Source organism: Accipiter gentilis, chromosome 27 (assembly GCF_929443795.1).
Source record: "Accipiter gentilis chromosome 27, bAccGen1.1, whole genome shotgun sequence".
Taxonomy (NCBI): domain Eukaryota; kingdom Metazoa; phylum Chordata; class Aves; order Accipitriformes; family Accipitridae; genus Astur; species Astur gentilis.
In genome coordinates this window covers 17,392,848-17,627,458 of record NC_064906.1, presented here as the reverse complement: position 1 = coordinate 17,627,458, position 234,611 = coordinate 17,392,848, and the positions used below count along the sequence as shown (strand labels likewise).

The 234,611-nt window shown below is 42.5% G+C and overlaps 1 protein-coding gene across 2 annotated transcripts; it reads right to left on the bottom strand.

Moving 5' to 3' along the window:
* Positions 1-23,728: 23,728 nt before the first annotated feature.
* On the bottom strand, positions 23,729-197,868 carry EPB41L4B (erythrocyte membrane protein band 4.1 like 4B). 2 transcript variants are annotated; one of them, XM_049830427.1, is made up of 25 exons: positions 197,589-197,868; positions 143,799-143,903; positions 133,036-133,078; positions 130,737-130,815; positions 127,264-127,308; positions 126,409-126,461; positions 122,029-122,149; positions 121,308-121,395; positions 120,639-120,727; positions 120,236-120,305; positions 119,894-120,063; positions 119,681-119,790; positions 117,554-117,584; positions 117,008-117,041; positions 115,886-115,953; positions 97,751-97,932; positions 92,805-92,920; positions 83,027-83,152; positions 72,445-72,512; positions 58,860-58,964; positions 54,649-54,787; positions 54,164-54,241; positions 33,773-33,841; positions 29,735-29,898; positions 23,729-28,197 (listed from the first exon to the last, which is right to left on the bottom strand). In XM_049830427.1, exons 1-25 carry the CDS (start codon positions 197,865-197,867, stop codon positions 28,128-28,130), a joined length of 2,502 nt encoding a protein of 833 aa, XP_049686384.1. In that variant the 5' UTR covers position 197,868; the 3' UTR covers positions 23,729-28,127. The 2 variants fall into 2 exon arrangements, with proteins under 2 accessions (XP_049686384.1, XP_049686383.1); XM_049830426.1 differs by lacking the exons at positions 23,729-28,197; positions 29,735-29,898; positions 33,773-33,841; ... (5 more) ...; positions 92,805-92,920; positions 97,751-97,932 and adding an exon at positions 111,667-113,095.
* Between the last annotated feature and the right edge of the window lie 36,743 nt (positions 197,869-234,611).

Here is a 234,611-nt window from a genome sequence, read left to right as displayed (position 1 = left end):
TTTTCTCTTTTAGTATCGATGACTGAACCGAGTTACTTTTTGATGGGGCACTGAGACTGCCCGAGACCTAGGCTGCGTTCGGGATCAGTTCATTCCCTTGGGCCGAGCGGTTGCTTGTAATACCGGAGTGTGCCCAGCTGCATCGAGTGGAGGACGTTAATTCACGTCCCCACGCTTTAGTCCAGTGGATTAGCATGCTATCTCTCACTGCAGAGAGAGGAACAGCCACACAGAGGTGAAAAATAAGTTGCAAAAGCGATTTCGATCGCGTGCAAATTCAACATGTTCCACGGTAGCGTATGGAAAAAGCTATGGGAGAGCAACACCAAGCTCAAGTGCAAAATAATGAAGAAGGGACTTTCTTCCCACCTCGCTGAGCTTGGCAAACTTTACCAGGCCAGTGGAAAACAAGCAAACAAATGGCAATAGAAAATCACTTATAAATCAGGCTAACAGGAAAATAAGGCTGCAGCTTATTCTTTCTGGCAATAATCAACTCTGATGAAGGCCCCCCGCCTCCTTTTTGAAATAGCTAGCTGAGGGTTGTGATGCCTGTGAAGAAGCATTTGCTCAGCGAGGGAACAGCTGTCAGCTGCATGCTGGTTTTTCCTCCCTGGAAACAGGCTTTAGCGCACTGCGATACAGGCAATGCTTTGCAGATATAGTAAACACTTGGGATATTTATCCTGTATTGTTTGTACCTATATGACACCTATCGTTTTAAATCTGACAGCTAAGATAAGTGTCTGTGATTACAGTGGAGCTGCACTGATTTTCTAAGGTGAAGGTACGGCTAAGAGACTGACCCTATTGCAGGTGCCTCCCTCCTTGTAAATCTTTAAAAATTAAAATACTCCAGACATGTTTTTTTTCCTTAGTAGAACCTCTTGTGTTTGCCTGAATGTTGTCCCTACCACAAAAATGGGTTGCTTATAGGAAGCAACGGCATATTGGGACTGCTGGAGCACTAATGAATAATTTTCAGCAGACAGGAGGGGCTACACTGCAACTAACAGCACTGCCCCTGCAGCAGCAGTTCTGCAGGGAAGAGCCTTATCTGATCAAGTGATTAAGGCTGCTATCATAAAAAACATTTAACAAAAGGAGTCCAAACCGCATGAGGTTGCACGAGCAGCCTTAATCCTCGAACACCTAAGCTTTCTGAATGCCGTAATTCACAGCTTGCACATGCTGGTAACACCTTTCTTAGACGGGATGGACGCATGCCATGTGTGAACCGTGGGCTGGAAGGCATGGCCATCCCCTGACAGCAGAAGTCCTCTTGCTTTTGGTGAATTAGAGATGTGGTCATTTCCGCCACGTCTTACGGCATCACCTCCTGCCTCAGGGGAATCCAGCCTTGCATGATTAATTGCCCTCGCTTGGGCAATTCTCTGGTGCTAGCACTCAGTCTAGCGGTGTCTTCGCAGGATTGGAGATGGGGATTATCCCCAGCCATCCCTTGAGGCCCATCCTGCCTTCTCTCTTGGCTCTGTTTGTTACTCAAAAGCCCACCTTTCCCCTGGAGGCTCGTGCTTTTGGGGGCGTTTGGACTAGAAATTAACGCTTCAGGAATAAGTCATAGTTTATGTAACAGACACTCAGAAAACCACCTTGTCTCAGAGTCTCTAATTGCATTATTCAGGAGTGGCTGCAGCTCCTGTACTCAGGGCAGGAGGGAAGAGGGTAAAACCCTGCTAGTCATATAAGAGTATGGCCTGACTAATGAAGAGAGGGGTGGGGAAAGGCCAGTGATACTGGCAGACCATTAGAAACCCCTAACACCGTGTCCTTTGTGCCCGCTCTTCCTTTGGGACCACCCGTGGCAAACAAGTTCCCCCTTCCCGCTGCTGTGGCCAGTTAGGCTGGATCCTGCCCGATCCATTTGCTTTTCTGTTTCTGTGCGTGATTGTATTGGTTTTGTTTGGCAAGGTTTTGGTAGCGGGGGGGGGTTACAGGGGTGGCTTCTGTAAGAAGCTGCTGGAAGCTTCCCCCGTGTTCGAGAGAGAGCGAGTCCATACCAGCCGGCTCTAAGACGGACCCGCCGCTGGCCAAGGCCAAGCCAATCAGTGATAGTGGTAACGCCTCTGTGATAACATTTTTAAGAAGGAAAAAAAGTTGGGACGGGGAGAAACTGCTGCCGGAGTGAGGAGTGAGAACATGTAAGAGAAACAACCCTGCGGACACCAAGGTCAGTGAAGAAGGAGGGGGAGGAGATGCTCCAGGCGCCGGAGCGAAGATTCCCCTGCAGCCCGTGGTGAAGACCCTGGTGAGGCAGGCTGTCCCCCTGCAGTCCAGGGAGGTCCACGGTGGAGCAGATCTCCACCTGTAGCCCGTGGAGGACCCCACGCCGGAGCAGGTGGGTTCCCGAAGGAGGCTGTGACCCCGCGGGAACCCCGCGCTGGAGCAGGCTCCTGGCAGGACCTGCGGATCTGTGGAGAGAGGAGCCCACGGAGCAGGTTTTCTGGCAGGACTTGTGACCCCGTGGGGGACCCGCGCTGGAGCAGTGTGCTCCTGAAGGACTGCACACCGTGGAATGGACCCATGCTGGAGCAGTTCGTGAAGAACTGCAGCCCGTGGGAATGGCCCACGTTGGAGGAGTTCGTGGAGGACTGTCTCCCGTGGGTGGGACCCCACGCTGGAGCAGGGGAAGAGTGTGATCAGCCCTCGTCCTGAGGAGGTGAAGCGGCAGGAAATAACGTGTGATGACCATAAACCCCATCCCTGTCCCCCTGTGCCACTGGGGGGGCTTGCTGGTGAAATCCGGGAGGGTAGTTGTGCCCGGGAAGAAGGGGGTGGTGGTGGGAAGGTGTTCTGAGATTTCATTTTACTTCTCATTACCTTGCTCTGGTTGATTTGTAATAAATTGAGTTAATTTTGCAAATTGAGTCTGTTTTGCCCGTGACGGTAATAGTGAATGATCTCTCCTGTCCTTATCTCGACCCGCGAGCCTTTTGTTATATTTTCTCTCCCCTATCCAGCTGAGGATGGGGGAGTGATAGAACGGCTTTGGTGGGCACCTGGTGTTCAGCCAGGGTCAACCCATCACAGTGATCTAGCAGGTTTTGTCCATTCGATAGTCCTCTTACAGGAGGCTCAACTTTCTTACTCAGCTCTAGGTTAAGTTATTCCTATTCCCCGTTCACCCCCAAAAGCCAAAGCTGATTAAGTTCATACTGCCCTGCCTCTTCCCAGCTACTTCCTCAGCGTATCCGTGCCTCAAGAACAGCTCCTTAAACTTTAGTGCTCTTGGTTATTTCCATCAAACCAATGTTTATTGAAAAATCACTACATATCCACCAGTGCTGACTAACAGAATGACTCCTGAGATGTTGGTTCTCTTACAATAGCCTAAACCAGGACTTGTAATTCATACGCAGTTTTCTCAAAACCTTACTGCAATCTTTTTCAATACGGTGAATGTATCTACTCTGCCAGTAATTTATCTTGGACTTTCCTTTATTAAGCAACAACACAAATTTTAGAAAGTGAGAAATCTCCCTGATTTCATTAATAGTCATTCATCCTGTGCTCTAGTTAACTACCTGTGACTCTATACAGAAACATGCTTGCTGTGTTAGTTACTCTGACTAAGATATGGGAGAAAATATACTAGGAATTTCTTGCACGCAGAGCTTTCTCACAATGTGCAAAACCGATTGACGAAGAAAACAAATGTCAAACGCCAATGCATTATCTCCTGTGAGAAAAGTAAAAACTAAGCGATAGCCTTAGAAAAAAACCCAAAACACTATGGAGGAAAAAGAGGTGCACTAGTTCTGAAAGCTATTAAACAGAGAGATGAGTGAGGTTTTTGGAGGCATGGTACTGCTTCGGGTCTTCTGGAGACAGGCAAGAAGATATAAACTCTGAATATGTTATCATCCAAATAAAAACTCCATTAGATCATTAGATCATCTCTTGCTCAGCACTGGTAAATCTTTCTATTTCTGCTGCCACTGAGTTATGTATCTGGTCTTGCTCCAAGGGCAATCGTGCCTCTGCAGCCAATACTGCTCACAACAGCACTCTTTCTAAAAAATTAATCTAATGTAGGAAAAAAGCAACGTCTCCAAGCTCTTTGCCGCAAGCATAACACACACCAATCTAAAGACTAAGTCCAGCAGTCTTAGACACTAAATCAGCATCAGTTTTGCTTCCATAAGCACTATGGACCCTTCCCAAGGTAGCTTTTTTTTTGTGTTAGTTTACATCAGGCAGCTTATGTCTTTTCTCCCAAGACTGCATTTTTTTACCTCTCTGGCACTCTTTGCTGCCCCAGCGTGAATGCAGCGCTGGGAGGTATATCTACCCTGAAAGCCAGATCTGCCAGATGGTGGCACAATGTGCACCAGGAGGTTTTGGAGCAAAACTTTCCACATTTTTTAGAAAGTCCTTGTTACAAAGAGGTTATTTATAGTGTTATTCTAATAAGGAGCCAAAACAGAGCAGCCTTTTATTAGAACTCGCAATAGAGGGCATTACATTGAGGCCTCCCCGTGCACAAATACCATTTACTTACTGCGCAAAAATTGGCCTGGAGAGCTGAAAAATTCAGCTTGTATTAGCAAAGAGCTCATTTAGGTGGGAATGTTTTTAAGAGTTTAAGCAGTACTGGCAGAATTCAATTAATTCCGTGTGTGACAATGTCATTTCATCCTAATTAGTTACGAACTCAAAAATACGAAAAAAAAAAAAAAAAAGAGAAAACCCTGTCCCCTCGTGAGACTTCATCTGAAGAGTTACGATAAAAGTTCCATAAATTTGCCTGTTGGAAAACAGTCATTTAAAACAGCCTTTTTCCCCCGCCTGAACTCAGACACCTCTGAGTCTAAATAGTAATAATAATAATAACAATAATAGTACCCTTATAGTCCAGGGAGCAGGCAATCAGGGCAGGAGAAATCAGCAGAGAAGCTTCTTTTGGCTTGCTCCCCTGCAGTGAAGTTGCTTTCTATACATCCTAACTGAGGCGGCTCCTGCCCAGGAAGCGGGCTTCCATAGGTTATGCCTCATCCCCTCCCAGGTAAAAGCTGCAGGAGGGGATGCTTTGCTTCAAACAGCCCAGGGAAAAATTCCTGGAAGGGGGGGGGGGGGGGGATAGGGACTTTTCTTTTCCTCCTGGGGACATTGGAGCCCAGGTGAAGGGCAGCCCCCAGCCCCCAGTCTCCGGGATCACTCTCCAAGTCTGGTTTTGGGCTGGAGCATCCCGATATTGGCAGCAAGAGGAGAAATGGGGCTTTTTCCTGTGGGTTTGGGGGGGGTGACCGAGGGGACGCTGCCCAGGGACCTAGGGTGAGCCTGGAGGATGACACCTTACAGGGAGTCTGGAGGAGCCAGGGTCATCCCTGCCTCTTGGGGTCACTGAATATGTATAAACCAGTCTGCGAGAGCCATCAGCCATTAGCGGAATGGACTGAGCAAGACGTACACGCAAATGAGTGGAAAACATCTGTGGGACTGCAAGAGTCAGGCTTGTCTGTATTTAAGCAGAAGCGAGGTAAAGTCATCCCAGGCAGTAGGGTGGGTTACGCAGCACCAAAGTGAAATGACGGCACAAATTCGGGTGTTTGGCTCAAGCTTCCCTTGTTGCATGTCATTATCTAAAGGCACGTCCGTATTTATCATCTGCGCTCACTTGGACAGCAAAGTCAGGCAGGTGCACAAGTGGCTTCCCTGACTTTAAAATAATCTGTTGTCTTGTCCGCATTTAAAACGAGTCAAAGTCGGTTATACTGAAGGCTTTGGGTACCAAAGAGGCACACTAATGGAGAAGAGCTAAGCCTCTCAGAAGCCTTGCCGCAGGCTTTCTTAACATCCACGATGTGCAGAAGAGTCTTTCAACCTTGGATGTGGGGATGAACCAAGCATAAAACAATGTACTCTGATGTAAAAAAGATCCCACGCAGCTGCTAATGGTGTAACAGCAAGCAGCTTTGGAGAGCTTGGATATATTGTTTTGAAATGCTTGTAAACTGAGTTAGAAAAAGAGAAATTTTTAACGTTTTAATTTACGTAAGTTGTTACTAATATTTAAATTACGGAAATCAGGTTTACTTCTCATGATGTCAATGAAGTCAGAGTTCAACATGGTTTATTTATCCAGAGATGCTAGAATACAGCAGTGTTTTATAAAACACAGTGTTATTGGACAGAACAAAACGTTTTGCAATGGCCAAGATTTAGAAACACTTATACCAGTTAATGTGGGGATAAAAACATCAGGGTTGTTAGAGGAGAAGTTGTCTCCTTGAGAGAGGATCTCTAACCACAGTTACATCTCTTGTTTCTACTAACCAAAAAGATTGCAGCATTGATAAATAGTTGGGAGTTTCTTGTTAAGATCTTCATGTGACACCAGCAATAAATAAGACTAAACTTATGTTTTCTTGTTTCTACTGTGCAGCTACATAATATATCCTAAGGTTACTTCCATGTTTTTCATACAGATGTTTACAAGGATAAACCTAATTAAAGAACAAGTATGTAACTGGCTTGTCTTCATATGGCAGTCAACATGTGCGTGGAGGAAAGGTTTCCAACAGCCTAAGGTGTATGCTGTGCAAGAACCCCTTCCCTTACACTTCAAATAAATGAGAGCATATTACGAATTCTGAAGCCATTTCAGTATGTTGTTAAGTCGATGCTTTTGAGTTTTGTTCTAATGCTGTTGCCATGCCAATCTGAGACAGGAATACAGTCTTTAAGCATTTGCTGACAACAGTGCTCATCAGTGGGGAAAAAGAAAACTGGGGGGAAAAATCCAGACATTAGTCTGGTACTTGAAGAGAAATCCAAACAACTCCCCTGTTCTGATGGCCAGTTCTCCCACATGTGCACAGAACCCTCTCCCTGCCGTTGTAAAATATCCACATATGTCAACACCCCCAAAACGTAGCAGCGGAGAGCAAAAAACCACTAAGCTGAGGTTTTCCCACCGCTCCTCGCAGGCAGTTGCAGAGTTACTGTGCTGGCACCCGACAGATTTACCAAGCTCAGGCCACGCTGGGGCAAGGTCCTTTTTCTACATACGGGTGGATGCACCCAAACCCTGAACCCAAACATGGAAAAAACAGTTAAGCTAACTATCAGGCAGGGACTCTGGGTGCTGCTATAGTCCCAGCTCCAGGTAGCCCCTCGAGGATGGAGTTAAAGTTTTGTGGTACTAGTGCTTGTGAAGTAGCACAGCTTTTTCCATCCATCACAGTGAACAATGCTTCTTCTCATGCAACGTCTCAGCATTTAGTTGGAGTATTTTTAGAAGCGTTCACATTTGCTAAAAACAGCACAAAGCAAAAAAACCTCAAACTCCTCAGAAATCTCATTTGTTGTGAAGTATCAATATTGGTAATATTTCCAAAGTGAAAGTCAAGAACAAGGTTTCAGTTTTCTTATTTTCTTTAGGGAATCAGAGTTCTTGTTTGATTCTACCATTTCGCTCAAACTCATGACATTATACTGCTCTTATTATATTCATATTTATTTTGATTGCCATTATCTAAAGAGTTTAGCAACATCAGAAAGCGGAGTTTGGATACTTTGTTTTCTCCACAGGAAAGTTTTCCTTCTCATTCCTAGTTCAAAGAAAGTTCTCAAACCACAAGAAACTCCTGCTTCTGACCAGCTCTTCTCTGAAGAGAAGTTCGTGCTGAAGTTAAAGGTTGCCAGCAGTCACCCCTGCCCCTCTACCTGGCTCCCTGCCCGCACATGATGATTCAACTTCTAATGACACAATCACACGTGAGTTTTTCCACAGCACCTGTCCCATTTCACAGCCTGCAAGCAACAAAAGGGTTGACCAATGCTTATTTTTATCTTCTCTTTTCTATTTGAGCTCTACTTTGAGGGCAACTGTCAAAAGCATATTTAACCACTCACTTTTAAAAACTTGCACATATCCTTCCAGTCACGGCCCCACGCTTATGAAACTGACCTTCAGAACTACAATTTCTCAGAAGACGACTATTTTGCTTTACTTTTCCGATTATGTTAAAGAAGGGACCCAGGAGCATTTTGCATTTCTCATAAGGGAACCGGGAGACCTGTGTAGGCTTGAGATGCAGTATTCGTATTTCTGCTTCGGGGGAAGAGGGGAGTTCTTCCAGCCCTTCCACAGCTTTGTAGCTTTTACAGGGAGAATCATCCTGCCCCATTTTGCAGAGGAACACTGTTACACAGGTATTGCACATAAAACATTTAGCAGAACAGCTGGCCACGGGCCTGAGGGACGCTCACACGGACAACACAGGCTGTGCCGACAAGCGCTAGCTTAACAAGGACGTAGGCAGGACCACAAAAATAAATATTTCTGGTGCTTCCATGATCCTTGCTGAACAATTGACGCTCATATCACTTCCCTTTTTTCTTCACTGGTTATCCTCTGTCAGCAGAGGTCTCATCTCCTTGTGCTGCTTTCCTTCTAACCATTCCCATACTGGGAGGGTTTGACAGGTACCTGACCCCAAGAGAGAGCTGGCAGAAGGCCTGAATGGATGCTGGGTGCTCTCTGTAAATCCTCCAGCACCTTTTCTTACCCCAAAATTTCCTCTTCAGTCCTGGCTGTTCTTCCCCGGCAAGCCCACACGCCCCCTCCCGCTGCTGGGCATCTGCAGGCAGGAAAACTTCTTCCTCTGCCCACTCCGGCTCATCAGGTGTGCCGCTCAGCCAACAGAAATAGCGACGTGTATACCCTTCTAGCGTAAGAAATCTGCAGTGAAACCTTTGCTTGCATAGACGAGAGCACGAGCACTTCGGTTCATTCGTCAAGTGCTTTCATTTCTCTGCTTCCCAGGAGGAGCAAATACGATGACCGTTTGGGGGCTGTGCAGGGGACCAACGCTTCGGCTTTGCGCGCTCTGGAATAACAATTCCCATCTGCTCACATCAGCCCCCGTTTACGGATTAGTCCTGCAAACTTGAGCGGGCAGTAGAGGAGCGGTTCGATCACAGAGGACCGTATCATTCATTGGCCCTGACCAGGCTAATGGTCTGAACTGTATTGCAGGCGAGTAAAAAGGAAAGCGCTCCTGCATGCAATTGTACACAGTGACTCCAGTTGCACACTGCTTTGCTTTCGGCATGCGGTAGAAGAAAGTGAAGTTAAGACAACATTTATGGTAGCTATCGGTGGAAAAAACTGGGAGGCTTTATAAAAAAAACCTCTTTTCCGGTTATTATTCACATTGACATCCAACGGCAGTTTTTCAGGAACCTGCCCATCCTGCCTCCCTTTCTCCTCCCCCATATTTCTGCTCAGTAGGTACCACAGGGGTAAAGAGCTCTTTAACGGAGATCGCTATTTATAAGCTATCGGCGGGGATTGTCATATGAGGGCCACAGACAAGATCAAGGCTTCATTGTTCCAGGTGATGCATCCACATGGATGTCACGGGTCCCTGCTGTAGGGCTGGCACTGAAACGAGGCAGCAGATCACAGCAAGCTTTGAAATACTACCCCCAGCTGCTAGCTCAAGGTTCAAATAAGCCAGCAGAGCTCCCCAGAGAGCGACATTACCAAAATCTCTTGGTGAGCTGACTCCACAGGCTAGAAGGGAAGAATAATATTTCAAATAAGTGGACCGGCAGAGTTCAAAGGGATAATAAGCATTTAAATTCAACATGAAAGACATCTTCCTCTGCAGGGCTTTAGGATGGAATGTAGCCAGCCAGATAAACTATTTAAAACCCCCTTTAATCAAGACTATTAACATGGAGATTTTTGTCTTAATTAAAAACATCCCACTATTCAATCACATTAAAGAGAAAGTGATACAAAATGTAATTTATTTCCCTATTAGTAATTCTTTAAAAAGAACAGTAAAAACGTTTTTCCTTGCAGAGAGTCACATCATTGTTAACAGTTATCTTTGAGAGAAGATTCATTTAATCTATTCCATTGCTCACATTTTAACTCAGAGTGAACTGTTGTGCTCATATTTCAATTAAAAAGGTAGAAAGCCCATCAATGAAAAAGGTAGAAAGCCTACTTTTTGGCTTCCCAAATGTTTAATTTTCTGGCCATAAGCAATACTGAGACAACCTAAAAGTAAAATTTTTTCTTCTCCCAAGTTTCCTGGGATCTCAAAAGACACTGTAGAAAACAATGCTAGCTCATGTCTAAAGCAGACTTTCTCTTCTATTTTTTGTGCTTTTGGAAGCAGACCACGTTAAAAGGAGCCTATCCATTCTGCAGAAAGCAAAGCAGCCAGAATATTACCACGCACTTGTATTCAGCAAAGCTTTTAAGTGAGCACCAAAAAGGGAAGACGATGTTTCAGGAGCCAGAGAGGACTACCAACGCACCTCCCTCCTTTCCTCAATTAGGGCTTCAAAGTCCTGCCCACCACTGGGCTCCCTTCTTCCCTCCCAAATAGCTGTCGACCATTTAGCTCACAACGACAAAGAACAAGAGAAAAATGAATAAGACCAGAAAAGCCCTTACAGAACAGCCGCGGCAGGGATGTTTCACACAGAAACATGGCATCTGAATGGAGATAGGCGGTCCTTAGCAGGACAACGGTTGCTGTTCACTTCATTTTCAGCCAGATTTACAGACCTGTGTGGTGACAGAGGAAGAGCAGCATATGGGACATGCGTGAAACCTCACCGAACCTCCCACACGGCGCTAAGCCTGCCAGCTGAGAAACCTAACCCTGGGCAGGGAAAAATACCACCATCTGACGGAGCTTTGCCAGTGTGAAACAGCAATTGTCACAAAATGAGAAGCGGTTCAGCGGGACTGCTGTGGTGAAGCTGAGGACATATCATGTTGCTCTTACTAGACCTGAGGAGGTTGCAGGGTCATTTGCTCATCGAGCTCCTATTGCTTCGCACTCCTCAGACTCCAAAGGTAACATCTTTTTGCTGTAAATCCATCTTCCTTCCCAAGCGGATGCTGACTAAACTGGCAGATCCAGAAGAAGGAGCATATATGGCAGTATGTCTGATATGTCTGTGCAGTGCTATATCTGGTTTATAGCACAGCCGTGTGCTAACTCAGCCAAGTTGTTTTGACCCTGGGACTTGGTTGGTCAGCTTCTGCAAAAAGACTTTTGTCAGATTGCAGAAAACCTAAAAATAGCTTTGAAAATGCCCTCTGTTCTCCATGATGTCTTCAGCAGTGCAACATCAAGGTGCATCTTACCCTCTCATGGTGCTCAAAGTGATCAAACATCCCCTTACCTGAACTGAGCAGTGCTGGAGCAGCAGCATAACCAAGCGTCTGCTTGATAAGGTGGAACGTCCCCACATACAGCCTGGTTCCTCCATACCCTCCTGAGCCCTACCACGCTTTGCAAGGCTAGCTTCATACAGCAAACATTCCAGCTTTGCTGTCTTGCGATAGTCACATTAAATTTCTCCTGGTATAGCTGCCCTGTTTGGGCAGGAGAATGGATGGCAACTGCATTCTGAGGTTGCTGCCTGCCAGGGCTCTTCAAAGAGCAAGGTTGCTCCCTGGAGCTCGCTAAAAATATTCTAAGTGTATACCTTGTCCTACAGATCTGTATGGGTACATCTGCCTTTTTACAGGGAAGCAGCATCTGCATCACTATAGCTATCTACAAACTTAACGTCCTTTTTTTCAAGCAGGTCTAAATCACAGGCATCAGCTTCCTTTACTTGGCAGCTTAGTTCTCGACCTTAGCCCTTTCAGAAACTTGACGAAATATGCTAATTTCCACCAGGCTCTGTTTGCTCCCATTTCTTAGAAGGTATTTGTGCAGGGCACGAGCTGAATAGAGCTGTGCCAGCTTGCGGCAGCAGGCATCTGGCCCGTACCCTCTTGTGAGCAGTAGTAAAACTTGCTTACTAAGCCTTGAGCATTGCCTTGCTCTGCCTTGTGCATTATAGATAACATTTCCTTGAGCATACATTTCTGGAGGAACAGAAAAGGCAAAATCCGTCTGAGGTGTTTGGACAGTTCCTAGGCATTAAATCTATTTAGTTGCTACTTGAAACTAAATCCATTTGAGGGTTGTTTGATGACTTTAGTTAATTAACCAGGCTTTTATTTGATGCCGGTTACTCTTAAATTCAATGAAAAAAAAAAAGATATTTTCCAGTATTGTCTTTTCAGATAAGAAGAATTAGCTGCTTTTTCTGATATAATCACCTCTTAGTAAGTAGCCAAAAAAGATTCATTATTGCCTCTTGAAGCTAAAGAAATGTCAAAGGTATTAAAACGTTGACATTTTGTTGCAGTGAGATCTGTGAGATCAGCCAGACAGCTGCCTGAAGGCAAGCTCCAAGATTACTCATCTGATTTTGTTGCTTTGATATGGTATTGTGGCATACAATTGCTGTGACTCACTCCCTCCCCTTTCAAGCCGTACACAAATGGCTTTGCCCCGTTTGCCGTGGTTATAATGGGCTCGAAAGGGCCAGCACTAGAAACCCAGAGCCGCTTGTGGTCTTGGTTTTGATCATGAAATAAGAGCTTGCTAGAATCTGTATTTCTTTCACCAGCGCAAAATGAAATGCTGCACGTGACCCGATCAGCAGATGCTGAGAAAAACAGTTTTAAATCCTTCAGGTGCAGGCGGTTTGGATAGCTCGGCAAGGTCTAAAACGCCCTAAGAAAATATTATTTCTTCTAAATGACTCTCCTGCCTTCCTTCCACCTTTCCTGGTCCCATTTTCATTTTATTACAGTCCTTTGCAAGAGCGGTGAGAAGACGAGATGAAAAAAATCCTTGCTTGGTGAGAAGAGCTCATCTGTCTGTGTGTCCAAGATGCCCGTTCTTCTTGGTCACCTACTGTGGACTCTGGCTACCGTCCAGCTGTAGCTCTGTCCTTCAGCCTTGTGCTGGTGCCTTTAAGTTTACCGTCACCCATATTTTTTGATCTTGCTCGAATTAGACCGCCCAAAGGCAGACAGTGGTCATCCAGCACGTAGAAGCGTCCTCGGTTTCTCTGTCTGCTGGCCAGGAGAGCCTGCGGGATGCCCTTGGCTTAATTCACCACTTCTCCAGGCTGCCCGAAACTGTCACAGGTCACAGTGGGACGACCATTTCACTAGCACATTTCTCCCCTTTCTCTGAGTATATGTTTTAGGGACACTGACTACTGCTGGGCATTATTTTCTTTTTCACAGGAGAAAACAGGATGAATAACTTTTTTGACAGTTTGAAAAAAGCAGATTTACTTTTCTCCGCTTCTTCATTAAAGGAGGTGGTAAGACATGTGCACTAGCAGTACAGCGATGAGAATCAGCGGGCAGTCGTTCATTCTCCCCTAACCTACGATCTGACTGGGCACACAAACCTGTGCAAAATCAGAGGCCTGAGTAACATTAGGAAACACCTTTCCTCAAATCCCCACTTTTGAAATAGAATGGATTTTAAGATCAAAAATCCCACCACTACCATCACTGCAATCTTCACCGAATCCAGAAATGCGACTCAAGCTACAGCAAGACCTTACTGCCTTCTCACCAACTCGGTTCTTGGCCTTGGCGTTTCCACTGCATTTTGTGTAACAGTTCAGAGCAGTCTAGGAAATGCACTTTTACTCACTGATTATTTTAAAAGTCCTACCTATATTTCGAAAGGTTTGAAGTCCAACCCACACAGGAGAATGGTACATTTACAGATTATGGTTGTGTGGGTTTTTTCTAAGCTAAGTAGTAGCAGACATTCTCAGGGTTTCTCTCTCTCTCTCTCCCCTCCAGTATGCAAAGTTTTGTCTCCGTGGTCACTGTACAAGTCAAATGGGAAGACAGTTTCTTCTAAATCCTTTTCCAACCCCAAAGACCACCAAAACTCTTTCCCTGAGCCGGACCTCAAGGGAGAAGTTATCACTGTTTGTGCCTGAGGTCTCCTGGCTGCCTTTTCTCCTGTTGTGTTTCTGCCTTTGCATGTACAGCCCACGGTAGCTCTGGAGAAAAGCAAACTGTAAACCTTCCTCAGCAGGACCGGTGAGCAGCCACACCTTGCCGGCTCTCCCATGGAGCAGATAGCTCTGCCCACAAAAGGGCTTTATTCTCTTGCATATTTACCTTGTGGGAGACACAGCCGTTGTGCCGAAAACTTCAATGAAGTTCAAAAATGCCAGTGAACCGTCACCTGCTACCTCTGAGAAGTACAAAGCAGAGCAGGGTGAAGGTAAACCCTTCGGGCAGAAAGGAAGTCCAGAGATTAGAGAATACAGGTATGACTATGGATAAAGTCTATTCCAGCGAGTCTGGAAAGCCACCAAAGCAAATACATCCAGTCATTTATTCCTCATTGGTATCGTATAGGTTTCTTCCCAGGTGCGGACATGAGCGTTTATTCACGTATGGAGAGTTATCCTAATTCTGCCTTTTTATTTCCTAGGGTTTTAGTTTTTCTACTGGTTTGCCTCTTTAAGCATTTCTGAAACACAGCGGCCGTGCTGGGGTATGACCTCCCCTGGCTAGCGCCAACCCTCAAGTCTTCTGTCTCAGGAGAAGCGAGAGCTCTTTCAGTTTTGGGCGGTGGGCTTTCCTCAGAGCAGAGGCAATGCTATATTCCTCTCGCCTCCTGAACAAGCCCGACAACTGCAGGGTGTATCTTGTGCCCACAGGAAAGGGATTTATATCAGCCTGCATCCCCCTGGAGCCCTGCAGCCGAGGAAGCTCTGCCGGGATCCTTGCCCTTCGCCGCAGGCACCTCTGCAGTTACCCATGCTACCGACAGTTTCTGTCCATTTTAGAGTGGTTTTTGGTGGTTAGCCCTCTTCCTGCCTTTCAAGAGCCCAAGGGCAAGGAAAGCCCGTTCAGTAGGACTGCCCTGACTGTGAGTTTCAGCCTGTTTTGTGAGTGATCCCATGTTAATCACCAGCCTTTGCCTTTGGAAGGATCCCCAACACCTCAATGCCAATGCATCCCGCTTATGCATCACTTGCTGGGGCTACGTCTGGGCTCTCTGCAGCCAAGCTATCTCCCGACAAGAGCTGAACCAGCATGCTGTTCTTTATATCGCGCTGGTATTTTACCCAGTAGAAATTCTGTTAGCCAACTGCAGTCTTCACAAGTTCAAGACGAATTCATGGTGCTGGAAAACCAGAATTTTTCCAGGTTAGCTCTTTAGACATCACCTCCTGTGGTGGCAGCCCAATTGCCCCACAACTGCATTGTTGTGAGGCGGTTGCTGCATTTTCCCAATGTCTTTCCACTGAAGGAATGCCAGTATCAGGTTCTTCTTTAGATTGCTCTACAGCCCTTCTTTTTTTGAGAGCTCACACTTCTTTAGGTTCAATATCCAGTTGACACTTATACGTCCATCGCTCGTCTTTCTGAAGTGATCCCATTTCCATGTAGATGCTTTAGATGAAGTCCCATTGTTTAAAGTTTCTTTCTGTTGCAACCATGTATACACAAGAAAAACCCAGGAATGCAAAAACAAGTCAAGTCTGACAGAGTAACTCTGCAAGCCAAAAGCGGTCTTTTATCGCTTTCAAAGCAGAAAAAGGCCTGGAGAAGTATTTCTCCTGTCTCTCAAGTCCTTTTCCACTTGCCAACACACGCTTTAAAAGTATTGTATCAATAAATACTAAAAAGAAAGAATCCCACAAGTTAACACAGCATGCTGGGCTCCTCTATTTGTACCAACATATAAAAATCAACTACAAAGCAACCAAAGTTTTCCACTGCCCATGCAGACTTTGGTGCAACTCTCCTTCCCGCTTCCTTTCTCTCCCCCAGTTCCGAAAAACAGGAGACTGGTAAGACCACCACCGTCTTTTCCTGGAATCTTTTCCCAGAGGCCACAAAGCCCCTGCAACTCCCTGCATCGTGCTCCCCAGCGCTTGCAGGAGGGAGATGGACTGGGCACTTGTTCCACTGCCTACTTCTCTAACTGGGGGTTCAGCCAAATCATTTTGAGGAACATCCTCTAAAAAGACATTTTGTTGATGACTTAAAGAAGTGCTTTCTCCCTGCTCGAGTCATTCAGCCTCTACCAGGCTTTCCCTCAGCCATTGCTGAGGGTTTTGCTTTGTGTTTGGGCTCTTACTACCTCTCAGAAATACTCACAAAACAAAGAGGGGTGAGGTCCTCTTTCTGCGTTTGAATTTTAGCTGCTCAAGCCTCTGCAAGATATTTCATGAGAGCTCTCAGCCGTTCCCCACTGCTCCCTTGCTGGAAAGCAGCCGTAGCTGCTATGGCAGCAGGTACGGCCCCTGCCCTGAGGAGGAAAGGGAATTAAAACAGCCAGATCACCCCGGGATCTGCAAGCCAGGGGTCACAGATACATTTTTATGTAGTCCACGTTGGAGTGGGAAGTTTCCACAGACTGAGTTTGTGAAACACACCCTGTACCCAGACTTCTCTCCTCTTCCTCGCCTAACTTTCACGCTCAAGTCTTGAGCTCGATTATCTATTTCACCTTCAAAAAAAAGATATCCCAGAACATCCCTAAAAGCCTCTCGCCACGTAGCCAGGGCCAGATGCAACCTGCAGGCAGCCTCAAACCTGGCAGGGGAGCCAGGGCTCACAGCGAACCCAGGCTGGCACCGGCACACGCGACATGGATGTAACCGGGCGAGGGACATCACCAAATTAACAGCAGCAGCTTCCAGTCCTCCTCCGCCTTTCTGCAGCCTCCCCTGCCTTCAGAGCGCAGAGAATGCCGCACACACCCTGTAGCACACCCTAGCAAAAGGTCAAAGTAAAAAAAAAAAAAAAAAAAAAAAAAAATATATATATCCCTTCTGGGATTTAGCTGCTTTTGGCTCTTCCTCCTCCTGAACGCTGGTCCCTGGAGACACGCAACTCCCCCTAGACCTGTCCACAGCACCGGACTCCATTCCTTTAATTTCCTAGCTGAGCTGTCTCTCCGTGTGATGCCCGACAAACCCTCCTCCTCAGGGCTTCTGTCCTGCATCCCCATAGCCTCCACCCTCGCGGAGCAGATGAGGACCGTGCGTGTCCTGAGTTAGTGCAAGCCAAACAGGCAAGGCTCAGCCCCAAGGATTTATCCAAAACTGACCACACCGGCTACAGAGAAGGAAATAACTCCTCTATCTTTCTCAGAGCAGGCTGCAGCTTCTCACCTTCGTTATGTATTATTCTTGTCCTCAGCAAAAAAAAGCGTGCAGGAAAACAGCTGAGCATAAGTTATCAAACGCACCTGGTTAAGAGCATCTCGGGATTTAAAGCCTTGGCACAGTACGCAGCACAGGCGAGCGCTTTCACTGTGACTGTTTGAATTACCCCAGCTATTTGGGAGGGAGGCCGGGGAGACCACTCCTGCCCTGAACCTAGGCCAAAGTTTCCCTAGAAGAAAAAGGCAGAATTTGTATAAGCATGAAGAAAAAAGAAAAAAAAAATTTTGTCCATTCTCTTTTCCATAAGGCATGGAAATGAGGAACAAATCAACAGTACATTAGCTAGAGATGAACATTTAGAGTCAGATTTCATAAGCTTGCACATCTGGCTGATAACGAGGCGTGATTTGTTGCAAGCTCTAATGAGACGTATGGGCTTCTATTAAGTGATTAGGGAGAGGAGTCTCCCTCCTTCCTACCCCTGGCCGCCTTGTTTCCTATTTTAATTTCATAATGGACAGTTTGAATTTTCTACAGACAATGACGGGATCTGTTTTCTCTCGTGGGATTTTGCTCCAACACCTTGGATAAATGAAGATATGAGAAGGAAGCAGCCTTGAGCAGAAGACTGATGGCACAGCCCTGGGCGCAATCCGCTGCGATGGGCTCGGCAACACCACGGGGAGCCACTGCCTGCCTCGACGGGGAAGATTTTTCTGTTTACCCCGAAGGACGGCAAAGCGTTTATAAAAAGACACTCTTCCACATCAATGAAATAGCTTGCAGTAAGTTTGCCAAAAGCCGAGCGGAGCCCCACGGGTCTGACGGTGACGTTAGGCACCTTGAGGTGAGAGCAGCAGTGCCAGTCCTGGGATGCTCTGGGGACCAGTAGGTGCTGGGACCTTCCCACCACCAAGCCCCGTCCTCCTGTCCCATCCCAGCCAGACTGCTGCAGTTCTCAGCCAGCCCGTGGGCCCTACGTAAGGCTTTACACCCCAAATCTGCAGGATGCTACCACCCACATAGCCCCATGGTGGGGCCAGGTATTAGTAGCCCACCCCGCTGCTTTCCTTCCCAGCAACTCTGCGCCCCTAAATAGCGTGATTTTTTAAAGTCGGATGGTGTACAAGTTGCCCAAAAGGCAATCTCCGTCCTCCTGGGCGGGGGAGACACTGGCGGGATGAGATTCACATCCCTTGTCAGACGCCCGAGAGCGCAGAAAAGCAAAGGTAACTCCAAGCAAAGCCCGCATATGTTCTTGTTTACTCCTAGCAAAAATTCAGCCGGCGGTGTTAGGTGTGCGAGCGAGAAATTAAGCAGCCACGTGTTTCATGGGATAGCTAGAGCTGAATATACTCAGTTACTGCTCGAGCCCACGCAGTTACAGGCTGTGGAAGAGATATATGCATAATTCATATACTTTTAATTAAATGGTAGTATCTCTCAATATATTGCATTTATTGTAATTACATTTATCTCTTCACACTCTTTGACCTACTGAAGCATCACTTTTTTTTGTTTTTTTCTTTCCGTTACAATATGAGCCTAAACAACACTAATTGGTCTTTAGGGCTAGACCTGCCACGGGAGACCCAGAGCGCTCTCCCCACCGGAACGAGCAGCACCAGAACTGGATGCCCAAGAACCGTTCAGGGAAATTGGACCTCGGCAAGTCCTGCATGTCCTAAAGCAACTCTCTGGGGCTTGGGCGCAGTGTCCTTAGAAGGGTTTTCGAGGAAGGAAAGCTGTCCTGCAAGAGCTTTGGTCAAACAGAGCCTGCCAGGGCTCTGCAAACGGGTGAACAGGCCGGTGGGGACAGTGGCTCGAGGTCGGCAGAGGTGGCCCTTGGAGATCACCTGAGCCATCTTAGTGTTGTAGAAAGATTTCTTTCAGGAGCAGGGTGTCCCTAGAAAATGGAGCCTGGAGCTTTTGCCACTCAATTCATAGGTAACGCACACAGGTAGGAGGTTGCTGAGACTTACCAAGGCACGCTCTTCTCTGCCGAATTCACGCTGAGCTCCCCAGGGTCTTAAAATGGGAACCATCGGATGCGGCGAAGGCAGCGGCTTGTCTGTACCTCCCAGGGTTGGAGTCTGTCGAGGTGGGCAGGTGATGAAGGAGCAGCCAGCGGGACAGGTCTTTGTGCGAGGAGATGTTTCAGGCCGCCGTGGATGGGTCACAGGACCAGCAGTGCAGGGCTTCAAGTCGTTGTGTTAATGAAGCTTTTGCAGAGAGCGAACCAAGACCACGTTGCTGGGGGAGGGTGGAAGATAGAAATCCCGCAAGTGGAAAAAGAGCGCAAATTGCTCGGAAACATCATTCTGACTGTCAGAAGAAGGTCTTTTTCCCAATCCAGGAAGGTATTTCACAGATCTGGTTTGTTAGATGCTGCTCTATGAGGCCTGGTTTTTGTTTTGTTTTTCTTAGCACACACACACAAAAGAAGAAAAAAAAACCCCAAAACAATTCTAACAGTTTCACTATGACTTAATGGTATGTTTCTCCTGTGAGACAAGGTGAGCAAACCCAGAAGTTTGTTATCAGTTTCATTGCCAGAGCAGTAGTTTAGATTTGGCAGGTGAGAGGTTATGCACCTAAAAACCCCCCCAAACAAACAAAAAAAAAACCCAACAAAAAATCCAAACCACCCCAGCTTGGCCTGCCCTCCTTATTTATTACCACATAACATGTAGCAAGATTAATTGAAGCTGTGTTGCTTTGAGAAGAAAGCACTTACATTAGAGCACCTGAAGGGGATTAACGAGCTGGCAGTTTGGCTTAATGAAGAGATGAGACCTCTCCCTCTTCCACCCCATCACCCATCTCTTTCCCGTGGTTCTAAGTTTGATACAGCAATATGAAGCAGCATACCTGAAGACCTCATCTATCTGTAGGAAGGATAAAGGGATGGCCATGGCTACCCTGCAGGAGTATGGGGAGGTTGCTGAAACGTGCTACCTGAAGAAAGAAGGAAGGGAAGGGTATCTTTGGTCATGTTTCTTCAGGGTGCCTCTATTCACTAATGTGTTGTTGTTAAAATAGAGCCTAAGCTGCAGGTATTTTGGCTGGACCTGAGTAGAGCCCTGGCAGCCTTGGCTGATGGCAGACCCTCCCCAGGCAGCTGGTCCCTAACGAGAGGTCATCTCACAGGGGTTTTCTGGCTCACAAGAGACCCTGTTGTGCTGTAATATGTCAGATGCTGCTCCTGGGGAAGGCTGGAGGTCCGATAGCAATGAGCCAAAGCACTCGGGGAGAGGAAGGCCACCGTGATGTGGGCAGAGCTGGGACAGACAGAGGGAAAATGAAGAGATGAGTGAGGCCCAGGGGAAGGTTAGAAGACCAGTGTGGATGGAGGAGCACCTACAGAGGGGTCAGGGAAAGCAAAGGCTGGCAAGGGGCTCCAGAAATGCAAAAGATTTTCATCTGGAAAGCGAACAAAGCCAGAGTTGTTAGCGTGGGAGGGGAGGGATGCTCACGGGGGCGAAGGAATCGGGCATCTGTGAACCAGTCAGCGGGTCAGTGCCGAGCAGAAGAGCGAGGAGGATTAGCGGGACAGTGTGGAGAGATGTGAAGGGGCTAAGGAGCAGGTGGTTTGAGGAGACACCTTCTGCTCCCAGTGGCTTGTGATAACCAGGGCGAGTTGCCGAGCTGGCCAAAACCCTCGCTGAGCCTTGGCTTGTCAGGCTGCAAATGGAAAACGGGAGTGCTCTTGGACTGCAAAACTAAGTTGGCTCCAGCACTCCCCCTCCTTGTCTTCCCACGCCGGCAGTCTTGGCAGAGGTGCTTTTTGGGGGCCGTCGTCCCTGTGTTGCCTCAAAAGACCCGTCAGCCAGCGCGACGAGGATGCTGCTGGTGGCGGTCAGTACCGATGGAGGCACCGACCGCAGCCCTGCCGCAGCCCTCGCTCTGTTCCTTGAGCAAAGACCGGCCCCGTGGGGTTTAGTCAGCTGTGGAAGGCACAGGTATGGAACAGCTTTGCAGGAGGGAGGAGTGACCAGTCTCACGGTGAAGCCCCCACCATTGAATCCCCAATTTCACATACCCAGGTAGAGGGAAGCTCACACTGACCTTCCTCCCCAGACCCTCACGCGTCTTCTCGTGCCTGCACAACCTGGGAGCTAAGGCAGCCTCTAAAATGTCCGAAGCCCCAGGTCCTACGTGTGCCTCCTTCTTACATCCACAAGCACCACAGGTCTCAGCCCCACCAGCCTCAAACCCTCCCTGGGTGACCCTGGAGCTGCAAACATCTCCCCACCTCCCAGCAGGGCAGCACAGGTCCCACCTCGGAGGACAGAGCAGTTGTGTTGGCCACGGCAAAAAGTGTACCCCAGGAGGGAAAGAAGTGCTGGGGGAGTGTTGGCAGTCCACCCCCTGCCCCAAAAAACCAACCCTTGTCCCCTCCTGCCAAGCCACCCTGTGCCCTTGCCAAGCCTGGCACTGCTGGAGGGGTCCAGCAGCCAGAGCAGAGCAGGAGGCAGTTAGCGCGGAAATCACAGTTTTTTGTTGTTGTTTTCAAATGCAGCAAGGCAAATGATTTTAAAAAAAAAAAAAGATAATTGAGTTCTTCACATCACTGGGCCCCTGTGATGCTAAGCGTCACTGACTAAATATCTTTAAAGAAAGGAATTTGTGCTGTGTTTTCCTTGGATGTCCAAAAGAGTTTGCTAATGAAAGGCAGAGGAAGAAGGATGCAGAAGGGTAAGCATCTCTCTCCGCTTGAGGAGCTGAATAATCAGAGCTGCATGAAACAGTAACAATCCGTGTCACTTTTACGCCTCGCTGCTGTGCCAGATACTCTGATGGCAGACCTGTGCGGTCATTGGCATTGTATACCCCCCCGCCCCCCACTGTGGAAATATTCATTAAACCCCCATATAATTAGTATCAATTGCATATTGCCTATGTAATGATGCGATTTTATACACGCAGTTTTAAAATACACTGAAAAGGCAAACATTGTTTTAGGCAATGCTTTGCCATCAGGCCAGCCTGCGGGTGATGGTGCGGGTTGTTTTCCTCCTTTCTCCCCTGACCATCACAGACCCTAAAGCCTGGTGAGAAGACATCTCACGTACCATATGTGCTACTGGCAGCACGTACGGCATAGCCGTGGCGTTCAGGGTTGTCAAAGGCATCTGATGCCACAACTAAGCTGATCCCCTGCCCAGTTTCTCACAAAAAGGGCAAGCTCCTCTCCCCATCTGACACCAGGAGGTAGGGATGCTCCTGTGAACCTGCTGTGGGGTGGCTGGAGGAGGGCAACGCTTAATCGTTTATCTCAACTTCCTCACACCCAGTCCCACAGATCAGTCATCTCAGAATAAACCAAAAAAATTCTTCAGATTTACATCTCTGAAGTCCTCATGCTTCTCTGTTGCAGCCAAGTTACACGAGAGTCTTCGCTAGTGCACAGCTTCTCATTCCCTTACACCCCGGAACGCTATTTCTTTAGCAAAGACGTGTATTAAGGGGAATTAATTAACTAGGTTTGCTGGTGAGCTAATCAATTTTCTTGATATAAATTGAGTACTGATGGAAGAACGTTGATCTGTTGCTCCCCCTGCTTTCCCTGCGTGGAGATTAAAAATAGATGAGTACCCAGCTGGAGAAATTGGGATGGGATCATATTGCTTCCAAATATAGAGTTTTGGCAACCTCAGAAAATGGGGTGAACGTTACTGGGATTTTATTTCATAAATGCACTGGGACAGTTAATGTCAAAAACGTCCTGATTTAGAGAGCTTTCAAAAAAAAAAAAAAAAGAAAATGGAAATGTTTCATGCTGAAGCAACCTTTCATTTGGACATTTAAAAAATGGCAAAATCAAGGGCAAAAATCTGAGTGAAATGTTTTGATTGTGTTAAAGCAAAAAAATATTTACAATGAACAGGCTTTTAGTTATTTATTTCTTTTCCTTCATAGAACAGTTTAATAACTTGAGGTCTTTCAGCCCTGTGTGAAATGGAATACTTCTCCCCACCCCTCCACTCCAGCAGTGCTTTTTGCCACCTTTTGAGCCCCAGCTGAAAAACCAGCAACATGCCATGTTTCGTGTTTCCCCACCTTGATCCTGCCAGTGTTTTTCCAGCTCTGGTATTCAGCAAAGCGTGCCCCAGCTAATGACCCAACAGATGACTGGCCCCCTACAACACTGGTCTGTAACTTTAAGCTGGAGAGAACGCTCTGGACTTTTTGAAGAAATTCTGGTTTTTTCCTTAGGATGTTCTTTTTTTAATGAAGGTGGATCCACTTTATTAGCAACCAAATGTTTCCTTTATTTGGCATAGCGCTCCACGCCTCCTGAATGACTGATTTGACTACAAATTGCTCAGACTCTGTGATTTATTTTTCATCTCATTTATTGCAGGCATGAATACAGGAACAGGTAAACAGCTGAGCCGTAAAAGTTTCTCTCTAGGCATGTTTTCAACAAAATGCCATCATACACTGTCTGATGATACACGCTGCTACTCAGATGAAACAAAATGGTGTGAGCAATCTTACTTTAAAGCTGCTACCCACCAAAGCTGCAGCTGCCAAAGAAGCCTTCTCCTCCACTTGCTCTCTCCCTTCCCTCCTTCTCCACATCATCTACAGGTTCTTTTACGGCACTTAACTTTACAAAACACAGTTGTGAAGCTGATCTTACATGCAATCACGGATCAGCCTCAGTATATTTATTGCAAACTCCTTGAATATCAGGACATTTATAAAAAAAAAAAAAAAAAAAAAAGAAAGAAATAATATTCCATTGCATAATTACGAGTAGGTTTTTGTAGCCAATGAACCAGAAATGTATTCAGAAGAAAAAAAAAAAAAAGAAAGAAAAACAAAGGATATTTGTAAACAGTTCAAACAAAACATGGCGCTGCCTCCAATGAAACATTTCACTGCATTACCAGCTCTGTTTCAAATGGGCACGTAGGCATCCTGTCGCAAGAGAGTTGTGAAGCCACGAACTGAAACTTTGGAGGAGTTAATTTTCAAACATTGCGCTTTCAGGGTCTAAGTATGTCTGAAATGTGAAAAATCTGCACACACTGTGGGATCTGATAAAGATGTGGGATCTCAAACAACATTTCTAAAGAAAACCCAGTTATCCTTTTTAAAACAAAATAGTGAAAACAGCTGAACCACACAAAAACAAAGCACAATTGATCGGCTTCCATAAGAGACTGCAACATGAGAAAATATTTAACTCCTTGCATAGCTATTGAAATGGCCGATAAATTTTGCTGGAATCACCCAAACATGACAACGTTGCAATCTGCCGCTTAGAGACTTCACGTTGGAAAGCTGGGATCTGCTGACCGGGCCGGAGCATCGCTCGGGGCACTGTTAAAAGCCAGGGCCACCCCTGGTAGGCTTTGCCAGCGTGACTAGAGCAGGAGGTTTCGTCAACGAGCTATCCCCAGACCGGGCACGACTATAATGATGCCTCTGCGCTTATGCCGCTGTAAGTTACCCCAGGTCTCTGTTCTCCCCGTAAAGGGATAAAAGCTGTTCTGACAACAGGGCGTTTCTGGTAGCGTATTTACGCCCAACACGCGAGGCTTTCGCTGGCAGAGCTACGTCGATCACAAGTCATACCTCAGAGTACCCCTGGATGATGTCGCCGTGTCGGCAAGGGTTTGCAATGTCAACCTAACCAGAGGGACGGAGAGCCAGATTCATCTCACTTAACTTTAAGCAACGCAAAGGTAGACGTTTAAGTCAGAGACACCTCCAGAGGGCAGTTCCTTTGATCTCTTGCCAGCGGAGAGTCGGGCGTATTAACGTTAGGTGAGATGAAGCCTTTCCCAGGAGAGCCGAAGAGACAAAGTCCTTTCAGCCACCCTGTCCCGTCACCGACTCTGGAGACCGTGCTTCAGAAGGCTGCCGTTCAAATGCGTTATCTTTACACACGTCAATGTACATGATAATGATAGCCTGTGCTGGGCTTCATGCTGCCACAACTACATAGGCAAGCTCATTAAAGCTAGCTCAGATACTTCTGCCCTATTATACAGACATACCCTCAGGCAGAGTATCCTTTAACACCTGTAAAGTTAAAGTCGAGGGGCAAGTCTAGAGTATTTGCCCCTCAGCGTATGTTCACGTTGACATTGTCTTGTTTACAGCAGTTTTGGGTAACAGGTGTCCTAACACTGTAATTCCCAACCAGAGGTGAGGCAGGAGGGTTTATTCAGAGGATGTGAAAAGTGAGACGCTTAAGCGTGGCTGAAGAATGTACGTAGTAAGAAAGAACAAGGTGATGACATTCCGCAGTTAAAAGTTTAGTTTGATATCAGTAAAACGGTTTTAATAAAGCTCCATTAGACTGCAGAATAGGAAACGGTGGCAGCCAGTGGAATAAGACACTAAAACAAGACAAGGCAACGTACTTCGGGTTGTTCTGTGGAAAGCAGCCCACGGGAACTAAGCGGCCACGCGAGCCTTTCCCTCTTCTCCTGGTGGAAACCAAGGAGGGAGGAATCTCTGCTGTTTCTCAGCTATAAAGACTTGGCCACTGTAAAGTAATCTCGGTTCACGTTTCTTGTTTTCCAGTTCTGGCTATTTCAGCTGAAGAATTTTTATACAACGGGAGCAAAACATTGCATTTAAAATAATAAACTAATAGCCGGTTTACGAGCCAGAACGCCTGGTGGGGCTGGTCTGAGTCAGGCATTCAGTTTTGCTAAAGGCTTTTCCTTCTGTGACCAGACTGCCCTAATGCGGGTAATTGGCTCTGTTTGCCCCCAAACCTGAAGGCATTATCGCGGGGTTCCTAAAGTCCACTCCACGGCAATCAGTACGACTGAAGCGTGCGTTCAGATCTGGTTTTGCTGTTTTTCCTTGACAATGACTTTGTGAAACTGCCGCCATTTCACACAAAACTGGGGCTTGCTTAACAGCAGGCAGAAGACCAGATTCAGCTAGTCAGCGCTGTGCCATTCTCAACGTTACTTTGCTTTCCTCTCCCCAAACAGCACCTCTGATTCCAATTTTCTTTTATTTGTTCTTCACAACGCTCCCTTTTACTTGGGCACAGACAAAACGCGCTGCTGCTTCTCCCTCTCCCAGTACCTTCTGGGAAGAGGTGAGTAACAGGACATGGGAGATGCAGCCTTTTGCATTTTCCCCTCCTTTCTGATTTCTTCACAGGGATTTACTGCTCCTAATCCATTTTTAATAACCTTGGGTTGATGGAGCGGTATATTAAGACATAAGGAACAGAAGTGTCCTGGCACCGTAACTAGGTGGACAGTGTACAAGTCCTATCCGATTACCCAGCAAAGCCACCCGAGTGCTCCGAAGTCTGCAGTCCAGGTGTGTTTCTATGGCTCCTTGTGCCCGTCGCTCACGTTGAGCTACTTCATTACATTTTGTATTGCGAGTTCCTGCCTAACACTTGTGCTGTTTATTTTGCCCCATTTTATGGCAACCAGAAAGGTTTGGGGTTGGTGGATTTAACTGGGGAGCCTAATGCTAATTTCTTGTCCCAGCAAATATAAAAGAGACAAGTCATTTTATACCTCCACGTTGCAATCCACAGTCCTACGATGCTCTCAAGAATTCTCCTTTCAGAAAAAAAGCACAAGCTAACTCTGAAGGAAACTCGGTCTCACAGCAATCGCTTTCCACACAAACAAACTGCTTAAGCTGAGATAAAGCCATCGTAATCGGTATCAAATTAAGGGCAATCTTTTACCTTAATACAAACGAGAGAACACAGCGTACAGAGTAACAGAAAAATATACATCTTCAGCCATACAAAACGCACAAAACTTTCCTGTCGGAAGAGTACCTTGTAGCTGACAGTTGTCGGTAGCTTTCTGGATGACCCTGCACTACTGAACGGGGGGAAATGGAGAACTTCTTTCTTTCTTTTTTTTTTTTTTTTTTTTCCTAGGAAACAGTCGGTGGCATTACCTGTATACCATAAACACCTTCCCTGGGGCTGTGGTTCTGCTAGTACTGGACTACCCACCCCGCCTGATGCCTGAGATAGCTCCACCGAAGGTAAGAACCTGCTGGCGTGCTGGAGGTGAACGGGACGTACAGCCAGGCGTACCCCCCGCCCCCCCCGGTTTGCCAGTACACGCGTGCTGATTAGTAGAGTGAAAAAAAAATGGGCATAGACACAGCTATGTCGTAAACTATCATTGTTATTATTCTTCGAAGTGATCAATCAATTCACGTCAGTCAGGAAGGTGGTTTATCGAGCCAGGAAGGAAAAAAATCCTCCGCGCGCGAGCTACGTCCACACCGCTGAGGCTCTGCAACCTGCAGTGCTGGGGCAGGAGCCGTCTGAGCGCGGGCGAGCTCTAATGCCTAGGCAACCCGGAGAAGGTAAAACTTCTCACTTCGTTAAAAAAAGTCAGTATCAAGCTAGAAAGTCAGTAGCAAATTACTTCAAACAACTGGTATTGGTTTTTTTCTTCATTAATGGAAATACGGTAAGATTTAGTTGAAGGTTTAGGTCAAGATGACAAACCACAGGGGGTGTTGGGTGCGTATACCTGTATGGTGGGGTGTCTTTCCCCCTTGCAGCTATTTATGTCTCTGAAGTGAAGGTTAAGGTTAGGAATTTAATAAGACAGCTGTTTATTTTTCTGTGGAGACTAACAGTCCTGGGGTTAGGATGTAATAATCATTCTTCTGCTTTAAAAATGGTTCTTTAACAAATAGCAGTAGCTCATTGCAATTTTCAGTTGTACAAAATGACATATTTTCTATGTTACTATCAAAATATTCTGCATAACATTAATTTCTGTGCACTTATTAACATATGTACAGAACAGTGTTTCCCAATAGAAATCAGTATGCTCCTTGCTGATCCTTTTTGCCCTAGATTTACCAAAACCAAACCTGAAATTAATTGTGTTAATAGTATAAAATCTCAGGAGAGATAAAGGATTGAAGGTTTATTTCCCAGCAGCAAACGAATAAAGGAACTCCTTCAAGTTAAAGTCTAGCCGAGACCTAATTTTAACCAACCGTGGTGAATCCAGGCGAGCCAGGAATATCACACATTTTCCCGATGCATTATGTTGAGTACACAGAAGCAGAGGAATGTAAACAGACAGAAGGCACATGAAAGGCCCCAATCCATTCTCCATCTGACGGAAGTGCGAATTTCATAATTCTGTCATCAAGAGTCTTTTCATCATTTTCTCTCTCTCAAGTTCACGCCTCAGAGTCTCAGCGCTGTGTAATTAATGCACAAACAGCCAATTATGGGAACAACAATAAGTCTCAGATTTCAATTTAAAATAATTAACATTTTCAAAATACCAAAGGAGGGGAAAAAAGGTCAGACTCGATTCAGTGAAAAGGCTGATAACTGATGCCTGATTCACAACCAAGTACCACTTGATATTTCTGAAGAGCAAACAGAGGCACGAAAAAGGACATAAAATACCCCCACATGGCAAAACAGTTTAGGATTTAATCTCTACCCCCGTTAAAGGCTACTGATATTGGTCGGATATTGGGGGACATCTCTATACGCTGAATTTACTACAGCCTTGCACACACCGGGGTGTGGGAAGCAGAGCCTGAAGCCCTTGCTCCCACACACCAAATCACTCCAGAGCCCACGGGCTCTGCAACTGGGAATGCCCTGGGTTAGTGATTCTATTTCTTAAGAAATAGTGTGGGGAAAAAAACCAACCTCCGTTTACTGTGTTGTTCTGAGAGTGAAGTATCTAATGCTTGTAAAACAGTTTGGAGATTTAAACTGCAGCGCAGAAACCTTGCAGCCCATTCATGGACAAGCAGGGTGGAAACACCCACTTGTGTTCGAGACATCTTACAGAAGCTGAGTTCAGCACTACAGCTTCAGAATTACATATTCACCAGAACGATAAATTCTTGGATGAGTTGGCAATGTTGAACAAGCGTGCAGGTGTAATTAAACCAACATCTGCAAAAAACAGCTAACAAATGAAAACGGGAAGTGACTGTGAATCCAAAAGTAAAAAAGGCTCATCTATTATCATGCCAAAGAAATACTTTTCTCTTCGACATAAGCCTAGGACCCTTTTGCGCTCCAGAAGTATTGAATATATCCACTCCTACATTTGTATTCAGTAAATTATCAGCTTGGGAAATTCAGCTTTGATTAAATTCTAGAATAAGAAGCCAGCATGCAAAACGGGTAGGATGGAACAATAGAAAACTGAAAGCAGGCTGCCTGTGGAAAGATGGGATGGCTTCTTGTTTCTCTAAGAAACTACAAGAAAGACCACTGTAGCTTGACATTACTGAAAAAAAAAAAAAAAAAAAAAAAAAAAAAAAGAGGTAAAAGAAAGAAAACCAGTGCCCATTTTTCATTTAGAAGAGCGGGCATGTCTCAACCTCAGCTTTCCCCCCTGGACATTTAATTTCAAAAAACAAATTGCAACAGTAATTATTAAAAGAAAACATTTGTGGTTCAGACAAAATGACTTGCCTGAGGAATATCTTCATAACCCTTTCTCTCCAGGCCGTTGGCCACAGAAATGGTACGCTGCCGGCTGCAGCAGTTGATTAAGGCTGGTTTGTTTCTCAGAGCAGATATGCGTTATAGCTATTTCTTTACATAACCCACCTATTCTGAAGTAGGTGTCAAGCAGCAACTGGAAATCTTTTGGTATCAGGGGCAACGTCACTTTATGGTAATTATGATAGAAAAAGAGGAATCAAGCTAATTCCTTTAATGCAGAAAGCATCAAAGTATTTCTGTGAAAGAACTGCACAGTACCTGTCTGCCAGCGAAATCGGTTTATGCGACGTATATATTGTCTGGACCGTTGGAGTTGGTATAGTCTCTGCCAAAGACCTCAGTACGGGCGATGGAGTTACCAGCGTTATCTTAGGAGATGACTGCACCGCACAGCATTGTAATTTGCTGTCTGTAAATTCTGCCTACAAAAAAAAAAAAAGAGAAAAAAAAAGTATACAGACACGGAAAGAAAAAAAGCGTAGATTAGCTTCTACTGCTCTTGCTACACTTCACCATCCAATTCATTGCCAAACACTCAGTAATAATAACTAATAATGAGAACAATATATATATAGCTGTAGCTATAGCTGCTCAGTGCAACCTCCGCGGATGCTGAACAGCCGCCTCTTTCGATGGCTCTTCCAGAGCCGTGCCTGAGGGGCAAGCCTGATGGCAACATGCGCTACGTGAGATGAAACTCCACGTACGGGACTGGCAGCATTCGGATAAAAGACATCATGGGTTTGGAGAATGCTGACCGCGGGAGATTTCTGGACTATTCTTCAGAAATCCTATACAATTTGCTGGTGGGTCCTCTGACTAATCTGTGTTTTGCAATAGCCAGGAGTCCGGGCTTCTAGGAGTCCGGGTTTCAAAGTGTCCATCCCTTTCCCACATTTGCTAACTGGACCGTGCCTCAGGAGAAATATTCTTGTAGTTATCTACTGATAGGCAACATTGGAAGGGCTGCTTTAAGACAAACAGCAAGCAACTATCTCCTGCCTTTCAGGTGAGACATATCAGCGCTGCAATATTACAACACTGTGCCAGCCTATACAGCGGGACGGGCAGGATCCCTAAAAATAAAACACCACCGTCTTGCTTTTCGGCACGGACTATTTCTCATACCAAATCACAGTGGCTAGTGCCTGTGGTGCCTGGATGACCCTGACCTGGGAAAAGCACAGAGAAATTGCAGTTTGTCAGTGCGTCAGGCCCGTTAGGATATGCTCCTACTGGTATCGGCTGCACTTCTTTCTTGCCAACCTTTCCTTCTAAACTTGGTTCAGACTTTAAGGCAGGGAGGAAGAAAAGTCACCATCATAAGGGAGCAGCTATTTGAACAGCACCTTTTTTTTTTCTTTGTCTTAATTATTTCTCAAATTCTGCAAGCCACAGAGGATCAATGCTCAACACAAATCAGTTTAATCAGCGGGACAATTATTTGAGCCCAGGAAAGAGTGGCTGTGTTGGGTTTGCTTGCTTATTGTCATTTTTTAACACGTCTCTGCTCAACCCGTCTGATATGCTCCAAAACAACCTCTGAAGCAAAAGGAATTCCATTAATTCCACAAAATTAGTAAAATGGAAACTGTAAAACCAGCTAAAGAAACTCTCCCTCCAACCCTGGCCAATTATGTGTGTAAATACTGGCTAAGAGAACCTGTCCAAACTTCCTTCTCGTTCAACTTTTAAAACTCAGCCTTACAAGCTGCAGGGGCATCAAATTTGGTGTTCCTCATACAGGGTCCCTGTCTTTTGAGAACTTTATGGCATGAGAAGGAGGCATCACCCTGTGAGGCTGATGTAAGTTCTCCCAGCCTTACTGAAATCAGCAGAGCGATGACAAATTACACTTGCTGAAGATTTGCCCTGAGTGCTAAAGAGTGTTTGCTCTGGATAATGGTTTTACAGTATATATCCAAAGCATCTTTTTATATATATCTGCTTGCACAGTATGTTTGAATCAAATATTTAACTGGTCTAAACAGATCTAATTTCATTAAATTAAATCTATGTCACTCATACCAGCCAGAGAATATGGACATCAAGCCTGCCATTTCTCTATGGAAATCTCTGAAATTCAGAGGGGTTCCTGGCACGAAGCTTCTTTTTAAATATTCCAGGCAGCCAAGTTCTCTAATTTTTCCTCTGATAAAATCAACACAGCTGCATATACACCACCAAATTAGAAGCCCTACACAAAAGGTAGAGCCTTCCAAACGTCACTGCTCATACCTTTTTCCCCTCAATAACATTTCAATGTTTTGTTCCAAGCCAAAAAAAAAAAAAAAAAAAAAAAAGAAAAAGTGAAGGGGAAGCAAGGAAAGCAAGGAAAAGAAAAAGAAAAAAAACCCAAACAAACAAGGAAAAAGATTAATAAATGTTACCATCTGGGACTGTGTGTGACTGGAGAACATTCAGAGTTAGATCTACCTGTAAGTAAGTCCTAGCACTGATTTAGACCTTTCCTCTACAGCTCCCGCCTGCAGGGCAGATATCTTCAAGCCCGTGCATCAGGATGAACTGAACCACTGCTGGGGAGAAGCACATCTCTTTGGGCTGGGATGGAGGACCGTGAAACACAGGACCAAAGTCTAATTAACCTTCCTAATTGTTCTCCCTTCTTTATGCAGTCCTCTAGGTAGCTGCTCGTTTACCAGAGATGTTTGTACATAACTCTCTAAAAGGAATGTATGGAATCATACGACGGATCGCACACCATTAGATCTTTATTGTAACGGTGTTTTAAATATCTGTGATCTGGATTCTGCCCTCCACCCTGCCGAGGGAAACAGGACTTTAAGGGGAGAAAAGGGAATTTCAGAAAGACTAGTTTGAATTTTACTCTGCTGCTGCTCTCCCGACAGAGCACAACAAAAATCTCAGCATTTGAATTTGCCAAGAAACAGCCATTTCCCGCAAGATGGAAATTTCTGTGGGTAAGTATACCAAGGTAGCTGCTTTTTATATTTTAAAGTTCTATCCCCCCAATGATGAAAAAATATTTTATAGACCCCTCCTAAATTTTGCTTTCATCGTAACTGTCATAGGCAGAAAAATAACTTCCTGACAATCGTTACTAACTAGTGGGAAAGCTATTCTGGGTGTATCTTTTTGCTTAGGTAAAGTAGTACTAGGAGAGACACAAACACTGTAACTTTGGTTTAGTTTTTACCACAACTACTATCCGGACTTGGCTGACCTAGCGAAAAGTTGCTGCAACATATTCCCGTGTATTTTTGGATACCTTTAATTAGAGCTAAAGGGTGGCACTGGCGCAGCTTAGGGACCCTAACTAACTCTGGCTTTAAAATACCTATTTGGAGAAAAACAACATTTAGGTCAAATCCCATGATCAGGTTTATTGTGAAAGAAAAGCCTCCTTCTTTAAATCTTTAAATGCAGACAGTTTACTGCACATGGCCCAACAGTGATTGAAGTTACTTATCTCTGATTATATGCCAGATATAGATTGCTGCTATCAGTAAAAGTTAAGGTTAAAGTCTGAAATGCTTCATTTTGCAAACGTAATTTAAAAACTGTAGGTCAGTTACTGTGGTCTATAACTGTAATCAGAGAGTGTTTCTTATAGAGTAGATCATTTTGTCATACTTACTGCATAACGCCTCTACCCTTAAAGTAGGACTTAGATTGGACTTATTTTTTAAATTATCAAAGAATTGTTTTCTGTTTGTATATAGTTTACCTTACCAAAACCCCCAAATCCTGACTTCCGTGAAAGTTTAACGAGAACTGAGTTCAATACTTGATTCAAATTATTAAGTAAACATGGGAGTTTATACAAGGATACCATTGTAGTAATCAACACACTAACTATAATTCTTCCTTAAAATTCAGATGCAAATTCAATGAAAATCAGGGCCCTCTTTGTGATGGCACAGCAGGCGGTTTCAGGCAGGAGGCCATGCAATTGCTAGACAGAGGACTAAGTCTTCCCATTCCCTTATTGCTCCTTGGAAAGAGGCTACGGAGCTTCCCGACTGTCCTCTACAGTCCTGAACTGAACAACATTCTGGGACCAACCGCATTAGCGGTGAGCCTTGACCTTTAACTCTTAGTCCTGTGTCTAGTAAGCAGCAATGTCTGAATGCAGGCAAGTTAATTATTTGTATAATGGAAATATTTAACTAATTTGCACTCTAATTTGTACTTGGATTTTTTTTTTTTTTTTTTTTTTTGAGGACTGCTTAGCGCATAAGTTTCTGACACTGTTAAAAAAATCAATTGGAATTGTGTTAAATACACAGTTTTTTAGTTGCACGTTCTACTTACAGAAAACTGTGGTACTGTTGTAAAAGGATCGAAAAAAGGATTAGATGTATCAGCAGGGAATGTCTTTATCTTTAAAAAAGATAAAGAAAAAGATGTTACTTTCAGAGCATAAAAATGCAAAAGAAAAAAAAAGCAGCAAAGCATTGCAACTACAGTGACATATCCAACAAATTAGAGCAGTTCAGCAGTGCTTGGACCAGACCAAAAAAGACCCCTCCAAAAATGCATACAGAAATCTGATGATGAATAGTCAAAGCATAAATATGAAAACTCGATAAATTAATTTTACCATGTAGTTAAATATGTTGTGCAAACACGGAGCTGATTGCATACAATATATCTGCCAATTCTGTCGACGGCCATTGGATTATTATCTGCTTCCTTCAGCCAGCACTACATTTTAAAATGTGTAATATGAAGTGCAGGAGCAAATTCTGCAGCGCAGGAACTTTGGCTAAAGAACTCGTGCTTTACATATTTTAGATTTCCAAAGTTTCAGTCCCACAGTTGCTGCCAAAGACAGACAAACAATCACGTAAAGTGGGATTGAAAGAAAACCATATATAAAAAAAGCACTGGGGACAACTGTTTGTTTTGGGCAGCTACGAGGCCCTGTGTTGAGAGGAGGGCTGTGGATAACGGATGACCTTAGGAGGGTTTTTTTGGAAAAGCACCCGGAGAGGTGAGAGACCAAAACGTCCATGTGCCGAGAAGCCTGAGAGCTCCCAGGGCTTGGTCCATGAGCGTACGGTCACTGGTGTGACCAGGCCCTGCTGGAAGTCGCTTCTGCCCTTAAAATCGCTTCAACCATTAACTGAAATTAAAGAAATATTAGAAGCAGCAACAATCTCTGTCCCACTTCATTGTGAATGCTGTTTCTCGTGGTTTTCCTCTTTAGAATGCAGATGTTATTCATTCATTCAAAAAGATGACAAAATAGCAAATAAAGGTATCAGTTTTGAACTGCACTTCATGCTTTCCCTTTGGAAAACCACATTTTTCACTGTAAAGGTGCGTTTTTCACTTTATTATAGAAACTGCTGTGCATTTGTTTGTTATGAACGTCTTCAAGCATAACTCACTAACTACAGATATAGAACTGTTGTTTAGTAATGAGGAAAGCTACCCTGAGGGCCTTGAGCCCACAAGCCAAAGCAAAACCTGAAATTATGACGTCAAATATAATTAAGTAAATGTATAGTGTTTATTTTGTAAATAAAATAACAGAAGCATACTGGCTAAAAGGATGCCAAGGGAAATTAACAGCCATCTGTGGGCCACTTCTGCAAACACGTGGAATTAATCTGGCCATTAACTGTCAAGGCTTCTTACACACAGAGAGTATGGATAGCAAAGATACAGTTAAACATGTCAATACCTTTTTTAACAGAATAAAAGTGTTTATAAGTCAATTACACAGGCACAAATGAACAAACAACTGCGTAAGGGAGAAATTCTTTTAAATCACTATATTCTATGCAAACATATTAAAGAAAATTTCACGCTCCTTTTATAGTCCTACATTCACATCTGTTAGCAAAGCGTATGTACGCTACAGTGCCGATTGAACCTACTCATTGGATTGAAACAACAGCTCCTTGCAAGCTTCATTCCCAGAGCCAAGTCTGTCAACACAAAACATGGACAGCTGTAACATGTCTCACTTTTTCGAGAGACAGCAAATACCCATGAGCCCAGGTTGTCATTTTCAGGTTATAAAGGGTTTACAGTACGACGTTGCAGTACAAAATACAAGCGCACTCCATTACAAACACAATATTTGAGCCAAAGGCAAAGAGGGATGGGAAGCTGGTGGCTCATATGCAGCGTGAGTTTGATATTCTACAGCCAAAATCTCTGTAATTTTGCAGGTTGGTCTCATTAAGGAAACGAAGCGCGGTTACTGAATACAGAACAGAAAAATGACGCAGAACGCTATTGAAGAGCCCACTGGGATTTGGGACCAGAGGCCCGCAAGAGGAGTCAGCCCTGATTACACACTGTGGCACACAGCCATGCAGAATACTCTCTTGCAAAATCAGTCCTCCCATCGGTGGATGTGCCTAAGGCCAGCCTACGTATCAAAACACGGCAAAAAAATGGTTAATCTGGCTTAGTTATCAGCGCGAGTTCCTCTCTCGGGGAGCTGTGCTTATTTAATTTTGGGAATAAGACAATCTCGATAAATGAAAGGCTCTCTAGGTTCTAAACCCACCAATTTCCAGCACTTTGAAGAAACTGAAAACAGAAATTAAGGAACAGAGGGGAAAAAACCATACTTGCATTCAATTTAAGAGTGACAAAGAGAAACCACCCTTGCTCAGCCTTTAGGATTTACTGTCTTCCTCTCATCTTTTTTCCATCCGAGAAGAGACTGCTGTTACTCAAATGGCACAACGGAGTTTCTCGGTTTGGCCCGGGCCTTGATATGAGTGCTGCTGCCAGCTCCCACAGGCAAAATAGAGAGACAACGCTCTTGTTGTCTCCTCAGCGCTGGCAAGAGAGGTTCTTATCTATTGATGGCTTGGCTCCTTTGAGTAGGAAGGAGGTACAATGTCCTCCTCATCCAGGCAACAGCAGAAAAATTCTGTATATTCGAGAACACTTTTCAGACCGAGGATACGCAGGATGGGGAGAGAGTAGCGTGGAAAGCATCAGTGAAGCAACTGGTTTATGTGAAACTGAATTTGGAAATTGGAAAAGTCTTTTCAGCCAAGAATATACTTTGGCCTGACTGTCCTGCATGTCCACCATGGCCAGCAGTGTGCTGATGACGGCAGCAGTTGCCAGCACCTGGGAAGAGGAAGAAAACGCTGGAATTCCCACCCCACCACACAAGGAAAGCAGCGTCATGTGTGAGTCTCTTCCTGACCCTTGTCTTGGGGTAAAGTGTATTGCATGGAGTCAAAACTCTCAAAGTAGCTCAAAAAGCAAAACAACTCTCTGACCAGAACAAGAAGCGAAGACCTAAATGTTATACAGTGCCCACACAGTATATAGCCTCTCTCCCTGTCCTCGGAGGAAGACATACCATACCTTTAAACATCTCCTGACTCACGTGGCAGAAGCAGACTCTAAACTGCTCCTGGGTGCTTTCTTCTCTCTGCTGCGGCAGCATCTGCTGAAAGATGCCACCCAGGGACCAAGAAAAGAAGAGGAGCAGAGCCATCTCCAGCACCTACCGCGACCCTGCCGTCCCTCCAGCCTCTGGAGACCTTCAGCAGCTTCCAGGCTTCACCTGGGATTGCAAACACGAGGGGAAAAGGGAAAAGGAAAGAGGAGGCGGGCAGCTCTGCGTGCAGGACAGTCTCGTGAAGCTGAATTGAGGCTGCTCAGACTAGCAAAGCACAGTAGCTGCTAGTGCGTGGGTTGCCTATGGACAAGCTGCTGAGGTATGCGGTCCACTTCGGTGTAAGACAAAACGAGAAATAACAGCTTTAGAGTTTGCAGCTGAGCACAGAAATTCCTGCCGTGGCAGCTGGAGTTAGACACGACTGCGTCCACATTGCAGACCTGCTCAGATGAGCACGTTCTGGCACAGTCAGGCTCTTCCATGGGAGCAAAAGGGACTAGCGGGTGTCACAGGGGCTACAGAAATATCACGATCGACGAGAGGTCGGAAACGTACTTTCGATAACAGCACAGACAGACTTTTAAGTATAAAACTTGATTTCAAGCCCACCTGCTCTCTGCAGCAGTGGAAACGGTCTTGCAGCCCAAGTCACGACCATAAAACAACCTTTAAGGCAGGTCCCATAAGTAACCGTCACGTCACAGGGGCACGGCATGAAAGGGGAGTGAAGGAGTTCTGCGTTCCAGCGGCATCTCACATGCTGAGGGCTTGTTTCACAACCTCAAATGCCCCTTGCTTGAAAGGTCAGGGTGCATTACCATAGCAGAACTACTTTCGACAAGTATTTCCTCGTCCGGAATATTTAGCTTGGCAAGTTGAGTATTTACTAAGCTTAAAAGAACAGTTGACTCTTAACAAAAAGAAAGAAAAAAAGAAAATAGTAGTACAAAAAGGACTGGCACAGTCCCAGGACAAGTCCAGTGGTCAAGTAATCTTTCAGGAGAAAGATCTGAAAATGAGTCAATATAACAGTCACATTGATTTTGTGGGAAAAATGAGTCAATTTTTATTCCTCTGTGGCTAATTTTCTGCTAGTACTCGCAGATTCTTGTTGCATTATTAGCTGTCCATTGGGGTGACATATTTTGGAGGTATCTTTGCCACAATCAGGAAGAATTAACAGCACTAATTTTCCTTGATATTTATACTGCAAGGAAGAATGAAGGAGAGTGAAAGAAGAAAAGGGACAACAGGACAGGAACCTTCCCCTTTTCTTTGCATTTGTGCAAAGAGTTTTTCTGGATAGAATTTAAAATCTCGGTAAAAACAATTGTACTATCCTGAAACACCTTTTAGATGGGTTAGGAGAAAAAAACTGTAACTTTCTCATAAAAGCAAATGGAAGTGGAGGGAGACAAAGAAAGAGTACTTTTATCAAGTTAATTGATATAAAATTAGCTATTTTAACTATTAACTATTTTTGGTATTTCTATTAGAAGGGAAAATTAGAAATGCCCTTGCTGTGACAAAAAAGTACCACTTTTGGGAGAAGTGGGCTTAATTTGGATATGTTCTCTTACACTGGGGGCAGTCAGTATATTCACTGCCCTGCCACAACTTACTTTCCTTCTACAAAGGTCCGGTAAGATTTTCTGCTGTTGACACTTTGCTTCACTCCCATCCCCTGCACCTTGGCTGGAGGCCTTTAAAATATGATGGAGAAAACGTGTGATCTCAGTGGGTTTGCACTGTCGCTTTGTATACTGGCCAGATGGAAGAAAAACTTCAGGCCAAACACTTCGCTAGATTCCTGCGCGTCACAGCAGAAGCAGAGCTGCTAACACCCGACGTGGTGTCACAAACACGGCCCTCAGTGTACACATATAGCCAGAGAAATATTCTGTGGTGCTTTATTTCAAAATACATGCTATAAGTTGAATACCATCACATCCATACAGCACGGAGGTTTGTTTCTAATTTTCATAAGATTAGAAAAGACCAGCAGCTGAAACTTCTGGATTACATTGCAGAAGCATTTCCCAGCATTGCAGAAGCTACCTTGCTGTAGCATTTCCCAGTCCTGACGTGTGATGTGACTTTAAAAACACCAGTTAACCATTAGACCTCGTTTCCAAAACCAGTGATGTGATCCTAGACTTTGCAATTGTTCAGTAAAGCTCCTTGTCTGCTGTCATACCATTTCAGTGGCCGAAATGAATAATAAGGCGGAAATGTAAAACCAAAGTGGGAGTAGTTCCTGGCTCCAATGATCGATCACTCAGGTAATGTCAACCCCGGTTCTCTCCCTTTGCATGTGGCAGCAAAACCAGCACGACAGGTAGGCAGGTGTAATCACTGCCTGGATGTACGGGGCAAAAATCAGACCAAACCAGTGCAGTCCAATAAACTTGTAACAGGATGGGGACGTAAATCAGCAATACCATGGCCAGTCAGTCTTGGAACAGGCTTTGTGAACTAAACGCCTTGATGAACCACATGGTGCGAATCCTACGCACATTGCCTCACAGGCCACCTTCGTTCCATGGGATGCAGGATTTTTTTCCACTTGTTGAAATGATACCCAGGTGTCAGCGTCAGCAGACCGATTCCATTCATACGTATTAAAGAGGGGCAGTTTTGCAGAAACGTACTATTGAAAACACCCTGGGGCACCCAATGCGAAGTTTCTGAAGAGAATGGGCTTCTGTGCAAGCTGCTAAGCCAGGGAGACCGTGTGTGTTCAGAACGTCCCTGCCTACTGCCGCTCCGTCCGGGGAGATAACACCGCGAGATCTCCCTCCTTGCTCCACCTGGTCTTTGGGTCTCCCTTGGTCATCTTGCAAATAACTGGCGGAGACTGGAGTTCAAAGAAAGGCTTCGAACAACGTTCATTGACGCCCAAGAACCACCGTGAGTAAATCCAACTGTTTGACTCATCTGACTGATCTGCTTGGTGCGAGCTTCCACAGGACTGCAGTAGGGAGTCCCCCTCCCCACAGGTACCACTTAATTCCTTTTGGTAAACTGAGAAAGCTCCACCTTGAAATTCATGTCCATTCCACGGTATCCTTGCTAAGCCAAGTTCTCTTGGGGTCCCCTCAAATGGTGAACTCGCCATTCCTCTGCTCACTGACATACACCAGCCCGTCTCCGGACCTTGCCGCAGGCCGAGTCCACGCGTCACGGAACGTGCTCCGGCAGCATACGCCACGTTCTTGATGTCTCACTGGGTGCTTGTACAACAGGAACGGTACTTTCCTCTCCATCGGATATTTTCCTCCGACTTAGAGTGACTTTGTGCAACCCTTCCTACCAGAAGAGGTGTTGTCAGGAGGTGGCTCCTTGGCCGTCCTCCAGCGACTTCTGGTTCCCAAATGGATGCTCAAGGGAGTTCGGGGGAGCGACGTACGAGGTTCAGTCTCTGCTGAAGCTTGGCTTTGCTGCAGCTATAGCATTTCACAGATAATGAACGCATCGTAGTTTGTGGCTACAGTGTAAGCTATACACTATTTACAAGCAGGTCTACCTAAAACACAGTAGTTAAGATGCCCCGGGTAAAATCCTGAATCTTCATGCCAACTTTTGTACTAATTTACAAGGGCAGCCCTGCAAATGGTGTTGGTGCTAGTATTCCTCTGATGCTGCCTTTAAAGACGGAGTACTCTGTTGATCTTCACTCTAAGGATTGTAATTCTGGGTTGCTAGCAAAGTGATTTCAGAGATACTGGGAGGGGATGGGGGACGATGGCAGTAATGTTATTAAGTCAGCCCAGCATCTCTCCAGCACATCAGAAGGGAATGCATGTCCTGGATCATTTTTACAACGTAGCTTTGCCTTGAGACTGTTTTTGAGAAGACATTCTTCAAAAGAATGCAGAATAAGAACAATTCAGATGTGACCAAAGCAAGACAGTATCCATGCTCTCACAGTCTTCCGGATTTTCAGTACTCTTTTGCTGACGCTGCGAAGGCGAGCAAGCTTAAGCAAAACATAACCTCAGCATGGGTTATCAGCCTAGTCACCATCCCCTGAGGAAAACGTAGCAAGGCAAAACGATGTCACAGTCCTGATGCGTTGGCTAAAATGCAGACTAAAGACTGCAGCATTTTCTTGGTCCTTGTTTAAAACACGGAAACGAAGCAAACAAGAAGCAGTAGGTATACTCGCTGGATACGGTTGCTGTCCAACATTGCTGCAGAATAAGTCAGTTGCACTGCTAGGACAGCTAATGCAAAGTTACTTTTTTGCCCCTTGGTCTTTACCAATGAAATCAATGAAGATTCAGTGCCAGGTGCCTAGATCGCGTGCACGGCCAACAAAATCAAGTGGCATCTTCTGCAGGTGGAGGCTGTTGTCATAGGAGAAAGTCACTAAAGATGAATAACACGAAGAGGAGGAAGTGAGTATTGTGATTCCTGCTAGTTGAGAGTGCCCCAGGTAAGCCATATAGTTCCCAATTTCACTGCCAGCAAGCAGACTGTACATGCATTTTGTACCAGATGGAGACTCACCACTAGCCACACCTGATTATTTCTAAGCACAGACACCGACAGCTCGTTATCCAATAACTGTGGGTTCACCGTGCCTTATTAACACAGAGACTTCAAAGCCAGGGACATTTCAATGAAGGCTGACTAATAACCACATAACACACATGCACTTTTTCAAAAGCATCAGTATCACATTCCTCCACTGAAAAGTTATGATAGATTGATGCAAACAGTGCACTGCCTGACCCTTGTCCAACACAAACAAAGAGTTTGTCTTTCTACTGTAATCAATCTCTACTTGTGCAAGAGCAAAACCTGGCTGAAAGTCCTTAAGTGTCCAGAAACTCAACCAGTCACGGTCTCCTTGAATGTCAGGATAGTAAGAAATACTTTGCATTAATTTTCTGTCCTATTTTTCTGGGCTATTGAGCTCTGCCAAAATCCCCAGGCATTTATACAGTTCATTATTCTAAAGGAAAGGAATAGTACAGGTAGATTGAAGTCAGTGGAGCTGCAGAAAAAAAGTGTTAAAATTACAAACCGGTGCACTACTTATATATCTATCCAGAAGCACGCTTGAGCGTATTTTCAACTTTAGCACGCGACTAGTCCCAGTGACTACTGCAGCCTTCATCTATGCATATGCCTATAAATTTTGGTGACCTTTCATGGATTAGGATCTCCTCAAATACACATAGGAGTGCTGACTGCTGCGCTGTGCTCCATTTTGCCAGTCTCACTACTCTAAAAGTCTGCTTTGAGTTAAATGTCATCATAACAATAATCCTTTCCCATCATAATATGCCACCCTTTCCAACAGGCATCGTGGAAACAGAGCGCTGCTTTAAATATAGTGGATACAAAACTATTTGATTCTGTCAATAAGACCAACTCGAGTAGAAGCTGAAAGTCTATAAGGAACAATATTTTGCTTGGTTTAAGATTCGTGCATGAACAAATCCAATCCCATATCTAGTAAATCTTTTGTGATAAATGTTACGTATAAAAACCTATTTATTCATATCCTCAGGTCTTTGGCTATGGAATAATTCATATTGCCAGCCACCAAGCATTGAAAAAAACACAAAGATTCTGTCCTGACTGCAAGTAAAATCTTGTTCTGTTCAAACACAACAGCTCATTAGGCATATACATGTACAGATTCAAACACCTGTATTGTAATACTTTGCTAATTCAGCGCCATGAAACACATCAAATGCCTCTGTGTCTGTTGAGTCCCTCATTAAACCAATCCAGTATCCAAGTAAATGTATTGTTCCTTTTCTCAGCTTATTTCCATCTTTTCAAGAACAAACTGGGATGCTGCCTTAAGAGCCAGTCTCCCAGTCTGAGACACCGTACTCAGGCATGTTCCATAGCTAAAGCGATTAGTCCCAGCCAAGGGATAATCCCAATCGATTAGGGCTATTAGCACATAGCTCACTCTCGCCATTCCTTAATTACAGCAGAAATGTCTCCTTTGGACCAAGAGGAAAAGTACAGAACTCCTCTGCCTGGCGCAGGAGTGACAGCAGTTTCAATGCCAGAAGACTGTTCTATCATTTGAGCAGAGCTCTGCTTCCCCATAATTTGTTTATTGGGCAAAGAGTCCAGGAGATCCATTATTAAAGACATCTCTGTGAAAGCGACTGAAGATTATAATGCTGCAGTGAACGGGAAAAGAAAAGGGAAATGGGAGGGAGCCCAAACAATGACGGTCTTCTCCCTGGAGGTCTGCTTGTGGCATTTCTTCAGGGGAAGAACACACTGCGAATAAAATGTCACAGGCAGATAGATCCTGGTCCCCAGTCAGTGGCTTCCTGCCCATCCCAGCAGGAGCTCACTGGGAAGCCAAACTGGGAGCTGGGGATTTCCTGCAAGGCGTGTTTCCAGCACCGCTGCCTCCAAGGTCCCTTCCCAACACCGTGTGGTGATGGAAGAGGCCAAAACACACTGCTGTCTGGCAACCTCTGCTGACGTTACGGTCCCTGGGAAGATTAGAGTGAACTCATTTGACTCAGAAAAACCCTGACGTCTTTCTAAAATCTAAGAGGAGCAGAAACTGGTCCTGCCAACTTCGTAACTGGGGAACAATGAGTAGGCTTACAGCGATTACTTTTAATTTCTCCCCAGGAGCCCGGGGAGAGATGAAGGCTAAGATCCAGGATACTCTGTTTTCTTGGGTGGGTGTCATTCTGATTTGTTGTTGGTTTGGGGGTTTTGGGTTGGGTTTTTTTTGTTTTTTCTTTTTTTGTAATCTGTGCCTGCTGCTTTTTGAGTGCTCCCTCTGCACGCACACACACAAACATGGGCTCTGCCGACCACAGGCATTTTGAAGAGAACGAGCTTCGTCTGAAGTCTGGGCAGCTCAGCCACTGATGCAAACACACGGAACTCTATCTGGACGTGAGCACTCGAGCGTCACGGTTATCGATTTTGACAGTTTGCTCAACTCGGAACGCAGCACGAGCTGAGCGCCGAATTGCACGCAAATTCGGGTGGTCGGAAGCCCGCTGTGCTTGGCACACCATTTCCCACCTCCAACACCGCCAAGAGGATCCTCAGCAGAGCACGTGCGCATGGCTTGGCACGGGCAGCTCCTTCATCAAAATCCATCCTGCTAATATCTGGCCCTTCGCCAGAAGCGGCCAGGTGACGTTCCGCAACGTCAGAGCACTTGCAAGACCCCAGCCAACTTTTTGGCAGAGGAACAAGGAATGACAATAATTTGCTAAAAGAGTTTTGTAGAGGTTCGCTTTCCTGCCCTCCCTGGCTGTTCCTCCTAGAGGGTGGGGGGCTTTGGTCTTAGGTTGCTGAACGTGAGATGAATGCCGTGCCAGAAAACAAGCCATAAATCCACAGTTCTTCCATAGCAATGGTTTTGCGGCCAAGTTCCAAGGAAAAACTCTAAGGAGTATGCAAGAACTGTTTTCTGTTCAGCAGGTTTAAATTGGATGTACAGCACATCTACCTCTGTAGAAATTTTCTTCCTCAGCCCACAACAGTTTTGTTTTTCAGAGGGTGATACAAGGGGTAATGAACAGAAGAGGACCCTTTCTACTGAGTTCAGTGGTTTTCAATCCAGTAACCGTGATAGTTGAATAGCTGGAATTAAGAACTCCTGTTTTCTTTCTTCCACAATTAAATTACAATTTTCCTCTATGATCTACAATATTTGGGGCAAAGCACAGAAACTGTGAATTACCACAGACATGCTGAGATTTATGCCAACTTCAAGTTATCGGTTCAACTTACTGGTTATTTCTACTGTTGCCGCTCCTCTGAGTTGTACAAAGTCAAAGCAAAAGATCTGTCCTGACGTAAATCTCACAAGCCAATGACTGGGTCTCTGTTTTGGTTTTGCTTGCTAGTAGACAGACTACAACAAATTAAACAGATATTATGCCTTGCTAGGGGATTTTCCCCCTGTTGCGAATAACAGTAAAAAGCAGAGGATGAATCAGTAGATATAGGCCATGAGAGAAAATCTCTGGTCACTTAAATGCCACTTGTTATTCACCAGAAGAGACTGCTACTGGAACTGCTGAGGAATTCTCATCAGAAAATGCCTATTTATTCAAACTGAATGTGTTACAAAAGAAACGGTGCTGATTCAATTTTCTCTATACTTAAAAAAACCCCACGTTTTAAAATGGTTTCACTCAGCATTTTGTCAGAGGAGTTTTTAGTGCCTAATTTAGAAACAACATTTGGGTTGGAAACGTGAGTTCATTGAAATTAATTAACAAACATTACTTGAAACTGAAACGGTTCGCAACTGCTAAAATGAAAACATTTCAAACCGGCCTGATCCTTCTCTCTACCCTTCTTACTGCGCTCTGACATTTGGTTCAGGATGTTTTCCAAAATACAGGCTTTTCAAAGAAAATATAGACCACCAGATTTTATTTTAATCAAAGAAGAAGAAGAAAAAAGAAGATTTGCTATCAGTTCTGATTATTCAACGGAGTGGCAAATAAAAAGAAAGTTTACTTGCTCTTTTTGCTGGTTTTACAAACTGAGTCACCCAGCCAGTCAAAAAACAGCTCGGAAAGCAGATGTTTCCATTTTCTGTTGGAGCTTGGAGGCATTCAATTGAAATTCCACTGAACAGCCAAGCAGTTAGCATCACGCTTGCTATCACACTGGAAAAATGTGAATTAGAATTACACATATATCAATTCATTAGTGGGTTGGAAAGAAAACAAAACACACAATAGTTACTCACTGGAGTCTAAATGCAATTGTCAGTAATCAAAGTGAGGAAGAGAGATTATGAACCTCACAGCTGCTGAGACAAAAGGAATTATGTACTTCTCGGGCCAAAGGAAAGGTGATTAATACGCCTTTATCAAAAGACTTTGAGACTTTATGACTATACTTGTCTCATTGAGAGAAAACATAAGAAGATATACCTAGTTTCAAGTAGGCACTTGCACAGAAGCTGAACATTTTTCTGTTACACGGATTACTGTAGAGTAGAAAAGGAGACTCAGCCAGTACATCCAAACGTTGACGCTCTAAGTCTGAAAAGCCCTGTCTATCTATTGTTCACTTTTATTCTTCTTAGGCAGATGTTACACCTGCTTACTGCTGCTAAAGACAGTCACTTGAAAAGTAAAGCAATAATCTGAAATGGAAAACCAAAATTGAGCAAAAGTATGACTGAACATATCAGACCTGATTTACAACAATACGCAGGTTCTAAAAGATTTGCTAAAGATTTGCCTTCTCGGCTTGCGGCAGGAGGTAGATGTCAGCCAGTCTGAAATCGGTTTGCTTGCATTTACTTGATCCCCTTCACTTACTCTGACAATGATTTCAAGCAAAAGAGAAAGCCACTGCTGTCATGGAATGATCATGTTTTTGCTAGGAGGCAGAAGAAAGGGATTGCAGGTAGCATTTTCTTCTTGTTGTTGTTGTCCTCTTTTTTTTTTTTAAGCTACAATAATGTTTATGATCCTCAAGTTTCCTGACTTTCCTAACCACTGCTGAAGTGGTGGCAAGCTATATCACTTCAGAGGCACTTAGAAAATCTTTGGACTAAAAACTGTTGTTGCACTAATTACACAAAAAGAGAAGCACCCAGACAGTCTTGCACTGCCCTGTCTATGGTGTTTGGCAGTTTAAGATGCTCGGCGTTGTTAGGGAGCAGTCTCCCTAGGATCTTGCCTGTCAGTTGGCCTCAAGTCACTGTTATTGCAGTCAAGCACATCCTAGACTCCTCCTTAGAAACTGATGAACCTTCAACAGCCACAATAGTCCCGTTTGGAGTAACCCTCCAGAAACTACGCTGCTTGCAAATGCACTTTATCACTCCCACAGTCCCCAGGAGAACCATCTGTGGGGGGCTGGGACAGATGAAACCATCCAGCACCCATCTACAGAAAGACCTACGCGTACAGCTCTGACACCTCAACCTCAATCCTCCAGCTTCATAGGCAAGTCTGTAAATGGCCATCAAATCATGCACCGTATGGGCAAACAGCCTATATAGCAACCATCCCGCAGACTGTAGTTCCAGAGCACTAGCGGTTCTCTAAGCTGTTTTCCTGGCTCTATCTCCCTGCAGGCACACGGGTGGTAGAAGACCCACCAGTCTTTTGGTGTAAACGTCTTCTCAAAGGAGGTCCCACCATGTGGCAGGCCTCCTATGGAGTCCAGGCAAGGTTTTAAGTTCCAGGACCAGCTCTGCCTGCACCATCTGGCAGAAGCCAGATTTATGGGTAGGCGTTTGCTTATTTTATAATTTCTACAGGCATAGGGCAGGCACATGGAAAGCCAGAGGATGGTTAAGACAGCATCTTAAAATGCACGGAGGTGACTACAAATAATTGCATGTGGCAGAATTTATCACCTCTCCAGGGAAAAGCTGATGCCCTCTTGATCCAAACTACCTTCTGACATTCCACCTTTACCTTCCTCTCAAGTTTTAGAAAAGTTAGCCAGTGGGCCATTCATTATTTAAAAGCAGTGAATTAAAAGATACAAAGTAGGCACAGTGCAGCATCACACGCCTGCATTTTTTTTCCACTTAACACCTTCCCCTCTTTTTGGTACCTTTTCTTGCTCATGTAGACATCGCATCCAATTTATCACGGTGTCCACTGGTGCAAAGTCAGCGATGGGTTTCACCTTGTGGACCTTTTTATTTCTTGCAAAATTCACTTTCAATTAGTTAAGGAAATAGGGAAGCGTTAAATCATTTGTCATACATTTACTGAGCGCACCGAGTTGTTCTGCTCAGCATACAGATAATGGGGGAAAAAACACTCATTGAGCCAAGGAACTTAAATCACTTAAGGCAAAATAAAAAGTAAACCTAGATGTTTACAGTTCATCTTTTAGCATGCTCCCATTTTGTTTCTTCACTGGCTCTTGTGTGTCCCTCTGTAACGGATGAATGGGAGCAAATCCTCAAAGAGCTGAGTAACAGTCAGAGAGTTTTACGTTTTTTAGTAAATGTTAAACTAAGATCCAAGAGGCAGTCACTGAGCCTGACACTCAGGCATACTAATATGCACTATCTCGCATATTAGTAATTCAATAGACTGCTGATGAGATTGGCATCCACCAATAAAGCCCTGTGCTTGAACATGCAGAGCTACGTATTAGTCGCAAGTCCTATTTATAATGCTTTATGGGTGCAGACTATAAGCAGCAGCTATCGGGGAGTGTGAAAGTCCAATCCAAAATGTACTCACCCATTATTCTGGTTGCCCAAGCGCCACGATCGTGTTTTTTTAAATGTGCCAAGTCCCCTCTCTAGTTATTAGTATGCTTCATATAACCGAAATGATGCTCAGGTAATTTGCATTTGCTTGATTGAGACGGCGTGTTCCCAGAAGCCTTGCACTGCATGCAGCGCTGAGCACTTTCTGCAAACCCCCAGCCAAGTGCCTCATACTCAGTTTGACTGAGCATCACAGTGCAGCCCTTCGAATTGTGTTCTTATCTAGCTGATGCCCTTTTCTTGCAGCAGAAAAAAATGGTCCTTTGCGATATCAGTGAATTTAGAGCGTTCCTTGAGTCCATACGCAACTAGATTTCCTGTTGCTACAAGTTTTTTGTATTAAAGTTCTTTGCTTTAGCAATTGCTGCTCTTTGCCTTTTCTAAGTTTAATACGGAGTTAAAGGGCATGAACTTGAAACGGGGAATAAACGTACGTTTGGTATGTTGCTTATTGCTTTTGGTTCTTATCTGTACGTGTAACAGGCAAACTGCTTCTTTGTGCAAATAATTCTTCTTTTGCTCACAACTGGTCATTGCATGTAAGCTTGAATGTGAAAATACTGTTAATTGAGAAGCTGGCTTGGGAAATAGCATTTTTGAACATTCTCCTTTGAATCCAGGTCATAGTTATTGCTTCCAATTCATCTTGTACTAAGAATATTCCTTTTTTTTTTTTTTTTTTTTTTTTTTTTGCTATGAAAATGTAAAAGTAGAAAGTTGCTAGTTCTGAAATACATCACACAGCTTTCATAAGTTTTTTGAGAAGACCTATTTTATCTTCGGTGTGTAGTTCACCATAAATAAAGCACTTACAAATTTGTCACTGACTGAGATGTTTTAAAGACCTCTGGGGCATGCAGATATACTTGATCTACACATTCAGCCAGTTAGATGGCAGATACATACCATCTAATGCTCTTATCAAATATTAGTCTGTAATTCCATTATAGCCACTTTTGTTTAGAATTCAATGCCAAAAGGACTGGTTATGGAGGTATTAGAGTTTGACACGTTTGCCTGTCTTCCACTGAAAAACTGCTTTGAACTGTAAGTGAAAAGTTCTTTGAAATGAAGGCAAGAAATACTGAACTCATTTCCTACTCTGCTATTTGGCTTATTGCAACCTTGCAAAATTGTCATGAAATTTTAGCAACTAAAACCCAACCAGCTCTTCTCTACCAATATAAAAAACATTAAAAGGGAGTGGAATTAAAAGATTCTTTACTCATTCTCCTCTATTCACTACCCACTGCTCACTATAACTATCTACTGAGAGTTCGCCAGGATGTTTCGTCACCTCCATCGAGATACTAATACTTCTCACGACTTCACCCTGAGATGACTGGCTTTTGACCTGGTTACCTTTGCTTTGTTCCCAAAATGGTAGATGCTAATGCATCAAATTCTGTACTCCTTCAGCCTCAGTGAGATTGCTTTCAAGGAATAGGATTGCATACGCTAGTAATGCTATTACTGAAATAGAAATACGTGTTTCCAACAAATCCGAAATAAAAATATCTAGGTTTACACTGAAGACCATTTATTTTTCATTTTTAAACTATCATACCAATAATTTATACCCCTTAAACGTTGCATCTCAAGCCTTGAAAAGGCAAATAATTTTGTACTTCCCGTTTTCCACCAATAGATGGCAGGTGAAGCTCTAGAAATTTACTCACTTGCTACAGCATGAAATAAGAACACCTATAGTTTGCAAGTGTATAGCCAGCTATAAATCGGTGCTCTCTGCTACCTCTTCAGATGTGATCATGATTTAGTCCTAGCTCACCCACCTTGCATTATAAACTTTAGTCCAGGTTTAGGAATAGCTACATTTTGTAAATAAAACTCTTCAGTCTTATTTCTTTTTATCCTACTCCATTGGGTCGAACCAAAGTTTGCGCACACTGTCTTTGCACAACCAACTCTCTTGGTCGAGAAGGTTTTTGTCAGCGTGGGGCAGCAGCTGGTACCTTCTCAGGGTCTTCGGACTGAGCTTTCTGTGATTAAACAAGAAAGCTCTGCATTCATAGCCATGCCACAAATCATACTGATTGTCAGCTGGAACGCGATAGCTTGAAGCTCAAGCTTTGATTTCCAGTTCCATAAAAGCTAGAAATGCGAGGTGGGGGAGAGGGAGAGAGAGACTGGTGGCAGAAAGAGCCGACTACACTGATAAAATTCATTTTAATAAACCACAATAAGAATGCTCATAATGTGATACTATAGTTCTTCATATATAATGCTGTATTTTTTTAAAAAAAATCCAGTTCTTTTCTGAAACACAGAAGCAGGAGGGATTGAATCTTGTTTGCATACAAGCCAGGTACAGTGCTCAAAGTCACAATGGAATGGTATAAAAAGAGAGGGATTTTCTTCTGCACATGTTATAATGATTTTAAGGACAGCGAGTAATGCATTGCAGTCAATTAATTGTAGGATTTACTTGAAAAATGAATACAAGTGGGCATAAACCATGTGGTTTGAGGAGTGCAGAGCACAAAAGGATACCTTGCCTTCTAGGCAATCTGCGTTAGTAAATGCAGATTCTTTTTCCTGCAAAATGATTTCCTGAAATCAGTCTGCCTCACAATTGCCCTGCTGTTACTGGCTGTCTATTGGTGACTAAGTGACCATCAGCTGATTCTTGTCTATATCACAGTAGCTCCTCCAGGCTGACCGAGTAGAGAAATTTGACTGCTCTGATCCCTGCATGGCAGCCTGGATGAATTCTATTAATCCAATCCATCCACTAATCCTTCCATTTTTATAAGTTAATTTGGTTTTGTGAGCTCCACTTCTAACTGTAACTCTCAGCATGTACTAAAGCTTCCACTGTACAGGCAACAGCAGCAAAACACGGATAAAACCCAAGGCCATCGAGAAGCATCAGTGATTAGACATCAAACAACAAAGATCATGCAGCTGAGTCAGTGACTATTAATCACTCTCTCCCAGTAATGTTATGGAAGAGAAGGGAGGATGTCTGAAACTGCTTCAAATTAACAGCTCTCCAGTGAACTGGGGAAGTCTGGCAGCATATATTATGACCAAAATAAAAGAAAAAAAAAAAATTGATTTTAGGTGTCCAATTTAGGTGCCTTAGTCTCTCCAGTCCAGATGACAAAGAGAAGACAGTTGTTTGAATGCCCCTCTGCGGGAACCCCCCTAACTGTGTAGGAACCTGAACTTCCAGCCCTATCACCTCAGGCAAATACCCCAAATCAGGGCCAGGACATCCCATGCAAACCCAGCGCACCACTGCTAACTTCACAGCAAGACGACGCTCAGCTGTAGGTGATCCTGACCCTCAAATGACGGCACAGGTTATCACAACAGAATTCTTAAATAATCAGACTGGCTCAAAGTTACGCGTTTCCCCTTAGCTCGCTTTTGTTTTGGAGCCTCTTCCCCTGAAGAGTAAACTTTTCATTCCAACCTGAATTGAGAGCAGCCTGTAGCCAGTGAAACTGCAGAGAAAAGTCTGTAAACAGTAACTGCTCTGTAGAGAACAAGCTGACCTTTGCAGACATTAAACAAAACAAAAAGGGTTGATTGATGCTGTGCAGTACATGCTCTCCGAAATATTAAAACCAAGAAAGTCATGGAAGGTTAGTTTATGAACGTACAGCGTGATAAATTATGTCAGCGGATGGTGGGGTAGGAAAGGGGAAAGCATGACTGGGTAAAATATTTAGGGAGAAAAGCCTGTATCCACAGCTGGAGAAGGAAAAGTGTGTAATGCTGACTTCTATTAAATGGAAAAAAATCCCAAACCTATGTTATCTAGAGCAGGTCAGTTGCTAAAGTCTCCATGACTCATTTTTTAAAATTCTGATTAATACAGTAAGATATAGCATAATGTTTTTTAGAATAAGAAATCTATTAGTAAACTCCAAAGGATAGCTTCTTACGGTTTAGCCACAAACATGTTATTAATACAGAGAGGGATGATCTAACCTATACAGAAGCATGGAATTGTAGAACTGAGTCCAACTGTTAACCCAGCACTGCCAAGTCCACCACTAAGCCATGTCCCTAAGCACCACGTCTACACGTCTTTTAAATACCTCCAGGGATGGGGACTCAACCGCTTCCCTGGGCAGCCTGTTCCAATGCCTGGCGACCCTCTCAGTGCAGAAATTCTTCCTAATAGTCAATCTAAACCTCCCCTGGCGCAGCTTGAGGCCATTTTGTCTTCTCCTATCAGTTGTAACCTGGGAAGAGACCAGCAGCTACCTTGCTGCAACGTCCTTTTGGGTAGTTTCGGTTTTGGTCTGCCTGAACTTGTCAACCCAAAGTACAAACAAAGGCTGCAGAATGCTGCGCCTCTTTCTCTCTTTACTTCGCTCCCTTTTCATTTCCCCTTCCAGCAGAAACGTACAGGGAGGGCTGGGGGAGCTGCGTGTGTTGTTCAGCTTAAATACATCTCTTCCCGTCACTTTTTAAAATGGGATAGTTTTCATCACCTGGCACTTCAAGGAGATTCCAGGTAAAGCTCATTTTCATAGACGGTCCTCAGTCTGCAATGGTATTTTCAGGTGCAAAAGCAGGTCCCTCCTATATGGTGGAGGTAGGAGCAGTAAGCGCTGTGCTCTCGTTGCAGCTGCTAGCGCTGGAACGGTTCTCCCACCAGGGAGACCCAGGGGCTCAAGGAGCTAGAGGGCCCCTTAAATTTCAATTTGCTGCAGTTCAGAGATTCAGCATCTGCAGTATAAAAGTCTCGGGGCACAAAGACTGTTCAGCTGACCAGGTTGGAGGGCAAAGAGAAGAAGGTTGTCAGCGGGAACAAGGCGGGTGCTGACAGCACGTCGATGGAAGGTAAAGAACGTGCCTATTGAACTTACACAGGGACCACCGAGTGCCTTCAAGGACTTTGCGAAGAAACAATCTGTCCTTCTAGGGCTGGTGTCCATTCCCAAGCTGCAGGATACCGGTGACAGTCCCAGCTGCTCCCCAGCTCCCGCGCGGTCCCCCGCATCAAACCTGGCAAGCCTCTAGGCACAGCACCCCTCGTGCCCACCTCAACGCGCCTCTGAAGCCAAAAAGCCACGGCTGAATATTCACAGCCCTTTTGCGAGCCGCGAGGGGCCGAAGAGGGATAAACCTTCAGTTCCTCGGACTTGCAAGGGAAGCCTGCATCCACTGGTAACAGGACAGGAGCAGTTATTTACAGACAGGTACCATACTGTCTCTGAAGCAAAAGGTACATCCCCCCAGAACATTTCCAATACTGTAAACTAGTACCTAACCGTGCGGTGAAAGCAACGCCCAGGACAGAAGTACCTTAAGACAGAAAATTTTTATGCCAAAAATGTAGTGCTGTCCCTGTCGTGCTTTTTAGATGCTTTAAATACGGTTTCTCGAAGACAGCGAAAATGGCTTTGGACAGTAGAGGAGCTATTTGCAATGCAGAATGATTTGGAGATAGTTAAGGATCATACTGTGATCCTTCAAGCGATCTGCTGGGAAGCTGAGGTGAAAGCCTGAGATCACTGAAGTCAAGAGGGATTTTGAGTTCAGTGGGATCAGCACCTCTCCTTGGCTTTCAAGCAAAAATACAAATCACATACTTCTAAAAAAAGAAGTTAATAATCAACATGTTGTAGATTATTTGCCTTAAAGTGAAGCAAAGCACTCTGCTAATGAAACATGAAAGTGCAGGTACACGTCTTTGGATTGGCTATTGGGTAAGGTCTGAACAACACTTGTGGGGAGAAGAAAGGACTTTTCAGACAACTCCCAAAAGCAAATCTATGATCACATTAGGAATCTACGTTAAAGGGACAAAGAAGCTCGTGAAACCAGTCCAGCAAGGTGCAAAGATGCCCGGGTAGGAGAGAGAAACAAGAAGTCATCCAACAACAACAAAAAAATCACATTCAGAAGATCAGCCATAATATCTGTTGATATGGACTGATTTGCAGAGATGCTGAGCCAAGTTTGACAGATGCTCAGTATCACTGAACATCAAGGAAACTTACTTTATTCCTGTGTACTATCCAACACACTGCGTAGTATCCCATTCATTTTAGCTGCAGACAAATTATTGAAAACTTTTACATTTTCCTGGTTGCAAACTGAAACTATTTACCATAGGTGTGGCCTCTGTGAAATCCATCAGGAGGTCACCTGGCTCCAAAGCAAATGTACTTCCAGCATCTGTAGAACTCTAAAGGCAAAGAAGAAACCCAGCATTGAAAAAACCATTTCGTTTCTGTAATTCTGTTGGTTGTTTTGGGTTTGGTTTTTTAATGCCTTGAAGCAGAGATTGCCAAATGGATTTCAAATTTCACACCATGTTTTTTAAGTATGGCTACTCAGCAAGTATGCACTTTTGAAATCAAGGTAAATATCAATTTAATCCTGATCCACTGCCTCCTAATGTTGATGAAAAACTATTACTGATTTTAGCTGGGTCTTGGAGCAGGCTCTAAATATTTCCTTACACAACAGGTTAAACATACTACTACAACTCTGCACCAAAAACTACTCCTAAACGTAGAATTACTCCATCTAAGGAAAACGTGTTATCTGCAACTCTCCCAGCTGACATAAGCTCCTCTCTTTGCAGATTACCTTGCCACCAGGTGAAACCTGTGTTTGTCCTTCTGACGTCTGTGGCGTGCACGTTTTCTGTGACCCGGGAGATGCTGAAGACACGGGTGTTGATGCCGCCGCTGCTGCTGCCAGCGCTGGAGGAAGGTCATCTTCATCACTGCAGTTGATAAAAGCAGACAGATCTTCTCATCAGAAAAAGTCACCAGACATTGACTGTATTTGTGCTGGAGGAGGCACTGGTAACCTGTATGTCAGCTGTAGTGCTTTGGAGTGAAGTTCTGTTTACTCTTCCACCTGTAATGCAGCTAACTTTTCAAGTAAATTAGATTTTTTTAAGCTTTAAAGATTCCTCAAAAGTGGACTGGCTAGGTAAGTCTCATCTGCAAACGGAAATCTTATGGGTATGATGTGCAGGTAGTGTTTCTGTGGAGTATGTATATATGAATAAATTAACTTACTTGATATTACTCTACCTTAACATTTATTCTTTTCTATGGAGGTTGACAGTATTGATAAGAACAGATCTGGTTCGATCCATCCGTGGGACTGGCTGCTTTACTGGCTTTAGACCACGGGAGATTTGACACCCATTATGCAGCTAGTCTGTGCTATTGTTATCAAACTGTTTCTAAAGGACTCCGACTCCAAAAAGGAGCTCTTTAGAAACATTCTTGAGAGGGTATCTTTTTCCTGTCCCATTAATTCCATCTACAGAGAAAACATTTTATTTAAAACCAGGTTGCATGCTTCCCCTGGGCTCTAGGACGTCAAGCTGAGCTCTTTCCCTCTCACCTACTGTCATCGCTAAATGAAAGCCAGTAGAGAATATTATACCTTCATTTACTTTTGTAGAGCCCCATTGACTACAAATCATTGGGATCAGTCAGCCCTGAGCCAGGATGTTTCCAACTGCTAATTCAATTGCATGGAGGTAAACAGAGTCACGATTTGGCCTACAGAAGCTTTATTACTGGGGATGATGTGTGAAAAGGAGAGACTACAGCTTGACAGTTTAAAGCATGGGGAAAAATTATGAGAAGAATTATTTCTGCTCATAAAATGGCACCAATTAGGTAGTCAGAGTGCACAGAAGCCTGCCATGTCAGTTTGACAGACACTTCCAGAACAGAACTGTACTTGGTTTAGTGCTACTTGAAGGCAGCGTGCCTGGGCGACACGGTACTTCAAAACTACATGACATATAGGGTACACAGCCTTATGGTGGGTTGTTTGGGTGATAACAATGGTTTTTTATTATGACATAAAGCCATGGTGATTACTGTTATCTTTTCCATGCTTCATTTTTTTATTTCTTCTGGGCTAGGATAGAATTCAGCACCAGAGCATGTACAATACCCTGGTTTTATGCTGGAAAGAAAATGCAAAATCTTTTGGACCTGTTCAATAGATGTTTTATTAATGCAGCAAGCCAGAGTTGGGCTGTTGACCTAGTTAATCTCTCTTTCAGAAACATGCAGCTGACATTTTCTCAGACCTTGCTCCCCACTCTCAGCAGGAATACACTGGCACCCTCCGCATCCTTGCTGGGTAAAGCTGCTCTGTTGCATACAGGGAAGCGGAAAATTGTCAAGAACTTGCCAGTTCAGAAAGGATTCTTAGTGTCTGTGAACCAAAACTAAGGGTTAGGGTCCAGTCTTATCAGTCATCAAGCTAGTAGCACGCTAGCTAGAAGACTGAGAATCCGCCTTCTTCACTGGATTCCTTTCACAATACTCCTTCGCTATTTCTTTGCATTTCCCATATTTGCATTCCAGACACAAGATAATTTGAAGTGGATAGAATTTGGGTCTGTAAAAAAAAATATTTACAAAATCACAGCCCGTATTTTTAACGAGGGAATCTTTGACCCTACACACGGCCATAGCATAGGTGACACCTGCGGTTAGATGTGTTTATGCGCCGTTCCTCATGCCTAATACTGGACAACGGAAAATCCACATGGGGGCAAGACATACTCAAAACTGGTTCCTCAAAAACTCACCGATCAAAACCTGAGAATTCACTCCTCAATACATAAATACTTTTGGTTTTTTTAAACATACTGTTTAAATGTTGCTTCTCTCTATGTGTGCAATAACACCATTGCCTTTTCCACTGCGCGACCCTGCCTCTAGTCTCCTTTCCGTTCCACTTGCCTCCCAGCGTGCTGTTTGTCACTTCAGCTCTTGCCTTCCCAAGTTCTGCTCTTCCCAGACACTCCTGGATTCTCTGTGGGACTGTTAACTACCAATGGCCCCTGGCATCCTTGCCCTTCTCTCTAGGACAACCTCTCACTCATTTTCATTTACCCTCTTCTTTCCTCGGTGCCGTTCTCGGGCCACGGGTTCTGCAGGTGCTCGGCAGCTCTGGGGGACTGGCTGACTGTTCACGTACAGAAAAGGGAGGTGCTTGGTCTCTGGCCCAAAGCTTTTCTCTTTGCCCTTTGAGAACAAGTTGGCTAAACACTCTCTCAGACAAGAATGATCTCGTAATAGATGATTTTGCTATTACTTCAGGGATGCCCCCTTGAGGTACCTATTTTCATTATTCTATGTCCAATTACCTATACCTCTCCTTTGGTCATCACCTTCTATTTATTGGTAAACACACCCTCTCCAGCCCTAACCTACCCTAGAGCAATTTTTTTTTCACCCAGATGCTTAAAAACTCATTTCTCACTAGCTTTGCTATCTTCAACACCAACTTATCCTACTTCCTTACTTCGATGGTCCCACGGGAAATTTTCTGCTTCTGCATACATAACATCACCGAGGTATCCTTTACAGCAAAATTGTCTACACAGCATAACCTTGTTCTCTTTGGTTGCCATGTAGCAGTGTTTGAGGACCAAGTTTAACAACCTGTTTAGGTTACAACTTAAATCGAAAACTTTTCCAAGTGCGTGTACAAAACCTGTAACTAGACATGCCGTAGGACATGAATTTCTTGCCTGTCCTTACACATTGGTGTGCTCAAAGAATAGAATCAGCCACCGCATCCCGTTCGCTACCTGCCATACGAAGCGCGTCAAATAATCGGTCCTCTCCGTGTCACAACCTTTTCCTTTGCTGACTGCTACCTACAAGTCCCTGCATTATATAAAAATTGGAAAAAATCAGATGCATCTTGAAATAGGTAGGAGATTTCCTTCCCCTGGCTTGTAGAAAAAGAGGTAGTAGAAGTGGTGTCTCGTTCAAGAAAAGCCCACTGCTGTCTGAGCTGTGCTGGGCAGAGCGAGTGAGACTTCATTCAGGCCTTGGGAAACTGCTCCTACCTAAACTTCTCCTAAATATTTTTTCAGTTTTGATGATGCAGATTGTTACTTTTTTTTTCCATACCAAAAGCCAGTGTTCTTAATAGCGAGACAGAAAATAACTACATATTAATATTTATTAGAACGCTTTTGGAGAGAAGGAAAACTTCTGCTAATGTTGCTATATATTTAGTGACACTAGAATGTTAAATTCCTGGAGGGACTAACAGTTGCCATTCCGCATACAGAGTTTTTTCTTCATTATGGCATTGGTGTTCTTGTACAAGTATGTTTATGCTGACGTTGTCCATTTTCCCCCCAAGTTTCTGGTGGCCTTGTCTGTCCTTTCATACGAAGGACAAACCAACAAACTGATTTCCACATCTCTCCAGCACCTCACGTCTCTAGAGACTCTCAGATCGGATGAATTATGTGTAGGTGGGATGCCAGAGCCCTATAGGCACAGATCACTCTTGCCAGGACTGAGACTTAACTTTGCTGGCTGTGGCTGCAGTGGGCTCAGCAATTTCTGCATGTGACAAAATCAGAGCGAGAGGGTGCAATTCCTGCGGATGAACGGCTGACAGCACGGCTTGACCACCCTACAGCTAAGGACTGTTTTCTTCATTTCGCAAATGGGGTTGTAATTAAGCAGAGAGAGCAGCTTGCTCCAGCTCACACCAGGTCTTGGACATTTCATGTGGAAAAGAGGGTTTTAATTCCTAACCTATACGCTCAGAAAAAGGCAGAGGGGCTTGCACTCTGAGGGTTAGCAACCGCATAGGGACGGCAAATTCATTTCGTATTAAAAGCTTGAAGATTCTCAGTGATGAAAGGAACGGTATCAGTATAAGATCATTATCATGTAATTGCACTCGTGCCTTTCAGAAGGCACAGCTAGAGCAATAATTAGCATCCCCCTGCATTTTCAGCTGCGGCAGGCAAAAACGTAAGGATAACGCTCTACGTTACTCACAAACTGTACTGCCTCGTTAACTTCCTCACACGAGAAACTTTAATCTCTTGCTTTTCAGTAGGGCCAGTTGACGGCGTAGTTTCAGGTCGCACTGGAGCTGGACTTCTAAAAATAACAAGAAAAATATATGTGGCACAGTCTTTATTTAAACTACTCCAGGCATATCAACAAAGTTCTAACTCATCAACACGTATTTATCTTGCAAAGTGGCAAGTGCCCATTGAAGTTCATCCTTTTGTTCCATTTATAGTTCACAGGCCAGTGTCCATGAACAGAAAAGGATGTGCGAACTCACCCTCCTGTGCATTGCATACCATCTATAAAAGCAGCAACCGATTACAAATACAGAGCCTATGTAAGAGACCGTTTGGAAATGTCACTCTTTCCAAAATACAATATTTTAATAACAGCCCAGCAATTCAGTCAGCAATTAGAAATATTTTTTTTACAAAAAATACCTTTAACAAAAACTATCTGATGAATCGTGAAACCTGTTCTGCTTAAAATAGTTTTTACCTGAAATTAAACGTTATCATTCAGCATTTGAAAAAGCAGCACCAGGGAAATAACTAATGGATTTGATCCAAGAAAAGGATACTTGTTAGAAAAAAGGCAAAACTCAGACATGGTTCGGATGCTCATGAATGTGAAATACATCTGCGGGGCTCCAGCAGAGGATAGAAGTGGGAATAAGGAGACCCAGATAAAAGGATCTTCTCTTTAACCATTGATCAGTAGAGTTAACTAAGGCTTGAATACAAATAGCATAAGTACTAAATACAAGATCTTCAGGATTTTGGGAGGAAACCATTGCAACCATGAGCCTGAGTGGCATGAAAACACATGAATCCTCTTAAATACTACTTTTATTTGAAGCAACACATTATGATTAAATACACCATATGTGCATTGCAAACTCTGTAAACATAATAAATATTCCAAACATTAAAAGAGGAATTTGAAAGTCTTGATTAATAATTTGTGAAATGGTATTCTGCCATCTAATCTGAAACCAGATACTAAGTTAGTACTTAAGCAGCCCTGCTGATTGCTGGTGGGACTGCTTCACGCACTGAGGTACATTCCCCATCTGGCAGAAGTGGCACAGTACTGTCTGTAATAGTATAAATTTAGATTGAATTTTTCGAGTTTACTTGCATCGTATTAGCCTTCTAAAGCCATAATAAGAGAAGCATATTGAATCGTCACAATTGTGGTTCCTTCTGATGCCCCTGCGGGTTTTAAGCTTCATTAATTCTCTTTGATAACTTCTGAACCCGCTGTCCAGCTACAACAGAGCCCACTGGGATGGTACAGCCTTCAGATTATACCTTCAGTTTTCCTATGTGTTTTTTAGTCTTTGGGGAGGTCACAGAGCATAAGATGGAGCAATGGGAAGCATAAGCGTACAAAGGACATACATAAACCATAAACATGACTCTACTTGTTCCACTTCTCATGGAAAAACTTTTGTCAACTTTTCCCCTGCTTTTTAATCCCATTAATTTCAAGAATTCAGTACAGATAGCAGCAAGACTCATATTTGCCCCTGCCCAAATTCCAATTTCAGGGTCGGTCATTTGTATCTCAGATACGCAGTGAGATTAATGCAGAACAATCCAGCCAGATTTTCAGACCTTTTGCTGAGTTTGTTAGGCTGGCAAATAAGGGGAGGATAAGAGAAGAAAAAAGCCCAAACCGTCTTGTTTTAATCTCGAAGTCAGTATGTCTGACCTGGAAATCTGTGAATCAACATCATGATGGAAGCCCCCAATGACATTTTCATCAAGTCAGGCTTCAGAGTGGATGACTGCTCTAGCTATTCCTTTCTTGCTCAACCAAAGGTAGCTTTCAACAGCTAAGACAAATTACGAGTTCAATTTACCCAAAGTAATTTTCAGTTCAATTTCTGACATAAGCAGGATAAATACGTTAAGACCCATTTAACAGCTGGATGGGACGGTCGAATCCTCAAGGGTATGAATGTGTGCAATGTCACTATTTTCAGCTCTGAAATACATTAGCTGAAATTCTTGCTCTGAAAGAGTAGTCCTCACAATTCTCCAATACCTTTATAAGAGGGTACTTACAAGTTTTAAACATTTTCATCAACCCAGTGAAAGCAGGAGGAAAAACAGTGGTATAAACTACAGGTGAGTTGCAAAATTCCTCAAAACGATAACAAAAAAGTTCCTCAAAATGATAACAAGCGATGCACTAACACTGTCAAGGGGCTCAGGCAACAGCAGTGTGGAACAGCAAAGCTGGTAACAAATCTATTTCCAGTTCATGGCTACTTCACATTTCTCAAGACAACTTTATAATCTGTAATGAAAGTAAATCAGATATTTTCACACAAAGGAAAATTTCAAATGACAATTTCAGTTCCTTTAAAAAGTTTCGTTTTACAGAGTCTATATGTCTTCTTTTGATTCTCAGGGTTTGCAATTCTTTAAAAAAGGGGAGGATGTGGCACTTTCAACGGAGCTATTTCAGTTGCCAAAATCAAATTGATGTTTGAAAAGATATGGTGCAATTTTGTAACTAAAGCAGTTTATAATGATTTCAAAGCAAGTTATGAAACTGATTTGTATATATGAAATGTTTTAAAGTTTAAGTCTGAATTCATCTCAAAAAAAGTTTCACCTAAAAAATTTCACTCAACTGTGATTAAAAGTGTTTGAGAACCAGACAAGACCTATTCTCTAATCCAACAAATAGATGAAAAACTTACTGTTTTCCTTTGAATGCTGCAAATTTTCAAGTGAACAATAAAAAATAAAAAGCCAAGATAAAGTAACACTAGACACACCTACTCTTATTTCAGTGATTGTGACTGCTCAGATAAACTTTACCTGTATTTTGTACCATGCCAGTAAGGTATCCCACTTGCTTATTTTGCAAAAGCAATACAAATTTAAGAGCAAAAATCTCTTTCCCTTTATTATAAAATTTTACCATCATTTTTATTAGAGGCTGGATGCAGTGACTATCCTTCTCCCACTATTTATCAGGCCTCCGGGAAAGACATAAGCACCATTTAATTGCACATTTCAAGAAGCTGCAGGTTAGCTAGGGTGTACATTGAAGCTACTTCTGAATGCAAAGGAGCAGTGGCAGTGCCTCCACCCGTAGAGGCTGGCTGAATCCTGTCCACCATAACCACAAAATGAAATGTTACTTCAGTCCTACCAACTGCAGAGCTGGATTTTTGCCCTCAGTAAAACCTTGCTAGGGTAGCTCTTTCCACACCAGCCTAAAAAAAAAATCCATGACGGCTCCTGTTTCATGTCCAAACACCCTTCCTCAGTCTGAACATGCTCAGAACTTTTGCTACTCTCACAACAGCAACCAGATGCAAGAAGTAAGTGCCCAGCTTGATCAACTCAGCGCCTGACCTGTGTTTTAAAACTGGCAGGCTTTTAATATCACACAAACTCTTAAAAAAGATCTCATTGATACTCCTGAAAAAGAAGCAACTATGAAGCAGAATAACTTCTATCGTTACCTTTTGAATTCTACAGCCAGAATATATTATCTTGTATGGAAAGACACGATTCTTGAAGAGAAGTCTTGTCATTATTTTGGCTATTTAAATAGAGTCATTACGTGCAGATATCACCGTTTGTCGTTTACAGTCCTATATAAACTATATAGCTTGAACAAAACCCGAAGTGTTGAAGGATCAGCAGAACTCAGAGTTAAAAAAAAAAATAAAGAAAAAGAAAACAATCAGCGTATTAGAGTTCCTTTATAAGGCTCTGTTTCAATGTCATTAATTCATAAGAAACCTTTTTCCCGCAACAGTATCCAACCACTACAGCATAAAAATGAAGGTACTGAACCAAGACAGAGTTACTTAATGACCTGGCACCTTACATAAAAATCTGTCACTTCCTGGTGAGAATGACAATAACAACCACGAATGTCAGCACGCAGTGGCAGGTCATCGGAGACTGCCTGCGCACCCGGAGCCCCAGCGCGCTCCCGAGCCGCAGCCGGCCCGCTCTGCTGAACCACCTTCACGAGCCTGCCCAGAAACAGAAACGACTTCTCGAGAGGGATGCCCCCCAAACCGAGAAATTCGTTTTATTCTCAGAGTAGGAGCCAACAGGGCTCCTGAAACCAAAACTGCTCACAAAAACCCCATACGCTGCGGAACGTTCCAAGTGACCCCAGACGTGCCCCGATTTAGCCGGAATCTTCCGCTGGCACGTTGAAGTACGTGCTCGTGCCAAGGGGCTTGAGGTGTCCCACCCCATCCTGGCTCAGCTGTAATGGGAAGACTGGTTTGCAGGGCTGCACACCATCCCTTTGCGTACCGTGGTTTCTACAGACTGATGTGCCTTCCTCGTCCCCTGCGAAGCTGGCTCCGGGCAGACCTCCGTACTTTTTTGAAACGATTGTGCACCCAGTAAGCTGAAAGGGATAAAATAACTTTCTTTCTCCGGAGGATGCAGTTCAGAATTTTAAAACCCCCGACGTCTGCTGGGGGAACCCGCTTTCTGCGTTTTTCTTTAACAGGTTTTATCCTCCCTGGTTTTGTTTGTGCCCGTTTCGCCGTCTGGAACAATCTCTGTGCCGTCCTCCCAGACTAAGGCCAAGAGGTAGAGGCTAAAAGCCCCATGATTTACAAGGATACTGCATGAAGGTTGATCTGCCTTCAGGTGCTGACTCATGGGAAAAAAAACCAAAACAAACCCACTGGCTGATTGTTGGCTTCAGAACTCCCTTTGAGTGGGAATGTGGTAGTGAAATCTTGGGAAGTAAAAGCAAGGAAGAAAGGAAAAAGGAGGAAAAACGTTTGATAGATGCATTCTCTTGTGCAGCAAAGACATAGCCTAAAAAGCTAAGCAAACACGCAAATCTTTTCTAAGTCTGTGCTCTAAGGGTTTCACACTTATTTCTTTTCCAAAGTTACAGCCATCTGAAGTTAAGAAACAATAATATGTGCTTTTTCACTCTGATAAGGTAGCTTTTCTCAGAAGACAGGTTAGCTCTCCAAAACATTATTTGGACATTTGAAAGCCAGCATCAAACTTTATGAATAAAGGTATTTTCTTCTTTTTACACACACCACCCCCACCCACCCCCCCCCCTAGACTGCAGATGTACAACAAAGCTCCTTGCTACAGCAGCCTAACCCAAAAAACAGCTTGTGGACTTTCCTCACCCTCCTCACTTGTCTTCTGTTTCTTTTAAAGGAAAAAATTCCCTCCCCTCCCTTGTCCTTATAATGAAAAAGCATCTGCAGTCTAGACAAAAATGTGATGCTCCTGTGGTCCAACAGATAACGACGATACAGAAACTGTTCTTTTCCCCCAGCTCGGAGTAATGTTGCAGGTCAACATTCAGTATCTAAGGTCAAACTGAGCTACAAATTCTACCTCTCCATACAGCAGCCAGGAGAGCCATTATAAATGCTGCAGTTTCCAAAGAGCCTAGGCGCAGTTTAAGGGACACAGCCAAAGAAATGCACCTCGAGTTGGGTATTTCATCAATTTAACCTCATCTGAAAGCTCCGAGTACTGCTCCTTTCTCTGTAGCTCAGAGATTAAGAATACACTTACAAGCAATTCATCAGCATCTGACTTCAGGCAACAGGTCAAAGAGGTCTTTAATACTCAGAATGAAGTCAAAGCACTTATCTAGGTGTGCTATCTGCAATCTTTAATGCAGACTGGCATGCAAAGGGTATGCAAGAGTTCAGCTTGAAGTTATGACTTTGATGCAGAAATTACTGGGTGAGGTTCTTGTAGAAAGCCAGAATAGCAGATCCATTAACCTGTCGACTAGATTTAGGCCAGGCTGATGTGTATTTAGACATTCACTTTGGTTTTGGAAACGCTGGTTGAAATTTTTCAGATGGAGAACGAATGTTTATTTGTTAGGATGAAGATTGAATGAAAAAGCAGCTTTTTAAAAGCAATTAATATTTGTTAGGAAGAAGTCAACGTAGATAATGTTTTTAGTTTTCTAGAATATTTCACAATACATTTAGAAGGAAGTATTTAAATGTTATGCTTCAGACTCTGCCTCACAGAGTTAAGTCCACTCTGATTCTAAGAAAACACAACCTGCTGGGATTCACTGAAGTTCACGTCAGGTAAAAACAAGCATATTATTTTTGATCAGCTTCAACTCTGACCTGCCTGAAAGTTCGTTTGTATATATCTGTTTTTCTGGGGAACTGAAGTCTTTGACTTGAGGAAACAAGCTGTCCATAATCATCCAGGTGACGTGCCTATTCTTAGCCTCCAAACATCAACATGGACATCTCTTACCACAGCTCTCGCTCGACGGCTGGTTCAAAACTTCAGCTCTGGGATGCTTAGAAACTACCTACCTAGAAACTGTCCATGGTTAAGGCCCCAGACTTGAAGACCTGGTGCTGGTTTGCAGTCTTTGTAAGAACTGCTGTTAGATACAGCGTCCAAGAGAGCGTTGTGGGCTGCAGCTGTCTCTATCAATGGAAATTTCTAAATCAAAATCAATTCATGTGCCTTGAAGCCTTGAGCAGCTGATAAGCAGCTGTACAATAAAATTCCCCTTCTCCGAGGACACCACTATCACCCCAGAACCCTAGCTTTCCTTGCAAAAAGAGAAAGTTGGTTTTTTCCTTAAAAAAATGTTGTCTTACGATTCCAAAGATTCCCAAGTCAGTGCTACTGACAGAAGTCAGTGTGCAGAGTACATATTGTTGGATAAGCTAGAACAAACTCCCTGTGCACGTACCTATATGCTGCTGGAAAGCTGCCCTGACATTCACTAAAAATGTGTGTATAAAGACAGATACCGAGGTGTTAGTTTCAGCTCCAAAATGCATACACATAAGGCAAACATCAGTACACTTTGCACCTTGCTTATACAGTCAATCCTGAGAGCACCTGCAGAGAGCCAAAGTTCTCTGAAAAAAACCGGTTCAGAGTCACACAGCACCAGGTACGTCAGCAGGATGTTAGCTCAGATACCAAGAGACGATAATTCAAATGTTAGTATAGTCTGTGCAGGTGAGAAAGGAAAGGGAAAAACACAAGAATGCAGCCGTCACTTTGAGCGACACTCCTCCCTTGATGATACACAAAAGTTGTACGTAAGAAGTACCATCAGTTCGGTCAGAAAAGGTGTAGGACGTATTCACGTAAAATGAAAGGCGGCCAATCTCAAAAGCCTAGCGTACATCAGATGCATAAGCCACAGCAGGGGAATCACATTCTGACAATCTGCATAAGCAAAGCTTACTCTGCATTGGGCATTCAGAAGAGTCCCTGCAATTACTTCTCCTGATTCATCTGTACCCTGTATAACTTGATATAATTTAATATTTTCCACCCTTCTTTTCTGGTGTGCAGCATCATCCAGCTCTGTGAGATAACATTTAATTTTACGTTACGTGTTGAGCAGCTTCTAATGTAATTAGTCTTAATGTAATAGCGTAATTTGGTTTTGGATGGGAAGATTTACAAAGAAAATTAGAATAAATGAATGCACAAGGCACCAGCTGGTGCTTATACCTACTCCCACATAAGAAGAATATTGCTATTTGCAATCCTATGAAAGATGAGATAATTTGGATAACAAGGATCAACAAAGGGTGATGCAGCAGTTGGTCTAAACAGAAAGAAATCCGCAGACAAATCCTGAACCATGTGGGATGTAAAGCATGCCAAAGCTGGTAGCAATCCAAAAGCATGTTATAAGGGAAAATAAATATTGCAGTCCATAAAGGTACCACATGGTGCATGACAGCGAGCGGCAACAGTGACAAGAAGAGTAATAACTGACCAGCCAACTTGCGGGCTTCAGTTGAAGAGGGCTCTTGACTAACAACACTTGGGCACCTGTGCCTCAGAAATGCAGGAACTTCAGTTTACACATTTGATCAGTATTTTCCATGAGAGGCTGCATAATCTCCATCCTTGGAGGTTTTCAAAATTCAGCTAGACAAAGCCATGGCTGACCTGATCCAGCGTTGGTCACAGTTCTGCTTTGAGCAGGAGGTTGGAATAGATGACCTCTGGATGTCCGCTCCAATCAACAGTTCTATAATTCCACGATAAATAACTAAAATTTCTCAGAAACAACGTCAATTACTATTTCAATTTTCCAAAACATAACCTCAAAATAGTGTATCTATTTTAACATCTGGATAATCTTGTGTGTGTAACAGTAAACAACTACTCACAAAATGAAGACTAACGTTCAGCAGATGAAGAAGGTGTTAGTGTTCACATGTACCAGCTCTTGAAGACCTTTAGCCAGACCACCTGAATCAGACATGTATCATGTCTAAATTTTCCTGAACTCCAAGTGACCACAAAGAAAAAAAGTATATTATCAACAAATCCTGTTGCCAAGATAATTCCTGTCTTACAAATTTGACTTCAGTTGCTTACCAAACTTTGTTGAACTTCAGGCATTTTTGCTAACACTTCCACTGTCTGACTTGTCCCAAGATGAAAGTTTGGCTTGGCAAACAGGTTATGCCCAAGCACAGCCAGTATTTTGCCTAATTTTTCCATTAGCACTACTAGCAGTTCCTGACATCTGGACTATTTTGGTCTAATTCTTCACTCACTCAGGAATTCCTGAAGCTGGTACAGCAGAGTTATACTGGGGATTACATTCGGACATACTTGAAGAAGAGAACAAAACAAGAAAAGCGTAGGCCTTTATGTTAAATATAGTCAAACTCTGTGTGTGTGAATCTGTGTGCACATGCACACACATATACACGCTATAGACTTACCCAGGTGGTCATAGCCAGAAAGAAAACAGATATTTCAAAGAGTTTTCAGGAGAAGTTTGTGTATAGGCACTGGGAAAGTTGTACAGGTGGTCCTTCTGTCTGGCAAAGCTTTGAATAAGGAAAGGAATAGTGGAAGGAATTCTCTTGATGGGGTTCTGTGCTTAGCCGTATATTTATTACATTTAACAAATGAAGCAGGCTGGCAATTAGGTGGTATACTTCTGGAAAGAAAGTTCAAGAGGTTATCTTTCTAGCAGCTCATCCCTTTACTAAGAAATGGGCGAGGTTTATAAAATGGTAAAGAGATGACTATGTGATTCACATTTGCTTGATATGCTGCAGGAGAGAAACCTCCGCATCCCTAATCACTAAACAGGGTGGGCCTCTGATCAAGAGGAGGGTGTGACCAGAGGTGATAAGAAATCGGGTGACTACAATTTTCATTTTTATATTTCCTACAATATTTTATACTTCCTTCATTATACAAATGTTCTGGCAGACAGCCTGAACCCTGATCTCTCAAGGCTAAAAGAATCCCGGCTGGAGGCAGGTGATGAGAGCCTTACCAAAACTATATATAAGAACATGCAGTAATCTCAAACCTGAATTAAATTAGATATCTAATCAGCGAATTCTCCCTGAACAATTCTCCCTCAACACCTCCATCTGGATGCCGAGTCAGATACCTGGGTGTAAGGAAGTTTCTAAAAGACAGGGAAATAACCGCTGTTACTTCCTCATAACCCCTTCTGGCCAGCTCGCCACCATGACAGGTCCTTCTCTTACAACACTACAGAAGAAAATGTTCTGTTAGAAAGGCTTTTCTAGCTCTAGCGGAAGATGAATTCCTCTTGTTGGTCATAAAAAGGAGTGACATGATCGCTGCCTCCCTTGCAGACTTGGGCCCTACATCCCCAAAGAAATACTGTTAAAAATCACTGCAAAATGACTGGCATTGCAAATTCCAAACTAGACCGATGTTCCCACAAACACATTTTTACTACACGCCTTAACAAAGCATGCCTCATTATGCAAGGTGGTAACTGCAAGCTAACAGTATCTCTTCTTGATTTGATACGGGCAGTATAAAAAGCAAAATAATGCAAATATATATATAACCTATTTTTTCAGGTATTTCCATAAATCAACATTATGTTCTGCTTTGTCCAAAATGCTTACGCCCTGGCTATATAGCTTGGCTGTACTTCTCTCTACGTATTACGTGGGTGTCGATGAAAAAGCGTGTGCTTTCAAGTCCGTTACACCAGAGCTGTAACAAAGACACGTCTAACTCTTCCTGGTAGGACTCCTGTGTCTTATCAAGGTAACTCTCCTATTTAACCCACTTTTGAAATTCCCCTCCCGTTAGTTGCTCTCGTTTCACTTTGTTCAGCTGAAAGCTCTGTCATCCGCAGCCTGGATGGATCCAGCCGAGGTAACCGTACAAATTCCCCTACTGCCACTGGCCAGACCTGCGGCTCTGCTAGGGGTTATCAGCAAAGCAGCAGGGTCAGCAAGAGCAATGGATGACTGTGTCCCAATTCGTAGTGCACTATATCAGTCTTAATTGAGGATTAAGGAGAGTATAAGTTAGGACACTGCAGCACGTATTGGGTTATTGAGTCACCAGCTTTTTCCTCACTGAATGTGGGAACCAGCACTTGAAACAGTCCGGGAGGAAAAAAAAAAATAAAATCCTATCCAGAGGAGGGAAAGCTATAGAGACATATAGCAATGATCTCCAACAGCAGGGAGGAGAGAGGACTGTACTCTTCTGCAGTTCCACATTCTCCTGCAGCTTAATCTGACGTGCACAGGTTAGCTATTAACAGGCAGATCAGGAGACAACCTTGTGCTTCCAGCCTGTGCACCGAATGACAGAGCAAATTTCACAAGCTTTCCCTTCCTGAAAGCTGACAAAATAGTGCAATTTCAGCTTCAGCTGTGGGGTTTTTTTTCCCCATATTAAAATGACTTGGATATAGAACCGTCCACAGTTTGCCAACAGACGCAGAAAACAGGTGAATAAACTGACTGATAGATGACGACTTTGCGTAAGTACGACATCATTCCAAGGCCATGCCCAACAAAATGACTGGAGACCTGCTCGTAGCGAAAGTGGCTATACCGCACATACATATGAGTAATTACTAGCTGAACCAGAACTAATGCTACAAAGAGCTATAGCAATTGTTAGCCAAATTGAGTCTGCCGTGGCAGATGCTAAAATAATTGCTCAGGGGGATTACAGGCTATAGCCGAGAAGTTAATTCATTAGAAGCGTCATCTTCAGAGTGGCAACGGACGAGCAGACAAAATGGTAGCAGAGAGAGCACAGTTCTTTAATCAAACAAGCACTACTGCCCTCCTTCCTCACCTTCTATTTCCCTATTTGTATGAACAACTCGTGCTTCAGTTAATGAACAAAACTGCATATGTTTGTTTACTAGCTAGCCTGAACAAATTTCCCAGTGCCTTGGGTTTGGAAAAAACCAGAATGTTTTGCTAGTGCATTGTACAGTCGTCGGTAATCAAATACATAAAGTCACTGTCCCTGCTATAAATCCCTTGCATGAAAAGAGTGGAGTATTGTTAAACAGCTGTGACAGATACTGGTTTCACCTGGCAAGATATTTCGGCAAACAAATATTCCTCAAACATTCACATAGGTATTGTCTACAGGAATGTCTGCACGGGTACTCACAGGAATAAAAATTATATTCCACGGGGAGGGCTTTTTTACAAAGGATACTTGTTTATTTCTCAACTAAAGAAGAGAACTCCCAGGTGACTTGTCTGACCAGTACGAACTAACCCTTGGCTCTACTCGGATGCAATTCCTAGCAGAGCAAAGGCTCATCATTTATGTCCAGCCCAGTCCACAAAATAGAGGTTATAGAGGATGTCATTGGCTAATCGGTCACATGCTGGCTGTCTGCAAAGGTGCATACGTCCCTGCAGAAAGGGAAGCCACTTGAAGGAGAAGGAGAATTGGTTAGACACTGAATTTATTTTCCATTATTTTTTGAGTTTTGAACGCAGGCTGTTAAAATTAGTCTAGCCCTGAGCATTGATTACTTGTATATTTGCACCTCCAGGACACAGACACAAAGCAATAAAACAATACCATTTCATTTGGCACAACTAACTGTAGAGGAAACAATGCTTGACATAAACTAGATAAAAATAAATATTAGACAAATATACACCAGACTGCTGCTTACTGAGAACTCCAAAGTGGCTTTTATGAGTTTATAAGCTTGGATGTGTGCAAAAGAAAATAGTAAAATTAGCTTTGCAGCCAGGTTGCCATCCTAACTCATACTGAATAGTACTTCACCTCACAAAGCACACAACTAATTTACAGCTCAGCGTGATGAAGCAGGAGAGAATCTATTGCAACATGTAAAATAGGAAGGCTTTCCTACAGATATTATGCAGAAGTTCAGCAAAGGTCAGTGTGGAAAACAAATCTGTAGCCACGCTCCAAATCACCCCGGGCTTTACAAACCAGGTCCTCCTGAACTGCTTCTGGAAGTGACAGCAACCCAACAAAGGGTATTGTGGCAAAGGCAGTAGACGAAACCCATTTCTATTAAATGAAGAAAGAGGTCACTGTGTAACATCCATGATGAAATTTTCTCAGTGGTCCTAAGGCAGTTTCGTAGAGGTCTAAAAAGGGCAATGGCCCAGGAGAAAAGGTAGCTGCTTTCACTAAGCAAACATAGCAGCTCTGCCAGTCCGATCTAATCAGAAAGGAAATTTTAAATGAAATTTTTTTTGAAGACTATTGCTGATTTATCACCATGTAGGGAAGATACACATTTGAAAAAAGGGTTGACGAATTTTCACAACCATAACTGTTTCTTTCTGAGTTCAGAATGATTTAATTTGTCAGACATAATTCATTACCCCCCTCATCCAGACTTTTCTGTAAGATGCTTAAATGTCTGCATTCAGTTGCAAGAGTCACCACCAGAAAGTTATAAAATAAAATCGTGAGATGACTAGTGCTCTAGTACATATGTATATTGCATATATATAGCACATACACTAGCATAATTAGCAGCCAGCGTGATTGCCATGCTTTAAACCCATAAATTTTTTTCATCAAACTTCCCTCTTTGATTTGGACACTAAATATGTCCAAAGTGATGGTACTACCACATGTACAGAGGCAGGCAATTTCCAAATACCCATGGTGTAACCTCCTCTCTAATGACCTGCTGAAAGACAGCATACTGTGCCATTCAAATAATGTTTACAATTAATATGCCTCTTCAAAATGGCCACCTCAAAAAAGACTACTATCCACTAACAACAGACTAAAAGTAAAATCCAAAGTACTTACTACTGCCTACAAATGAGGTATTTTTCTGAAGGCTGGATATCAAATGCCTTTTTTTTCTGCAAAAAAAAAACCCCTTGCACAAATCAGAAAAACACAAACACGGGTATATTCAGTTTGGACACCTAGCACGTTTCTGATACAAAAGTTATGAAAACTGACTTATTTTTATATAAACTTTTCTAAGTTTGTCACTAGACCTGTTTTTTTTTACCTTGACCTTTTATCAGTTGTTTTAATATATACACTCGGTCTGATTTTTAAAGTTGAGCTTTTATTAATTCTTCAACTATATCTGATATATGTGTGTAAAATAAGCACCCTTCCGACAGACACATTCTCCTCAAGTCATCGCTTGGCGAACTTTACACAGCAGCTTGGGGATGAGCAAATTGACCTGTAGCACCTGTTTGAAATAATGTTTGGAAAATGCCTCACTATATCATGCATTTATTTGATGTTTTCCCTACGGACAAGAAGCAACAGACCTTACATTAGGGTCCTGCAGGCTGGAGGTCTTACTGGGATTTACAAAAGAGGTCTCTTCTTTCACAGCCTGTTGAAAGAAGGAGTCAAAGTTTAGTACAACATCTATATACTTAGGATAATAAAACTGTTTATTAAAGAAATATTCCTGGAAGCTCCCCAGAAAATTGCAATACTCAAAATACCTACTCTGCCCAGATTTAAAAGGCACAGTAATTTTTCTTTTTCACCTCTTACAGTTGAGATTCACTATGATGAGCTACAATGTACAATGTGCAGAGCAATAGTGTGCGGAAGAGATTGGATAGGGATAAAGGAGAAGAGAGAAAGGAACACTGATGCTTACGGTTCCTCCAGAAAGCATTTGAGCAGAAATAACAAAAATCAACCCAGGCAAGCATACTGTAGTTGAGTTGTTCTTTTAATTGGAGTAGAATAAATATTTATGTAGTCTAATCAAAATAACGATGCCAACTTTTCATTCGGTCTTTGAAAAATTAATTGAAAAATGGAATCCCCCACATATAATCACACTGTACATGCAATTCACAGAAAATCTCACCCACTACTGCTCTCTGCTAAATTACAGTCCTGTCTCTCACATACGATTTGTATATAGAGTTGAAAATACTAGTATTGCAAAATGACTTACATGAAAATTGCTTGATTACCCAGAAAACAACCAATGCGGGCAGGTGTCCGTTTATACTCTTCAGCTGAGATGCAGGGTTCCACAATTCCTGTGTCAAACACTGCACCCCTCTACAGAAAATACTGGCTGAAGACACAAGAGTATCTCCAAATCAGTAATGGACTTGGCAGGCTCTGACATTTCCATTCTGCTAAATGGATAGAAGGGAACTGATATGGTCTTACGACAGAGTGATTTTTCAGTGTTCAATAGCTGAACCATAATAATTTGAGGCCATCGGTCCAGATCAAACGGAGTTAAATCTGTCAGTCTCATCCTTTTCAAAGAGGATGAGACAGGTTCCTTCAAATCCATCAAATCCAAATCAAAGGATTTTACAGGCATGTAAAAATACTGTAAGTTTGACGTGAGACCTTCCGTTCAACACAAACTGATAGATTTCATTTGAGGGTACTCGTAAGGCAAAGAAAGAAAATCAAAGCTGAGTTTCTTCTACACCTTAGCAATTAACCACAAAATATCAGTAGGGATGCTCAGTGCTTGGGGAAAATCGCCCAAGCTGTGACAGTTTTAGATTCGTTTCTCCCTTGTGCCAGAGAGAACAAAACCCTCATGGCCACTCCCCAGGTCATTATTTACCAGAGCATCAGCCATGGTGGGAACAGACTGTTCCAGTTTGTACACACAATTAACTGTACGGACAATTAAACTGGAACCACTGGAAGTGTGGCAGAAAGTGAACTTTGTCCTGGGTGTTACTCCAGCCCAGGCAAATACCTGAGGTGATGGTTGCTTCCACAACCCTTCGTGTTAGAGTTGTTGCACCTTGGATATTGACACCAAACCCACCATTTTGCAGGAGGGGACCCTCTGGACCTCATCAGCAGGTTTGTCCATCTCCTGGGGGCTAGGTGACACAGAGGAAGCTAATTTACAGCTGCTTTACTCAGGGGAGAACAGGATCAGCAGTAGGAACTGGAGAAGCTCCACCCCAACGTAACGCTCTTACATATTTGGGATTAATCTCCCTCAGCCAGAGGATCTCTCAGTCCTGGGCAAATGCTCTAAACGTTAAGGAATCGAATAAGAGTGGGACATAATCACACCATCACCACCATTGTAACTCAGCCAGCAAATGTTTTGCAGCTAAGGTTTTCAGTGAATTAGCGTCACACTGTGAATATTTTCAGGACCAGGAGTGCAATTTCTGTATTTTAATAAATTCATAACTTCAAGAAATTTAGCTCAGCTCTAGAAACCTTTTTTTTTTTTTAACTGGTCTTCTAGTAGCTCTGTCTAGCATAATGTTTATGCAAAATCTAGTGCTTCCTTGAAAAGAAAGAAAATGTTTTTAAGGAATTGAAAGCTCTGAAAATCATTCTCTGTTGGCATAGATGAGCTCTGAAGTAATATTTCTTTGTTCTACAGAAACTATAATGCTTTTTATAAAGCTGTTGGGTTTCTGAAAGCTGTAAACACGAATCCAGCTGTCAGAAACTTAATACACAGTCTCTTCTTCCATGCTGATGTCTTAACAACATTTTATTGTTAAGCCTGACAAGCTAGCTGCTTATTACGTGTCAAATTGGCTACTTTTTAACATCATAAATTTTTACTTTATTCCCATTTTCACCAAATTAATTGAGCTGCATTTTAAGATGCGCTTGAACACAACAATAGAAAAGAGAATACAGAGATCAAGGATGCGATGCAGGGGCTGTGACCAGGAATTAAATGATTAAAATTCCACCTACTTAAACGCTGTAAGCCATGGACCTCATTAGCCAGTTGAGAGGGCTTCACTGTATTAGTCCCTAATAGCTGATCCTTGGTTTCTTCTCAGTTCTGTGACTCCATTAGCACTTTCTTTTGCCTTCTCTGCATTGGAAGGCTAAGCCTTCCACAAATCACACTCACTAACCACACAAGGACCTCCTCAAATTTACTGAAAAAGATGTGAGCGTGAAACAAGGCTTACGCTTGTACGCAGCTCTCACAATGTGATTCCCAGATGGTTTGCCTTCATCTGGAAACAAGTGCATGTGCTAGGGCCAGGATTCGGGTTTCCACTGCAGGATGCCCTCCATCAGTGGAACACGGGATTTTAGGCAAGGCTAGCAGGAGGTACGTGGTGGGGAACATACATGGAGAGCTGGGCAGTGGCTCTGTCACCCACAGAAAATACAGCATTGAGCCATGTAAGAAGACAGAGGCAGAAGCACGGAGCTGCTCAGATCTTCTTAACTAAGGCAGATTCTCTCCTCACCCAGAGGCTGCTGCTCTGAGAGGGAGAGGTTTCAGGGCACAGCAAGATCTGGAAATTTCATTTATACAAAAGCAGATTCATTTAACAACTACCCAAGGAGAAACAAGCTGGCTCTTCTGGTTACCACACTGCAAAACAAATAAAATTAAAGGTCGATCCATATAATCCATCCACACAATGCCATTCTCTTTTCTTATCTGCACTGGGCCCAGAGCAAAAGAAAAATTATTAACGTTCCAATTTCATATGCCATTAACTTTCTGGATGGTGTTAGAAACAAAGATAAAGCATTACTTTACCATACTAGAGACGAGAAACATGCCTGGACAGAAATGCCATTGTACAGGCTCTCTTCAGAGATGATTGCTAAGAAATACTAGTTTCACCAAAAGATGAAAAGGGGAGAAAAACATCTAAATAATACCAAATTTTGCCCACAGCTGCCTAAGCGATGTTACCTATGGGCTGCCAGGCTGATCCTGACAGTTTTCAGATGGCTTTTCTTCAGTCGACTCCGGAGTACCCACATCCCCTGCTGCAGTCCCTTGGAGCCTCGGAGAGGGAATGGATGCTCCAGGGATACTACATCAGACCCTTCTGAGCTTTCCAGCAGGGGTGGGAACGTTTTCTGGCCCGTGGGAGCAACTCCACGTATGAATTCCTAAGCCCTGGTGGCCGGATTTGCCTAGCGAACAGCAGCTCCTATTTTCTTCTGAAGGATGAGTTAGCCCCAGGATGATGGGGAACCTCGAAATGGGAATTGGTTGCACTGGGGGAGTGCAAGAAGGACACAACTTTGGCTCCAGCCTTCTGTGCTTCTGCACAGACAACTAATTTTGGCTGGGACCGCGGGCTGGTGAGCCTCCAGCGGGGCACGGTGCGAGGCAGGCTGTGTTCTTCAAACCTCAAGCAAGCGTCTCGGGGAGCAAGTGCCCTCTGCACCTCATCTGAGAAAGACATGGGTCTGGAAGGCTTATATGAAACATACGATGTCTCTCAATTTAGCAATTTCACAAAGTTGCCAGTTGCAGAAAGAAAGGGGGAGCAACGCAGCTTTCACACGTTTGGAGGTCTTCAAAGGTAAGGCAGCAATGGTTCTCGCTGCAGCGGCCTGGAAATACATCTCTATCTTGGCTCTTTCTGGCTCCACAACGGTGCTAAGGAGGCCTGAAGCGTACCAAATTTTTCAGCTCTTCATCAACTTTTTTGTCATTTGTCAGCCACGCCGATTGTTGGCTCAACTCATTAGATAACACAGGCTAAGCAACACATCATCGGGACGAACGTCCTGCCAAGGTAAACCTACCGTGGCGATTTAGTACGTCAAATGTATCCTTTCAGGCAGAAAAGCATCGCGGTACAGTCTCTTGGGAACAGACTACTCTGTTTTTCTCCCTCTTAACAGGGCCTGGTACCATGTGTCTCCTGGCCTATGGCTGGGCTCCTGCACATCACCGCAATTAACAGTACTTGTCTAATCACGTACTAGCACTTACAGACATGCCAGCTAGGAGACATAGCTGACATACCCACAAGGCGTTGTCACAGTCTTGTGACACCACTGCCACATTTGCCTCCAGTATCCCAGGGAATAAATCCAAGATTTCCCCTTTCCCACATTCTGTTTATCTAAATCCTCCCTCCCTTCTGTAACCCAGCAAGGCTGCCGCATCGTTTCCTCAGCTCCTTCCCCGACTTTGAGGTATCATTGCTGACACACTTCTAATGAGCTGCCATGTATCATATATTGATCATCCTGGCCCCCACACATTCAAAATCTTGTAATTTTATACCTCTGACACCCTTCATTTCTTGCAGCCTCGCTTTTAAAGTTGAGCAAACCTGTTTCCCTGTAGTGACTGAACACCGAGGGTTTGAAGCTGAGCCATTTTCAAATTCCATTCTTATGAGCAATTATAACTGACGTGATGTTGTGCTCGCTGCTGTTCCAGTCAAGAGTCCCAGCGCGGTTGCTTCTTTTTTCCTTAGCCTGAAATTCGCCAGTGAGTTTATTGCTCATCCAAGTGGGTGACTAACAGCAACAGCTTTAGCAAGGAAGGCATCGTGTGCATAAGGAGCTGTGCAAGCTTCCCCCACAGCCCGAACACCTCAGCTGTGACCTGTTATACTCACGTAATTCCAGTTCTGATCTCTGTGCGAAGGCTCTCAAACTGTGCAGTAGCTCTGCGCTGTGAATAAGGATGGGAGGAGGCAGGAAGGGAGGAGAGGGAAGCAAATAGCATCTAATTCACGACGGAAAGAGGTTAAAACATTGGAAACGCTGATCCTTTCAAGGTACTTAAGTCGACATATAGCGAAAGCTAAGAACTCCTCTGGGGATCCAGAAGGATTTGTTTAAGTCCTATTATAAGAAAGATCGCGTAAGATTATAAATCCTCAAGTGTCTTCCCCTCACCTACTCTATTTTCATTCATGACCTGATTAGGGTTTGAATCCAGATCCCCTTAAGTGAATAAAGCTCCAAAGACCCAGCTCACACAAAGACAGCCAATTTTTTCTAGCAATACATGGCAAAAGCACCTGGACTTTGAAGCTGACAAGTCCTCACGCTTGAATCTGTCCTTAAAGGAGACAGCACAACGAAAAAGGCAAAGAATCCTCAAAAATGTAGCTAAGACACACTAGCGCTGTGAGTCACCTCACTCATGCACCCTTTCTACCATAAATAATGCATAGATCCCAGGCTCATTTACATTTGCAGCCGTGGCTTGCACCTATGTAGAGAGCACGGGCTGCAGGATGACACCGGTACCCCTGCGTGTCTAGAAACATTTTGGGTACCACAGTCCAGGCCTTCCCCTGGGGCAACTCTAGACAGCACAAGCAACCTGCACTTACTCACATATTTGCAATACTTAAAGCAAACCGACATGATCATAGGTCTGTACTTGTTTCTAGGACAGGGAGGAAAAAGGGAGAGATGGCTATCGACCTGGCCTAAAAATTTACATGTGTATAAGCTTGTGAAGAAAGTTAGTGTGTGAAAGGGGCTAGAGGATTGAACGTCCCTTTGTTCAGTGTAAATGTCCCTTTGTTTACCAAGAATCAAGGCAGGGGAATCAATTGCTCAAGAACCCAAACCTGGCCGATAGAAGATACCTCCCGCCAGCCCAGAGCTTCCCTTGGGGTTGATAAAGCAGAAGCGAAGGGGATTTTGTAGGCTCTCTGTAAATAACTCCGCATCTCCAAACTATTTTTTCCCACCGCTTTTTTTCTCAACCAACAGCGCGTAATGTTCGGTGCAGAACAGCTCGGTGGTAATGTCACCTCTGTTTGTCTTCCATAAACTGCATTGCAAAAAAAGTATCTTAAAAATAAGCTTGGCCTTCCCTTGCCTGCAGAGGGGAGTAATGCAAAAAATCAGCTGCAGTAGAAACCTATGAGAAACGGGGTCTCGGTTCCTTCCCTGCGCTAACCTGCTAGACTTACGTCGACCCAAGGATTTAGGAAAGCTTGGGTAACAGGTGGAGAATACAAACACCACTTGTAGAAGACAAACTACTAGAACACAACACACACCGCCCGCCAAAAGAAAAAGCCCTGCTGAGATAGCTGTACATTTGCTCAGGAGTGTGTGCTTAATTCCAGGAATAATTAGGATTTGCCCGGAGCCTAAGTGGATATAAATAGCAACCGAAACCTGCTAGTATCTTTCCTCCATCAGCTGGGCCATGAACTGTTTGGCAAAAGGGACTCTTTGTGATACTAACGAGTCTGCTCAATCACAGTGTATCAGCACTGACTCATGCAAGCTGCAGAGGGGTTTTAAATGCCAGGGAGAGCTGGTCTTTTGTATTCTGGCAGCTCCTCACTGCTGCTTTATACCGCTCCCTCTCAAATGAAGAGTCTGGAATAAATGCAAAAAAAGAAAGGGGGGGGGGGGGGGGGGGGAAGTCGTCAGCTGCTTCACAGTGTTTAGTGCTCCCCTGGAGCTTAATTATGTGGGAACTGTGACATGCAGTCTGTCAGCTAGAAGGTGGCAGATCCCCGTGGCAGAGTTTGAAAGGTGTGTTGTGAAACACTGCTCCTTTGCTCTAGACCTACAGATACTGTATGGCATGCCCTGTGCAAACCACAGGTTCCCACAGTCGTGTGTGGGTTCCTCACGTTTCTCACCTGCGGTGTCTGCAGCAGCGTGCTCCCAGATTCAGCTTCCAGCATCCCCGTGCACACTTTAGTTCGATTTTCCAGCTAGCAGAATGGCACGTAAATTATTTCCATCTTCCACCAAATAAACAAACTCACTCGTGTTAGTTTCCTGCTGCTCTATAACTCTAAACCACATGCAGGGCTCAGTGATCGGCACCATAAACTGACAAATTTTTGGTCTCTAAGTCAGGTCTGTAGCTATGGGAGATGCTGTGTTGCCCCCTAGGAATGCGATAAACAGCTCTTCAGCATAATTCTGAAATGAAGCATAATTCTGAAATGAAGCAGTGCAGAGACCATCTTCCAGAGTATATTTTCAAATGTATTGCATAATTTCCCCTGTTTTTATTTTTTAAATCATAAGCATTGGAACCATTCATTTCTAAGGCTCTCTCTTGTGTTGGTGTCTAGCTGTCATAAAGAAAGAAAACTACAGAAAATTTCTGTCCCAGTTTATGTTTTCCACTTGCAAACATTCACTCCATTCTCAGAATTAACAAGGAACAGCTTCTTCTTCTACTACATGCAGGAGGTGCCTTCATAAACTTGTCACATCCTGATGTTAGTAGCATATGGTATTGAAAAGATTCCTACTGCTTAGAGAGAGAGCTGTTACAAATATTTCAAGCAACAGTTTGTTAATTTTGGATCTGATCCTACAGTGCACCAATATTTTTCTCATGCTTTTACACCTAACTGTATAATGAAGATGCCCCATGAAGTTTCATAAAGAATAAGTTAGACCATAGATTTTGGGGGCCTTTAAAAGAACATTTCATTTCAAATAGCATGTGCATAAAAGACAGAGTCTGGTTCTTTCTTCTTCCTTTTACAAAGCAGTGGAGTAAATCCTCATCTTTTTTGTTATACCATGAAATAAAGGAAGATCTATGCTGTACATCAGGAAAATCAGCCTGTCTTGCTTTACAGCTCGAGGAATATAGGCTGTGCCTTACAGAACCTAGATACACTTCTTGCTCTGGCTGCCTTCTAAGTTGAAATATGACAGTGCAGAAAACAAGAGATGAGAAATCGGAGTCTTAAGAATAAGGCCAGAAGGCAGGACTTCTCAGGGATTTAATATGGAACTGGTGTCAAAAGATAGAATTGGGCAGAGGATAACACGGTTAGTCCTCCAGATATACTGGGCAGCAGGATACATCACGTGGGGTGAAAGAGGGGCAGGATCACAGCCCTGGAGGAATAAATGGGGTTAAATGGTTGTCTTCCATGAAGAAACGAATTCTTATCTGTTCCCTCAAAAGGATGCTGTAAGAGTCTCTGAGCAGTGTCATGTCATCCCAGCTCACTTTTCCCAGAAGACGACTGAACTGCCACTGGGAAATGGCTTAGCTACTGGTATTCAGCTAGTTGTTTGGGTGGCAGGGGGCAGAGAAGATAACTGGGTGGTTTTATGGTATATGCTGGTTTATCGGGGCCTCCTATAGCCCCCTTCCCTCCTCCTGTTTTCTAGGTGATAGACGGTGTGTGTCCAACCATTCCTTCACCATGAGCGTTTTGCCGACCCTTGCCAGCACTTGTGTTAGCCACAGCTCCTTACTGCAAAGGCTGACCATCGCCCGGTCTCTGCCCGCTTATTTTTGCAATGTATCTGAGAAGGGTGATCTTCCATACGTGACAGGAGGGGAGCTCAAGTGCAGAAGAACTCATCTCTAGTTGCACAGGCAATTTTATGGCTAAGCAGGGAGCTGAATGAAGATTTCCAAGATTAAGGTGACATCCCAATTTACTGGCTGTAACTCTTAATCCATACCTCGTTAGCACTGAAAGCTTCAGGGATTTCAAACTGAACTGTATTCCATTTTTTTTCCCACAATATGTGCTATCCTGCAACAGCCTTCTTTCCCCTCCTTCCCCCTGTGAAACCACAAGACTTTTCTCACTGAGGCCAAGCCTACAAACACCTACTTAACCCAATCTGACTGCTAAAGCCTTGTGCAAAACAACACAGGTAAGAAGGAAAAAAAGGAATGCCCAGCTTGCTCTGAAACTTATTTACAACGTAGCAGCAGCTAAAGAATACCGTTAGGGCATGCATGAAAAAGCAACCCAGGATGTTCTCCCTCGGAAAGCCTGAGAGTGAAAAATTAAGGCAGGGCAGGGCATTGAGAGATGCATATGTTAAGCACATTTCCTATCTTGCTTTAGTAATGCTGTATTCTGAATGCAGCAGCACATACTGCTTCCAGTCTTTCACTATCCAGTCAAACACAACTATTAAGCATATTCAGGAGAAAATACAAATGTGAGAAATATACCATGACATGCTGTAGAAAAGACACACAGGAAAAACAGAGGGCAAACCCAAGGGCAATCAAACGAGAAACGTGCTGCATAAAACAAAGTTGATACAACACTGAATTCAGAGAGGTGAGAGAACTGCTTTAAGCAACTACTAAAAGAAAAAAAACCCCAACCTCCTTTCCCCACACGCTGTCAGATTTATGGTTTCTGTTCTTGAAATTTAGTCAGAATAACCAAATTTTGATACTTCCTTAGGTCTAGCTAGCCCAGATGTAATCTAGCTCTCAGATGAAAGATCTGCCAGGGAACAACAAATACACAAAGATGATTGTTAACAAAATCCTTTGCAGGGCAAGTTGACCTGATATCTTATTGTGAAAAGAAACAAAGCAATGGAAACACCAACATAATTTGTATTCAGAGAGAATAGCATGCACAGAGATACCACAGGAACTTGGGATAAGAGTCATACCAATCTTTCTGCCTTTACTTTTGCTCCTAAAGCATTCTATTTGGCTTTATTTTTGGCACCAATGGCATTATCTTTTGGCCACAAATTACGCTTGAAAAGAATCCCACATTTTAGGTTTCACTTAGGTTTACCTCTGACTGGGAAATTAACTTTTTACAGTCAGGCCATCTAGCAGCATTTGTCAGTTGCATGACATCATTACAGGACTTGTGGTGTTTTTCAAACAGGACATAAACACTGGCCAAGCAGTGAAAATAGCAGCTTAATAGTTAGTTAAGAGCACACAAACAAGTAAGAAAACAATAGACTAGCTAACATTTCGCATTCAGACATCTAAAGTTAATCCCCTAAAATAAAGGCTGCATCTGGATACATAGATATTATCTTTAGAAAACCCTTAACCACAGTTTCCATGAGTGGTGGGTAGCCTCAGAAAACTCCAGAGGTTATTGTGTCTCAGCTACAAAATAAGTAAAAGCTGCAGTGACAAAATCAAAACATGGAGATTTCCTGGGGCCTTCTCTCCTATTTTCTCAGCCTCTCTCAGCTGCATTAATCATGTCAGTTAGGACAAATTTCCTACTTCCATCATATCAATCATTTTGAGTTACCTGAAGAAACTTCAGAGCAGCTAGAGAAAGGTAGGTCAATGTGGATACTTGAGATAAAATAAGGTGCTTCCTCAGGAAAGACGTGATTTTTGAAAATCGGTGCAAGCTATGCCAAAACTAGAAAGGTGAAATATTAAACACAGATTACCTGGGCGCCTACTCTAAAAGCAGCTTCCACTTGAGCTTTAAGGATATTGCACTTCATATGGTCAGGTACAGATGAAGGTGACACAGGGGCATGAAGAGTCTTTTCAGATACTTTCTTGTCTTCAACCTATATTTAATATAAAAGACAAGCACGGTGACATCTATTAGAAAGATAGGTTAACAAAATGTTCAAAGGTCAAATTTTTACTTGTAACATCTTGATTCAGCAATACTGGATAAAACTTCCATGTTCGTACCCTGATAGATACATCTTAGAATAAAAAGTTTTCAAAATATTTAATGACTCGATACTATTTTCAAGACAAGAAAAGCCTCAGGGAAGCCTGAGTGGTAGAAGCAAGAAACTGCTGTGGAGCGAAGATACATGGAAAAAGCCCAGCCAGGCCCCGGAGTGGTTGCCCAAACCTGTGATCACACCGAGGAAGCAAACATGGTCTCAAAATATCCCCTAGCAGGCAGAAGAGGGAAAAGTTCACAACACTCAACTATAGTGAACGTTGGTTTCTTACACCACCTTAAGAATGTAAAGGGGCTTTGCAAATTTAACCAGAAGGATCTGAAGGGATGTCCGTGTAATTGCAAGCTAACAAAATCTCTTTCATCAGAAAGAAAAGAAAAATCCAGGGATTTTAAACATTGCTGCTGCTGTTTCCACTTGATGTCAACCCTTTACCTACGCAGTGGTCTGGATCAGAAACCTTAAGCCTTAGGACAGCTAGTTTAGTGACCTGTTCAAACACGACCTAAAGGTTTTGTGCCTTGAACAAACTACATCCAGCAGAAATACCAGCATGAATAAACTTCCCATGAAGAAAAGAAAAAAAAAAAAGAAAAAAAAAAAATAAAAAAAAAAAAAAAAAAAAAAGAAAAAAAAAAAGGACAACATAATATTAATGTATAAACAAACGGGATATGAATGAGACCAGGACTGTAAATGTGAACTCTTGAACAATCAAACTGTAACATCTTATTATTTTTTTTTTAAAGAGGAATTGGGCAATGGCATAACAGCCATTGTAAACTTTCCTATTCTTCGTGGAAGTGAGACCTGAATTACAACCGAGTAACAGCCCAGATTATGCATTCATTTTCCACTCTTATTGCTGCAAAGAGCGAGTGGTTATATACACCTAGACAGAACAAATATGTAACGCTGTCATTCAGATTTCAGCCAAAACAAGTACAAAGCATCAGAAAATCAGATTCAGCGCATCATTGAGGTTCACCTCTGGCAAAGTATTTCAAGACGGAACCGGTCATTTTTTAGCCACTGAAATTACCATACGATTAGCCCTTTAACATCAAAACCTGCCTCCTTTATCCTTCCTTTTGCTCTCTTCCATGGCATCCCACTGGCTGACAGTAACTACAATCTTGCTGACTCTTCTCTCAGGTCCACGAACAACCACGGACAAAAGGGAACATCAAGATTCAGGGGACACTTTCAGCAAGTGGAGCAAATCACAAATGCAATTATGTTGCCTGAGGAAACAGTTCTGCAAACACTGGCGAGGGGAAGAGCTAGACCTCTGCAGAGAACTCTTATTGACACTGCAAGATATTTCTCATGTGTAAGCAAAATTGGTCTAGCAGACTTCTGTATGCAAAATGCCATAGCTGCTAGGTAAGATTTTGAATAATTGTCTGTTAAAGGACTGCTCATCATGGGATTTTTTTTCTCTGGCAAATTTCTATTAATTTTTACATGTTTATTTGCTGAGCCACATTTACTATTTTTAGTGGAAGATACTTTCTGACTTTTCATTCTCCCCACTGTCTTCCTAAGGGAAGAAGAAAATACTTAAAATGAAAAGTGGCAGCATCTAGCTGGAGCAACTTATGGCACTGTAGTCATCTATTCAGTCTTGAATAGAATGGTAGTTCTGGCAAACATATAAAAAACCCATGAAATATTTGTTTGCCACAGATGTCTTTTCTGGGGTACTCATGAAGCTGAGAAGTGGAGAGACTCACAAGGACAAAATCAACTGTAAAGAAAGCACAACTTTTCTTTCACCAATGGTCTTGGTAGCCACAGTGCACTACTACGCACTTTACAAGGGCTGCTTTTATTGCCAACTTTTAAGCGTATTGATTTCTAACAGCAGAAAGAACAATGCACTAAGCAGCAGTGGCATTTCTAAAGGCCATGCAAAATCCCACCTTTGTTTTGACACTGGATACTAATTGAGTAGCATTTCAGTCAAGCAAGGTTAAGCAGCTGTATTTTACTAGCTAAATTAAGACAACCGATGCTTGTTTAGGACACAAGCTTGTTTTGTAACTCAAAAAGTTCCAAAGTCCCATCCAGCTGTTATTCAGATGGAGACGGATATTTTTCAGTCCTTACGTTCTTCCTCCCCTGCCCAATTTCCCCACATTGACCAAGAGCAAGATAAAAGCCCTTGGGGCTGCCCTGTAGCTGGGAACCCTCAAAAGGTCTAAATCTCCTGCTGTATTAAGAATTATACCAGATGACTCCACGTAAAGGAGACTGTCCCCAGCGCGGGATCTGACGTGCAAGTCTTGCACGGAGATTCTCATAACTTGAGAGGTCCAAACGCTGATGCTCACTGACCTGGCTGAAAAAGCTGCTCTTGGTGCTGCTGGAGGTTGCAGACTTCTTAGAAGTCATTCCCGGGCATTCCGCTCTGCTTTAAGCCTCGTTTGGGTCACACTTTCAGGGTTTCACCTTCAAGCAAGCAAAATTTGCTTTGCTTGCACCCCACCAGGAGCAGCAGCACCTTCAGTGACCACTCGCACGTGAGGAGCGGACGTTGCTGCAATCGCTGCTTGGCCTCATCCTGCTCACCAGATGCTGAGCCAGTAGCCCAAGGCCACCACCTCCCCCTGCCCCAGTGGAAATGCTGACTGCACCCAAACCCCATATGGGAACGCTCAACCTGACCCAGACGCTTCTGAACATACGTGAAAGGTTTCTTTGCCAGCCTGCCTGGGCAACGATGGACTTTTCTGCCACAGTGCAGCGCATCCTGAATCATTACTGAATTCTGCTCTCCCCTAGCCGATTAGCTGAGACTATTGCACATAGAGTCAGTGACACTGAAGATCCAGACTAAAAGGGAACTCAAATCACAGAACAAAGTAGCACATCCTTACCGCAGACTGTTAGCAATTCTAAGCATCTATATCAGTTCGTGTTGTTCCTTAACGCCACTGATCTTTACACGTAAGCCCATTCATCGCCCAATTTAACTCCCAAAATATGATTGTCATCAAGAAGGCAAAAGAAAAAAAATTAAAATTAAGGACTATACAAAACCACACAGTACCTTCTATGGTTCTTTTCACTAGTTTATAAGAAAATCAAAGATCTAAAACCTGCCTGCATTAGGAATCTCTATATACTATTGCTGCAAGAATGAAAACTGTAATCTACTTTACTTTGCTGAATAATAAAGAAATTTTACATTTCCAGAATCCTTCTCGCTTGCAGCGATGAGTGAAGCATAAAGATAGCAGCTGGGTATTCAAATGTTGTACCAGGTTGGCAGTTATTAAAATTTTATTTTCATTTATAAACTAAGAGCATTCTATGTGGAAGTCATTAGAAAACTAAATTTGGCATAATATTAATGAAAATTCCAATTTTATCATCTCTTATTACGTAATTTCAAGGAATTTCAGATGCCCCTTTCCAGAGAATGTCTGAGAGTCAAATTGGATATGAACGAAATAATCTTCCTGCTTAACACTGCAATCTAAGCTCATCCTAAAAGGTTTAGAAATGAGGAAAAACCCGTTAAGATACCTGATAACACTCCAATTTTCCATCTCCAGTTCTGCTGGTGCTAAAAAATAGCAATATGTTCACATCACTTTCACCACTGATGCAGAACTTTACTTCTCCAGTGAAGGAGAACACTGGAGAACTGTATTTAAATGGGTTTGATAGAAGTGGGTTAAAGAAGCTCAGATATATACACACGTAAAACTAGATGCCTTTTTTTCTTCTTATAATTGAGGTCTTATGTTTGCTTTTCTCCTCCCAAACATTTACTTTAAATTCAATTACATTTGCTGATACTAGAACTGAAGGCAGATTTGTACAGTGTTAGATAATGATGACACTGGCTTTGGTTTGCAAAGCTAACTGAATATTAAGTACACGTACAGAATATAGAAATAGTTGTATGAAACACAGCAATACTACTCCTGTACTTAACATTTCCATTCTCTCTGCTTTAAAAGGTTCATGCTTTGTTCCACATCAAACTGTGTACCAAGAGCAAGATTCACAATCTTTTGCCTCTGTGAATTTATCAACAGCCTCTTCTTAGCCAAGCAGTATGTTTAGAATACGTATATAGCTGGAGACATCCGCAGAATAGAATTAATATTTTGTTTAGGAACGCAGGTCTATTCTTCTTTGCTAGTCATCACTACTAGTGGGAGGTAAAATTTTAATGAAGACAACAGAGATATATAGGTTCTGAATGCACATTAGCTATGTAAGATCAAACCCTTTTGTTTCCTGGGACTCAACTGCATCTGCAAATGTGCATGAAAATCTACAGAATCTTTCGCCCCCTTTCCACCAGAAGATTTACTGATTTTTTTCCCATGTGATAGCTAACACCAAATACGAACAGACACCATAATGGCAAGACCTGTATGATTATGTGTTATTCTTATTTGAGGCAAAGTTTGCAAGCAGAAGCTGCATCTTTTATTACAAAAATATATTTGGTAAAACAAACAAATGAAAAAGCCCCTCATTAAGCTGTCAGATACGCTAGACCTTCCTCAGGTCAACTATCAGTCGGTCTAATGAAAGGTGTAGCTCCCAATAAATCTTGTGATGTTTATATCCTTGGAGCAAACCTCTTTAGTTCCTGGTATCAAATTTATTTTATAAAATGCTATTGCTCAATATTATTAGATCCTGCCTCTGTCAGTGCCAAGCTTCATGGATAGCCTTACTGGCTCATGGTAGCCACATTCCCTGGGGTATACCCTCCGATCAGTGCATCATACAGAACAGTCTCAGATATATCAACAAAGCGAGTTGGTTTTGTGGGGTTTTTTTAAACCACAAATGATTTTTGGAACTGAGGTAGCTTTAGGCTCTGCAGTTGGGCACGGGGCAGGTAGTTGCATGGTTTTTTTGCAAGTGGTATGATTTGCAGCGGTATCAGTCAGTGGCATAACTGCGTAGCCCTGTAATATGGTATTGGCATGTTAGTAAAAGGCCATAAGCTTTGAACAACGTTTGCAAAGCCATTGAGGCTCATCAGGCTTGCTCTGTCTGAACCTTTCTCAATCTGCCTGCAGCTTTATTTTACTAGGTTTAGCTGTAACAGCACTAATTTATATAGAAGAGAGTAACACAAGCAGTTATTCTTTGTAGAATGAGATATTTATGACTCTAACACAATGATGTAGTACAAAGCAACACAGGGCTGGTATGATAGCAGAGGCCCTGAGAAACGGAGAGAGGCGAGGTGGTGTAGAGGAGCGCAGGCATCGGGTGATAACACAAGGGGCACGGGCTGGCCCCACGGTTATAAACAACTTACCAATGGGCAGTTAAAGAAGTGCAGACCTGGAGCTGGACAAAACTGGTTTTCGGGGCAATGAAGAGCGTGAAGATATAGTATCTAGCACATATATGTAAAAGCCACCATGTATAGAAAATTTCAGGTGCAACGTGAAGATGCAGATCAATGAAGAAAGAGCAAGATGGAAAAGCTACCATGTATACAAAATTTTGGGTGCAACTTGAAGATGCAGATCAATGAAGAAAGAGCAAGATGGAAAAGCGTGTTTGCAAATACACAAAAGGACGCAAAGTAGATCCTAGAGCGAGGAAGAAGAAACCATGAACGTGACTGGATGGAACACTGGAACAGGCTCCCCATCCCTGGAGATATTTCAAAGGATGCGTAGATGTGGCACTTAGGGATATGGTTTAGTGGTGGACTTGGAAGTGCTAGGTTAACAGCTGGACTCGATGTTCTTAAAGGTCTTTTCCAACCTAAATTATTCTAGGATTCTATGGGCATCATAACACCCCCTCTGACCCCACCAGAATGAAATCACCAACCTTAGGACGCAGGGTTGTGGGGGAAGGGTGAGCATAACACCAGGAAAAGGGGTAGAAACGATCTGAACTGTATTAGTATCTTTCTTTTTCTGTAATAATTACATCTGGACTAATAATTACTAGACTGCCGAGATTTCAGAAATATTAACAATACATTCTTGGCTTTATATTATATATATACACACACACATACACACATGGAGCAAGGGGAGATGGGAGAACATATTTTTCTAATGAAAGGTTTGCAAGAAAGAACATCAGAAATACATTCACAGCTACAACACTTAGGCTTGTCTCTCCTGGAGATTAAGAAGTCCGCTAGCACCAAAGGGCATGAAACGCATGTTGAAAGTGACTTTTATCATTCAGTAGGTGGACAGGCATGTCCACTGTACCAAACAGCTCTGGAAAAGAGACTGGACGCATCCAGTCCTCATTCCCATGAGACGAAGTTTGCTGTAGCGGACAATCAAATTAATTAACTGCTGAATCTAATTTTCCCAATTTCTTCTTAATTCTCCTATGGGTTGATTATTAAGCCTAACAAATTCCAGCCCCAAAGCACTTTGCTTGAAAAAATAATAATTAGCAACAGGAAGAGGGGGAGTGAAAGTTGGGGCTCCGCAATAGATGTGGAAACCGTTGCTTTAGTTCCAGAAATTGAGCAAATGAAGCAGCTTTGTAACTGCTTCACTGGTTTTGTTTAAGCATAGTATTTCAGAGGATGCAAAACTAGGGAATAAAAAGCAGTTAGTAGAATAGAAATCAATGGAGTGGTGCAGGAGAGCTGTTAACATTTCATTTTTTTTTGGCAGAAAGTAGACACACTGACCACTCGCTAAAATCTGTTCGCTGCTGGACTGAGTAGCTAGTTAACTACCACCATAACCAAAGGAGCCTTAAAGGCCACATTCCCAGCAAAAAATGCTTGTCACAGTTCAGGGCTGTTCAATCTTGTCTAACCTGCCCCGCTGCCCTTGTGCCGGGCAATGCTCCACAGCATTTCAGCCCAGGGTTAGCCCAATATTTACGGCATGTCCCTCTCTTTCATCGGAGAAGGCATCTGCTGAGGCGACTCCAGGCTCCGCTCGAAGCTCAAAGACCTGCGGTTTGTTTGTTTTAGCTTTACGAGCTCTGTGTACACATTTCACTAGGATCTAGGTCAGAAAACGGTGCTTGAAGAAGAAACCACAAGCCAGGGGCCAAAAGAACTTCAGAATGATTTGTTGGTCACAACCTGCAGCCTGTAACGTGAGGGCTTGATCACTAGGTGCTTTCCAGCGGTGACTCTGGGCCGGTTTCAAGAGCACGTACAATTTTCAGATGGCTCAAAACGGCTATTTTAATAAATTTGGAGGGACTGGCCTCCTTTGCATTCACATAGTAACCGCCGTTCATGGGATTGCTGCCCAGCTCTTAAACCCAAACCCTCTATGACTGCCAGGAGAGGGTTTTCATTAGACAGCCCATGTCTCTAGCCTTGCCTTCTGCTGAGCTTCTGCCAGAAACAAAAGCATTCAGCAGCTCCTGGAGCTCATCGCAAGGCTTTTTCATCAGCTAAACTTTGACTGATGGCAATCTCACCACAGCAGACACAGGCTGCGTTTACTGTGCAGCTGCATTTATTGTGAAGCGCTGACTTGCTACGACGCTGGGTTCTGCTAATTAGTCCTTAAATAAATAATCCATCTGACTGTGGACAAGATTCTAGAGCTGTCAGGACAAGCCAAAGAAAACCATTAATTACAGAAGAGCTGAATTCTCCTTCCACAGATTTTCAGAGAAGAAGAGTGAGAGGATCAGAGGTCAGGCCTTGCCAGGCAGAAGTTGCAGGGACTCTATTGGGACTACTCGCACAGTATGGTGGAATACAGGACCAAAATGTTTGGAGCTTTCATTTAAAGAAAGATAAAAGACCATAAATCTACTCATTTTGAGATCACAAGGGTGCCACTGAGATTATCTGTTCGGATCTCTTGTGCAACACAGGCCAGACTGGTTTATCCACTTGTGCGCTGTGGTCAACACGGAGAAAGTCCTCTCACTTCTTCAATTTAGCCCTTCATATATGCCAAACTGAGCTGTCCATAAGCTAAATAGCATAGGACAATGCTTTAAAGCATGTTTTGGACATTGCACCCAAGCGAATGTTCTCAGCTGGGGTTCAGACAGAGTATCAGTAATTACATCCAAACTACAGTGCTCCTCTCACAAGACCTGGGTATTCACTGGATGAATCTGTGAGATGGAGAATTTTCCTTTGGCAAACTATGTCAATGCTTAATTAGCTTTGCCTACAAAAAAAACCCAAAACAGTACTTATTACCAGTTAAGAGTATTTCTAGAAGAAGAACTTGGAGAAATGTCCATGGGAAAAAGATGACTTATTTTCCATTTCATCCCAGTTTGTCTACTTTATGATTTAACATTTTATCCCCACTCAAATCAACCAGTCAGACAAAATGACATCTCCTCACAGCTGATAACCAAATAGATTTGGGAAAAAGTCTAAAATATTCCACCTTCATCTGTTCATTCAGCAGTCTCCAAAAGTTGCGGCATAGGTCATTGCCTCATAACCACATTCATAAGGTACAAGGACTGCAGTCCGCAGCTGAACTACACCACCACACCCTGGACACGGTTCTTCAAGCGAATCTTCATGACGGAAAATCTACTGTGTTATGGATTAACTTCAATTAACTACAATATTGAAAAAAATACTCCAAGATTTCACTTTTTATTAGAAACACTAGACTTGCTGATTTTCAGCCTTGACTTCTATCTGCTGGATTCTCTCATCCAGAGAAAAGAAAGATTTTGCTACAGCCCCTTTGTGCTTGTATTTTTGATACACTTTGCCACCTCTCCTGTGATTTTAATTTCTCTAACGCTTGTTGAAATAATATCAATAAGGAAAGGCTGTTTGTGAAACCAAGGTGAAGGAATTTGAGTTCTCCCTTGAACTGACAGAAAACTCTCAAAACACCACCTTTCTTTTAACAGGTCTGTAGAGTCACTGGGGGGCCAGACCCACCTCATTTGAAGCCAGTTGCAATGCTCTCACTGACTTTACTGGGTCCATCTCAGGACTGATGTGGTTGCAAACGAGAGGTCCAGGTCTCTGTGGTTCTATCCAGACTCAGCTCGAGGCACTGCACAGCGCAGGGACAGTGGATTTTGCCTCGCATGGATACAAGGAGCCACCAACCTGCTGGCCTCTGATCTCTAGCAGAAACAGTGGGACACGGCTGTTTTGCCACCCTTGCAAAAACTCACTCATAAAACACCCACTGACATCAGATGCCAGGGGGGTTTTAAGGCGTAATACGGACTCCTCATGTAGAAAAACAGGATTATTTTTTTTCTTTTTATCACTTAAAGTGTTGTTATTTTTTTTTTACAGCTCTGGGCTGCCTAGATGACTAACTCTTCACAACTAAACTAAAACTACATCATAACATTGTTGCAGCAGCTTCTGAAATTTTAAAAGGCAAAGTTGAAGGAAATGCTAAATCTAAAACCCAAATGCTAGTCCCATAAGGAGATGGTGAGAGGTGATTAAAAAGCAAGCCAGTTGCAGATGAATGTTGATTTGAATTGGAGGTGAAAAAGCAGGAGCTTTTGAATATGAAGTGACAAAGGGGCTCTCTGGCATAGATATGTAAAAGTATATATGTATATGCTATACCTTGTTCATGCTGACGTGCAGGGCTGGCCACGGTCCAACCACCTTCACACTCTCCGTTTCTATTTTCTTCAGATGAGAAGTTTCATCATAAAGAAGGGGAAGTCCTGAGCTCAGTTCTAAAAAGATGCCCAAAAGAAAGAAAGAAAGAAAAAACACAGTCTGAAGGGAGGCTACAGAAGAATTGCAGAGCAAGACACTCAACTGCATTTGAAGAGACAGCAGTCAGCAAACCAGCTTCCCTGCAAGACCCTCTAAAATGTTTCATAATTACGCCTGTTGGGTCACGTCATTTTGCCTTTTTCTATTTAGCAAACAATTCCTCGCCCCCCTCCTTCTCACCCATCCCTTCATTTTAGCAGGGCTTTTGCCAGCTTCAGGCTAGATATTTTTCTCCACACCTCCCCCCTCTAAACCCCCCCCAATTTTCTAAAACTCAGTTGACACCAGAGGGATTATTTATGCAGCCAAGGTGCCACTCTCGGAACATGTGATGTGTAAAGAGATCAGAGTATAGCTTTTGGCTTCTCTCAGACATCTTTATTTATATGCCAGTCTCTTCAAGACTGTTGTCAGGAATTTGCTGTGCTTTGTCAACAGAGATTTTGAGCAAGCCACCGACACAGAAAGACAAGGAAAAATATTTTTTGAGGCAGCCCTGAAAGGCCTCTGCCAACATCTTGGGGATGGTGTGGCATATATATGTATATTTGCAAGTACTCTGAGAAAAATGAGCTTCATCATGTGATGATTTAACTAATCTCTGCATCACCCTGTGTTTCTTTTTGCCATGGATTCTAGGTAATAACAGTTGGGAACAATCGGGTATTCTCTGGAGTCTGATTCAAAGCCCGCTGAAATCAATGAAAACCTTGCACTGACTGCAGATTGGTTTGGATCAGGTTCTTAACCTGTCCTAAGAATATCAAATATTATTCATTCAGGATCTAATTCTACAGCTGTTTAAATATACATTAAGGGCTTTGCTGACTAGAGACAAACTGCTAAAACCAGCTTATAGGGATAGAAGCAAAAAGCTGTTTCTGGCATTGCTGAAACATTATCAGACCCTGAGGTAAGAGCGTCCTAGAAGGGGTTACAATATCAGCGTCGACCTCCCCTTGGTGGTCTCTCATCACAAGTTAGCGATGCCAGAGTTCAGCATTTCTCACATCACAGCCGCTTCTGTGGATATGTGACTGTTGAACTGCCCAATGATACCCAGGAATAAATTAGCACAGCTGCAAGATAAGACACGATGATGGTTTTTGGTTTTTTGAAGAAACACAGTCATTCTATTTTCCTGTTGAGAGAGAACATGGGGGGGCAAAGTGCCTTATTTAAATTATTCAGGTTTACTACGATTTAAAATTGACTTTTAAGCTGTTTTTTTTGTTTAAAGGGAGAGCTCCGGAAAACAAGCTAGCCGGTTTAGCCTTTTAACTCAACCTTGAAAATAGATTACAAAAAAAAAAAAAAAAAAAAAGGCAAAAACCTGAAGTCCTACAAAAGACACACATTTCCTGAGTCAGCGTTAAGTCTTGGCAAAACCAGGCTTTCATTTCAAGCAAGGATCTGGCAGCACTGTGATTTTTCAAAGCACTGTTTTCAGCCCAAAACTCAAGTCTGTAATACACCGTTCTCTGCTCAGGGTTACACAATGACTTTTGGAGCAAGCAGTTCAGGAATAAAGGATATGGGGTTTGTTTTTGTTTTTTTGTTTTTTTTTTAAGTGATAACCTGCAAGCTCAGCCCAGAGTTCCAGAGGCAAGCTGGGCCCCCTCTTCTCATACATCATTTTCTGTTACAAAAATTCTGCGAGCTACATTGGATACTTGTTGGCATCTGCTTTCAGCGATAGTCCCAGCTGCTGCCGGTGGATCTGCTCATGTGCACCTGGTAATAATCCATGCACAACGTTGCCATGCCAATTAGGCTTAGCAAGCGGCTCACCCTCTCTGTGCGGCACCGTAAGGCTAATTTCTGTTGAATACAGTGGTCCCTGGGACCGGGATTCTGCGAATACGTTGGGGGGAAGATCTGCTGCATAGAAAGATACGATCTGTCTACGTTAGCTTGGAGGTGAAGGGCAGCATTGCAAATACAATAATCAGGCTAAATGCAGGAAAACAACAGCTTCTAAACATCTTCCGCTGAACTGCCTTCATAAACACACACGTCAGATTTGTTTCACCAGATTTCACTTCTTCCAGTAATTGAAGTAGACAAATTACTCGGAATGTGAAAAATCAGGCAGGTCTGGCCTGGGTTTGTTTTCTGTAACAAAATCCCAGGCTGTGTGTTTGCTGAGAAACATGCACCAGTATTTAAAGGGAACCCCGGCCGGGCATATTGTTGTTTCCCTCTCTCCTGCCCACATCCTGCGAATTGCGCCGGAATTTTGCCATTTATCAGAGTAGGTGTAGGTGGAGGAAAGGCAGACGCTTTCTCCCTCTCTTGACCCAATGCCAGGTTCGTATCAGTGGGTCACTCCACGATCCACTTCAGATGAATTTAAAACCACCTCAGAGCTCAGAGATGAGTCCGGTCCATAGGAACTGGAATAAATCACAAAATGCCCACGGTTCCTTGGAAAACCACAAGGTAGCTGAACCGAAGCGCTGGTGTGCGCAGCCTCACCGGGAAGTTTCCACTAGGATAGCGTGTTCCCCCCATGAGACCTTTTGGCTCTCCAGGCATTCCCACTTGAGATATTTTGGTCACAAGCACCTTCTTCCCCAAAAGTGTTCCCAGGTTAGTGACCACGTACTTCCTAGAAATAATTTCCCAGCCGTGGCTGTTCCACACAGCCTGGAGCCAGACATCAGCCCCCGTGTCCCCGACGCAGATCCCCGATAGCGTCTCCTCTCTGCCCAAGTTTTTCTTGTCCCACACGCTTGCCACGTGTGCCATCCTAGATAGCCGACTGGCAACCAGCACATTCCTAGCCGTTTCAGCATATACACCACGAGCCTTTTCCACAAGCTCTCTGCAAGATGGTTTTCTCAGCTGAGATAGCCTAAGCAGCATTTTAACGAAGCCATTAAAAACAAACCAAACCAAACCAAGCCTGCTCAGCACCACCCTCAAAAAGGCACCCAGACCTATCGCCCCAAACCGCAAATGAATAACTTTGATTCCATTTTAAGGGAAACGGTCCTATCCATACCACCGCTGCTCTAAGGGCATAAAGATGCCGGGTCTAACCGCGGACTGGCCTTTCAAGGGAAATACCAGCTTTGTGCCTCCGGCTGGGTGGACGGGTACAGGTCTCCTGAGGCGACCAGCGATGGGTGGCCGTGGGGCAGCATGCCTGCGTTAAGACAAGCCACATTTCATCTCACAGATTAATGCTCCCTGGGCAGAAAGAACCGCTCCCGATGTTTGCCCTTCTGCCTTTCTAAGCTTTATTCTAAGGTTATTTCAGCAAGGAGGAGGAGGAGGAGGAGGAGGAGGAGGAAGGCAGCCTAACAGGAGACACACAGATGGAATAAACACCTCGTACGGTGGTTTTTGCTGTTGTTTCTTTCATCACTTTTTGGTGGGCCTGGCTCGGTGTGACCCACGGCAGGGCTGTAGGGAGCTGGAGACCGTCCGAGGCTTTCCAGCCACGGCAGCCCCACGCACCTCCCAGCATGAAGGTACACCAGCAAGGAGCGTACAGTCCACAAAAATCCGGCACGTCTCCTGGAGGTTGCTTCTAAAGGAGTAGCTTCATTGAAAGACCCAGCAAGCAACTCGTATGGCTGCTTAGGATTCCTTCCTTAAACGTCTACAACACCTGGCATTTTTATTTCGTGAGCTTCCCTCCTAAAAACTGTTATGTCCCTCTCCTTGGGAAAGAAAATTAAAGGAGATGTTTCTGAAACAAAGTCTGATTAAGGTGCCTATGCAGGTAGATGCCTGTGCATTACTGCTGAGGTGGGACAGCCTACAGTCGAGGTTACCCAGCACCATCCATTACAAGATCCTGGTTTCAGGAATTTTAAAGCTGTCAGATTAACTGCCCAGGCTGAAAGTTTCCATAATGGATGCCTATCTCAGGGTGATTTACACTTATAAAAGGCAAAAACTGGGCAAAGGAAGAACTTCTCGTCCCCTCGAGGCAAGGAAAATAACAGATCCTACCTTGTTTTGCCCATTTGCTGAAATTCTTGCACAGCTTCAGCATCCCACGCACTGCAGAGTGCAGAGATTATAAATTTGGAGAGCAACAAGTAGGATTGCTCAGTGGCAGGGATGTTTCTCTTCCAGTTCCAGTGTGGACCTACAAACATTTGGCCAAGCTATGTACCCTTAAAAAAGCCTGTACATGTTCAGCAGCGGAGACTTACACCCAAATTCCCCAAAGTTGCATCAGGCTCCTCTCCTCTTTGATTTCTACAAGCCAAGAATTCCTCCGCCGAGCAAGCAAGCATACTGCAGTCGTGGCAGGTAAGGCTGATCAGGAATTGTCCCCATTACCCAAACTAAGAACAAGATACTGTTTGTCCAGCGCTCCAAAATTTCTGCTCTTTGTGCCCAGACACGAAAGCAAGAGTCAGATCCAAACGATGAGGGCTGAAGGCCAGCTGGGCAGATCAGCAAAATACAGTGGCAGACGAGGATAGGTTTGTGAAACTATACAAATAAATAGTAACGATGAAAAAATAGCCTGTGCCAAGTAGCTAGAGACTCGGTATCTGTGACTAATTGGGTATTTGTTCAGCTATGGAACACCAATCTAACACCAAATCCCGCAACCCCATAGCAAAGCCAGGGAATTGCAAATCTTTTCTCATTTGCACATACTACAAAGCTGGCAAATAATAACAGAAAGCATATTCTTCTCTTCGAGGAGGAAAAACTGAAATGCATGTTGTTTTCCGTTCCTTGCCTTTGCCTCCTTGCTAGAGACAAATCTGAAAGCAGCACAGTTACTGAAATGACCTTCATGGCAGTGGACTTACTGTTTGGGTTCGGAACTCCAGAAACAATGTCTTTGCTGTCCGGAGTGAGGGCACCAAAATTCGCATGGTGGTGGTGGTGACGGTGGTGGTGGTGGTGCCTTGCGGGCATTTTTGTGGTATATGGTGCTCCACCATTCTCTTCAATGTTGAACTGATGCAGATCACTGTTGTTCAAGGGATAGCTACAAAATAAATCAGTTCAAATTAGAGCGGCAAACAGTAGGACAAACTACTTTTGGAGAGACAGAGTGCAAACTTTCTTGGGAAAAAAAGGCAGAGCTTTTTTGTAAATAAAATTTTGAATGAGGTGTATCCCAAATCTTTACGGTTTTCTGTTAACAGGAGACTCATAAGGTGAGGAAAAAGGATGCCTTTGCTTGTTTGGCATGACTTTAAGATCAGAATTATTTTTGATTTTACACCCTATGTAATCTCTGCTAAACTCTTACGCTGAGTCAAATTCTGACTGACTTACGGAACATGATTCTCACAAACATCAAAATTTGTCCTGCATAGGAAAGCGGTCAGGCAGCAAACAATAACTCCTTTAAAGAGAAACTGTCAGAAAAGCAGACCAGGGAAGAGTCCCAGAATAACATTACATTCCTGAGAAAGTTTGGGCCTCCAAATTTACGGTGCAAAATAGCTGTATGAAAAATTTGTGACTTGGGAAAAAATGGAGAAACATCCCCTTGGGAATAAAAGGTTTTACAGGTAACAACATACAAAATAGCACTTGGTCAAAATGGAATCGCACCTGTGCGATTTTTTTTTTTTTTTTTTTTTTTTTTTATGTTTAGTTCAGAGATTAACTGTTGTCAGTCTACAATATACGGAGAAATGGAGACCTGTTGAAATTTTAATTCATCATCTCTAACTCAGAGGTGTCAAATAACACTGTTCGTTTTCTTCAATAGTTTTAACTGACGCTGTTTCATTTTATTGTTTGAAATGACAATGAATTTCTAGAAACGATATTTTCTCTCCGTGCCAGCAACCAAAAAAGACTGAGATAACTCTACACGGATACTGCAAATGATGTGAATGTGCTTTCCTCACAGGAGTGCTTAACATTTTTATAAGCTTTTAACTTATTCTATAGTATTGCATTAGACACTAGTTGCAGTAAATCAATTCATTCCAAGATGAATCCCCTGCCCTTTTGAAAAATGGGAAAGAAATTACATCTTCAGCTGCATGGGTTTTCAGTTTGCTTTTATTACTAACAGCAGCTGAAAACCTGACAATATGGAATAAAGACAAACAGATAAATTAAAGGAACAATGACTAAATTATACCTAGCTACTTGCTACATATGTTCTCTGCAGATTACTTACTGATTCAAGGCAAAATTAACCAGTCATCTGCAAATAAACACACCTGTATCATTTCCAAAGATATGCTGAAGCACGCAACTTGGTACGTCATTAATAACCACTGTCTTCTTAGTAACAGCTTCTGACAACATGAGGTTTCTGACTGGGTGGTAATTGAATAACACTTTTATGCTGGTTACTTTTTGAAAGCAGGAGGCGGGGAGGGGGATTTTGTGTATATTAATCTTGGCAGGTTCCTGGCACGTAGCAATGACTGCCAATAAAGGCACTTCTGATGCCTTATTTGCCTTGAGGAAACAATACAAATAGGTGACTGATCCACAGGGGACAGCTTTGGTGAGCTCAGATAATCCAGGACTCGTCCGTCTTTTGAAACTGCACTATATCTTCACTGTTATAATCGAATCAAGCAAGTGCCTACTAGGGGAAAATGGTACAGGTTAATGAGATTGCACACTAATTGTAACAGCTCTCCTGCACTCTCCCTTCAAGCGCCTCGGATTGAAGTGACATCTTTTGACTGCAAGGATAGCTGGTTTTGTTCACACGGTTAAAACCCTTATTGGAAATAAGATCAGTTTTGGGCTGGAGCCTCAGCACATCCTTTTTTTTCAATCGATGATTCAATTTTTTTTCAAGACACAAAAGCCCAAGCGCTTGGGAGTTGCTTTCACTTCACCCGCTGGCAGGCTGGTTTTGCAGATTTTTCACTGTTTTTTTCAAAATGAATGAGATCACACCAAATCCTTACATTGTCTCCTCGTATTGCTATGGGCATGAGGTAGCTTCCATGCTAAAACGGGAATGAGATGAGCAACTGAATGAGCCAAAACCCCTCCGGCATGTGGTCAAACATGCACCAAATTCTCTAGAAGTATTTCTTGACTGTCCAGAGAGGAGTGCCCACACCATGTAAAATGCAGGCAGACCATCACTTCAAAGAAGTAAAGAGCGAGCCCAGCAGAGCTGATGCTCAGGTATGCACTGAAATCCTTGAGGACAGTAAGTCACAAAGCTCCGGTTCGGATGTCAATACCCAGGCAGTGCACTCTGATGGGAAATCCCACGTTGAAACTGCTGGGCCCATTTAAAAGGATGCGGTCATCTGCACTCTTCCAGGGCTGACAGCAACTAACAGATATTGAAGCAAACTCATCTCAGTAGTCCATCAACTCTTGCACTTCTGATGGGTATGGAGTTGGGCTGAGGAAGACTTTTTCACCCATACCTTCACTACTAGACTGATGAGTTACTGAACAATCATAAACAACAGGGCTTGCATCAGCCCCAGAGCCAGTCTACTAGAAGAGTTGGCAGTACCCAAGCAAAAATATCATGAGTAATCCAAATCCTTTTTCTGTGCACTCTACTATATCATTTAGGGGCACGTTGGACATCTTAGTGCAGTTCCTACAAGGTGGTATCATTATTACCATATATCACATCTGCTTTTCACTTGTTTTTCTGTTCTTCCACTGTCTTAAATCTAGAGACTTGAGACCTTTCCCTTCAGTGCATCTTTTTGCCATTTTTTTCTTTCTGTTGCTTGCTTCTATCTGGCTTACCTGAATAGATGCATCCTCATCATCCTTCACAATCCATTGATGCAAAAAAAAAGAAATCACTACTTTCAATGAACCAACATTCTGACCATATCTTAAGCCCTCCAGGTTTTCATATTTGCTTCCCAGACATCAAGTAATGCTCTCGGATTATGTGCATACATGGACAAGTATCGGTTTTCATCCTTTCTCTTGTATTTGTCTTTTGGCCCTCCTAGTATGTCAACGTTACATGTTTGTTTTACCTTTTAATAGTCAACTGGCTGTCCTGCAGGTTTCCTCTTTTTCCTCTGTTATTTACCTGTGTAGTTTTCTCAACAAGCTCCAGCTGCTTCCTACACAACCAACTCATGTCCTTCAAGGAAAATGAGGCAGGGCCCTACAGGCTGTCATGTAAAGGAAGAAAACATTTCTTCCTTCTCTGTCCCTCCCTCAGGCAAAACACTCCTGAGGATTCAGTTGCCGGAGGCTGAACCTTCAAAAAAGCCACTCAAATTTCACAAGACACTTGGTATTGCCTTTAGCCTCAAGCTTACGTAATTACTTTCTTCTGACCAAAAAGGCAGCATACTGAGGAACGGGGCAAATAACGTGTATTTTCTGATTACTTTTTCCATTTTTTAATTTTATGTACATTACTAGTCCTCTATCGCAATTTTATACTCCTTACCCTTTGCTTTAAAAGCAAGAAGACAAGAAGAAAGTTGACATTCCCACATTTCATGTGCTCCAGCCATCTACTGCCTTACCAAACCACACCTCTAGTGTACAACTCACGCATACAACAGCGTTAAGAGATCATAGAAAAATGGGGAACAGAAAGGTAAAGCCTGAATTATTCACCTCTCCCCTCAAAGCCGAACTAAGCAGGCCTATGTTACCTCAACCGATAGGCTGAACTGAATCTTCAACACCTTCACTAGCAGAGACTCCATGACCTCCCTGTGCAATCTATTTCAGTGTCTCACCATGCCTCCACTCACTTTGTTTATCCTGTCTCCTTTACAGCAATTTAAGCCTGCTATTTCCTCTCCCATCCACCACAGACACAGGTTTGTATGGCTACAGAAACCTGCGTTTTTGAAAATGGCTCTTCACGTCTCCTTTCAGAGCCCGAAGAGCTCCGAATTCTTCAGTTGTCCCTCACAGGTCACGCATTTCCTACGCCTCTGATACGTCTTGCCATACCTGTCCACTCTGCTCTGCCTCCGACCTGTGGTGCTCAGAGAACTGGGCACCCCATTCCGGTTGAGGCCTTGCAAATGCTTTGCAAAGAGGAAGGATTGCTTCCCACGTCCCACGGGACATACTCCTGTTTATACACCAGAACATGACATGTGCTTTTTCCTAAATAGCCTGGGGCTGTTGACTCCTGTTCAACTTCTGATCCTCAGGAACACCAGATCCTTTCCTAAACTGGCCAAGTTTCCACCCCCAACAACCTCAGCTGTGAAGCAGGTTACTCCTACCTAACAGCACAAACATATTATCATTCCCCCTGCGCTGCATCCTATACTTTCTCACATGCTAAGATGAGATGCTAACCCATTCAGGATTTTACTCTCATCCATGACAGACTTGGTGTGAGAGAACTTCCCATTTTGACGTAACCTGTGAGTGACAAGAGATTTTTTTTAAAATTGCCTTTCCACACCATCCTCCCAGCTGCCATCCTCATTCTCCTGTAGAACATAACCGTGTAGACCTGCATAAATATCTTTCACCTGCGTCCCAGAGCAGGCTTACTCCTTACACCCCATCTATGTCCCCTTCTTCCACGTTCTTCTTGTAGGCAACTCCCACTTGTCCAAAGTTACACTTGGAGAGCAAACGGTGGGGCTCTCTTCTCTCCCCTCCTTGGAGAGGCTGGTGGAGCAATAGCAGAAAGCAGGCTTAAACTATCATGCCCCTTGAATGACTCTGCATTGAGTTTACCCCCTCCCTGCTATAGCTGAAAGGTGGTTTAGAAAATCCCAGGCTTCTAGGTCTGGTTGAGTTATATAAACTTCAACAATTACCACACCCACCTCTATTCTTTGCTTTGAACGCTGCTTCTGCACCAAACCACTGCAATTTTCTAATATTTAAAAATCCTCAAACTTTACACAAACACCTTCAGAACCCCTCTCAATCCTCCCCCATCCACCTGACGGTGACCTGCACAGCTTTCGGCAGCTCAAATCCACACTGCAGGTTTTGTGCTGAACGTCTTGGGAGGCTCCCCCAACCACTTCAATCCCTAAGAGAAGACATTTCACCCATCGGCATATCGTAACAATACCTTCTCCAACACCAAAATGGGCTTTAGATGTACTCCCAAACGGCAGTCAGTGGAACTGTTAAAGTGTATAAGTGTACATATATTAATGTGTATGCATGGAGGAGAGGGTCTCAGAAGTCTAATGAAAGCAGCCATTGCACGTGAAGCTTCAGTGTGGCAGCTGGGGGGATGAGATTTAACAGCTATGTTAAGCCAAACATTCATTTTTTGGGGCTTCATCTCTCCCTTTGGGAAAAATAAAAATAAAAAAAGACTTTGGGTTTATTCTCTGTCCGTACTTCAAAAGAAGTTAAAAAACCCCCAAACAAACCCAACTGAATTTTTAGCCAAACTTGCTTTAATCACATTTAGAATCTCACACAGCCCTTGCGTTGCTAAAGCACGCAAAGTGGCACAGAGAGCCCAGGAATTTTGCATACTCTGGAAATTTCCCTGTGGAGACGAATGAAGAGAAAACAGGGGGATAGAAAGAAGGTGGTGTTCTGCGTGAGTATCAATTAATGGCCAGAACCATTGGATTGAAGCAAAAGACTTTGACAGGACCCAGCATTCTACAAGAAGGGAGCACAGACCATGGCAGGAGAACTGCTTATGAGGGTGAAGTTCCATTTTTGCAGCTAAGGACTGGGACATACAAAAGCAATGAGCGTTCTTAAGTAAAGGAGGACTGGGATCATTAAAAATAAACCTATGGTGGTTTGGGTTTTTTTTCCCTGCACCACGTAACCAAGAGCTCTTTGCTGGCCAGAACTGGCTTTCTAAACTGTGTATAATCAAAGCTGATAGTGCTGTTACACTTCCATGCTCTGCCCTGACATCACCAGATGACAGGCGAGCTGGCCCAGTTGCTTCCTTTAGGGAAGATCTGGGAAGATGCATTGCAGATTTCTCTCTGTGCTGCCAGGGATGATCCGCAGTCCCCATCCATTCCTAGGGACACCTCAGAAAGCAGAGCGGGCAGCCACCTTCCTTATCCCAGACAGACAAACCAACCTTGGAAGGAAAGAGCAAATGGCAATGGGGAAATACGTATTCAGAAATGGTGATGGGAGCAGGGAGAATTTCTCCCGCAGCAGATGAAAGTATATGCAGCAGCTTTCTGCATTACAAGATGCTGAATTAAGTTTTGAGGCAGGAGTAATCTGAAATTCTCCACAAGAAGAACAGAGCCTGCAGCAAAGCATGTTCTAATAAAATAGCAAGAAACAAATCTCAACTCGACAAAGCCGTTGTCCTCACAGATTTCACCTTATCTACATAAAGATCATTAAAAAAATACTGCCTTGCAAAACTGTCATGCAAAATATGCCCACTGGGGAACTAAACTTGCTTTTCTTCCTTTACAAATGGTTTTAATTAATGATAACGATAGCTAATGATATTTAATCACCTGTCAAAAAAATTCATTGTCCCAGATGTCCTTGCAGATGAGAAAAACTCTGAAAAGCAGACACGAGATTTCCTAAGACGGATGAAATCCTCCCCCAAGTCAGTGCTGCCTTCCCCTTTCAGTCACAGACAGACAATGTATGCCTGTCCTTGGGAAATAAAACAACTCGGGGTGGCCAACCCCGAGCAAGCTAACTCAGGTTAAAATGGGAACAACACCAAGCTAGGAACTTAGACCTCCGAGACAGCCCGCAGCTGATCTCGGGTCGCTAACCATGCTACAGACTCTTCCACCACTTAACCCATTAAATAACGCGGGTCCTGTGAGCTAAGCACATCCCTGTCTCTCTCTCCCCCTTCCTCAGCATCACATGTGCAGACACAAAAAGCATGCAGACAGAGAAGGAGGCACAGGCCTGAGGTTTAGCTAACAGAGAACACCACGAGAAACCGCGGGATGCGACAAAAGAAGTTGCTGGACATAACGGACGAAAGCTTAAGCAGCTAACAAACATTACAGAGCACGCCCCGAAGGATTGCCGGATTTCACAGGTAGTTACAAGAAAGCTACACGAGAAATGGCCAAACTTCACAAAGCACTGGAATGGAGCATCAGGGACTTTTTGGGGAGAAGAACCTTGCAAGGCCAGCACTGCCTAGGAAACCATATCAGTAATACCACATAAGGTCCATACTGCCTAGGTAGCCTTGGGAAATTTGAGTATGGACCTAGCAAAACTGGGAACAACGTAGGGAAAAAGCAGGGGTAACTGAGAGGAGACAAGGGAAGGGAATAGGAGAATCGATGTGCATCAGGGAAGAACAACAAGCATCGGAAAAATGGAAAGGAGGAGAAAAGGGACCAGCCACATGTAAGCAAGCTGCTGGTCAGTACGTTTGGCCGGTCAAGCCCCGACCACTGCAGTCTAGGCCATCTTCTTAACTGTAGTCCTGTTTTCTGTGGGCATGTTTGCATACAGGACTGAGGTGTCTGTGCTGCCCCATGTTTGTCTGCTACTGTTTGTGTCTGCGGGTGCTGGTAAAGGCACTGCTCTGCACCTCTTTTGCCCTGCACCGCCGGCTGAATGTGTGCTCTGAGTGTATTTACATCTCTGGAATACACGATCAGCAGCTCTACAAGCTGGGCTCGGAACCAGGAACTACAGCAGCCTCACATCTAGCAGATTAGGAAGGTGAAATCACTTCAGCCTTGAAGCCAATCCACTGGATTTGGCTTCCCTTAATGATATGCTCCCATCTGACAAAACCTCTTTTCTGTCTCTCTCCCTACAAAGCTGAAATTTCTTGAAAAAACTCCATGTTTTTTAAGAAACTAATCAAACTGCAGAAGTTTCATGCTTCTAAATTATTCAGATTCTGAATGTTGCCAATGCCCTACAAAGAAATACGCAGAGTCTTCTGAATTTTCAGTAATTTGCCGTAACTTTAAAGTCCAGCATAAACATACCTGACACTGTTGCCAGACAAATGACTTCAGATTAGATTTTTGCCCTTTTAACATGTTACCAGTAAAGCCACTGAACAGGTACAGTGTGCAGCAAGTAAAAACTCCTATCAAGGCAGGACAGAATTTTTCACTTAGTTGCTTAGAAGACAGTATTAAGAGGTAAAACTAACACAAAATCAGTCACTCAGCACAGCGAGGGCTTTCTTATTTACAAACTTGCAACCTGTCCTATCTGTTCTCACTGCAACATTTGGGCACCTTATCTGAGTTACAGCAAGAAACTGTTCATTTTATCTTAAAAGCAATTTTCAGACTTCTTTTTAAAGGCAGAAATTGAGAATGAAAGACACGTTAAATACAGCAGTAGAATCTGAAAATGAATAACAACAAATGGAGCCATCCTGGGCTCAAAATTTTCATAGAGAAGCAGCATCCAGTTTTACATTCAAGCGCCTTGAAGCCTTGCTTCAAATCAGCCTTGCGTATTGATTCAGTGAGCTCCAGGTGCTGAAGACACAGATGCTGAAGTCTCAGAGCTCCCTTGCCTCTTTCATTCCTCTTCTCTGTTCCTCCAGTCTCTAGCAGACTTAACTGCTTTTCCTTTTCCAGTTTCTCCCATTGCACATTCCACTGTGAAACTCTGGTTTTCCTAAACGCTCTACTTGAGCTTTCCATTCCCCTGGCCCATTTTTTGTCCGAGCTCTTCCTTCCTTTCCGTCTGACTCCTACACTCCTACTGATGAGAAAGATTTGGCTCAGGGACATGCAATGCTGGCTCTGCTGCCTGCCAGCAAGGCCTCAAAATTCAGGGGCTTGGCCCCTGGAGATGAAATGCAACACAGCTATTTTGTCATCTGTTTAGCTACTGAGTTCACTGCTACATCATTAAACAATTTAGAAAGTGCTGGAGATGTATTAGTGTTTTGTATTTCTACTTCTCTAAGGTTCTCAAAATTGCAGAAACCGGTAATGGCAGGTAAACCATCATGATTATAATTCCAGCACAGATTGTTATGGGTTTACTAAGGAAAAATAATTTATAAATAATGAGCTTATCTAGAGTTTAATTGTATTAGATCAGTACTTCCTACTACTAATTAGGTGTGGCTACTTCTCTTATTTTCTTCACAGCACAGAAGTAAAAGATGTTTTTCATTGCCTCGTTAAAAAAAAAAACAGAACTTTTTTTTATAATCCATCAACAAATGACATTGTTAAGCCAGGAACTACAGGTTTTCCAAACTGTTCCTGTATGAAACATCTGTTCTTGCTTAATTCAGTACATCTTCATCTTTGATATGATGAGCTGCAGGTTTTGCTGTTTGATAGTTTAAATCTGAAGGTCATACTACTAGTGCTATGAAGAGGAAGAGGGAAAAGGAAAAAACAAGCACATCACAAACTTAAAAGATAGAAAGTACGAAAAACAATCAAAAGCAGAAATGTAATCGTGGTGGCAATTTGAAAACAGAACCCTAGGGGCATTTCCACTGGTTCCCCAATAGCCTTAGCTCAATATTTATCTTATTTTTAAATTAGCAGATTCCTCAGCTCTTAGAAGGTGTGATGACTAAGGCAGTCATCATGAATGCTTCTTCTGCTAGAGAGAAAATGAACTAGATTTATTCTGAAAAGACACATGCAACAGATCATGGAAGATAAGATGCCATCAAACCACAAGAGTAGTCCCACAAAGTCAAGAGAAAGCCATTGTTCCAGAAACACAAAACAAAGAGGTAACACTGGGTCTAAGATATCAGGCTTTTTTGGAACTTCCCATCTCCACCAATCTGTGTGCCAAGACGGGGGGTGGGGTGGGGGGGTGGGGGGGAGATAAAAAAATTGTCATCTTTAGGAGAGTTGGATGGGAGAGATAGTTGGGTTTTTTTTCTAGAAAAAAACAAACACACCTTTTCCTCCTGTTCAAAATTCAAGGTATATTATAGGCAGAAATTAAAAGCAATATGCAAGCTATTACAGACATACTTGCATTTTCTGTAACAACCTACTAATACATGCAGTGGACAGAGCCCAGAGAGGCTTGACTTATGAACTTTACAACTAAATTCAGACTAACACTCATAAAACCAACTGTTTCAAAATAAGTTGTTTTGCTTTAAAGGACAGTCATGAACAAGTCATTAGTATGTAGCTGAGAGCAGCATTTAGTCTGCAGAAGCTTTATGACTGGAAGTGACCCATATCATGGGAGGAACTCCAGCTCAATCAAGTGTTTATCTGGGTTTTTTGTGACACAGAGGCAACAAGAGCAACAGCACATACACTTGGAAAGGAAGTCTATTTGGCCAGTCACTTCAAGATACAACACTACGTGGAAAACAAGGGAAGCTGAACGAGGTCTTCATCATTACCACACACACTGCTTTGCAATGTACTGCAAGAGGCAGATAGAAACGTGTGGTCCATCCCTTGACGTGTTTTTTCTAACCTACTTTGACTAGTATTGGTTTTCTCCAAAAGCTGCATCTTTTTGTGTGTATGGTGCCTGCTGAGCAAGGAGGACTGATTTTCCTGCGGGCTTTTCGATAGTAAAACTTGGGAACATGCATAAGAGCACTGTGTTTTTCCAAGTATTTGCAGTTTGACTGTAAAGTAGGAAAAAGCGTTTATTGTGAAACGGTTCAAAATCTCGATCCTCACGCTGTAGCACAGGTTTGGTTAGGGTGCAGAGGCTTGACCAGCACAGTGCTGGTTCAAGCCGGCTCTCAAAGAAGATTCATGGCTAACACAGCCTTAACAAAAGAAGCTAGGGTCGTGGTGGATCAGTCCCTTTCGAAGCACAACACGCACAGTCTGAGATCAATTTAAAAAAATACGGTTCCTATTTTATGTCCATTAATGCCAGCTGGTCTGTAACAGCTCTGGCTTGAACAGCCTCTTTAGCTACCATTAGCAATGCTGGAATGACAGCATTCCCCTACAAGTCTGCTTTCCTTGTTTCTCCTTTGCAGAGTAAGAGGAAACCCATTCATCATCAACAGTCCTTCCAGAGATCTAGTGTGTCAGGTTAGACGGATGTGTGTCAAAACTTCTCTCTTTCTAGCTAGGTAGCAGTAGCCTGCCTGCTTGATACAGAAACTGGAACGACTTGTGGAAAACCTCCTCTGAAAACAGATGATTGTGGTGCTGAACTGCCTTCTTCCTCCCCCTCAGAGGGCTCCATCTAGCCAACTTTGACGCCTGAGAAGCAAGTGATATCCTCAATTTCATTTTTTTCCTCGTCTTAGACGTTCCCCAGCTCATTCCTTGCCAGCAGCTGAAGTTCCATTCTCAAGATTCCTTGCAAGCTCTAACACTCTTTCTCTTGCAGGATGAAGAGACATCTTCTGCAACACTCATCCAGAATGAAGGAAAAATGACATTTTACATCACAAGGCCGTAATATATGCTTTGTTCCCATCCACAAGGTGAGAAAGCAACCCTCCTTTTGGTCAATTTGCACACAGGTTCACTGATAAAAGGAGCTGGAAGGACTTGGCCGTTCTTTTCCTTACGTGTGCGAACCCCCGACTGCCAGCTTTGGAAATGCATTACAAAACCCAATCCCTTTGTTCACTTTGCCTGTGACTTGAATCAGCTAGAGAAAAATAGCTGAAAATGAAAGTTTAAAGAAAAAGCCCACACTAAAACAATTTACCAAAAGTGCCAACACTTTCAGTATTGTATTTCAATATTACTCATTAGTTTGCATGCCAGGGTCTGACTGGGGCTGAAGAGCGATGTATTTCAGCCCAAGTTATAGATGTGGAACTGCCAGCTGTACGATTCCTCCACCAGTTCCTGGAGAAGAGGACGCAGGATCACGGAGTTATTACAGTGCAAAAGTAACTCCTCTGCAAATCCGAATCCACAGAGCGGAGACTGAGCTCTGCTGGGGAAGAACTGGGGTCCAGTTTTATTAAACAAACGCAGGAGGAAGGTATGCAGAGAGATGATCAGAAGATATCCTCAGCCAAGATGTATCAAGCAATTCTCCAGTGCGTGGAAGAATGCAGCTGATGACATGCTGGACTTGAGATCGGTGTAATTTCTCAGATGGCTGCCGCTGTATTCACACACACCGCCCCCCGTCCCCCCCAAGCTGATGCGAGGATAGTGTTTAATCACCTGTAATCTGATGACAGAAGAGTTTCTAAGTGTATGCTGGACTTGTAAAAAGAAGATTTCAGACTTGCACAATGAACAGACTTCAGAAGGGGGTGGAGAAAGTTTGCAGACACAGTTCAACAGGTACCCCCGAGAACATGCTTCATTTGGATTCAGAATGTGGTACCTCCTTCAGGCAGTTTGCAAGGCTTTTAAACAACTTCCCTGTATATTTAGAGCACATTCAAAAAGCGTTGATTTCGCTGTACCTAGAATGACTGTGTAACATGCTCTCTGGTAGAAATTGTGAGGCGTTCCCTCATAAAGAACTACTAGTTAAAATAATTATAGATTGTATCTATAAACACTCACATACCAGGGCTACCAAGTCCCTGCGTTGAGTTTGTGCATCTATAAACTACCAGTGGCTTCCTACAGCAACACAAATCTAGGATGTAGTATTGATTTACATCGCCAGAGCTTTCCCGATATTGTTTCTAAACAAAAGGTGCTACTACTTGTAACAGCTGAGTTAACCAAACATTTTCCACCTTTCTCCTCTCTCTGCTCTCGCCACACAATTTGGTTTTCACCTGCAGTGTTTTGTGTCGCTTCAAACACAAAACTGCATTCCTAACACCACAAGGCCTGTATTAGTCACTTGCTAAAACCAATACTCTTTAAGGAAAGGGTGTACTAATTTGAGGAAAAAACCCAATGTGCTATTAAATTCAAAGCAACTTATTTGTACTACTTTGTTCAGACAGATAATACCCATATCCACCTTTGTTCAGGTGACGTAGGCTGCACCGGTCAGTCAGAGCAATGCTGGGGTCAGAGAAGAAAGAGGTAGAAATGTTCCCTCTTCCCAACCACATCCCAGCCCATTTGCTACAAGAAGCCAGCTAAGACTAGAGCAAGGAAGGACAGAGAAATTACCCCTTCTTACCTATCCGATCGCTCGGTGGCTTTGCCGGTACAGATTTCTGCAGACAGCAAGGATGTGGGATGAAAAAGCAAAAGGGGAGTGCAGAGTGCGTGAGCGCCTTCTCCAGAGAAGCAGAATGACAAGTGCTTCCCTCGAGGGGACACACACAAACTGCAGAGCAGACAACTCCCACAGGTTGTTCTTCACCCTGTGCAGACCTCCTGCACGAGGCGTTTTAACACTTAAGGAGCGGTTAGGCCTTGTGCTGTCTTTTCTTGCAATCTGTCAGGGAGATCCCTCATTCAGTGCACCTTCAGCAACAAACCAAACCACAGATAACAACACGTGATGAGGAGGAACACTGACAACGAACCACACAGAAACCAATGAAGTTACATGACAAGAACGATACTGTATTATGAACGTAGGTGTGTGAACTGTAAAGGAACAATGCTCCGCTTTAATGCGAGTATTAAAAAAAACCAAACACCTCCTCCAGAAGGCATCCAGAGCAGCAGCTAAACTAGGCTCTTGTTCCAGTGGCTCCAACAAAGTTTCTCTTTCTTCCTTTCCTAAATAAAATGCTGCTAAAACAGAGGAAGACTAGCTGGGGGAAACTCAAGTCAGCCTCTGTGATTACCCACCTTAGGCTTACTCTGGCATTTTCACATCTCAGTGCACAATTGCTTTATTGTTTTCCGCTCTCTAGAGGCTGCACAGAAAATGTCGATCCAGCATAGCATTAGTGATTCCAGGGCAAAACAGGTACAAGCATAATGTGTATCATATCTCCCTCCCCTCCCCCCAAATCTTTCAGAAATCAATAATGCATCATAATCAGAACAAGAAGATTGAAAATTTTTATTTGTACTTAGCACATACAGGAAAGATCAAAACAAATATTAAAAGATAGAATTTGTAAACAAATATATTTCACAAAAGTTATACACTGTCAAATTTGCTCTGAAAAAATTCATGGTTGTAACCAATTATAAATGTGTATTTATCAAAATCAAGTTAAAAACTACTTAATTTTTAAAATATCTCAAATGAAGATTCATTCATTCCAACAACTTCAGAGAGACCACAGATGTAAGGCCTAATTAAAACAAATGCATGAGTGAAGATGGCACTATGATTTCCAGTTTAAAAAAAACCACAAAAAACCAATATCGGCAAGTGATCAAAATACCAACCAAACCTAAAGACCTAGGTTTGTAAAATATACATTCAACTTTGCAAACGTCTAACTTTAAAAAAATAGAGCTATTTCACTAGATCATCGTCATCTTGTAGTGTACCAATTAAGAGCTGTGGTTTTGAATCCACTCAGAGAAAAGTTATCGGTAGGTAGTTTTATGCGATTGTATAGTTCACTTCCATAATCACATTAAAAATAAGAAGACAGCAGCACCCTTTCAGCAAGGATTCATTTTTAACATTCTTGCCTTTATAGCAGCAGGTATGGTTTTGGGGAATGCTATCAATATGATCAGTAAGTCAAAAAAAGGAATACACGTACTCCATGAAGTTTATTACAGTGTTCTTTCCCTATACTTGTTTTCAAAGTTAGGCAAGCACCTCTTTTTGCTGTGGAACACAAAAGTTAAAATCAAATGACACCCAAACCTATGACTACCTCAGTAGGCTCCCTTTGTTGGTGGTCCACAAGCCGTTTTGATTGCCAGCGTGAATTCTGGTTTTTCCTCCCTCCAGTCTCCTATTTGCATGTCAACTAAAAAACAAAGTTTCTCAAACTTCATCTATTAATTTGACTCAAAAGAAACAAGGTTATAAAAATAACTAAGGCACAAATGGCTGATCTTCAACAGCAGGCAGAGGGTCACAGATTCAAAAGTACGGTAGAATGTAAATCCCCAGAAATACTTCTGGTCTCAGGGCACTGGAAATTCTTACCAGCTTTCACAAAAGGATTTTCAAGATTCTTTACAAAGATACGGAAAATACTTTTTCCAAGAATGTCCATGAACACGAAACAACGATGGATGTACATACAAAGACACACACTTTTTGCACAATACACTTTGAACATACTGCAGACAGACAAGGACCATGGAATGCAATGATCGTCTAAGATGGCAGGTGAAATGAAGATGGCTGTTTTTCAGAGAGTCGTCATGAGTTTATCTTGGTACACCATGCTTTGGACTCCTCCTAAATTCTTCTGGTTCTGTTCCTGGATATATCGTAAATTGCTGTCCTCTCCACTTGTGGGGGGTTTCCAATATGGCCTGTCATCATGATAGGGTGGCCTGTACCATTTGCACAGTTATTGGTTAGCGAGAGATGGAAGTAAACTTATGAGTGCTACACAGTAACATGAATTCATCCAGCAAGTGCTAAGCATGAGTAGGGTGTGATGGGCAACTATCGGTAAGGGAAGGAAATAGTGGCGGACCTATAAGTCTGATGTAGAAGCCACCGAAGCAACTGGGAATCTTTTAGCTGATTTCAAAAGGCTTTGAATTGGAGCTCAGTCATTAAAAGCCCTCTCTGTTTTCAAGTGTTATAGACAAGTGCTGTGCATCAATGCTCCTGAGGTAGGAGGAGGCTGTAAGAAAACTAAATACGTACAACAAGTAAAATAAACCATATCATGCAAAAACTTGAGCTCACGGAATTATATCCTTAAGGTCTAAAAAATTAAGAAAGGCAATCCTATTAAGAATGAGAACTGCTCCTCTGTAAATATTGCCATTCGTTCAGTGCTGGTGCAGTTAATTACACTGAAGCAGCCTGTAAGTTACATAGTCCCATTTTGTTAGGATGAACACCTACAGTCTATAGTTAGTACAGGTATTCCTCTGTGACTACGTAGTGAAACTTGCAAAAGTACTAAGAGAAAAAATATTTTTCCCTTATTTGTTCATTACTTATTGCTGCTTAGAGATATTAACCTCAACTATTCCTACAATGTCTCCTGAATCATGGGGGGTGGTGTGCATGTAAATAAATAAATAAAAATTTTGAACAGTATGTAGGAAACCACAATGTTTAAGATTCCCTTATTATCAAACTGAAGTACACTTTTTAATTTAGTAGGGTTTTTTTTTTATGCTAGCAGAAATACAGGCAGGTTTAGATTTTACCTTTTTTTTTTGAGATATTCTAAAGTTATATAATGACAACTGTTAATTGGAATCAATTTTCTCAGGAGACTGAACATTAAGTTAACTGCAAACAAATAATTTCACCAAAATAATTTTACTAAGGAAGACTGAGACGCAATTCCACATATTATTCCACAAATTATCCAACAAAATCCCCATATGTAAGATATATTGCACAGGTAGTTTCATTTCATCCCTTGGCCCATTCTAGACTTGCATGCCCAGCAGAAAGAATTTCATGCATCTGTGGTTTGATCTCAAGTTCATAGCTGGATGGATTAAGCTTTTTCAAATCAAACTATCCAAGATGTTAAACCATCCAACTCTTCCACTTTGACTCCAAGTAAGAATAACTTGAAGCTTCCACTTCAACCGTACACTTACACGCTTCTACTTGCCTGGGACAAAAATTCTAAGCACTTTTTCTACTGAGCCTGCACGACTGAGCTTTTCAGTACATTTTTTAGCCTAACAAGCCTAGCTATTTAAAAGCCATTGTTCATATTTCACTGACCTTGATCTTTGTCCAGGCAGTGGAAGGGCTGAAGGGGGAGGTTGTCTACACATATTACAATACATTATTGTGCTTATTTCAGTATCGCTCTGCTGCAGGGTGAATTATTTGGCTTTAAAATGTTACAGACTAGTACCATGAGTGAAGAAATCTTTAGAAAAATTTCATCAAAACCTCAAACGATTTATAAAATCATTAACCTCTCTCAGCAATCACTCTTTTGTAATGTGAAATTGTACACCTTAAATCACACAGAATTAAATGGACAAGTAAACCCTCAAAACAGGAAGAATCTTGAAGTGCAGGCAAAGATAATTACCCAATTTAAAGTTTTCTGTTTCTAGCATAAATTTAGTATCTGTTTTACTGCTGATGCCAGGAATTTTGAGATGACAATGAGTATGTCTGCTTCTCTGCCTAATAGGTATTTCTAATAACATATTTGCCTTTTCCCTGCATTCTCAGACTCAAACTCAGACCAAATTGTCTTTTCATCCATTTTAAGCTCAGCCTCATCTCCAGAGCCTGCCTACACTAAGAACAAAGTCTACCTATCCTGATGTAAGAATATAGAGATAAAAATGTAAGATGAATTGGAATGAAGATAAGGGTATTGGTATTTTTCAGTCAAGACAGTAATAATTTGTCTAAAAAACTGAGTAACCTAAAATGGTTACTTTTTATTAGGATAAAGTAGCAGCTGATTTTTATCACATATACATGCACAGACATATCCACCAGCAGGTGCATGCCTCCACTGTGCGTTCCACCAAGCTGGTTCTAACTTGGACTGAATTTTTCCAAAATTTCTTTTCACTCAATTTCTCTCAGTAGTAGTTACAAAATAAAAAAAATATGGTGAGAAAGTAGCACAACAGCACATACAGGAATATTTTTATGAAACAGTTCTCAAAACCTCAATGTTACAATTTCACTAATGCTAATTATCAGTAAAGTGCCATTACATTGTTCCACGTACATGTCATTTTTCCATATACATTTCTGCAAAAGATGAAAAAAGTGCTGCAATGCAAGAACCTGTTCACTCGCAACTTAACTTTACCCTAAAATGAGTTTCTTCTTTGTTTTAGGAGATTAAACACTGATCAAATTGCAATTAGTTTTATTGAAGCTACTGAGAATCTTCCCATGCTACATACTCGCTACAGAAATACACTGAAGTTGTATTTCAAATTCTGAATTAAAATCAACCTGAAAAAAATTTTCATCAAGACTAGGACATTCCAAAGCAAAATCTAAACAAAGTTATTTAATACTGCCTCTACATCACGTATTTCTAACTTCTGTTTGCTTTTCATGTGCAGAAAATTGCCCAATACGTCCACCAAAGCTTCATGCCAACAGACTAAGATAAATAAAGAAGTAATCGTCTTTTTCCCAAAGTGAAGATTGCTTACCTTACATTCACAGGTGTATGTGGATGCCAGTGTGGCTGAGCAGGATGTATATTTGGATGATACTGTGGCTGCAAGTGAAAACATTGAACCCTGTTAATTAAATCATATAAAAACTCCCTATTAACTTTAACTTTTTATTTTCCTGGGGCCATGAGAAACATGCTCCCTGTGAGCCCTAGAAACCCCACTGTTTCAGACCTTCTCCCATGCCATTGAGCATATACATGAGACCTCTTGGTGATGAGCTTGCTCATTAGGACACACTCATGGGAAAATGCAAAGAAAATTGCTTTGCTGTTTGAGAGACAACCTGGCACACCTAGTGCTGCTCATAGAAAGTACATCAAAAGAATGTCAGCTTTAATCAAAGGTGGAGAGTGAGAAAGGTTACTATTGTAATAGCAATCTTCAGAAGGTCACCTAGCTTTGGCGACAGCATTTCTCTCTCATATCCATAAGATCTTGAGAAGAAACAGTGACACAAAATCACTAGTGAGGCTTTTAATAAAAACAAGTGCTAAAACTAAGTTCTCGTGCACACACTCAGGTTGGATGAAAGCACAGCTTGTTTTCTCAGTAGCACTGACTGCTAGTATTGCAGATAAAAAATGGGTAAGGTTTTTCACTGGAGTGTATAAAGGAGCTTGTTTAAAAAAAAAACAACCAAACACAAACAACAAACAAACATTTGACCAGCAATGAACTCCTTAAGTGTTGTGATGGGGAGATAATTGCAACTTGGAACTTGTTGTCATGGATCATCCAACCTGAGAGGCTGCTCTAGATAAAAGCTTGCTCACAGAGTAGTCTCCTGAGGTCCATCATATTCACAGTCCCAAAGGCTTTAACTTGTGATTTCACAGAAAGGGAAGGGAAGGGAAAGAGGGTGGCAAATGGAGTGTATTCAGCTTACAGAGCATCCAAGAACACAGGGGAAGAAAGAGAGGAGTCCCTCCACCCTCCCCTTAACTCCAAATGTGATGTTGTTCATTTCTGAACCACCTCAAGGAATCTCACCCCAGAGAAAAAAAAGGGGGAGCAAACCAGCTGTACTAGAGCATAAATATTTACGACTAAATAAGAAAATGACTATATTCTCTTCAACAATTGTTATGCTCTTACCTGGTAGTTATGGACTTCAGGAGTATTTTTAGCACTAAGGGAGAAAAAAAAAAAAAGAGCTTTTATGTAATCAGTACATCTACATCACAATTTCCTATAGTTCAGGGTTCTACACTTCAGGGAAGTATTACAGTGAAATAAAATTCCTATTCTTAAGGACACCAATATTTTATTCAAGATATAGACCACAGCAATTAGAGTGCAAGAAAAAGGGGTGCAAAATTTTTTCTTCATTTTACATTTATGAAACAGGAACAAAAAATGCTAGATAAGTTAGCATAATAGCAATGAGCAGAAAGGAAGTATGTTTAACTTTAGTCTGGTCTCAAACACAAAAAGGAAAAAAAAGATTTAAGAATGGAAGCACTTAAAGTCTCATAGGCAGTCCCCAAGAAAAATCTGGTGCTGAATAATGAGAGATCCCCAAGCAATTCATCTCACACCAGAGAATTTGTTTCAACAAATCCTAATGCAGAAATGGTCTTCAGAATCCTTTTGCCCAACAACAGCAACCGAGAGTTAGAGAGAACTTGGGCAGTCACTTACCACAGTTGTGCTGCTTTCACAGGATTGTTTGCTTAAAAAGAAAGAAACAAAAAACCTTAAGACAGGTGAAAAAAACTTAAGACCTGGGAAATATCAGTCATTTCACAGCTATTGTAATTGGGATGTTACACTACAGCTTAAGCAAATCCTCATACAGACATATGTGCACAAATGTGTCAGAATCACAACTGCAGCCTTGTGCTTTCTAGCATTCCTGTGTGAGTACATAAAGTATGAGGCAGACGCAAACCTCCCTCTGTTTCTTCAAGTGGCAAAGCCTGTCAAAGATGACAGCAGACAAGAGTACTCTTCCCAAACATCACAAAAGAAGGACTTTTGGCAGAGTAAGTTCTGCACAACCAGAACACTACTCTTCTCACCTTGCTGCAGCTACCATGTCAATACCATCGAGTCCTTCAGAAATTGGAAGCTACCCCTCACAGAAACTTTGCACCTTACAGAAACCAGAGTACTCCTGAAGCTGGTAATGGCCTGTGTCTTATTATAGTGAACAATGGTAGCCAAAAAAAGCCCATCAGCTGAGAATACAGGAAGGTACTGAGCAATCTTGAGCAACGAGGTCTTGGCTTGTGCTTTGGACAGGCTGGAAAGAACAGTGAAGAAGGCAGTTGAGTAACTGGGAGGTATCTTTTCCTTTTCCTGACAAACAGCATATTTCTCAAGAGCACTGAAAAACTGCTGAGTGATACAGCTGAAAATCCAAGTGTCTGCTGAATTCAGAAAGTGGATGACAAACTTAATGAGACACTGTAGAAGTCTCAAAGAGACCGAGCTAGGACAGAATCCAATGCCTGTGGGCTGCAACTAGGTACAGGTCTTAATGGCCAAGAGATGCATGAAAGACAATAATCTAAAGGGAGTTTTCGCATTAACTTAACAAACATGCTGTTGAGCTCTCTGGAGGGAGATCATCTGGGGGTGACGGAAGTTCTGCCAGGCTGCTATGCACAGAGAACTAAACTGAGCATAAGCCACACTTTCTCCCTTCTCCCCACATCTCACAGACAAAAGTACAGAAGCACTGAGACCCAAGGTATAACCTGCAGGTCTGACAAATCCTGTTATTGTAAAAATAAAATTAAAATAATCCATTTTTCCACTTATGAAATCATCCACACTTACCATATCATTGACTCTCATGTATCACATAACAGAATCTCACAAATTTAATAAATTTGCATTTCTGAAAAAACTGACACGTACTGGGGGTGGGGGGGGGGGGGGGGGGGCGAGGGTAGGGGGGGTTACAGCCTCTGGAAAGCATGCATGCTTGCTACCCTTTTCCCCACATTGTACATGAGAAATAGAAGTGCCCCCATAACACCACCACAAGGACTTTTCATGGAACTGAGATTCATATTCTAGGAATACAAAGGAGTGCAAAGACATCCTAAGGGAATGTCAGCTCACCCTGCTCCATACAGCAACTACACCTCCAGCCTCAAGTAATATAGAATTTAGAGGGGGTTGTCTTGCAGTGCTCCTTCCTAGGTTTTTCTACAAGGAATAAAAATCTCAGCTTAAGTTTTGAAGGACAAATGACAAAACCACAAGGGAAATCAATTCCTTGTCATTCCATTCAAATTCAACACATTTCAAGTCCTAGAGAAAGCTAGTTAAGGTCAGAGTCTGGACAGGTGAATAACATGCCATTACTGTCAGGAAAGCAGAAACAACCGCATAATGAGACTGCTCAATAACCCTAGAACTGTCTGGCTAGATAAGCAAGTCAGTGAGGCTTTTGGACACTGCTCCACTCTACATGACAAATGCACTTCTTCAAAGACAATGTTTCATGCTTTCCCTCATTGAGTTTGATGCAACTTTCTTTCCTCCTCAACAGAGCAACAAAAGAAACCATAGGAACCTTCTTCATAGATGGGGGATGGAAGAATTAAGCGTAGACAGAGATTAAAAACAGTAGATATGAACAACGGACTCTGACTCCGAAGAAAAAAAAACCATGTAAAGTCTGATTTTTTAGGTGGTCTGACATGTTTTTCTTCTTATACTGTGGTATAGATTTTATGCTTGTAATACACCATTTATATGAGTTAACAGGACACCTGCATGACTTGTTCAGTGAACACATGTACAAACATTTACCCTTAAAAGTTGAATGCCTTCGAGAAGGATATCGCTTGCTGGGCCTTCTTTCAAATGTACTAGTCCTACGTAATCTTGTCCCATGTGTTGCTTGATACTCTGTCCGCCCACTTAAAATATAGAAATAAACAAAGTTAACTACTGCCTTTTGCTGGATGCTGTACCCGCTCCTTTGTATAATCACAAATATATTGCTGTTACTTCGCTAAATACCTGAATCTGAAGCGTGATCCCAGCCTTATGAAGTCGGATCTACTAGATTTACTATTTGCTGGGGCTCGCAATCTGAAGAAAGCATGGTGCTCCACTGCACACTTCCACAAGTGTTTGCACGTTTTGGCACTGTCTAACCGGAAAACAAATGTGTGCTCTTGCTCTCTGCCCTAAATGCAGAAACAAAAGCTTTGGAAGTTGGCATGCATGGTATTAGTTACTGTCCTTGGCAGGAGAGATACAGCCTGGGCCAACAGTGTGCTGAGCCTCCCTTGTGTTCTCACCAGCTTGAGCACACAACACACTTTGTTGGATCAGGCCCAAGTAAGGGAATAAAGTTACCTGTTCATCATCTTCCACAACCACAAGCGTTAGTTTGCTCTTTTTAAAGTCCATTTTTGTGATTTTAGGCCTAAACACAAGAAGCAAAAAGAAAATTAATGGAAAAATGGCATTTTCTAATCTAGGACCATCCCCCAAAATGCAGGGGGGATTTGCAATCCTGGAACACACTTCAGGAATTGTAATAGAAATATGATTTACTGGAAATGTCACTATTTTTCAACACATACTTCACATTTGGGAGTGGTACTTCTAGCCAGGCCAATCTACCTTCAGATTTAACCTTGATATTTTAACCTTGCAGATTCAATCTAAATTACAAAACGTAGTCAAGATCCCATTACGTAAAGGAGAAAGATTTCAGCATTTTAATAGAAAGGAATATAACACAAAAACAGATTACCAAAAGAATAAGCCTATTTTGTTGGCTCCTTCAAAGATCAATATGCCTGTTGGTGTCAGTCCAAGAGCATATTCACAACCATCTCTTCCCTGCAAGCAAGAACAGAATCAATAATCAATTATGCCATTAGCAGTGTAAATTTTACTACGGTAGTATGTCAAAATCCATAGGCTTTAAACTAAACAATAAGGTTTGTCTATTTTTTTAACATTACAGAGCAGAAGAATATGCATCTGTATTGGGTGCAGACTGTTGGGTTTTGGCAACAGGAGGCTGCAGGGTGCCCTGTGTGGGAAGAGGCTGCGTGCTGCCCCAGACGGCTCCAATGTCTGTGGAAATGGTCTCACACCAACACTGCAGCCAGGGGAGCCCACACCTCGGCTCGCCTGTGCTTAACAGCAAGCAGTAGCTGCCAGGGGAAGGAGGTGCAAAAGGAAAAAAAAAAAAATAATAAAAATCTAGGGACATGGGAAAAGGCATGTGGAAAGGGACAATGTGAGGGATGTGGCTGGAGATGAACTCTTGGGAGGAGCCCTGCAGGAGGGAGGGAATTCTGAGGGACCACGGCCCACAGGGCAACCCACACCACAACAAGGACACCCCAAGGGACTGATCTGCACCAAGGCAGGGACCCCACATTAATAAAATAAAGTAGTATGTGGATCTTACCTTAACTACGTGCATATCTACACCATACATTTCTAGCCATTTAGCTTTGTTCAAGTAGCACAATTCAGCCTGCGCCGGGCTCTTTCCCCTAAGAGCATAAAATGTATTTACGCTTTATGGTAAGAAATTTTTGTGCGTTTTGAATGTTTTCAAATTCATTCCCCTAACCCTTTACTTTGGGTCCTCAATCTTAATGACACTAAATGGTATTTCAAGCTTAGCTTATGTTTTTACCCTCTTGCCTCCAAATGAAAATAAATCAGAGGGACAAAAATTGAAAAAGGTCTTAAATTGCCAATAAGGATGAAAGTTCAGGTAAGACAGAATCACCGAAATGTACCATATTTATTAACAAAAGACAGGAAAAAGAGTTTGCTACTACTCTGAACATAAAAATTTATATGTGCATGTGTGAAAGGAGAGAAAGAGAGAGAAAGAGAATTGTTTCCAACAGGAAAAAGATCTGACTGCTTAAACTGTTATGAAATGATCTAAATAAAAACAAATTAAAAAAATTAAAACTCACCCCACCAACCTTCCTTAATTACACTTGCTATTTCTAGGGAAGGGGAGGGCTCAAAATCTATTTACAGTACTTCTCCACTGACAAACATAATCATCATTTCACATCTGTTGAAGGGGTTCTTGTGGACATATTTCACTTTGGAAGAGAAGAAAAATTCCTGTTGCTAGAGACACCACTCCCACACAGGTACCCTACCTGCACTCTTTCCACTTCTGAAAAATGTCAAATTCCATTGTTTCGGTCTGGTTTGGTGCAAACCTGAATTCAGACACGAGTTCTGGTGTGTGCTCTGGGTGCTCGCACTCTCCCAGCTCAGCTGCAATCAACCAATTGAAAAGTTAAAAACATAAAGATTATGGGATGACCAGAAACATTTAATTCCACAATCTCCACAAAGACAATGATAGTTTGTAAGTTTTTAAGTATGTTGTAGAAGAATGCACTTGTGCCAATGCTGTAAGTTAACACCCCCCAGCCCCGGCAAACTCAAGCTAGATTGTAAGTTAACCGCTTGCCCCCGCAAACGCAAGTCAGAATTTACAGCAAAAGTCAGACAAACACATTTGCAGGAGCAGTGTAAGGTTATGGTACAGAATTCTGACATTCAAGAATGTTAGAACTAAACCAGCTTAACTAAAGCTGCTTCTCTGAATTTTAAAGCATTTAAAGGAAATAAAGTTTCTATTAAAAATCAAAAATCAATGCACTACTGTTTCAGGAGAGGTTACTTTGAAACTTCCTCTCATTGCGATGAGGTCATACTTTTCATTCCAAAACTCTTCCCATTCTGTTGGATGCTCTGTTACATTACTGTTCATGTCAAAACATGAAGGTAATACCTAGTCTCAAGAAACCAGTGACAAAGTTGTGGGGTTTTTTGTTTGTTTTTTTTAAAAAAAACACAGTGGTGGCGTAATATTCTGATTAAGTAATTTTTAAGGAAAGAAATGCTGAAGCATTAACATAATTGAGGTGTCACTTTCGACTTATTTGCTTAGGGCCTGGTATCTTCTCTTCTAGGAGCAGAACACTTGCAAACTCTACTGACCTCAGCAGGAGATGCAAGTTCCGAGCATCTCGGTGACTGACACCCCTAACTGTCTTGTGCCTGTAACATGCTTTGCTCCTGGAACCTCTTGGCTATGCAAAGAAGCTGTAACGTCACTGCCTCGGGACTGTGAGATAAACATCAGTGGCAAATACACTGTACAGCAACACTGTGTGTCACCTGACATATGATGTGATTCCAAACCAGGCCTTTGTCAGTCGGGGTTTCTTGACTACTACTACTACCAAGGAGAAAAAAAAAAAAAAAAAAAAAAAAAAAACAACAAAAAAAACCCCAGGGGAAATTAAATCCCTTGAAGAAAACAAGTTTTCTTGCTTCAGTACAGTTTTATACGCAACAGTTGCAAAAATTTAATTCACTCTCCGTCTTCAAAAATACCTAACACGATAAATTAGAACATAGGAAGTTACATTCAAAATGCAATCTGTTGACTGATACACCTACTAGGTGGTTTTGAGCACTTGAACTTCGCTCAAACATTTAGCATTCCTCAGGATATTAAACAGATCCAGTTCACCGATCTTCATTTCTAAATACTGCCTCACACACATTTTTTCTCTTCAGTGGTAATCTTCCATGGTGAGTTACAGTATTCTTATCTACATGTCTTTAACAGAGATATTATTGCAGCTCTGCTGCTGTTTCACCTAAGTTGGAAGCCTATTTAACACAGATGATGCTAAGAATTACTGATCGTCCAGTCTCCAGTATAAGAGGGAGCTACAACAAACATTAGCAAGGAGGACTTCAGTTTCTTACTTTTCTTCCCCTGAAGTTTTATGTGTGGACAACTATTTAGGAAAAACATGGGAGATTTCTCTATTAGTTCACTGAGAGGGAAGGTGGGGAATGAAGGCTGACTGTGCCGTAAAGAGGATGTGTAAGGGTGAGAAGAACCATGAGCACGTAGGACAAGACACACAGAGAAGCTAGGGCAGAAGTATTAAGTACAAGAAAACATACCACCCTTGTTTCTCAATAGCTGCACTCGCTGTTTATCCACTTACAGGCAAACAATGTCATTATTTTGATCTCTAAGAAACAAGTCTTGACAGTAAGAGCCTGTAAGAGTCTCACGAGCTCCCCACACAGGGTAGAAGGGCAGCAGAAGAAGGGGGAAGCGCGGCTCCGTAGGAGGATGCTCTCCCTAGTGTCTTTCCTGGTGGAATTATGTTCCCTGAATGGCTCAGCAGCACTAATATTTTTCAACACAAGGGCACAGCAGAGGACCCATCTCTTCATTTGCGGTTTTATGACAAAGTATCATGCTTTGGCGTGCCCCTTCTCTGGTCTTTTTCTTTTTTTCTTTTTTTTTTTTTTTGGGGGGGGGGGGGCAGGCAGGGGGACGTGTTACATAACTTTGCTTATATACATTATCTGTGTTCTTTAATAACTGCATAAACTGCGGGACATTTTTAAAAGGAAGTTTCCTAGAAAGTTTTTGAAAACTGCGAAAATATGTTTATCTGTAAATATATTGTTGATTCTTTTACAGAGGGAAAAAAAAAAGTTTGCACTATCCCATGAAGATGTCTTATGATTAGAACTGAAAACTGGAGATCTGAGAAAAAGTTTTCCTTTTGAGTTTAATTAGTAGTTTCAAAAGTATATCTGGTTAAATACGAAAGCCACGCAAGACTCATGAGGTAGTTAACTTATTCTAACAGTGATGATTCAAGTTTGATGACAACCTTTCGGCAGATAATCCCTAAGCAAAGCATACGATTATGTATCTGCTTCACAAGTTACCCCATACTGTAAATCAATGTTATTTGCTACAGAAGTTCCTTCACCGGACTGGCAACAAACCAACAATTTACGTTTGCATGGTGATTCACACAGAATACCAGCCTTGGAAACTGTTGTTTGAAACAAAGAAAGAATTACTGTAACAGAACAACTTCCTTGAAAAAGAAAATATATGAAGTTTAAAGCTGTCCTGTCAAGAGAAAAGGCTTTTCTTTCAGAGGGCTTAGAGTACCAATTCCTGAATAGCCATTTATAACTTTTTCTTTACTGTTAGGAAAGCCACACTAAGGAGCAAGACTGGATTTTACAGAGTAAATGTAAGCTGCTGAGGGGGGGAATAATCATTTGACATTTCTTTGAACTCTTCTGCTTAATTAAGTTTCCAATGCCAATACAATGTAACAAACATTATACCAAAGAATGCTAATTATAGCATATGTCAGCAAAGATAATAAATTAGTTGCAATAATGAAATAATTTTGGAGAAACTTATTGTGATGATGTCAAAATAGTGGAAAACTGAACTGAAAAAAAAGCAGGAAAGTATAAAAGTATGTTCCCACAGACAGTGTCAAGAAGTGTTAGTTTTGGTACCTAGTTGGAGACATTATAAACATGATGGATAGCTATTGTATTACATTTACACAGTAATCACAGGTGTCAGTTACTACCCAAAATCTTGAGGCATCAACCTATTATTCTTTGCTTGGTTGTCCTTGCTTAGATCAGGGGTGAGGTTACCGGTGTTTTTATCTGTGGAAACGGAGGCAACAAATGAAATAAGGGCTCCAGATTTTCTTCATCTCAAAAAGAAAAATGGAGTTTGCCTGCAGCAGTTCTTTGCACACCTAACAGTCAGAGCTGTGCCAGACTGGCGCAGAAGAATAACCCACTGCCCTTTAGATTTACATCTGTTGCTGTTTGGAACCGACTTCCCAGTTTTGACTGTCAAGTCCATCTAGAATCACTGAGTTATCTCCATTGCTGTGTTAAACTAAGAGATTCTGCCTAAGCACTCCATGTGCCTTGCCAACCACCAGCAGAACAGGAAGAGTATTTTTCATTTCGATTCATTTTGCTGCTGATATGCGTAGAATGGACCAGATCACTGCACTTTCTTTCAGAAAAAAACAAACTTGATTTGGAATTCATTACACAAGTTTCCTTCCCATCTGCAAAACAAACGGCCTGAAATGGAATGAGTATTTATATTAATGTATTTGCAGCAATAAAAAAAACCCCGTTTTTCCTATAATAAACTAATGAAACCTAGTGTCCTAAGGTTGTTGTGTGTTTGGTTTTTTTAAATCTTGTAACCCTGACACAGAAGTACTCTTAGTTCTTACCTTTCTATATAATTTTCTCTTCTGCTATACCTGCCACCCCCTCCCTCCTGCTCTGTAACCATCTCCCATGTGGCTGAAGTAGTAACACTGTGCACACACCACAGCTGCTCCCTCAGTGGGGAACTACTTGGGGTCAGTCTTCCCCGGTCAGCCCCTGGTTTCCCTGAAGCCTTTGTCCATCCATGCCTTTGAGGCTCCTTCCCTTTGGCAAGCATGCCGACATTAGCTCACGTAGTTCAGAAGTTATGAAGGGAACGCAGGAAAGCGATCTCCCTAAAATTCTTCTCCTCAGGTAAAGGCATGGCATTTATACATCATCAGTGAGAAAACATCAGTAACGAAGAGTGAAAAGAAACTAGTATGTGAGTTTTTTAATACATTAAGACAAACCACTTTCAAAAGATTGCATACCTTGAAGACACAGAGCTGCTAGTTCAACAGCAGTTTCATACGGGCATTTCAGTCTTAAAAAAGGAGAAAAAAAGCTATAGAAATTATGTCTTTTTTCTCAGTGAATACTTCTTGCAATAAAGCTGAAAAGTAGTCTGATATAAGAAATGGAAACATTAACTTCCACAAGCTATTAATGATATGAAACATCTACAATTGATTTTTACTTGCATATGATTATTTCCTAATTTGGTACATTCTAATTACTACTAAACATATGATACGCCCCACCATAAAACAAGCTTGAACTAATAGAGAAGACATTAAATAGACTAAGAAACCATTTTTGCTTCAACAGTATATTTTAGAACATAGCATTTTAATTTTTTGGGGGGTTGTAATTTAAAAAAAAAAAAAAAAAAAAAGCAGGTATGAAATTATTGGCCAGAGTGAGACTATAAACACACAAAATATTTTTGCAGGGTTGACCTGTACAGAAGTGTGACACTTCATCATCTTTTCCTCCTCTACTTTACCTACCGTACTGAAAAACATGGTAAGCCCATGTTACATTTTCACGTCATAAAAACCAGGACAGTCTTTGCTCTCTTTATACATGTCCATCACCTGGCCAATGCATCAAAGGTCTTTACCCATTCTATTTGTCAGTAATATAGTCATGATGCACACAAAGTCATGTTATCTCTGTGTTCTAAATGAAAAAAAAAAAATGCACGTGGAACTGTAAATCATGTTTATTATCTGTGCACGAATATCATAAAGAATTAAAAAGATGCAGTTAAAAGTAAAATTTTAAATCACTAAGAGATTAACTATTATAAATACCTTAAATTGTAAGAGCAAAGATGTACTTACTTCCCTGAAAGAATGTCTTGCCGGAGCTGTAATACAAACAGGTACCTGACAAATAAAAATTAGGAAAGTCAAAAGTATGTATAATGTCATCTTTCTAGCCCCAATGGCTGGAAAAATATCCCAATTCATTTTGCAGTCACATTTTCATTAACTTGCTCTTAAAAAAAAGGGGCCTTTGGGATCACTCAGATACACCCTGCAACCTTCACAGTTCCCATAGCTTTCACCAAAATCAAAAAGAAGAGAACATTTTTTACCTACTGGCTGTGTTCAGGACATTTTCCAAAGCCTTGCTGTTTAGAGATGTGCTCTATCTGAGCATACACCACAGCCACCTAAATGTTATTGACACTCCAGTGTTCTCCTGAACTGGGTCTTGCCCAATTCAGTCATGAATTGAACTAGAGAATCTAGAGCCAAAACGCAGATAAAGGCATGAAGACTTCAGGGCTACCTTCTCAAACACAAATACTGAGCATGGGGAAAGTCCAAACTGGGCAAAAAGGAAAAGCTCAGACTGAATTTTCACTTAAAATAGCAGAAATGTTCTGAATAAAAGCAATCTGAATTCCACACAGCCCACGCACTTATTTAGGAGGCCACGTAGGAATTTACAGCCTTCAAACTAGCAGTATTTAAAGCTGTTGCTAATCTTCAGTTCTAGGCATGCTTCACATTTCACAGCCACTCAAGAGTTGGGGTTTGCAGCATGCAGAAGTGCCCTAGGTCCTGAAGAGTTCTGTACAGGACAGGATGGCAGAGGCAGGCTCTGCACAATGCAGGGTGAGGCTTGCAACAATGAGTGACTCGAGAAAAGAAAGCATGAAGCACTACTGAGTCAACCTAGTAAAGGCAAACATCAACTTCTCCTATCTTTACAAAGGATGCTATGAAGACCAAGTGTTTTTCATCACAGAGGATGTGCTGTGAATGTGGTGAAGGATGAGTTGTTGGAATCAGACAGGAAAACAGATATGAAAAGGAAGATTAAAAACACTTCTCATAGATACACTAAAGCAGAATCAGATTTATCCATGCTAGCTCTGTGTCACATCTCTGATTCACCTACTTAGCTAATACCTGACTTGCCACACAAACCTGGGTATCTGCATGTATAGATTAAGGGCAGACAAGTATATTTCCTGTTCTTACTGTTTTCCCCTAATGATGCACAACCCTCTGAACTCTTCTAAATCTGCAAGAAAAATCTGGGCAGTGCTTCTGTCAGCGTCAGCTGGCCTGTGCAGGGCTGCAGCTCTGCTCTGGTTGGGATGGCTTACTCTTACTCCTTTTCTGCACGCAGACTGACAAGCATTGCCATCTCAATTGTTGATATTCCAAATCAGCAAAATACCTTAGAAAATTCTCCACAACACACATGTACAGACATGTACATTCCTCTGTTGTTTTTCTAACTAAACTAACTAATCCCATAAAAGTGAGAGAAGATGTCTTCCAAAATGCACTGGATTTCAACTGTGTTTTTAAATTGGAAAAAGGTAGAGTGGGTGAAGGGTTTCAACGCTTCCCCATTACTGTGCTAATTATGAGAGTGTGATGTTTACAGCTTCAGTAGAAACTGGAGTCTAGTAGAAAACGGGTCTCCACAAGGAATTTCAAACACCCCCCAAAAACCAGGCCAGTTCATGGTTACTGTTAATGATCATTTTTCTTCCTCCTCTTACTCCCATTCGATGTCCCCTTGGAATAATTCTGAGTATATAGTTGCTAATCCTCACTTTTTACTCAACGAGCTACCTGGAAAACATGATCCAGCCAGCATAAAGATTCTTAAGAATCCAGCAACATTCAAAATTACCTTCCCCAATAAAACAGGAAAATGCAACTATTTGTTCACTGTAAAATCAATTTCCAGCTCATTTTCATTTTCTTTGCATAGTTTCACAGTGGTCTTCTGTCAAGCTTATAATTAAAAAAAAAATTGTTCGTAACGCTGACAATTTAGCTGACTCAAGTGTTTTTCTAATTAAAATAGTCTTCTGAAATGTCACCTTTCAGCAATAGTTAGATCACAAAACATCAGAGGTTAATACTTACAGAGGAAATGTCTTACTTGATCACAGCAATGATCACATAGCTCAGAAACCCACATCTCGCAGTGACTAGGATCATATACTTCAGAGGATTAAGCAAGAAATCTTGTGGTAGACAGTAATGGAATAATTTGACCACAGAGGGAATGTAATACTTGTCTAACATCACCCTGATGTATGAAGACTTACATCCATTTTCAGAAAATATATATTATTCCTACTAATTTAACTGCATTTTCTCATTAGAGAATCCCCCAAATCATCCAGGTTTTTGGATCCTCTAAGATCTTATACTCAATTACATAAGCGGCAGGGAGTTCTATAGGTTAATTATACATTGTCTGGCAATATGCCCTTTTATTGAATTAACACTGCTGCACTAAACTGATAATGGATATTAAAGCCTCCATGTCAGTATCATAAGGTGGTGACAATTAGCTCTTTGATCTTGTCTTGGGCAGTGAAAAAAAAAATACATGGTCAACACAGCAGATGGGAGACAGTAGATGTATGCCTGCAGGCATAAGTTTAATGTAAACATCACGTGCACACGAACTACAACAACCAACAATCTTTAAACATCTTAGGCTGACTGGGAGTACGCTGATTATTGCCAACCAAATTAGAAGACATAGAAAATGCCCTATGGTGAGAAACAGAACAACAAAAAAAGATAAAATAACATTAAGATAGATGATTACTATACAAAGACAGAGTTGGCAGGTACAAAAGTCAACCCTTTTCCTGCAGCTGCTCTTTTCCCAGTTTTCAGAATGTTCGCTAGGTCACACCAGGGTGCTATGAACCCAGCAAGATATAGTCCTCACAGCCCAGAAAACAGCCCACCAGAATGAAACAAAAGACCTCCAGGTATTCTAAGGTGGCTTGATACAATGCAGTCCTTGCATCTTTTGCACCACAGAGAACTCATAGCGAAGTGGAAGAGATTCAACCAACCAACCAAGAACTCAAGCTGTCTATTCCCACAATTCTGTGGCCTTCATACCATTATTAAGTCACCCCCAAGTCTCAGAGCAAGTGGGACAATGCAGAGCACTGGCATTTTAGCAGGGCACGATGGAAATTCCTCCCAGAGGTACAGCAGGTATCGCTGGTGTAAGGAGCAGCTGTGTCCCAGCTGCAGCTCTCCCCACCCAACGCTGCCTTTCTTTGCTAACTTCAAAGCACCAGAACACAGCATCTCCTATAGACTAAAACACTTGGGAGAGGCCCATGAATGGTTTCTGGCAGCAAATAAAAAAGGTTATGTTTCTCTGACAGTAGGAAAACACCTAAGTCAGACAAAATGACCAGTCTTAGTAAGACAGCTCAAATCACCTGCTTACAGCACCCCCATGTACCTTAGATGTCGTATTTACCCCTCTGCCAGTCACCCAGTTAACCATTCATAGTTCCTACCTTGTAAACTCCTCATGAAGGTTGTTCGGTTCTGATGAATAGTACTTAATTCGAAAATGCAGTGTGTACGGAGGTCCAACTGTATATGCAGAGATTTTAAATGGGGGAAAAAAAAGTTTACACTAGTTGCGGTTCTGCTAAGGCAGAACAACAGCCACCACCCCACAACCCAAGAAACCCCAAATTAAGTACATTTTTCAAATTCTTCAGAGAAGCAAATATTTCATGTTTTTAAATTAAAAAATGCATGAAAAAAAGATTAGATGATTACCATACTTTATGATACTCTAATCATTAGATTAATCAAGCAATAGTCCATTTGGCAAACACATTTTTGTTAGAAGCCCCACAGCATCCTGTGAATGACAGCAAGTTCCAGGTACGCTGCCTGTTGCTGGGGGCAGGGAGATATGGAAGGGAGAGGGTGATGCTTCTTGTTACCAGGCACAAACACAACTCCAAAAAACTCCCACCCAATAGATAGGCTTTGAATTGATACACGCAAATGAGAAAAGGTGACATAATAAGGTGAAAGTCCTGACGAGGACTCTGGAAGGCACCCATGGACACAGAAATCTAACAAATTCCAGGAAGCGGAGTTGTAAGAATTGTTATTTGCTAATGGCAGAAGGTGAACGCTACGTCTGACTTTCTCTGTAACACAGATAATAAAATGTTACCCAGCTATGATGAGACTGTGACCAACGCATCCTTATCTGCCTAATCTTCACTTTCCGGACTAACAGCCTGCTGGTATATTAAATGCTGGAAAAAATGACTCTTTCTCACACCTTTGTAAGGTCTTCTGTAACACAGCACCAACACAGTATATATGTGCCTATTAATGATTCATTCTATTAAACAATATGCAGCCAAAACTCTAACAATTAGAGCTTTGATGTTGGCTCCAACAATAGCTCCTAGAAGACAGGTTGTAAGTACCCTAGGCTGACAGTTAGGCACCACTGGTAAGGTCTGCATCAGCAAGATAATGACTCTTACCTGCTCACTGCTGGGGGGGGGGGGGGGGGGGGAAGAGCAGTGAGCAACATCCATCATGAAAGAGGAACTCTTCTCAAAGCACCTGCTGAATGTAAAGTGTCCTGTTGTGAGACAGACCTTTACAACACTCATCAGATTGCTTCCCTCTTCAGCATTCCTCAGGGAAGGGCTTGGCCAATTTCTTTTAAAACAGGCCCTTCACACATTAAACACAGACAAACCAGTGCAACTAAACTTGTTGAAGGTGCCACAGAACCGTTGATTTTCCACATTTTAAGACAGATCAAGAAAAGGACAAAGCTATCGCAGAAAGCGCACCTGCAAATCACTTAGTGACTTGAGGTAGTCTGTGACGTGATGAAAAGGTGAGAGAAAGCCAACCACCAAAACCTTACCCATAGCAGCTATCTTTACCATCTATTCTAGCAGACTGATGCCAACACACCATGGGGTAAAAGCAAAGTGTCCTAAGGATCTTTGAAGAACTCCACCATTTGCAAAATTCATCTAGATATTTGGATACTTATCAGAAAGAAAAACAAAGCACCACTGAAGCAATCAATCAAGACCCATCTCTGTGAGGTCCTGCAAGGGGGTCAACAATTTCCTCACAAAATGCTGTATTTTAATCTCACAGAAGCGATATTATCAGTAGGCATATTGCTGTTGCCAACTGCAGTACATTAACAAAACACCGTTAGTGCTGATGCTGTACTGTATCCAAGCCTGCAACCAGATTATTAGAGATCCAGGAGCAACGTGCCTGCCTTAGCCGATCACAACAAAAAACTCATCGGCCAAACCCATCCCCTCCACCCAAAACTCCCTTTGATGAAACAGCAGGTATTTCGGCTAGTTTTACTCATAATATACAAAAAAAAAAAAGAGGTTAACTGTTACTCAATAAAATATTTGCCATTTTCTCTTTGGGGAAAAAAAAAGAAAAAAGAAAAAAAAAAAGAACAGGAAATCTGTTCTGGATCAGAAGCAGTGACAGAAACAGCAATCTGTGTCCAGGCAACCTGATTTCACAGATCAGGCTGACATTACCTGGCAACCTACTCTGCCTCAGACAAACAGCACATGTTTAACGAGGGCTACTGAAAGCTGGTCTATTGCTTATAAATGCTCTTGCATTTAGACATGTTACAGTCAGCCAATTAGCCATTAAATTAACTCTATTTCCTAAGAAATATTTATTCCATTAAAGACCATATTTAAACATTCACAATCACATTCAAATACTTTAAGTTCAAATTCTTAAGGAAGTAACAAAATAGGCAGACATGGTACTTACTTTTTATTTGCTTCTTAATGAATTTTGAATGGTCCAACCAGTGCTAAAAAAGAAAATCCACACTTAAAAGCAGTTCCATTTCAAGATTTTGTTGACACAATAAGCTAATTACAGTAAAACTTAACAGATAAAAATCTCTTAGAAGGAAATATTGCCATATTTATTTGCTAAACTTCTACACATTTGCAAAAGTATTTATTTGCATATTTACCAGCTTACCTTCTTTTATGGGGGAAAGCCTGACTAAAAAAAAAAAACAAAAACAAACGCACCAGCACTGCCAGAGAAGTTTCACTTTTCCAGAGAGGAAACCTCAAAATCCAAAGCCACAAAGCAGCGTGTAAGGAAAATACCCTTTTGTCCCTCAGTTTAATTGTTGCCCAAGTGCCCCTGAGGACAGCAGGCCAAACCCCTGGGTTTCAGTCTCCTTCAAACTCCCCTGTTTGATGGAGAACCTCCAGAACCTGTACTGTCCTGCCTTCCTTTGCTCCATAGCCAAGTTTTTTCAAGATAAGGATGAAGACTTAACCCCCACTAAAGGCATTTTTTGAAACATTGATGCATACCTTCCCTCCTCTTTTTAAACTAATGGCAAAAGATCTTGAATAGATGCAACTATGATGACAAAAAAGTATGCTTCCCAGCAAAGTTCGTGCAGTCTCTCATCAATGCAAGCTGCATCCACAGAAGTGTAGCAATAAACATTCTCTGGTGTAAATTTAGCTTAAATCTTTGACTGTCTCAGCGCAACGTCCTACACAAGGCTGCGATCTGATGTGAAGCAACCCCATGTAAATGCTCCTGTCGCACAAGGTAATAAACCAGCATTTGGACTTCCTTGAGATAAATGTTTTTCTATTTTTATGTATATATTTATTTCACAATAATAAACTAGGTACTATGGAACAAAATCTTAGTAGAAAAAACCTCTTCTTCTTCCTCCCTGTTGAAGCATTCATGCTTTCAGAAAAAGGAGGATCTCGGAATGACTACTTATAATTCCACTAACACCATGGCTAAATAAATGTGAAAAATTACTTGTTGGATAGTAATGCTAGTATTTATTTACTAAGTATGTCCTAAGCCAAGGCAAAAATTTATTTATCACAGGTACAGAAGAGTCTGACAACTTACAATCCTTGAGATAAATAAATCTCACAAAAAAAGGAGAGAAAGAAGGAGAAATGGAACAATTATTCTGAAGGTGCTTTTATTTGCATGAGACTTGCTAGAGTCCTTTAGGTGAGGCTGCCAAGGATTCCATCCTTACAATTTGAGAAATCTCTACCAGAGTGGAAATAAAACATTACAGCAGCTCATACAAATACATTCCTTAGTGTTGGAAGTAATTTATTCTGTCTCTACTTTGCTCTCTTATGAAGAATTACACCAGAAACCACAGCAGTTCACAGAAGCTTTGTGAAATTTCAGATTTTGGAAAAGGAAAGAATATCAACATTGAAACTTTGCTTTTTTAACTGAAATTATACAAGTCTGTTACTTTCACACCTCCAGGGCAGATTAAGTTTTTATGCTTCAAATACCTAGCTACAAAAATGTCTCTCTCCTCAATATTTATTTTGGCTAAAGATAAACCACTCACAAAGACAAATATACCGATTCCATTAAAAGAAAACTTTAGCTTCATGTTAAATAAAACCAAACATGAATAACATCTATAGTACAGGCAAAAATCCTTCAATAACTTTTCATCTATGGCTCACATTAGTACCATGTTCAGAAATAAGCACTGCACAACCTGAACTACTATAATTCCCAGTAAAATAACAGCCGATAGTCCCCATCTTGGAATATGGTGTCCTAGGCATATTAAAACTCAAATAACAGCAAGTTTCAAACTGATTATTCTTAACTGTAAATACTTCAAAGAAGGTTTAAAAATAACTAACAAGACTCTAGGAACTACTTGTGCCGACCATTAAATGAGACTATAGCCTAGGCGGGAAGCTATCATTCATTCTCTGTACCCAGCAGCCAGAGGCAGACTGCTCCAGGAGATAAACACAGCAAGCATTAAACTCATCTCTCCTCAGAAGCAAGAATGAGCTGCTGTTTTACCCCCAAGCCACATTGCACATCATGGCTGTGTACGATGTGGCCACCACACAGATCACGAAATAAAAATACAGAGGTAGGAGGACATGGACTGGCAGTATTATTGGCCCAGTACCGGCAGAATTATTGGCCTACAAAATAGCTATTTGATGGAACCACAAAAAGCACAAGCAAGTCACACATGCAATTACCATGACATCAGAAATAATTTGAAACCAAGAGAAAATTTTGCAATGCCATGTTTTGTGTGAACCTTCATGAAACCAGTTATTACTATTTCTAACATGCAAACAGTCTCTGAATAAACATATACAACAATGTGGCTGGGGATACCTCTTATCACAGTTTCAATACACAACAGCTCCTGAAAACTTTGGCCTTGTCAAAGCACTGGGGTTTGGGGTTTTTTTTAAACATACTGACACATTCAATCCAGAAGTCTGATGTTCAGCATCCAGATTCCACCACTACATGATGTAAGCAACCTCTTAAATGCAATTAGTAGTTTCAGATGGCTCTTGCAAAAATCTCACTGTATGCAGTTCCACATATCTTCCTTTTGCAGTCATGGACCCCTACAAATAGGACTGCAAGTTATAAAATGTTGATGACTCTTGCAAACATGCTTCTATGAAGTAGCAACAATAGGCACCCAGCTGTCCTGTGCCACTTCTGCAATCCACCATTTCTCCCTAGGAACACCATGACCACTGTTATCAGGAGACAGTAAGGTCCTTCTTTGTTCACCTCCACAGTTGGACTGACTCAGCTCCAGCTTCCACTCCAGTGAAAGGTTCCCCTTTTCATGAAAAGACTCTCAAAATGCTTCAGCTATTCTTACCTCCTGCCCTTCCAGAGGTCTTGGTAAGACTAGCAACTCCATTCATTTGAAACAAAGGAGTACTTTTCTCCTACACCTTCTAAATGTATCAATCAAACACCCCATCCGTGCTGAGGCTTGCCATCCATCATTATTCTGTTGCAAACACTGCTGCTGTTCTGAAGAATCCACTTCATCTTTACTGGACACACTCTGCTAACCCTTGCGTGCTTTTGTGAAACCGCTCAAGTGCATGCATCTTTCTCCAATGACAAAGTGTAGTATCAGCTCATCTTTGTCATAGTGTAAGTATGTTCAGTCACTGGGTTTTGTGGACTCCAGTTTTATGATCCCCTTGCCTTCATTTCCTGCCCCCGCGCCCCACCCCGCTTAGTTCTGTTTCTAACCTTTAATACTTGAAGCAATATGAATGTTCTATGGCATCCATTCTGTGAGAGCACCAAGCCTCAGCCATAAAAGTAATTTTCTGGCCAATTGTAACTACTGTACAGAGCAGAGCAAAAGCTAGTATAAGGCTTTTAAGTGAAGTGTGCTCAAAACCAGCCATTTGTGTTTCCACGTGCACTGGAATTTTCCCGAAAGCAAGCTCTGCAAGTAGAAGTGCAATGCTTCAAGCCATGCTTCACACCTCCAGGCTTTGGTAAGGCTCTGAGAAAAACACACCCCTACATACTTACTGACCTTCATAGAAGGCTTGACCCCTACAGCACCCTCAGCAGTTACCATAAATTAGTTTGGGCTACCAGAAAGCGATAAATAAAATTGTACTTGCAAAAAAAGCCTCATTGTCTTAATTTTCTCATTTATTTTTAACTTAATTAGGGCTAACAGATGAGCAGAAGCAACTGCAGGCTAGTTTTTTCCAGAAAGGACTTACTTAAGACTACAGCATAAAGGTGCCAGTAGCATTGCTTAAGGCTTCAGTTCATCACTAATAAAAATATACCTGTGTTGTCTTCAATGGAATTTGGTCGTAAGGACACTTAAAGAGACAAGCTGCTAGGACAGCATACACTGAACTCAAAAGTAAAAAGCTCTCAGTGACACCAAAGGCAGCAGGATTACACCCCTTTGTTCCTACTAGGGTCATAGAGCCACAATTATTTGTAACTGCAACAAAGAGGTTCGATTTAATTTAAAAATATTTCTTTCAAATGTATCTGTGGCATATGATTTCAGTTGAATTTAATATGACAGAAAGACTAGAAGGATTTTTTTAAAACAAACTGATTTTAGCCACAATAAAATTTTGCCCCCTACAGTTCAAAACACAAAAATTTATTTGCAGAAACTCCTTCCCGTTCTGCCAAGTTCCCAAGATCTGCCTTTTGATCTTGATTTTGCAAAACATTTATCTTGTTTTGAGAACATACCTGCTAATATTTAGTCCAAATTAATTGCCAAGTTGCTTTAATAAACAGCTAGCTTTTAGTGAAAGAAAACTGTAATCTCCTAACAGGAAAAGGCTGCTACACAACTCTTGCACCTGCCCATTTCATACTCCTGAAAATACATTTAGGATCATGCTGCATATGGATTACTTTAAGGCATTTTTTTCATGGCTCTTTACAGAAACTAAACATAAAATTAATATCATACATATTTCAAATCCTGTCATGGTAACGCTTTAATTATCACCATGAATATTAAGACTGAAAGATAGAACTGAAAAAGAAAAATCCCAATTAGAGTATTATTTTTGCATAGAGCAGCGTATCACAAAGCACCGTAACCAATCTGTGGCATTCATGAAAGCCTTGCCTGTCCCAGCCTGAGCCTGCACAGAGCCATCTCAGAAACATCCTGATACGTGAGGTGGTTTATCTGTAGTCCAGACAGACTACACATGAATGATGGAGAGCTATACAGACATCCTTCAAGACCATCATCCTATCTTGATTCATATACATGCGATAACCTACTTCAGCCCAAGGAATATTTTGCCTTGCAGACATGAGGTGACAGAAGCAGAACTTACAATTGAACATGAACACAGACAATCACTACCACACAAAACAACAGTACATACAGATTACTCCCTTTCTCTTCTCGGCAGTGAAACTTCATAACCCAGAGAGGGGGGGAATAAAAAAAGTAAACCACAAAAATTATATAAAAGCCTTGCCTTGTGTAGCATAATTCTCACTAAATTTATTATACAGACAACAAAAGTTGATGTCACTCCAGATCAATTCTAGCAATAAAAAGTTACCTTTCATTTTGAAGCCTGTGCCCAAACACTCAAAAAATAAACTGAAAGGATTTGTAACAAACCTGACTAAATCTGTAGAAGACAACTAAGGAAACCGCTTCAGCTTATACTCTGACCACGCACAAAGACAAAAGAAAACAGCAAAAACTGTTTGTTGTCCTGAACGGACTGGAGACTTGACTTCTCTACACTTAGAGGTGAATGAAGAAGCATCACTGACACACAGCATCACAACCACCTGCCCTGTACAGCTGCTTCTCAAGTCTGTGCCAGGTCTCCAGTCCACCTGGAAACAGCAAGTGCTACTGGAAGACTAAAAACTAGAGATGCTCTGGGAAGTCTTAGTGTTTTGGCGTCTCCCACCAAGTGTTCACAGACTGCAATACAGCCTTGGACAACCACAGCTGGAAGCAGTCGTTCATCAGGTGCTCCACATCCCTGTGGAGACAGCAACCTTGTCTTTGTCCAGTTACTTGAACTGGCATTTGCATCGCTGCCACTATTAGTAACTGAAGCACTAAGAACTACAGGATATTGTTACCTGTACAGCTCTTGGGACCTTCCAGGTGTGACTGGCATTTGTTGCTCTGGGCTACAATCCATGGGCACACATCCTGCAACACCACAGTCCCAAAGAGCTCATCATCCAGAGGAACAAAAGAGATTCAGGCAGGGGCAAGAGAATCACAAATGAATTTCACTGTTTATTCAGGGGGAAGTGGGATTTTTCTACCAGAAGCAGAAAAGGACACCTTTTGCATTATCAAAATATTTACCAGTCTCCCTTCCTCCCAACATTCTATGTATTGAACAATAAGACTTGTCCCTATATTGTTCTGCCTAACGAGCACTTGTTACAGTATTAAGCGGTACGTAAGGAAAAAGACTCCTGGCTATCACACTATAAGGCTAATTGACTGGTTTGAGTTGCTCATTTTTCCACATCCCTCACACCCTTAAGAAATCACAGCAGTAATATCAAAAGCAAGCAGTCAAAAAAACCCTCTTGATTTGAATAACAATGAGCCCTTCAAAGAAAATTCAGATGCAGAGGCAGTCATGAAGCACCAAGTCCCTCCAAGACCCTGACCCAATACCTGCTGAAACATCCAGGAGTCTAGTTCATGATGTGTAGAGAAAACAAAGGCATTCGAGTATTATACTTTGTTATCCAGCTTGCTTCACCCCCCCCCCACCCTCACACTGCATTCTTGAAAACTTAGGTTGCAAAGCACACATGATCCTGACCCTCCCAGTAAAACCTGGCCACAAGGCCACCTTCCATACGGGTGAGCATCTCAGTGTCCAGATCAGTGGGTCCTAACACATTGCTGCTGGTTAGGACCAGTCTGGGCAACACAGTTCTTGTCCCGGTTTTTTTCCTTCTATTTTTGTACTTGGAACACTGCTTTCACGAAAGCCCATTTTAGTTTCTATGTGCTCTTTTCCATCTCCTCCCTCCATTGTCTTCTCACCTCTCACAGCAAATGAATCAAAAACCAATTTAGGAATTGGTCAATATTAAGAAGTTCAGATGAAAATGCGGCTTGAGAGGTCAATTTACTGCAGGTCGATCCTGGCTCTCATTTCCCCAGGGAACCCTGGCCTCCATCATAGCCATGGGCACCTGCAGGAGGCATGGGCTGTCCTCACACAAAAGTCTTGCTGTACACACGCTGTAAATCCAGTGCTTCCCAATGTGCCAGATACATTGGGTGTGTGCACACACCCTCAAAATGGCTCAACTGGCTGCAAAGCACAGTCTATCTACCCAGCTGGGAACAGCCATACCATATGGACCTCCTTTAAGCCAAGGGGCTTTTGTGGCATTAGAGATCGGACATAAAGGACTTAGAGGATCACTGAGACGCATGTAAGAAAAGTGGCATTTTAATTCTTTTGCTTCCATGCATTCCCAACTAAAGTTTGATAATGCAAAGATTATAGCAGCTCAGTTGTAAAAAGAAAAAAAATAAATTTAAAGCTGTATCTTAAATCTTTTTCCCCCTCAATTACTCTGTAGTTGTACTTGTGATCAGAAACTAAGTCATGAGAGAAACAGAAGCAAGTTCCAAGCTAATCAACATGCACAATCCTCCTGTTCTGAATTCCTGTAAAACGGGGGGCTGGGAGGGTATCCGTGTTTTGCTATCACAGCACAGACAACTGCATAGAATATGTTGCACATGACCAATTTCTGCAAAGATGAATAAAATACTTTCTCGTGGCAACTCAACTTGGATAGTATGGTCTCACAAGTTTTTATTATTGCTATTTCCAACCTTGACTAAAGCTTTCAAGGCTTCCTGCTTTGCTAGAACACACACACCATAGTAAAAGTAATTAAAAACCCAATAAGCTTTACATTTCCTCTAAACCACTGCAGAGATCTCCTATATAAGAGTGACACTTTTATCACCCCAAGCACTGCTTCTCTGTTGTAGTCCTGTAACAGCTGAACAAGAAATTATTTCTTTGATTCTCACTTCCTTCCTTCACTCCTCCTTCCCCGTGCCCCCTTCCCTCTCTTCCACATACAGGAGGAACAGAAAAGCAGAGCAGGGTTTTTACTACAAGATGATGGAAACATTTGAAGGGCTTTAGAATGCTCCCAGACTCATTACAGCTGTCCTAGAGCAGTGGTCTCCAACCTTTTTCAATGGCACAAAAAGTAAAGTTTTTGAGCACACACCTCCAATATATGCATATGTCCCACTGTACTACCATATTATGCAAAACATACACGAAAACAGAAATTAAAAATGGATGAGAACAATGAAAGAACCACCAGTAGAACAGCTGCAGAATGCTAAGTCTCAGGAGTTTTGTTACTGAGTCTGGTAGAAAAAAAGGGTTGGTCCAAAGCACTTATAATGCAACTATAGTAAGATGCAGCTTTATTCCTCACTATAACCTATAAACTGTGATCAGTCAAGGTGCTGAACATCAGCAGGCAGTGTATCTGTGCTGCTTTTTAAACCCCACTTATGAACAGAAGTTTTCTACTACATCAAGTTCTTCCACACACTAACAACACTTAACAACTCCTCTCCCCCTCAAGTATATCTACTTCTGGAGTTAATATCAGATAACTTAAAAATACAGCAGTACCCAAAGCTCTGCTTTAGAATAAACTACTAGATGATTGTCTACATCCTTCTATTCATGGATATCTTCAGAGTACAAGATACAAACTGATGCAGAGCTCACTGAATAGACTTTACAGTATTTTCTGCCTTACTGCTGACATCTTGCCTTCCACAACTTTATGTTTTTTTGGTTATATTGAAAATTTTTTGGGGGGAGGTATTAAAAATAAGCTGCTCAAACAAATAAAGTCGTTTTCTCTTTCAAAGCAGATAAGCCCTAATCATGATTTTCTTTTCTAAATCACAGCTATCAACACTGCTTGTCCTGACTCTTTGGCAATGTTACAGGACTGCAAGAACACAGTGCACTCAAAAGCTGCTGGCCTTGAAGCACACAGAAGCAATCTCCACTATTCAAAGACTATTCCGCGCTCTCTTATTTATAATAGTGGCTTAAAGATGTTTAGCACTTAACAATACCTAATAAAGACAAAGGCTTAGAGCCTCAAGGAATTTATACAACTTTAATCTGCCAGTCCCGCAATTGCCACTGTGTGGCTGGGCTGGCACTAAGCAGAAGCACATGGAGGCTATGCATTAATTGCTATGCAAATGAAATGAGTGGGTCACAAGTTCAAAACAGACCAAGGAAGGCTATTAAAGCATGGAACCTTTTTGCACAGGGTGCTGGGGAAGATAAAAGCTTGTGCCTTGAAGCCTTCTAAACTCTACTCTGCCCAGTTTAAGCCAGACAAAAAAAGAAAACAACAAAAAACCAAAACAAATGAGAGCTTTCAGCCTTGCACTCCAGTGAAGGTGAAGAACTCTGCCCTCAACACTCCTCTTAATCCAGGAAACTATAACCCTACTACCAAGACCCTGCAACCAGTGTTGGCTTTCTTAGCCACCCCCCACCCCCCCCCAAGCTTCTCATAGCCCTTATCCTTCCTGTAACTGTAGATGCCATGATTTACTTCCCCCCACTACAACAGAGCAAAGAAATTGCACACAAAGCAAGCTAAAACGATTGCACATATAGGCACATTTTGCCCTGAACACCAGGGATAGAGCTATCTATGGAAAACAGACTTGTTCACACCTCTGATTCATTTTTCTTACCATTCAAAAGAGCCCTTCAGTTTTGCAAATATATAAGAAAATGAGCATTCTCTGCTTCCTCTGCCAGGTCTTCTGCTTCTGATCTGCCCTCTTTCTTGCTAGAAAGGGATGTTTTGCTCTCCCTTTCTGCTTCCCTTCTTTCAAAACATTAGAGAACTCCTTGCTAGGTAACTAGCTATCAAGTTCCCAATTAGGCGATTTGACAATCAGTGACAATACAATCTGTTTTTTCTATTATGAGCAGGCTCTGCTCTATTAGCTCTGTCCTCATGATCAGATCCATCATAAAAGGACACACAATTTACGTAATATAAGTTTTATCAGGCACACACACACTAAACTTCCTAAAAACCCCAAACCCATTATGGACATACTTCATTCAAACATCAGTTTCCAGTGATAAATAGATACCCTTAAATTAACTGGCATATCAGGATAACGGTTAAATAGAAAATACCAGTTTTCTCTTCCCCAAAAGCATAGATTCCCTTTCTCAATATCAAGTCATTATAGTATCTGGACAGGTTTCCTGTTTCTTGTTTAAAGTCATTGGTAAAACACAGATGATAGTGCAGCTGATAAAACACTGATCTGACCTAATCACATTGACCCAAGCTTGCTAGAGAGTAAAGCTGAGAATTCTGAGATTATAAAGTTAGAACCTACATCTCACAAGATGTCAATATTGCAGCTACATTTTCCCATCATTTTATTCTAATAGCACAGAATAAAATGGAAAAAAACATCTATGTACTGACCAGATAGCCTAAAAGCAAACACTTATTTTCTAAGTCTGCATAGTCTCTATCCACAACCCAGGCTGCTGTCATACCAATACCTCAGCATGCAAGGTGAACAGACAAAGGAAAAAATTAAATATATAGCAATACAGTTTAACCACAAGGTTGCAGTCTTTTAACCCTATCTTATTAATATGTCTATCAACTTGCATCTGTAAATATATTCCTTTTTTTTTTTTCCTCCTCCTTCTACCTGTAGATGCTGGAGGTCACAGGATAGGGGAGAAGGAAAATTTTTCTCTATTGTAAATGAAAGTAAATCTACAGAGCAACATAATCTGTGCATGGAACAGCAAAGATAGGAGTTACAAGAAGCCCTTGCTTGCAAGAGATTTAACCCATTAACTCAATACTGTGAGTCTACTAAACATAAAGCACATTTTTCTTCACCCACAAATATTGCTGCTTCACTTATGTGCAATCAAGTCATGTGCATATGATATATAATGACACATGACTGATTTCAAAATCTTGGCTTTATGTACAAGAACCAAACGTGATACTAGTTGTTTCAGCAGTATATCCCCTAAGGCCTGCATCTCTCCATGAAACTGCACCAGTAATACATTTATAATAGGCAACACTAACTGCTGCAGAACATAAAAATTAACTGAAGTTATACTTACTGTAACCTGGGAAGCATCCATGAATTGTAGGCCAAAGTAATCAGTTTCCACAAGGTCCAAATGATATACAATCTGGTCAAACAACTCCTGTCCCTTTGCATTTTTCTGTAACAGAGAAGAAAGTAGTTTTTTTTTAATGGGTGGGTGCAGGTTGGTTTGTTTGAACAGGTTTCTTTTTAAGTTCAAATGGGGGAAAGGAGATGCACAATGGAAAATAATATCTAAAGAGTAATACTTTTTATTCTAAAGAATTGTATTGACATTTCTTTTTTATTTTCTTCAAGAAAGATACGGTGATATGTTGCTGCTGCCTGCAGCTATTTCAACAGCATCAGACTTTACTCTCAATGAAAATTTTCAAAGTTCACTGTAACTCAAAGCGTAGGAGAGAAAGGAAAGGCTTATGTCCTGTAAGTGTCCTAAGTCACATTTTAAACCCCAGGAAGCCAAATTCTCCAGGAAAAGCTTGCTTGACACACTGCCTTAAATCTGCTGGTTGTTACCACATATCAACTGCAGTCATGCAGTGCCATACCACCACTCAAGCTGCAAAATAAATTCTGGACAGCTTGAAGACTTGAAGAGCACTATGAGGAAAATTAATGGCATTTGATAACAATCTTTCCATAATGTTGCTAAATGCAATCACATTTACAGTCTTTAAATGGAGAAACAGAAAAAAGGGGGGGAGGGGGGGGGGAGCTACAATTCTTACTCGTCATGCCATCTGAAACACATAGGCATGGAAACAAAACTAACCCTAATCATGGGCTATGGGTAGACAAGTTAGCTGATCTTAAAGCTAGGCTGCATTGGCCTGTGTACCTTTTCTGAGGTTAAGCCAAGAATTTGGATACCCAGTGTTTCAACTTCAAACACTAGAAGCAACAAAGCTTGGAGGTTACAGGTTGGTAGGAGAAAGTGGGAATAACAAACCAATTTTTCATGCAAACCCTGCTGTGTTACTTGGGGAAGGAAGTTTTCAAGTTTCTGAGCAAAAAAACCCCCGTGGCTAAAAATACATGAGCTGATCATAAATCTCAGTGAGAAACTGAAGCTACAGGTGTATTCTACACAGGAAAGTACAGATCTGGAACCACTCATGTGCCTGCTGTCCCTCACATATCCTTTTTTTTTTTTTAATATTTTTTTTTAAAGCTCTAACATATTAGGCATTACCACTTCATCCCAAAATGTAGCAAAAATCCCTGATTTCAGCTGAAGGAGAGCTAAACAGCATTCAGTTCCTTCACTTTGGCCTTCTGCACAAAAACAGCATCAAATGGAACACGCAGAACTCCTGTCCAGGATTCCAAGCTATCTAAAATCTGTCTTTTCCAGCAACAGACAAGATGAAGACTTTCACCTCTCTCTATTTTTCCAAGGTCAAGCAAGCTTAGGTGTAGGTAGCAAGTTTTATTTGAGGTTTTGGGTTTGTTTTTTTACTAACAAAGCAGAAGCACTGAAATCGAAGCTTATCAAATTTCAGGAACAGTATTAGGAGCTCCATTAAAACAAGCTGCATAAAAACTTAAAACAAGCATTAAATTATCATCATAAGATACTGCTTTATTATTTTGGAGGAACAAGAGGTAGATAATAGCCATTCTTAATCAAAGTTCAACATGCTATTAAAAGCAGATGAGAATACAACAGCTTCTTAAAGCAGTACACTGCTAAAGAAACCATCACCTTTAGATGTACAATAATTGCTATAAACCAAACAAAAAGATTGCTAAAACTTATCCAGAATGTATTTTCTCATATGTAGTAAATTCAGCACTTGTTAGAAGAAGCCAAACCAAAGCACAACAGAATTTAAACTGATTCTGCTCGAATGAGGGAAGAGGAAACCCTCCAAAGCAATAAAAAAAGAAACGGCAAGACATGAGAAATTCACAAAAGTAGAAAAAACTGATTTGATGCCCTACAATCACTCTGTTCCTGGTTGCTTGCTTTATGGCATTAACTGCCAGCACGTTTATCTTCAACTGCCACACACCCAATAGAAAACAGAGAGAGCACACTCCACCTTCTGTACCCAAATAGTAGTTAATGTTCAACATACGTGTTACACGGAGAATAGCTCTGCACTGCACGGCTAGACCATAAAATGCAGTATTACATACATCGCTTACAGGAGATCATAACATTTAACTTGTCAGTAAATGAGCTTTCCCAGCAACTCATACCACTTAGATGATAAAGCTTCTGCAGCCAACAAATTGCTGACAAAAAACCTTTGAGATGTTACACTAAAGGGGGAGATAAAAGTGACTAACTCCTTTCCTCTACTGACAGTAAAGGATGACCTGTTCTCCTTTCTTCTGCCTCTTCACTGCCTGACAATCTAGGGAGTCAGATTGAGGACTTATAAATTGGTACCTGTGCATTGAATGAAATGGGTGGTGTAGGAAAAATAGAAGGGGTTTTCCTCAGTATTTACATATGCATAGAAGTGGTCTCTAATGGAAAACATGTCCATATTATGAGAAACTTTCGATTTTCAGTCTTTGCCTCGTCCCCTCCTTCTAGATAACACAGAAGCTAAAAAAAACGCTTCCTCTTTCAAAACCTGGTACCACATAAACAATATGAAACTGATTTCATACAAGAAAATTTTCATAGTAGATCTAATCAGTTGCAATTTAATAAATCACACTGTCTCTATAGACCTTTGACTAGTGCATATTTTTTGAAGATACGTCTAAAAAAACCCAACCATAAACTAAGAATATTTGACAGTCCTACCTTGCTAGACAGATGGTTCAGAACTGTCAGATATAAAAGACCTGCATAACTTACATCTCAAAAAAGGGAGAATATGGCAACAAACAATATACATATACTACTATATACAGTTAATACTTTATCATTACAAAAGTTGCTACAATTGGGAACAGTGATCTAAGGAAAGTTGCAAAACCTTGTTTGGTTTTGCGGCTGCGGGTTTTTTTGGTCAGGATTTTTTTGTGTGTTTTGGTTTTTTTTAAGCAACAATTAAACTGCTGCCAGTTTTCGGTGGAGTGTTCCTTGGAACCCAGGAGAACTTGTGTGAGCACCATGAAACCTCACAGGCAAACACTGGAGGGGGGGCATTTCAAACATCAGGCTTACAAACAAAGATACAGCTGCCACCCAAGCTAAAACTGAACTAGCATGAGGCAGTCACTTCTGCTCCTTTTTGCCTCTTTGTCCTTGAAGAAACCTAGAAAGACTAAATTACATTTGCAGGTTGGGAAGCTCTACGATAATGAGCAACTACTGAAAGGGAAAATAAAAGGTGTTTCTCATGTCAGTCAGCCCTGCCCTGCCTGGCAGTCATGCCAGTTTCCTCCACTCTGTACCCTGGAAGCCCTTCTTAAATAACCCCCCCATCATATTTTCTTTGGGACCATGAATCATAGCACCAAAGAAAACTTTTACTTTTAATGAGAATTTATTGCTGGGTTCTCCTACAAGGACTCAAATCAGCATGGGTATAAAGCACCTTGCAGAGCCACAGCCACAGCTGCATGGCCCACATTTCGAGTAGGTTAACTTTTTAGCTGCCAAAGACTTCCAGTCTCAGGGAAACTACGGAAATTCTTGTCAGCTAAAACCTGACAAAACAGAGATTAACTTCTCTCATTAGAAACTCTGCCAGACTTGACATGTGAATAGGCAACAGGTTTTAACATGCTTTTGGTGGGCATGAGGGAAAAGGCAAATTCATCAGCCAGGGACATTTTACACCAACTGGCTCTGTCTAAACAGGCTGATCAGTGTTGATTTTAGCTGTTCCAGAGTCGTTTGAAAGGTTTTTGCCAAAGGGCATGAAAAGGGGACATCCAAGCCAGAAAAGTCCCATTTTAGTGCAGATACAGTGCAAGAATGCCATCGATTGCTCTCAGAGCACACACAGCAAAGCTGGACAGCTTCTGTGCACACCTTCCCCAAACTGAAGTGCAGTACGTAGCAACCAGGTGCAGTGCATTTACATGAACCCAAATGGAGTGGCTGAAATTGTTGAGTCATACGAGACAGCTCAGATTACAGCATTACAAACGAACTATTGACAGTTTTCAGAAATAGCTGAAGTTGTGCTTGAGAAAACTTGTCAAATAGGCTAGGAGGTACATGGAAAAGCCTGCAAGTTGGCAAAACGATAACAAAAAACAGGCAAATAAACTCCTGCCAAGAAAAAAGTCAAAGCCAATTAACTGTAACGTGTCCCAAACGGAATAGTGAGTAGTAGCAGAAATGAGTAGGTAGGGCAGATTTAGTTTCTTTTTCTAAAGAAAGCACAGGATTTCGTATTCTGCAATACATCAAATATTTTTCCCAGAGTGGGCTGCTATGATGTCATGGTCACAGACCCCAAATTTTGGTTTCTATTAAGTTAGTAAAGGAGCATTTGTAGCAAGCAATTCTCTGCTCCACAGGCCTGATATTGCTCTAACTCTGGTGGCATCAGCATTTCCTCTCCTTGGCATTTGCTGGAATTGTGTAGCTCGGTACATTCTGCTCGGTCCCCTTACATCCAAACTGCTATGAACTCGTTTTTCAACCCTACAACTAAGGCTTTATCTGCTGGCAATGTTCCTTAGCAGTGAGAATTCGCTTTGCCTTTTAACAATCACTGGCAATGTTGTTTCCCAGAATTTCAGACATACTATGGGCTAAATATGCATAAAGCCATCCGGGTTTCTAATTAGCCTTGACTTCTGGTACTCGTTATCACCTGTCCTTTAACTTGCATGCTTCTAGATAGTCAAGCCCTTGGTTTCTCAAACACATTCACCTATACTCAAAGAAAGCAGCATTTGCATCATTTTAAGCACAAAAATGCAACTCTTTCTATATCCTTATAAATCTGTTCATGAGGTCCCTTGGGAAGAGGGTGGGACAGACATCATCCTCTGTGCCCTCTAAACTGGGTCACTGGGGGGTATGTGACTACAGTGAAGTCATCCTTCGGATCCTGACTCTTGTAGGCACATCAGAGCTAGCTCTTAACTGAAAAGAGCTGCATATTATACAGCACGATTGCTATCATACCTAACAGCTTTAGCCGAGTACGCATTTGAGGCCATGGCTGGGCTTGCAAAAGCTGCACTGAAAACCACACTATCCATCCCAGCAATGCTGCTATAGGTAGTACCATCAAAGTCATCAAGTTCCAAGAGATGACACTCTGCAGAGGGCATGCTGCTCTCTGCAAACTAGCCATGACCTTGGTGCCTGTCCCACTCTCCTGCTAGGGGACCTAATGAACAGATTCTTAAGAATGTGGAGAGAGTTGCATTTTTGTGCTTGAAATTATGCAAATCTTGCTTTCTTTCAATATACAAAAAATTCAGTGTTAAGACTAAAAGAAAAGCAAGTTATTTCTTAACACATCATACTTCCACGAGACTAACTTGCTCGAGCTACGTGAAGATATTAGGTTATTTTCTTACCAGTCAACCATTGACTCAAGTTTTCAGTTCTGGCTCCAAGCTCACTTGAAAATGTGACACTGTTCAAATGACCATTAAGCCTCTCACCCTGTCATGGCAGTAACAGCAGCATTGCTTCAGAGCCTGCTACTGCATGCAAATTATGTTTAAATGTAGTACAGACCATAGAAACAAGAAGCATTCCTGAACGTGCCCAGAAGAAAATGCAACTGATGCATTTGAACTTTCAGCTGAAGCAGAACAAAATTCATTCTAGCCCCTTTGAAGAATTAGCTAAAAAACAAGAGCCAAAATCACCTTAACCTCCCCTTAACCAGCAAGAAAAACCCAAAACAACAAAAAATGCAAAATGCATACATATACCACCAAAACCCCAGCCCTTCAATGGAAGACAAAAAATCCCCTGTATAGCATTTACTTATTATAACCTTGAAAGCACAATCATTTTGCTCCCAGTCATTTTTGTCAAGGCCCCAAACTAAAATTGCTATTTTCTAAGCAAAAGAAGCTTACAGGCAAAGTTAAAGAACGCCTCAAAAAACAGCAAACACCAAAGCAAAAAAACCCCCAACCAACAAACCAAGCCACTTCCTTCAAATTACTCTCAAAGCCTATGATAAAAATAGAACTCTCAAAAACTAGGACTCTCAAAAGTCACATCCCATCAAGAGGACAGGGGCAACCTCATATAAAGAAACAGCACACTACCATTTAAGCACATTCTCTCTGCGGGTAGATTGGCACATAACAGCGCAAGTGAGCTGGATTTCTGTGACTAAGATGCCAACGAGAATTTGCAGACAGACACTAAGAAAAAAATCCCCAACGAGTTGGTATAGTAAACCTCACTATTGCTGCACAGCAGCATTTCTCAACAGCACTCAAACTCTCATCTCTCCACCAATTATCAGCAAGAATAATCAGTGTTCACTCTCCGCTAAAGAAGGTGGAAATGGGGATTAATGACTGCAAATGATAAGTAGCACCTCTGCTCCTTTCCACAGGACAAGGACTGAAAGTAGAAAGTCTACAGAACCAGTACAGAGGAGAAGCCTGAACAAGAACAAATACATAGATCACCATATTTTATACGCACCAGGCAAGGCACTACCTAAACCCAAATGGCACTGGGCTTCTAGTCTGATCACGATACCTTTACCATGCTAGCATGACATTGGCCAAGACTCTCGTATCAGCCTAAGCTTCCTACCTGCTACGTAAGGGCAGTCACTTGTGTATTCAAAAAACAAACAAACAAAACCAAGAAACCCAAACCACAAAGAATTAAGGGTGGGGAAGAATAATACGCTGTTTTCAAGCTCTGCAATAGGAATGCAGGAAATATTTTTAATTATTCATGAAGTACAAACTCATTGAGATAAATCAAAGATTGGAACGGTAGCACAGCATCATAGAGAATATACAGAAAATATAGCAGAGGGGCAATTACATTACATGCAGAACAATCACTAGAGAGCCCAAAACCATGCCAAGTAACCTGTTGGGAAGATGTCATATGTACAGCAACACTTCAAATCTAAAACAGATTCAAGAAGGTGAGATTTGAAGGGTGAGCCTCGAGTTTCCTTTGCCTTTGCCAGTTCGCCCATCCCTGCTTCCAGTCACTTTCTTCCCCACCTCAGAAACACATTCTACCTCTTCCTCAAGTGGACAAGTACAACAAGTGGACCAGCTTTGTAAAATGATCTGTATAATGCTAACTTTTTCTGAAAGCTGCTTTTGCACAGTTGTTTTCAACATACATACTTTCACTAACTAAGCTTTATAGTACAGCCCTTCAACAACTACTTATAGTAGCACACCTAGAGTGTCAGAAGTCCATTTTGCTAGTGAAAAAAGGAGCATGAAACTATCATGTCTCAAGACCTACATTATCTGGAAGGGAGAATTCCATCACTTGCTTAGTTTTTTCAGGGAAGATGTCAGGGCTGGACACAGCTGGTTCCAGCCATCTCCACAATGGACACACTGGCAGCGGTCAGAAGGAAGCAGGTACAAAAGCCAGGAGTGAAGGAGTGGATCTGAGCCTGGGAAAGAGCTGTCTTTATCTTGACCCATGAGCTTTCTTGTTCCTAATTTTTCTCCACATTTTCTTCTCCCATCCTGTGGATAGGGGGACTGAATGAAGGGCTGGGTGGGAGCCTGGCTGTTGGCTAAGGCTAACCCACCACAGTGGGGAAACCTTTATGCAGGGCAATGTTACATTTCAATCATGTCATCAGTCATCTGAAGGGCATGCTGTCTTTGAAGAGCCTTTAATCTCTCCAAAAGCCACATGAAGGGCAAGCAGATACTACTGTGATGGGTGCCCTATAAAAGCAATTACTATTGGCGACGTTAATATCAGCACTGACATTTTTATTTTATTGGACTCAGATGAAGGTGAGAGTTTCTGTTTACTGTCCCTATCACCTACATGTACTACTGGCAACACAGACCTCTTCCAAGAGCAAAGCACTGTCAACACTTCTAAATGGGATCCTCAGGCAATAGATAAAAACTACCATCAGCCACAGAACAAAGGAGTATAAAAATCCTTACTTGTAACTTTACGTTCCAGAAGTAGGTCCAGACTCCTGTTATTTCAGATACAGACAGGTTACCCCATCACATTTGTACACTCAGAGGCACAATAAAAAAAATGATTATTTGCATGGAAAGATGATTCTTTTTCACCCCTAGACTGCCAGCTACCCCTCCTGAACTGCTTGAAATACTACATACCCCTCAGTTTCAAGCACACAGCTGAAGAAACACAAAGTAGCTAGGATGAGGAGAACAGAAACCCATGCTGAGACTTCTTAACCTACATGATTTCATTTCAAATATAATTTACAGTTCTTCATCCCCACAGGAAGAGGTAGAACTCTATAAAGCTAAGCTGCAGGTGTTGAAGTGGCAGACACCTTTAAAAGAAGATACCATCAAACACATAATGTAACGTTTTGCTTCCCTTGCGTGACCTGCCCATTGCCCTCCTGCACAAACCATGGTGGAATATAAGTACCATTTTGCTGCAGAGCTAGAGAAGATTCTAGGTAATGACTTTAAATTGCATTTGAGAAATAACACAGAACACCAGCATAAGCTAAATTGACCTAAAAGAGAACAAGGAGAAAAACGCAAATGCTATCAGAAGAGAATCCCAGGAGAGTTTAGCAAAGACTCTCTGCTTTCTTATGCTAATGGCAGTACCAAAGTTTCAAAAAGACATCTTTGCTTTCTTATACGTCTGCATTTGAATGCTCCATGAGTAGAAATGGTGTTAAATAGATGCAATTGTACAAACAAAATTTTCCATATGGACACGTCTTTCATATACATTTTGCATGTGTATGTGCCTGACTCAACTCTTCCCAATTTTTTTAACTTGTTTTTTAACTTATTTTTATGACTGTCTGCAATAAAATGGTTTACTGATAAGGCTCTAATGGCAACCTTCCTCTAGCATAGACACAGCTAAGACCAGCAGTAATGCCCAGTCAGACATACATGCAATACAAGCCAGAAGTACTTTTTATAACGAAAGCCTGCAGGGCCCCTCATACTCCATCCACCCAAGTCACAGGTTCTGTTTCCGAGTCTTGCCCAAGAGGTTTGTCAGCGTAGCCGTACAGCTATATGCCTAGTAAAGAACTGCCTATAGGGGAAAATTACATCAGTATAACATCACTACTAATTTAAGCTAACAGTGTTTTCAAACCCTCTCCTCACACAAACATTCACTTTGGGGCCACGCTGTATAGCCCGGTACAGGGCCCATCATGCCAAAAGCTGTTTCTTGAATGTTGGGTATTGGGGCAAGGAGATGGCCACAAAGCCATGTTGTGGCTGGGAGGCAAAACCTGGAAGGGCCGCTCTAAGAACCGATAGCTTACACGATGCCTTACAGATCCTCGCTTTGAGTGTATACAGCAGGATTACCACCACCACCACCACCTGCTGACCTGTAAAAGCAAAAACATGCAGATTCCTTTAGAAATATCGCATCATGTATGCTGCAGGAATTTACTTTTATCTACGTCTAAGTTCCTTAGAACCACTCCTCTCCTCCAGCATAATAATGCATACTGTTCACGTTCACATAATTCACATTCAATTGTTTCTTTTTTTCTTTTTTTTTTTTTTTAACTGAAATAACACATATTATTTGTGGCGCTTTTCATAGCAGAACTAACATTAGCATTAATTACCTATTCCCTTATCTGGCACAAAGTCTTATAAAGTACTAAACCTTCCATATAAATCATATTAATTATTGATCATGCTGACAGTTGCAGCTGGTAAACAAAGTTCAAAGATATGAAACATAGAAGCAGTGACCACAAAGGGAGTTTAGAACGTGAGGACAAAGCTCTAAGGTGGTCCTTCCTCAGAAGCTCTATGGATTTAAAATGCAAAGACAAACTCTTTTAGAAGTTACCTATTTATTCAGACAGCGAACAGACTTCAGCGCTCTTCACTTTTTGTTCTTTCATATACTAAGTCACAGGACCTCTCCAAAGAATCAACTCCAATTATTTGCTTCTCTCTGAAGAGAGCCAGAAATCCAGACATTCAGAAAAGTCAGTAAAACCTCTTAAACCGCAGGTTTATAACCAGCAGTTTAAAAAACAGAGAAAGACCAGGGAAGTTAGCCACTAAAAATATTTTATTTAGTGGGCAGACAGGAAGACATAATTCTTTTTAAATACAAACGTAATTAGCCAAGTATATGCAATTAAGGAAGATCACTACAAATTACATTTCTTTCTAGAAAGACAGAAGATGCAATAGGAAGAGCCAAGTGGGTTTTTTAAAAACAAACAAACAAACAAAAAAAACACCCAAAAACCAACCTTACTAGTATAATTTAAAAAAAGTTAGAATCAACAATAGTTCAAGCTTACAGTAATCATCTCAGATGATGCCATTTCTCAGTGAGAAAAAAATAATGGCAGACCTAGGTTTATTATATTGAAATGAAGTCCAGCAGTCTAATCTCCTCACTGCTGCTCAGGAATTGTATGAGACAAGATAAATTATCATCCCCATGCTGTAGAATTTAACTTCTTGCTTGGTTATAAATATTCAGAGCTGAAGGAGAAATGGACACCTCACAGCACTGAAATGGGCATGGCAGCACAACATTCTGTTTATCCACATTCTGAAGAATGAACAAGGGCTGACATGTCTGCATTTATTTTTTTTTTAATTAAAGAAAACCCACATTCAAGTTAGAAGTTCTGAGTGTCAACATGAGGACCAAAAAGACTGTGTTATAGCTAAAATTGATTTCTTGCATTTCATGCCAACCAATAGGTCACCCAATCAAGCTAAGTAAGTAAGAGGCTGAGAAGATAAAAGTAGTGATTATTGACAAAATCTCTGACACCATAGTTAGTATGCAGAAAAGCACAGTATTGATCAGAATCCGGAAAAGTGACGGTTTCAAAAAAGACAGACAGAAAAGAGGAACCACAAATCTGCACAAGTGTCAGACTCCTCCCCTGTCAGGTTCCCTGCAAGCTGCAATTTTTGCTGCCTGCTTGGAGGAAATATCATACGCCAGCACTTCCTTTGGATGTACCTTGAAAGACTGCCTTTGGAATTTTTTAGGCAAAAATACAGATTAAAATACATGATCAAAGGTACACGCTGCATGTACGTACATTCCAGAGAGGACAGATAGATCAGCAATAGTTAGAAGGCTACCCCACATCTGGTTTGATTTGAAAATCCATTTGCAGTAGGCTGCAGTTTGTAGTAACTTGCAGGGAAGTTTGAGTTTTGTCTTTCACTTTGAGGTTTGGCTGCCCTGCCTGTCCCCATGCCATTAAATGGATTCTGGCCATTTACATGTCAAGGAAAATAAAACAGGATCCAGAAGACTACAGTGGAAATTAAACCCAAGCACCATAAAGGAGTAAAAACCTAAATTGTCAGCTTTTCAGCTTGCTTATTTTACCTGTGTATTAACACCACCTCCATAGGAGCTCACACTTTTGATTCAGACCACCACAGAAACATTGGAAAACTTCACCATTGCCACAGTGATTTCCAGAGATTCAGCAGAACTCATTAAGCTGGCAACACTCCTAGTTTACTGTGACAGGTTAATGGGGCATTCCTTCTGGCTGGCTCTTTCCACCTGGGCATTTTACCTCAACAGTTTTGCTATGCTTGACAACTTTTACAAAAATCTTTTTCTCAGAGTCTGGACCTCAAGACAGATCAGACCAAACACTCCAAATTGGCCAGTCACATGTGGCTGAACTGCTACTGTCTCAGTTATTTAAAATAACTTGGTTTTTTAGTCAAACTTTTTTTTTTTTTTTAATTCAGGGAAAAAAACAGCAAGAATTCCTTACTTACAGTATGAATATATCAGACCATGCTAGCTTAGTCAAGTCCTTACTTAAAAGCCACTGTAACATGAAGCCACTTCACAGTGTAGCTTTTAGTTGGAGGGATAATGGGCTAGTTAAAAATGGAATCACTCTGTCGTGGCCCCAGCAAAGGCTGTACCACCAATTCTTTGCAGTTGCAAGACAGCCTCCATGCAGATATTAACAAAAATGTTTGGTTATAAAGCAGACAGACAAAATCAGTAAAGGGCTCTTTGTCTCAGAAGAATTTTATTTCACTATGAAAGCAAACACAGGTGCAGAGAATTCCCCCAAACTCACAATACTTCAATTAAATATTCAATCAATACTCAATCAAACCTAAACCACCAGCATTAATACCAAGCATTCTGACTGACTGAAAAGTGACTCACTGAAGGATCAGATTTTGCTGTCCTAATTCCTTATTCTATCACTAATCACAGAATCAAAGAATCCCAGGTTGGAAGTGACCCCAAGGATCATCTAGTCCAACCTTTCTTGGCAAAAAGCACGGTCTAGAGAAGATGGCCCAGCACCCTGTCCAGCCAAATCTTAAACGTGTCCAGTGTTGGGGAATCCACCGCTTCCCTGGGGAAATTACTAATAGAACCAATGTTTCTCATTTCCAGACTTGGACAACAGTCAAGAGCAAACTCCGGTTCTTCTGTTGGAGCAAAGTTAACGCACGCCAAGCTCTGACCGTAACAACAATTTTGCTGCCTAATGGCTTTTAAATGACACCGACAACTCAGCTGACTTCAAAGCCATACACATGTAGCCAGCAGAGCCTTTAACTGCAACCAAATACAACGCAGTACCAATGACGTAGGAAGAACAAGTGTTAACTTACTTGTTCAGCTGTGTCGATTCAGAAAGAGACAGCATGTGATGAAGTTTATTCAGGCTGAGCAACAAAGCACATATGACTGTTGATACAGCCAAGGAGTCTGTAGATTAAGAGAGACTCAGTTTTTCATCTCACTGTATAGAAAATACCATATGTTAGGGGAAAACAACCAATTCAGATGAACAGAGTGATAAGCTGAATGCTCAATCACTCGCCAATCATGCACACTGAAGATCTTAAATTATGCCCTCTTGTTAAATTTTGGATGAAAGACCAGCAAAAGTTGTTTATCTTGACTGTTGGGTTTGCAGCATGGTCTCCCACAACATTCTTGCATCTTAGCTGGGACAGTGTAGTCTAGATAGGTGGATTACTGTGGATGGCTGGATCACTGGGCTCAAAGGGTAGTGATTAATGGTTTGTACACTACCTGGAGACCAGCTGTAAAGGGAATTCCTCAGGGATCTATCCTGGAACCTATCTTGTTTAACACCTCCATCTACCATGTGGAGTAAAAGATGGAACACATCTTTGCTGACTTTTTAGAAGACACCAAGCTAGGGTGTGCAGGTGACTTGTGTGAATGCAGTACACAAGGATGCTGACAAACTAGAGATCAGGAAAGGGCTGCAATGGTGTTATGAGGCTGGACCATACGCCCCATCAGGTGAGGACAAGTACAAGATCACTACAGTGACAGGCAAAACAGACTCAACCTGGGGAAGATTAATTTAATTCACTGTCAATTAATAACAGTAGGATAGTGAGAAATAAAAACAGAACTAAACCCACCTCCCCCTCCCTCCACTTCTTCCCAGGCTCAACTTCACTCCTGACTTTTCTACCTCCTCCCAGCTGAGTGGCACTGGGGAACAGGGGCAGCGGCCACTCTATAACACTTCGTCTCTACTCCTCCTTCTTTCTCATGCTGTTCCCCTGCTCCAGCATGGGATCCATCCCACGGCATACAGTCCTTCATAGAATTCTCCGCTGTGGGTCCTTCCAATGGTCTGCAATTCTTCAGCAATGCCTTCAGCATGGGACCCTTCCACGGGGCACAGTCTTTCGGGAACAGAAAAGGGGTCACAAGTCCTGCCAGGAGCCTGCTCCGGTGTGGACTCTCCACAGGGTCACAGCCTCCTTCCAGGCACATCCCCCTGCTCTGGCGTGCAGTCCTTGATGGGCTGCAGGTGAATATCTGCTCCACTGTGGTCCTCCCTGGGCTGCAGGGGGACAGCCTACCTCACCATGGTCTTCCCCATGGGCTGCAGGGGAATCTCTGTTCTGGAGCCTGGAGCATCTCCTCCCCCTCCTTCTGCACTGACGTGAGGGTCTGTCTGCAGGGTTGTTTCTTTCACATTTTTCTTGCTCCCCTCTCTCACAGCTGCTGTGCAGTGGTTTTTTCCCCCTTTCTTAAATATGTTATCACAGAGGTACTACCAACACCGCTGATGGGCTCAGCTTTAGCCAGCAACGGGTCTGTCTTGGAGCTGGCTGGAACTGTCTCTGTTCAACATGGGGACAGCTTCTGGCATCTTCTGTCAGAAGCCATCCCTGCAGCTCCCCTGCTGCTAAAACCTTGCTATGTAAACAAAATACAAATGCCTACCATCCCTCAGAGACTCCACAGTCTTGACCTCGGTATCTAGGCTTCTCATACATCATGTACAGATTACTAGGCCTTCAGTATGAGACTCAAAATAGCCCGTGTTCAGGCGGAGGGTGGAGAGCAGGGAGTCACCTCAGTCAGTCTTACTGACCTAGGTCAAGACAAGGCTATCTTAGATCTGCCATACTCATCGTTACTGAAAGACAATACTCTCTACTCACAATACAGACCACTGAACTCATGTCCTCAATGAGTGATAAACACTCTTTCACTCTGTGAGAAGCTCCTTTGTCTGTCTGTCTCACCCTCCCTCCCCATCACCAGCTTTCAGAGGATGAAATGCCTCTACCCTATTATTCAGTAACTACAAGCATTCAGTTGAAAAACATATATATTTTCTATAATATGTTTACTGATACGAACACAATCAAACCACCAGAACATAGGTTATTCTGATGTGAGAACACTCTCTCCTTCCTGCTCAGAGATTCCATGCAAAGTGAAGTGCCAAGACTCCATGGGTCACAGAGTCAGTGGGGAGCACACACGTGCCTGCAAGCAACACCAAATGCTTTCCTGCCTCTTTTTCACAACATCCAGAGGCTGTGAAATCTCATGTATTTCAAATTGTCCTTCCCCAGCCCGAGTTATTCTCTCATTCCCAGTGAATCCATTTTCCCTGGTGAATCACGAAAACATAAAATTTACAAACTACAATATGGCAAATATTTAACACTTTAAAAGCATTTTTAAAGCTAATGTTACTTGAAATGTAAACGTAGGTTACCCACACCCCCCCAACCCATCTGAGTCAAACTCTCCCACTTTCCCCCACCCTCTCATTTAAGTTTCCTGCAAGTGAACAGACCCAAGATTGACAGTTCGTCGGTAACAAGCCTCTCCTGACTTGTGCGTAACTCACACTGAATTAATGCAGTTTTGTTTACAATGCAGCATTTAGAAGCAAAGCATTTTCTCATGTTATCTTCCAGTTGTCTTCTAGCTTTCATCACTGTTAAAGCTGCTGGTTGTTTTGAATTTTGAGGATAAACCGTGAACCAGGACGAGTATTAAATTGTAGGAATTTGCTGAAGCACAAGGATAATGGTAGACATCAAACTCTAACTTAAACAATCATCTCTGTTATTCTACTCCAAAACGTCTATTTAGGCAAGTGTAAGTGCTTGAAAAATGGAAGCCTAACTACAAAAAGTATTTTTTTAAAAAATCCATTGGTGTAATACTTCTGGTTCCCAAGACAGACAAGATCAAATAACAATTTTCAGAAAAGTGCACGTCTAACCAGTTTGTTTTAAACCAACACATTCAATGCTTAAAACACCATCTTTCAGAGAGCCACCAGTTGTCTTCAAGACACTCGAAGGGGTACCTGGATGAAAAAATGAGTTATGGCTTGTTTACCTTTTGGATACTAAGCATGAAAGCCTGGGAGACCATCCCTCTGTAAGATAACTGACATTCCACTTCCCTCATGGAGAGGTTGTGCTACAAACAATTTATTCTGGAGTAACTCCTGCACCTTGGAAAGAGGAAGTTGTCAGGAAGTTGAGCACCCATTTCAGAAAAGAAGTCAGCAAGGTAACCACAGCAGAACAACTCTGCTAGAACCCTATGGCTAAGTTCCTTATGCTGTTAAGTCTTAATACTAAAAACTAAACACATGTCATTTTCTACTGCATAATGAGATTGACTCAAATACTAAAAAGGGTTCAAAGGGCATACCAAAGACATTGCTCAAAATAAAGAAATCCCTTTAAAAAAATAATCATCTACCAACAGTGCTGAATATAACCTACCAAGATGAAAAAGAACTGAGTGTAGTATGTAGAGTACTCAGTGGTGTTTTTCATTAATGATATTTACATCATACTTAGACATGAGAATTCACACAAATTGCAAATGTCTTCCTCACTTTGGAAGATATCAGCAGGTATGCTGCACTATTTACAAAGCTTCATAAGGAAACTAGAACTGTCTTATTTACATTTCATTTACATGTCAGAACATGCTGGTGCACATGTAACACTATGTAATGGAACAGACATCACATACCATATTTTTATCATGCACTAAAACCACATCTCAATTTTTTTCAACAGCTCTAGATGGCATCTGTATTTTTTGCACTTTGTAGTAGCTCAGCTATCGATCCCATATTCTTCTTCCAGCATCTTGATAAACTGATTAAATCTAACTTTGATGTTTTCAGACAGGGTAGGGACTAGTGGAGCCAAATAATCTTCTGTTCACGTAATGTTACAATATTAATACAAAAGGACTATTTTTGTCTGTATTAAACATAGCAGGCAGATCAGCTACCTGGCAAAGAAAGCATGCAATACCAGGAGTATACATTTAACATCTCATCTGCTACTGATCCAGAAACTGAAGAATCAAAGTCACTGCTGTGAAGTAGAGAAAGACTGTAACTGAAAGAAGCTAAGGCTGCAACTATGTGGAACATTTAAGAGTCAAGAGAATACAGCAATAAAACATGAGAAGAAGGGAACAAGAACCACAGAAGCAGGTGTAAATTTTGACACTTACGAGCTTCAACTAAGAAATGCGAATTGGGGAAGAGACAATGTAGAGAAAGACAGGAAACCAGCCAGTCATCCTCTACTAGCCTGGAAACCACAGGGATTGCTAGCATTAATACAACAAATACCTTTCTCTATTAGATGGTATACACACTTTACTGAGTCTTAAAAATCTGTTTGAGGTCATGAATTTATCTTGCTGCCTGATCCCGCAATGTCCAGTGCAACCATGCCTTAATGGTGCCTGGTTGTGCACCATTAACATGATCGAGATGCTTGTGCTATAGGCCTTGCACAGCTGTAAGACTCGAGAGCAGCCATTCTATCTAACTTTCGCCTAAACACAGCTATTGGTAGCTTAAAGAAGTTATTTTTAAGTAGCTTAACTACAAAAACAAAAGGAAAAGCCAAATCTGGAGGCCCCAGAGGAGGGAAGAAGATGGAATTAGAAAAATAAAGCAGACTATTTATAGACAAATTTGTTAAAATCGATAAATATTTTCCAAAACTAACAAAATTCTTGCACGTGTAAATAATTGTACTAGAGAACATATTGCAAGACAAGAATCAAGGTACAGGAGGGAAATGGATTGGGCAATCAGTTGGCAGAAAGCCGTGAATCAACGGCCCATACTCAAAGGATTGCCCAAGCAACACATTGCCCAGATAAACAGCTCCAGAAAATTGTGCAACAAACTCTGAATTGCCAGTGCCTCAAATTAAGAGAAAGGAAACACAGCTCTCACACAGCCCACTACCCTGCTACGGCTTTTAAACACAAACGCATGAGTAACTCACTCAGATTTTGCGCTTCAGGTTCCCAACGCATGCCCACTCCGAATAGCTGGACTTAAAGATTATTGTAAAATTGCTATCAATTCCAGACACAAATATCTGGTGTAGAGGTATGGCATACTACTTCTGAAAGATAATAATTAAGCAGCAACTAAGATGAAGGTAGGGGGATAATCAGTGGTGTACTAGTCAGAATAGAGGGTTATTTCATACTAAGCATATTAAGCATGGAGATTTGGACTATGTTGCTGCAACAAGCCACTGTTTACACTCAGAAAGTAAACTCAGTCCTGGTGTGAATATACATAGTCTTTACTAACTCTTGAAGCCACAGACAGGGATTACTAAACATACTCTTAAGAATTCACAAGCTCTCTACTGCTTTCAAGTTTCTTGCTTCCTATTACGCTGAACTTGAATTCCCATCCATCAGTGACAGAGAAAGCCCTTGTGACAAAGATGCTGATTTAGTGAAATACACGGAGCTTAAGACAAAACCGCTTCTGAGGAATTCCCAGCTCCCCAAAGTAGTCAAATGTGTGCATGAGCGCACATGTGAAGATACCCACGCACACTTAAGATCCCACTTTCTCAGCCCCATTTCAGTCAAGAGGCTGATTCGAAGCAATGAAGCCCATAAGGATACTGAGGATTCCCCAACAGCACTATTAGAACTCCATTACTAGGAGGGAATTTCTCATCGTTATGGGGAACATTAAAAAAAAACCAAAACAAAAATAAAACTTGCCTAGTAGAACTCTGCCTAGACTCCAGTCCCTTGACAGGAAGAAAAGCCAGACTGCAATCCTGAAGCCAGAAAGATAACATGTTCCCCTAGGACAAAGCCCAAAAGACTGCTTGTGCCAATGCTGAACAAAGCATTCTTGTTCAAAGGGACACAACTGTGTTTTTTTCTTTCCCCACCTCTCCCCCTACACACTGAAGGTACATTAATTAACTGCAAAGCATGCTGCTAGAGCATGTTAAAGCATCTCCACTGAATTCAGAGAGGTTTCACACCTATACACACACACTCCCAAGCAAAATAAAAGAAAAACAAACCAAAATAATGTAAATATATCAAATGACAGGAGGCTCCAAAATATCCTTTGTCTTGCTGATCCAGACACAGTAGGGATCGACAGATAGATAGACAGATAGATAGAAAGAAAGAACGAACAAACAGCCAACTCCTGAAAACGTTTAAGGTTAGAGATCTCATGGCTTCTCTGAATCATCTGCTCTAGTGCTACACTATCTTGCCAGTGGAGAAATTTTTCATTATGTCCAGTGTGAACCTCTCAAGCTGTAAACAGGTCTTTGGTCTTGTTATATCATCTGCCACTACCAAGAGATCCTTGGCTCCATCATCTTTGTAACTGCCCTCCAAATAGTTGCAGGCTAATATTGGATCACCCCTTAGCCTAGTGTACTTCAGACAGAGCTCGCTCCCTCAGCCTCCCCTTGCAGATCATGCAGACCACCCTGATAATCATCCACTGAAACATCTGCAGTTTCTTGACATTTATTTTAAACTAGTGAGCTTAAAAGGAATGTTGCTGGTGTAGGCTCATCAGTGCCAGATACAGAAGAACAATAATTTCCCTTGATCTGCTGGCCACACTCCTAATGTAGCACAGTACGAGATTCATTGACAATGACAGCACACTACTGGTTCATTTTCAACTTGGTTTCAACTATAACCCCCAGTCCTTTTGAGCAAAGCTGCCACTTAACCCACCAGTTCCCAGCCTGCACTGATTCATGGTATTGTTATGCCTCAGGTGCACAGCTTTGCACTTTGTGTTCAACTTCATAAAGCCTCCGATGACCAACCCTTAAGTCTCTCAAGATCCCTTGGGATTTATGCTTTGCCGTATGCCATGTCAGCCACTTCTACTAACTTAGTGTCATTTGCAAATGTATGTCATCTTCCAAATCACTAGTTATTGAAAAATATGGACCCCAGAATCAACCCTTGGTGTACTGCACTAAGCTGCCAGCTGGATGTCGAGCTATTGATAACAGTCCAGATGATTTTCAATGCATTAAGCAGATTGTTCATCCAGGCCATACTTTGCTCAACTTCTAAATGAGAACGCAGTTGCAGGCAGTGTCTGAAACCTTAGTAAACTCAAAAGGTAATATATTCCCTGGTCTTATGTCATTCATATAGCCAGCCATTTTGCCCCAAAAGGCAATGAGATTGGGTAAGCATACTCTTGTTATATGCACACTATTAAGTATTAATTTCTTCACCATGTATTAGGAAATGAAGCCCAAACGGAGACAAGTCATGATCCTTCCAGTGATCGAAATGAGGCTGGCAAGTCTACAACTTTCAGAGTTAAGTCTGACTTTCTTGCAGATGGGTGTAGCATTATCCTTTTTCCATGACTTTTCACCTTGCAGCCACGTTGCCAACCCTTTCAGCTTCCTAAGGTGAATTCGATCCAGCACCATGGATCTTGGTATATCCAGTTGCTTTAAGTAGTCTTTAACCTGTTGCTCCCTAATGTGATCTGCCCACCTCCTTCCCAGTCTGCACCAGTACACACAAATGTATGAGAACCGGCTCTCACCTGCAAAGATGAAGGCAAGAAAGGCATTGAACACACCAATCTTTCCCACACCATTTATCACTAGGTTGTCTCCCCCACCTCATCAGTGGATCTGCACTCTCCTTGAGCTTCCTTTTTCTACTAGCATAACTGTAGAAGCCCTTCCTGTTAATCTTTATTAGCCTTAACTCTGGCTGGGCTTTGGCCTTCTAAGTTTTCATCCTTAAATACCTGATTAATGCTTTTAAACTCCTCTTCTGTTGCTGGTCCATGTTTCCATTTCTCATATGCCCTTTTTCTGTGGTTTTGTTCATCAAGAAGCCTCTTGCTCAGTCAAGTGGGCTTTCTGTTCAAAGTCCTGATCTTCATGGAAAATGAGATGGTCTGCTCTTGATATTCTTTAAAAAGATTTCTAAATTTCCTTTTTAAGCCCCTTATTGCCTACCTCCCCAGGGATTCTAATTTAGCAAATCCTCAGAGAAGCCACAGTCCACAGGCCTGCTCTTACTGCTAAGCTCCCCAGCCTTCTCCAAAGCCTGAACTCAGTCATCTCAGGTTCACTTAAACTCAAGATCCACCAGCCTCTTCCATCTTTGTGGTCAAATAGGTCAAACAGAGCATTACCCCTGGCTGCTAGGAATTCATCAAATACACCTTCTAGGAAGCTCCAACATTGTCTTCCCAAAGTTTTGAGGCCTTCCCAGCAGATGTCTGGACGGCTGAAAGCCTCTGCGCAGACAATGCGCAGCAGAGCTCTAGTTGTTTACAGAAAGCATTAACCACACCTTCCACTTTGTCAGGCAATCTGTAAAAGCTCTGCAACAACATTGCTTGTGTTCCCTCCTCTCTGATTCTGCCCCACAGACTCAACAAGCATGTCTCTGCTTTCACACTAGAGCTGTATGCAGACAAGGAGAGTCCAGCTTTCCCTCTCTTTCCCTTCTGATCCCTCCTAAACAGCCTGCACCTACCCATGACTGTGTTCTACCCATACATCCTACCTCACCAAGTCTCTGGGATTCAAACCATGTTTACAACGCTGCAACTCTGTTGGATAAAACTTTATTTTTGGGTTGTGCCCAATTCTATTAAAAGAAAGACTTAAACAGAAAGCCAAGGCAGAAAGTATTTGTGCTTTTTAAAAGGGAATGACACATGACACTCGGATATTTAACTGAAAGTGTTCTGAAAGTGTACATTTTGTAACTCATTTTGTAGCATTTAAAAACAAAACAAAACATTTTTAATTTCTCCACTGTTTCTTTTTGCCTACAAGTACTTTGAGGTAGGAAATAGTCACACGGGTTGGTTTTGCAAACAAGCATGGGACAAATGCTTTCATTAAGAAGTTTTTGACCCTTCCATTCACTGAAGAGATGTTTCAGATCCACCCAGTAACTCCCAGTTCTTGAGACACTTTGAAAAGGCTGTGGAGATTAGAAAAGATTCCAATGACTAGGGAAAAGCAAAAGTTGCATTCATCTTCAAAAAGGGTAAATATACAATTGGAAGAACTACAGGTTGGTCATCCTCGCTTCAATCTGTGTGAAAATCATGAAACGCATCCTCTTGGAAAATACTACAGGCCACACAAAGCAGATGATGATGGGGAAAAACATTAGCTTGGATTTACCAAGGATAAACCATCCTCAATCAACCTGATTAACTGCTATGACAAAATGACTCAATCCATGGATGAGAAGAGAGCAGCTGATGCTTACCTCAACCATACAACTTTCAACAGGGTCTCCGACAACATCATTGAATCCAAGTTGGTGTATTACAGTCTAGATGGGTTAACTACCAAGTAGTTAACACTAGTTGGATGATTGGGCTCAGAAGGCAGTAGTTATCAGTTCATACTCTACCTAGAGGCCAGTTACAAGTCAAGTTCCTCAACTGTAATGCATTCTCATTGAGCCTTTGGAAGACATCAAGCTGAGGGGTGTAGCTGACATACTCAAGGGCAGGGCTGCCATTGAAAGCAACCTAGACAGGCTGGCAGAACAGGCCAATAGGAACCACATGAAATTCAAACATAAGCAAAGTTCTGCGCTTGGGACAGGCTAATCCCTGGCAGTGGTACAGGCTGGGGTCTGATTAGGTGGGGAGCAGCTCTGCTGAAAAGGACCTGAGGCTCCTCGCAGGCAGCAAGCTCAACACAAACCAGAAGCACACCCCAGTGACATTGAAGGCCAACAAGCATACTGAACTGTATCAACAGCAGCAGAGCAGGTAGATTGAGAGAATTCGCTATTCCTCTTTACTCGGCGCTTGTTAAATTATATCTGGGAGACAGCATCCAGTTTTGGGACAAGTATAAGAGTGACGTTGATAACTGGAATAGGTTCTGCGATGGGCCACCAATCATAAGGGGATTACGGCACTTTCCCTGTGAAGAAAGGTTGAAGGAACTGGGTTTGTTTAGCCTAGAGAAAAGAAGGATTTAGGAAACAGAAGAGCAATGTTCTGACACCTAAGCATAAGTAACTGCAAAGACAGAGCCAGGTTCTTTGCTGAGGTGCATGGTAAGAGAAAAAGACACAAATTGAAACAGGAAAGGTTCCAACTAGATATACTAGAACACTTCTCACTAGGCTGCCCAAAGAAGTTGTCTTGAAAACTTACAAGGACAGAGATTCTACAAGACAAAGCCCTCAGCCTGAATTTAAACAAAAAACTGGTCTAAATTCATTTTTGACTCTGCTTTGAGTACAAGTTTGGACTATCATTCCAACCCACATGACTATGAACTGATAGCATCTGGAAAGGTCTCCAACAACAAGAATATTTTCTAGTTATGCTAAGCATTTTCCTGTTTAAGTTCCTCTGAAGAGCCAAGTTTTGGACAGCAACTTTACCTCTTTGTATACCACATCATTTTTTCTTCCACTAGAGAAATCCAATTGGGTTTGTAACTTCAGGATTTTACGATTCAATAGCTTATGAAGCATCACATTATGACATTTCATTATGGCCTCTAAACTTACATTACACCAAAGAAAAATCTGAATTCAAAGAGGGGAGGAAAACACCTCTCCACATCAAGATAGTTAGAGGTTGTTCTGTGACCAAAATGATCAAAGCGAGTATCTCTATCTACTGATGGGAGGAAGGATTTGAAAATATTTCCAATATTATAAAAGCACTTCTGTACTGAAAAGTACAGAAACAACTGACAATGTGTTGCGATGAGGTACACATGAGAACACACACCGCAGTATCTCTCCACACTCAACAAAGGAGGGAGCACTCTTTCAAATCCCAATCCTTTTTGACAAGAGTAGAAAGGCTAATAAAAATACTGCACTGGCCAGCAGTCAACAGAACGATGCTTAATGTACGCTCAGAGATCTCTGCAGTAGATGGCATCTTCTGGTGAAAGAATAAACGGCACTTTCTGCAGAAGGCTGGAATAACTAATTTCAAAATAACAATGAACAACTGGTGAGGTATCTCTTGATTTGCAGGCACTCTGTGAAGCATCTGCTTTACTGTGTCTAGTTCTGTCTAGAAAGGGCCAAGGTGGGAATCTTTCTTCTCTCTTACAGATGGAGGGATCCACTTGCAATTATACCTTAGCAACACGATCCTCAAAAATGCCTGCTGGCTTGCTTCTTTCAGAGACGCAGAGTGCTCCAGGACCCTGCAGCTGTACAGCCTCACTGTCAAGCAGGCAGCAGTTAGAAAGAAGCTTTGCATTGTTAATGCCAACCAATCTTCCATATGCCATTTTTCAAGAATTCCTACTATTAAAAAGGGAAAAATAATCTATTTCTTTTCCCTTATCAACCTAGGATACCAGAAAAGCAAAGCTGCTTCCATAACCAATTCTACTATGAGAAAAGTTACCACTGAAGTGGAAAACAGCAATATTCAAAGTAAATCCCCATAATATCACAGTAGCACTTCAGTGAGATAAATACAAAGGGGAAAGCTCCCAAAATATGAAATGGTCCACTCCAAGAAGGCAGTTTAAGTAAGCCCTTCCACAGTACTGGATCCTATCTCTACTCATTACTAGCAAGCAAGTCCATACTAAAAAGAACAAAGAAAAAAATCCCTCTGATACACCAATCAGGTACCACGTTCCCCTAGAACAAAGGTCCTGGACAAATATTTTTAAATTTTATTCCTTTATTCTCAGCATACCTTGGGGGGGGTAATTTGTCTAGGAAATGTTACAGCAAATAGTATGAAGACAACTGCATTTACAAGCTAGGAGTCTATTGATAGACTATTTCTTCCATCCTACTACTTAAATAAAAACCCAAAACTTTTAAGTGCTACTTTCTCCAGCTTGTGCCTTCTATCAGAATAGGAGAGGACTGCCCTCTTTCTATAGTTAGAATGGCTTATTTCTGCAAATTCTCAGTCTTTCGGGTTTCACTGTAAAATACCTGGCTTCTCTTCACAGGAAGAGAAGTACATAATATGTATTACATTACTCCCCCCCCCCTTTTCCCTGAGACAAGAGCATTTCAAGTATTTCCACAGGGCATATTACTTTCAAGGTTTCCACAGGGCTCCAGGTATCCCACTTAAGAGTCCAAATGACCACAATGCAGAAGATACATCCGAAGGAAGGATTAAGATGGATGTTACCTCACAGCAAAGCCTGTTCCTTCTATTCCAACAGAGCAATTAACCCAAAGGTTGAAAGCAGAGCTACAGGTGAAGTATATTTCTAGCTTAATAGGTTCCCAACATAAATTTCCCTAAATACTCTCATAAACAAGTTAGAGAAATATGACCCAAAATACAGCAGTGTGGGGACTCATCTGGTTGATCAACTGCACTCACAAGACAGCAGCTGAATAACCAGCAGAAGGGCATTTTAAGTTATTTCCTGGATCTGATTCTTTCCAACAGTTTTAATTAGTGGTTTGGATGACAGAATGGGTATGCCTTTAAACATTTATAGGTGGCATCAAAACCGTAGCTGAAATAACTTAGGTGAAAGTGTCCAAAATAAACAATTCTGTACCAAGAATTTTTTTTAAAGATCACACTAAAAAGTCGAAGTTGTACTAGTAAAGTAAGTATTAACCAAAGGAGGTTAAACACAAAAAAATTCCATCAAATATAAGATACTATACAAAGGAAATAAATCAATGAAACAATACAGCAGAGGAGAATGGGTGCTCACAGTGGATTAAAAACTGCACACGGTCAATACTAGACTGTTGATAAAAAAACGCAAGTCCCATTTCTAGGAGGAGTGTTATCTTAGACAATCAGTGAGGTCTGGAAAGCAATTATAGTTCCTTCGTGCTAATAACAAATAGCAATTGGAATCCCATACTCAGTTTGGGGCTCCATGTTTTAAACTGCTGACAGATGAAGAGAAAGCACCCAAGAGAGAACTGCAAGGATAATGGTTTTAGCAAATGTGGCTTACAAGGAACAACTAACAAGGCTGTTTGGATGTTTGTCTCAAAAATACAAAAGGCTATGCTGCCTACCACCTAGGAACCCACAGCCCAACCACAACACTCTAAACATATACTCTTTCAATACACAGAAGTGTGTTATGAAAAGGACAGCAATCAGTGATGTTCTGGATGGAACAGGAAAGTTTAAGCTTGCAGCTGAGATTATTTGGATGAGAATAAAGTTTTAATATTTAGAACACTAAAACAAAGGAACAAGATACGGAAGGATGTTGTGGGATCTCTTTCCTGTGATAATTTGCAAGAACAAGACTGACAAATAGTCCAAAGAGACTTGATTCTGCCCCACTATCAGGGGTAAAGGAACACGATCACTTGCGTTTCTGTGGTCCAAAATGCCTTTGCAGTATTAAGTCCTTGTCATCTTTAGAGTGAGTTTGTTCTTTAATTTAACAACTGCCCATGTTAGGAACAGAATCAGAATGGTTGAGGTTGGAAAGGACCTCTGGAGGTCACCTGGTCCAACCCCCCTGCTCACACAGGGCTAACTATAGTAGGTTGTCCAGGACTGTGTCCAAATCACTTCTGAATACTTCTATGGATGGAGACTCCACGACCTTTCTGAACAACCTGTTCCAGTGCTTGGTCACCCTCTCGGTAAAAAAAGCTTTCCCTGATATTCAGACGGACACTCCTGTGCTTCAGTTTGTGCCCATTGCCTCTGGTCCTGTCACTGGGCACCAATGAAAAGAGCCTGGCTCCAACTTCTTTGCAGACTCCCTTCCAGTACTTATACACATTGATAAGATATCCAGCACTCCAAGTGTGGCCTCCCCAGTGCTGAGCAGAGGGGAAGGATCACCTCGCTTGACCTGCTGGCAGCACTCCATCTAACGCAGCCCAGGATGCCGTTCACCCTCTTTGCTGCAAGGGCACATTGCTGGCTCATGTCCAGGTTGGTGTCCACCAGGACCCCAAGGCCCTTTTCTGAAAAGCTGCTTTCCAGCCAGCAGCCCCCAGCATGTGCTGGTGCATGGGGTTGTTCCTCCCAGGTGCAGGACTTGGCAGTTGCTTTCGCTAAGGGACAAGAATGGGAAGGTAAGACTTCCTACCAAAGAACAAGCCTGTCTATGACTCTTAACAAAAGATTAAATGGTTTCTAGATTCTGTCTCCCTACCACTGCTGTAAGAACTTCTTGAGAGAGGGGTCACACGCTCTTTCCGTGCTTTAGTGCAAGAGTTACGAGTCACAAAACGCAAAGAAGGTCCTGACAGATCAGTTCAAACCACTGAAGTCTCACCCACACATACATGAGAATGGACAACGCCACACAGCATTTAGGCATATTTTAAAAGGAGAAAAGACTGAAATACTCTTTTCTTGTTTATTCCTCTTTTTAATTTCTATTTCATAATTTTTACTTTTTCATCCTTTAGTAGCTTAAAGGTAAATAGCAGAACTTTCCTTCTATAAGTTATATTCTTCTTCTCAAGACTGACTTGAGCAATCTGTCTCCCAACTGTCTTATTTTTATACTTTACCCATTCTCTGTTTTCTTCCATATTTTTCACCTTCTACCAAATCTGTCTTCTGTTCTCTGCATCATTTCATCAACTCTTAATACTGCTCTTCAGAGCTATAAACTTACAGATCACATTTGCCTTGCTACAACTTACACTTCAAGATCTTGTCAAGCCTGTTCTCCAAGGCGCACACACCTTCAAGCTAAACGAAATATATTTAAATTAAGTCTGAAATTACTACTTGATAAACAGCACCGCACTTGTACAGTGTCTCAGATGTGACTCATCTCTACCAGGGAGCTAATATACACATGCATGCCAAGATCAAATAGAACAAAACAAATGCTATCAAGATTAAAAAGAATCACATATATACAGAGGTTGGCATTTACAAGACACCCCAAAGGAGTGTGCGCCCAACTGAAATGAAGTGAAATTTGGGCACATATCACCACCCTCCAAGGCACATAACCTTCAGCTATACTTCAGGTTCAAATGAAGAACAAACAAATAAAATGAAATTAAAAAATGCAACAATCAACAGAAATAACTCAGCGCTGAGAGGCAGACTTCCGATTTTACACCCTAGGTTTTGCTATTGCTTCAGTCCCTTACTTTCCCAATTTGTTAAACAGCTGTCTGTGAAGTTTTGAGATGTAAACAATATAGAGCATAGGCAGAGGTCTATGCTGCTTTCAATTTAGCCTGCGGGAAGTCCAAATAATTTCATTGGAAACATAGTTTATAAAACGCTGTATTTGTTCCCAGTATTATTGCTAGTAATAGTGTTCTTTATTCTGGGTCACTGTGCATGTCTGTCTGCTTCCAAATATGAAAGCAAATTCCCAATTATCACTCTGCTATTTCAACACCCAAAACTCAGATGGAAAGATTCAGGTTTGTAATGACTCTTTCTACATTAGTTTCTCCCGTGTATTACACTCTGCTATAAGCAAGCTATGACTGGTAGAAGCCTGCTTTATTCCAGGTTATTTAATAGCACTGAGTTTATATTTCCTCCAACATGAGGAACATTTCTTGATAATACACATCAGATAATCCTGGAATGTGGGTTCAGCTTTCACCTGAAGCACTGCTGCTTTACCACAAGCAATCAGGCCACTTTCTACATACTCAAAATGCTCTAATTTACTGAAACTTTGAACTTCTCTGCTATCTGGGATTTTAGCATCTTTACTGGCAGAAAAGTATTCCATACCCTTCCAGTTTATTTGGGGGAAAAAATTGCTATTGATCTGTACTAGCTATGCCATCACTCCTAAGGCTCTAATTGTCTCAGTAATTCATTCTCATACATGAAAGCCCCACCCCCCCAAATTATTAAACTGTTTTTTTTTGTTTTGTTTAATGCAATCAGCTTTCAGGAAAAAAATCTACTGTATTCAGAAAAATCAAACTGACGTCAATATTTATGTGGAATAAAATTAAGGGTCTTTCCTTTATTCTAAGAGCGTAACTCCTTAACATCTTAGAATAAGTACATCAAGAAATTCACCAAAATGAGTTTTCTTCAAAATTACATTAAAAAAAATAAGCAACTCCTCCTGGCATGTGTGTCATTCAGGAGTAGGAAAAGAGAACAATCAGGAACCAAAACAGGTGTCACTAGTAAGAGCTGTAGTGTAAATGTCTTTTTCAAATTGCACACACAAACACAAGAACAAACAACATTCCAGCCTCATTCAAGTTTAAATTAAGATTCAGAATACCTAAGGGCTGGTATGAAAGCATCCATTAATTCAGCTTTTTTTTTTTTTTTTTTTTTTTTTTTTTGAGTGGAGGAGGGGTAAAACACAATCTCTCATTTATTTAAGCAGCTATTAAAGAAAACTGATTATCTTTCTAAGGGAATGCTAATTCCTCTATCTTTTCATTCAGCGACTGAACAAGTCATACATACCTGTATTACATAACAGGACTGAGGCACGCACTCAAATAAAAATCTGTTTGGATGCTTTCAGCAAAAATTTATTAATACGGCAATAGATTAAAAAGAGATGGAAGTGTTTGCACTACTAGGTCCTTTACAGTAGATCATATCACAAATGCACAGCAAACATGCTGGACTATTTGTGAGAGTACAACAGAAGTAGAAATCTGCGCCTTAGCTTGAAACATAGCAAAACCTACCCTGTAACTACATATGCAGGTTCTGAAATCCCATCTCATTATCACAGGCAAGCATGGTACCTGTGTAAACTATAAAATTTCTTGCCAAAGGCCATTTGTGATGACCAGACAAGGTTACAAAGCCATCTGCAACTGATGCATCAAATTTGTGTGGATAGTGCTGTGATTTCCTCCCCCTGCCATACACAAACATTTAGCCATTAAATAAAATCAAGTCTGCAGCACAATTAGCATAAAAATCATTATGTGCTTCTGTTAAGTTCTGGATGGCTAATTATCATACAATAGATTATATTATGACATGAAAAGGCATATACCAAAGGTTACAATTGTGAAATTCAGCTGCAGTTTCCATGTTTATCAGAAGGCAGGCAGGAGATAAGGGAATCAAAACCTCATTTTGGTTTCAACGCCCAGCAACATTCCTCTGTTCCGAGCCTGCGCTCACCACAGCAGCTTCTATGCCCTCTCTCACTCTTGGAAAGAGCAGAACATGGTGCCACTTTGTCCACAGGAAAAAAGCTCCTCACCACTACCTCTCTTCAGTAACTGGATCTCTATAAAAAAAACATGTCCCTGTGGATTCCATGTCTCCCAGGAGAGCACCTTGGACTTTTCAGACAGGATCCAACTGGCACTGTCCATGGAGACTGCTCATCTGCGCAGAGCATAGACTGTAGAACTTCTCAATCACCCCAGATGAGTGCAGCTTCTATATAAACGTAGCTTAGTCTCTGCTGTCCCCCTTCCCTTGCTAATGCCTCATCTCAGCACCAACCGTGCTGAAGAGGAGGAGCGTAAGCCAAGTAAGACTTGCGCAGAGTCCGAACAACCACAGGTTGTGTAAGATCCGTTCCCTCACATTCTGCCTACTCTCATCCCACTTGTGGCAACAAATAGTAAATCTCAAAGTCTGCAAGATAAGAATCGGTTGAGTCTTAGCTACCTTTAGCCACCTAAATAAGAACAAAAGAACTGGGCTCCTGCTGAATTATTTTGGGGAAAGGAACACCCAGGATAAGGCAGCAGCCCTGCAGACATCCAATACACAAACACTGTTTTATGCAGACAGAAAGTGCCAGGACTTCTTTTTGAAGTGGAAAAGAGCACCTCTGTTAGCTAGCAGTCTCCTTGGACAAACCAGGAACAGAGCCCTCATTTGCTCATGCCTTTCCCTACCAACAAAACTAATGGACCTAAAGATCTTCCAGGCATAAAAGTGACTTGGGGAAGAATGAGTACAACTAACATTCTTGTTTAACTGAAACAAAACCAACACGCTAAGCAACTGGAAAGTGTAGGAAAAGGAGGTAGAACAATCACAGCAGCACCTTAACCCAAGTTAACTGAAGCAGACAGTGGCTTACCTAGCTCTTCAGACTGAATTGATTTCAGGGAGTAAGCTTCAAGAATGAGCAACCAAAGACAGTACATTAGCAGGGCTCAAAATCTGCTTGCTATATAGGCTGTAATACTGGCAATACAAAAATTGCTGAAGCCACAGGAACTGGAGCTAGCATAGAACATCCCTCCTAGAAATTTAAATAGTGAAAGGTAAGGGATGAGCTCAGGCAAAAACACTTCTATCAGTAATGCAATCTTGCAAAAGGTTTCTATTGCATGGTAGACCTGTCTTGGTCTATTCTCTCAACAAACCAGTTTCCAAAATGGAAGACAGTGAATCTGAGGGGCACCTAAATGCTGTTGTGACTGCTAGACTAGCACTGACTCCCTACTTTTATCAAATCTCTACCCCCCAAACTGTACTTAAAAAGACATAGGCATAGAGAAGACTGGGACAATAAAGGCAGTCTGAAGCTTGACACCTGCTTCAGTAGTTTCTGTACAGAGAAACAGATCTACACCAAATCTGAACTACGGAAAAGAAATTCATTATGGCTGGCTCCGTATCATCTGCCAAGATAATCTACCAGTGTTTGTTCTGGGCAGGTGAAAGGCCTATTAAGATATTACTGTTTGCACTGCCTGCTTGCCTCCTGACAAGGGTGGAGCACTGGAATAAGCAGGTCCCAGCTTGTTGGCACCACAATAAACTCAGAAACACGTATCTTACTCTGGTTCTGTCCAGAAATTTTAGTTGTGTCTTCCTGAGTTTCAAGTACAGCGTTGTGGAGTCAAACAGTTCTCTGGGACCAAGAACTGGAATGAAATAGGACCTAGAACATGGTTTCAAGAAGGGGAATGCAAGAGCATATGGGCTATATACATGATGCTACTGGACAAAGAGAACGCAATCTCAGTATGCCCAAAAAGTACATTATGAAAAAATGGATCCACGCAGGTAAAAATACTCAATTATGAACTACTACAATTCACTGACACTAGCAATGACATACTTTCACCACAAGCCCCTATTTAAACAGCAGCCCTGAGACCACTCACATTTAGTATCAAGACTGATAGTAGACCACCAGATCAACTTGCTCAGATCCCTTAATTAAGGTGACACACTACAACTTTTCTTCAAGTGTCTCCCCCCCCTTTCTTACCTCACACCCTTTGGGAAAATAAAATCATCATGCAACATTTAAACATCCTTCCAGTGTCACAAGCAGCTATCTTATATTTTCAGTATGAATGAACACTGGCCTTGTACTCATTTCTAAGGCTCATTTACAACACAGCTGGATCAGTTCTTTCCTAGTTCATTTGCTTTCAATAGGGGCTTCATTCTCAATTCAAATGACAAATTGCTCCAGCAACCACACATGCACATGGCTTCCTCAAGCCTGGCATTTATAGGTTTAATAGAGGCTTTTAAACTGCTGATGTTTTAATTACTATATAACGATATATACATGTTAATTACTTTGGAAGACCTGTGCAAAGTAGACAAGCATTCAACTTTAATACATAAATATTGTAGCCAAGGATGTTTTAGCAGTTGAATAGAGTTCATACTGTTGATTCATTTCATCTTTGATGCATTTTCCTGGCAAAAAGCTTCTAACAACATGAACTAAAAGAACATAATCCCTTAAACATCAGGAATAAACCCAACTCTGCTGACCTGAATCTGTTCCCATCAGCTTCCTTTATCTGAAAATTGGCACTCATGCTAAACGGACAATATAAATAACGGCATTTAACAACTGGTGTTTTCTTGATAAGCTGCCCCTGCTTTTCCAAATCACTCTAGGAGAACTGTATTTGTTAATGATCTCATTCAGATATTGCACCCTACTAAATACTTTCCTTCGTGCTCATTTTGGGCTGCCAGAATTCTTCATTTCACAAGGAAGATGGCACAGTCATCCCAGTTTCTCAACAACGTAACATCATAATCTGTACTTTATCTTTGCGGACGTTTAAACTGTACAAAGTGCTTGTGAAAACCTTTATTACCAGACACCACAATTACTGCAGGAGGGAGGGGGTAGGAAGGAGAATCAGGATTGAAGTACATTTCAGATATGTACCTTGCCTGCATTTGTTATTAGCAAAGCGTAACATTCAGTGTGATTAGTCAGAAAGCACGAGTCCTGCTTCATTCTATGACACTTGCAGAAGTGCACCGAGGTGATGACTGTCAACAAAGTGAGCTTGTGATCTGGAGCCATTAGAGGTGCGCACATGCTGCAGCCAGCCACCAAAGTCACATTCTTATTGCCTTTGCCCTTCCTCTCACTTTTACTGCTCTTTAATTCATGTGACATTTTAAGTTAACACAAGGTTCCCAACCTTTACACCACACCTTCCACAGCAGAGGCTGTAGTCTCATTAGTTTGCAGAAACCTTATCTCAACTCTGATTTTAAAAACTAATGTTAACATAACATTTTTAAGAAAAAAAAAAAAATAAATCTAACACCAGAAAATGCAAGCATGACAGTTCAACCTAACTTATATAAAACAAAGATCCCCTGGCTGTCTATAAGAGAATCTCTGTAGTGAAGGCAACCAGAAATTATTTGACTACTACTTGACCACAGGAGATGATTATCCTGATGATAATGACATCAGTCAAGTTTTGCCTTATCAAAGAATCTTTTTCTTTCAGGAATGCAAGTCCAGCTTTGACCACAAACCTTTTCTTTCTTCCTCCAGTTCTCCCCTCAAACTAAACAAGTACACCCCCTACACTGGAAGAACAAAGGCAACTTTTTTTTTTTTCTTTTTCTAAATAAACTTATCTATATCCCCATGCTCAGGTTTGCTTTTACATCAAAGACAGTTTTTCCAACGCTGTGCTAAGTCCTGGTGCCAGTTTATTTATCTCCTGATTTAGAAGTAAGTTTTCATCACTCTGTAGATCTATAGGTCCCAGAGCTGTACTTGGAGTTTCCTTTGCCCAAAGCAAGTACAGAATGCACCAACATGCAATTAAGATAGGAAGTCAGGAACCAGTCATTAAAAATTCATGTGAAGAACACAAGAGCTTCAGGAAGAGAATGTAAAATCCAAAAATTGTTAGGTGTCATGAGTTTGGTTTGTCATCACAGCCCATCCCCAAATGAGTCATGGTAACTCAAAACAGAGATCATTAGATATTCACAAAGCATACATAATGAAGTTTTATTGAACAACAGGTGCACTTCAGCATTATTAGAGAAAACACCCAAGTTACTGCATTCTGTAAGCATAAGATCACTGAGGAATGCAGTAGATTTTATTCAAAATTACCAAGCATTTAAGTACTTTAAAAAAACCCAAACCTTTCCCAACTCACATCATCTGACATTTGCACCTATTTCTATGCAAGTTAGCAAACACTTTCAAATTCTTAAGGGTGGGGAGAAATGCACGCTTGACAACCTCAGGTTGATTTTTTTTTTTCCTAAAAGCGTGCAGCAAATTGAAGACATATTAATTTTTTGTCAATGCTGCTGCATGAGCATGTAAATTCAATGTGTCAAAAAGAAGAACGACTATGCTGAGTAGCATGGTTTGTAACATTCTTTCTTACTATTATAAACAAATAATGATAAATTACACAGGCTTGCAGCAGAGTTAATGCAATCTCTGCCTTTAATACAAAAATATAAGAGTTCATCTTTGTTTAGAAAAATGCACTTCGAATGGATTGCTATAAGCTGTTCGGTTTCTAACTTCGGTATTTTGCCATTAATCTTTTCATGTGTTAATGCTTAACATTCCATTTAACTAAATCCGAATATCACTAAGGTTATAAAAACCAGTTTAACCCACCTTTTGACCATTATTCTTTTACTGAGCTTTAAGACATGGTCTTATTTACTAGAAAGCCTAAGCAGAACAATTTGTCAAATCTTTTTCCCCAGGTTAAACAAATACTTCACAGCAAAGTACCAAACTCCAGGGCATCATAAAGGTGTCTACTACTTGACTGTCCAAGTAATACTTTATTTGCTAAGTCTCCATGGAAGCCAGTTTACACCAGTTCTCCTCATCTAATCAAAGCAAATACAATAGTCCTACTTCGCTTAAAGTACTGTCTAAAATTACATTAGCAGTCTGAGGTTGGCAGCATCATTTTCCTGCCTTTGTTCTTAAAAGACACTTTGCAGATGATAGTCACAAGGTATGCCTTCCACAGAAATGAAGTTTCCTCTACAGGTCTAGTTTTTGGAGGAGACAGATTCCTCAAAAAAAAGGATCCCAGATAAAGTTAAGACATGGGCGGTAAACCCTTCTCCAACACACTGTCATCAAGTATCAAAAATACGCTTCATATCATACAAAACCAAGTTCCAGCTTTGAAACATTCCTAACAAAGATGAAGTTCAACGCAAAACGTCAAGAGAAAAGAGTATGCTTCTGGAGATGGGGGAAGGTAACTAGCATTTGACCAACTCATTCCCCATACTTACGCATGTATACATTCTGTCCACTAGGCTGGAAAACAATACGTTATGAGCTCAGAGCACCAGAACAGAGAGCATTTCAAATTCAGAGAATGAAACACAAAGGACATGGAACTGCTGCAAGGGCAATCACTGGGAAAGACAGGTTAGCTCTATTAGAGAGATACTAAGACAAAAATCCAGCTACAGCACCAGTCACATTAATGTACAGTCTTCAATATATTGGCCAAAGCAGTTGAATCTGGTGGGAACGGATTATCACAGCAAAATAGCTGCCTCCTGTGTCAACAGCATGAAATTTGGAGAAAGCTGCAGTGATCACTTGGCAGATTCTTAGAGGTTTACATATCAAAACCAGTGGAACATGCATGTCTTTCAAATACTGCTCAGGAACATGTGGAGAAAGAACAAACTAGAAATGACACTAAGAAAAAGTGATACCCCTCTCCCATCTTACCAATGAGAAGGAAACCTAAAAAATGGTGGACCAGCCTGAAAAGCAGCTCTATTTTAATGGCATCTTTGAGAAAAGACATGATCTGAATTCCTTCTTTTGAGCATATTCTTTAAGTTCTGTTCAATCTATTACCCACATACAAAGCCACTAACAATTCAGGTTACACATGTCATGCTGACAGCAAATTCAAGACTTGGATGATAGCTGAAATCTTGATCATAATTTACTGTGACAACTTCATAGTAAAAACATCCAAAAAACAAAGAAGGAAGAGGTCTAGTTTGAATGAGAATCAGGTTGAATTTGGAGGATGACTAGCTTAGAGACAGAAGGAGAGGAGGAATAGAAGAAAGGAAAAGAAGAGGTTGTTCTTCCTCTCCTTGGATTCCTCAACATAAGATTCAATTAACAACATTCAACTCCACAGCACTACAGGAATGGCACTTTGCCGACCAAGACTATCCTTGAAAAAGCATATAAAGATGGTAAATTAAAATACTGGAAGCAACTAACTTTGTCATTTTCTAGTCTGTAGCTAGTCACCCAATGCAAGAAGTACCATAAAGCTTTTACACTTGGCACCTAGCACACCCAACTAAAAGCAAGAAAGTTTCATATTTAAATGCAGAAGCTTAAAAGCAGCACTGGCAATAAGTAGAGAAAGCTTTCCTTTTCTTTCTAGAGGAAAGGAAGGAGCTTAGTTACAGGGTTTTAGCAACCCTTAGGGCCAATGCAGCTCAACCGAAAAGAAGTACATTGACATTTAGTTGAGATACGTCAGTTCCCTACCCTTAAACACATGGTTATTACAAACCATATACAAGCTTATATACATATACACACATATATAAACAAAGTTATAAACACACAAATAGCACAGTGGGCTGATTTGTCATCTCTATCACAACTGCAGACAGACCTCATGCTACTAGTCCATCTGAACTGCAGACTCTGAGCCTAGCAGTTAAGAGTGAAACCAACTTGACAGAAATCTACCAATTTACAAGCACATGCCTACTTCATTGAGACTGGTCAAGTTGTAAATAAAGTACATTAAAGCATTTTAGATGACGCACAAGATACAAGTATTGCATTTAAAGTTTGCCTATTTTGATTTTTCTTTTTACACTGACAGAACGAACTGGCAATTTGTGTGTTTAGACAAGTCATACAAATTCAGATGAGGACTTTGTTTCCTCCCCCTCAGAATCAGCAGAGATGTTTAACAAAAGCCTCAAAGCAATCAGAGGGCTTAACTTCATTAATTCGGTATTGCCTCCCCAACCTCACCCCTCCACCCTATTAACCTAAAGCACTTGGGCTGGGGGAATATCAAACCAAATTTCATCCATCAACTTGAAAAGTTCATGACAAATATTTGGTTTTCTGTGTTACAAGTGTGTAACAAGTCACTACTACATACTTAGAATACCTATAACCTGACTAGATTAGCTGTAGCACAGACAGAATTGTATTTTAGTAAATTATCAGCTTCATCTGTGCTTTAGCACTGTTCTTAACTAAATTCTTCATGGCCAGCTTCATGTAAAAAGCTGTAAGTTTTTAATTTAGGCTTATTGGGTGTTCCACAAGGAAAGCTCACCTCTTCCACCCTACAAGTTTATGACAAGGCAGTCACCTCAATCCAATAAGAATGTAAAAGCAAAAGGAACTTTGTACTGTAACACTGCAATACCCTTAGTCAACTTCCAGTATTTGTGTAAGGTGAAATTCTGCTTCTAGAACAAACTCCAGATAAAAAGGCACTACAGCTGAACTTACTTCCTCAATCTCACATAGTCAAGAAGCTTTGCATCTACAGTGTATGTCCTATGTTTCTGTAGTTTATCAATCTGATTTCTCTTGCAGACAGTGTTTCAGATCCCATTTTGGCCAGTATAAAACTCAAAATTTGTTCCTGATGTACATCTGTAGTAGTTTCCAGGGGCTTTCCAGACAAAAATCCCTACAGAAGAATACTGTGGATGCAGAAAGAGCAGTCCAGAATCATACCAAAAAACCTGAGAGGGCAAGCGACCATTGCTCCTGGCTTCTCAGAGAACCACAACAGTGCTCGACTCCCATGACATTTGTCACACTATAGGCATAGAGCTGTTAACTAAAACAGCGAGCTCATGGTAACTACAAGAGCAAAGGATTTAGCGACTCTCTGCTGGTGAAGCATGCTAGAAGAGTAGACTTTCCTTATTAAGATGAAGGCCCAAACTGGCAATCTTGCTGCAGCTGTTGAACAGATCAGTACTCTCTACAAAGCGCATGCTCCCGTGACTCTGCTAGAAATCGCCATTTCCTCCACAACGCAAAACATACGCTTTTATCTCAGTCACTGCAGTGCTGTATCTCACGGTTTAAACTCGTATCTGGTTGTTCAACAGACAGGCTAAGACACAGGTGCACACACATCCTTCTGCCAGTTTAGTCGCAGAGCAAGACAGCTAAAGGCAGTAATGTCTTAGGCAATCTCCAGTAATCTTTTCGCAGCAGTTTATCAAAGCCTCCAGTCTTTCTGTCCAGATGGGAATTACAGATATTTTCACCTTCCTACCCAGACAGTATAACACCTCCAAAGATGTTTTGGGAGCATCACAAGAGGAGCAGCAAATGCCTGCAGCTTAAAATAAAGACAAATTTTAAAATTAATCAAATCTTAAATTGGAAACCTTCACCCATGAACACTAAAACCAGCACCTCCCAGCTCTCTGGTCAGCATGTATTCACCCTTTAGCTTCCCAGACCAGGAACTCAAGCTGATCTCCCTCACCCTGCAGTTGCAGCACAACGCCCCTGACTGTACAGCACCAGATGGCCTGGGAACTCTGTTTTCTCAAGCATTTTGAAATTGGATTTATTCCACAAGCCATCAGAAGAACACAACTAGTTGGTCATAAGAAAGAAAATCCTGAAGCAAAAGTTTGTTTCCCTGGTTTTCCCCTTAAAAAAGGGGGAAGGGGAAAAAAAAGCGCATGTTTATTCAAACGTTTAAAATAGTTGTCATTCTAGTTGAAACTGTCTTTCTAATGTAACTCGTGGATTTGGAGCTAAAAGCCTCTTTTCCACTGGAACTTTTTCAGCATGATCCAGAGCTGTTGTTCATTTGTGCTTAAAAAGACATAAATAAACTTCCACCTGCTTCTTAAAAGAGTGTTGGTTTAGATCATGTTCTTAAACAAAGTTTCTTTCCATGAATGTGACAATTTAATTATTAAATTTAGAAAATGCACCATAAAGTCAAACTCATCCACAGTTTAGTTTCCAAGTGAGAGACTAAACTAAAAATAATTGAGGAATTAGAAATGTCAATTCAAATGTTTTATCTTTCTATTTTACTCACAATCAAGAATTACCAAGTGCATACTAGCAGCAAGACTCATTTATGGAATACCTACAAATAAAGATTTACAATTAAACTCATGAATTTTATGGATCCCTGACAGGTTAGGAATCCAGGCTCCGCTCAATACAATGTCATTTTCCCCTCAACAGCATAGTCTTATTTCACCTCACTTGCAGCCAGCCTCAAAGGGATAAGGAAAGTAGGAGTACTCCATCACAGGATATCCACATCAAGTAATGACTGTAAGACAACCTTTTCAGCCATGGTTCTATTTGAAAATCCACAGGCAGAACCTAGAAAAAGGAGACCTCCTCTAAAATTCCTAGAATCTTTCTAATTTCAGTATCAGCTTTGTTATTCTCATCAATTCTGGCTCCCTGTTAGATTCTGAAAATAAAAACTGGAGACAGCTGGGTCCAGTCAGCAATAAATTAAATAACAGCAGGATAATTTAAACCACTCATCAGCATTTTAAGAAAATTAAGTCTCATAAAACACGTGTAACTTCTTCCTCCATAAGACTACGCTTTTATCTGATTGTGGCAATAAGGAACCTTAGAGTATGTTTCTGCAAGATACCTGACTTTGGCACAGATGAGCTCTTGCAGATCCAGCTTGAGCTACTTGCCACGATTTCTGTCACCGAACCATGTTGCTGCAGCAACTAAGCATTTCTTCCCCACTGAGTACTAATCTGCCTGACTTTAACGGGGCAGATGAGGAGCACTCACATGATCAAGCTATGAGAGCACTAAGTACATGAATCAAACCATTCCTAAAGTGATTATTTATACCCTCAAGGCCCAACTCAACAACACAGGGGCTTTTACAGCACTTTCGCCCTAAAGAGCTCCCACGCCCTCTGTCAGGTTTTTCCTACTGCTTGCTCCTTTACTCATGCCATACCTTTAACAAATTTCTGACATTCAATGCTGCAAAAGCAGTTTTTTACAGTGAAACACCCCTGGATCTGATCCCTGACCTGCCTTTCAGCGCAACCCCACATACAACTGAAAGGGCAGGTATCTGCCTGCAGCACTGGGATGGGAACGAGAAGCCAAGAACTCTTTGAACTCATATTGACCATGAAACACCTGTACTCTCAAAACACAGCCTGTGAGACAGTCCAACAGAAGCAAGCGTAAGCATTCCTAGAATAGATGTGTGTAGTCCACGATAGGCAGATTTAAAAAAAAAAAAAATCAAAAAAAAAAAAAATCAGGATGCAGAACTGCATCAGCATGCTGTAGCTGAATTCAGTGAAATCACAGGTCACACACAGAGGAACAGAAGTTTTGCTCACACTCACTAGGTCAAAGATAGTGCCCTGGATCTCAGCAGCACTGTAAGAACTCCGGTGCAACAATAGAAGAACAACTGGCCATGAGGTCTCAGTGTAAACTACAGCCAAGAAAGTAAACATGAGCCATGAATGCGTAACAAGGGAACATTAAGTAAGGAGCAATGCCATTTCATGTAACATTCAGCAAACCATTATAACAACATTGCTGTGCTCAGCTCAAACGTCTGCACATTTTGCACAGTCAGAAAAAACTACAAAGAATAATTTTGAGTCTGAAAAGCATCTGGAAATAAATTTTATCTATTTAGACAATCAAAGATGAGACTAAGAGGTGGCTTGCATGTGAATTTCACGTACCTCCATGTGGAAAATATTTTTCCCCATAGTCCCGGGACTTTTCATTGCATGCCTGCTTAGGTACCGAGACAGGGGATAACAGGGACCATGAAAATATCAGGTACAATAAAAGACCTGTTATTATTCTGAAGAGCCCATGCACAAGCTGAATAAGTAACTGCTTCTCATTAACGGCTCTTAAAGGTAGACAAAATAATAAGATCCAAGGAGACAGCTGATGCTAAAAAGTGACAGGCTTAAAACATGTTCTTGGAAGAAGTTCTGGAGAGTGATCAGGGAAGGAGAACAGATTAAGTGTTCACAATGATCCTTCCTGACCCGAAACAAATCTACAGTTCAGAACCTATTCATTTACAAGCCATCCATATGACTAACTCTCCAATAAAATTTAAAGAGCAATAGTCCAAATGATATCTAGGGAGAACAGCCAGTTGACTTCCATTTAACATCATCGTAACAGGCTTAACAGAAGATGTTAAAAGGAGGAACAAACAGGAACAGAGACAGCTGGAACCTCTGCTAGCCACTTACCCAAAGCAAATTTCTTAGTTAGCAAATGTGGTAGCTCTGTCAAAAGTGGTGATCAAACTGCTGGGGCTTCAGGGGTGGGGGTGGCAGGGTGGGGAGAAAGAAAGAAAAAAAAAAGATACAAACAGGTAACAATAATAATCTTACTGATTTTCTGTAAATCCTGCATTCTAAGAATCCCCTTTGAAACATAATTGCTTGTAAAAGCAGGAAGTCCTCTTATAAGTTTGTATATAGTATATATGTATATATGTATAAGTTTGTATTCATTTAGTCAGGCCATAAGAAAAACTGTCTCCCTCCCTCCCTACTCAAGCACAAAAGTACAAAAAGAAAATGTGCGTCATAAATCCTAGCTACTTCAAACATCAATTCCATTCCTTACCGGCACCAGGAACCGGCAGCCTCATAAGGGCTTTTGAGATACAAAAGTCGCTTTGAATAACACCATAAATTCATTTAGCTCTGAAACCAAAGCTGCACGCTTGCCTCCTAGCACTAACTATGGGTGCCTGTTTCTGCATTCATAACCTATCCTTTAGCGATAAAACCACTCCAAGTTTATTAGCGCAGCAGGTTATGTCCACATATAGGACAGAAACAGAAGTATACCACAGAGCACACATTCCCTCATCAGCCCTGCACCCAGTCTCCCACTCCCTGGGTTGTCTCTCAAAGAGCTTCCGCTACCATCTTTGCAGAGACAGAGGTTACCCAAGTTTGGAATTTCACAGAACATACTCTTCAAGCAAAGCAGGCAACACTCTTAGAAGTAGGCAAAGTGGTCACATCTTGTCCCTCTGGAACTGCACCAAATTCATATTTTGCCTTCACGGATATTTTCTCAGCACCACAAACTGCTGTTGGATAGCACAGGGTCGGTCAACTACCTGCTTATTTGTTGTTTCCAATGAGTGCTTTCACTTCATGTACAAGACCACAGAAACAAAAGAAGAACTTTGTTCTCCATCTCACCTCTATCAGCTCTGCAATGCAGACAGACTATTGCACCATTTTACAAACTAGTACAAAAGTTTGCAGTTTTCTAAGACTCACAAAAGGAAAAGTGGGAGAAAAGCTTTCTTCCCAGATACCTACCAGGACTTGGAGTCTGACCCAATGCTCCCGCAGAAAAGCAGGCGGCACTATTTGGAGAGCTGCCCTCTGTAGCAAGGGCTCCCCAGGCCTGGGACTTCTCACAGGATCTATATTTGGTAGCTCCCGCAAGTCATTTCACGCTGCTCTAGTCTTGACAGCCTTGACAGCTGTTAATGAGGTTAGCGCATATGCAATAAACAGGAATTCGTACTCTTTAAATATTGCCCTATCTTCCTTGCAACCTAACCATTCATTTGCCCCGTAGCTTGCAAAACCCAGCTTTTTCGAACACCTTGCTGGAGACTTTGGTATTACTTTAAAGCTCTATCTGCCTTAAATTAAGAAATAACTTTTGACTTCAGTAAACAGTAAGATGCCTTGGAAATCCTCACACTTCAGCTTACCTACTTTCAACAGCCCCTGAAAGTCACAGGGAAGCCATAGAGGTTCTTCAGACTATTTTCTCTTCCTCAAAAGCTTCCAGCAAGCTGGAAAAGTTCTCCACTCCTGGCATTACACAAACGCTGAGAAACTGACAGTTGTAACAGGGAAAAATCTGCTTTCTGAAACAAACTTCTAAATAACAATATTTTCTATTTATGAAAGACTACATCTTTTTGCTTTGTCTGACAATTTTTCAGATTATGATCATGCTGGAAATGTTATCAGATGATCCGCTTCTCTCTGTCAAATTAAGATGAAACTCTTCTAGAAGAAAGACTTCTATCATTATCTAATACCATTAATGTGAGGGTGTAAGAAATCAAGGTCCCCTTTCCTGGCCATAACCATATTCCTACAGCAAAATCTTTGCCAAAACAGCTGAACTTTTTTTTGAAAATACACTTTATGATCAAACATGAAAATACATCAATATCCAAGCACTCAAACTGTAACATGAGAGTATCTGCTGGCAAATTTCAATAGCAGCAAACAAAAACCACTTGTTTTTGTTTCACAGTGCTGAATTTTTCTATTCCCATTCCCCTCAGAGGAATGCAGTCATCAACCTCAGTCTATTTTTTGCTAATATACAGACAAATGCTCAAACTCTTTCCTCATTTTCCCCATACTTTGTAAACATCTTTACTACTTAAAGCCAGAAGTGACGCATCAGAAAGGCTTTATTATAGGATAAATCTATAATGCAAATTGTGCATCAACATGCTACACAGGAAAAAAAGCAATTGTAAGCAATACCAGCAAAAGAGGGGATGGGTCAGAGAATTCAAGAGGAAAAAGAAGTGAAGGCAGTGGGTAATCTCTGCTTGTTTCCAATTCTAAATTTAAGAACACTGGAAAAACATTTGTTGTGCAGATTATTTCCTCATACATTGACCTCCTAAAATATATTAAGCACCTTTCGTGAACTACCAAAATCCATCAATTAAAAAAAATTTTCCCCTCCAAGTCCCTACTGTTCACAACAAACAATTTGAGTACTGTTGCAAATATTTTGATGCCCCAAAGGCTCCCCCACTGTCACACCCAAAACCAAGGGTTTGATTTGCTATTTTACAAATTTTGCAACAGTTCATCCAACAGAGAAAAGCCAACTGTGAAATATCATTGTATGAGAGAAGGGGAGTGCAGGGAGACAGGGCAGGCATACAGGCAGATGGTAGCTTAAGCAATCAGCTTAAAGGAGAAAAGGAAAAGTGCTACAGTCAGCATTTAATGGTTTCACTGGCCTCTGTAAAAGGAATCGGCTATCTGCTGTCTTAGTAAGCAGGTCCCCCCATTAAAAAGAAAACCCATCAAAATCAACATCATCTAATTAACTGGAAGTCAAGACCAGGACTCCAATGTGCTGCTGAGAGCTGCGTGCAGAATTCACTGTGCAAGGCAGACACTGGGCACGCATAAAGCCACCCTGCAGCTAGGTGTTCTGAGCCACAGCTCACAACATGGCCTTGGCAGACGAGACTTGCAGGCTCAGGAGCAGTCACGGAGCAGGGCTGGGAACACTCCTCCCCGGAGAAAGGGGATGTCAGTAACAAAAAAGAAAACATCCTGCCACCCTCTCTTCATTGCTGAACAGCAGGCGAAGAAAAAGAAAAAACCTACATGAAGCCCAACACATGAAATAGCAGGAAAAGGGAGGAAAAGAAACTTCCACAACAAACAAGTTACATTGCTGCTGTATTAAACCAACTCTTCCCTCCACAGAGCTACAGCAGGACATCTGAATTCACATAGAAATACATCGGCATCCAAAAATCACAGCATGAGAGAAGGTAAGCAGATACCGCCCGCTGGACTTTACACTTCCAGGGCGCTGCCTACCCTAGTGATACGAGCGATTTTGAAGAATACCACCACACTTCACTTGCTTGCTTAATTCAGAGATAACAGACTCATCATTCATCATCTCTCAAAGCAAAGCACTCATGGAAAGTTCATTATTCGGGAAGAATTTCTACTCAGTAAGTAGCCTGAATATACTGAGGATTTGCATCTCTGCTGAATAGTGATCTTTGTTGCGACACAACGATTGTACAGAGTACTGGCGTTTTCAGATCTGCTTATAAAAATGGAATTTCTTGGGTTTGGTCTTTTTACATAAATGGAAGCCCTGAATTTAAAATCCTACTGTATAACAGCTCCAGGAACCACTAACAAGGTATGGAAGAGATTTATTTCAATGATAGAAACCAGCCTTGACCAATTCTGGATGGGAACAGGGGAGAAGGAAGAAAAACTTAATAAAACTGTTCCTTTTTGCAGAAAGTGTGGAAACATTCACTTATACAATTAAAGCAGGTAACATTTGGACATTAAGTAATTTTGTTCAGACATAAAACAAACAAAAAAGATGTGATGCAGTTAGCATCTTTATTATATCCATCAATATTAAAATGAGATTTTGCTTACAGCCTAGGATATTGTTAAAGCTTAACACAGCCAACTGAAATTGCTTATCTATCATCTAATACATAACCTACAAGACCTCACATAGTGAAATGTACACAGTAAGAAACTTGAAACTTAAAAGTGGGAAGTGGTTTCCTTGTTTAGTCTCAATTTAGGCAGAAAACAAAACAGGTGTTTTCCCAACCAAGACTGCTAAGCTACAAAACTCCTCTCAAGTCTACAACTATTATATATATATATATATATAACACCAATGAAAATAACACATACAATCAATTACTAGTACTATGAAGAACTACTGTCAAAAAGGATTATTTTCAAACAGCCACAAAAAAATTCATCCTTGGATAAGTCACCCTTGGAAACAATGTTGCAGTCTACAATAATTTAATTACAGGTCACAACCCCTAAGTTGTAACACTGTGCTTTTCTAACTGGATATTTGATACTGGTATGTCCATACGAGCCCAGGTTCTTCAAAAGAAAGGAACTACACTCTACACATATGTGTGTAGCGTTATTTGTTGTACTTCACAAACATTAAATTGGATCCTCTGTTAGGATTTCCAGTCTCTATTTATTATACAAACTGCACCACATGTATTAAAATTATGAAATACAGTAACATCTCAATTCAATGTGTTTTTCAGTATACCGGAGGGGAAAAAAAAAAAAAAAAAAAAAAAAAAAAAAAGGCAACATTTGGTATTTGTTTGGATAAAGGATAAACTATCTGTGGTTCCCTAACAGCAAGGAAGGGAAATAATCTGAATCTGTACAGATCAAAACCATAAACAGCCAATATAAATTAGCTCTTAATATTTTTCATGCTGGAGTCTGAATCTGGAACTTCAACAAGTATTTTGAAATAATATCATCACAATATAGCTAATGGTCCAGGACATATTTGAATTGATGCATAGAAATAAACGGAAATAGCAAGTCAAATGAAGAGCAGATGGTCACTCTAAACACTTCATTATCCTCCAACCCTTTTATTTCTAATGTGAAAAGAATAAAAGAACATTTACCATAGTCTGCATTGGAAAACAAATACTAAAAAACCCCACGTGTTTCTCAAGTAATTTAAAATACTAACCCAGCAACACTGTACATACAGTTAACAGCTGTCGACTTCATCCTTCTAGCTAAAAATAAAAGAAATTATTTGTACTTATCCTTACATTTTACTTTGCAAAGGGTCTACAGATTCAGTGATGTATAAGTTCCCTCTTCTTTCAACCTCCTTCCCACACCATTTGACTTTTCAGGTCCATTTTTGTTGTCTCGTATGAAACCACGCGTTTTTAAAGTGAAGGAGGTTTAACCTTTGAAATAACTATTTCACCAATCACTACCAATGTTCCCCTAATGTCTGCTCTACAACTGGGAATGCTCAAGACAAGTGGCCACCTGCACCATTTGTGTGCTGACAGACAGAACACTTTGCCAGTCAAGCCAGCTGAGCCAGCGATGGACCTTCCACAGTTCAGACCCCTGGCCACAGCTGGAAAATTGCATTTTTGTGGGGAGGGAACAGCACTGAAGCGCGTTCCAAATTTCTGACAACTGCAGAAAACCACAGAAACTATCTAAACTGGTAGGAGGGAATGGGACAGAGAGCTATACTCGAGGCCCTAACCAGAAGGCAGCAGACTTCTAGTGCTCTTTAAAGAGATCCTCCACAGTGAACTGTTTCACAGCTTGTGTAGCTGCTCCTGGGATGCCAGGGAAACTGCTTTTACAGATTGGAAAAAGAGGGGGGGGGGGGGGGGGGGGGGGGGAACCCCCGCAAAACTAAAAGAAATCTGTTCTTAATAAAAAGAAAATTCAGTAGGTATCATGCTAGTAATACAGATGATATCCACACAGAATAAGTATAGAGACTTGCTCAGGGAGGAGACTGCAAAGGAGAAGGGTGGGTGGAAATGGCTGGGAATTTAAAAACAGAAGCCCTGAATAGGAAAATGGACCTATGCTTGGAGAAGGAAAGACACTAAATGAAGCCAGCCTCTCAGAGAAAGCTACGGGAAAAGAGATAGTTACAGAGGGGCTACAAGCAGGAGCAGAAGGAAGCACATGAGGAAGAAAAGCATGCACAGAGAAGCAAGGGTAGAGATAACCTGTCCCCTCTGTTTCAGAAAAGAAATGGCTAGACCATACATTCCATACTCTACATGCAATTTCTAATTTCTTCACCATTTCAGCCTGTCTCTTCCTGTACTACTTTCTGTAATCCAAACAAAACTAGTCCTCTGCTTGCTCTTCTATATGGGCTGCACTTCCAAAGTCTCTTTACTCTTATTTCCTCCCTCATAAAAACTTTTTACATGCCAAGACACTCTTTTTCCTCTTCAGGACCACTACTTAGAGCCTGAAGCTACAGGTTTGCTACCTAGCAATCTAGTCTGGAACACAACCGCTGTTGTGTGTTGAAAAAAACAAAACAAAAAAACCCAAAAAAAACCCAACAACAAAACAGCCAAACATTAGATGTACACTGTTTACAAATAAACACATATTATCTAACTGTTCTGAAAGTTTCCTTCTTATTGACCATCTCCATTCACATCTATAGTGGTCTTCAGAGCATCTCCAGGGTTTGTGACCACATAGTTAAGTTCAGTGCAAACAGCTGCTACTGAAATGCATTTTTGTGCTAACAAACAAGAGGCCCAGCCACAATGACATTTCACACGGTTACTTTCCTCAGCATAGGTGTGTTCTAGTCCATTGTAAAGAGGCTTCCGAAAGAATACATACAACAACCTTATCTTCTACCCATCTCTTCAAACACATAAGCTCTCCATCAGAGAATTAGTACTAGGTGCTCATACTTTTATCTTTTCAGTATACTACTCCCATTATTGGCTTTCTCCCCCTCACTCATTGTCAACTTTGCAGCAGTGATCCTGTTACCCTTTCTATCTGTATTGCATTGAAAAATTATATTGGCTTCCATAAATAACTAAAGGAACTCACAAGCAGAATTTATCTAACATATGCCAAAACAAAACCCTGTTCACCGTCTCCCTCTTTTACTATGTACTGTTGAAATGTCTTTTATCTGCTGTAGATTTATTGGGGATGTTTGGTGACCATGTTCAGGGCCTTAAAATTCCCTCTTGTCTCTCAAGAACCTAACACATCGTGCATTTCTGAAGCAAAGCTGCGGTCACATGCACATACCCCACCTCATTCCTATTTCTAGGGGGCTGCGTATGTCCCTGGCTTTTAGTATCTGATTCTACTATGAACACTTTTCACACACCTTCAGTATACACAGCAACGCATCCAAGTATACAGTACATGCCTAACATAATTAAAGGCTACCGCCAGAAGACAACACATCGAGTTCTAGCTACAGTTACTTGATCCGAGCTGTAAGGTAATGCAAAGGCATATCAAGATGAGCTGCAGAAGCAAAATACCCAAGCCCTTCTAAAAAATGAAGCTTGATCAGTTTATGAAAGGGATTACAGGTGCTGGTGCCCGCAGGAGTTCATGAACACAAGAGGCCTTCCTAGTGCTGCAAATATGCTTTTAACATTTTCTAGCAAGTACTCTAATTTTATGTTGTTGAAAGGTAACTTCTCCATAAAGGCGGCATATTATCAATTTCCTAAGTGATAAAAGCTTTAAAGAATTAATAAAAAATCCTGTTCCCCATCTGATGTAATACATCTACTTGGATGGGGGGGTAACTCCTCAGTTAGATTCAAGTCATTCTCTGGAGTCTCCTAAGTGTCTACATGCGTATTAGTCCATTTCTTTAGAGTTAATATTCCTGAAGTGTCATTAGGAAATCACATGTGATATAAAAGAAAGCAAAAATGAGTTGTACGTCTCTCCCGATATTTATAACTTTATGAAGTCAAATACACTAACCAATACGTACAAGATTGAGATGACTACTCAAGAGCAAATTTAACATTTACATTTGATGTAAGCATAGAGGCCAGATAGCAAATTTTGTTACGTTCACGTTACTTCAGCAAGAAAAGGATACAACGCATAGAAGATTAGAGACTACAAAAGGGTATTGAAGAACATTCACTATGCCTATCCTGAAGTGTTTCCATAGCAGCCGAAACAATTATTAAAACAGATACACCAAAAGGAAGGCAAAGAAACAACACCAAAGCTATCCATCTGAAAACAACTCACAGATTTGAAGAGTTGTATTTGACTTGTTCATTAATCCAATCATTAAACATCACCTACTTTCCAGTACATCACACAGGTCTTTGTAATGACGTTCACAGCAGCACAGAAATTTATCAGAGCAAGGAGATTTTTAGAAAGGAGTATTTACGACAGAGAGTGTGTTGACTGGCTGTGGCTTCATGTCACAGAAAATGTAAGGTATCCTGTATCTGCTTTGCAGGATGAGGATTTCCGTAGTAGAGTAAGCTTACCATTCGTTCCCTCTTTTTTATCCCACTTAGGTTACACAAACCCAAGAACACCCTACATGTCTTCGTTCCCCTCCTGCCCTCCCCCAACTTATCACAGAATACTGTTTTCAGTGGCATTAAGAAAAGGGACACTAATTCCTGCTACCCTGGACAGTCCCACTGAATAGCTATCTTTCATATCCTCCCTTTAAGCCTTCATACAATGCACTGAATTAAAAATCCGAGACTCATATTTTAGAAATGCCAGCAACCACGTCTTAAAGTCAACAAAAATTTGGCTTTTTGGCCTCATCCGAGAGCCATCTATAGACTATTCCTTTTATATATTAACTAGCAGGCATCATCACCGCTGCGGAAATGTCAATGCGCCTTCCCTGCATTCTTTATGTAAGAACACAGCATCATCCATAACCAGTTTTTCCTCTCATTAAAGTCATGAGTCCTCCAGAAAAAAAGGCAAGATTGTTTTGACAGCAGCGAGCAAGTGGCCTTCCGTCTACCTACAGCCGAGCTACAAAATCCAAACAAGTAGCAGCTTCCAATGCAAGCGAAGATGCAACACAAAAGATACTAAACAGGTTCTCCATGGTAAAAAGAAATACGACAATACCTATTGAGAGGGAGGAAAGGATGGTTTCTAATTTAAGTATATTTCTCATTGCGTCAATCCTTACAACTAGATTTCAGATGTGCAGACGCATGGTGTCAGGTCAAGAGGAAGTAATGACACCATCTATGCTCCCCCTTCCCGTGGGAAATCACCCCACAGCAACAGAATTGGTCAACTGCCACTCACTCCTATACAACGGGTCCAACCTTAATAGCATCTCACATTCAATACAGGGCCCTGAGGAGCTCCTGGGTTTTAAAAGCCATCCAGTGCATTATTCTATTTAGAAAGAATACTTCCAAAGTACAAGATTCCAGCCTTAATAGTGAACAGAAAAGCCAGCATCATTAAGCAATCCTTGAAATTTCATGCGAGAAGCTGAGTACAGACACCATTATTCGGGGGTATCTACAGGACTCAGAATAATTTTATCTTGACATTTGTATGGGGACAGCTGGGTAGGAAACAAGTGCAGGAAAGCCGGAGAACACCTACAAGTGAAAGCATACAGAGCATCGTAGAGGGCAAGCTAACAGATGGGGTAGTCCGAGGGCAGAGGACATGCAGTATAAAAAATGAAGTGCAAATGCCCCAGAAGGAAGCAGGCACGGAAATGCAGATAAAGAAAGGTGACCCTGGTCACCTTATTGCTATACAGTCTAGAGAAGAACAAGCTAAGGAAGGACTCGGACATCCAGGTAGATCTCTACTTCGGTTTCCACCATGAGCAGACAAGGACTTACCAGGTGTGCAGTTTCTAACACAGATACTGTCACATAAATGATAACCTTAACCCCAAAGATAGTTTTCAACCTACTGACATAGGATTTATTTTTCAGTACCACCATCAACCCCCGCATATGAGAAAACACTGTGGCAGAACCTAATACATTTAACCTTGACAAAAGTTTCACGGTTTTAGCTTTACTTGAATATTAAAAAAACCCAAAACCATTAAGTCAACAAAAAACCCTGAAACATTTTTTCTACACGTATAGCTAAAGTCTTCCTTCAGTCACGTCTTTTCTGTCATTCCTCCACACAAACAACTAGATCCGGTAGTCTTTAAAAATCTAATAAACCTTTCAATTACTTCTAAGTCTTAGACAGCTGCCTAAAAAGTTGTAGTTGCAAGAGTATCACATTCTGATATCAACAAGGTCCTTTTTTCACTGTAAAGACAACTGGGGTGTAATGTTAGCAGGCAGTAAAAAGAGCACTTTTTACAGATGCCAGTATCTCCCGAAATAAGTGCTTGTGAACACAATCAGCAGCGCAGTAAAGTCCTCTGCCAATTAACTACACACTTGATTTCATGGGTAAGCTGCTCACTGGTAATGAAGCCCACATTCCCTCCCTTCCAATAAAATTTGAGCTGAAATGGGAAGAAAACACCATATAACCTTTCTTTTTTTTTTTTTTTAAACGGAAAAGATGCTACTCAATTCATTCAGCTTAACCAGTCCTGTACCACAGCTTCTGACTATTAAAGCACGTTCCCTTTCAGGCCCTAATTCCATAAAATCTAGAGCTGCAAAGCTCAGAGAAACTTTACTGATCAATTTCTATAAATGGTGCAACGCCTCTTTCAGTTTTTCTAACTCTCAGTGTGGGTGTTACTTTCATGAAAGAAAGAGAAAAAGCATGAGGAACAGATATGTAATTCAACAGAACCGTTTTTAATCCTCAAAACATTGACAGCTATTACGTGCTCCAGAGTCCTCCACCAGTCTAGGGATTTCAGTGAAAAAAAAAAACCAAAACCAAACCAACTTCTTTCCCTGTCTTTGGACAAATTAACTACAACCACCACATGTGCAGCTCACATTCTGAGAACAGTGGCAGTCTAGGCTTTGTCTGGAGGCCAAATTCAAGCAAGAGTGCTCCACGGCTGCTTTACTGGACCAAACAGGTACTTCCATATACTTTCAATATTTAAGGATTAAGAAGAGTGCTATTACCTTATTTTCCGATGCTTCAAAACCACAGACCGTCTTAAACAGGCTCTACAGCAAAAGCTGAACCCTGACAAATCAGAGGGAGTATAACCTTAAGCAAAATATTTACTGAGCTTATCTACATAAACCACTAGAAGTAAATCCTTAGCACGTTGATAATGTTCATCAAGTCTTATTTAGAAAAGGTCCATGCTGAGATGTTAGAAGGACTGCTAGCAAGTTGCGAAGGAGATGGGAGGAAAGGAAATGTATTAGCATTTCCAATATCTGGAAATGCATGATCCAGGTGGTGAGGCAAGGGAGGCCTGATAATTCTGCAGCAAGTATCTCTAGGTGGCTCCATTCACATACTTCTATGTGCACTTGTAAGAATCTTACTCCATCCCTTCGGTTTCTTTTAAGCAGAAACCACAGGGCTGGCAAATTCCACGTTTTAGTGAAATGATGCCGATGTATACAGATAACTATTAATATGAAAGGCACCTAGCAAGATTCAAAAGGTACTCTTGAAAAAAATAAAAACACCCCACTCTCTCTTTTACACTACAGGTTGTCACACTTGTTATTAGTAAGTTCTCCTCTCTCTGTTTTTGTAGACGAAGCTTGCTGGCTGGCGATTATTTGGGTTGAAATGGAAAGATGGTTATATGTTTTTCAAATATGATAAACTTCTGTATTATTTCATGGGAAACCTGGTTTTCAAGAGGGAGGGAAAGGGTCAGCAAAAAAAAAAAAAAAAGGACAGGTGTGGAGCATTTAGCCGCCGCGAGAGCGAAAAGTCTGGCAAAACCTAAATTCTGCAAATTCGCAATATACACCGCGCGGCTTCCTTTAACAGAGACGAGGACCTACAAGGGGCCCCGGGGATGCCGAAACCCCTACAAACGCGGCCCAACTTACTTCACCAAGCAGGCAAACCCCAACGCACACACGGCTCGGCAGGCCGGCACCGTCCCTTCCTCATTCCTTCACCGCAGCACCAGGAAAAAGGGGGGAAAAAAACTTCAGCTCCGGCACCGGCCGGGCCGGGCCGGGTCGCCCCTCACGGCCAGCGGGAGGGCGGGAAGAGAATCACCTCAGGCATCCCTCGGCGGGGGGGGGGGGGGGGAGGGAGGCAACGCGCCACACACGCCCGAGCGAGGCCCCCGCAGCCCTTCGGCCAGCCCCGCTCGCCTCCCCGCCGGCAGAAAGGCGGTGTGTGTGGGTCAGAACACAGGAAAGAACGAGGCTGCTTCCCCCGCAGACCCTCGCCTCACGGCCGCGGCCTCGCCCCGCTCTCCCCGCCGGCGCCACAGGTGCTGCGGGGCCACCCCTACCGGCTCCCCACACGGCAGCCCGCCAACCCTCCTCCTCAAGCCGTGAGGGGGGGGGGGGGGGGGACGGGGACACACGGCGGTAGACAGGGACGGCCCCTCCGGGGAGAGGCGCCGCGGAAGGCATCGCTGCGGGGGGATGGATGTGTGTGGTGGGAGGCGGGGGGGGCGAGAACGGTAGCCCACCTCCACGCTCGCTCCGGGGAAAAAAGGGAGACGCAAGGCGGCGGCGAGAGCGGAGCGGCGGTCATGGCGGGGAGGGACGCCGCGTACCTGGCAGCAGGTGCAAGCAGGCGGGGATCGGAAGAAAGTAGCCGGGCTCGCCCGGAGAAGGGCGCATGTTGGGCGGCCGGGGCTGGGTCAGCCTGTCAGCAGGACGATGCGGCGGAGGGAAGAAGAGGGGAGATGTAAGCGCTGTTCCGCAGGCAAAGCGCACGTTACTCACCGGCAGCTCCACGCTGACTTCGGTCCCGTCTAGGAGGAGGACGCGGCACTGCAGCACCGGCTTACTGCCTCCGGCCGCCGGGATGTGGACGGGCGCTCCGGCGCCGTGCACGACCCCTCCGGGGTGCGGCGAGGAGGGGAAACCTCCGGCGGCGGCAGCTGCTCCTCGCAGCCCCCCGTCCCGCTCGTCCCCCTCACCGCCGAGCCCACCTCGCCCGGCTCCTCGCCCGTAGCGCTGCATCGACCGCCGGCCAAAGGTCCTGCGTAAGAACCGCAGCATCCTGGGGCGCCCTGCCCGGCCGCTCACACCCCCCCCCCTCCTCCTCCTCCCTCCCGCCCGCCAGCCAGCCCGCCCCGCCGCCGCCGCCGGAGCCGGGAGCCCGCAGCTCCGCGCCCGGCCCGGCGCCGCCTCCCCACAGCAACGCAGCACCAGCGCCGCCCGCCGGGAACCAGGCCGTCCCCGCCGCCCCGCTCCGCCTATCCAGCAGTACGGCGGGGCCGGGCCGCGGTCCCTCCCACCGCCGAACCGAGGGCTTGAGGCCGGCGGGGGGGGGGGGGGGGCAGGCTGAGGAGAGCGGCGGGCAGGGGGAGCTGCTGAGGCGGGCGACGACGGGAGGGACACCTGTGGTGGCGGTGGGGGGGCCTCGGCCCCCCTCCTCCAGCAAACAAACTGCCCCGGCGGTTGTGGGGACGATCGCGGCGGCGTCTGCGCGGTTGGTTTTGCCCCTCGACCCCCCCCCCACCCCGGGCCGGGGAGAAGCGGCGAGGCCTCCACCGGGGCCCGGTTTGAGGTTTAACAGCCCCTTCGGGCCGGGGAGAGAGAGGGGACGGGGGGGTTAATAGCGAAATAAAAAGGGACTGGGGAGAACGAACGAGGCCAGGTGCGTCCGAAAACGCTCCTGCCGTTGCCGTCGGTTCACCGGTGGTTTTAGGGAGGACGGGGTCTGCCATAAAAGCATGGCACCCTCTCCCCAAACCTTCCTGGGGTTCCGCTCCCTCTCGGTTCTGCTGCAAAGTGAGGAAGGAGTACGGGTTTATCCCAGCGCCGTAGCAAATCCATAGGCACAAATTGCTCCCTCGCACAGTCCCTCCTGCCAATAAGTTAAATATTTATGTATTCCGGCTCGGGTGGGAGCGCGTCTGCTGAATAGCCGTGTACAAAATACTGGACCCAAATCCTATCTCGTGGAAGCAATCAGTGGGACTAATTCTACCACCCTATGGTCAGACGTGATCTAAGGGGCTTTGAACTGAAATAATTTGCTGCTTCTAAAGTTTTTTCGTTGTTTTTTTTTTTTTTTCCTGCTGTGGATTTATTTCCCTTAACCTTGCTTCCAGGCCAGTTTACACAAGCATTGTCCTATTAGGTATTCGGAAAGTCTGCCAAGATGTCTCGGCTTGTCATTTTTTATTGAGACTTGATAGTATTAGGTAACTGCCTGCTGCTTCTGCATCCTTTTCCGTGTTTCTTCTGTGCGCTGCATCAGGTCTCGAAGTGTCTCATCAGCCGAGACTGTCACTAAACTGCATGATCTTTGGCAGGGATGCATCGGCAGCCCTTTCGGCACTGTAGAGCTGCATAAAAGAGCTGTTACAGAAACAGAGTGGAAAGCTGCTAATCTTTGCCTGCTAATGTTCACAATCAAGAGTAGACAATTACAACACATTATGGGGGTTTTCCTAATTTTTTTTTTCTTTTTTTTTTGCATTAGGAGCAGAATTTGAATTTCCTTTCAGATCCTGAATGGCGCAGCACACTGCTTTGAGCACTGTGAAGGTATCACAGTCCCATCAAGCTCATTTGCATACCATATGCAACACAAATGATCCTAAGGGTTGGAAATTCAGCAGAAATACCGTTGTCTCTTGAGGGAGCTACAGCAGTTCTGGTGCTAAGGAGAGTGGGGTGGAAGGGAGGGAGGTCTAGCATCACTCAGGACTGGCCTGGCAGAAAACCAAGCGAGTCTTTTGCAGTGCTGAAAAGCTTCTTTACTCAGCTGTGAGACTTCAGCCCTTTGTCTCAACTTCTGTCATGAAAACAGAAGTCTGCTATTTTAAAATACATAAACCTAGGCTTGCTGGACTTGCAGTAGCAGCACACACCATACAGGCCAGTGGCCATACCCCAGAGGCAGTGCTGTATTTACAGAACCTCCATAGAGATGCTGAGGTCCCATTAAATCTTGTATTAAGCAATAGGAGATAATGCTCATTAGGATCTTCTGGAAGGAGCTGAGGCTGGGCGGGGGGGAATAAAGCTGGTTCCTTAGTACCCAGCTTCTCTTGGAGTAAAACAATTCCACCATTATTTTGTCTCATGTTACCAGCAGAGCTATCTTTAGCCCTGAAACAAGAGCCTTGAGCAACTGTGGGTACTGAGGATGCCGCGATACATTTATTGCAAGATGAGAAGTATTTAAACTAGTATTTACATTCGGGTTTGTACTTTTACGTTCCACTCATCTATACCCTCTCTTTGTTTTCAGGTGGGCAAGCGCTAAAGTGATTGCTGGTACGTCTGTCCTGGAGACCCTCCTCAGGGTGCCTACTGCTTGCTTGCTTTCCAATAAGAGGCACGAGCAGAAACTGCTGTGGTTCTCATCTGTGCTGTCGTTAAGGGCATTACTTTTAAATCTTTATCAAAATAGCCCTCAACTGCAACATCTACCTCCCAAGGAGTACTCCAGTCTCCCCTGGAAGTCATAATTTGATCACTGCCACAGGAGAGGTGGTGACCCAGGTGAACCATTTGTACTAATTCATATTGCAGTTCTGGTAGCAATCCCTGCAACTAACCAGCTTTACCAATGGTTTTGCCATAACGCTAAGCAGCGTGTAAATGGGAGAGTATTTATGAGAATCCTTACTGACATTTGTGTAGTAGCAGCAAGATGGGCGATCCGTAACCGTTGGAGACGCTATTGCTGGTGCGGCTAAATAGCTAAATACGATTGTGATGAGCACTTTATTCTTGCCCTTTCGTTCAGAGTTTTGGTTTTGTTCAAATCTTGTCTGATTGCTTTTTGGAAGCTTCAAAAGGTGGCAGCCACCTAATAGGGATGGGGAGCGAACCACTGACAGTCCCGTGAAGAGACTTCTCCCGCACTAGGTAGGCACGCGCTGCCTGGACATCAGAGACCTCTTTTTTGCTTTACTTTCTGTCACTGCAATCACATTTATGGATTTTTCCTGGCCTGCCAGGCTTTCACTGTCTGCAAAGGAGTGATCTAAATTTAATTTGTGTGCAGCTAGAGTTTCTTTTTCTACAGTTTTGAAGAAATGTTATTGTTACTGAGTAACTTAAACAGGCTTATATTTTGAAAGCTTCTGCCGGGATATGTTTTGTTACAGTCATTACTAAAAGAAACTTGCATGAAAGGATTCAAAGAACAAGTATTGATGTGAACCCAAATGTCTGTGTTAATAAAACTAGGGGGAAAAAGGCAACTTGAGGAGTTACGACATACGACATTCAGGCTTTCAGGTATCAGTTTGTTGGGTTTTGTTTTCTAAACTTATAAATGAAATTAAATTGTTTTCTCAAAAAAATTCATTTCAGCACGAACATTCATTGGATTACAACATTCCTGTAGCAGTCGGCAGTTCTATCTGTTTATTTTCCCCAAAAGCATGTCGGTTATATGAGCAGGGCTAATGTCACTGGTTTTCAGGATGGCTTTATATATAGATACAGATCAAGAGTAAAATGCAAAGGTAATTCTGAGTTATGCAGCTAAGGATAATTAGCATTTCTATGCCATCTTTCAGCTAGAGAGGTCCTGAAGCACATTCATTAAAAAAAAAAGAAAATTATATGTAGAACTATTTCACCAGCCTGAAATGCAGCAGCTGTTTAACAGCAGAGAAAAATACTAAGAGTCTCTCTTATACAATTGCAATGGAAATATCAATTTGGATAGGCAGAAAGTTATTATGCAAATCATATGACCGTGATGCTGGGGCTAGTGGATGTATTCCTTTAAAAGGTACCACACGGTCATAGGTAGTCAGGGCTTTCCTTTATGAACTATCTCCTCCAAGTGTTACAAGAGAACTGCATTAGGAAGAAAATGTAATACTTCTCTATTTGGAATAATACCAGTGTTACAGTAGGCATGAATTTTGGCAGCTATTGCTGTTCATGTTAATCCTTATATTCTGGAAAAGAAAAATTCTTTTTTCTGTCAGAATAAATAAAAAAGTAACTCCTTCCAGAATAAGTGTGTCCACTGAAAGAGCTGTTCTAGTATATCCAGAGAGGTTTGTTGATAAAGATGTAACAGCAAAAACCTTTCCGTTAGAAAATCTACAGAAAGAAAACGTTTCTTGCTGAGTGAACACTTTGCAATGCCTCCCGTCCATCTAATAAGCAGGTTCAATATGACTTAATTGGATGTTCATCCCTTTAGTGAGAATTTTATCAGGTTTGTGCTGACCTCAGTGCACAGAAAATATTTATATTCAAATGTATGATTAGGTTTAAAGCATTAACAAAATAGTTTTCAATGCTGTGTTAAATTGCAAAGATACCAGATGCCTAGCTGACAACTTGAGGCATCTGTCCACTGGTGAACTGTTTTGATTTTAATCTTAGGGGAGCCTAGAAGAATGCTCAGAATATTACCTATAAACAAACATCACATGCTGAAATACTAATGTTTCCTTGAAATATATTCTGGCAGTAATTATGTGTCTTTTAATTATATCTCCACTGAAAAGAGATATCCATGGCTTCTTGTGCTGTGCAGGAATTATTAAGATCTGAATTTTGCAACAAATATCCCTGTGACTGACACAGCAGTGCTGAACGGTACCTTGTCTAGGTACGATGGGGCAATGAGCCAGTTGTGAAAACCACTGGAAACCTTCAATGCGTATTGAAAATCATCCTAGAAATACAAAAAAGGTGAAAGTTATAATGAATAAAGATCCCATTAGATTTGGATAATTAAAAGAAGCTTAAGTCAGATTCTCAAGAGTTTTTACTCCTCTGCCAGGACATTAAGCTGGCAGCAGAAAGGAGATCCTCTCCTCGTGTGGAGACTTGGGCTCTTCATTTCTTGGACTGTTTTGGAGTCAGGGAACAAGGGACAGAAGAAGGACAGAGCACTGTACTTGCAGGAGGAGGAGCTTGTTGGAGACAAACTAGTCAACAAATGAAGTGTCAAGTCAAGAAAAGTAAGTATTCCTAAGGGAACAAAAAAGGAAAGGCAACAAAAAAGAAAAAGATGCAGGCACTGACATGGCTGCCGAGCCAGTTTCTTTGTCCTGTGTCTACTACCAACAACAAAAAGGAAGGAAAAATCAGGACTGAAAGACTGAACCACCAGTGCCAATACTTTAAGTAAAAATAATTAAAAAAAAAAATACAATCTTTATTTCCAATTTGTAAACTTACATTATCTAGCACAGGTTTTGCTGAAACCTGAGGGATGTGGAACCAAACTGTTGAATTCTTACAAAGTTGCTTCATAAAGTAGAAATTTTCTGTAACTATTGTTTTTTAGAAACTGCATTTTCCCAGACAGCAAACATTTTCATTTTCAAATACAAAATATATATTAATTAAAATGTGGTCTGTGTCTGATAACCTGAGTATAAAATGAAACACCATCTACTTCCCACTGAACAAGAATCTGCTACGCAAGTGGACCCTGCACTGATGTTCAAAAGAGGAAAATCGAAGGAGGACTGAATCACTTACTCACCCCACAGCATGGCTTTTAATTTCTGTTGTGTGGCATATTGATGGGGAAGCGTACAGTCCTCTCTTGTGTGTATATGGACTTTAGCTTCCAAGATTGATTGTCAGACACAAATCCAAGTTTATTTTCCAGTAAAGAAATCCATGCTAGGGTTGGAGAGCAGTATTTCTTCATAATATATGACCTGGAGGGGAAGAATATTTTAAAGATGTTAAATGACTTCACAGCTACTTGATCACTTAAGTTTTCTGACATGCTGCTTTCCTACTGAGTTTGTGGGGGTTTTGTTTTGTAAGAAGTATAGCACCAACTGAAATAAATATTTTCTGAATCCTTCTCCTCTCTTTCCCCTCCTCCATCAAATATTGATATGTACATACCCCGTCAACCAAGGTGGCTTCTTGCCCAGCATTTTCCTCTTCTTATTGCCCCGCACTGCGCTATGCACACTGTCCTATGCTGTCTTGCAGTGATGGCATCAGAACGCTCTAATGTTCTTTCAAGGCTGTTTTCTTTCTCTTGTCACATAAAAACATTTTTAATTAACAGTATATTTATTCTCTCTAGATCCTCTGTCGCATAATGGCAGTGTAAGGTGGAGAGATGCTTGGACCATGGGAGGAGCCGTGATGCTGCTGAGGGTAGAAAAGGGTTCAGCTCAGCTTTCTCTTGAGATTTTCCCCTGCTTATGGCAATTTACCGGTTGGAGTCACTGGCCAAAACTTCTGGCAGGTTTACAGAAGCCCTTTCCCAAAACCAAAAGTAAAGTGACGCAGACTGGCTGGAGCATGCAGAAAGATCAGAAAGATCCTCCTTATATCACTGGAAGGAAATTTGTATCCTGTGAATTTCATGAGGAGGAAAGGCAGTGAGTCCCAAGAACTCAAAGAAATTAATTTCTTTTTCTCATCTTTCAAAAGTCAGACAGTGATACAAAAAGACATGTTTTCTCTAAAAAAAAAAAAAAAAAACAAACATCAAAAGGCATTTGATGAAGGACTGTTGCTGCTCAGAAGGCGTGGCTGCATAGTGATATCCAGCAAAGTGCTGGGTACAATATCTTGATCAGGGCAAGGTAAAAAAAAAAAAAGGATGATTCATGTCATACGTTTCCCTTATATGTATCCCAATACTTAATTGTAAAGAAATGTTTTTATGATACTTTCAAAAGAAAGCTTGATAGTTTTGGCAACATTATAACACATTGCTGAAGAGACAGAAACAACTCTTTCTTTCTTTACCTACATTTCCCTTAAGCATAGTCCAAGTTACAGCACACAAGAAATCTGTCTAAAACCAAACGTGACCGATAAAGAGAATTCTGCCTGAAATGAACAAATCCATTTACACACCTTCATTTTTTGTAAGAACAATGGTCCCCATAGGTATTTTCTCTGAAATACTTGGCATGCTTTCAGCCACACCTGAACTCAGTTGACTGGGTGCAGATGTATTTCAGCTGCAGTGGCCTGACTCCTTTACAAGTTTGAACACACGAACTCTTGTAGCAGCTGCAGCGCAGAAAACATCTGTCTTAAACCCTGATAGATGGGACCACTTGCAGACACGGCAAAGTCGCTCGGTGGCTTTAGGTGAAGCCTGGAGGTTTAGGGAGCATTCCTTTCTTGTTCACTGGTGTGAAGCCATGCAGAGAGAAGTTTGCTGGGCTAGACGGGATTTTTTTACCCTGGCAGCTCATGAAAGAGTAAGGCATGTGTCATCCAAATTATTAATACATAGTGAAAATAATTGTAAGCCTATTTAAATGGAAGTTCTTTTATACCATAAGATCATTGTGTTAAAACACTTAGCAATTAAAAAAAATAAATATCCAAGCTAGAAATAAAGAAATTGTTAGTAGTTGTACCTCGCTGTAATCCCTTCTCCTGCTGAAAGCACAGCAGATGTTTGATTCCCATGTTTACAGTTTTGGAGGCAGGCATAAAAATATTGTGCTAACAGGCAGGCAACCATAAGTATTCCCTGTTTGGATATTTAAATATCCTCACCATCATAGACGAGCAAAATGAAATGGGAAACTAGACTGGGCTGTAAACTTTTGTCCGTAGAGCTTGCCCTGCATGGAGCAATGCAGAGGATGGATGACAGGCGGGAAAGAGGCAGTGAGGGTGACCGGCTGCTCCCCTCCTGTGCTCCAGGGAGGTGAGGATGCCTTTCGGAAAGAGGTGGGAAGAAAAGGGAGATCTCTAGATCTGCTAGACCTGGTCCTCCACAGGGGTGTAGCACCACGTTAGCATCTCAGCCAGGGCACTAGTTCTACAAAACTTATCCCAGGACCATCAAGCCACGCATTAGGGGCTATCAACTCGGAATCCCGTAACATTCAAGCTCCAGTGTGTTCAGGCTAGGATTCTATTTAATGAAGAACTGGAACTGTATTTTATTTGACCTGAGTGAAAAAGAGTTTCAGCGTGCTACTGGTATGTCTCTTGAATGTGGAGAAACGGACTGCTTACTTTTTGTCGGGAGCTCTAATGTCTTCTCAGGCTTTGCTGGGAGATTAAATTAAAAAAAATGAAAAAAACAGGGGTTTGTGGTTTTTCAATGTCTGTTGAAACTGCTAAGCGGGTTTATACGGTTATCCAGAAAAGGTAAACAGAAAGTTACTGAATTAGGTTTACATGTAGACATTGAGATAAAGCATTATGATTAAAATCTTACTTTCGCCATCTCTCTTAAATGTAGCAGCTGATGTTGTGTATTCTCAGCAATTAATGTTTTACTGCATTTGAAAACTGGAGCAGAGAGACTCTCAAACACGGGGCGGCAACAAGTACATCCAGCACCAGAAGCTAGCAAAACCCAGGTCAGAACTGAAGGAGGGAAGAATGCTGATGACAGCAATCCAATCTTCAATGGTGGCAGAGCAGGGGCTGTAGGAAGCCGTTGGATGCGGTGGGAAGCTGGGATCGGGTCCCTTCCCAGAGTGTGGGAACACCAGAGCTGCATTTGCATAATGGTGCAAGCTAATATTAGGAGCGGCTGGGCTCCCAAGCAGGAGTTTACCAAGGGTTCCTTCACTGTGGGAGAAAGACTTACCTCTCTCAGGTTAAAAAAAAAATAAATAGGACAGAGATGAGTGTTTACTTGTTGATGCACAAGTTCTTTGAAAGACCAACTTATTGGAAAATTGTTTTGGATGAATGTGCCCGGCCCCCTCGGCCAGTCAGACTGCATCTGCGAAAGACCCACTTAGGCATGGGGAGAAAAGGTGATCCCATTTTATTGTCCAAGGGCAACAGAAGAAACGGGACTGTGCATAGCCTTGCCTAGTGCCCAGATTACTCTGTCGCTGTGGGCTCTCTCTGAATGTCACGCTGTGGCCTCTCGTGCATTGCCCTTCCCTCGAACGCTGAAACTAAGCATGCCTTTTATTCTTTCTCTGGCCCAATCATGGAAATGTGAGTTTTTCATAAGGATGAAAACTCTGATTTTTTTCAAGCACATCGAACAGAAAGATCTTACTTTATAGAGGCTTCAGATAACTCGGATAGATAGGAACATTGCCACGTATAAGCTAGAATTGAGATGTAGCTCTGGAAAACTAGCTCTTATCTACCTGCCTAACAAGGGCCATCTCCATCTTGCATGGTGAAGTAACTCCCTACTTGCCAAGATCAAATGTGCAGCTGAGGCATTTATTCAGTTCCTAAAGTATACCTATTCCTGCCTGGAGGCACATCTACACAGACTACGGGGTTGTTTACATAAAAACAAGAAAGGGAACCCAGAGCGATGTAGCCTCCTCTGGTAAAAAGTCAGACCAAAAAAATCCCCCTCGCTCGTGAGGACTGAAAACCCTTCAGGCCTGGCTTCAGGCAAAGAAACCTCTGCAGATAAGATAAGCCTGGCAGCAATCCCAAACTGGATCCCAAACTGGAGCTCTGCCCAGCCAACTGGGAGAGCTGGGAGCCATCCAGGGGTAATACCTCCTGCTCTGAGATACAGAGCGAGTGTCAGGAGGGGTGAGAAGAGCTCCCCGGCTGCTTTTGCGGCTGGCTGGGGAAAAGGGTGAGCGGGGAGGTAACCACGGTCCAGATCATAAATAACCTTACTACGGAGTAAACGCAGCGATTGAGCAGACACTACAACCCGTGAGACGCCAGCGCTGGGTTTTCCACAGCAGGAGTACATCGTGACAGACGGGTAGCCGGGCTGCTGGTGTCTGTGGGTGGCCTTGAAGTCCAGTCCCAGGTAAAGTGCATCCTAAATGCTGCTGCAGAACAGAGCTAACGATCGTACTAACAAGAATGATGGTCTGCATTTGGCTTTCTGGCTTGAATCTTCCTACTGCCTTCTTTGGCAGGCATAGTTAATAGCGCAATTATAGATCTCGGCTATCAGCTAATGTATAATTTTACAAATCTCAAACAGAAGTTGATGAGAACCCCGCTGCCAGCATGAAACCTGGCTCTCCACCCGTCAAGCAGCAGGGTTGTCTAACATGCCACATCACAGCAGGAAAAGGGCCCATTCTGCTCTTCCTGAAACGGAGTCGGAGGAGGCATTTGGAGGTATAAGATCATTCAAAATGAAAGAAATTCAAAAATTATTCAAAATAAAATTCAAAATCGTTCACAGTAAAAGAATCAAATAACATTTTAAATAATTAAAATAAAATAAACTAATCTGACAATACGAACATGGCAAAGAAAAGGGTAAAGCTCCAAAGAATAAAATTAAAGAAATATAGGGCTGCTTTTCTATTCTCCCTCACGTCCGCCTGGCGTTCTTGTAGCAGCGTGGAAGAGAGTTAAAGCCAAGCTAGTCTTCCCCTCCGTCAGGAGAGATGGGTGCCTGTCCTAGCCCTGTGCCTGTAGGATCTGTATTGCTGTTGCTTCCAGAGGTGGGCAAGGTCTGCTATCCCACCTACCGGCAGAGGAGGAAGAGTCACGGTCATATTGCTTGCTTAACAGGGTGGCCAGTCCCTTCTAGTTGGTTCAGAAACAGCATTCTTTGTGCACGGGGAAAAGGAAAGAGGGCACGCTCGGACCCTGGTCGGTCGCTAGCTCAAAGCTCGTGCCGGCCCTGAAAGCGGCACGCCAGGACGTCTCGGCTCATCAGAGCTCTCTGCTTGGGAAGGCTGGTTCTCTGCCTCCCTCCAGCTCTGCTTAGGAAGAAGAGGGTATTGTGTGGGTCGCTTTCTCTCTGGTATGAAGGGAAAGGGTTCCCATGTGTGGCCGTAGAGGAGTTATTGTTCTCCTCCTCTTTCTTCTCTCCCACAAGCGTAAGAATAGATGTAGCAAGACGTGTTGTGAAGGGTATGCTTGAATAGTAGGGCTCTTTTGTCAAGTACAAAGCAACTACAGCTTCAGCGTACTTCAGTTTGCCTTATTTAGGTGGAATTAACAGAGTTCATGTGCACCCCCCTCCCTCAGTCTATTTCTGGGCTTTGCTAGTTTATGTAACAAAACTTTCACATCAGTGTGGGCCCAGATCTGAAGGTTAGGTGAAGGCCACAAGGAAACAGAAGTAAATATACAGCCGGGAGCACGCCGGTGGCAGAGGAATGGACTGGATGCCTTTGCTAACGATAGGATCTGCAATTTTATCTGGCTTGGCTGTTCAGGGAAAAGCGATGGGAACGTTTGAGAGCTACCCGCTCGGTATCCCAATACGTGGACACCTTGGTTTTTCTGAGCTAGAGCTCTGTCATCTGATGACACCCAGGAATTATAAAATAAAATGAACTAAACCCCAGATATAAAAACTCACAGCAGCACTGAACTTTGCACACTTTAATTAAAATGCCTAATTGGATTAGCAAACAATAATTTGGATTATTGGATTTGCCACACAATAGTTTTCAAATGCATGACGAATCTCAACAAGCGAAAATTCTCTCTCTTAAGTGGGGCAGCATTTGGAGTTCTCTTATTTTTCCCGTATCTTGGAAACATCCTTCTGAAACCTTCATTAAGAACAAACAAACAAAAAAGGGTAGCAGGGTGTTTCTCAGGAACACTTGAAAAAAACCCCAACAACTTGACAGGAACTTTGCTCTAAGTCCATGATTATCAATAGCATCTACTAATTTGTTATGCCTGACTTGTAGCTCACTTTAGCAGCTTGATTTTTCAGGCTGGACTAAGCGTCTCTCCTTTGAAAATGCATGTCCGTGTATACCATGTCACGTATCTAAACTGAGCAGCAACATCAAACATTCAATATCGCTAATCGTGGTCTGTGGCCATTGCTCTGACTATATCTGCTGCTCTGAACAATCTTGCCTAAAAAATTGAAAGAAGATGTCACGCTAATGCTTAATCTTGAAAATACCTGGGAGCCAAGGTGTCTGTAGTAGAACCAGCAAACAAACAGCATGGATTTAGCTATATTAGTGGCTGCTGATTTTTCCAGACAATAATCTTTCATATCTGACAAAAGAAAAACTGATTTAGATGTCTGACATTTTGCAAACATGGTTAAAATTTAAAGAATGGAAACAGTGAGGAAGCCTGGCACTCATCAGAATACAAAACCCCAAAGCCAGTCAGATGTCTGATTCCTAAAGAAATGCCTAGGAATTGGAAATGCTGCAAATGGATTTTCACTGTAGAAGCTTGCTGGAAATGTCACCAAAATATGATTGCCGGTAATTATTTGTAGCCCTGGACAAGTATCATTGTTCCTGACCAGCAGCGTGAAAGTAACATAAAGTGAATATGTGGAATTTGTTTAAAACAAACAGCTCGACATTATTTGCTCAGCTAGAGAGGAGTATTGTTTCTGTGAATTCCAGCCATAATAGAAGTCTGAGCACAATTTTTCAATAAAAGCTTAAATAATCCTTGATCAAAGAGCAACAGGGTGGTATTAAGAGCCAGATGGATTAAATCTTCCTCAGAGAAGAATACGGAGTCCCAGACCTTACCACCGCTCCAGATGAATTCACTGGAGGGACCGGTCCTTTCTCATGCTGCTGGGGGATGCAAGCAGGCAGCGAGCGAGCAGGACGTGACCGCGGTCCCTGGGCAAGGCTGCAGCGGCACCTACGCCTCTGTAGGTGTAGAAAAAGGATGGTGAAAGGTCCCCACAGAAAGACACGTTGTCCCCAAAGTGTCCTTGTGACTGCCTGCCTCCCGCGGTCTGAGGGACCGGAGGCACGGCTTCGGCCTGAATTACCTTTGCCTGTCAGATTTGAAGTGCTGGTCCCAGTCCTGCCTCTCGTGGGGTTGCCTTTCTCCATCCACTTATTCAATTTTTTTAGCGCAGCTCACAGCAGTTAATTCTTTCCTGGCCCCAAAAGTAGGAAAGGAACTGGAAGAAAGGTGCGAGGGTGACAGTTATCACCCGCTGCCTGCTGTAAGGTGCAGAACGAAAGGCAGTGTCTGGATGGACTTACACCTGCCAGACACTGTATTTGAATAGATTTATGTGATAGTCACCCCTCTGCTGAGTACTGCCAGATGCCCAAAGCCTTGCTGGCTGGCTTCCCGGCAGAGGGAAAATAGTGAGATGAAGTCTGGGAGGATGGGAAGAGCTGGAGACAGCAGGCAGGGCAATCCCTTCCATCTCCCCGCAGGTCACTGAGGAGACACCGCTCGCTTCCCTGCGAGGGGAAAGGAAAACAAGGAAAAAGTGTTCGGATGCAATGCTGTCGCCTTGTAATACCTGCCATTGCAGTAGAGAAACTGTTCGGTTTCCTACCTGTAACGTGTATGTACCCGTGGCTTTCCCTATTTCCAGAAAGAGGGGATCAGAAAAGACATTCTGCATTCAGTCCTTGGTATTGCAGATTATCCCACCACCTGGCTCGGTACCTCATTTTAAGGCGGCTCTTGGTAAATCGAAGTTGTTTGCTGTCTGCAAAATAAAGGAAAACAAGGTGGGCAGTGAATGTAAGTGCTGTACACTAGCCTGCTTAGGAAGAGGCACTCCCAAACTGAATCCTGCCTGCCCAAGCCCTGCAACACTTATCTTTGAAGGCGTACAGAATAACAACCTGTAGTGCGTACATACAGATCCTGAGTTATTCGGGCAAGTCTGGCAGCACCACGTCAGCCAGCTTAACCAAATAATCTACTCGTTCTTAGTGCTTTCCCTCATTAAAGCATTTTACAAACCCTGCCTTAATTAAAGTTCACAGCAGTCCTGCGCGTTAGTAAAATGTCATTATCCCAATTTTACAGATGAAAAAATTGCAACAGAGAGGTGAAATGCTGTGCTTGAGGCCGCAGAAGGAGACACTTTTAGGGGCAGGATTAGCCATCGGGAGCTCTTGGCTCCTCTGAAGGCATTGAAGCTGGGTGCTGACATCTCCTGTTATCCCATACTTACCCTCCGGAACCGGACCGTGCCAGGTATGTGCCAAGGAGAAAGAAGAAATGGGCAACGTGACCTTGCTGGGGCTATCGTGGAGTCTCAGAGAGCTGCCCTGTGAACAAAAAGGGGCCGCAAACAAATTACAGCAGCCTCTGAGCCTGGGCCAAGCCACGGCAGGCACCGTACCACCTTTGACCGCTGCCGGATTTGGGACTTAATCCCCCAAACCACGCTGCCTCCCTGAGCCTGAAACCTACTGGTGACCGCAAACATATCGAGGACGGCTAGCAAGCTGTTGCAAACTCTGATCCTGAATGCTGTGCCATTTGCAACCCATCTGGAGTGACGTGGGGTGCAAACTTCTACTCTGAGTCACGCGGCAGAGATGTGAAGCTGGGTCTCCCACCTTTTGAGCCACCACCCTAGCCAGAAGGCTCAGATGGGTGCAGCTGACACTCCTACACCTTCCATTTTCATGTAAATGTTCAAAAGGTTTCATTTTTCCCAATAAGAAAGGAAAAACCCCTTCTACGTGTTAAAAAAAAAAAAAAAATAAAGAAATCGCCACAAAGCAGGATCATCACCCACTGCTCAGATGAACATAAAACATTTGGGTCAAAAGACACTTCAGGACGTGTCTAGTCCCACCGCCTGCTCCAAGCAGGGTCAGCTCTGAGATCAGGCGGGGTTGCTCAGGATTTTAGCCAGTTGTGGCTTGAAAAACTCCAAGGATGGAGATTACACAACCGCCCCGGGCAACCTGCTCCAATGCCTAATTTTCCTCGCGGTGATCTGCATTATTTCCTTATATCCAGTTGGAACCAGTTGGACTGTTGTCCTAGAAAGAAGTGTGTCATTTCACCTGGTTGTGGCCACCCCCAGTAATTTATTCCTTTGTTTGAACCTCTGCTTAAAAATAGTGGAAAAAAAACCCCCAAAACCTGCAGAAACTTTTCGGTATGGATTTTAGCACAGTAGCACACTGTCAAGATCTCGTGCTGCAGGCTCATGATTACATCAGAAGTCTGATAAGAACATACCTTTTTTGTAGCAGAATGCAGCAGCTTTTTAAAGACTCAAGCTTTATTTCGTTTCCCCCCCTTGTTTTAATGAGACACGGCTTTCAGATCCCTATAATGGAACACAGATAAGAGGCCTCTAAAGCTCTCAAGTTTACATCACGTCTTAATACCCTAAGGCATAGATATCATGATTGTGATTTACTGCTGAAATCCACCTATTATATTCATGTTGCATCGGTAATATTAGTCACCTGTTACTTTCTGGAAATTCTTTTCTAGAAACATAATACTGAAATTTTCTTGTGGAGTTCTTTCTATATTTACTTTCCTGACTTGGGGGGGGGGGGGGGGGGGGTTGGAAGAAAAAGGTGTCGTGCAGGATCTAAACTTCACCTGAACCACCTCTTTTAGTAATTATACATAGACCAAAGCCAGGAACTCAGTATGCCATGCGGATGAAGGAGGAACATGGGTCTCATTTGGCTTAGACTGTCATAACCAACTGCACCATCAATCTGGTCGTGCCCATAACTGCGTATCGCGCAGCTGTGAAATACTCGGCTGCGTTTGCTTTGTCCTATGTGCAGGAGTTACGTGGCGCTGAGCTTGCATGAGAGCTAGAGCCGCAGCCAGCTGCGGGAGGACCCTAAGGTGTGCCACTTACCTGGGACGTTCAATGCTGATGTTGGGAGAAGTGCCAAAGGGCGACAAAACGCCTTGTTTAGTCCACTGGTATTTTCCTTTATCTGGTAAACAAGAGAAATGTGGCGCGGACTCTACCAGGCTGTTCTGCCATTGGTATCTCCTGGGAGGGGTGGTTAATGAAAGGAGCTTTCCCATGGAGTGAAATACGGAGGGACAGCGTGCTAAAGCTGGCGCGGTTCAGCCTTTGGATGCTGCCGTTTTCTCGTGTATCTTGAGGTCCACGGCCTCCTTTTGCTGTCGGCACTGTTGCTTCGCCTTGATTGGGGTCAGAGAGACAAAGCCACGACCTGGCTTAGGCACCGCTTAGACCATAGGTGCCACAGGAGCTGGCTGGTCGGAGAGGCAAATAAATCCGCACTGAGCTCCCTGCTGCCAAGTCAGGCCTGGGAGTGGTATCCAGCCGGCAAGTTGTAGCCCAACTCAGGTGTGCTCACGCGACCTGCCGTGGCTGTGGTGTAGACATATGGTCTGTTTTGCTGGAGGCCAAAAAGTGACAATTATTTATATCTCAGTCTTAAGCATGGGACTGCACTCCTATTCCTCACCGAGATGAGTAAGATGGAATAAGAGGCTCTTATTCTCATCCTCTCTTTTCTCCCCTCCCTCCCCAGAAGAAAGATTTTGGTTGGTTTCTATTATGTTTGTTTTGAACAATCATGTAGTTTCAATGTGGAAGTATATACTTCGGTGTACTCTGACAGAAGTTGACTATATCTCAGTAGGATGAAGTCCTTGCATTGCTAAACATAACGTTGGTGTTTTCTGTTTGAAGTTTTGCAGTAAGCCAGCCGTCTAACCGTTAGTATTTCACTGAAAATTAATACAGAAATTCTTACCTGCTTCTGTGTACCTACCCCCTTCGGACAAAATGGTCAAGGGGAGCCCATGTCCTTTTGAAAGCAAGCAGCTGCTGTCTTGGAATGACATCCTGGTAAATTGGACATGTAATCCTGTCGGTTTGTTACCCTGCTAGAGTGAAGTGAGGTTCAATTAATTACTGAGAATTAAAAATAATCAATGGAGTACTGTGGAGCTTGCCCTAAACTTAGCTGGGAGGCTCTCACTTGTGCTAGAAGCTTCAGCCTGCTGTGCCTGGCATCTCACTCCGGAGCCCAAAATGCACACAAAGCACAGGAATAACTTCACTGAAGCTCATAAATGGGGCAGGGCAGCACAGTGATCGGGACCCCAAAGCCTCCAACCTTAAGAGACGGGAACGGTGCGTGGAGCAGCTTGTGAGGAATGCGCTGCTGGTGCCCCTGACGATTCACGTAGCCTCAAAAGAAGAGTTGATGCCGATTTTCCTCCCTCCTGCATTGAGAAGAGCTAGGAAGCAGCCCCAAACACGCTGATGGCTGTCACCCGCAGGGGTGCAGGGGGCTTTCCCCAAACACGGCTCAAACCGAAGTTTTGCTGTGATAATATACGAGCAGGCTCCTCGAAGTCAGTGGGAGTCCACGCAGAGTAACGCGTTACCCACCACGAGTAAATGCATCACAACGCGTTTCAAATAATATTCAAGGGCCCAAATAAAAAAAAAAAGCCTATCTCCAGCTGCTAAAACTGCGTCAAGAGAGAAGTCTCCTTGATTTCAATGGCATCACCTGCAAGGATAGAATTGCCCACATCTATAAGTCAGACCAGGGCCTTGAAGCGTATTTCTCCTGGAGCGAGGACTGCATGGCTGCATTTTGTGAGCAATAATTGGATATTCTGCCTGCGCTGAAATCACAATAATAGACCCGATCTCTTGAATCTGGAAGAAGGCTTATAAGCCTGCTTTCTCGCCCTGCCTTATTTTCATAGGCCAAATACCTGCTGTAGGAAAAATACACAAAAGAAACAGCAAAACCCCATACCTTCTGCTTTGGGTGCTGCTAGAAATGTTCCGGTTTCCAAAGGTTTGTTCCATAACCAATAATTAAGTGCACTCTCAATCCATAAGATGTATAAAGCAAGCAAATTATACAGTAGCATGTCTTACTTGTCTCTCCACAAAAATAATTTTTTGCAGTAAGCAAACACAGCAGGGTTTGGATCCAACCGCTGTTTCAGTCGAAGTGTTATTTAGATTCGACATTATTTTCACATCCGTGGTGAAATATTTTTAGTTAAGAAAGAAGATTTATGTAATGAAATGCTTATACCTGTAAATCCATAGTACTGGAGCATATAGGATATCTTAGACACTTCTGGTCATTGAAGTTATAGATTCTCCTCCTCAGTCTGAGGAAAGCGTGCGTGGGGAGACAGTTATCGGCGAAAGTATCTGTCACAAAACAACAACTCTAATACTATGTTACCAGTTCCAAACATGAAGTGCGAGAAAGGTGATTTCCTTCTCTTCTGTTTCCCTGTTCCAAAATTGCCACCTATTTCGTATCTGTTCAAAGGTGGAAGGCATCAGCTGCCTTTGATCTTTAACAGGAAAACTTGGAAGCAAATGACAAGCTATAAAGAACATGTTTAATAGATACTGAATGTTTCCCTACATAGGCGCAGCCTGGAGAAGCAGAGGCCAGCAATGAATATGTGATCTAGAAACCCCGCCTTCCTGCAGCGGTGTGTAATTTGCATTAATTATTTCTATAGCCATTACATCTGGCACTAGCCTGGGCTTCTCTAAGCAAATGCGAGATGCCATAGTTGTATTAAGAATTTTGCTTTGTTCGTCAGTGAATTGGGCTTTCTGTCTTTGAGCAGAGTACCCTTTTATCAGGTGTTCAATAGCCATTTTTTCAAGGCTTATTTCACAGCAAAGGTTTCTCTGGTTAAAATTTTTAGCATTGCACAGAGAGCATTCTGCAACCTGGAAGTGATTAGATGTTTGAAGGTATTTAAACGATGTTTGAAATGCTGAGTTTTATTTTGATGTGTAAGATTTGCAAGTTGTGGTTAGTTATACATACCAAAAATAGCTTTTCAAGAATGTTCAGCCAAATGGTTTGCTTTTATACAAGAATACAGACAGAGAGCAAACCAACAAAATTGCAGGTTTAGTCAGGGAGTTATTGCTTAAAAATCTTTCAAAATTTTCATATAATTGCAACGTGAGCTGAAGAAGAAATCTTGAAGTGATTTTGCTCTGAAACTCTGTTAGCAGTTCTTTGAAAAATTTCCTTCTCCCCATGGAAAACTGTGAACTCCTGCAAGACAGCTGCCTTGTTACACTGGCAAGTGTCCTGCAACACTCTGTCTGCACTAGCCTGCAACACAGAACCGCCTGGGACTTTCTGTCCTGAGGCAAAACAAGTCTAACAATCATTTACCTGCTTCAGTGTATTTTTTATGAGAAAAAAAAAAATTATACGTATGTAAAATGTATCATATAATTTAATATACTATCTGTAGTAGGTATAGTATATTCTAGATAAGATAGGAAATACAAAAAAATATATAGACAATGGAGCCTACTTTCTGCAGCCTTCTAAAAGGGGAGACTGTTCTGACACACAGAAGCTTCAGGGATCCTATATTCTTCAGGAATCTAAACATTTGAAAGGCTATTTCCACAGCAGTTCTCAGGCTGAAAGTGACTAAAATGTAACCATTTTTACTACTACCTGGAATAGCAAAATTATTCCCCATCAATTTCATATACTTATGAATATGCATGCACTACTACTTTCTTTGCAAAATGGGAGAAATGTGAGAAAACTAACTTTTGTCTCCAGAATATGTTAAATATTTCACTTACAGGAATCCATGAAGACAGATATTTTTTTCTCCCCCTGGATTCTACCGACAACAGGAACTGATTCACTGCACTCTCCTCGGAGAAAAGGTGCTTGGCATAACTGCAAAGTAGGTCTGTCTACTAATAATGCATACATAGATAATGCGTATGTGCGTACATACGTACAATAAAGTATCACTGCTTGGAAAAGCTATTGGAGGCATATTCATCATTTTGCTTGGGCCTACCCAACCTAGTGCTGAGAATAGCTGCTGGAGATGTCAGCAAGTGAAAAAGAGAGTCCCACCGAGAATAGCAAAACCACCAGCAGCACCAGATACCAATTCATCCTCGTTGCTTATGCATACTAAAGACGACTTGACAATCCTACACGCCGTTGTATCAGCGAGCATCAAAGTAGGTGCAAGCTGATGGTTTGAGGAAGGATATATTCTTATTTCTTCCCATCCGCCAGGTTTCTCCGCGGCTCCCCACCCCCGGGAGACGTTTGCTAGCGAGGGAGAAACTTGGATCGCCGTTGCGGGATTTGAGAAATGGGCTATCGCCAGTCCTGGCAGGAGCTGGCGTTGCCTACCTGACCAGCCTACCAACCAGCGGGGACACGCAGTGCGTTTTCAGGGCTGCTGCTGACATTAGGACAGGCAGAAGGGTTTTTACGTAGCGCCGTCAGCGTCAGTGCTGACTGCCTCGCTTGTTTAAAAACGAGCCTGCAAAATTTATTAGATGGAGCCATCTGCTTCTCAGCCATTCTCCTACACTACCCCTGACAGTGACTGTCAGGAGAGAAACAATGAATTTACAGCAGTGGGTGAGAATCAATTGCTTTTCTGATTCCTCTTCCAGAGCTACTGGAGCCCTTACAGTGCAACCTGGAGTATCTGGTAACACATCTCTTTTGAACGTTTAGGGTGTAGAGTAAGTATTTGTGGTCACTTTTACTTTGCTCCTTGCAAAAGCCAATGAAGAAGACCCTGCAAAGGAGTTGTGAAGTGTTCGCAATCACTATTGTTAACTATTGTTAATCAAGCTAAGGAAGGAGGAGCTTCACCGTAACAGCCCCGTGGGTTTTTTGGGTTTTTTTTGGGTTTTTTTTTTTGTTTTGTTTTGTTTTGTTTTGTTTTTTTTTTTTGTTTGTTTGTTTTTTTTTTTTTTTTTTCCAAAAAGGAACCTGATCAGAGGTCATTTGGATCTTATTGACATATAGCCGCTGATTTCAATAGGTTTTGAATATGGCTATGGGTGTATGTTCTTTAAATAAGGAGTTTCCATTAACTGATTCCAGTCTGGAGCATGCATTTTTTGTTAGAAACACATAATCTTCACAACAAAATTAGTTTTGGTTGTGAACGCTTCTTGTGACTATGTTTATTCCATTACTAATGAAAACTGAAAGCACCGTGGTTTTTTTCCGATATTCACCTGATGTGAAAATCAGGTGCAAAAACTTACAAAATTTTGTCAAAACAAGAGAAGAAATCACTTTGATTCACTTGTATCGCAAAAGAAATGTATTAGTTATGCTCCTCCCACTCCGGATCTAAATAAGAAACCATATGTCCCAAACATTGGCTGCTTTTCAAACTATACCAGTTGATCTAACAATAATACCTTTGCCTGCAAACCTCAGATGACAAAAATACGGACTCTGTTGATGTTAATCAGCGATTTAAGGCAGCAGCGTAGCTAATGTGTTTCAGCAACCCTAACAGATGAAAGAAACAGGTGAAAGAAATTGCTGCCATTTCTAAAAGTTGAGTTAGTTGGTTTTACCTGCTGCATATGCTGTGTATGTTCTTGGCAGGGGCTTATGGAGGAAGCTGTTCACGAGCAAAGAGAAACACCAACAGTTGCTCAGCAGAGAGAGGAGCCCTTCATGTATCACTGTGTGGTCAGCTGCTCTTCTCTATTTTAGGATCCCCTGTGAGTGGCAGCTATGCTCATTCATGTTTAAGAAAGCCCAAGCCCAAGCCCAGGTTGACCTGGTGACCCATCCTGGAGCTGCCAGGCGCCGGAGGAGTCAGCGTGCCAACAGGGACACTTGCAAAGTAGCCCAAAGAACACGTTTAGGATAGGGTGGGCCATAAGTTGTGCCCATCTCAGGGCAGAGCACCAGTAGCCAGTGCTGTCTTAAAAATTTACAAGTCCTTTCTCTCTCGTGGATGCCTAAAATCCTCGCATTTTCCTCCCTTCGGTATTTTTGAAGTATTTTGGTGTTACGAATACGCCAGCTCATGCGGGCAGGGGGCAAAAGACTGTTCCCTGCTCCAGACAGCTTAGGTTAGGGTCTCCCACCTCCCCAGGCTGTAACACACGGAGAGTTGGGACCTGGGGCACTCACGCTTCTCCTGGAGAAGCTAGCCCTCTTTTTCATGGCATTACTAAACACCAAGTGGCAGACAGAAAGAGATCACGAGTGACCCAGGGACAGCGCAGTCACAGCGTTCCTCTGAGGACAGCCCTTCCCCGGGAGCACATCTCAGATCCCACCAGCCTGTGCACAAACTCACCAGCTGTAACCGTGGCTGTACAGAGGCAAGTTCATTCTTGTGCTCTTTCTCGCTCTCAATAAACATTGATTTATCCCATGCAAAGGGGAGCGGTCGTGTCCGCCCGGCCGTCGCGGCACATTCCTGGGCAGGAGTTTGAAGTCGCCCTCGAATCGGGCTCTGCTGGTGGGACAGACGGAGGAGCATCCGGCCCATGATTCTGCTACATCAAATTTGGGGAAAGGGAAAGCTACGGGAACAGTTCAGCTATTGTTTGTGAGTAGTTTGTGGTATCCGGAAGTACAAAGTAGATACAGCGAAACCAAGAAGTATTTGCACGTTGTTTGCACCAGAGAAAGTGAGACAGAAACGTAATGTCCTGGGCAACGCGACTGGGTGATGATTATATTCCTAAGCCTAGAAGACACAAACGAGTGAATTCTAAAAGAAAAGGGGAAAAAAATGTCACGTTATCTGTTGGAATTGCTGCAAGGTCACAAAAACGATTCGCAGAAATACCCACAACTTACCAAGAAATAACGCCTGTGTCTCATCCCATCCGTAGCAGAAGAAAGCTGACACGTGCAGAGCTTCTCGTTGAAAGCACTGAGCACATCATCCTCCTCCTCCTCCTTCTGCCTCACCCCGTGGCGTAGCAAAGCACTTCCAGCTTTCGCTGAAATCAAGACTTGAGGACATTTAACATCTACCTGAACTGTTTTGCACCTTGCAAAATTAGGTACTATGAGTTTGGTGGGTTTTCCTACCCAGGCTGTGCAGGGTACCTGCTACTCTTGCATGAGAGCGAGTGCTAGAAAGCAGAGGCAGAAGTACTTTCTGGTATTCTCTGGAGCAGTTCAGCTCTAGCTCCAGCAATCTGTGTTTTCTTTTTATAACGGCACCTCTCCCTGTGGTATCTTAGCACTTGCTAAGAGGTAATCTCGGGGAGTAAATACATGTCCACTCCTCTGGGTTGCCTAGATTGGATTTGTCCTTTAATTCTATGTTCTGGTGGGATTGCTTATGTAACAGATTTTATTTTTTTTTTCCCCTTGTTAAACTAAGGTTGCAAGTCCATGGTATGGAGAATTAGGCAAACATTTCATATCATAAAACTACAGCCTGTGGGTGTGATGGGCTTTGGGCCAGCATCTCTGAACAGACAAATGTTTTTTTGTCATTTTGGGGAGTTAGGAAATCGGACAGATTGCACAGAGATGAGAAATAGTAAATGTGTTTCATTAAAAATTATTTTCTCAAGATGGTTTCAACAAAAATATTGAATATTGGAAATGTCGTTACACCTTTTTCAGCATTGCAAATGTAGGCCAGCAGGCCTGTTTTAAGGGAGTAAGAGGGAGGAATAGAAATAAAAGTGGGTAAAAAGCTTGCAACAAATCCCAAATGTGTATTTATTTCAGTTTAACACACATGTTGATGGAGAGGATAATTTCCTAGGGAAAAAACCCACAACACTTTCTTTTCAGAAAAAGGACTTTGCATGCACAGGTTTGAATGGCTGCATAAGGGACATACACATGCCGTCATTTTGGTGTCTCGTGTTGGGGCGGCTTACCAAGGAGCAGTAAAATACACCCATGAGCAAGCCGGTGAGCTGCCCTCTCTGATTCTTCCCAGAAATGCCCATTAGGCTGACTGGAAAGGTTAATACCTGTAGGGCAGAGTCCTCTTTCGGTAGATCTGGGCAGAGCCTGAATGGGAGCAGCTCCCCGTTCAAAGAGGGACACCCCACCAATCCCTGGCAGGATGTTTTCTTCTACTACCTCTGTTCTATCTGTTTTCTTTTACCCCGCTCACGAAAGACGAAATGAACGCAAACCAGACAATTCCACTTGCAGAAATGCCGCTCTGGCCAGCCCTGCAACTACAAAAATCAAATCTTTGGCTCAGGGCGGCGGGGCTCTTTTTCATCTCCTTGGCGGCTTCGAGAACAACCGTCCCGCTCAGCTGGGACCAGTATGACTAGAGCTGATGGACCATTTGGCGTAGGGAGCCAGCATCACCTCCCAGAAATAGCCAAGCCAAAGGCGCACACGAGCAGATTTTGAGTGGTGTGAAGCGGGGCCGACACTGCCTTTCAGAGGAGAGAGGTGATTAATTAGCTGCCCAGGCAGTGCTGTTTTCCTCTGCAAAGTAATCTCTCTTTCGGAGCGGGGAGACACGCTGCTGACGGTGCTTAATCACTCCTTCGGGACGCCGAGGTACAGGCTCATCGCAGCCCTGGGAGGACAATTAGGGCTCGGGAGGGTAATGCCGGGTTCCTGCACTGTTGTCCCAGCTCCGGCAGGTTTGCTGTGGGGCTACGAGCTGGTCGCTTGGGTTTTTCTGCCTTCATTTGCCCCCCTGAATGAGTTAAAAGATGGGCTTTGTGGATTAGTTATTTAATAAATTCTATTGTGCTTTGCATATGCAGCACATCATTTAAGCATCCCTGTGGTTGTGCATGTTCATTAAAAGCTCAGGAGTGGTTGTATTACAGCAGGTGAGTGTATTTTGGCAGCCCCAGTTGCACAGATGCATCAGGTTGCGAAGAGAATTTAATGTGATTTCAAATAAACCATCTGAAAACGTTACGAGCTCTCCCATTTGTTTGGATTAGCATAAGCTCTTCCTCCCCTCATCTCATTTCCTGCATGTTTAAACTACAAATACAGCTGAATTTAAATGTAATCCTCATGTCTTTACCAACTCATCTTCACTGACAAAAGCACATCATTAAGAAATAGTAGTGTAAGGGGGGGGACTAGCCCCCCGTTTCCGAATGTGATGAAAGCAAACCCATCCAAAACTGTGCTAGTGGTTTAAATTTATCCCCTAAGCACAATAAAATTGGTATCGCAGAGCTTGCAGATACAAAAAAATCTGAGTTCAGGTTTAGCAAAGCATTTTGGTAATTTCAGGATGCCTTCCTCAGTTCATAAACACTCATTACATGTAAGCAGACCTGGTGCCTGAAGAAAACGTGTACTTTAATCTATTATTGATTATTTTTACAATCTTCAAAAGCAACCGGAGTGTATCTCAGGGCGGAAGTGGAGAAGCTGAATGTGCAGTGCGTTCCCTGGGGATTTGCCAAAGCCAGTTCCACCTGCAAAGTAGCAAAGGGTTCATCCAAGCCCAGTGCAACTGGGAGAGGAGAGTGGTTATAACCTGATACCCCGATTCAGTAGCAGTGTGCAGTTAGACAGCGTATATTTGGTTTGGGGCTGGGGTTTTTTTGGGTTAGTACAAGATGGGCTTCTGCAAGAGCCATTACTTTCAGGTGGAGGAGTGTTTAGGACCTGAAGCAGCTCGTCACCGGGAAGTCGTAGAGAGTGCGCCCTGAAAAATGGTCCGGCTGTGGTTTGCTTTGCCCTGGCCAAGGCTGGCACTGTGGGAACTACAGCCAAAGGTACCACCAACCAGACCTGTAAGTGGGTTTCAGAGCAAGTCATTTCAGCGGAGGAAACTAAAAATCACTTTTCAGGAAGACTTCTTACCAGAAGGAAGACATAAATGCCAAAAGTCTTTAGAAAAACTCTCTTTTTTTCTACAATTTAGATACTCAGATTCCTCTCTGTTATTGCCTGCCCTGCCTTGCAGAACATAGTGACCACTGGAAGAGACGGTCACTGGAGGCACAGAAACATGCAGCTTGGACATCACCAGCTGTCTCAATAAAAGCAGAGAGAAGTGAGGCACCGGGGTGGCCTGGTCCAGCTCTTATGCTGTGGCAAGAGGAAATGTACAGGGAAACCTGTGGCATATATACATTGTCAGAGATGTCACAGTGGCCGTACTGAGTCAGACTATTTGTCAATTTGGCCCAGTATCGAGCCTCTGACCAGGGGCATAGCGGACACGTAACGAAGAGTACAAGAACAGGTTAGGCGTGTTTTCCCAGACTATTCTTCCAGCCTTCGAAAATGTGCAGCTCCTGATCCAGAAGGGTTATTCTGGTCTTTAAAAGCCTGCAGTGGATATTTGTGAATTCACCCAGCTGTTTTTGACCCAATGTGAATATTTTACCCCATCTCTATGAAGAACCATTTCCTTTTGCCAGTTCTGCCCTTGCCACCCTCTGGTGTCTCTGGGTCCCGGTGGGACACCAGGCTCACGTGGGACAACCAACAGTCATTCCCTACCCACCTTCCCATGCCGCTCGGTGGACCTCTAGCACGTCCATCCTTGGCCACGTCCTTTCCTGGGCTGGAGAGTCCTGGTCTCTGGGGCTGTTCCTGGTGTAAAAGCCATTCCACACCTCTGAAGATCCTCGTTATCCGTCTCTGAATGGAGAGGGTGCCCCAGGGACCCTGGCTGGGGTGGACGGTTCTGCCACCACTGCTCCTCATGGGAGGAGTTGACTGCAGGAGCAGGTCCCTTCCCTCCAAAACTGGCTAAGCTGGGGATGGGAGGAGAGCTCGGGGAGGGAGGTGCGTGAGAGAGAAACCCTTCACCCTGAGATCACTGGCCCCTTCTCCACAAGTTTAATACTTGATGGCATAGCAATGGTCTTTTTTTTTTTTTTCCCCAGCATATCAGTCCTGTGAGATGAACCTCACCCTTCTCATGTTGGCCAGACTCGCCACCGTGAGCCTTGCTCTTGCAAACTGCCCGGCCTTATCGCCATGCCGCACTGCGAGCTTGCAGCTGATTTTCTGGCTTTGCCCCCCATCATTCCGCCCAGCACTTTTCCAACACCGCTGCTTTCCAAACACCTCCGGCCCCATCAAACAGCTACACGTTTCTTCTTTTCTTCTGGGCGTATTAGCTTGTGTTGTCCAGGTTGGATTTTATTACTATATCCTCCAGATAAGGCTACTGCCTGCATGATAGAGTCTTTGCCTCCTACTATGAGATTAGCTGCAAATTTAATTTGAGGGCTATTCATCCCCTCTTGATACCTACCATTAACAACAATAACAGTAGAATTCAACAACTGAGATTCCCAGCACCCTTTGGGTGCCTGTCCTTATTTCGGTATGTGGTTGTTGATCATTCGGTTTTATCTATTTACAGTCCTTCAAGTAGTGTTCGGTATACAGAGCAACTCTCTGACACGCTATTAATCACCTTCTTTGAAATGACTGTAGAAAAGATATTGGGCTGCGAGCCAGTACTTTTGGGATCATGTTAACGGTTTGCTGTCGTATTTCAATCACTTGCGCTGTGCAAAATAACCCAAGATGTCCCTCCCTCAGGGTATTAAGTAAAGATTGCAGCCCCTGTGATAAGGGAAGATTCTGACAAACATTAATCTGCAGGGAGCAGTTTGGTGGGAAATAAAGGGCAAGAGCATCGCCAAACGGCCTTTTCTTGCGCAGGGGGTGCTTTACGTAGGCGTACGCACATTTTGGGAGGAACCCTGTTTCCCCAGCATTCTCTCATTGCCACGAATACCGGGGTGCGTTCGGGTGATTTTCAGCATCCAGAGCTTTCAGTTTCTGCAGATTTAGAAAATCCTTAATTAAACAACAGAAGGCATATTATCCTGTCTCCTTTCATCAGCTTGGTATCCATCAACTACAGCTGGCACAAACCAATTATCCCTGTGGCAACCACAGCTTTTGACAGCTCTTGACACAGACCGCTTTCAACTTGTAGGCACCCCATGCTATTTTTGTGCTTTTGCGGATGATCGGAGGCTGCGCCGTGCACCTCCTTTTACTTCAGGGAAGAGCTGCTGGACTTGTGCAGTGACGGCAGTTGGGAGAGGGCTTTCGGTGCAGCGTCGGAGAAGTTGGCTGTCCTCCTACTCGGGAAGCGGGACGTTTCCATCAGGTTGGAGTCCATGCTCCAACTTTCTCAGAGGAGCAGTGGTGGCCGAATTGTCCACCCCAGCACTGCCGGGGTCTGCGATACGTACCCTGAGATAAGCCTGTGCGACGGCACAGCCTTCCCGATGTACGGTAGGAGTACGATGTCCGTCCCACCGCGCGGGCTCTGGGAGACGGGATATCGTCTCAGGTCGCCTACGAATCTGTGGTCGCCTGTAGGCTGTGGAGCAGTACGCAAGGCAACAGAAACCTGTTGCAATGTTTGAGAGGAAGGGAAAAAAAACCATACCGGGAGGTCTTTCAGGGCATCAACGTCAGTTCACAGCTAATTAGAGGGCAGGAGGCTTCTCCCGGGTTAGTGACCGGACTGGCTCTGCTTCATGGCTGCTCTACAGCTGACAACAAGATGTAGGTGACCAGGAGCTCAGGCTTCGGGCTGAGCATCTCCACCCCACTTGACAGCAAAGCCTGGCAGTCGCTTCCCACACAGAGATAGTCTCCTAGCTCAAAGGGAGATTTAGCCTTTTTTCTTAGTTTGATCCACTTCTCCAAGAGCCCGAGCCAAAAGCTATCGAGTTAAATGGGCTTTGCTTTGGGTTTCCAGTTTGTTGGAAAGAGACACAGATGAAATGGTCCCAAACGTCCTCATTTGTAAAAATATTAGTTATTTTCCCTCTGTTCTTAATTCCGTGATCTAACAAAAATATGAAGTATGTAGTAGGGCATAGTCACTATCTTAAGGACAAAAAAAATTGTATTGTTCTTCGCAACACCTCCCCACAGATTTTTAGTCCAAATCTCCTCTCATGGAAATCGATGAGCATTTCAGAAGTGAGATCAAGGAGGATCCAGAGCAGAGTCCCGCAACGCTTTTTGTTTACCTTAATAAGCTACAGCTCTGGGCTGCAAACCTGGGTTCGGCTTTGCATATTTTTCTCCCTTCTTTTAATGGAAACCTTTGTTGGCATCCTTTCTGGATAAATCTGCAATATACAGGCTTTTAAAGAATCAATATAGAGAGTGTCAAAGAGTCAAGAGTCTGATTTCACACACACACAAAGGTTGGGGGTCTTTTTATGGAATGAGAAGCAGAATACCAAGTACCAGCCTGAGGAGCAGGAGAACAATTTCATTACCAAATGCAGAACATTCTCAAATTCCTGGAGTTTACGTATAAAAAGGAGCTAAGAACTTGAGGTTGATATTTTGCATTTGGGGGTGTTTTCTGAAAAGAACTTCTAGGGAAATTTTTCTCCAAGTGCCTCCACATGTACTTAACTGGATTGACTTTTAAAAAATTGTCTCTTCAGTTAAAAAGTAACATTTTGTAAAATTCCATATTAAAATTGTATGCATTTTTGCAAAGTCTGAAGACACCATTAGACGTTTGGATACCTTTTTAACACACTGGTAATTTAGGCTCTATAATTTTAGCCACTGGAGGGCTCCCCAATTTTTTAATTAATTTAATAGGACATACAGTATGAAAGAATGGAGGAAGGAGATAAAACAGGGTGGTCCCAGCCACTACCACGGTCTCTACGAATACTGAATTTCACTCAAACTCCAGGTATTCTTTTGCGTATTCCTCAACCAAAATACTGAAAGAAAATAATTTTTGTATTTCTAGTAGAATAAATATTCCACTATGAACTGGCCAGCCAGCAAGACTGGATGTAACTGACTAGCTAGATAGGCATAAAAATACAAGAAAATTAAAGTTTCAGGACTTGATAGCGTCACACAGTCAGGCAAATTCCCCACAAGTTTTACTTTAATATATCAGTTTTTTGTGTGGATGATTTACATCACCATTGCAGCCCCCCATACTCCCAGCCTGCCAACTCACCCCTATGCTGCTGTTTGATTTGCTCCTCAGAGGCAGCTGGCCAGAGAAACTGTCTTGGGGTTTTTTTTTTAATAATTACCTACATCTTCTATACTGAAGATGGTTGCTCATGGCTGGATCAGGTTACAGCACAGAACAGAGTCTGCTCCTGCATCCTGCTCTGGCCGTTGCACTCTGAGCACTGAGCTAGCCATCTTCCAAGATCCTATTCTTCACTCAAGGAATTGCTTTCCTTTAAATGGAAAAAAGAGAGGGGAGCAAAGAGAAGAGAGGAGGCATCCCAAGCTGAAATGGTATTAAGAGTGCCTGGTGAACCGAGAACATCCTGCTTTTCCAGAAGTGGGGACATCCCAGACTGTGTAGGGCACAGACTCCTGCAGTCACGTATACAACATCTACTTGGTTGGTATAAGGGTGACTACAGAGGCAGCACCACCACCCTGTTTCACCCCTCTGGATGCATAGTCCATCCAAGAAACTAACCGAATGTTTGGCTCCAGCTTCACAGCCTCAAGCCACAGAAAAAAAAAGCAGAATCTCCACAAAAAATGGTGCTTACCATACCCGCTGTGGTCAAGGGACTTGCTGATTGCCCTACCGTATCCATGCGCGATTTTGTCAGAGACCTGGGGGTCCTTACAGAAGGAGACGCCGACGACCCTTTGGAATGAAACATTTGCTGGTGAATACAGGAGGACAAATCGCGGGCATGCTTGTCCCACTGGCAACCATTTTGTCAGAGCTGGGCTTGAACTACTTTTGTACAAAGCATTGCAAACCTCTCCATCCTACCGACCTGCACAGCTGCCTCGCCAGCACCATCCTGATCAGGCACAGACCCAGCAGTCTGGTACGGATAGGATGATGCAGCTACGCAGAGGTTGGTACGTACTGCAGAAAGCAACGTGAATGGGGAAAAAGCTGAATTGTGCGGCTCAGACTTGCAAATCAAGGCACAGAGAATGCAAACGCCCATCAATGTGGATGTTTTCAGTGCATCCTTAGGAAAGAAGAAATGAGCGGCATCAACGTTTCCTTCAACTCTTGTCTTTCATACTACCTTTGTGCAAGGACACCAGTATCTCACCACGGTGAGCCGTAGTTGTAGAGTCCTTAGCAGAGAGGCATGTTTGCTGCTAATAAAATATTAACCCAAATGAAGGGCTGGTAAAATATTTAAATATCAGACATTCCTCTACTCTTCAGCTTCCCACTTGGCACAAATCACTGCCATGCTTTGGAATCTGATCAAACATGTTTCACAGGTACAAAGAGGCTAATTTATAAAGAAGGATTAATCCCTCTACAAGACCAGGCTGGTTGGAATTTCTCTTTCCCCTTTTCATGCTGCAAGGCTCTCAAACTTTTTTCCACAGGGTGCTTTTGTGGCGAATTTTTTCACCAACTTGACTTACAGCCTATTGAGGCCACGTGTTTTAATTCAGAGACCCGGCAGCTGAAAATTCCTATTTATCCACAAGGCAAGTACTATTTTGCCCTTGGCACTATGAACATCTTTGCAGTAACCCTTCAGCATACTTCGAGCTTGACCCGTAGAAGGGCAGGCAAAGTTACAGCGAGCCCTGGGAGCAGAAGAGGTGATGAGCAAAGGTGGCAAGTCATGCCAAATATAGTGCAAATACCTACAGGTGGTGGAAATGAAGTTCCCTTAGGACGCGGGAAGTCAGCAGAAACAAGGGGAGTACATGGCGACCCTCACCTCATGTAACGGAGGTGCGCATACCACGGTGACGAAGGCCACATTGCAATGGCAGGTGGTGTGGAACAGCATTGCTTTTTGTCTGAAATGGGCTGCTCCATCATTTTGAGAAATGATGGGGCACTCTGAGAAATTGTGAAGTACCATTTCCTATGCATCCTTCTCCCACCTTTTCTGAGTGTGAAGGCTTCTGTCACATTTGCCTCACTTCTCCGTCAAGAATCCTCATAAATTTTGTATGCCCTCACCAACGGCATCAGTACACTGAAAAAACAGAACTGCAGTTTTAATGGAGGGTTTCTGCACTGTGGGACTAGTTTGGGATTGATTGATTTCTCTTACCCAGCTTACCTCCTTCCTCAAATTACGATTTCTCGCTTCAAACAGGAGCCGGCTGACTTCAGAGCAAAGCTGCGTTAAGCCCGTTGCGTTCACCTATGGAGGCAGAGCCCACGTGCTGCGGACGTTTTCACCTAAATAACCAGAGACAGAAGGTGGGAAAAAGGAAGCAATAGTATAACCGCCCCGGGAGGGGAAACGACCTCCAAACTGTGCGAGAGGCAATTTGCTAGAGCAAGCTGTAGAAGGTACGGTGGATCTTTACCTGTTGGATAACCCTTCCCCATGCAGACCCTCGTTCTCCTCGCCCAAGCGGGCTTCCCTGGGATTCCCACCACGAGCCCCAGCTCTGCAGAGAGCACCTCCTGCCCTGCACCTCGCGCACAGAGATGGGAATTCCTGTACTTGTCCCATTCCGTCTCTTCTTTCCCCCAAACTGGCAGGAGCCAACTTAGCTGGCACCAAAACATCAAAATCACCCAGGAACGCCTTAAGCAAAACCTGTTTCTTCTTTGCTGTAGGCGAGTCCGGGTCTTCTGTTGCATTTTGAAGAAAGATGCCCTCTTAGCTCTCTCTGGAAGCAGACCCAGCTGGCACTAAATAAACGATATCGAAGTAAATCTGTGGTCCGAAAGGGGGACTTTTCACCTCGTCCAGAGCCAACTGCCTACCCAGCTTACCCTGGGACAAGGCCCGTGCCCCACCGCATTTCTTGCCTTAGTCATCACCATAGCGGAGCCACAAACACGCACAGAGAAGCATCTTCCAGACGCATGTGTTGATCGTTAGTTAAATAAATTAATTTAAACAACAATTTAGCATTAGAGCTATCACGGAACTTTAAAATCATTAAGCGTTCAAGTATTTCCTAGAAAAGCTTTGAAGTGGTGCTTTTAAATTCAGCTCTCCAGCAGCTATCAGCGAGCTGCAGAATAGGGCATTTGCATACCCCTGGCTTGGATGCTGGCAGCCTTCCTGTCTATTATTTTATTGGGTCTAGATGCAGATTGTGGCAATAATGTAAAGGTTTGTCAAAGTGTTTTTTACTGTTTGGTTTTAAATTTACATTACAAACGCCTCTTCAAAAAGATCCAGTTAATCTCAGCTTGGCCTGTTGCCTGGGAAATTTTCTGAGTGGTGTTTAATATTAAATATAGCTCTTGAAGATTTCTTTATTTGCTGAAGTGTTTATAATTATTGCTGTTTTCATCACAGCTTGAAATTGGTTATTTCATGAACACACAGGTAAGAATGAGACTCTTCCTATGTTTCACGCAAAAAAATCACCATCATTTTATTAATCAGAGTAAAGCTATTGCTAATACATTAGCCTGCAGAAGGTGAGAAAGGGAGAACTGAAGGTTTCTGTAAGAATGCCTAAAGAAATGGCAGAAACACGATACAGCTTTCAAACACAGACAAGGCTTCATTCTTTCTGTCTTGTTTGATAAAAAATGAACCACATAGTGAATGCTGTAGCTTCATGTTACTCCTGTCAAATCTTTAGTAAGTGGGTGTCCAGGGAATTAGATCTTAAGCAGAGGGAATGTTCCTCTCATTCGAAAGGTTTTTCATTGTGTTTATTAATTTAACCATTGACTTTAAGAAGGCAAAATATGCTGTTTTCAAAGGGATTCAATAAAGTGAGATCTGCCTGACCCCTTTACAGGCTATTCTGAGACGCTTATCCTATGTATCAATGGAAATATCTAGAGAAAATACATGCAATATAATTATTCATAAAGGAGAGCTAAATCACTGAGCAGTTACACATCACTTAGGCTGAAAATATCTTCAATTAAGGTAGGAATGAAGTAATATCACATTTTATGCAAGTTCCCATCAATAAGCCTGACACATGCCAGCTCCCATTTAATAACATATTTTACTTCTAATAATTCTCCTTTTTTTCCTGGTTCAAAAAATGTGGAAGAGGGCTCAACTGTTCACAGAAGTGAAATGCGGTTGTAGGAGGAATATAACGTTTCATGTTTTCGGGCACAGAACAATCCCCATCTGAGGAGGCTAAGATGCATTTTCCCGTTGGGAAAGGAGCACCACCATCACGGGGATGCCTCATCACTGGACACAGGAGATGGGACAAGAGGCAGCCTTGGTTAAAACCAGCCTGAAAGGTCCTGTGATTCATGCACCTCTATTTCTGTCCCCAAAATGTTTGGGAAGACCTTGCTGTGTGAGCCAGTGTTAACTACCTCCCGTGAGGAAACCGAAATGAGCTTGTGTTGTAGCGCACAAGTATTTTCAATGCATTAGGCTTTCTCAAATTGAATGAAGAAAGTACAACTTCATCCTGACTAGCAACTGGGAAGAGAGAGAGAAGTAAAAAAGCAAAGTGCAGAAGATGGGTTAGGATGGGGGAGTCATCCTGAGTGGTCGGTCCCGGGCAACCTAAGCACCGTTTCCAGCACAGGTAACACGCTGCAGCCGGTGAGCTGGAGAGACGGGGCTCTTTGCCTCTGTTAAGCATCCTAAATCCCACTCTGCGTGGATTGCAGGGACGTTCTGCACGTAATCCCACCCTCCCCAGCACCTGGATCCGCAACACGGAGAGAAACCAGGCTGGGAAGGGAACCAAGAATACGTAGAAGCCATTCCCATGGGAAGCCTCGCTAAATCCAACCTCACACAAGCACGCTTAGTCAGGAAACAGAAGGGCTGCAGCTTCTAACAGCAGTGTAATCAGAAAAAAACCCCACCAAATCCATCCTGCGGCAGCACTTAGGAAGCAACCGCCAGGCTGCAAAAGCGGCAATGTGGGCAGCAGCAGCTAGAAACCTGAATTTCCATGTCAGTGTCTCATGCTTCTCTCCCTCCGTTATTTCCCCCAGGGAAGGGGTTGCAAATTGGGATTGAGGGCTCTAGTGCCATTTCGGGCACCCTGGGGTTGCAGAGAGGTCTGCGCAGCACCGGCAGCTCCCTGGGAGCTCTTTTTCCCTGGATCAGCTGCTGGAGGCCAGGTGGGAGAGCAGAGAACATCTCAAAAGGCATCACACCCCCATGTTCGGCAACTAACTCAAGGTAAACTCAAAGAGATCCCAACAGATGCACAAATCTAGAAGTAAAGGAATGAAAGGTAAAATCCAACAAATTATTTGTCAACACTGCTCTGAAGTCAGTTTGTATAAACACACACATACTGTATACATAATGTATATAATTGTATAAAGAAATACAAACAAAATATAAAATTATTTTTAAAAAGTAGTGTATTATTACATGTTGCGAGCAATAACGCTTTAAATCAATGGAATGTGAAGTACGGCAAATTCCACGTAGCCAACACCTTTGCCGAGATGTTTTCTGACGCACCTAACCAGTGCTGGCCTTCCAGGAGACACCCAGAGTTGGCAAGCTGCGTGGCAGGTATGCTTTTGTGGATCTTTTGGGCCATTTTTGATGTATTGTGATATGACAGCCCCATGTACAGCCTGGCCTCATTCGTCTCGGAGGAATAAAGTTACTTTTCAGTCCCAATGACGGTGCTGTGAAGTTTCGTAGGGTTTTAAGGTATGGGAAAAATGCAAGTAGAACTTTAGCCTTTCTTGCCATCTTGCTAAAACCTGTTCACATTGCTACACTCTTACTTGGCATTGCCACACTCTTATTTGATATTGCCCTCCTGTATCTTGCTGATATTTCCTAACAGACCAGTTCTCCCAGCGCTCATTAAAGAAAAAGTGGAAGCAAGAGGGACCAAGGAAGCGGCAAACTAATACTGATGAAAACTTAAGAGGACAGAGGGTATTGCAATAAATAAGTCTTTCCTATCCCTCCAAAGATGTGCTCCAGCAGGAAAATAATCTGACCCTCCAAACTGCAACCTGACAAATGCAGGATTCGTGTCTGACTATAAACTACCCAGAAAGCCCTAAGTGTAACTCTGTTATACACATAAAAGAGATAATTCTTCGGGAATGTGGTAATTTCTGAGATAGATACTGTTTGCAGCAGGTCAAAAAGTTTAGGCAGAAGAGTTTCCCACTGAGTGTTTTGTGGGAATTTACATTAAGTTTTTTTATGACCTACCTGTAAATGAAACTAACCGCAAAGATCAAGAAAAACAAAGGGTGTTATCTTGTTGAAATGAAACGCACAAACATGACCTATGGGAGAAAATTATGAAATACGAAGTCAACATTTCCCAGAAATTTTAGGTAGTGTAGAATTTGAAATTTTTGTCTCTTGGTTCCAATTTAGAAGGATATTTTTCCCTGCCTCAAATGTCTGGCGTTGGAAAAGACATTCAGGTTCCCAGCGAGCTCTGCTATTGCATTGTTCACCTATACTTCCAGTCTCCTGAGCTAAACAAATAGAATTATCTTTATTGACTCTGCTCTCATTGGCATGAGTTGGTTGACTTCGGCTGTTCGGGAGCTACTTGGAAAGTGTAAGTTGTCTCTGAGCAAAGGCAGCGGCTTTCCTCTGTCATTCATTACACCGCATCTTCATGAAGGGCAGAGGAAGTAATTTCGGCGTTATGCTTCTTGAATAACGTTAGAAAGCTTTATGGTCTGCAAACGTATACTCACCTCTCTCCGTGCAGCCTCCGGATACAGCTGCAACGGATATGCCTGGATTTACTGACCTGTAAATTGGCTTTAAAATACACCTAGATAACCCGGCTGCCCTCCGTTGTTGCTCTCAGTTATACTCGGGTGGTTAGGAACAAACGGTCCTGATTTCTCTGGAGCTTTGGGATCTGTGGGTAAATGAAGTGCGAACGTGATTTTTCACCAAACGTTTGAGTCTATAAAAGTAGCGACCTAACGCACGGCATTTGTTTATATGTTAAAAACGTCATAAACCCTTGCACAGGTTACATGGCCAAAAGCCCATACGGACCGAGGCCAGGGCGTTGCAACAAGCAACTCCGGAGAGCCAAGGCGTAGAAACAGGCTTGCCGTAAGCCCAACCGGGAACGTCGTGGAGAGAAGCACGAGGGCACGTGCGATGTGCCGCCTAAGCGGTGGCCCGAACGCGTTTCGAGCTCAGCAGCTCAACTGTAGGTGCAGGCAGCACAGGACACGTTCTGTACCTCTGAGCTGCCTCTGCCAGCATCGGACCTGCTGCAAGCATCCCTGCAAGGTGATCAGCGCAGGCAGAGCGTTACCGCCCGCTGGTTTTGGATAACTGCAGCCGGGTCAGAGCAACTGCTGCTGCTCCGATCAGTCCACCAGCTATCGCTGGACAATGTGTCCAGATCCTCCAAACGGTGCTCAGAGTTTGTGACTGGACACGTGTGGGACGGTTCAGGCAAATGGTAACGCTGTAGAGCTGCAAACAAAATGAAAAGTAAGCTATGACTTACTTTTTTTTTGCTTACTAGATGCCGCCACGCTTAACGTGGGGACGGCTATGGCTGCAGTCCTTGTTCCCGTATGGATGGCCCCGCTCCGGTCACTAATGGTGTGGGAGAG

What these genes read in the sequence shown, in the direction of transcription:
- EPB41L4B (XM_049830427.1), bottom strand. Translation starts at nt 197,867, where the DNA reads ATGCTGCGGTTCTTACGCAGGACCTTTGGCCGGCGGTCGATGCAGCGC. An exon ending in CTTCATGAGGAGTTTACAAG is followed by an intron (nt 127,309 to 130,736) that starts GTAGGAACTATG and finishes TTTATTTGTCAG; the next exon opens with GTACCTGTTTGTATTACAGC. An exon ending in CCGATTTCGCTGGCAGACAG is followed by an intron (nt 28,198 to 29,734) that starts GTACTGTGCAGT and finishes TTAATTACACAG; the next exon opens with CGCTGAGACTCTGAGGCGTG.